This window comes from Peromyscus eremicus, chromosome 16_21 (genome assembly GCF_949786415.1).
Source record: "Peromyscus eremicus chromosome 16_21, PerEre_H2_v1, whole genome shotgun sequence".
NCBI classification, from domain to species: domain Eukaryota; kingdom Metazoa; phylum Chordata; class Mammalia; order Rodentia; family Cricetidae; genus Peromyscus; species Peromyscus eremicus.
Window position 1 is genome coordinate 35,468,767 of NC_081432.1, and position 220,517 is coordinate 35,689,283.

Here is a 220,517-nt window from a genome sequence, read left to right on the forward strand (position 1 = left end):
GAAAAAGAAAAACGAGAGGATTCTCCTGGGCTAGAGAGACAGCTCAGTAATTAAGGGTTCACGCTGCTCTCCCAGAGGCCACATGCTTGGTTCTCAGTGCCCACAACAGGTGGCTCACAATGGCCTGTAACTAGAGATCCAGGGCATCTGACACCCTCTTCTGGTCTTTTCATACACCTGCACTCATGTACATACCCACGCACACTGCTAAAAATAAATGTTTCGAACTCATAGAGATCCGCCTGGCTCTGCCTCCCGAGTGCTGGGATTAAAGGCGTGCGCCACCACCGCCCGGCCAGCCTGGGCTACCAAGTGAGTCCCAGGAAAGGCGCAAAGCTACACAGAGAAACCCTGTCTCGAAAAACCAAAAAAAAAAAAAAAAAAAAAAAAAAAAATGTTTCTTAAAAATAGGATCTTTGCATATGTAGGAATTTAAGATGAGGGCATAGTGGGTTAGGGTAGACATAAGAGGTCATGTGGATAATAATAAATACAAATAAACACACATACACATAAACTTAAAAAATCTGATATTTCTTCCTATTCATTATGTGTATCTACTGATGCATATGCACATGTATGTACATAAAGGCCAGCGGGCCTTATTTGCCATTCCTCAGGCACCATCCTTTATTTATTTTTGAGTGAGGGTCTCTCACTGGCCTGGGACTTGGCAAGTAGGCTAGGCCATGGATTGTCCGTCCTCAGTGAGGGATTAATGAGGGAGTGCTGGCATGATTAGCTTTTTTAAAGCATGGTTTCTCAGGAGCAAACCATGGTCCCAGGGCAAGACTTTACTGAGCTGTTTCTTTTGCCCCACCTCTCTTTCTTTAGATGGTAATCTGAACCAGTGACAGAGGACTCTTCGAAGTTCAAGCACCACCCTATTTAATGCTTAAAACAGAATGGCCTGCTGAATAACTGCTAAAGCACCTTTATTTCATACACACCCTCGCTCTAGCAGGAAAAAATTATACAGAAGTGAATGTTTTATCTCGGCAGAGTGCAGTAATCCAGTTCCGGCTAAATCAGACCTATAATTCCAAAACAAATACTTCCGTAATTTAGAGAGGAGATCAACCCATGTTCACATCCCAGACGCTGAGGCGGAGTGGTGCTCTAGCTCCAATCCGAGTTTCATGCCTCTGGTGGCATCTTCGTTCTCTTGGCAGCTTTGGAATTCTCCGACAGCAGCATTCACTCAAAGAACCTGCTACGGTTTAAGTATGGTTTGCTCCCCCCAAATGTGTGTGTGCTGAAAAATTGATCTTCCATGCAGTAGGATGTTTATGGGGCTGACTTAGTGGGAGGTGACTGGATCTTGGAGCCATCACATGTAGAAGGGATTAACGCCCATCTCTGAGAGCAGGTTGTCACCAAGTGTCTCCTCCCTTCACTCTCTTGCTTCCTCTTTTGTTCATTCATTTTTAGTTAAAATATGACATCAATTCCCTCTTTCCCTCTCCAATCCCTCCCAAGTCTCCCCCTTCAAACTGATAGCCTTATTATTATTACATATATATTATACTCAGGGAAATAGAGGCATAAATGTTTACATATAACTCCTGAGTCTATTTGGTATTGCTTGTGAGTACATGGTTTTAGGGCTGACAACTTTGTATTGGATAGCCAATTAGAGGACAGATATTGGGAGAGAACTAATCTCTATCTCAGCAGTCATTAACTGCTGTAGTTGTCTAGGGGTGGGACGCCTGCCCACTCGTGAGATTTCCCCCGTCCATGTTAGCCTGTCTATTGGTTATTGTCCAGGAATTGTTTAGCCGGCCATACACTGCTGAGATACTGTGGGTACAGCTTCCCTGTCAGTGCTAAGACATAAAATCTCACAGCAAACTTCTGGTTTTTGGGCTCTTACAATCTTTCTGCCCCCACTTCCAAGATGTTCCCTGAGCCTTATGTGCAGGAGTTGTGTTGTGGATGTATTGACTGGGGCTGAACTCCCAGTCAGTGATCTCCTCACTGGAGGGAAATCATGCTTGGTACTAGAAATCCTACCAACTACCTACAGCTGGTGAGGTCATCAGTCTTAGAGGAGAACCTTCTATTACCACATTAGTAGACCACTATAATTTCTATCTGTAGTCTAAAAGGTATCCTTGCCTGTAGCTAAGTGTAGCTCTCACTCAAAATCAAAGAAGCTTCTCTTTGCTGCAAATGGAAACCATTACAGAAAACCATGACTGGTCTCTTGGGTTTTGTTTTGAGACAGAGCCCCACTGCATAGTCTTGGCTGGCCTAGAAATCAAGATGTAGACCAGGCCGCCTTGAACCCTTAAGAGATGCATCTGTCTCTTCCTTCTGAGTGCTAGGATTAAGGGTGTGTGCGCCACACCTGGCTCTTGCTTCCTATCTTGCTTGCGATCTCTTCTACCACTGACATAAAAAATGGTGTGATGTCACCTATCATGCTTTGATCCTGCAGGAGGTCCTCATGAGATATGCTGCCCTAGCTCGGACTTTTCAGTACTTAGAACAAAAATAGACTCCCTTGCCCAATAAGCTTTGGGTGCTTCCTTACAGAAACACAGGACTGACCACAACACAGCCACTCACAACGTTTGTAGAATTCAATGAGAAAGCAATTAAAGAATAAAGCAGTTTCTACAAAGAGATAACACATTGTTAAAGTGTTAGGGGCCTAAAGTTAGATGTTCAGACAATGCCACTCTTGCCTACCATGGAGTAAAATTCTTAGGGACAAAGGGAGAGAATTTAACCAAGTCTATACCTCGAGAAAGAATCACAGCAGTTTTCATCAGTGGAAACGACTGGATTGGAAAACACTTTAATGAGAACCATTTCCTCAGTAACTGTGATTTGTAATCCCAGCTGTGTGGCATCAGGACTTTGCTTCCTGCTCCACAGGCTTCAGATGCCACTGCACTACCAGTTCCCCAGTGCTCTTGAGGCATGTGCTAGACATGGTCTCCTCTGTGGGAAGTCCTTGTGGCAGCTTCAGGGGCTGGATGCGTATCAAGTGTTTAACCGTTTTCAACTTTGCATTCACCGAGGGGATGTTCTTATGAATTTGAGGGGTATGTGCCTATGAACAAGAGGAGCAATATCACAGATCAATTTAAAAGGCAGTGTGGTACCATTTCAGAAAAACATTAAATTGAAGGCACATCCTTTCTAAATTAACTTGTGAGTAGGTCACGCTAAGTAACACATTAAACATAAAAAATAACAAATACATGTAGTGTGGGTTTCAAAGTCTGACACTGAAGCACATGGAGACTGACATGATTATCAGAATCATACCTTCTGAAGTCCAAGCATCTTGATTGTATCTTTTTCCCAGTATGGACGCCTTTTTGTACTTTTTATTCTTGTAACAATGTGCAGTTTATGAGGGTGCTGGGGGTCCCCACCGTATTTTTCATGATCTTCAGGTGTAGGCTGAAACACCTAGAAAGGGAGAATTATAAATGGTAACTCTTCCAACTTACAGCTTTTATATATGGCCTATTCCTTCTCTTTAATGAACACACCAACATACAAACAAAAATTACATAATGATCCCATCCCTAATCTTTATGTAATCCTTAACCTCAGTCTGAGTAGTCCAGGTAAAGTTTAAGAATTACATATTTCAAGAAAAATACCAGTTGGGCAGTGGTGGCCCACACCTTGAATCCCAGCACTTGGGAGGCAGAGGCAGGCAGATCTCTGTGAGTTCAAGGCCAGGCTGGTCTACAGAGGGAGATCCAGGACGGCCAGGGCAACACAGAGAGACCCTGTCTGGGTGTGAATGAGGAGCACCAGAGGCTTCGGGTTTTAGAAGGGGGCTCTTGACCAGTGCAGTCAGTAGAAAGGGGTCTCCCCAGATCTGAAGACTCAGAATCAGAAACTGAGGGCTAAGTAGTAAATTCTGTCCTATATATTTTATCACACCAAAAAAGTTAAGGGGTGGTGCTGGAGAGGTGGCTCAGCAGTTAGAGCAATTATTGCTTTTGCAGACAACCAGGGTTCAGTCCCCAGCACCTACATGGTGCTCACAGCCATCCATAACTCTGGCTTCCAGGACCTGCTGCTGTCTGCTGACCTCTACAGGCACCAGGCACTCACATGGTACACACATACAGGCAGCCAGAGAACTTACACACATAAATACATTTTAAACTAAAAATAAAATTAATATACAGTAGAGGGAAAAACGTAAGGCTATGGCTAAATAGTCCTTACTACGTAATTGTGCTCCCAAATATCTACCCAATACATCAAAAACTAACAGCCATTCCAACCGCACACAAGTACCTATACAGCTTCATTATTGCCCCAAACCGGAAGCAAGCAGGATGTCCATCAGTAGGCAAGTACATAAGTAAATTATATAAACACTTACCATTGACTGCTACCCAGCCATAAGAAGAAATAAATGATTAAGCCATGAAAGGATTTGGAAAAAACTATGTACAAGCTATATGATTCTAACTATGTGAGATTCAGGGAAAGGTAAAACTGGAAAGGGGGTAAAAAGGACACAGGTTGCTAGGGTTTAGAAGTTATGGGTAGAAGTTAACAGGTGGCACACAAGTGACATTTAGGGCAACGTGTGGTTTCTGTGTGACACTGAAATAGTGAATACATGATATGATACATTTGTCAAAATCCATAGGATACACAGCATAAAGAGTGACCCCTAGTGTAAATGATGGCCTGTAGTTAATGTCTGCTTTGTTTCGTTTTTAATAATTGTTCTATATCAACACAAAATGTTCAGTATCAGGGGAAACTGTGTTGGAAAGAGGAAACATAGAGGAAGCCTCATGATTTTCTGATCATTTTCTTCTGTATAGTCAAACTGTCTTACAAAATAAAGTTTAATTAATCAAAGAGCAAGAAAGCAAGTAAAACCCAAACAAAATGAAAACAAAACAAAAAAAATCAATGGAGGGCTTAGTCAGTGTTATCTAAACTTAAAAAAAAAAAAAAAAAAAGCTCAGGGTCAAGCGGTAATGGTTCACGCAGGAGTCACACAGTTGTCTCAGGACAGTGGTGATAAAAACCACAATATATAAGGGAAAACCATGAGCAGGAATGCACAGACTAGGAAGTAGTAAAAGCCCATTCCTATGAAAGCCAGTGGGACCAGGAGCAGAAAGTCACCATCCTACGTTACACGCACGTGTAACTTAACAGGAAATTAGCACTAGTGAGTGGGGCTGTGACCTGGCAGAGAGTCAGTGTGCCCGTTACCATCCCTAACAACTGGTGACCTGAGTTCCACTCCCCAGTAGCCAGATGATGGTGGGAGAGAACTGACTCCACAGAATTGTCTTCTAGACCTCCAAACACAAAGTCAGGGCATGTACACACACACATGCGTGCAACACACACGGCGTGCACACACAGACACACACACACACACACACTGAATAAATTTTTTTAAAGGTGCAATTTTATAAAGTTAGGTACTTTAAAAAATACTCTTTAAAAAGAAACAGGTCTTACTTTGTCTGGAATCCTTGATCTGGTAAATTTGTGACGAATCCAATCTGTACCAATGAGAGATTCCACACCTTTTCTCACAGTCTGAAACAGAAAATATTTGTTATTTAGAACTCTGTGTAGTGTGAAAATCCGTATTACCAGTGTTTAGGTAACAAATGTGTACTCTAATGTGATCTATAGTAAATAGCTGATTTAACTTGGCTCCCTTACTGGATGGATCCATCTCATTTAAGCACTAAGGGACGGCAAGGCATAAAGCACACACACATAGACTTCCTGTCCGAGAGTTGGTAACTTCCTTGTCTAAGGGGCCAGAGGCAAGCATTTCCACCTCTGAGCTATCCAGTCTCTACTGCCAAGACTTGCCTCTGCCAGTACAGTAACTGGTACTCAACACAGACCGCAGTAAGAGGTGCTATGCAAACCAATGGGAGGGCTGCTTCGAAATCATTTTTATAAGTGAGGATCCTCAAATTTGCCCTGGAGGTCATGATTCACCAACTCTTTTTGTCTGTTTGTGTTCCGAAGACAGGGCTTCTCTGTGTAGCCCTGGCTGTCCTAGAACTCACTCTGTAGACCAGGCTAGCCTCGAACTCAGAGATCCTCCTGTTTCTGCCTTCCAAGTACTATAATTAAAGGTATGCACCATCACACCCAGCTAAAGGTTGTGTGTGCTAGTTACCTTGTTTATTATTTTTTTGGTGTGTGGGTGTCTTTTTTGTTTTTGTTTTTTTCTGGGGCTAAGGACTGAACCCAGGGCCTCGTGCTTGCTAGGTAAGTGCTCTACCACTGAGCTAAATCCCCAACCCAGTTTACCAACTCTTAGGCTCGGCAGTAATAATTTACCTTCAACAAAATCATGTAAAAGAAATCCCAAAGGAGGCAGGGGTGGTGGCGGGCTGAGGTAGGAAGATTCCTTCAGTTTGGGGCCAGCCTATCCGGTCACTGTCTCAGACACAACATGCAAATCCACAGAGAGTTCTTTCTAGCCCTAACAACCCAGCAGACCCACTCCAGCCTCTTGTCTCTGTTTCTCAATCTTATCTTACTCTCGCAGTTGGAAACAGGGATTCATTGCAGCCTTTCATGGTCACTCCCTTCTAGCCTTCCCTGAGCTACAGAGCGGACACCAACAACTTGAGAGGAAGTCCAGATGGGGTAAGAAAGGGGAAACCTGGTCTTTAGATGCCAGAAATACTGGGCTGCTATTGCTTACAACTTCAGGATGCAAAATATACATCCTCCCAGAAGATCAGTTTCCAAAGTACCAAATAATCCTACTGAACTCATAAGCTAACCTGAAGTAGTGGACATTCCCTTCCCTATAGTCAGGAGCTGTCTGTGCCCAGTCTGTCTCCATGTGTATGTTAGTCACTCTACCACACTCTCTAGACACTGGAGAAAATACATGAAAATGCTAACACATCTCTTTTCTTTTTTTTTTTTTTCCCAGACAGGGTTTCTCTGTGTAGCTTTGGAGCCTGTCCTGGAACTCACTCTGTAGATCAGGCTGGCCTCAAACTCACAGAGATCCACCTGCCTCTGCCTCTCAAGTGCTGGGATTAAAGGTATGCGCCACCACCGCCTGGGAGATTACCTTTGGGAGATTATCTTCTGCTTTTTCTATGTCTATCTGACTTTCTGTGATTGAAAATGTATTCTTGCCATAATTGAAGGGTTTCCCCTAAAATTTTAACATTAAAAGAGGGGACTCAGCAGTAGCCTTTTTATTGGCTTGATCTACAGTAAAAGATGTCTTGTGGTTGAAAATATTTAGGGAAAAATAGCATATAAAACAGAAATAAGTAAGGGCCAGGATATTGCTCAGCCATAGCATTTGCCCAGTGTTCATAAGGCTCTGAGCTTGATCTCTGGCACCATGAGATAAATTAAACAAAACAAAACCAATTAATTGATATCAAAAGGAGCTTTAAAAAAGACTAACTTGCTTGTGTGTTCTATAATCAAAAAGAGAGGGGAAAAAAAAACCCAAAACTTTTAGGCTAAGGAGTTAGCCCAATTGGCAGGGTGCTTGCCCAGCATGCACAAAGCTCTGGGTTCAATCCTCAACACTTCATGAAACTGGACACTTGGGAAGTGGAGGCAAGCAGAAGTTCAAGGTTATCCTCAGTTACACAGTGAGTTTGAAGTCAGCCTGAGCTCTATGAGAAACACAGAAAACTTACCTGTAGTCTGCCTGGAGGCCTCTGAAATACTGAGCGCAAAATGCCAGCCATAAGTATAGCAATTCTTCTCTTTAGAAGCTGAGAAGTAGAAAACAGATTGCTGGTCAAATACATTAAAAATAGACAGATTTCCCCCTTCTGTAGGAGTAAAACATAGGTAGTCATTATACACTAAGCAATCCTAACTCCATCTAGTGAGTTTAGAGTCTACGTCAATTCCACAAAACTGGGAAATGGGAGTTTCTATCACCTGAAACTCTTCACAGTGAGTATTAAAAATACTTGGTCATTTTTCTTTGTCAAAGAAATCACAGAAAATACAAAACTAGACAGGACTGAAAAAATTCCACCTCTTAGAATCAGAACCAAGTACCCTCTTATTTTACATATGAGGAAAATAATTTCCAGAAAGCTATCATTTACCCAAGAGTATCTAGCCATTAAGAGAGTATATACAGATGGGCACTGGTGACACATGCCCATAAACCTATACTTGGGGAGCCCGAGGGCAAGAAGACTCTTGAGTTCCAGGCCATTCTGGATTACACAGCAAGTTCTAGTTTCAAACAAGCAAAACAGAAAAACAAACAAACAAAAAACAAAACAAAAAAACCCCACATGTGCTCCAACCCAACTCTCCTAGCTAGCAGTCCAGTGCATTTTCACTAGATCATTAACACTTTTCTATTACAAAAAAGATGAGTGTCTGGGGCTGAAAAGATGGCCCAGTTGCTAAGTACGTTTTGTGCAAGCTTGAGAACTTGAGTTCAAATAACCTGGACTATGGAAAAGCTAGGTATGGTGACCCGTGTCTGTAGCCCCAGAGCTGGAGTGCAGACATTCCTGGAGCATGCCGGCCAGCCAGCCTACCCAAATTGGAAAGTTCCAGGTTGTGAGACCCTGTCTTAAAAGTAAGATGGAGGCCGGGCGGTGGTGGCGCACGCCTTTAATCCCAGCACTTGAGAGGCAGAGGCAGGCGGATCTCTGTGAGTTCGAGGCAAGCCTGGTCTCCAAAGCGAGTTCCAGGAAAGGAGCAAAGCTACACAGAGAAACCCTGTCTCGAAAAAACAAAAAAAAAATAAATAAATAAAAAAATAAAAAAATAAATAAATAAATAAATAAATAATTTAAAAAGTAAGATGGAGAATGTCCAAGGAATACATCTCTGGTCTCCATATACATGCGCACAAAATGCATGTCCACCACTATGCATACACACGAATGCATACACACAAAAATAGGCCACTTTTTTTGCCTATTTATATTTTTAAAAATGATTCTTCTGCATTGCTTCTGTAACCTCAGAGAGTCCTACTTATTCAGATAGGCATGAAACAGGTGTAGCCTAATGCAAACCGAGAATAGACAGATGAGATTCATGAATGTATGCATGCCTTGGGCAGATTACTTGTGTGTACCGTTTTTTCCCTCTAAGGAAAACAGTACCTACCTTACAAATGATCTATTCCAAATAACATCAGAAATATTAGTTCTAGACCCCAAATAGGGTAAGTGCTGAACTACTTCCCAACCAGATTCTTGCTCCCAAGTTCTGTAACTCTCTTCTGTGATGTGAACTAAGTAACAGCTGGAAGTCCAAGATGTCACACAAGAAGAGCTGGAGCTCAGAAAAACTGCTCAGCAGCTAAATTAATCAAATGTCAAACTATTTTTCTCACATTTCTTCCAAGTTAAGTATCATCTGCAAACCCAACTCATTTAGTGCCACTTAACTTTTCAGTTAGGTTTCAAGAAACAACTGACAGTCTGTCTGCTGCATCCCATAGCAACAGAAAAGCTACTCAGAAATGCAAACCCATGGAATGTATTAAAGGGACAGACACAACTGAAAGAACTCCCAATGGCCCAAGTGATTTAAACAAATACATGGCTGGGTGGTGGTGGTGCACGCCTTTAATCCCAGCACTTGGGAGGCAGAGGCAGGCGGATCCCTATGAGTTTGAGGCCAGCCTGAGCTACAGAGTGAGTTTCAGGAAAGGCACAAAGCTACACAGAGAAACCCTATCTCAAAAAGACCAAAAACAAAACAAAACAAAACAACAAAAAACAACAGAAAAAAAACCCAAAAAACAAAAAGCAAAAACAAACAAACAAAAAAAACCCAAATACACGACAAAGTATCCGCTTATAATTGGAACAACAACAACAAAAAAGACAAATGTGGGAAAGTCCACACTTATATACATAGGTAAATTAACTGGAAAAGAGAAACAGAGCTCCCTGTACAAGAATTCTGTTTTTTATGGGGCTACTTCCCTTCAGGGAGGCAGAGAAAACTTTTCATCACTTCAATGTGTGCTACACTGAATAACTTTCTCCTAAGGGGTGCACTATAGAAAAGGAGAAAAATCACCTCTATAGAAAACAGACAAATACTACCTCCACCAGGTGATCAGGGATACATAACACCAACAGTGGTAGAAGCTGACAGAATTCCAGCCAGAGTTACATAGTAGAAACCTATCACAAAATAAAACAAAATGTTGATACATTTGACACAAGGACATGTAATGCGATGTCTTCCACCCCAAAGTCCATACATAACCCCACTTAAGAGAAAAGCCACCCTGAGGGTCACTGTGTGTACTGGCTATTTTTATGCAAACTTGAAATAAGCCCTGCTTATTTCTGTTCCTGTCCTGACTTCCTTCAATGGCAGACTATGAAAGCGTAAGCCAAATAAACCCTTTCCTCCTCAACTTGCATTTTTTTGTTCATGGTGTTTCACCATGGCAATAGTGACCCTAACTTTCCACACTGTGGAAAACACTTCACTAGTACATTCTCAAATACCTCACATCTCAAAACTGTCAAGGTCATCTAGAGATGACTAGAGACTGAAAAACTGGCCAAGAGGAACCTGAGAGTTACAATGTTTATTCATAGTGTATACCACATTGGCATATGGGTGGGATCCTGGAATATAAAAGGACACTGGGCAAAACTAAAAAAACCTGTCTGAATAGAGCAAATAACATTAATAATGTATCAATTTGGTTCAGCAGTTGCAATGACCACCCTATACTAATATTTGACATTAAAAGAGGAAACAGCACAGAAGGTATAGGAACCCTGCATTAGCTTCAGCAAAAAAACCTGGGAGTAGGGTAGTCAGGAGTTGCCAGCCAGACACAAAGGAAGCAAGATGATAAGGCAGAACTGAGAAAAGGTACCAAGCCACATGGCTAAACAAAGATAAGAATTATGGTTAATTTAAGTATAAGAGCTAGTTAGTAATAAGCCTAAGCTAATGGCTTAGTTATAATTTAAAAAAAAAAGCTGGGACTAGCAATGTTTCAGGGGTAGAATGTTTGCTAGGCATGCATGAGTTCCTAGGCTCAAGAATTAGTACTGCCTCCAGTGCCTCTCCACTTTACCAAGATGAAAATCCGATCCTTACCCTCACATAGCAAGCCACTATAAATCACTGCCAACCTCCACCCATCTTCCCCCACATTCTCCTTCATCTCCTATCACTTTCTTGCTTCGTCAGAATAGCTGGCTTTCTGCATGACCCGGAAGCAGCCAAGCGAGAGTGCTTCTTCCCTCTGACTGTCTGGAATGACCCTGACATGTCTTTCTTTTTCAATTTTTGGCTTAAACCTTACCTTAGCAACAAGGTCTACTTGGATCACATTGTTTCAGTTTCACCATTACCCTGTATTGAGTGAGGTCTACCTTCAACAAACTGTTCAATATTTTCAGTCATACTACTGCTAACACTCTCAGTCCCCTATCTTACTTGAATACTGTGCTGTATTGTAATTTGCTAGTTTACCATTTAGCGGCTGTCTCCATTCAAAACACAGGGCAGTGTCAGATGACAAGGACTTTATATTTTGTTTTGGATGTGTGCCTCTCAAAGCAGCATCTGCACTCAAGATTTTCTGCTGAAGTTTAATTTACAGATATAAGCAGGTGTCACCATCAAAACTAACCACTTTTGTTGGTGGGGGTGGGGTGGGTACTGGGGACCAAACCTAGAGCCTTGCACATAGAAAACAAATGTTCTGAGCTGCATCTCCAGCTTCAAAATTTTATGTCTCAATAAAGTAGAGGTTATTATTATTAGGCATGTAACTTTTGGACTTTGAAGCAATTATACTGCCATCTACTGTACAACAGCTTTCCTCTGTACTGCTGCAAAAACCAGAAAAATGGGGTGGGAGAGAAGATGGCTCTGCAGTTGAGAGCACTGGCTGCTTCCAGAGGATCCAAGTTTGATTCCCAGTGACCACATGGCAGCTTATGTTTGTAACTCTAGTTCCAGGGGCTCTGGCAATCTTCTGGTCTCCTTGAACACTGCATGCACATGGTGCACATACACGATAGGCAAAACACCCACACACATAAAAACAAACTGGAAAATACCATTTAGCACATGAGATATATAAACTATCTCTATTTTCTAATATGTGAATATACATGTATATATAGAAAAATCTGAAGGTTGACAAAATCATTTTTCTTCTCCCTCACCCCCAACATCTCATAGTTTTGTTCTTAGTTTTTGTTTTGTTGTTTTTTTGGTTTTGCTTTTTACAATGACTTTGAATGTAAATGGTCTTTACTCCCAAACTACAACACCAGCTCTTAAGCTGTTAGGTTTATTTTTTTTGTTGTTGTTGTTTTTTTCTTTCTAAAGAGAAAAGGTATATATCTATAATGGGGAGTGGACATTCCTGAAAATGTAGAACATAGAATTCCCCGTGCAATCAACCAAGACCTCTGAAATCAACAACTGTCTCTCCTCCCTGAGTTTCCTGGGCCTAAAAGTAGTAGGCAGCCGTCATAACGGTCTCTCAGCCAAAAGAGAAGGAGCCAGGATAGGTGACGATCAGCAGCTTGCAAAATCACTGTCTTTAGTAAACAGCAACTCTAGAAACTGCATTCTAAGTCGCAATAACTTAAAATTAAGTTTTGCCTTCTTTAAATGTTTTTTTTTTTCAATGATGCTCAATGAGCGTCCCAGAGTTATAAACCAGAAGCACTGAAAAAGCTACAGACATTCTCAAGCAGATAGGCTTGGATGGCTCAGACCTAGTGCTACAAGAGTGAGGCTCTCAGAGAGACGCGCGACGCAGCAACCCCCCGGATAAAGTGACAATTCGGCCGCTTTCAGAAGTCCAAGAAACGAATACTGGGCACAGACCTATTTACGTCGCCGGGACCTCCAACTAAGAACGGGAAAGGAAGTCAGCATCTGCAGAGAGAATACAAGCGAAAACATACAACACCTCCAGCTCCCGCAGTCCCACTCACCCGCGACCGCTCTGTCCAGTATGAACGTCCCTGCGACCGGAAGGGGCGGAACAGAGGTAAGCGGACCCAGTGCGACACTCACACCACGCCGTTGCCATCACAGTGCGAACAGTTCTTTGGTTCCGCGGATGGTACTTTCGTTCCGGCCCAATGACTCCCATTCACAAAGCACCCTAGAAGACAGCGCAGGCGCAGTGGTGTCACGTGTGCGCATCCTGGGCAAGAGACAAACCCGGGAAGACCTGGCGGAGCCCAGGGTTTCTGGCTGTGATGGCTAAGTCCAGCCTGGGGCAGGACGCGGACAGCACCGCTGCGGTGGCGGTGCTAAAGCGGGCAGTGGAGCTGGATGCGGAGTCCCGGTACCAGCAGGCTCTGGTGTGTTACCAGGAGGGGATTGACATGCTCCTGCAGGTTCTGAAAGGTGAGTTAGTTTCGGTTTCCGCTCTGTCTGGGACAGAGTGAAACTTAAGCAAAACGAAACTTCCTAACTACCAGGAAGCATTCAAATTCAGGAGATGTAGTCTGATATTCTGAGGGACCACGGAGATGGTGGCGTTTGTAATAGACTGATGTCATGAAGGAGCATAGATCACTATTCTGAAACGTAAGCGACGGAACCAAATATAAGACGTAAGCCTTGCTAGGTCTTGCGTTTGAATGATTTTTTTTTTTTTTTTTTTTTTTTTTGTCGTCAGTTTGCGACAGGATTTTTCTCCTCTCTGTAACTGTCTCTGTCGCTCCTTCCCGCCCCCGCCCCCACTATGAGTTTCATTAGGGTGGAAGTTTGTTTATTCCTATATGTGCACCTTACAGGTGACTACACCACTGAATAAACTGTCTCTCCTTCCCATTAACAATTTATAAACACACACACACACACACACACACACACACACACAAAGATGGGGGCTTGAACCTCTCCCCCTTTCATGACAGTGTTAAGAGACCCAATTTTGTGGCGATCCTGTGCAGGGAATTACAGCTGCCGTGAGTTAGAGTGCAACAGACATGTCATGCTGGAGAATCTTGAGTCCACACACTCCTTCCTTTCCTCTGGCCCTTATTCCTTCTGAGGTGTTCCCGGAGCCTGGGGGTGAGGGTATTAGATGCCTCATTTGTGACTGGCATTCAACAGCCATTTATTCTGTGTGCTTTGACCAGTCTCTGCGGTCATTACCGAGTACTGGTGGAAGAGGCTTCTCTGACCATGCTGACAACAGCACTGTTCTGTGGCTATAAACATAATCATGTAGAAGACGGTTTGACAGATACATCATGTCTATTTAATAAAACAATAGCAGTAGCTCACCCCCCAACCCCTACCCAGGACCTGTGACCCTCCACAGTCTTGTACTTTTAATCAGATGTGAATTCTCTCCTGTCAAGCAGGCATCAGATCCAATCGGAAAGCACTTTGGTTCCCCATAACATGCCGAAGATGCCATAACATATGACCCCATGCCACTGTTGCACCAGCGGGCTCATCTTGCCCAGCTGTATAGCTGCGTAAGACAATTTTCCCCAGCAGCCTGTGCGGCCCTTCCCACCACTGTTAACTACCCAACAAGGAGGAAGTTTCGAACCCACTTCCAGTTTGATGTCTCTGTGTCCTGTGACCAAGGCATGTGGTGTGTTCAGAAATAGAGTCTTACGAGCTAGTTTTGGTGGGCATCCAAAAGCAGTAGCAATTCCTGTATTGTTTTGGGAGTCTCACTAGCCTCCTTGGCCAACACCTAGGGAGGTTGCCCATCCCAGCACTGGGATTTACCTTTAGAAACTAATGTTTTTAGGAGCAGCTTTATCTTTTCACAGAGAATACCTCCGCTTATAACTTTTAAAACCTTTTTATTAATTTTTTTGATTAGCTTACTGTCCTAGTTAGGATTGCTCTTGCTATGATGAAACATCATAACCAAAAACAAGTTGGGGAGGAAAGGGTTTATTTGGCTTACACTTCCATGTCGTTGTAGTCCATCATTGAAGGAGGTCAGGATAGGAGCTCAAGGAAAGCAGGAACGTGAAGGCAGGAGCTAGTGCAGAGGCTGTGGAGGGGTGCTGCTTCCTGGCTTGCTCTTCATGGCTTGCTCTGCCTGCTTTCTTAGAGACCACCAGCCCAGGCATGGCACCACCCACAATGGGCTGGGCCCTTCCCCACCAATCACTAATAAAGAAAATGCCCTACAGGCTTGCCTACAGCCAAAACTTATGGAGGCATTTTCTCCCCACCCCTAGTGCTCAGACAGGGTTTCTCTGCGTAATCCTGGCTGTCCTGGAACTCCCTCTGTAGACCAGGGTGACTTCAAACTCAGAGATTCATCTACCTCTGCCTCCCAAGTGCTGGGATTAAAGGCATGTGCCATCATGCCCAGCAAAGCATTTTCTTAATTAATTGAGGTTCCTTCCTCTCAGATGACTTTAGTTTGTGTCAAGTTGACATAAAACTAGCCAGCACACTTACCAAATATCAGTATTGTTAGTTTGGGCTAACCCTCTCCCCCAAGTGTGTGGTGGTGTTCTCTCTCTCTCTCTCTCTCTCTCTCTCTCTCTCTCTCTCTCTCTCTCTCTAAGTGTGGTGGCTAGTTTTGTGTCAACTTGACACAAGCTAGATTTATCTGAAAGAAGGGAACCTCCATTGAGAAAATCCTCTTAGTGGTTGATGAGGGAGGACCTAGCCCACTGTGGGTGATCACATCCCTAGGCTGGCGATCCTGGGTTCTATAAGAAAGCCAGCTGAGCAAGGCACGAATAGCAAGCCACTAAGCAGCATTCCTCCATGGCCTCTGCATCAGCTCCTGCCTCCAGGTTCCTTCCCTGTGTGAGTTCCTGTCCTGATTTCCTTCAATGATAAACAGTGCCATAGAAGTGTAAGCCAAGCCTGACAGTGGTGGTGCACAAGTTTGATCCCAGCACAGGCGCGCGCGCACGCACACACACACACACACACACACACACACACACACACACACACACAGTAGAAGCCAGATAAACCCTTTCTTCTTTTAGGTCATGGTGTTTTGTCGAAGCAGTAGAAACCCTAAGATAAGTTGGTACCAGGATAGTGGACATTGCTGTGACAGACCTGACCATGTTGTCTTGGGGAGGGTTGTGGAAGGACTTTGGAACTTTATGCAAGAAAAGCAATTGAGTGTTCAGTGCTTGGTGAGCTGGTAAGTAGTGCTTGGAAGCGTGCTGCAGTCTTAACAGGCCAGGGACATCGCAGTGGCAGGAGGCATGGAAGATAGAACTTATTGTCACCCTTCAAGCCCAGAAGGAAGCGTGCTGCAGTCTTAACAGGCCAGGGACATCGCAGTGGCAGGAGGCATGGAAGATAGAACTTATTGTCACCCTTCAAGCCCAGAAGCCAGAGCGGTGAAGGGCTTGTCTTAGTCTTTTTTTTTTTTTATGTTTATGAACATGCGCGTGTGTGTGTGTGTGTGTGTGTGTGTGTGTGTGTGTGTGTGTGTGTGTACCTGCTCTGAAATGCCACAAAGTACATCTGTAAGTGAGAGAACATTTTGGCAGTCATTTCTCACCACCATTTGGGTCCCAGGGATGGAATTCAGAATTTCAGACTTAGCGGCAAGTACCTTTACCTGCTGAAACATCTTGCTGGTCCTCCCCTTGCTCTTCTCTAATAACTGTTTGTGGGAAATAACGGGCATCATAAAATGTGGTGCGAATCCTAGTTGGTCTTGATAATAAAAACCCCGAGCCAAATATTGGGGTAAATGCTGAAAGATCAGAGAGACAAAGGAGCAAGACATAGCCACCTCTTACCTCGCCAACTTCTCAGCCTGAAAGGTCCCCCCCCCACCTCCAACTTCTGTCTCTGCCCCACTTTATTACTTCCTCTCTCCACCCAGCCATATCACTTACTGTTTCCTCCTCACAAGTGCTGGGATTAAAGGTGTGTGCCACCACTGCCTGGCCTTTATGGTTAACTAGTGGCCAGCTCTGCCCTCTGATCTCCAGGCAAGCTTTATTTGTTAGCGCACAAGCAAAATAGCACCATAATAGGAGAACTGCATTAATCCCTTGCAAGGGCAGTACCTCAGTGACCTTCTACTAGTCTCTGCTACTTGGAGGCTCCACTCCTTAGTAACATTGTTACACAGGCCTAAGCTTCCCATTCATGAACCTTTGAGGGAAGAAGTACACTTAAATCATATCCAAGAGGAGAGATAAGATGTTTATTTGTTCAGAAGAACTGCAGAAGGACACTCCAGCATGCTGAATTTGAGCACATTGTGAAATGATAGGGAATTGGTGGCAAACTGGACAAAATCCCTGTTCTTTTTTTTTTTTTTTCAATTTGTAGGCACCAAAGATTCCAGTAAGAAAAGTGTTCTCAGAACGAGAATCTCCAACTACATGGATAGAGCAGAAAACATAAAGAAATACTTAGACCAAGAAAAAGAAGGTAAAAGTCTATTTTTGAGAACATGTCTGGGGTTGGGCTTCAGAGGCAGAGGGCAACTTGAAGCCCTGGGTTCAAAGCTCCTGCTTGTTGGAGCATGGTGTGGTCTGGGCCACGTGCGCCTGGGAGCCTAACAGATTTGCTCTGTTTCCTTTCTCCTTATACAGAAGTTTTTCTTAACAGTGTCTGGTTGTCAGTTTGGGACCTGGGGATTCAGACATCCTTTGACTACCTGACAAAAACTTGGCCATTTTTAGGGCATTTGCAGATCGCTATGAAGCATATGGGTGAACCTCAATTTAAGAATATTGCAGAAGAATACTGAACATGGATGCTATGTTTGTATTTTCTTTTATGAAAAGATGAAAATCCTTAGAATAGCTAAAGAAAACTCCAGGGGCTTCTCAAACGGCTGTGAACCAAAGCATTTCACAAGTTATATATTCCTGATGATTAAGAGGTGAGGTAGGTACTCCTCTGGATCTGTTACAGTTCCCAGCTCATGAGCATCTGTGTGAGTGGGTGTGGCCACCTCATCTGAAGCACACCGTGTTTTTATAGCCAGAGGTGCTGGTGCCCTCAAAAGCTCAGGCCCCCACGCCTCAGCTCTTCTCCTTCTGCCCTTACTACAACTCTCTCCCCACTTCTTCCTAGGGTTCTGTACTAATTACACCCAGGTTGTGGGGGCTGAGTGAACAGTTAAATTAGCCTATGTGACTAGTTTGGCTTAAAAACTGACGCATGGTTTGTAGTGTTATCTCTATGGAAGTGTCGGTTTGTTTTGTTTTTGTTTTGTTGGTTTTGGTGGTGATGGGCATTAAACTCAGTGTCTTATACTTACTAGGTGAGTATTCTGCTAAACTATCACCGTAATCCAGATTTTTTTTTTTGATTACTCAAAAAACCTTCACATTTTTTGTTTTTATTGTTTGTTTTTGGTTTGAGTTTTTGTTATTGCTGTTTTTGGTTTTTGTTTTTGTTTTTGTTTTTCTTCAGATGGGGGGGGGCGGACTTCCTACGTAGCCCTGGCTGGCCTGGAACTCTCTATGTAGACCAGGCTGGCCTGGAACTCCTGGAGATCCGCCTTCGTCTGTCTCCAGAGTGCAGGAGAGGCTTCACGTTTTAAATTTAGCTTTCTGACTTTGCACTTAGGCTTTGGCTCATTCAGGGATTCTGGATGGCACACTGAGCACATGTGGAACCAGCTACATGTTTGTTTCTTGTTTTGTTTGTTTGTTTGTTTTGTTTTGTTTTTGACTTTTAGTTGTTCTTTTTTCATTTTACACAGTCTCATAAAAACTTTAGTTGTCATAGCATGAACCATTAAAAGTCTGCTTAAAACATATTGTAGCATGCTTAGCATGTGCAAAGCCCTGCATTCAATCTGCAGCACCAAAAGCAAGCTGACAAAGAAGTGAACTAACAAAAAGCCTTAAAACCAGGGGAAAAAAAATACGGCGAGGCTGTGGTGGTGCACATCTGTAGTCCCAGCACTTGGAGGTAGAGGCAAAAGGAGAAGACATTCAGGGTCACCCTCAGCTACATAAGGGGTTTGTGGCCAGCCTGGGCTACATGTCTCAAAACAAAGCCTTACAGAAACTCTCTTAAAGTGCTACAAATGGCTTCTAAACTCCATTGTACTGTTACGTATTTAATGCTCGCTTTAGCCATGAGGTTGCAAGACAGGAAATGGCAAGTCAACCAGAGTACATCTCGTGTTCTGCCCACTGTGACAGGGTCTTGGCGACACCTGCGTGCAGTCAGTCCTCTCTGGTATACATTTCCCGGTCTGTTGGAGACAGCGAAGAAACCATTTTCAAGTAACCTTGTGGACTGGATATGGCGCAGCAGAGCACTGGCGCTCTTGCAGAGGACCCCCAGGTTCAGTTCCCAGCACCAGTCGAGCAGCTCACAACCATTCTTAACTTCTGGGGAATCTAAGGCCCTGTTCTGACCTCTGAGGACTCTGCATGTATGTGATGCAAATGCATACAGGCAGGAAAGACATTCATACACGTAAAATAAAACAATTTTTTTTTTTAATTTTAAAAAAGGAAACATCTGGATGGTCCCCTTTGCCTATCCTCTGTGAAGGCAGGGATCTCTCTTGGAATAGTATTTGGTCTTCTTTCCCTATGTGTAAGAAACATTTTGCAGGTGCATGACATAGAGAAGGCATGTGATAGCTACCGAGTGAGTTGAAAAGATTGTAATGTGTCCGGATTAATCACTGTGTGTAACGTATCAGCTGTGTAAAAAGAAAGTGTTCACAGGCACTCGTGAGGTGGTTCAGTGGGTAAAACCACTTGCCAACAAACCCGAGGACCTGAGTTCAATCCCCAGAGATGGACCCACATAGTAGAAGGAGAGAACCAACTCCCACAAGTTGTGTTCTGACCTCTACACATTCTTCATGGCATGCTTACACCCACTTGCATGCCTGCCCGCTCGCCCACACACAAAGGAATAAAGATGTGATTTTTTTTAAAAAGTGGTCACTGGTCACGTTACTGTAGCTTGTGTTTTGTAGATGGAAAATATCACAAGCAAATTAAAATAGAAGAGAATGCGACTGGTTTCAGTTACGAGTCACTTTTTAAAGAATACCTTCATGAGACAGTTACGGAGGTTTGGATTGAAGACCCTTATATTAGACAGACTCATCAGGTAAGTGGAATGTACTAAAATATAATGAAATGTAACTTTAAATGTATAGTCAGCTGTCTGTGTTTATGGGTTTCCTATCCATGGATTTGATGGAGGATCAAAAATACTATTAAAAATTCCACCTGTATTGAACATACACAAACATGTCAGTATAATGATAATGTATAGTGTTTATGTTGTGTTGGATAACGTAAGTAGTCTAGAGATGATTTAAAGTTCTTGGGAGGGTGTGTGTAGGTTCTGGGCTGATAGAGCATCATTTAAAACAACAGATGGGGGTGCTGGAGAGGTGGCTCAGAGGTTAAGAGGTTAAGGCTGCTCTTCCAGAGGTCCTGAGTTCAATTCCCAGTAACCACATGGTGGCTCACAACCATCTATAATGAGATCTGGTGCCCTCTTCTGGCCTGCAAGCATACATGTAGGCAGAAAACTGTATACATAATAAATAAATAAATCTAAAAAAATAAAATAAAATAATGGAAGCATCTGTCTGGCTTGGGGAGTGTGTCCTAGAATCAATTCTTGCTGGACACGGAGGGAAAACTACAAGTTAGTGCTAATCCATCCTGATACCTTTCAGCTGTATAACTTCCTTCGGTTTTGTGAGATGCTGATTAAGAAGCCATGTAAAGTAAGAACTATTCACCTTCTCACCTCTATGGATGTAGGTATCTGAAAAACCTCATTCTTTCTTGACTTAACTGTGTGCAGTTACAAGTTACCTGGTCCAGTACTTCAGCTAGATGTATTTCCTTGGGACTAATTCACCATGTAGTACCAAGCAGAGCATATCTTAAGAGAAAGGCTATTGATTTGAGAGTTTTGACCTTGTATTCAGCCGTTTGGTTGAGTTTGAATAGTTTGTCGGTTTGGTCTCGGGTGTCAGCGATCATGCAGTCTGCACCAGTGACAGTTCTGTCCCTCACCAGAGATTAGATCGTTACTGTATCTCTTTTTAATTTTGTCTTAAGTATGAGTGCATCCAAATAACTACAGTTTCTAAGATTAGTCTAAGAAGTAGGCGGGATGACTGAATATCATTTCTAAAATACATTTAAGGATCCTGAGTGTGGTGCCCCGTGCCTGTGCTCTTAGCAACAGGGAGGCTGAGGCAGGAGGGAGTTGTGTGCTACTCACATGAGGAAAACAATTGTTTGTATAAAAACAATATATAAAAAGAAAATAATTACCCATTCTTTAGTTGCTTCTTTGAGACAGTAATATTGAAATTAATGTAGAATGCTTTCAGTTTAATCTCTCTGTGGTATTCATTGTATAGCTCATGGATAATTTAAGTTATTAATAACAGAGGTAGTAAATTATGTTTTATGCCACCAATAGGGGCTTGGAAATGTGCAGCAAAGTAGTGGCCTGGAAGAAATAAAACAATCCCTCGGGAGTCATGGCGTGCTGTTGGAAATAGACTATTCTTCATCTATACATGACCGAGAAATTAGGTTAGTGTGTAATATTTTATTTTTTAATAGCTCAGACACACTTTAAAAATTCCAATGTAATATAATTATATACACATATTTAAATATTAAAACTTTAAATCAATCTCAAACTTAATAACTTTGCACTTTGGACCTTGGCTTACCTCTGTAGAGTGAGTTTAGGTAATCCTAGTCAAATAATATGTATGGGTTCTGTGTCATATGGGAAGGAGTTCTTTTGTGCAGACCATAGCCAGTGTTATTATGGTAGGAGGTAATTAGTTTCCTACTGAAATTACCATTTACCTGCTGTGGCTTTGGTGGTATGTTCTGGTATTGTGCTGTTAATCAGGAAATGTATATACAGCTTCTTAGGGATCACACTCATATCCTTCCTTCCCTTTAGCATAGTGCTTTTCAGCTGATACAGCAAAGAGACCCTTGTTTTTAATACAAAGTTAATCAGAAGCTAAATATGCAAAATGGATGGCAGTGCTCCATTGTTGAAGTGGAGGTCAGGGGCTGGGCTGCCTTTGGGATCCCCATCCCCACCTCTGAATAGTGACACTGTGTTAGTCAGGGTTCTTTAGAGGAACAGAACTTAAAAAATGAACACACACACACACACACACACACACACACACACACACACACACACAAAGGGGATTTTTTTAGAGTGGCTTACAGGCTGTGGTCCAGCTAGTCCAACAATGGCTGTCTACCAATGGAAGGGAAGGTCCGAGAACCCAGTAGTTGTTCAGTCCATGAGGCTGGATGTCTCAGCTCGTCTGTCTCAGCTTGTCTCCAGTATACACCAGAATCCTGAAGAAGTAGGCTCTAACGTCAGTGAAGGAATGGACTTGCTAGTGAGAGAGAGAGCAAGCTTCCCTCTTCTGTGTCCTTTATATAGGCTACACCAAAGGTGTAGCCCAGATTAAAGGTGGATCATGTGCCACCACTCCCAGCTCCTATTTCAAATAGGTTTTTTTTGGGGAGGGGGTTGTTTGTTTGTTTTTCAAGACAGGGTTTCTGTGTAACTTTTTTTATTTTTTTTTATTTTTTTTATTTTTCGAGACAGGGTTTCTCTGTAGCTTTGGAGCCTGCCCTGGACTAGCTCTGTAGACCAGGCTGGCCTCGAACTCACAGAGATCCACCTGCCTCTGCCTCTCAAGTGCTGGGATTACAGGCGTGCGCCACCACCGCCCGGCCTCTGTGTAACTTTTTTGGATCCTGTCCTGGAACTCATTTTGTAGACCAGGCTGGCCTCGAACTCACAGAGATTCACCTGCCTCTGCCTCCCGAGTGCTGGTATTAAAGGCACGCACCACCACCACTCGACTCAGATAGTTTAATTAAAGAAAAACAAATCCCTCAGAGGTGTGCACAACCATTTGAGTTTGAGTTAATTCCAGATGTAGTCAAGTTGGAAACTGGAGTAGCCATCACAGGCACCTCTGAAACGTCACCACACCCTTCCTGAATGTCTTTTGCAAACCGCTTGTTAGCAGACAGGAAGAGCTTGAGCAAGCTGAATTCAAAAGTAGCTTTCCATTTAATGGTTAAGTTCTTTCTCAGCCAATCAGGTTAGCTGATGGTGTTTAATGCTATTTTTGTTTTCCTTATAGACTGAGCTTGGGACTAACCCCAGGTTTGATTCAGCTCATGCTTTTCTTTGTTTAGGGGGAAATCTAGATGATTCTTAACCAACTCTGGCTTTAAAAACTAACTCAAATGTCTTGAATGTAATACTATACACTAATTTCAATAGGTTCAACAATGGATGGATGTTTAAAATTGGAAGAGGACTTGATTATTTTAAGAAACCACAGGTAGGCTATGATTTTATTTGTTTGTTTGTTTGTATTCTTTTCTTATATTACATCCTGACTGATTTCCCCTCCCTCCTCTCCTGCCAGTCCCTCCTCCCACACCTCTTCTCCCCCAGATCCACCCTTTCTCCTTTCCCTTCAAGGATGTGATTTTGTGATTAACGGTGAGCACTGTTTTCTTGTTTGTTTTGATGAACTCTGGGCTCTTAGCCTCCAGAGTGGCTGGCACCATAGACGGAACATCACGCCTGGCTGTCTATGTGTGTGTGTCATTTTTAACAGTATTCTTCTTCTCTTCATAGGGTCGTTTTTCCCTTGGATATTGTGATTTAGATCTGAGACCGTGTCATGAGACAACCGTGGACATTTTCCATAACAAGCACACAAAAAAAATCTGACGTGTAATAACCTAACCATACGTTTCTGCTTTGGGTGGTTTCAGCCCATTTTCTGTTGCTATAACTGAATACCACACACTGGATAATGTATAAAGAGTAGAGGCTTGGGCTTTGGCATCTGGGGAGGATCCGCTTTCTGCATCCCACAACAAGATGGAACAGGCTTGTAATAAAGCTTGTGAGGCAGAGCCAGCCACCTCAGAGGTCTCCCTCTCGCCACTGCTCTACTAGGGACCAAGATTCAACTTGCGAACTGTGATGGATATATTCAAACCACAGCAAGCAAGTACTGGCCTTGTTCCTTTTTTTTTTTTTTTAACTTTGAATGTATTTTTATAATGTATGAATTTAACAATAAATATTTACACTTCTACAAATTTCTGGATCTGTAAATATGCTGTTCAGCAGCTTTACAGTGTTTCTTTTTAAATCATGGAGTTAACTGAAAGATTTTACTGGCTTCTGTTTGGTTGTTGGAGAGTAGGTCAGCAAGTATTACACAGATGTTATGACAATTGGATGTTAATCTTGCTCCTGGGAATTTAGAGTTCCAAAAGAAAACCACAGAGACAGGTAGGCTAGCCATGTGGTGGTAGCTCACGCCTTTTATCCCAGCACTTGGGAGGCAGAGCCAGGTGGATCTCTGTGAGTTCGAGGCCAGCCTGGGCCACCAAGTGAGTTCCAGGAAAGGCACAAAGCTACACAGAGAAACCCTGTCTCAAAAAAAAAAAAAAAAAAAAAAAAAAAAAGACACAGGTAGGCTGAGGGCCTAGTAAGGAAAAAAAATTATGTGTGGAGATGTAGCTCAGAGGACAGCACATACCTAGTGTATGCCATTCCTGGCTTCTATCTCTGGCACCACAAGTGCCGGTGGTTACAGTTAAGATGTCAGCCAGGCTTGATGGGGCAGGGTTGTAATCCAGCACCTGGGAGGCAGAGGCTGGTGGATCTAGAATTCAAGGTCATTCTAGGCTCTAAGGAGAGCTTGAGGCCAGCCTGGACTACATGATAACCTCCCTCCAGAAACAAATAGGTGATGGCCTATGGGAGATGTTCTCTGGCTCTCAGATGTCCAACATTACAGAGCTCCATAAAGTCAACGTTACCTGTTTAGTTAACCCTCATGTAACCGTCCTGGCAGGGCCTAGGGATACTCTAAAGAGAGAATGTTGAACCCCTCTCTGTGGCTATCAGACTGCTGAAATAATGGTCCCCCATAAATTGACATTTCCCGGGGAATCTCATGCCAGGAGAAGGTTAAGACTTGAGGTGTGGTAACTTCTGAATTGCAGCTGCCTCTCGTTCCCTGGGTCGGGCACCTTTACAGTACATATAAACTGTGCAGCTCAACGTGCTGGCGTGCCTCATTGTTAGTGTTCCATTAGTAAACTCAGAACAGAGCCTGTGGACACAGGCAGAGAGGCTGTTTTCCATTTCTTTTCCCCACATCTTGTCTTTCTTATGTGTTTTGTTACTTACTGTTCAAATACTAAGCAAATCATTCTGCATCTTGAGCTTATTTCTCTGTTTAAAAGCTTCAAGGACTGTTGTTTCCCGTCTTGGCACATAGAGCCCCATTTGTCAGAAACAAGTTTGGCAAATAAACAATGGTCTATCCATAAAAAAACAAACAAACAAACAAACAAAAAAACCAACGACTTTAGGTGTGGTACCAGCCAGAGGAGGACCTTGTCACCCAGGAAGAAATCTCTTTCACATAGTTCTGATTACTCAGTCAACACCACTTCCACCTGTCTCCACCCAGGCGCCACTGGAGCCTAGACAATGAGGAGCCAGTGACACACACATGCCCAGCAAGCCGCTGCCCTATTTTTTTTTTTCCCCATGAAACATGGAACTCCTTTGGAGGAGTTGTTTTTGCATTTCCTCACCAAGGGCTCCGCTCACTTCATTCACTCGTGGCTGCTGCCCAGAGCACTGCAGTGAGGTCATCAAGGTCCGGAGTGACCTTTCTACCACTTACTCCACAGGCACTTGCCTTCTTTAGACTGGATTTTCACTCTGTAGCAAAGATTGGTCTCACAACGGTGGTTTTCCTGCTTCAGCCCCCGAATGCTGAGACACCGGTGTGTGCTATCATGTCCAGCTCCTAATGCACACATTATATTTAAGTTATCAGCATATATTAGTTATACAATAGAATGGGTTGCACTGTGGCATTTTCATATATGTATGTTACAGAATCATACCCACTTCTCTATTCTTTTCTTGTCCATAATCCCCATCCTTTTCTAAAGGGAACTTTTGAACTCTGTAATAGTTGTCATTTCAGGAATGTTTGACCCAGTTGGCCACTCCTGTCTTGAAACTCAGTTTTCCTCAAGCACACATCTCCACCTTTCCTTTTAAATACAAGAGTTGAGTGCGGCTGGGGGGTACAGTTGAGTAATGCATGTGCTTAGCATGCACGGAAGTCTGGTCAGGCCTCAGAACAAAACCAAACTTAGTTCTCCCAATTCTCCTAAACTTCAAACTGGACTCTGTTCCTAAATGATTGCACCAGGAGGAATTCTCAGTAAAGATCATCAAAAAACTGCTATTACTTGAGGTAAGCGAAATGAAGGGATTTATTATAGGGAGGGAACAGACCAACATGAGAACTACCAGCTGAGATGTGGACACTTTCTGTGAAAAATTACAGCTTAAAGCTAAGTGTATGTGTGCTCCATGTAAAAACTGGTTTTTACTCTAATTTTAGTCTGATATGTCAAACACCTCTTGACTAAACTTGTCAGTTCCTGAGGTCAGAGGACGTGTATTTCACATACTGTGAACAGCACCTAACACAGTGCTTGGTGTGTGGTGGACACTCAATAAATACACAGTACTGTGGGAGCAAAAGTGTAGGGATGGGTTAGTTGTAGAGTTAAGACGCAGCCAACAGTGATGTTACTATCTGAAAAAGTCTGGAGTATGATAAAGTTGGAAAAGTAAAGGGATCTTAGCAGGAAAATTTGGGGAGAGACTATGTTGATTCACTCTGGTTAAAGACCCAATAAAAAGGTTGCCAGGTGGTGGTGGCACGCGCCTTTAATCCTAGACCTTGGGAGGCAGATCTCTTGAGTTCAAGGTTAGCCTGGTCTACATAATAAGTTCCAGGACATCCAGGGTTACACAGAGAAACCCTGTCTCAAAAAACAAAGAACAAAACAACAAAGCACAGATACAAGGTAATAAATTTATGAATCATTGGTCGTGGTGGTACATATCTTTAATCCCAGAACTCAGGGGTCAGAAGCAGGCAGATCTCTGAGTTTGAGGCCAGTGTGGTCCAAATATCATGTTCCAAATACCATTGAAATTGCCAGTATAAAGAAAGTTACTCAGTCACATTATTGCCCTAATTTTTTCACACAGAATATTCCATTTACTATGTAAGTGCTGGTCATCTGGACATGTTCTCAATAATATATTTGTTAGCAGGGTGGTTTCAATGGGGCAGAATTTGCTGCCAATAAAGCTTGAGTTTAATTTGTTACCTATTTCCAGTGGCAACCAATGATCAGGTGCTTTTATGTCACAGGTTTCAATTCGTCCATTCTTTACATCGATGGACACTTGAATTTCCAAATGTGCCTGTTCATACGGCACATGAAATGTGGTGTTCACACTAAACTTAGGAGTCCAGCCATATATCCACTCCCAACTTTGCAGTTCTTTGACTTTGCTGTTTATTCCAGGAAACTGTGTCTCATCTGCTGGGTTGATTAGGTTAATGTGATTATCAATTTGATGATAAGCAGCATACTCTGCAGCAATAGCATCCATCAGAACTTCACAGGTCAGCGTGGGATCTTTTTCCAGAAGATTTTTGACTACGGAAGGGATGCTGGGAGTGGCATTGCTCTTTATGCCTTGGTATGGGCTCTTCAGCAAAGAAGACAAAGCTGTCCTGTCGGTACTGCATAACAAGGTGCAATGGTGATACGCAGCAATCCGGCCAATCTTTGATGCAGTTCCTGAGATTTTAAACTGCCCATCGAGTAACAGGTCAAGCTTTTTGGTAGGCTGCACGTCCAGGTGGGGTTGGACAGTATTCAGAGCTCTCACGATTAGTTTCAAGTTTTCCATTCTGTTGTACTTGGTCTTGGTGGTAAAGAAGGTCAGGTTGATATTCCCCATATCGTGGTACACTGTTCCTCCTCCACTCCTTCTCCGAGCCAGTTTTATACCTTCCCGTCTCATCAGGTGGAGATTACACTCCTGCCATGGGTTCTGGTGCCTCCCAATGACAACGCAGGGAGAATTCCTCCAAAGGAAGAGAATTGGCTTGCCTTCTAGATGTATGTGGTCATGGATCCAGTCTTCTATAGCCAGATTTTGATACACGTCATTGGAGATCGACTGTAAAATGAGCCCATGTGTGGCTGGGTTTCTAAAGCCAGCTGTTGGGACCTTGTGGTGACGTAGAAACCGGAAGCAGTTCTTCATGGAAAACGGGATTAGCATGCTTTTGAAACAAGGCAAAAGAAGGAAAGTTAATTCAATGAAAAAAATTAAATTCTATTCTTTAGTTAATTATTCAAAACTCATCACAGGGTCCGGACCAGTTGCTTTTCTCTCCCTTTTCAGCTTTCCCCTTAGTCCTGAGCAGCTCCATCACAGAGTGCTCAAAGGAAATCAATGAAGATAAATGTCAACTAAAATGAAATAAGTGGACAGTTTTCATATAGTAAGTATGAAATAAATACATTAAGTAATGTACAACAAAGTCAAATAAATTATTTTTGAATTCACAATACATTTTCATTGAGAAAAATAATAGATTAGCAAAAAGAAGAAAGTGAAAGAATCCAGAATCCTATCATCAGGAGATAATCAACATTTTGGTATAAACAACCAGTTTTACTTCTGTTCTTGTGTATATCCTTCACACATTCAAGTTTTCCCCTAAAAGTGTATGGTACTGTTACTTCAAGCAACTTCCCCCACCCTGAGATGGGGCATCCCTATGTTGCCCATCTTACCTTGAACCCCTGGGTTCAAATAGTCCTGTGCCCTAGCTTCAACTTGAGCATAGACATACACTACCATTACTGGCTTTCAATTACCATTAAGTTTATTTTTATATCAAGTTTTTTTTTTTGTGTGTGTGTGTGTGTATGTACACATACACATTTGTGCATGTGCAGGTCAGAGGTCAATGTTAGTCTTCTTCTATCATTCTCTACTATATTCTTTGAGACAGGGTACTGAACCTGGAGCCCAGATATCCTCTTCTACGGTGATCCAAGGGAGAAACAGTGAAGAATAGGTGTCATGATGTGCTGGATACTAATAAACTAGAATGTGGTCATGGAAGTTGGGATTTGAAAAGACCTTGTGACATCCTTTCCTAAGGTTAAGATTGCCACTCTTGTGAATAGATAGAGGTTAAGGTAGAATTGTTGCTTTTAAATTTTAAGCTTTGCAACTTACTAATTGAATAGTTTTAGGTAAAAAGTTTAATCTTATCTGATTTAACTGCCTTCAATTGAATTCAATTCAAGAGCACATAGGATGACTGAATTAAATGTATTATGTATAAACCATTCATACCAGACTAATATGAGATGGACTGAAACAATTACAATTATAGGGTCTTCTCTTCTGATCTTTTTTTCTCATTTAACACGTATTCTTTCAAGTGTACAGGATTCCTAAAAGATGTGTCAAACTGGAATTTACCTTAATAAATTAACTATAGTCTGAGATTAACCAGGGAAAACTGAGATCTTGATAAGGGTTCTAGAACTGATTTAATTCATGAGTTAGTCCAATGCATGGGTTGCATATTTGTTTAATTAATGCATTTTAATCATATTTTAAAAGAACTCCATTTACCCAGGCATATATATACAGTGTGAATTAACTACACCAAAGGTATCAATTTGTCAAATTCTGGGATTCATCAATGAACCACATAAAGATGATAAGAATTACAAGGAAAAGAAAAAGTAGAGCCAGATTAGGGAGGGCTGGAAATCTGTACGTGAGTCAAATTTAAAGAGGATTGTTAATCTAGGCCTCATTAAAATGGTAACATGTGAGTCAAGATTGAGGAGTTAGATGGAATGATTAGTAAGTGCCACAAAGTGTTTTAGATATCAGAACACATTATGCCCCCACCCCAGACAGGGTTTCTTTATGTAGCCCAGGTTGTTCTGGAACTAGTGCTGGAGACTTTGCTTCAGGGCTGAAGGCATGCCCACACCCTCTGAGATTAATGCGTTTCTCTTTTATTCTGTTCTCCTGTAGCTGACTCCTGACTAAATGAAACAGTCCATCCTTTGAAAGCCTGGTAGAATTTTGCTTCTACAAAGTTACTTTGCACCTCTCTCTACACTCTTATTTTTTTTAGTTAAAATTTTTTTCATGTATTTTGCTCATGTTCCTTCCCCTCCCCCTCTTTGCCAGACCTTGCCACCTCTCTATCCAACCGACCTTATGTTTTCTTTAAAAAACAAATAAAATCCACAAAAACTAAAATAAAAATAAGCAAAAGACCAATAAGACAGAAAAATACCCCCTTCCCCACAAGGAACAAAAAGTTCACACAAAAAGCCTATGGAGTTAGTTTTGTGTTGGACAGCTACTCCTGGGCATGGTGCCTGCGCTGGAGTGTGGTTGATACAATTATCTACACTCATATTTTAAAAGTTTAGCTGTGCAAGGGATTGAACCCAGGAACTTGCTCAATCTAGGTTTGAGCTGTACCGCCGAGCAATCCCCAGGTCTCTGTTTTCATCTTCATTATTAGTGTTATAATTTTTTTTCCTCAGTAGGCAGTTTCACGTTCCCCGACACACTTTGCACGGCCAGACATGCTTCTCCACGAACAGAGAGCAACGCAAAACCAAACCACAGGCCCACCTTCCTCACAAGGCCTTACCAAAACTTTGCTAGCTCCCTGACAACGCGATCCAAGCCCGGAATCTCATTACGGACTTAAGCAAATTGTACCCTTCCTGAGCAGGCACGCGACTAGCATTCAATGTCTTGCTTAGTTTATCCAACACCCTAATAGAACCAACTGTTCATAATAGTGAAGTTACGACGTCCGGAGCACCGGGGGTAACCGGCAGAGCTTTCAGGACTAGTCCGAGGGGCCCAAGTGACGGACACGTGGTACACGCAGCACCCGCTACCGCTCAGCGAGTGCTGCCACACCTAGCAAATAAATCTGCTAGATCTGCTTCCGGCTTCACTCACCTGCCTCTTCCGGTCTCGCCCGTAGCTTTTGTTCTGCAAACTAAAGCTCAATCGGCACACGCGGGACCTGGAGCACTCAGCACGCGTGACCCAGTTCTTCCCCTCCAGCCACTCCCATGGAGGTTGGCCTTAGCGAGGGACAGCTCCCAGGAGGACACGCCCCACAGAGTCCCGCCCCCTGAAAGACCCGCCCCCTGGGCGTGCCGCTCCTCCCCCCGGTCTTAGAAAGGGCGTGGCCAAGACTGAAGGAGGAGCTCCTATGTCTTTCCTGTCCCTGCTAGGTTTTTAAGGGTGTCTTACAGCAGGTCAACGAATCCAAAACTAGATTCGCGGAAAGAACGCAAGCCACTTTCAAGCAACTACCAAAAGATGTAAAGCCCTAGTACAGATGGGGTTCCTCGAATGACAGTAAGATGAGGGCTGTCAAGGGCGAAGGGAGGAGAGGAGCATTTCTTGGAGCGAATTTTGAGGTAGTCTCAGAAATCCAGAGCAGGCAGGTCACATACCAGGCACGACTGCCAGCAATTACTCTGCTAACATGTAGTAGGCATTGCCCTGGGCCTTTACATTATCTCTTCATAGTGAATGTGAAGAAATTCAAGGTCAGTGTTGAAAGGCAAATTGAATTCGAAGGAATAATTGTTAGCTGCAATACAGGCCAAATAATAACCTGGCCTGAGCAGATCAGGGGGTAATGGTGTTTACGTCTGGGGTATGGGGTGCTCCATATTGCTGTGGGCTAGAAAATCCCTGCTGAAAAGAAACAGAACCTCTGCGGATCAAGTACATGGGAAATTCCCCAGCAGCAAGGTAGCAACGCAATATTTTCTGCTAGCTATTGCAGGGTAGAACGCCGTCTCAGATATGAGTGACTTACTAATAACAAGGGCAAACTGGGCGATTCCTCTGCTGGTTTCTTTTAGTAAGAGCTGGCTAAACTGTGCAGTTCAAAATGGTCTCTATTTACACTCAGGCAGGTGCTGATTAGCTAGTGCGGCAGTTTGATTCAAAGCAGTTGGAAGCAGCATTTCCACCACAGTTTGTTTGTTTGGTTTTGTTTTGCTGGTGTTTTTCCAGACAGGGCTTCTCTAGGTAGCTCTGGCTGTCCTGGAACTCACTCTGTAGACCAGGCTAGCCTTGAACTCAGAGATCTACCTGCCTCTGCCTCCTGAGTGCTGGGATTAAAGGCATGTGCCACCACGTCTGGCTTTCACCCAAGTTCTTGTGGCTACAAGAACAGGAACAGCAAAGCCAGACTAGAGTTAAGGAGCAGGATAATGTGGACCCTCTGGAATTTCCAATGACACTCAAACATGCTTCATAGTCCCCTGGTGACAGAATTTCTCCTTCTGCTTTTTATCTGTCTGATCGTCTTAAAACTTCTTTTTGTGGGTGAGATAGGGTCTCACCCTGTAAGCCAGGCTTGCCTGGAACTAAGTACATAGACCAGGATGGCCTCACAGAGATTTCCTGCCTCTACCTCCCAAGGGCTGGGATTAAAGGCATTAGCCATGGTGCTCAGTCCAGATTCTTTCATTTACATTTTGTTTACTATATTACCTCTGAGATTACACACAGTAGACAGCAAATCAACCAATCTATCTGTATGCATATATGTAGGTTACAGAATGACTACAAAGGGTAAAAGAAATAAGGAATTTTAAGAAATTTCAAAGAGGCCTGAGAGGCTAAAGCTGGGAAACAGATAGAAATGCAAAGGAGCCTATGGCTGTCAGATACCGAATCAACTGACAGTTTTGGAAAGGGGTGTGGCTGCTGCTATAGAGTCAGGGTCAGAGATAAGCTGTAGAGTTGAGTCTAGCTGCAGTGGTGAAGGGCAGGAACTGGTCCAAAAGAACAAATGGGTGGACAGACAGACAACAGGTCCAGACAAGCAGACAGGCAGGCAGATGGCAATTTGAGTAGCCTATGTCAACAGCTGGGACAAAGCAGAGGGACAAAGCAGAGCTGAAACCCCTGGGAGAGCTGGGAGTTGTCAGATTACAAGTTAGTGGGGCCATCACAATCACAATTATAGGTCTCTGCCTCCTCATGAGGTCCAAGGGAGAGAACTGATCTATTTTGCATGTGTGTATGCTATGGAGGTCAGAGGAAAACATGCTCTCTTCTACCAAATGGGTTCTGGGGATCAAACTCAAGTTGTCAGGCTTTGGTGGCATGTGCCTTACCTGCTGAGCCAATGTGACAGTCCTGATATGATTTTAATACAGCCATGTGCTCCTATAGTACCAATTCACCTTGATAAATTTATGAAGTGGCTCCCTGTCTACGCCCAAGAATAAGTCATTTATTAGTCTGTGCTTCTTGAGGGTGCAAGGCAGATGGTGATAATTATATGTTCACCCAAGTGCACAGTCATCCTCCATCTTCAAAATGGAGTCAAAGCTGCTTGTAAAATGGACTCAGGACAAATCAGTCTTGAGAAAAAACCAACAACACAGTTTTACATAATATGGTGTAATGCAGGGCATAAGAGCATCTAAATAAAAAAATAGCTCCATCTTATAGTTCCATACTTTGAAAGCTTGAGCTATCCAGACTCTACAGTCCTGAGTTCCCTCATTCCTCCATGAAACCTCACTGCATCTGCCTCCACCTCTCTTCCTTGGTCACATCTCACTCCATCCCATAACTATATCCTGCTACACTTTACCTGGATTAACATTGCCATCATCCATTTGGATAACCACTTAACTCTAAGTTACGTCGCCTTCAGAGAGGTCTTCCTAGTTGCTACAATCAAGTTTATGTTATAGCTGTTGTTGTGGCTTTCTGAATGCTTTGCTTTTCTCATGGCAAAACACACTTTGTACTTGATATAATTGCTGTATAACATGTCTTCTCTGGCATCACTATGAAGGCAGTAGCTATTTTGCTCTATCTCCAGCACCAAGAATGATCTTAGATAAGGTGAATTCATTACTTGTTGCTTTGACAAAATATCTGACGAAAGCAACGTAATTCAAAAGGAACTGTTTATTGGGGCTTATAGTCTGAGGGCATAAGGTGCAGCAGAGTACGAGGCAGCTGGTCACGTTGCATTAGCAGTCAGGAAGCAGAAAACAATGAGTGCTAGCACTTCTCTTACAGTCTTTTTTATTCAGTCTAGGATCCCAGCACATGGAATGATGCCACATTCAGAATGGATCTTCCCACCTCAAGTCAATTAACCCTCTCTGGATGCTTCCTTATAGACATACTCAGAATTTGTCTCCTTGGTGATCCTAGATCCTGCTCAGTGACCTATTTCTGCAATTTTTTTCTTTCTTAAAGAATTATATTCTGGGGGCTGGAGAGATGGATTAGCGGTTAAGAGCAACTCTTCCAGAGGAACCAAGTTCAATTTCTAGCACTCACACGGAAATTCACAACTGTAACTCCACTCTGAGAGGATCTGATGCCCTCTTCCAGCCTCAATGAGCACCAGGCACCACATAGGCCAAAGGTATAAATACAGGCAAAACGGAATCCATACACATAATAAAATTAAAAATAAGAGAAGAAAAAAGAGAATTATGCTTTGTGAAGAATAAAAAGAAGTATGTTCCATTTAACTGTGGTTTTTTTTTTTTTTTTTTTGGTTTTTCGAGACAGGGTTTCTCTGTGTAGCTTTGTGCCTTTCCTGGAACTCACTTGGTAGCCCAGGCTGGCCTCGAACTCACAGAGATCCGCCTGGCTCTGCCTCTCAAGTGCTGGGATTAAAGGCGTGCGCCACCACCGCCCGGCTTAACTGTGTTTTTAACATTAGGCTCTATTCATTTCTTTAGAATTGGCCTGCCTCATAAAATACTGTTCTCTTCCCATCCCAATATGCCTTCTATCTTTAATAATATTAAAGAGATAATGCAATTAGACAATAGATATAGTTATTAAATATTAGCATACAAGAACATGTTCAAAACATAGGGTAGAACTCAGTAGCAGAGCTGCATGTTTACCATGTTCAACACCTTAAATTCAAGAACCAACATCAAACCAAAACCAAAACCAAACAACAATAAACTAACCAAGCAAACAAACAAACTCCATATACTATATAAATAATTACAATTCACCATATATCTAGATACAAAATAGTTTTCATTTCATCTACCATTACTTGGGACAGTACCATTGTTTCAGACTACACATATCTTAACAACAGATATAAAAGAAGTTTTTATTATATGACATATTGTTATAAAACGGTAGTTATTGCAAGACAAACACATTTAATTTGGAAAGAATTAAGTCCTAACACTGAAATGAAGGTAGCATGGCAGAAGCAGACAAACGAGTTTGAACTGCTTCTGAAGAGAGATGGGTCACTGTTCTTTTCTAAGGAGCCATCAACCATGCTCTCTCACAGAGCAGAAAGACTCCCTGAACATTTAGAAAGGTAAAGGACTCCAAAGCAAACCCTTGAACTGGAAGTGCAGCATATAAAAGTACTTCACCAGAAAAGATGTGAAATAGTCATGTTTTGCTTAGATCCACTTTTTATACTACTTGCTATAATGTTTATTATAATTACAGTAAAGTGCATTAGTACCAAATACTGTTAGTAAAAATAAGCATGGTGTTCGAACTGTTAGTAAAAATAAGCGTGGTGTTCGACAGGGATAGGATATACCCTGCAGACATCTGCCTTGGATTTAGGAGGGCCTTTTAGCCATTTCTTCATTTTCTTACGCTTCCTAATGGACTTTAGCTACATTGAACACATCCTCTAATCAAAAGCAATTTTTGATTTCTTTGGTAATCTGTCCAGGTGACTTCATTCCAAATCTGTTATTTCTAGGCCATCGTTTTCCTTCACGTAGCCCATGGTATCCCATCCTCTGTCAATCCCTTCCTTTCTTGTGAAGTTTTCTTGGTTCGTGTCTTCTAACTTTATTTTCTTGGTGTTTTGAAATAACCGAGTCACTGGTTCCAATCCACGCTTCTCAGCTCCTTGCATTAAGTGATTGTTCACTTCTGAATCCACCAGCACAGCAGATGGACGAGTGGCAGCTTTACTTAGCAAAAATCCCATTGGGACAGCTGGTCAACCATCAAGGGAGTGTGAGGGCCCCTTGTAAGTGGTGGAAATGTTTCTTCAATTTGATGACTGAAAAGAAAACCAGGTAATAAGTGAATGCAATAGGAACATCAACAACTTCATGGCAATCATTCTTTAAGTGGAATGCTCTACTGGTGATGAAAACACAAAAACCATCTTCTCCTTCCAGTTCTTTCTTTCTTTTTTCTTTTTTTCTTTTTTTTTTTTTTAAGGAAAAGATTTTATTTTTAATTAATGTGTCTATGGGTTTATGCATGTAGGTGCAGTGCCCAGGGAGACCAGAAGGGGGTGCTAGATCCCCCTAAAGATAGTTACAGATTGTAAATCATCCCATGTGGATCCTCTGCAAGGGCAGTACTTACATGATGAGTCATCTCTTCAGCCTCCTTTTATATTTATTTACATTTTCTTTTGGGGAAGGTATGTAGGGCCTATTGATTTTCTTGCAGGTCTTCTAAAAATTACATTTGTGTGTGTGTGTGTGTGTGTGTGTGTGTGTGTGTGTAAGTCAGAAAACAATGTAGAACAACTTGTGAGTGTCAGTTCTCACCTTCCACCATGTGGGTCCTGGGATTGAACTCAGATTCCCAGGCTTGGTGACAAGTGCCTTTACCTGCTCTGCCATCTTGTCAGCCTTCTTGAAAGTATTACTTTAAATTAATTAATTTGTTTTATTTGGTGTGTATGTGATGCTTTGCCTACATGTATATATGTATACAATATGCATACCTAGTGCCCGTGGAGACCAGAAGATGGCACTGGGTCTCCTAGAACTGGAGTTACAGATGTTTGTGGAACACCATGTTGGTGCTAGAAACCAAAGCCAGGTCCTCTAAAAGAGCAACAAGTGCTCTTAACTGCTGAACTCAGTCCATGGAAGGTTTTTTTTTTTTCCCCCAGAGCTGAGGACCAAACCCAGGGCCTTGCGCTTGCTAGGTAAGCACTCTACCACTGACCTAAATTCCCAACCCCCCTGAAAGGTTTTTAAAAGAAAGTTTTCTTGATTTTATGTTTATTCCTTTTCAAAAAATAATAGAACTTCTCAACTTCTCTCAGTCCTATCTATCATTCTTGCTAATAAAAACTTTTAATTCGTTACTAATGTGTTAAATAATCACCAAACATCCTTAGCTACCAGGAAAATTCTATCTATCTTGCCCCAGTCTATTGTCAAGAAAACAAATAGCAACAAATGAGGTAGAAGAGGAGAGGAAAGGAAGAACCCTTATCCACTGCTGGTTGTAATGAAAACTGGAGCAGACCCTATGGAAATCAGTATGGAGAGTCCTCAAAAAACCAAAGATGGAAACACACAGGATCCAATTACATCACTTTTGTGTGTATTTCCAAAGGAATATACATCATCACTCCAGAGAGATATTTGCATATCTCTACACTATTCATAACAACCAAGATAGAGATACAGCTTGGATGCCTAATGACAGTTGAATGTGTATACAGGAAAAGCAGAATATGTCCACAACTGGGTTTTCTTCAGACATAAAGAATGGAGTTCTGTCACTTGCAGGAAAATGGATGGAACTGTAGAACATTATGTTAAGCAAAATAAGCCAGGCTCAGAAAGACGAACACAACACTTTCTTTCATATGCATGATATAGTGTTAGCACCGTTTATCCTTTCATATAGATTTAAAAAAAATATAGATATGACTTATGGAGATGGTTCAGCGTATAAAGCACTTGCCATCAAGTATGAGGACCAGAATTTAAACCCACAGAAAAGCCAGGCAGACATGACAGCTGTCAGCAATTCCAGCGTCTGGGAGACAGAGACAGAGCATCCTCGAGGCAGGCTGGCTAGTTAGACTAGCTAGAATTAGACAGCTCCAGGACCTTAGAGAGATCCTGCCTCACTAAAAGTAAGAGTTATCAAGGACACCATCAACTTCAGGACACCCATGCCTACACACATATATGAATGTGTTTCCATACCCATGTGAACACATGCACACATAAACCACACATACAAGCAAAAAATAATAATAAAAAACCCCTATATGACATGAAAGTACAAGGGGGAGTCCTGGGGAGAGAGGGAAAGGAACAAGTGGGGTAGTGTGGGAGCAAATGTGAGGAAAAATGCAAAATAGGATTTTGCAATTTTATCTATGTATGTATGTATGTAAATGTCATATAAATCTATTATTTTGCATGCTAACTAATCTAAAAATTGAAAATGAACTTTTTAGGCATGAAAACAAGCAGGAAAAATTATAACCTGTAACCAAGAGTCCAAAGAAGCTAATAGAAACAAATCTAGAAATGTCATGAATTAAAGAATTTAGTATGCAAGTACTTTAACACAGTTATTTAAACTATTTTTAGACTCCCAAGACAATGGTAGAGCAAAGTACACACAGGCTATGTTTTTCTTAATTTTTGGTTTGTTTGCTTGTTTTTCAAGACAGGGCTGTCCTGGAACTTGCTTTGTAGACTAGGCTGGCTTCGAACTCACAGAGATCTGCCTGCCTCTGCCTCCCCAGCACTGGGATGAAAGACGTGTGACATAACATCTGGCCCCTTTTTTGTTTTTTGAGACAGGGTTTCTCTGTGCAGCGCTGCATGTCTTGGAGCTTGCTCTGTAGACCAGGCTGGGCTTGAATTCAAAGATCTGTTTGCCTCTGCCTCCTGAGTGCTGAGATTAAAGGCATGCATCACTAATGTCCAACTTAGATAGGTGTGTTTAATAATGAAAGATTTCTTTAAAAAAATCAAACTTTCAACAATGAAAATATAACGTTTATTGTAGAGATTTGTTTTTGTTTTATGTGTATGGGTGTTCTGCCTGCATTTATGTGTGCACCTATAGTGCCTGTGGGGACCAAAAGAGGACATCAGATCCTTTGGAACTGGAGTTACAGACGGTTATGAGTCAGTCACCTTGTGGATGGTGGGAATTGAGCCTGGGTCCTCTAGAAGAGCAGCCAGTGTTCTTAACCACTGGTCCACCCTTTCCAGCTCCATACATTTTTATTTTTTGAAACTGGATCTTATGTAGCCCAGGGTGGCCTTGAACTCACTGGAGGTAATACTGACTTTAATTCCTTACCTATCTGTTTCTACCTCCCAAGTGCCAGGATTACAAACATGTACACAAATCCTGGCACCAGAAAACAGTTTTCAGTTGAAAAGAGTTGTGGCTGAGGTTAGCATGATCAATGGAAAGAGTGGAAACTCTCTGGAAGGGAGGGAATCTTGACTGTGGAACTGCCTGTATCAGATGGGCTTGTAGGTGAGCCTGTGGGGGCATTTCCTGGATTAAAGATGAATGTGGGAGGGCCCAGACTGCTGTGGCGGTGCCATTTCTGGGCAGATAGTTCTGAGTTGTATAAGAAAGTGGGCTGAACAAGCCAGTAAGTGGCCAAGGTTCCTGCCTCTGCTCCTGTTTGAGTTCCTGCCTTGACTTCCCCTAATGCTTGACTGTGATCAGCATGTATAAGCCAAAGAAGCCCTTTCCTTTCCAAGTTGCTTTTGGTCACAGTGTTTATCATAGCAATAGAATGCAAACTATGGCACCTGGGGAATTATGCGTCTGCCTCTATCTACCATTAATAATCTTCATTCTTGTCCTCAACTCTTCAGCTCCAAACAAGAGTGGTTTTTATGAGAGGATCAAAGCAGGCTTTCCTTAAGTGTGTGTTCTATCACTGAGTTGCACTCCCAGCTCAACTGATAAGTTTTGAAATTGGTACATTCTTTCTTATTTGTTTTCAATAATCCTATTCCAGATTCTTGAATTCAATTTATGGATTACATATTATTCCCCCCTAACTTTTCAGGATGGTCTCTGAGAGCCCATGCTTCTTCATTACTTTTATTTTTTTTAATCAATTACTATTATTTCAGAAAAAACATGTTCCCTGGGGTTTTTTGTTCATTTTATCTAAAATAATTAGGACACTAAAATTAATTTTATAACATCTATTATGCTTACAAAGAATAATTTATAAAAATGGTATAAATATATTAAGTAAAGACAAAATACTTTATGAAAAATATAGATACTGAAAAATAAGACAGTTATATTTAAGTGTACTTCCCTAAAAAAATTAACAAATTTGCTTGCTTGTGATACGTGAGTACTCATGTAGGAGAAACATGAATTTTTTTTAAAGACAGGGTTTCTCTGTGTAGCTTTGGAGCCTATCCTGGAACTCACTCTGTAGACCAGGCTGGCCTTGAACTCACAGAGATCAGCCTGGCTCTGCCTCCTGAGTGCTGGAGTAAAGGTGTCACCACCACCTGGCGAAATAATTCTTATGTCTCCGCCAACATGACTTTACTTTCCAAAAGCACAAGTTTAAACTATAGCATCAGAAGACAGCTGCAAAAATCTTATATGGTTATTTGCAGAAAAAGACAGGAAGATGGGATCACAGACACTCTCAGGTTCATCATGTAAATTTTAAAAGCTTCTGAACAGTAAAGAAAGGAAATTAGCAGCCTAGTGAATAGGCATGGTCACTACAGTGTGTGTGTGTGTGTGCGTGTGCGTGTGCGTGTGCGTGTGCGTGTGCGTGTGTGTGTGTGTGTGCAATCTTTGCTAGCTGTACTTCAGACAGCAGGCTAAAAGCTAAAATTTACAGCCTGGAGAGATGGCTCAGTTGTAAAGAGCAGTAGCTGCTCCTCCAGAGAACACTGATTCAATTCCTAGTATTCACACTGTGGTTCACAACCACCTGTAACTCCAGTTCCTGGGAGATCCAACTCCCTCTTCTGGCCTCTGCGCGCATCAGGCATGTATGTGGTGCACAGACGCACATGCAGACAAAACACCAGTACACATAAAATAATAATAGAAAAATTAAATCTAAACTTTACAAAGACCTGAAAAAAATTAAACCCCCAAAGATAAAGATGTCCATCAATAAACAGGCTAATGAAATGGGCCATTCTCAAAAGAAAAAAACCATACATGATCAACGGATGTTTTAAAAAGTGTTCAACAGCATCAGAGAAATGCAAATTGAAACTACTTTGAGAGTCTGTCTCACCCCAATCAGAATAGCTAGCTATCATCAAGGAAACAATGCATGGCAAGGATGTGGAGAAGGGGAGTCCTTATCGAGTGCTGGTGGGAGTGCAAACTCAACACCCTGGAAATCAGTGTGAAGACTTCTCAAAGAAAAGCTAAAACTAGAACCTTATGACTCAGCTACACTGCTTCTGGCACATGCCCAAAGGTCTCCATATCCAACCACAGGGACACCTGCACATCCATGTTTCTTGCTGCTCTATCCACCATAGCCAGGGAATGGATCCACCTTAGATGTCCCAAAGAGATGAGTCAATATTGGAAACACTATACATATACAATAGAATTTCACTTAATTATAAAGAAAAATGAAGTCATGAAATTGGCAGGAAAATAGATGGATTTGCAAGTTATTTTAAATGAGATAACCCAGACTTGCAAAGTCAAATACCACATGTACTTTCTTGCATGCAGAGGCCAGCTTTAAATACATAAGTAGGGGGTATTGAAGGGTGTGAGTGCGGGTACAGGTCATGAAACTGCGAGGTGAGGGACAAGAGAGCGGTTTAGGGAGTAAGAGAATACTTGCGACATGAGAGCAGATGGGCTGGGGACCACTGGGGTAGAAAGGCAAAAAAAGTGGGGAGGGGATGGGGAGAAAAAGGGCAGAAGGATCAACAGAAACAAATTGTGAGTGCAAATGCCGCAGTGAAACCTATTTCCTTTGCATTCTAATAAACATAAGTAAAAACACAGGGAGTAAAGCAAGCTTCTGAGTTAGCTGGATAGACGCTAAACTTTAAAAACTGGCAGCATACACCAGCGCTCATTTCTTTCCCCTTTTTGATTTCAAGATGCAATTTTAACGCAATTACCACACCGGTTAAGCTAAAAGAAGGCCCAAGTCTGCTCACTGATAGAAGCCAAACTTGGGGTAAAAACTTAAGAGACAGTATTTAACATCTCGCGAGGTTTTATATCCTTTCTCGTCTTCCTAAAGAGGGAACGTGGAGGAGGGCTGGCAGAAGAAGAAACGCCAGCCTGGAGTGTGAGTTTTATTGCTGGGTCTGGCACTTCCCAGTTCCATCTTGACTGGATGGGCAGACCCCAGGCCGAGGGATGGCCCAACCAGGACAGAGCAGCTCCCTCAGGGAGGCTGCAACAGGGAACCCCACCTGAAGGCTCGCACAGAACAGCCTCCTGACCGTGGCAGGAGCTGCGCACCGGAGCAGCTCTAGGAAGTAACCGTTTCCCTCAGCCAGGAACACCTCGGGCTCCAGGGGCCGGCTGGAAGCCTCGAAGCAACAGGTGTGTTCTAGCGCGAAGGGGGGGGGGGGGGGACGGCCACCGCGCATGCGCCGTCTGGCGGCTTCCGTGAAGGAGCCAGCTAGAGGATGGTTACTAGGAGACAGGACGCACGGGTCCGCCATCTAGGCGCTGCGTGGGCGTGCGCCTGCGCGGCGCGGATGGGCCAGGAAAAGGCCTCTGGTCGCAGCCCGGACAGGCGGGCCGGCGGCTGTCCACGTCGCTACGTGCTCTCGGGTGCGCGCACACGATTTGTAGTCCCCGCGAGAGGGCGTGTCGAGCCAGGTACGCGTGCGCACGGGGGCTGGGGGCGCGCCGGACGGAAGTGGAGCGGAGGCGCCGGGGAGGTGGAAGGAGAGCCCCCTTCAGGTACAGAGCGTGAGGGCGGGGCGTCGGCCAGCCGGGAGCTAACCGCTCCCGCCCTCTTCCCGCTGCGACCCGCCGAGTCTCCGCCTCCGCCGGGGCGGGGCCCCCGGGATGGGAAGGAGGAGACAGGGGCGGGGGATGGAGGCCGGGGGCCGGCCTGGATCTCCGGCAGGGCGGGAGGCCCGTCAGTAGCCGGGATGAGCTCCGGGGAGGACGATGGCCCGGGAGGCCGGGGGAGGGCTCCAGAGCTCCAGGTAGAAGGCACGGAGGTGCGCCGGGCTAGAGGAGAGCCACTCCGGGGCGGCTGCAAGAGGGTGGGGAGAGGTGTTGGGGTCTGACGGTGGCCCCCGGGGTGGGCATGCCGGGTGGGACGGCTTCCAGGAGCAAACCTTACTCTAGCTTCTCGGGAGCTAAGGATCGAGCCCAGTTCCTATGGTGACCGCTTCGCTTCCTGCTTCAGCTTGGTTGTTGGGAGACTGTTTGGCTTGGAGACACTGTGGGGTGATGCCGAGGCACTTGGAAGCTCAACCTGTCTTTTCCTGACCCCCTGGTCTCCTCAGTCTCTTTATAGACTGGGAGGCAGGGGAAGGCAGAGATTGAGATTTTTGCATGGACATCTCAATTTCTTTTAGAGCTTTGTTTAGAGGAAAGGCAGGGCTTTTGTTTGAAAAGTTTTTTAAGTCTCAAATAGGCGGCTGTTGTGCACTTGATACCTAAAAACGCCGAAGTATATGCAAATAAATATGTATTCAGTCAAAGATTTAGACTTTAAGAAAAGTTTGCACAAGTGACAGTGTTCTGTGTTTTCTTACTAGCCCCCCATCGCAGATCTGCGTGTCACGATATTCGTCGTTTTAAATTTATTTTAGTTTTCAGGATTTCGAGTACATTTTGTTCACTTTCAGGAAATAAAGTCACAGTAATTTCAAAGTGGAAGAGGTTATTTGATAGTATAAAGGGAAGTTATCGCATTTAACTCTGCTTCAGGAACAAAACATAATTGTTTGATTTTAGTTGAGCAGTGAATTAAATCCTTCCATCTTAATTATTGAGAAAGAGATAAGAAGATAAATATTACATCAATCAATATTCCTTTCAACCCTAAACCTTGATATTATTTAATGGCAGTTTCAAAGTCCAGACTATAACCAGGCAAAGAAAGTCTCTGGATCCTGTTTTCTGTCTTCTGCCTTAGTTTGTTTGAAAATAATTTGATTTTAAGGTCCTCCACAAGGAGCGGCCATTAGAACAGGTGTTATTTATTCCCTCACAGATCACATGCTCTTCATTCCCCAGTCTGACAATGTTAGCCATTCCCTTGCTTTTCCTGATAGTTTCATCATCATCTTATGCGAACACACGCCTTATAGCCTGCCTTGTTATGGAACTTTATATAAAGGGAATTGGAACAGGTATTCTACTGCTTCTTTACTCAACGCTTAAAAAATTTATCCTTATTGCTTCTGGTTAGTTTGCTGGTTAGTATCCAGTTGTAAAAGTATACCACAATTTACTGTTGGTGGATAGTAGAGTTTTAAAATTGTTTTTGGCAGTAACTCTTTGATGGGGTTATGGTTACTAAAATATATGCATCTCAGGTTTTGAAGGGAGGCAGTTTGAAAGGTAGTTCTTTTGTTTTAGTTACACTGTTAGTCTAAGTCTTATATTACTAAACCCCTTTGGTCCAGAAAGGCCTTCAGAAAACAACCAACCCCCTTCTTGTGTTTCTAAGAGGTCTTGATAAACACTGCCTCTCCTAAGGCCATTGTTTCATGCTCATTGAAGAGATAAGTTGTTTCTTTACTCTGGAGACTGCATTGTAGAAAGGAGATGAGCTTGGAAATTGGATTGGAATGACTGGAAAGTTTTGTTTTGGTTTTCTTTTTCTTTTTTTTAACCTTAAGAAAAGTTTGTGGCTTCAATATTTTGTTTGAAGTAAATTCTTGAAACATACTCATTTATTTTTGTCATAAATATAAACACAACATTCATAATATTTTTGTACAGTTATCATATCTTCTGCTAGGTAATTCAAGCCTACCTTGAAGAGTGTGTAAATCTAAACTTCTGGAGAGAATCGTAATAAAAGAAAACAAAAACTTAACTCTAGTTTAGCTTTTGCAGAAGCAGTTTTCGGAATTGAATAGAAAACATTCCAGTATTTTCAATTATTGTATCTATAATAAATAGACATTTGCAAAATACCTAATTTGTACCTCAGTTTGCTTAAGAGTATTGATACTTTGTGTGTTATGTGTGTGCTTGTGTGTTTGTTATATGCATGTGTATACATGTGTGTGGAGGTCACAGTTGACAAGGGTTTTTTTCCCCTAATCCCTCTCTACCCAGTTTTTGAGGTAATGCCTCTCACTGAGCCTGGAGCTGGTCAATTTAGTGGTCTGGCTGGACAGCAAGTCCCAGTGAGCCTCTTGTCCATTGCTTCTCCAGTCCTAGGATTGCAGACACACACTCCACTGCTGTGCCTAGTCTTTTTATATAACTTCTGTGATCTGAACTCTGGCCCTCATACTTGTAAGTACTTTTTTGACCCCGATGAATCATTTTTAACTAAATTTTTAAAGTTAGATACAAAATAGTCTGTTTCATGATGACATTTCATACACATACATTGTTGTATCCTGATCCTATATGCCTCCCTATCCTTCCCAACCATTTGATGATATATATTTTTTAAAGGTCTATTTATTTAGTATGTATACAGTGTTCTGCTTGCATGTATGCCTGCATGCCAGAAGAGGGCAGATCTCATTATAGATGGTTGTGAGCTACCATGTGATTGCTGGGAATTGAACTCGGGACCTCTGGAAGATCAGCCAGTGCTCTTAACCTCTGAGCCATCTCTCCAGCCCCCATTTGATATTTTTAAACATAATGTTAACTTCTATTTCACTGAAAAAAAAATTAAGTCCCACTAGATATGAAGTTTCTCAGATTTTTTACCCCTTGTTTAAAATTTCACTTATTTTTGCTTTTCTTACTCTTGTGTCAGAGTATAGCACGTATTCTTTACCTGGATCTCATGTTCTTCACCGTTTTCCCCCTTCACTAGTCAACATTAATTCACATCTTAATTGTTTCTCTGCTGTAGGGCATCATCACTTTGAAAGACTTTAGGGAATTCCTTTTCTTAAAAAAATTCATTGTGGGTGGGTGGGTGGGTGCGCACTGTCTGCTTGCTTGCTAGGGTAGGCACATGCCACAGTGCACATGTGGGAGTCAGAGGACAACTTGTGAGAGTTGGTTCTGTCCTTTCACTCCATGAGTCCTGGGGATCAAACTCAGTCATCAGGCTCAGGCACAAGTGCCTTTATCAGTTAAGTCATCTTACTGGCCCTGGCTTTTAGGCAAATATTGAAGTGGTTTGTGTATGCAGGTTAGACATCACTCATCAGAAATGCTTAAGATCTGAAGTGTTGCTTGCCATTTCAGAGTTTGGGGACTTAGGATATTGCATGTACATGATACACCCCAGGAATGGGGGCCAAATCTAAACAGGAAATGCGTTTGTGTTTCAGATGAACCTTAAGTACAAAGCTTGCAGGTCATTTTATGTAACTTTTGGTGCACTGGGTTTTTACTTTGGCCACTCTAGTGAGGTCAGGTATGGAATTTTCCATTTGTAGCATCATGTTGTTTCTCAGAAAGTTTTGAATTGGGAGGATTTCAATCTTGAATTTTCAGATTAAGGATGCTCAGCTATTACTTGCGTTTCTTGAGAGACCCAGTATTTGTTTGATTCTGAAAGGGGTCTCTTCAAAAGAATGAAGTATGCTTTTTTCCTTTTGGCAGTATACTGGCTACAACCTTAGTCTTTCTCTAACTTTCATTCTGCCTCTTTGGCTCTTGCAATTATGCTGATTAAAAGCTTACATTTTTTTTTTTTTTGGTTTTTCGAGACAGGGTTTCTCTGTGTAGCTTTGCGCCTTTCCTGGGACTCACTTGGTAGCCCAGGCTGGCCTCGAACTCACAGAGATCCTCCTGGCTCTGCCTCCCAAGTGCTGGGATTAAAGGCGTGCGCCACCACCGCCCGGCAAAAGCTTACATTTTATATTTTGATTTTTAATACTTATTGCACCTCACCACAGAAATGGCTTTGTTTAATCAAAATTCATTATTTTGAAAAACATTTTATTAACTAAATATTTTATTGGGTAAATACAAATGTTTCATAAAGCAACTTTGTGGTGGACATTTTTCAAACTTAGCAACTAGACACCAGCCTAGACATGTTGGAATTTATATTCCCGTGGAAGGAAATAGACAGTAGACAGGTGAACAAGTAAAGAATATAATTTCAAGAAGTGACAAGTGCAGATAGCCTAAGTGGAGAGTGATTAAGAGATAAAGTACGGGCTGGAGAGATGGCTCAGTGGTTAAGAGCACTGGCTGCTCTTCCAGAGGTCCTGAGTTCAATTCCCAGCAACCACATGGTGGCTCACGACCACCTGTAATGAGACCTGGTGCCCTCTTCTGGCCTGTAGGGACACATGTAGGCAGAACACTGTATACATAATAAACAAATTAAAAAAAAAAAAAGAGGAAGTCGGGGAAGAAGAGACTTTCATCATCCAAAACAAAGAGCTGAGGTTGAGAAGATGTCAGCCAGGTTTTTAAAAAGCTGAGGAGAGAATGTACCTGGTAGGGAAAATGGGAAGAAAGCATGAAGTCAAATGGGAATGGAACACGCTTTAGTTCATTTGCATTGCTGTAACAAAACGCTGTGTGCTAGGTAGATTGTGAACAACAAATATTTAATCCTAATTGTTCTAGAGGCTGGGGATTCTAAGATCATGGCAATAAAAGACTTCATATCTGGTGGGGGCTTGTTTCCTGGTTCATAGATACCTTACTGTTGTTTCCTCACGGTACAGAGTAGGAGAGAAATCTGAGGCCTTTCCTATAAGGGATGTTAATAAGGTAATAAGGGTAGCTTGTTTATATTTTGGTGCTAGGAATTGAACCCAAGGCTATAAGAATGCTAAGTGTGTGTTCTACTACCAACAGGCCCCTGTACCTCTTATTATCATTATTCTGGGGACTAGGATTTATTCATATGAGATTGAGGGACATACAGTTTTTCAGGTCAGAGCAACACATTAAAGGAACAGAAAGCTAAACAGTAAAGCTGATTGATAGGTGAAGAAGAAAGTATTAGGTCTTTAAAGAGGCAGGACCTTTAGAAGTTTGGATTTATCCTAGTTGCGGTAGAAAGCTGTTGGCGTGTTTTTGATCAGCCTCTCAACATTTTAAAGTGATTAACTTGACTTTAGGGTGAAGAATAAGTTTTATGGAGCAAGGGAAGGAGCAGGAAGACCAGTAGGAAATTTGCAGTTGGGGGAGGGTGGCACCCGGGTCTAGGCACATGCATATAAAGTATGTAGAAATGGATGGATTTAGGAGATGCATTTTAACTTGTTGATATATTAGATGAAGATCAAGAAAGAGAAAAGCCAAAGATGACTCTTCACTTTTTTTTTTCTTTTACCTTAGGCATGTACACACTTGATGTTGGCTCGACATGAAGAAGATCTGGAAAGAATGTGGGGCAAGGCTAGGAACGAGGGGTAGATGAGGGATTTCAGAAGTTTGTTTCAGACATTGTAAAGTTGCTATGGCAGTGAATGTTCAATAAAAGTGACACAGTGTTAAGTGCTCTGATACAGGTGTGTTCATAGGTTTTGGGGAATGGAAAGTAGATTCTAAGCCTTTGGGGACAAGTAAATGCAGGAGCCCCTTTTTGCCTATGTTCTCATAGCATAGCTGAGTTTACAGTGATAGAGTGCTAATCATACTGTGCTGTATACTTATTTATGTGCTCTGGACTTTGTAGATTAATTGAAAGTTGAACTTGTATGGTTTTTTTTGTTCTCCATTTGTTGTCCTTATACATGAGTATTACTTTTTAGTATAACTATATAAAACTTTGGTGAATAGATATGACTGTTGCAATCTGATACCATGAACTAAAGCTGATTTGTGTGTGTGTGTGTGTGTGTGTGTGTGTGTGTGTGTGTGAGAGAGAGAGAGAGAGAGAGAGAGAGAGAGAGAGAGAGAGAGAGAGAATATATATTTAAGAAATGTTCTAGTGAAAAGGTCAGTAGAACTTGATGGGTGATTAGAAAATTTGAATCAATGAGAGGAATAAATAGTGATAATAATAATGTTTAGTGTTTACTATATGTCAGGCACTATTTTAAGTCTTTATACACATTACTTAATATTCATTTAACCCTTACACAATTTTATGAGGTGTAGGCACTAGTAGCATCATCCCTAGTTAATAGATGAAGAAGCCATCTCCAGAGAAATAGTGTGCTTAAGGTTATACAATTAAGATGTAATGGGCTGGGAGGTGGTGGTGCACCCCTTTAATCCCAGCACTTAGACAGAGGCAGATGGATCTCTATGAGTTCAAGTCTAGCCTGGTCTACAGATCAAGGTCCAGGAAAGACAAGGCTACACTTAGAAACCCTCTCTTGAAAAACCAAAATAAATAAATAAATAAATAAATAAATAAATATAAATATAAATATAAATAAATGTGGAACTAGGAGGAAGTCTCATATTAAAATGCTCTTACTGTGTTGTGTTACTTCCCAGTTGAGAATGAAAATTTCATGTGTATTCTTTGAGGTTTGTACAAACATCAAATGCCATTTTGATGGATATTGATATTAGAGATCACTGGAATGTGGAAAGTACTCATATGGTATTGGAGTGGAAGCTAGCAGGCCATAAACTGAAGTTTTGGATATATAACTCTCTTTGCTACCCACAGTATTGCCTTGAAAGCTTGGGGAGGGATGGTAGCAACTCTGGCATGAAGTGCTAGACAGGCTTTTCCTAGTTAATTAGACTGACCTAATATCTAATTTTGTAGAATCCACACTTGACTAGTCATTTTACTAAGGAGAATAAAGAAAAGTTTAGTTTGTTTAGCACACTGCTCTAAGACACCTACCTGTTATATAAAGAACTCTAGAGGCTGGAGAGATGGCTCAGTGGATAGGATAAGGACTTGAGTTTTGATCCTCAGAACTCATGTTTTCTATTGCTGTGATAAAATACCATGACCAAAAGGAACTTGGGGAGAAAAGGGCTTATTTCTGCTTACAGTTTGTATTAGTTACTTTTCTGTTGCTGTGGTAAAATACCACAAGATCATGATGGGGAACCACAAGAGACAGCTGACCTGACCTAGTGGGATCTCATGGGCTCTGGACTGACAGCTGGGAAGCTGGTATGGGACTGAACTAGGCCCTCTGAATGTGGGTGACAGGGTCTGTTTGTAGGGCCCCTGGCAGTGGGACTAGGATTTATCCCTGGTGCATGAACTGGCTTTTTGGAGCCCATTCCCTATGGAGAGATACCTTGCTCAGCTTTGATGCAGGAGGGAGTGGCTTGGTCCTGCCTCAATTTGATATGCCAGGCTTTGTTGACTCCCCACAGGAGGCCTTACCCTCTTTGAGGAGTGGAGGGGGATGGGGTGGGGGGGAGGTGCGAGGGAGTGGGAGGATGGGAGGTAGAACTGTACTTGGCATGTAAAGTGAAAAAAAAAAAAATTAAAAAGGAGACTTCCAAATCAACTCCTGCTGTACAGCTTTCTTAATATTAAGTCTATATTCCAAGCTGTTTCCTAAGTATTTTCTCTTTTCTCCTTGTAAATAAAAATCACAATGTGCAAATAAATTAATTACCCCCCCCCAAAAAAAAAAAAAAACCCATGACCAAGGCACTTTATAGAAAAAAGGGTTTGGGAGTGGGGGCGGAAAAAAAAAAAGAAGAAAAAAGGGTTTATTTGGGGCTTACAGTTCCAGAGGGTTAGAGTGGATGACCACCATGGTGAGAAGCACGGCTGCAGACAAGCTTGAAGCATCTGATAGCTCATATCCTAATCCATAAGCAGGAAACAGAGTGCATGGCAGAGGCCTGGAAACCTTAAGCCCACCCCCAGTGACACATCACCTTTAACAAGGCCACTCTTCCTAATCTCAAATAGCTACCAACTGGGAACCTAGTATTCAAATACGTGAGACTTATGGGGGACATCTTATTCAAACCTCCACACAGTTGTAGTCTTAAAGAGAAATTGGAGTGGGAACTCAAGGCAGGAACCTGGAGGCAGAAACTGATGCAGAGACCATGGAGCATGTTGCTTACTGGCTTGCTCCTCATGGCTTACTCAGGCCACTTTCTTATACCACCTAAGATCTCCTGCCCAAGGGTGGTACCACTCACATGGTCTGGATCCTCCCATATCAATCATTAATCCAAAAAATGCTCTACAGACTTGCCTACAAGCCAGTCTGATGGAAGCATTTTCTCAATTGAAGTCCCCTCTTCTCAGTATGACCTTGGTTTGTGTCAAGTTGGACAAAAACTAACCAGAATGCCATGATGTAAAGCCAGATGGTAGCAAGCATCTGTAATTGCAGAGATCCTGTGCAAGGATGGGTGGTGGAGACAGGAGAACCCTGGAAGCTTATGGGCCAGCTAGCCTGGCATACACAGCAACAGACAAGCAAAAGACCCTGTCTAAAACAAGATGAAAAGGCTAGGGCTGACACTTGAGATTGTCCTCTGCCCTACACACACACACACACACACACACACACACACACACACACACACACACACACGGTGGTGGCGGGGAGGAGACCGACTCTCAGAAGACTGGTGGAGACAACTTTTAGACATTGCTTATTTTTAAGGTTCAAGTAAATGTGTAAGGAAGACATCTAGAAAACATGAATACTTACCTAAATTGTGCTATAATCAGTATATATATATATATATATATATATATATATATATATATATATATCTTGTTGATGACATCATCCTTATAAAAAAACAGAATTGATCTTGAGAATATGGAGTTCAAACTGAGCCTTAAAATGTTAGTGAAGAAGAGTGTTTCTAGATGTATGTATTAAGAATTTGTAGAATAGTTCTTGGAAGTGTTAATTAGGTGATAAAGTGGAAGGGAACAAATTATGAAGAACTTTGCATGTTGGGCAAAAATAGATCTTGGCAATCTGAAGTGTGGTGGAAAGCCAATAAGGACTGCAGGGAAGTTTTTTCGAATTGCAGGATCTCAGGTGTACTGTGAATGAGATTCTGCATGTAAACAACACTCCTTTGTGATTCATATGTTCACCAAAATTTAAAAATTAATTGCCAAAGTGAGAAGTTATTTATTCTGCTTTCCTGAGTCAAATGTTTGTAACTAGGAGCACAGTTCTCAACAGAAACTGTGTGAGAAGTGGTAGGATTTTTATATAGCTCCTAAAGTTTTAAGTAGTCTGTGAGATTTATGCGGACATTCCAGGTGGGCAGTAGCTAGAGATGCATAGAAATGCACCCTCTATCTTATTTAGGGAAGGAAAAGGAAATAGATCCACCAACCTACTTTGATGCCAGGCTGCACAGGGTATACTCAAGCTAGTCAGTGGGGATATCTTGATTTTATAATTTCCTGAGAGTGATATTGAAGAACAGCAGCTGTGTTGAAGGAAAGGTCTAGGATGTTCTTAGAAAATTCTCACTTATAACACGATGATTGACTTGATTCAGGAAGAGAATACTACTTTTCTAAATGACATAATTTCTTAGATGTATTGCTAAGTAAAAACATAGTGGAGTAGTGGGGCTACTATGCTAACCTGGAAAACTTAGAACATTTGTTCTAAGATGTACATTAGATGTAATTAGATAGTACATCTGTATGATAAATTCCTAGAAATGAAATTATTTGGATAGAAGCTATATGTATACTTTTAGTGTTAATAGATTTTGCATAATTGCTTTCCATAAACAATCATCTCATACTACCACAAATGATGCATAGGTATGATAAGTTAGATATCTAACGTTTGAGTCTGGGGAGATGGATCAATGGATAAGAATGCTTGCTGTACAAGCAGGAGAACCAGAGTTTGAATCCCTAGCACTATGCCAGAAACCAGACATGAATGCACATGTCCAGAACCCTAGCATAGGAGAATGGAGACAAGTAGATCTCAGTGGTTCTCTGACCAGACAATCTAGCCGAAATGGTTGGCTTCCAGTTCAGTGAGAGACCCCTGTCTCAATAAGGTGGAGAGTGATCTCAATATCCTGCTCTGGTCTCTGCATTTGTACACTCATGTATAACACACACACACACACACACACACACACACACACACACACATCCAATTTATTGGCTTTTGTCAAGGTGCTGGTTAAAAGTGGGTCCTCAGTATTATTTTAATTCATATCACATCTCACTAAAGCAGTGGTCTCAACCTTCCTAATGCTGCAACCCTTTAATCCTCTTCCTCATGGTGTGGTGACCCCCAACCACAAAATTGTTTTGTAGCTGCTTCATAACCATAATTTTGCTACTGTTATGAATCATAATGTAAATATATGATATGCAGGATGTCTGATTTGTGACCCTTAAAGGGGTCACAACCCACAGGTTGAGAACCACTGCTCCAAAAGGTATTGAATGTTTCTATAAATATTCATATGCTTTTTCTAATTTTTCTGTTAGAATATTTCTTTTGCCTTTTTACTTATAGAAATTGTAAATGTTTTAGAGAAAGTATCCCCTTATGGATGGCTAGCAAACTTTGTGTTACTATCAATGGCAATAGCTAACATGTGACTAATGGCTACCATATTTGACAGAGGTTTGGAGGTAGACTCTTGTTTGCTACCAACTCATGTATCGTCAGGAAAGTGATAGGATAGGGCATGCATCTTTAAAAAGCATACTCACTATCATAGTTTTATTTGGAAAACATAGATACATTTCTTTTCTTTTCCTTTTTTAATTTTTGGGATTGTATTTTAATTACAATCCTTCTCCCTTCCCTTTCCTCCCTCCAAAGTCTCCCATATTTCCTGCCCAGCTCTCCTTCAAATTCATAGTCTCTTTTTTCATCAATTGCCATTACATGCATATATATATATATATATATATATATATATATATATATATATATACACATGTATATTCCTAACTCTAGCCTGTTGAGTCCATATAATGTTACTTGTATATATGTCTTCAAGACTGACAGTTTGGCACTGGACAACTATTGTTGGCTCTTCTCTAGGGAATACCACCTCTCCTGCTCCCAGCTTTACTCAGTTGCCTATAGTCCTGTGTAGGGTTGAGACCTCATGGGCTTTTCCCTGTCCAGTTTGACAGGTTTGTTGGTGTCATCCTTATTCAGCTCACTCTTGGGTGGTCATGTTGGTGAGACTTTATGAGTGTGACTTCTGATGTTACTAGGAGACACAATCTCAGCAAACTGCTGATCCTCTGGCTCTTACAGTCTTTCTGTCCCTTCCTCTGCAATGTGTGGGAGTGTTTTGTAGATGGGGCTGGGCTCCACAACTCTGCATATTGATTGGTTGTAGTTTTCTGTAGTATCTCCATCGGCTGTAAAGAGAAGTTTCCTTGATGAGGGGTAAGGACTACACATAGCTGTAGCTGTAAGGGGAAATGTTTACAGATTGTTGTGAGGGATTATGTTGGTTTAGTAAATTAGTAGTAGATTAGTAGAATGAGCAGATTCTCCTCCAATAAACATGATTTCACTAGCATTGATTAGTTATCTAGGTTTCCAGTACCAGGGATGCAGGGATGGTATCTCTCTTGTTGAACAGGTCTTTTGTTTTGTTTTTAAAGGTGTGGTGTGTGTGTGTGTGTGTGTGTGTGTGTGTGTGTGTGTGTGTGTGTGAGAGAGAGAGAGAGAGAGGGGGGGGCATGAGTACATGTGTGCATGGCACACACAGAAGCTAGAAGGAGACATCAGATCAGATCCCTTGGAGCTGGAGGCATTTGTGAGCTTCTCCCCTCAGTGTGAATGCTGGGATCTGAGCTCCAGTCCTCTGATTAAGCACTCTTAACTGCTGAACATCTCACTAGCCCTAGGCTTTATACTATAGATTCTTAAGAAACGTAGCTTGGTATCCTCTGCTTTGCTGATGGGAAGTTAAAAACAATAGAAAATATGAATGAAATAGAATGTTAATAAATTTCAAAACTTACTGATGTAAAAAGTTACAGCTCTGTTTTAAATGGATTGCCTCTCCATTATTTTTCATACTTCCTACTAGGTTACCACCAAAGAACATCAGTTTGGTCTCGGGGCTCCAGTTTCTGAAGCTGGAAAAAACCAGAATACTCTCCAACTAGAACAAGAAGTGAGAACCCAAGATAGATTCATCTCTACACTGAAATTACAGGTTAGTCCTAGTTTATGTATTAATAAATACTTCTCTTAATTAATTTGGGATGTGGATGTATTTTAAAATAAGAAAATTGAGGGCAAATAATTACTAATTCAGAGCTTGTTTAAATCTAAAGATTCTAAAATTCAGTTTTTATTACCACTTTGATATAATAGATTCAGAGTTAGTGAGAAAACTATGTGGTATTGTTTTTTTGTTTGTTTGTTTATTTTTTATTTTTTTATTTTTTGGTTTTTCAAGACAGGGTTTCTCTGTGTAGCTTTGTGCCTTTCCTGGAACTCACTCTGTAGTCCAGGCTGGCCTCAAACTCAGAGAGATCCGCCTGCCTCTACCTCCCGAGTGCTGGGATTAAAGGTGTGCGCCACTACCGCCTGGCTTGTTTGTTTATTTATTTTTATTTTTTGGTTTTTCAAGACAGGGTTTCTCTGTGTAGCTTTGCGCCTTTCCTGGAACTCACTCTGTAGCCCAGGCTGGCCTCCAACTCACAGAGATTGTTTATTTTAAGACAGGCTCTTGCTATGGAGACCAGATTGGCTTCCAACTCAGCAATACTTTTGTGTCAGCCCTGCAGATTCTGGGGTTACAGGTATAAGGCCATGCCAGGCAGATCAGCTGTTTTTTAATGCAAAATCTTACTTAGCTATTTCCAACCATGTGAAGTAGCATGTCCATTGCTGTTAAAAAAGCAAGTGGTTAAATAATTATGACACTTAGCTAGCAAATGACAAATAGGATTTCTCTGAACTTCAAGTTAGCAGGGATTTGAATATAGTGCTCTGCACTGCAGGTTTGGGATCATCTGTTCTCATGGTACCTGGCACATGGTATAATAAAGGCTCTTAAAACAGACCTTCTAGGGGCTGGAGATGTAGTCCAGTTGGTAGAGTACTTGCCTAGCATGCACAGAGCCCTGGATTTGATCCCCAGCACTACATAAACTGGGCACAGAGAACATGTCTGTTATCCTAGTACTCAGGAGGTAGAGGCAGGAGGATCAGACATTCAATGTAATCCTCAGGCTTCACAGTGAGTTTGAGGCCAGCCAGGGAGGGCCACATGAGAATCTGTCGGGGGTTAGGAAAGCAGGGACTTTGGGTGAAGTTAAAGTAGACTTAACATTTTGTTTCCTTTTTCCTTCTGTTAAATATAGTTTCAAACTGTAAACATTAGATATAAAACAGTATAACATTTTTCCTTTTATTAAACATAGATTCTTTTCTCATACAATATAATCTACATATAGTTTCCCCTCCCTCTACTCCTCCCAGTACCTCCCCACCTCCTCTCCTATCCAGATCTACCCCTTTTCTGTCTCATTAGAAAAGAACAAACTTCTAAGAGGTAACAACAAAACATAACAAAATAAAATATAATAAAACAAAAACCATCTTTATCTTGTTGGACAAGACAAACTAACAGAAAAATAAAAGAGCTCTAAGAGCAGGTACAAGAATCAGAGACCTACTCATTCGCACATCCAGGAGTCCCCTAAAAGTGCTAAACTGAAAGCTATAGTATATGTGCAGGGGACCTGGTGCAGACCCATGCAGGCCCTTGATTGCTGCTTCAGTCTCTGTGAGCTCATAGGAGCTTTACTCAGTTTTTTTAAGAGGGCCTTCTTCTCCTGGTGTCCTCCATCCCTGTTGTCTTCCCTACTTATTCTGCCTCCTCTTCTTTGGGGTTCCCTGAGTTCTGAGGGGAGGGATTTGATGGAGACATCTTGTTTAGAGCTGTGTGTTTCAAGGTCTCTATCAGTGTGTGTAATGTCTGGCTGTGGGTCCATGTATTTGTTCCCATCTGCTACAGGAACCATAGGAAGCCTCTCTGATGATAGTTGAATAAGATACCAATCTGAGTACAGCAGAATATCATTAGGAGTCATTTTATTGTTACTTTCCACTGTACTAGTTTCCATACCACCCCTCAAATGTCCTTTAGTTCTAGCTGTCTCTCCCTTCATGTTCGCTCCCTCAGTCTCGTCTCTCCTCTTCCTCCCCACCTGATCCTCTTGTTCTCATGCTCTTCTCCCATATCCCCCTTTCCTGCTTCCATTCCACCCATAAAATCTATTCTATTTCTCCTTCCCAGGGAGATCCATGTGTCCCCCCAGTCCCTTCCTTTATGCCTGTCCTCTCTGGTTCTGTGGATTATAGCTTAATTATTATTTGTTCAATGGCTAATATTTAGGTATAAGCAAATATGTAAAGTGTAGACACAAGAATAAAGACTAGTTAGGGAACCTTAACACAAAAAGAACAGCATGTTATAGTTCTTATATTTTCTTTTCCTCAGTATATTCCAGAAAGACTTGTAGGCTAGCAACTTGAAGTGATAGGAGGAACATGCAAAAAAGGATCCCAGAAAAGCACAAGGCAGACGACTTTAAGATAGTGACTGCCTGCTCCAAAACAAGCAGATTAAAAGAACACTACAGGCCTTCCCTGCCAGCATAAGCCAGAGAGAGTCTAGACTATAATCCTTGGCAGGCTGTGACAGGGAGCCTCAGTTCTGCCTCTTCTTGACCTCATTTCCTACCTCTGCCCCTAACAAGAGTAGTATCAAAGAAAACTGAGTAAGGAACCAAGACTTTACTCCCCATCAGGTAGTAGGGAGGTACATAGTCTTCTGATGTCAATGGAGACCACAGTGGGCGCCCAGACATCTGCTCTTACCCTACAGTAAGAAGCACCCTTAATGCTAGTGGGGTATCAGAGGAGACAGAGCAGAGTTAGGACTTTACTTCTCCTAACAAGGCCTCTCTTCTGATTTGAATCTGAATTGTTCCCCACAGGCTCTTTTTTTAGTGGTCAGTCTTCAGCTTGTGGTGCTATTTTAGGAGGTGGAGACTTTAGGAGGTGGGGCCTGGCTGGTAGAAGTAGCTCACTGGGGATTGGCGTTTGAAGGATATGCCGGCCCATGGTTCCAGTCTGCACTCTGCTTCCTGGTCCACCAATATGTGAACCATCCCATTCTGCTTGTGTCAGGAACATTTGAGTAAGACTGAATTAAAAGGTAATGAACTAATCTATTTGGTGGAGGAGATTCCAAATGTTCTTGTTTTTGTGGTGGTGGAAATCAAACCAGGGCCTTGCACATGTTAGGCAAGCACTCTATTCCTTGAGCCATAGTTCCAGATCTTAGAAGAGGAAATTTCAAGACTGCATAATAATCAGGCTATGGCATTACTGCGTTCAGACAGCTTTTTTTTTTTTCTTCTTCCAGTTTTAGTTTTTTGAGACAGGGTTTCTTTCTTCTCTATGTAACTGCCCTGGCTGTCCTGGAATTCCCTCTGTAGACCAGCTAGCTTCAACTCACAGAGATCTGCCTGCCTCTGCCTCATGAGTTTTGGGGTTAAAAGCATGCACTACCACCACCAGGCTGCACTCAGGCTGCTTTGTAGAGAGGCGGAGGAAGTAGAACAGAAAGATGTAGAAAACACACTGTTTGGGGGCATGCAATGTGATTAAGTCTGCAGCAAAAGCAAGGGGAACCAAGTGGCTATGATTGTAAAGAGAGTAGCATGATTGAGGAGAACCCTTTCACTTTGCCCTGGGACAATAGGAAAGGTGCCTTGAGGGTGAGACCCAACTCATGAAAGGCTGCGGGATGTCAAACTGAGAGAATTTTCTTTAACAGAGTCTCAGGGTGTCCTTTTAAACGAGGCAGGCAACCGAGGGAGGGTTTTCAGTGCACAGGCACTCAAAGGCTACTCAAGCTGTGGTCCGTTGGGTGCCAGTTCTTGAGCTTGCGACAGAACATGACATCATCTACATAATACTAATTTTGCAGGCATGCAGAATGAAGGAGTTCTAGTTAACTTGGAGGCTTGCACCAATATTTTTAACAAAAGCCTGGGAAGCCAGGCAGTGTAGAGCAGGATCAGATTCCCTGCAGGGAGTCCTTCAGTGGACTTTGCACGAAGCTTTAAGGATAGAACCAAGTTGTGGTAGAGAACTCAGGATGTTGGAGATGTGAAGACAGGAGGTATCTGCTGAGGAAAGCCGCAGCACCAAGTAGATTTTGCCCGAAGAGAGTCCTTGTGCACTACAGGCAGCAGGGCACAGGGGCAGAGCTACCTAAGCCCAGTGGAGCTTCCAGCATGTTAGGCATATACCAGATTCCAGGTGTGGAGGACTCTAACCTTCCTCTTCTAAAGTACTTATATCATGAATTGAGTAACAGCAGAGTTTCCTATCGGACAAGCAGGGTATTCATGTATTTATTGATGATCCATTTGTTTTACTTCCACTTAACAATAAATTGAACACTATGTACAGAATACATAATTCATGATGCATAAAGGAGTTCTTCATGTTGCTTAGAAGTCAATGGAAAGGACAGGTAAATAATTTATTTTCGTGCATCTTATAAAATACTAAGATAGGGCTGAGAAGTTAACTCAGTCAATGAATTGCTTATAGAAAGAACTGATTTTAAACCACAGAACCTGTGTAAAAAAGCCAAGTATGGTAGGGTTTGCTTATAATTCCAGCTCTGGGGAGGTGGGCACAGGCATATCTCTGGGTTTCTCTGGCCATTGAGAGACCCTGTTTTTAAAAAGCTAAAGTGTCGGGGTCCTGGTAGTGTATACCTTTAATCCCATCACTCAGGAGGCATAGGCAGATGAATCTCTGAGTTCGAGGCCAGCCTGGTCTACAGAGTGAGTTCCAGGACAGCCAGGGCTACACAGAGAAACCCTGTCCTGAAAAATCTGAAAAGAAAAAAGCCAAAGTGTATAATGCTTAAGGAATGACACTTGAGGTTGTCTTCAGCCTGCACACACGTGAACACATGCACACCACACATATTCACAGCCTGAAGGGGGATTGCTGAGGAGATAGCTTGGTAGGTAGAGGGTTTGCTGTTCAAGTGTGAGAAATGAAATTCAGATTCCCAGCACTCATGTAAATACTGGGTAGGCTGGCTGCTTTCCAGCAGCTGTGGTACTCAGGAAGGACAGACAGGATCTCAGGAGTCAGCTGCTAGCTAGATGAGGCAAATCTGGGAGCGCTGAGTTAAATTGAAGGACCCAGCCTCAATATATAAGGTGGGGAGCGATCAAAACACTCTTTATTAACGCCTGTCCTGTCCTTCACAGGCATACACATGTGCACATTTACCCTTCCACCCGTCAGTCTATACACGTGAACATGTATGTGCACACACACACACACACACACACACACACACACACACGCGCACGCCAGAAAACCCACACAACACAACTGTGAAGACAGACGAATCCTCTGGTTTATTTCAAAATGGCATACTGTTGATCAAAGTAGCTGAGAGAAGAAAGGTAGGGAAAATAAAGAAATTTGGTGTGGCAATTTGAATGTGAAATGTCTTCCACAGACTGGAAGTATTTGGGCACCTGGTCTCTAGCTGGTGGCCTTGTTTGGGAAGTTGTGAAACCTTTGAGAGATGGGGTTGGGTTTTGAAAGTGAGTGACTAGGGTTAAACCCACCTCAGTGCTCTGCTTCTTGGGATGGCTTTAATGTGAAGAACTGCCACATCCTTCCTAGATCCTCAGAAACTGTGGTCCAAATCTTCGTTTCCACCCTTAAGTCGCTTCTCTCAAGTATTTTGTCAGTGACAGGAAAACCTGGTATGAGAATGATGAACAGATAGTTTAGCACAAGGTTTATGTTCTGGTTGCCTCAAGGTGGGCTGCACATTTGCTTTAAAGAAAGCAGAAAGAAAGTGTTAACTACTCTTTGGCTGGTGGGCCAAGAACAAACCAGCTTACCAAAGGAAAAGTACATTTTCCTACAGTTGAGGCCTAAGGAATCTTCCTGAGGCATCTCCTGAGGAGGATTTTGTGACACACAAAATATAACACTACAACAGTTCCCCTAAAATGTCCTAAAGCAGTCCTGGAAGAGTCTTCTAGTGTGTCTGCAGCAGAGGTGCCTACACTGGTGATGTGGAAACCAGGCTGGACAGAGAGAAGGGCTGGTGTCACAAATGACACCTTGGCATCACATTCTCAGTGACATGAGTGACTTCCACTTTACATTTTTGGAGAATTTCTTTTGAAATTAAAATAACTCAATTTTTATAGCTATAAGCACTATTTTAAAGCAACTTAATATATATTCTAATTTCATATGTACACTCAGACATTCAGAGAACTTTCTTTAATTGGTGTATGATAGTAGGCAAAAGAGAAGAATAGGAGATACTTCTGAAATTTAGGCCAGTTACGATAAAAGAGTAAACTAGGGAAGTATTTTGTACATTTATAGATCCCCTTCCTTTTTGTTAAAAGTTCATTGTTGTTTGTTTCCTGGTTTTGATAATTCAGATTTTAAATCTTACAAGTTAGTATGCTTTACAAAGTGTCACAGCAAAAGTTGGATTACTATAACCATAACAACTTCTTATGCTTCTTAATGTGATTTATTCAAAATAATAAATGGCATTGTAGCATATTTAGTTAAAATAATTCATTGTTAGCTGGGTGGTGATGGTGAACACCTTTAACCCCAGCACTTGGGAAGCAGAGGTAGGCAGATCTATGTGAGTTTGAGGCCAACCTGGTCTACAGAGTGAGTTTTAGGACAACCAGGGCTACACAGAGAAACCCTGTCTCAAAAAAACAAAAACAAAAACAAAACAAAACAAAAACAAAAACATTGTTCTGTATGGTGATGCATACCTTTAATCCCAGCATTCAGGAGACAGGGCAGATGATCTCTGAGTTTGAGGCCGCTTGGTCTGCATAGGGAGTTTCAGGCTAGCCAAAGCTATGTAGCTAGACCATGTCTCAAAAACAACAAAACAAAACAAACAACAACAGAAAAAAAAAACAGAAAAAAATCAACGGATGAATTATAGGATATTTTTCATAGAGGGACACACACAGTTTATATTTTTAAAGTAAACTGTCAATTTTGAAAGAAGTTACCTCTGTAGTTACTTGACCAAGGTTAAGACAGGACTGACTAAGAATTATGATCAGGCACTTAGCAATTTTAGCTACTTCTTAAAGGCTTAGACTGGGTTTGGGAAGGTTGGGGGAGGTAAGGGTTGATTGTATTTTTTTTTTTATTCAAAGGTGACTTAATCGTCTGAAGAAGACCAGTGTAATATCTTGAATATTGTATGTACTCTATAGATAATTAGTTAAATATGTTTAACACAAGTATCCTTATTATTGCACTTAACATAATGTGCCTCTTCAAGTGAACAAAAATTCTCTGAGGATAGGTACCTAGTATGTTTTTGTGATCTTTGGGGTTTAATGTACTTTCTGATATTATTGTTGTTTAGTGAGTTAGTCTCTTCTCTCTCTCTCTCTCTCTCTCTCTCTCTCTCTCGTGTGTGTGTGTGTGTGTGTGTGTGTGTGTGTGTGTGTATGTGTGTGTGTGTGTGTGTGTGTGTATATGTGTGTGTGTGTGTGTGTGTCCCTTTTAAAGACTTTTACAAAAAAAAAAAAAAAAAGACTTTTACAACCAATGATAGCTTGATACTGGGTTGGCAAGGAAAGCTATTGTCCTCTATATTATTAGTCAGCAGATACTTGATTGATGTGACATTTGGTTTAGGTAAGTAAGTTATTGTATTCAAAAGGTTTTTCTAAAGAGTTAGCAGATTTTTTTTTTCTTTTGAGACAGGGTTTCTCTGTGTAGCTTTGTGCCTTTCCTGGAACTCACTTGGTAGTCCAGGCTGGCCTCAAACTCACAGAGATCCGCCTGGCTCTGCCTCCCAGTGCTGGGATTAAAGGCGTGCGCCACCACCACCCGGCTCCAGATTTTTTTTTTTTAAAGATTTATTTATTTATTACATATACAGCATGTATGACTGCAGGCCAGAAGAGGGCACCAGATCTCATTACAGATGGTTGTGAGCCACCATGTGGTTGCTGGGAATTGAACTCAGGACCTTTGGAAGAGCAGTCAGTGCTCTTAACCTCTGAGCCATTTCTCCATCCCAGAGTTAGCAAATTTTTTAAATAGCAAGTAGAAATTTAATTCTTGCAAAGTAAATGTCATTAATTATTCAAATTAATTTTAATTTCTTTATTGCAGATAAATATTTGGCTTTCTTCCTCCTCCTTTTCCTTCTTTAAGACAAGGTCTCACTATGTAGTTCAGGTTGTCCTTGAACTCATCCTCCTACCTTAGCCTTCTGAGTGCTAAGATTATGTGCATATGCCACCATGCCTGGCTATTTGGCTTTTTAAAAAAATAGTTTGATTTTACAGCAATAGTAAGGGTTAAATGTGGGAGTAGAATCCAGGAGGAGTTGGGAGAAGGTGAGTATGCTTAAAATGTATTGTGTGCTTGTATGAAATTCTCAAAGAATAAATTACAAATTAAAAAAAAGCAGTAGTATTTTTATTTTAAAAAGTCCTGAAATTTGACATGAAAGATGCAGTTATAAAAAAATTAATTTGGTGGCTGGGAATGTGGCTTAGAAGTAGGCTGCTTAAGCCGGGTGGTGGTGGCGCCTGCCTTTAGTCCTACCACTCGGGAGGCAGAGGCCATTGGATCTCTGTGAGTTCGAGGCCATCCTAGTCTACAGAGTGAGTTCCAAGACATTCAGGGCTATTATACAGAGAAACCCTGTCTTGAACCCCTCCCTCTAAAAGTAGGCTCCTTAACTGGCATGCATAGTAGCCTTATTTATTTATTTATTTATTTATTTATTTATTTATTTATTTATTTATTTATTGTTTTTGCATCCCAATCAAAAGTTTCCCCTCCTTCCCTTCTTCACAGTCCCCTGCTCCCACATCTTCTCCACTGTTTCTCTTCAAATAGAGGCAGGCCTCCCAAGGCTCTCAGCCAGCCATGGTATATCAAGTTGCAGTGAGACTAGGTGCCTCCTCCTCTATTAAGGCTGATGAGGCAATCTGGTAGGAGAAATGGGTCTCAAAAGCTGGCAACTCAGTCAGAGACAGCCCCTGTTCTCACTGTTAGGAGTCTCACACGAAGACTATTAAGTTATACAACTGGAACATGTATGTGGAGGACCTAAGTCAGTCCTATGCAGGCTCCCTGGTTGTCAGTTCAGTCTCTGTGAGCCCCTGTGAGCCCAGGTTAGTTGATTCTGTGTGTTTGCTTGTGTTCTTGATACCAAAAGTCCTACAGTCCTTTCAACCCCTCTTCTGTAGGAATCCCCTAGATCTGCCTAATGTTTGGCTGTGGGTCTGCATCTGTTTCCATCAGTTGCTGAATGAAGCCTCTCTGATGACAGTTGGGCTAGGCATCAATTTCTCTGGGTTTGTGAGTTGTAGCATGATTCTCCTTTATAGCTAATATTCACTTATGAGCTAAGGGACCCTTTTAATGTTGTTATTTCTTTTCTGATTAAAACAGGTTGAAGATCTCAAACAGACAAATCATGACTTGGAAGAATATGTTAGGAAACTCTTGGATAGTAAAGAGGTGGTAAGCAGTCAAGTAGACGATTTAACCAACCACAATGAGCATCTTTGTAAAGAATTGATTAAAATTGATCAACTAGCAGAGCAATTAGAAAAAGAGAAAAATTTTGTGGTGGACACTGCCGACAAGGAACTTGAAGAAGCAAAGGTACTAAATTTACCATTGATAGTATTTTAATTGTACTTTTAAGCATGTGATTATGAAATTAAGTTGGAAAAGTGAAATTTTCATATCATTTGGAAGCTTTTTAGTTTGGCATATTTTAAGTCTGTTATAAGGATTAAAATGTATTTTTCTCACACTTCATTTCTTTACAATTTTTTGTTCATATTTTCCCCTAACTTTTATGAGTCTATTATGAAAATTTCAAAGCAACACAAATAGTCTGTGGATACAAAATTGCTCTGCTTCCCCCGTTCTTCTCTGTATATATCTGTAAACAAATCAAATCCCTACCCTTTTTAGAAAGGGTCTTGCTCTCCAGCCCAGGCTTATCTTGAATTGTGGTTCTTCTTGCTCAGTGTTCTGAGTACAGAATTACAGGCAGCATGCCTGACTCTATAGTTTTACAAACAGTGGTTTATCTTCTACTTTGAACCGAAATGAGAAACTTTTTATGTTGTTAAATTTGTTCATCCTGGTTGACTTGAGAGTTTTGGTTGTTTAGGAAGATGTTCTTACATCAAGAGCTGTAAACATATCTTCCAAAGTTTGCCTTTATATTTTTCAACACATACAGTTTATTCCTTTTATTTGAGGACACTTATCTGTAAGTAATTTCCTGGAGAAGGTCCTTAGAACTTCCTGTGAAAGTAGATAGAGTGGCTTGGTTTTAGCTTGTAATAATTTACCTTCACATGGTTGCTACAAAAGTATTTAAAGGGCACTTCAAAGTAGCGTGTATGTCTTCAGTATTTCTCAATAAACGTGTCAGTTCACTTTAACCTTTCATGCATGGTTCAGTGGTTAGTTGAGTACAGTCTTCATCTTGGCTATGAAAACTGTCAAATTGAAGAGTTTTACTGTCCTTCTTTCTTCATATTAAAAATGAACTATCTCCTTCCCAGACTGAAGAGGAAACATGATTGGCTGAATTCCAGCTCTTGAGTGTGTCCTTTGTAGACAGTATCTATTTTCAAGATTTGTTTAAGGGCCTATTGACCAGATTGGAGTAGGGAGTAGGTAGGTGTCTCTGGTATTAAAAGGAAGAACTCCAGGGATGGAAAACATCTGAATTATATGAGCTAGGTTTTACCTAAAAACAAAAATACTAAATTCATAGGTTGAAATTTTGCTTGGCTCAGAAAAGCCTATTTCTGGAAAAAATGATATTCATATATGATGTGGAATGTCTGCTACATTGGAGAATTGGAAAGCTATTTGAGCTTTTGAGGATGAGGTTGGCAGCATCTTTGGGATACTATTGTTGGAAAGAAAACCTGGGAACCATCGTAAATCAAGGACAAAAGAGGAATGGTTGCTTAGGGTTGGTGCCTTGAAATAAGGAAAGCAGCAATTTTAGTGATGTTGTAGGGCAGAAAGGGCAAGACCAATTTGGAGATGTGGACACCAACTCGTGTTTTCAAATTCCTTTGCATTAGGTGTGCATTGTATGTTTATAAGTATCAATGATACATTTCTTGTATAACTTTTGGGATAGAACTTGAAATAGTTTCTAATTTGATTGCTGAAAAAGAATGCTTGTGAGCTGGGTAATGGGGGTGCATGCCTTTAATCCCAGCACTCGCGAGGCAGAGATAGGCAGATCTCTGTATGTTTGAGGCCAGCCTGGGCTAGAGAGAGAGTTCCAGAATAGGCCCCCAAAGCTACAGAGAAGCCCTGTTGAAAAACAAACAAAACAAAACAAAACAAAAATGATTGTGTTCTTACAGTATTTTGACATATTCTAAATATGTAGAATTAGAGTTTGAGGCTAAAGATAGGATTAAATTTATTTACTGAGAAGAATTTACTTTTGGTTAGTCATTTTTAAATATTCATAAAGTAACCTTTTCTATTAAACTGTTTTTGAGTATTTACTATTGTGTTTTTTTATTTTTATGTAACAAGTTGCTCTTGAAGCCGAGTGATTTCAAACAACAAACTCTGACTTACATTTCGGATTAGGGAGTGGTTCTGGTTCAGTTTCTCAGGAAAATGAACTAAAGGTGATGGTCAGATTGCAGTCATACCTTGATACTAGAACAGTTGCTTCTAAGATGGCTTCCTACAGATAGAGACTGACTGTCAGCAGGAGTCTTCTGTGCAATGCCAGGCTGACCACATTCTAGATGACAGTTGCCCACTACTCTCTGAACCAGTGATCTGGGAGTGGTAACAAATTAGAATCTTGCAATGCGTATTATGAGCTAGTCCAAGCTATATTCCAGCATTTCCACCATCTCTGCTTTTTAAAATGACTCACTAAGCCAGGCATGGTGGCACATACCTGTCATTTTAGCACTGGAGAGGCTAAGACAAGAAGATTGTGAGTTCATGGCAGGACAGGATTGCATAGAAAGACTGCCTTGAGGAAAAACAAAGTGACTATTATATAGAACTCACACTCAAGGAGTGGTCTGCATCTTCTAAAGCAGGCAGTATTAGAGTTGGAGCACATATTAAATCGGCAACTTTTGCCTTTGTTTGTCTTCACATCTCGAGTTACCATTTGTGCTTTAATACAGCATTTTCCAGACAGTTGGATATGATTTTTTGTAATGTGAAGAGCAGAATTGCAGTTTTACTATTGTTAGTTTCTTAGACCATATATGTTAGTTTATATATATCTTTTTGAAACACAACTCATCAGTAGTAATGCTAAGGAAAAGTAACCTAAACCATAACTCACTAGCTATTATGCTAAGTGATATCTGCAATTAAACACAACTAAATTATGACTTTAATTAAAAGACATTTTCTAAGATGGCACCAGCATGTTTAAAATTTAATACATTCTGTATGAGATATTGGAGTTGTTTAACATAGGAGCTCCTTTCTGCAGCATGTGCACTTTTAATTTTATTTTACAATTATTTATTTTATAAGTATTTTGCCTGCATATATGTATGTACCACATATGTACCACCCAGTGCCTGCTGAGTACAGAAGAGGGTATCCGATCTCCAGGAATTGGAATTAAGTATGGCTGTGAACCACTATGGAGGTGCTGAGACCTGAATCCAGGTCCTTTGCAAGAGCAGTGAATGCTGTTAATCCCTGACCCATCTCTCAAGCCTCAGCATGTGTACTTTAAATTTTTTTAGTTTATTTTAGAATACCATATATGTGTACTATATTTATATAATTTTCCCCTTCCTTCTCCTCCCTCCAACTCCTTTCATATGTCTGTCTCTCCATCCGACTCCCTTTCAAACTTATGTCCTCTTTTTCTTTAATTAGTAGTCTTACATGTACACATACACACATACAGAATAAATATATAACTTACTGAGTCTATTTAGTGTTGCTTGTATATGTATATCAGGGCTGAACATTTGGTATTGGATAGCCAATTAGGAGGCTTATCTCTGGGGGAAACTGATTTTCCCTAATTGACTTGAGACCATTATTGAACTAGATCTCTGATACTCCTTTCATTATTGTTACCTTTTTATATGATTCAATCAGCCAAGATAATTGAATCTACTATATAGAAAACATATGTAAAACTTAATATTAAGTTTGTAAAATCCTTTTGGATGTATGGATACCCTTCTTATTCTCCTTTTTAAGAAATATATTTTAAAATTATTTATTTTATTTCATGTATATGAGTGTTTTGCCTGAATGTATGTCTGTGTATCATGTGTGTTCCTTATACATATGGAGGCTAGAGCAAGGCATCAGATCCCCTGGAACTGGAGTTACAGATGGTTATGAGCCATCATGTGGGTGCAGGAAATTGAAACCAGGTTCCCTATAAGAGCAAAACATGCTCTTAACTGCTGAGCTATCTCTCCAGCCCCTTGCCTTATTTTTGGGGTAGCTCTTTTCACACTGTCCTTCCTCCTCTCCTCTGCCTCAGCAACACTGGCCACCTTACCGTTCCTTGGAACTAGCTAGTTATTCTTTTGAGCTTGGACATTTGCTGTAACAGTACTTTCTTCCTGGATATTCACACAGATTTTCCTGGGCCCTCTTCAAACCTTGCTCAAAGGATGCCTTTCCTTGGAGATTCCCTGATAGCTCTATTTCAAATTTCAGTCTTGTTTTCCATAAATGCAGTACGCTTAGCTCTGCTTTTCTTTGTCAGTATAGTGTACAACTTGTTATTTAACTAACTTATTTTAACCTAAGAAAAAAGCATCTGTCGTAGCCACTTTTGCCCTGTCTTAGTTCTATTGCTGCGAAAAGACACCGTGACCAAGGCAACTGTTAGAAAACAAAGCGTTTAACTGGGTTCTTGTTTACACTTTCAGAGGCTTAGTCCATTGTCGTCATGATGGGGAGCAGTTGAGAGCTACATTTTGATGTGCAGAAGGAGGGGACAGGGGAGACTGACTGGGTATGGAATGAGCTTTTGAAACCTCAAAGCTCTCCCTCAGTGACACACTTGTTCCAACAAGGCCACATCTCCTAATGTTTTCCAACAGTTCCACTCCCTGGTGACTAAGCATTCAAATATATGAGCCTATAGGAGCCATTCTTACTCCACCACAATCATCTCTCCCAGCTGCAATGTTATGCCCCTAAAGACAGAAATGTTTACCTGTTTTGTTCACTTAAAGAAAAAAATCTCAAGGGCCTTAGAATTCGAGTGGTTATTGTGTATTTTTTTGAGTGTCGTATTTGATATATATTTTGACTATTTTCTTTTCTTTCTCTTTTTGACTAGATTATAAACTCTCCAGGGCAGAAATTTGTGTTTTGTTGTATTCATTGTGTTTTCCAGCATGAATAGTTATTACATTGTCAGGTACGCAATAAGCATCTATTAACCAGTTGTTAGGAAGGTGAAAAACACTGGATTAACACTTGTTCCTTTGGGATGGGTACAATTATTTTCTGGGTAGGATTGTCACTTTTGTCACCATAAAGGTTATATATGTTTATTGTAAAAATTTCAAGTTCATGGTTATAACTCAGTGGTAGAGTGCTTTCCTAGAAAGGTTCAATCTCCAACACCCCTACCCCGTCCCCACAAACAACAAGAGTTCAATTCACTTAGAAAACTATAGTGAAGGAAATAATATTCACCACTATTATACTTATATCTAGACTCACTCTTCAGTTTATATGCTATTGGTTATGTTTCATCTGTTATCTAAGATATATACATACACTTTTTTTGAGGAAGTATCATACTGGATATCCTGTTTTACTGAGTTTTTATACTTAACAAAGAACAAAAATCTTTACACATCTTTATATGAGGCTTATATCTGTTTAGTGCCTGCATAGTAGCTGTATTAGTCAGGGTTCTCTAGAGGAACAGACCCGATAGGATGGACCTATCTATAGAAAGGGAGTTTATTATAGTGGTTTATAGGTTGTGGTCCAGTTAGTCCATCAGTGGCTGTCTTCCAATGCAAAGTCCAAGAATCCAGTAGCTGTTCACTCCACCATGCTGGATGCCTCTGCTGGTCTTCAGTATATGCCAGAATCCTGAAGAAGTAGGAATGAACTCTCCAGTGAGAGTAGGGGCAAGCAGGCAGAGAGCAAACACTTGTTTCTTCCGTGTCCTTTATATAGGCTGCCACTTGAAGGTATGGACCAGCTTAAAGGTGTATCTTCCCATCTCCAAAGATCTGGATATAGGGCTGGTTTCCCACTTCAAATGATTTAATTAAGAAAGATCCTTCACAGGTGTGCCCATCTGCTTGGGTTTTAGTTAATTCCAGAGGTAGTTAAGTTGACAACCAGGGATAGCCATCACAGTAACATAAAATAAAACAATGAAAATTAATGATTCAGAGTTGTACATAAGTTTATACAACTATAAGTTATGTCCCAAACATTAAGACCCCTTAATATTTTATAAATTTTGTATGACTTCTAGAGGAATCTTAGAAGGATAATTAAGAAAAATGGGACTGGGATTGTATTGAATTTTACTCTTAACTAGTATTTATGAGACCCTGGGCTTGATTTCTAGCAAAAGTAATTATTCCAGAAAATTCAAATTTAAAATGTAGCACATGTATTTTAGTTTAGGATAATGAGAGGATGTTAATGAGTTGTAAGTGTATTCTTTGAACTTATTTACTGACTTTTAGCAGAGCTTTATCTGTCATAAAAACAGTCACTTGTTTTGAAACATATGACATAGATGTGTTACATATATAGTTATAGATGACAACTGTACTGTAAAACCGAGTATATGTTCAGTGTCATAAAATTGATGCAAAGTGTTTTGTGGGTTGGGTGGAATGAAGGCATAAAATAGTTGAGAAGAGAAAGGAGCCTGAATGGGCAATTTGAGAACACGTTACTCCAGTCTTATTGCTTTCCTGTTACAATCTTCAGGATTGTAATTAATGCCAACATCTTGACCCAGTTAATGGAGAATAATTTGGTACAATATAGTAAGTTAATATTTTATGAAAAATATTGGGTCAAGGAACCACCTTTTTCATCTGGGTTCTTTTACCATTGAAGGTCCTTAAAATATTGTCTGTATGCTTTATTTTTAAATGGCTTCATTTTTAATACTCTTTCCAATGAAATCAGTTTAGGCATCTTCAGTATAAATAATAGAATTTCTAATTTTTCAGATTGAACTCATTTGCCAGCAAAATAATATAACAGTACTGGAAGATACAATTAAAAGGCTTAAATCTGTGAGTATGTTTTTCATAAATACATGGTAAGCAGTCATTTTTTATTTAGTAAGCTACTAAAAGAATTAAATATACTCTTTACTCATGCTTTTGTGAAAAATTAAAGCATTTTTGTTTTCTAAAGTTAACATCCACTGAGAGGTTTATAGGCAGCCTCATCGTAAGAGGTGCCTTTTTGCCTCCCTTTCATCACCGTTCCATTCTCCTAGAGCAGTGCTTCTCAACCTTCCCAGTGCTGCGACCCTGTATCACAGTTCCCCATGCTGTGGTGACCCCCAACCATAACAGTATTTTCGTTGCTACTTCATAACTGTACTTTTACTATTCCTATGAATCATAATGTAAATATCTGTGGGTTTTGATGGTCTTAAGCGACCCTGTGAAAGATTGATTCAACCCTCAAAGAGATCACTACCCACAGGTTGAGAACTGCTGTCCTAGAGGTTGAGAATAACTTTTGGTTGGTTTTAGCTGTTACTAGGTTTAAAATGGTGGCTCCCTAATTTTTAATTTTCAATATATAAGGTACATTTTTCTATACTTTAAATTTTATGCCTTTCATAATGTTTTTAAGTTTTAAATTGTTACCTAGTACTATTGATGTTTTATTTCTCTAACTAACTCTATGAAATGAAAAGTTTTCTGTTCAAACATTTTAATCTTCCATTTAAAATACATAAAACACTATCTGAAACATGTCAACTTTTTCTCAGTATTCATAAACCATATATAGAAACACATTTTAAAAGAAGTGTTTCTAAATATATCCATGTGAATGGGAGTTCATGGGAAGCATCTGAGTGTCCAGGACTCATTAGCATATCCATTCATTGAATGAGTGTTGCACAAATGCAGACACTGGAACGTGCTTTAAAAGTGGCATATAAAGATTTCCAAACTCAGTCATTCTGTTTCTAAGATTTGCTTCAGGTCTGGATGTTTCTGAAATTCCTAGTGTGTGTGTGTATATATATATATATATATATATATATATATATATATACACACACACACACATCTCTATTTTCTTCTCAAAATGTTTAAGTAAATGTAGTATTTTATTCAAATAAAGCGCACCAAAATGGTGAAATTGCTTTTTAAATGGTATATTGCTTTTAAAAAATAATTAATGAATAAGTTTTTAGATGTTCTATTTTTTTGATGCCAAATTTAATGTTTTGAAGACTCCTTTGTATTTTTATTTAGAAAAGTGTGCTATAATTTAGCTTGAAATAATTGCTTAATTTTTCCTTCCTTGGCAAGATAATTTTAGAGACTGAAAAAGCACAAAATAAATCTCCTTCTAGACTTGATTCCTTTGTCAAGACTTTAGAAGCAGACAGAGATTATTATAAAACTGAAGCTCAGAATTTGAGAAAAATGATCAGAAATAGATCTAAGAGTCCAAGACGCCCATCTCCAACTTCTCGGGTAGGTTTGGAGGAAATTTTTTAATCTTTTAGTTTGTTTCTCAAGTACTGAATTTTATTCTTTGATTTATCTTATTTGGAAATAATTAATTTGATTTTTGTATAAATTACAGTATCAAAGAGGTTGGGAGACAGATCTCTTTGATGGTACAGTGAACAATAAAGTTAGTTCTTTATTCCCAGAATAAATTGTGTTTGGGAGATAATTAGACCAATTTAGTGCAATTTGAGATAAAGCTGTAAAAGAGGTAATTTTGTTGTTGATATTATTTTCTCTTATTCTATAGTCATGCTTACGTACGTAGAGATTGTACACTGCCACCACAGTAGTGTTTCATTAGTAGCATAAGTGAAAAGGTTCCAAGCCAGGAATGCTGATGCACACCTTTATTCTCAGCACTTGGGAGGCAGAGGCAGGAGGATCAGGAATTTAAGGCTAGTCCTGGCTTCATAGTGAGTTCAAGGCCAGCTTCAACCACATGAGACTGTCTTAGAAAAAAAAGAAAGGAAGGAAGGAAGAAAGAAAGAAAGAAAGAAAGAAAGAAAGAAAGAAAGAAAGGAAGGAAGGAAGGAAGAAAGAAAGGAAGAAAGAAAGAAAAAAGTAAAACAAGAAGAAATTCAGATATCTTAAATAATAATTCTAGGGTGCAAACTGTGATGTAGAGCTTTTGAAGTCAACAACAAGAGACCGTGAAGAACTGAAATGTATGCTGGAAAAATATGAACGTCATTTGGCAGAAATCCAGGGCAATGTCAAGGTTCTTACATCTGAGAGAGATAAGACCTTCCTTCTTTATGAGCAGGTAAGCGTGTAAGTACAAAGATTGTATAAGTAATAGCAGTCACTTTTAGAGCTTTGCAATTTGTCTGTAGGTTTTATGACCCTAATTAAACATGTCAATCAAATTAATCTAACACTTGGAAATTACATTTTTTCCTAAGATACTCTTTTTTCCTTTTCTTTCATTATGGTGCTGGGACTTGTACATTCTAGGCAAGTGCTCTACCACTAAGCTATATCCACAGCTCTGTTCTCAAAATATTTGTAATGAAAAGTATCATATTTCTAGTAAAATAAGTATGAGCACGCCTATATGTCATCCTTATATCTCATAAAAGAATATATGCATGCATAAAAACTTTAATTTTTGGAATAAGAAATGAGGCCAGGGCTGAAGTTGTAGCGCACTGATGGAGTGCTTGCTAGCATGCACAGGCCCTAGGTTTTGATCCTTACGTCACAAAACGATAAAAGTGAAACAAATTAATGACAAAAACCATATCATTTGAGACTCTCATTTCTCTTTATTTATGTTCAAGGTAAAAACCTTTAGAATCTGGTGGGGGGAAGGTTCAGGAAGGTGGAATAAGATGGTATACATTCAGATAGTAACTGCTACCTGGCAGCAAGACATTTGGAACTGGATTAGGGAGAGAGGCAGGTACTGAATATGCGGCTTTAGAAGTCGTCTTCTTAGAGGTGAGTTTTGAGCCTTCAGAATGAATGAGTTATGTAAATGAGAAGGCATTTACAGAGCAGAGAAGTCAAGATATAATCTTCAAGAGGCAGGCAGGGAAGAACCTTTGAAAGACAGAGAACAAGGACACAAAGGGAGAACAGGAGCCTAAGAAGAAAGGTCTTGGACCAGTGTGGATGCTGCCAGAAAATTAAGGGGAACAGGAACTAAGGAAAGTTCATTACAGTTGGTAAGCGCCTTAGCTCAGGTTTTGCAGTGTTGGCGGCTAAAGGGAGAGGGGGCAGGTTACCCTGGGGTGACTGTGTGAATGTAATTGGCAGTGTGTATAGATTGTCCTTAAAAAAAAGCCTGACAAAGGAGAAAAGACATAGCATGGTAGATGGGGGTAGCAGGGTGAGATGACAGATGGTCAAGCTAAGGGAAAACTATACATGTTGAAGGTGATGGGGGCTTGCTGGGAACGAGAGTAGAAAGAGCCAGGGGAAGGGACACTACTCAGGATGAGAGAATATAGTTATCATTGAGTTAGGAAGATTTTAGAAAACCCTAAGAAATGTGGTGAAGGCTAAGCTGTAGATATTGAGAAACTATATTTATTTCTGAACCTGGCAGACCCCTAAGTAGATAATGATCAAAACTGAGAGTCAGGAAGCAAAGTGGGATATGAAATCATCTGTAACATAAATCATGTGCAACAGGTCTGGGGCCTCAGGACTGTTTAACAAGTGTTCAGAGACTATGTGAGTCCTTACTGTGAGTAAGGACTGTTGGAACTTTCTGTCAAGATAAAAGTAGCCAAGACAATAGCATATATAGAGATATAGCAAACATAGAGAAAGATAAGCACTATGGAATTTTCACTAGACAAGTATTCCACCTGAGCTGTGCTGAATTCAAATTTATATCTCAAAGTGGGCAAGTGGAATATATGAAATCTATTTCTTAGCTGTGCATACACACACACTCACACACACACATGCATACATACATATAGATTTGCTTGCACTTATTTGTGAACTCTTGAAAATAAAAGCTCTACCATTTGTTTTATTGTTGCTTGCATATTATTTCAGGTTTCTATTTTAACTGACTGGATATAAGATACTGTACGTGTCATTTAAAGTGTTCTTTTTTAAATTCTGTGTATTTTTATCATAGGCACAGGAAGAAATTGCTCGACTTCGAAGAGAAATGATGAAAAGCTGTAAGTCTCCTAAATCAACTACAGCACATGCTATTCTTCGTCGGGTAGAGACGGAAAGAGATGTAGCCTTCACTGACTTACGAAGAATGACCACAGAGCGAGACAGTCTGAGAGAAAGGCTAAAGGTGTGCAATTAGTTTGTCTGTTTCACAGGGACAGCACAAGTGCAGTGACACTGAAAGTCCTTTGTTGTGCTTTGTGTTTTATACAGATTGCTCAGGAGACAGCATTTAATGAGAAGGCTCACTTGGAACAAAGGATAGAGGAGCTGGAGTGTACAGTTCATAACGTAAAACAAAACCTCTTTGGCTCTAATCCCCATAGTTTCCCCATTTCTCTTTTGCTGTGTTAGGAAGAATTCTCTTATTTTTCTAAGGTTGTGTTTGTAGTCCTGAAATACTTAAGGTGGTGTGTGTGATGTGTTATTTTCATAATCCTATGTTACCTTTTCATTTAGTTATTTCCCTCTAGAAACATGAGTGAAGCTTTTTATTTTTGTTGTGTTTGGTTGCAAAGCATTTTTTGTTTTTATTGTTAGGATATAGTCTCAGGATTTTAATTAATTAATTGCCTTTTTATTTTGGGAGGGGGTGGTACAAGGTCTCACTGTGTAGCCCAGGTTGGCTCTGAATCCGTGATTCTGCTGCTCCAGCCTCCTAAGTGTTGGCATTATGTACCACTACACTTGTCTAAAATTTCAGTTTTTCTCATCTCCCTGTTCTGTTAAAGATTATCTTGCCAAATATGGGTATATCAAGCATTCGAGATGCTCCAGATACATGTTAGCAGTGTTCCAGGTACATAAACAGTTAAGGTTTGAGTGTACAGATAAATTCATTTGAGGTATTTTGTTATAATAAGTAAAAAACAGACAAGAGAAAAAGGATTTTATTTTCATAATCCTACTCTATATGTAATGTATTAATCTTGGATAACAAAATTTTTTTGCAAATTTAGTATGTAAATAGTCAAATGAACCAGATTGAGAAAGGTAGACTGATAATACTGAGATAGACGGGCTTTGTAGAAAAGCTATGTAGTGACTTGCTGTTATTCCTATTCTATAATACTTTATCTATAAAACCTTCTACAGTGTTCCTGTCTGCCTAGTTGATTGTCTAATTGTGCAGATTCTGCCATAAGCTGCAGTTTGTAGGAGTCTGTCTCCGCTGCTAAGACCAATGAGGCTACTTAGTGATCATAGTTAACTTTGCCATTCTGCTTGTGTAGCTTGATGATGAACGCATGGAACAAATGTCAAATATGACTTTGATGAAGGAAACCATAACCACTGTGGAAAAAGAAATGAAATCATTAGCAAGAAAGGCAATGGATACCGAAAGTGAACTTGGCAGACAAAAAGCAGAGAATAATTCCTTGAGGTAAAAACTACATTGCCGTTAGACAACCAACAGTTTGCTGTACTTAATTGCTCTGCTTTATAGTACATTTAATAATGAAAATTTAATTATCTGTTATCTCCAGTTTATGAAAAGAACTCATAGGAAGCAGTTGTAGAAACCTCAGCGGCATGTAATGGTGTCCCCCAAATCACTCAGCCAGGAAACATGCTTATACTCATTTTAACTTTTAGTTTGCAACACATCAAGTTTATTCAAGCAGTTTTTATATAGCCTTCTGAGAACTGAGGCATTGAACCTCAGTATTTTATTGTTTAATTTACTTTTATAACTTTGAATTCTATTCTGAGGTCTGAACAATTTAACAAAGCCCATACTTGAAAACTTAGGGAAAGCATAGTTTCCAGCATAGGAGTAAATTGATTGACTCTTTCATTACAATGGTATAGTGGCAGAGGCCACTAAAGCGGTATGTGGGCAGGAAGAAAGCTCTGCATTTGAGGTTCTCCATTACTGTTTGTTGATGTGAAACAAATCTACTCAAGTTTTAGTAGAGTTGAATTTCACTTTATCTGTAGACATGAAAAATGTTAGTTGGTGTGAATGTGAAATATATTATCTAATCTACAAATAATAATTGGGCCACATATGAGTTCCCAGACTCTCCCCTTGATCTTCCTAGGACTAGTGGTACAGAGTAGGAATCACTTGTCAGGACAGATAATTACTCAAACTCCCTTCTTTTCCTTAAAAAACTTTCTTCCTTATAAGATTACTATAAATGCATACACACAAAAAAAAATGAAAGTAATACCAAAACAAAACAAAACAAAAAAACAAGAAAGCAAACCTGGGGAGGTAAAAATAGATAATAAAAGGTTAAAATCACCTATAACTCCATGACTCATGGAAAAAGATTAGTGTAGAACTGCTTCCAGCCAGAAATCAGTCCATGTGTAGCATGGAAGTGTCCTGTGTAACTGAGTTCAGCCTGTGGCCTTTCTATCTGGCCTTTTCAATTTCGTCACATAGGATTTCTGTGTTGTTAGAAAATATTTGTTTTAGAAAACATTTTAGTGTCTTATAATATTCTAGTGGAGAGATGTGTAATAATCTGGAGTAGAGTGGGTGTGTTTTGTTCCTTTGGTGTAGGATCTTGCTGTGTGGTTCTGCTTTGCAGTACCCTCCTTCTGTAGGGTAGCATTGTGCACCCTCTCAGCAGTTTTAGGGGATTTTTTTTCTGATGTATGCTGATTGGAAACTTTTATTGATGTATAACTGAAACATATACACTAAAATGTCAGTATTTTATATATTAAGGTTGGAAATTTTTGACCTTTAAAACCATTACCACAGTCAAGATTCTGGCCTTATTCTGCACTCCTAAGTCTCCTCTTGCTACTCTGTAATTTTCCACACATGCTGCTGATTCCTAGTTGACCACTGATTTTTATTTCAGGCATAGAGGTATTTGGATTGTCTAAAAATTTAAACCAATGAAATTGTATTGTATATGTTGTTAATCAGGCTCTTTTCCCTCATTGTAGTTACTTTGAGGTTTGTTCTTCATGTATTCATGTTGTGTGTAATTTATACTCTTTGACTGCTGACTTGTATTCTGTTGTGTGGGTGTGCACATTGATAGTTGCATTGTTTCCACTTTGGGGCTATAATAAATAAAGCCACTAAGCTCTTCCCTATATAAGTCTTTGTGTGGACATATGTTTTTATTTCTTGGATCAATATCTAGGAATAGATGCCTGAGTCACATGATGCATTTTCCTTTCAGGGAAACCATTAAAGTCTTTTTCAGTGTGGCTGTAGTACTGTGCATGTGCTCCAGCAGTGTTGAGTTTTTCAGTATTTACAAATCCTCACTGACATTTAGTATGCAGTTCATTTTTAACACCAGCTATTATTTTGTTGTATAGTTCTATTTTAAAGTTTTACAAAGGCTTTTTAAGCTTTATTCTAGAATAATTGTTGACTAAAATTATATTTAAAGAATACAGTATAATGTTTTTGATACATAGACATTGTGAAATAATACTTTGGTGAACTTAGCTGGTGTATTCACTGCTTCACAGTTCCTGTTTATACAGGTAAGTACCTAATGTTGGCGTTTTGACAATTCTTTTCTGGCTCTTTGTTCCTTGTTGTCTTTGTGAGTTAGTGGTTTTCTGTATTGAGGCTACAATTCCATTATCTTTTGTGTATTACATTTGGTTCTTTGTGGTTATCATGAAGTTTACTACCATATTTTATAGTTCTGGTAGTCTTTTAAACTGATAACAATATCATTGACATGGAAGTGCAGATATCTATTGGAGATAAATATACTTCAGGTGCATATGCATGTAAGTGGCTTTGCTGTATTATTTTGGTAGCTGTATTTTTCAGTGTTTGAAGCACTTAACAAAAATAGTATACTCATAGATCAGTGCCTTGCTCAGCCATCTTCAGAGAAACTTCCCCCTGCAGCAGATGGGAACAAATATAGAAACACACAGCCAGACATTATGCAGAGATTGAGAGAGACCTTGGGGCACTCAGCCCTAAATGGATGTCTCCATCAAACCTCCCCTCAGAGCTCAGGGAACCCCAAGAAGAGGAGGTGGAGAGAATTTAAGAGCCAGAGGGGATAGAGGACACCCAAGAAAATCAACATAAGCAAAGCTCATATGAACGCAACAGAGACTGAAGCAGCATGCACAGGGCCTGCATGGATCTGTACCAGGTCCTCTGTGTGCATATTATGGCTTCTGGTTTAGTGTTTTTATGGGATTCCTGAGTGTGTGAATGAGTGGGTCTCTGATTCTTGTGCCTTCTCTTGGGCTCTTTTCCTTCTGTTGGTTTGCCTTGTCCAACTTTGATGTGGTAGTTTTTGTTTTATTTTATATTTTATTTTGTCATATTTTTAATATTAGCTCTTAGAAGCCTGTTGTTTTCTAATGAGAGACAAAAAGAGAGTGGGTCTGGATGGGGAGGGAAGGGAGGAACTGGGAAAAGTAGAGGGAGGAGTTCAAAAACAAGAAATAAAAAAATACAAAATTAATACATAAATAAAATAAAATGGTAGCTGTTCTTATCAGAGTGAAGTGGTATTGCAGTTTTGATCTGCAAAGTTCATATCTCGATGTTTATATTTTCCCCAGAAGTGGGGAGTTTTAGTCAGTGTTTCTTTGCATGTTTGCCTCTTCTCTTCCCTTCACCCCTGCAGAGTGAATGTTAGCTCTCTTGAGGGTCCTGTAGCCCTCCATTCCTCCTCACTTTTTTTCTTCTCTAACAGTATTTCTAAATGTCCTATCTTTGAGTTCACAGTTAATTTCTTCTGACTTGTCACATTGGCTGCTAGTGCTGTTTCATTTTTAATCTTGATTATTTCTATTTTTAAGCCAGAATTTCTATTGGGTTCCTGTTAATAATTTTAATCCATCTGTTGAATATTTTATTTGTACATTATTTTCCTGATTTCATTAACATGTCTATTTATGTTCTCTTATAACTTGATTAACTGCCTTAATCATTTATTTTAAATTTTTGGTCATACACCTTTTAGATTTATATTTTTTGAGGGATTGTATCAAGTTTCTATGTTTTTTCATGGTTCTTGCTTTGTGTTGATGGCTGTATATCTGACAGCCAAGGTTCAATAGGGAAGCATCATATAGTGATGGGTCCAGTAGCCAGTTCACACTCTGGTGAAGGCTCAGCAGCTCAGTCTTCATGCAGTGTGTCAGTTGGGGTCAGTGTCAGCACAGTCTGTGAGTGTCCTCAGCAGCCATGGCTGTGGATGTCTGAGGGATGTTGAGGATTGTTTCAGTTCTTCTGTTTGTTCTCCTTTTTCTCCAAGGAGAGAATATGAATGAGAGCATCTGTCTTGACACCAGTGCAGTATATGAGGACACTCACGGACTAGCCCCAGAGCCCAGGTCTAGAGCATCACTGTGCTTGGGTGCTTTCACCCCAGGAATGGATTCACAGATATGTTTGCTGCAGCAATGGTAGTGATCTTTGTGGGGTGGCTGGGGGACTTGGTATAGAAGTCAGACATGTGGAATGACAGTGACTCTAGAACTCAGGGCATCAACTAGCTCACTTTGGTGATATACAAGATATCTGGGCCGGGGGTTTGTGGAGCAGTGGTAGAGCTGTAGCACATAGTGTAGGCATATGCACAGCACATGGTGATAGGCCCAGGGCAGTGTTAGCCTGTGGAAGTGCTTTTTCTAGTGTCAGAGCTGCAAGCATGCCCAGATCACTTATGGCTCTGTGGTTTGGAGCACATGTGGATTTTGGAGGAGTGGTCACAGTCCAAGAGCAGCAGCACAACAATGGCTCCTTTTCGAGGGTAAGGCCGAAGCAGCTTCTCCCCAGTTAGCTGGCCTGTGGTGGGATTGATGGTAGTTACCTTCATGGGAAAAGTTGCCAATGTCTCATGCAGAGTAGGTCACAGGGGAACAAGGTAGCAGCCACCACAAAGCTGATACTTGTTCTTGTTACCTCCAGATGTCCTAGGTATGCTGTTTTTCCCCAGAAACCCTTTCTAAACAGTCACTTTCATGTGTGTGTGTGTGTGTGTGTGTGTGTGTGTGTGTGTGTGTGTTAGAAAGATGAAGGTTAGACTCCTCTCTGCCATGTTGCCTTTGTTTTTGTTTTTGTTTTGTTTTTCTGCCTCCTTCTGAATTCTGGGATCATAGACCGAGGCCATCACCCTGACCTGCCATGTTGTTAAAAGTTTTTTTTTTTTTTTTAATTTTGAGAATGAAACTCTATACTGGTTACCTTAGTTTGCTTTCTATTGCTGTAATAAACACCATGACCAAAAGTGACTTGGAAAAGAAAGGGTCTATTTGGCTTACATATCCTGGGTCACAGTCCATTGAGGGAACTAAAGTCAGGGACTTAAGCAGAGTACATGGGAAAAGCTGTTTACTGGTTTGTTCCTTGTGACCCATTCAGTTTTCTTTCTTATACATCCCATAACCACTTGCCTAGGGATGGCACCACCTACAGTGGTCTGGGTCCTCCACATCAATTATTTATCAAGAAAATGGTATGTAGATTTGCGTACAGGCCAATCTTATGGAGGCAGTTTTTACAATGAAGATTCCCTCTTCTGAGCTAGGTGGTGGTGGTGCATGCCTTTAAATCCCAGCACTTGGGAGGCAGATGCAGGCGGATCTTTGTGAGTTCAAGGCCAGCCTGGTCTACAGAATGAGTTCCAGGACAACTAGGGCTATATAGAGAAACCCTGTCTTGAAAAAACAAAACAAAACAAAAATTCTCTCTTCCAAGCTATGTCTAGGTTTGTATCAAGTTAACAAAACCCAACCAACACACTGGTTTTCAGAGGGGCTCTATCTTACTCTCACTCCAATAGTGTTCAAGAGGTTCAATATCTATGTATTCATGCCAACATCTGTTATTTTCTCTTGTGTTTGATGGTCATTCTTAACGGGTGTGAGACATCACATTGTGGTTTGGATTTATATTTCCTTAACGAGTAATGATAATGAGCTTCACTTCTTTGTATCTTGATTATTGGTATGGCTTCTTTGGAGAATTATCTTATTTAAGTCACTTGCCTTCCTTTTCTTTATTGACATTTATTCATTGCACATAATATTAGTTTCATAAGGGTATTTGTTTGAATATACATAATATACTTTAACTATGTTCCTTCCCCCACATACAACTTTTCCTTTTCCTCCCTCTGCTCAGTAGCCCCCATTGTTCCTCTAGAAAGTTATGCTTCTACTTTTATGTCATGTATACAGACATATATAAAATCCAGGGGCTACAGATGAGAGAGAATATGGTATTTGTCTTCCTGGGTCTAACAATTCACTTAATGTGGCAGCTGGCTGCCTGTAAAGACTGCTTTGTGGCAACCAGGGACACCTTTCTTTCTTTTCTTTTTTTTTTTAAACAAGTTTCCTTGGTATCTGCTGAGGACTTGATGTCATAGTCCAGAGATTCTTCTTTGGCTGTATTCATTGCTGCTCTGTTCACAATAGCTAGGAAATAAAAGCAGTCTAAATGTCTTCCAACCAATGAATGAATAATGCAAATGGGTATATATATATTGAATTCTGTTCAGCTGTGAAGAAAAATGACATTATGAACTTTGTGGGTAAATTGATGGAACTAGAAAATATACTGAGTGAAATAACTCAGACCCAGAAAGACAGACCATATATATCGCTTATTTTTGAATCTTAGATCTGAATCTTTAGATTTGAGGATATACCCTGAAGTAATTGTAGAAGTCAGGAAAATAAAAAAAGGCCCATTTGGGGAAGGGGAAAGGAATTCCTGATAGGGATATAGGAGGACACAGCTATGAAAGGGAAAAACAATGGGGGACTTAAATAGGGAGGGAGGGTAATACAGAAAAAGAAGGAAGGAGAAAGAACCCTAAAGATGTTTTTAAGAGACATAAGGAAATATTATTTTGTAAGCTTACTTAAATATATATGTATCGTGTGTGTGTGTGTGTGTGTGTGTGTGTGTGTGTGTGTGTGTGTGTGTTTAAATGAAGTCATACAATGTGAGGTGACAATATTCCCCCAAGAGCCAAGGACTAACAACAACCCCAGTGCCAGGCAAGAGAAACCTTTTGAGTTACACATATTAATCCTTAATGTATCTGATGTTTTAAAATGTAACATACTAGCTGGGCGGTAGTGGCGCACGCCTTTAATCCCAGCACTCGGGAGGCAGAGGCAGGTGGATCTCTGTGAGTTCGAGGCCAGCCTGGGCTACCAAGTGAGTTCCAGGAAAGGCGCAAAGCTACACAGAGAAACCCTGTCTCAAAAAACAAACAAACAAACAAAAAAATAAATAAAAAATAAAAAATAAAATGTAACATACTTATTATGCTTGCTTCATGTTTTAATTCTTTACTATATGTTTATGACTAATAATAAGAAAGTTACATTTTGGCAAAACTTTTAAAGACTATGGAGATTTTTTTAATTGATTATTAAGATTTCTCTGCATGAAATTTTTTGGGGGTTTGGTTTTGGTATTAGTATTTCAAACCATAGTTTCTCTGTGCAACAGCCCTAGCTGTTCTGGAACTCACTTCATAGACCAGGCTGGCCTCAAACTCACAGAGATTCACCTGCCTCTGCCTCATGAGTGCTGGGTTTAAAGGCATGTGCCACCATGCCCAGCAACCTTGTTATGCCATCACTTTGTGGTCCTATATCACACTTTTAAAAATGTCTTATTTTTGCAACATAATGCTGTTCAGAGTTGTCTGTGTCACTGCTTATATAAGTGATTTAATCTTTTTTTGATTGTAAGTACTTCCCTGTGGGATTGACAAACTACATATGTTCATTCTGCTGATGAATGTTTAGGTTTATTACTTTTTTTACCTTAAGGAATAAGACAGATATAAATTTTTGTATAATCTTTTGTTTCTATATTTATTTTATTTTGTTTTATGTATATGGGTATTTTGCCAGCATGCATATCTGTGCATCCTATTTGTGCAGTGACAGTGGAGGCCAGACAAAGGCATCAGATCCTCTGGAATTAAAGTTAGAGACAGTTGCTAGCTGCCATGTTGGGTGCTGAACCAGTTGAATCTGGCTCCTCTGTATGAGCATCACGTACTCTTAATCTGAGCTCTGTAGTAAGAAGTTTTCCTGTGTCTGGCCTGGCCAGTGGTCAGGACAAATCTCTCCCACTTGTGTCCCGCAAGTAAACACACAGAGGCTTATATTAATTATAACTGCTTGGCCATTATTAGCTCAGGCTTCTTGCTAGCTAGCTCTTATAACTAAACTCAGCCCATTTCTATTAATCTATATGTCGCCACATGTTCCATGTCTTTACCTGTGTGCCATTACATGCTGCTGCCTGGATGGTGGGATGGCGTCTCCCCTGCCTCTCTTTTCTCCTTTCACTATCTCCCTTGGATTTTTCCACCTGGCTCCATCTTGTCCTGTCATAGGCCAATTCTCTCTCAGCTTCAGTTGATAATTATCTTGGACTATTTAAGTCCTTGTCACCCTCTAAGGTTTTGAACAAATTACTCAGTTCATCATTTTTTACCCCAAAAATAGTCCATAGATGGGAAATGTCTCTGAATAATCTTTGAAAGTCATTAAGAGTCCGTAATCGATCCTTCCTAATTTGCACCTTTTGGGGTCTTATTTTTTGTAGACTTATTTTATATCCTAAATAATTAATAGAATCTCCTCTTTGTATCTTTTCAGGAGCAATTTGTAATCCTCAACAAGGCAAAATTTTCTTTACGTCTTCAAACATTCTTTCTAAAGTATCTGCATTTGAATCAGCTAGTAAAATATCATCCATGTAATGATAAATTATAGATTTAGGAAATTGTTTACATATTACTTCCAATGGCTGTCATACAAAATATTGGCACAGGAATGGGCTATTCAACATTCCCTGTGGGAAGACTCTCCATTGAAATCTTTTAACCGGTTGAGAATTATTATAAGTAAGCACTGTGAAGGTAAATCTTTCTCTGTCTTTTTCTTGTAAGGGTATTGAGAAGAAACAGTCTTTAAATCAATAACTTTAAGAGGCCATCCGTTAGGTAACAGAGTAGGCAAAGGAATTCCAGATTGTAGAGAGCCCATTGGCTGAATTATCTTGTTAATTGCCCTTAGGTTTGTTACTATTCTCCATTTACCAGATTTCTTTTTAATAACAAATATAGGAGAATTCCAAGGGCTGGTTGATTCTTCAATATGCTGAGCATTTAACTGATCTTGTACCAGCTCTTCTGAAGCCTGTAGTTTCTCTGTTGTTAAAGGCCATTGCTGAACCCATACAGGCTTTCTGTTAACCATTTTAAAGATAGAGTTGTTGGTGTCTTTGAAAGATCAGCAATTGTTGTGCTCTGTTCTTGTACAATCTGAATGGCCAGTGACTGTTCTTTATAATGCCTCCTAATATTTCTCCCAGAAACATGTGTTAGTTTATGGTTTGTTTCTGAGGTTGGAGGAATGTTAATCTAGGTACTCCATTTTGTAATAGATCACGGCCCCATAAATGTATTTGAGCCATCTTGCACTCTCTTTCACTTATGATAATGTTCCAATCACTAGCAGCTGAACATTTACCTCCTGACGAGTCCAATTTGGATACCAAGATTCTGGTGCAATTATTGTGACATCCACACCTGTATCTACAAGACCCTCCATGAGAACATCATTTATTTGTATTTTTAATTTTGGTCTTTGTTCATTTATAGAAGTTTGCCAAAAAATTCACTTTATGGTTTCTCCAGAATTTCCTGTTTTCTTTCTGTAGCCGTTCTATCACCCTGAGAGTATGGTTTATTACAATAGGCATTTGACTATTTAGTTGCTTTGAGAAGGGGTTTCTTCTATGATGGCAGGAAAGGATTGAACTGAATTTGCCGTGGGGGCCTCAGGGAGTTTCCCTATGATAAAGGCAAAAGATTACCTTGTCTGTCCCTTGTTGATCTACATTTGTTAGTCCAATGTTTACCTTTACCACACTTTCTGCATAATCCAGAATTCTGTTTGGATTACTTTCTGTTGCCATTGTTCCTTGAAGAAACATTGTTTCTAGGAACACCCTGTTTACATTCCCTTTTTAGGTGGCCTTGTTTACTGCAATTAAAGCTTCTGACATTATTATTTTTCTTCAAACCCCTTGAAATCACCTTTCCTATTCATGTATCATCGTGGTCATGAGATTCAATATTAATTGTGTCCCTGACCCAGTCCTCCAAGGGTGCTAATCTTGCCTTTATGGGCATCAAATGTAAGACGAATTGCTAAACAGTCTTACTAATAAAACAAAACAAAACAAAACCTGGAGCCAGATATTGGGGTTAAAAAGCTGGGAGATCAGAAAAGCAGAAAGAAGCCAGCTACATTCTTACCATTTGGAGATCCTCCACCAGAGACCTACTTCCTATATACCCATGCCTATATCCTTTTTGTTCTGCTATCTCATTTCCTCTTTCCGCCCAGTTACATCACTTCCTCTTCTTCCCAGCTTCGTCATTTCCTGTCTGTCTGTATAGACCTCCAGACCTTTATGGTTATTGCTGGGATTAATGGTATGTACCTCCATGCCTGGGTCTGTGCCCTGTGTGGCCTTGAACTCACAGATCCTCCTCTGATCCTCAGATAATTTTCCTCTGATCCTCAGATAAACTTTATTGGGGTACACAGATAAAATATCACCACAGAGCTCCCTCTCCAGCCCTTGTACATGTTGTTGTTTTATAGCCATATTTTTTTCCTTTTGGGCCAATAGTGGAATTTTTGGGTTGTGTGATAAGTATGTGTTTAACTTGACAGGAAATGACCAAATAGTTTTCTGCAGTGCTCTTTGATTTAATAATGTAACTAATAATTTATGATGCTTGACTTCTTAGGGCTCTCAAAGAGAATTAAGCCCTTTACCACTAAGGTAACTATTAGAGGTAGTAAGCTAGCATCTTGTGAGTATAGATTCCTTTAAATCTAATAAGGTTCTAGTTTGTACTATGCTTGAGACATATCACTCTTGTAATTTTACCTAATTCTTAATTTTCTTCTAGAACCCTACTTCAGAGGGTTGTATGACTGTTTTATTATTGTTGTTCTGCTTCCTTGTTATCTTAGGGTTTCTATTGCTACATCATGACCATGGCACCTCTTATAAAAAAAACAGTCAGGGTGGCTCGCTTACAGTTTCAGAGGTTCAGTTCATTATCATCATGTTGGGGGAGCATGGTGGCATGCAGGCAGATGTGCTAGAGCTGAGAGTTCTACATCTTGCAGACAACAGGAAGTCAACTGATAGTCACAATGAGGGAAGTTTGAGCAAAAGAGGCCTCAAAGCCCACCCCCACAGTGACACACTTCCTCCAACAAGGCCACTTTTAATAGTACCATTCCCTTTGGGAGCCATTTTCTTTCAAACCACCACACTTGTCAACATTTACTATTGTCAGTCTCTGATTTCCTAATGATGTTTAGTACCTTTTTGTGCCATATCTTTAGCGTCTTCGTGGAATGTCTACTTACTTTCTTTGTAGATATTTTATTTGGTTATTTAACTTTATAATTAATTAATACATGGCCCAAGAAATTAGAGTTTCTCATACAATTGAAAACTAGATAGAACTATCTGTAAGAAAAAAGTTAGCTGATTCCTTTTGAGTTAGGTTGTTTGAGAGTAGAAAGATTTCAATATCAAAATCTATTTTAGAACTCTGGGTAGACCATATGACAACTGTGTCAAATGGCGGAACCTTCTTGTCTGATTTCTTACCACAGTTACCTCATAGTATACTTTTCAGTATTACTTTACAAATCTGTCGCATGGGTCTGAATATATGCTGCTTTGTAAAGGAAGCATACTCTCCTATGCATTGAAGCTCATCTTCAATTTAAAACTTTAGACTAATTCTTAAGTAACATGCCATTTCAGTCTCTTCTAGTAATTGTTTCTAGTATTTTAAAAAATACTGAATGAGCCGGGCGGTGGTGGCGCATGTCTTTAATCCTGGCATTTGGGAGGCAGAGGCAAGTAGATCTCTGTGAGTTCGAGGCCAGCCTGGACTTCAGAGTGAGTTCCAGTATAGGCTCCAAAGCTACACAGAGAAACATTGTCTCAAAAAACTAAAAAACAAAAACAAGTACAAAAGCAAACAAAACAAAAAAAAACCACCCCTGAATGATGAATAGAAACTATTAAAAAATAATTACATATTACAGGTTGGCTATTAGTTCCCTGTTATTCTAGAATTTTCTGTTTTCCTAGTTGGATTTCTCTGGAGATACCACCTGGCTGTATGTAAGTATTAAAAAAAAAAAGCATCAATTCAGTGGGTTTGAATGAAGTTCTCTTAGAATAAAGTAAAAATATTTGCATCTGAGCAGTAATGGAAAATATTTCTGAACTAAATACTAAATGATTTTGAAAATAAGACTATATAAAGAAAATAAGGAAAACCCATAAAGTAGAAAGTTTAAAGTTTTAGAAACTGTCAGAAGTATCTACACAAACAATGAATTAAAAAATGCTTTTCCTTTGATTAATTTCTCTAAGTCTCACAAAATATTAAATTGATGTTTACATATGTTCACTTGTACACCTATACTAACTGGTTTAATTAATTGATTATTTGAGACAGGGTCTCACTACATAATCCTGGCTGCTCTAGGATGAAGAAATCTGCCTGCCATTGCCTCTCAGGTGTTGAAATTAAAGGCATATCTTACCTGAACTATCCTTGCATCCCTGGAATGAAGCTAATTTGATTATAGTATATGATTGCTGTTCAGGCAGACCAGTCTCTTGTTTTCGGACAAAACTCAAAATTAAGTCCCCATCTGGAGAGATAAGGCTGTGGAAGCCAAATACACCAATGGAGCTTCAAAATTCTCAGCCTTACCGCAGTGATAGATGGCTTTAGAGACTGATCCACTTTCTGACCTCAGGCTGGAGACTGTCAGATTCCACAGTTATCCTCCTATGGGCTCAGCTCCTAGCCACAAAGTTAAAGCTACTAACCACCCCCATACTATTCACTGCCCCAGCTGACCTCCTGCTGTCTGAAATATTTGATAGATCATCAATCCCAGCTCTTCCCTCTCCATGACTACTCCCATAGGCCTACCCCTCCACATGACTGCCCCCTCTGGTTGTCTTCCACTATGAGGCTGTGGCAAATTGCCCTCAAGTTCTTGGATTTGTGATTGCTCCTTGTAGGACCCTCAAAGTCAGGAGGTTCTGTGATCCACTTAAGGCCATTAAGCTGTGCAGCAAGTGCTTTTATCTGCTGAGCCAGCTAGCCATCTAAGTATGCACATTTTCTTCATCACTAGGCAGTTGTTTTCCACCTCTTGGTAGCTATACATAAACCGGGTGTGTGGATATATCTGAGATCCTTTCAGTCTTCTGGAAAGGCCTTGGTATTGAAGTCTTCTGTCCAGATGCACATAGATGAGGGTTTTTAAAAATTATATTTGACATTGATTATGATGATTGGTGTGTATGTGAGTGTGTGTCTGTACATGTGTGTACATGTGGCACAGTGTATGTTTAGAGGTCAAATATAGGTCATGAGCCTAGGTGGTAAGTGCCTTTATCTACTGAACAATTTTACCAGTTCAGTAGTTGCTTTTTAATATGCAAATATGGGCAGATGAGAAAACAACATATTAGGTAGCTTAGCCAAATATCTTGGGGGATTTTTTTCTGGAGTATTTTCTGACACTTGAATCACAAGATTCTGGAATAGTTAGATTTTTTTTTTGAGAGTGTCTCATGTGTAGCAGGAATCTTAACAGTTCTTATTAATAAAATCAAACCTGAGACAAGTTATTGGGGTGAAATGCTGGATGGTCAGAGAGACAGAACAAGCCACAGCTATCTCACCTTGCCAGATCCTCAGCTGGTCTTGTTTCCTCAGACTGGAAGCTTCTGTGTCCTCATCCCAATGGCTCTCAGCTGAACTGCTGCTTGAAAGCCTGAAGCTTAATCAGCCAAATGCTTCTAGTTTCTGGTCCTCACACCTTATATATCTTTCTGCCTTCTACCACCACTCCCTGGGATTAAAGGCTCGCTTTCTGGGATTAAAGGAGTGAGTCACCATGCTTGGCTGTTTCCAATGTGGCCTTGAACTCACAGAGATCCAGAGGGATTTCTGTCTCTGGAATGCTAGGATTAAAGGCGTGAGTGCCACCATTTTCTAGCCTCGGTATCTAGTGGCTGTCTGTTCTCTGACCCCAGATAAATTTAATAGGGTACACAATATTTTGGGGAATACAATATCACTACACTCATGTACTTGCTGTGTAGCAGAGAATGATCTTGAACTCGTGATGCTCCTGCCTATGGACTCCCAAGGGCTGGTCTTATAGTTTACTATCGCCATATCTTTGAATGCCTACGTCAAAGTTTGGTTTAGTTATTAGTGGTTTATTAAATTGACTATTTCGATAACTACATATAGTTTCCTGTTTTCTACTCCTTTTCTTATGTAGGTCCCAAGTGTTCTATAGAGATATTTTTAAAAAGAAAACATATGGTTGTAGTGTAGCTTTAATAATGCAAGGATAGCTAATGCACATAGTAATGTTCTACATATGCTTAAGTGTGGGAAATACACACCTTTTTCTTTTTATAACATCTGTTTTGTCAGATTTTCACCTTTGTGTTTCTTGGTCAAGTAAGTGAAACTTTTTGAAACTTTAAAATGTATTTGTTTTATGCTTATGTGTTTTGCCTGCATGTGTGTATGTGCACATCTGGTGCCTGTAGATGTCAGAAGAGGGCATCAGATCTCTGAATGTAACTCTCTAGAAATGGAGTTACACATGGTTGTGTACTATCGTATGGGTGCTGGGAACCAAACCTAGGTCCTCTGAAAGATCAACAAGTGCTTTTAACCACTGAGCCATATGTCATAGTTAGGGTTTCTATTGCTGTGATGAAACACCATAGCCAAACAAGTTGGGGAGGGAAGGATTTATTTGGCTTACATATCCACATTGTAGTCCATCATTGAAGAAAAGTCAGGAAAGGAACTCAAACAGGGCAGGAGCTGATGTAGACACCATGGAGGGGTGCTGCTTACTAGCTTGCTCAGCTTGCTTTCTTATAGAACACAGGACTACACTCTAGGGGTGGCCTTATCCACAGTGGACTGAAACTCCCACATCTATAGTTAATCAAGAAAGTGTCCTACAGGCTGACCTGCAGCTGATCTTGTGGAAGCATTTTCTCAACTGAAGCTTCTTTCTCTCAGATGACTCTAGCTTGTGTCAAGTTAACATAAAATTAGCCAGAACACCATCTCTCCAGCCAAACTTTATAAAGAATTTGCAGAACTTTATAAAGAATTAGTGTTATCTGCTTTCTGCTCCCAAAGATTCTTATTTAATAATTTACTTGTGTGGCCTAGATCTCAGAATTTATTATATTACCTTAAAATAAAATTTGTAAGTAGTTGCAAAATTTCCAGGTGGTGGTGGCACATGACTTTAATCCCAGCACTTGGGAGACAGAGGCAGGTGGATCTCTGTGAGTCTGAGGCCAGCCTGGTCTACAAAGTGAGTTCCAGAACAGCTAAGGCTAACAGAGAAACCCTGTCTCAAAAATAAAAAACAAAACAAAATTTGCAAAAATATAGAAAAGGCCATTTATCCTTTGTCCATTTTTAAAGCAATATCCCACTTTACATAATTAGACTACAATGTCAAAATCAGGAAATCTACATTGGCACAGTTGTGTATAGTTCTATGTCATTGTATAATATAAATAGTTGATGTCAGTCACCATATTTGAGATAAGGAATTATTCCATTCCTACTAAGTTACTTCCTATGGTACTTCTTTGTAGTCACACCTCATTTCCTTGCCCCCAAATACCTTACATCTAGCACTCATTAGTCTATTTTATAATAATAAATTTATAAGCTAAATAAATTTTTGAAATGGAATAAATTTATACCATCTCAAGAATGGTATCAATCTAATCATATGGATACAGTTTCTGAGACAAGTTTAAAAAGTCAGAATACTGTGTGAATCCATCTAAAAGGCTTTATTGGGACCACATATGTGCTGTTCAGAGAGACTCTGGGTGATTCCTTCTCTGTTGTGTTGTGGCCTGCATAGGCTTTCAGAGCCTTGGGAGAACCTGGGACACCAGAAACTGGAAATAGAATTACTGACCTTTGAAGCTATGGTTGTGAACTTCTTCCTGGGGTGTGTGCTTTTCTGGATTTTTCCCAGAAGACCCTCTATAGAAATATGATGTGGGAACCCTTCTAGAGCATGGCCTCTGTAGGAAAAAAAAATGTGAAGACCAGAATATTGAAGATGGCTACAGAAGTCCCAGGTGATGTGTAAGAAGTCAAGTGTTAGAAGAAACCTTATGAAGTGTATCCTCTGTGATACAAAAATGGGTAGCCAGAACATTGAAGATGGCTACCAAAGTCCCAGCAGAAGTCAAGTAGTAGAGATACTGTGAGCGTAAGTGAAGAAACCATCTGTGAAGACTAGATTGTGTTTTGAACAAGAAAACTTCTGCATGTGAAATCACACTCCCTACCCCACCCTGTGTGTGTGTGTGTGTGTTTGTGTGTGTGTGTGTGTGTGCCCCTATTTGTCATTCATTCCCTTCAGAACTCATGCAACAAAGAATATGATTATGAGGAAAATGGAGCAAAATGCTGTGATGGCAAATCTTGGTTGTCAACTTGAGACATCTGGGAAGTGTCTCACCTCAATTGAATTACTTTCATTGGCCTGTGAGCATGTCTGTGGGGGCATTGTCAGGATTGCTGGTTGGTAAGGGAGGGCTCAGCCCATAGTGGGTGGCACTATCCCTGACAGGTTAGCCTGGGTTATATAGAAAAGCTTGCTGATTAGACCACAAGAAGCAACCCAGTAGACAAGTGTTCTCCTGGTTTCTGCTTAAAGCTCCTCCTTTGAGTTCTTGCCCTGACTTCCCTTAATTATGGATTGTAACCTGGAAATAAAGCCAATTAAACCTTTTCCGCCCCAAGTTGCTTTTGGTCCTGATGTTTAGTATAGCAACAAAACCGAACTAGAATTCTGGAAAACTAACTTATTTCCAGTGCTTCCAGAAGCAAAGAAAAAGTACACATTGGAGATACTGTGTAAAGGTAAGCCATGTGATGAAGTCTTCAGTTTTCTCAGTTCTCTTAGAAGTCATACGAGGGCCCATGCTGGGGAGAATCCTTATGAATATAAGCCATATAGGGAAGACTTTAGCCACTCAAGTACTCTTCAGTTCCATGAAAGTGCTCACATTGGAATGAAACCTCCATGTAAGCATGTAAGTGGGAGAAATTTCAGTTATTCAGTTTTCTATCAAAAACATGCATGAATGTACATGGCAGAGAAACTTCATGAATGAAAAAAACAAAAACAAAACAAGCAAACAAAAAACCCAACCCACCATCAATAACAAAAACTGCAGGAAAACCTTCCAGTGTTCTATTTCTTTCAGATACACAAAAGAATTCTCAAAGAAGAGAAACATACATTTAAGCACTGTGGGGACAGCCTTCAATCATTCTAGTACTGTTTAAATGCACACAAAAAAGCTCACATTGAAGAGAAACCATATGTGTGTAGGAAAGCCTCAAGGACTTCAGTTATCTTAGAATAAGAGGACTCATACCTACAGCATGTGGGACAGCTACACAGTCTTGACGATTCTAGCACACACAAGAATGGAATGGAAAGGACTTGTTTCCATTTAGATTATATGGAAACCTCAAATAATGTTAGTTTAGCTGAGATATGATAGTACAGTATGGAGAGAATGGTCTTGAAAACATGAAGTCTTAATTAGCACACATGTAAAAATACATTGGATCAAAATCTTGTGAATGCAAAATATCACAAATGTTTATAGATTGTTAGTGATTATGTTGACTTAGTAAATTAGTGGTTGTAGATTCTCCAATAACCATGACTTCACTAGCACTGATAGTTATTTAGATTTCTAGTACCAGACATGGCCTCCCTCTTGTTGAGTGGGTCTTAAGTTCAATTAGAGAGTTGATGGTTACCACCAAGTTCTGTGTGCCACTCCTGGACCCTTAGGATTATTGTGCCATGGTAGTTGCGGTTCATATGCATCATAGATGGGTCGGACTGTTGGTTGCTTCCCTCCTTTGGAAGCTTGCTTGATGTCTTCTGTTACCATGAAAGCTAGGAGGGACATTTTGTTTGCTTTCAGTTTGGTGCTATAAAAGTAAGGCAGAACATACACATTTACTGTAATTATGGATATAGTTCGATTCTCTCATTTTTATTTTTATTTCTTCTGATTTCATTTCTTCTGAATGAGTTACTTGACATCTTAAAAATTTCATTTTAGGGTGTGTGTGTGTATGCTATTTTTTTTACTGTTTGTATATCATTTTCAGTGATTTCTCTAGGTATTACTTGTTACATTTAATACTTTGAATAAAGTGTAGAAATCTGGCTCCCTGTGAATTCTTTTTTACTTGAAAGTTTCATAGATGTATACAATACATATTAATTTTATCCAATCCCCACTCCCTTCTGCTAACTCTTCTGTTCCCTCCCTATTACATCTCCCTTAAGTTTCAAGTCCTCCACATAATATAGATAAAGGTATAGGTATAGGTATAGGTATAGGTATAGGTATAGGTATAGGTATAGGTATAGGTATAGGTATCCACTAAACCAAGAGCTGTCTATTTGCACATGGCTATGGGGCTAACCACTGAGAGCATGGACATCCTGCTCATGGCTACCCTTTGAAAAAGAGTGGCTCTCCCTCTCATAGCAGCAAGCATCTGCTAGTAGATTTTTGGCTAGGAGTAAGGCCTTGGGAGTTCCTCCCACCTCCATGTTGGAATTTTTTTTTTGTTTTTTTTTGTTTTTTTTGAGACAGGGTTTCTCTGTGTAGCTTTGCACCTTTCCTGGAACTCACTTGGTAGCCCAGGCTGGCCTCGAACTCACAGAGATCCACCTGGCTCTGCCTCCCGAGTGCTGAGATTAAAGGCGTGCGCCACCACCGCCCGGCCCATGTTGGAATTTTTAACTAGCTTGGTCTTGTGCAGGTAACCCTAGTTGTTGAGTTCATGTGTTCAACACTTATATGCTGAGGATAGCATTTTGCAGTACTCCTCTTCACCCTTTGACTTATACATTCTTGCCTTCTCTTTTATGATGTTCTCTGAGCACTCAAAGTCACTTATTTTCAGTACTTTGAACAGGTATTGAGTCTTTTCATAACCACTACCTACTGTGGTAAGAAGCTTCTCTGCCCAAGGTTGAGAACTGTTACTAGAGTTTTCCTGCCTGGCCCACAGTCAGGACAAATCTCTGTCACTCGCCAGTCCCACAGCCGCTCAGACCCAACCAAGTAAACACAGAGACTTATATTGCTTACAAACTGTATGGCCGTACCAGGCTTCTTGCTAACTGTTCTTATATCTTAAATTAACCCATTTCTATAAATCTATACCTTGCCACATGGCTCGTGGCTTACCAGGCATCTTCACATGCTGTTTGTCATCATGGCGGCTGGCAGTGTCTCTCTGACTCAGCCTTCTACTTCCCAGCTTTATTCTCCTCCTTGTCCCGCCTATACTTCCTGCCTAGCCAATGGCCAATCAGTGATTTATTTATTGACTAATCAGCAACACATTTGCCATACAGAACATCCCACAGCAGAGAACAGTGCAAATCCATGGATAAAAACAAATATTTAGAAGGAAGTTTGACAACATGACCATTTAGAAAGACAACACTAAGAGGTTCCTCCCTTGAGCATAATACTCTCCTAGCCATGAGTTTTGACTATGTTTATAGTTCCAAACATGAAATTGGCTTCTGTGAAGCAGATCTCAAATCCAATCAAGACAATAGTTGGTTACCCCACTAAACAGCCTTGCCACTATTATGCCAGTGTGTACATCTTGCCTAGTAGGTCCCATTTGTAGCATGCAGGATTGTGTAAGACCATTGATGTCATTTCTCCTCCAGAAACCTGCATAGCACCTTTCAGCACTGTGAAAGTTAACCAGCAGGGAGATGAGTTGATTCCTCTGTGTCCTGCAAAGTACTTGGTGTCTTCAACAGTAGAGTCTTACTGCCTAGTTATGGTGGTTAACTGAAAGTGGTGGCAATAACCTGTATTGTTTCTGGTGTCTTTGGGTATCCCATGCCTAACACAGATTTTTCATTTAATAACCTATGTTTTCTGGAACATGTCTGTTCATATAGGATACCTCTGTTCAAGTTTCTTTTTTTTGTTGTTGTTGTGATATTCTTTTTAAAAAATTAAGATTCTTTTATGTTTATGAGTGTTTTGTCTGCATGTATGCATATGTACCACATGTGTGCCTGGTTCCCATGGAACTCAAAAGAGGGCATCAGATTAATGGAACTGGAATTATGGATGGATTTGAACCATTTCTGGATTCTGCGAACAGAACTTGAGTCCTCTGCAAAAGCAACAAGTGTCTCTACCTCTATGGCCCCTGTTGTTATTCTTAATTAGCTCACATTGCAGTAGGATTTCATAATAATTGTCCTTCGTTAGTTTGAGTTCATCTACCCTGTCCCTCCTTTCAATCCTTTGAAGTTCTTTAACTTTTATCCACTTACAATTGCCATAATAGATGCCTATTAGTGCTCCCTTAGTCTAAGATTTTGTCTTTGATTAGCCATCATACCTTCGAGTATTGCCTTTATTCTCGCCCTTTGATTTTGATTAGGTAAATAACAGACCTTCTCACTTCCATCTTTATGCCATTTCCTCTTTCGGTTTCCACCTCCTTACCTGTGCTCCTGATAAAGGTGATTTTCTCTGATCTGTTTGTTCCATTTTGCTAGTTCTCTCTTTAATTTTATCTTAACTTATACATTGAGCTTTGTTGTTTTTAAATTTTTGAATGATATTAATTTAATTTTGTGATTATATTTTAAAAGCTGTTGTTTTTCTTTTGATTTTATATTTTATTTTATGTCTGCATTTAAATATATCTTTTAAAGCTTCTGTTCAATAGTGCTGTACTCGGAAATTTGGGGGTATCTCATTTAGTTTTTATACTTTTAACCTCTTATTAAATTTGTATTGCTTTTAATATTTGTGATTTGAAATGGGGGATCATTTTCAAAAGGACTGTTTCTGAGATTTAGCTCTTGCCTGGGTTGAGAGTGTTGTCTCCAGAAAAGTTTTGCCAGTACCACACATTTATGTGTCCAACCTGGAATCAACTTTTGACTTTTATTTTCTTTTAATACTAAGAATTCCACAAGGAAGAATTCCCTGAGCCTTTTAACAACTGACAATTTCTCTAGGCTGACCTTCCAACAGTGGCTCAGTGGCCTTAGGTGGGCTATTTTAGTCTGTTCTTCATGATGAAGACTTGAGGCATCCTTTTCTTTTCTAAGCTACTGAGACAGACAGACACAACACTACTAGTATAAGTCTCAAGGCTTTGATTATATACTAGGAGACATTCCTTACAAATTATTGCACATTTCGTCTTACATTTAAAGTGGCTTTACCAGGTGGTAGTGGTGTACACCTTTTATCTCAGCATTTGGGAGGTAGAAGCAGGTGGATCTCTTAGTTTGAGGCCAGCCTGGTCTACAAGAGTGAGTTCTAATACAGCTCAGACTACACTGAGAAACCCTGTCTTGTAAAAACAAAATAAATAAATAAATAAATAAATAAATAAATAGTGACTTCACACATTATGTTCAGTATGCCTAAGTGTGATTTTGGTGAAAGGACTTTCGTATTTCTAGAAATGGAAGTCTGTGTACTTACTTGTGGACTGTGAACTTCTTGAGGGCATAAACAGTGCCAACTTAATTCACCATTGCTTTCTCAGCACCTAGTGCTCATACATACCAAACAATAAATGCTTGTGGAGTGAAGAAAATGCTGTTCACTAGAGATTTAATTGTAAAAGTGAAAACTGGAATAAACTTAAAAGTCTAATAACAAGGAATCATTGTATCTGCTTAAAAGTAAGTGATTATTACTCATGTAATAATTTTTTAGCCAGAAAATCATTATCTAGAGAACTGCATTATAAGATTTAAAGATACTAAATATTAAGTATTGGTAAAATGCGATTCAGTTTAACTTTAAAGCATGATAATTCTAAAATGTGCATTGCAAAATAAAACAAGCCTGAGTGTGTGAGAGAGAGAGAGAGAAGAGAGAATGAATGAATGAATGAATGAATGAATGAATATGTGTGAAGGTCAACACTGGGAGTCTTCTGTTGCTCTCCATCAATTTTGAGATCCAGTCTTTCTCTTTCTGAATCTTGGGTTCGCTGATTGGGTAGGCTGTCTGACCAGTGAGCTCCAGGAATCTGCCTTTCCCGCCCTCTCCAGCCCTAGTTCTGGGATTAAAAACACACGCAGGCCTCTAGGGCAGCCTTTTATTTGGGTACTGGGGATCTGAACTCAGGTCCTCATGTGTGCATTGTAGGCATTTTCCCAACTGAGCTGTCTGTGTGTCTGGCCTTACTCCTTGTTCTGTAAACTTTCTACAGTGCGGTTTTAGAATAATGGCAATATTAAAAGGGAAAACACATTAGTGTCCTTAAAAGCTTTTAGATTTAAATATACTAAAAGTTGGGAAAACATAAAAATTCCAGAATTAGTTTTTATTATTAAAATATTTTCAGACTTTTATATGAAAACACAGAAAAAGATCTTTCTGATACTCAGCGACACCTTGCTAAGAAAAAATATGAGCTACAGCTTACTCAGGAGAAAATTATGTGCTTGGATGAAAAAATTGGTAAGTTTTTTTCTGTTTATGCCTTTTATTTTTCTTAAGTCTGGTAGAAAAATACATTTTTCTTTCCTTTAGTTATAATATACATAAATTTAGGAAGAGGCCCTTAGCTTAAGTTTATGAATATGATTAATGGGAAATGCATTTTTATTTGACTGCAGCATTTTTAAGCTTAGATTTAGAACCACAAATACTTAGTTATGACTTGAATTTGTCAGTGAAGAGATAAAGCAGCAGCCCCCTTTTCTTTGTTATAATTACTTGTAATCCGATACTATTTATATAACATGACAGCTTACTCAGAGCTATTGAAAGGAATTGTAATGTGTATGTATTTCCACTTTGGGTAGAAAATGTTCACATGTTTAGTTATATCTATAATAGTGTCTGAGTTTACAAAAAAGTTCACTTTGATAAAAAACTTCCATTTATGTCGATGTGAACCTATCTCATTCTTCTTAGAAGCAACAGACAAATTTTTTTTTTAGGATTATGGAAGACTAAAGATAAGGAAATTTTTTAGTATTTGTAATTCTCAGGAAAAATAGTCTTTTCTAGAGAAGAGCACACTAATTGATTATCCAGTACTACAGCCCCGAAAACATATATACAAGCAACACTATATGGTCTGAGCAGGTTGTATTTAAATATTTATACACATGCATGTATGTAACAACAATTAAAGAAAAAGAAGCTATGAATTTGAAACAGAGCAAAGGGCTACATGGGAGGGGTTGAGAGGAAGAGAGGAAAAGGGAGGATAATGTAATTATATTATAATTTCAAAAGTAAAAAAATTATACCCCCCCCCCCGTTGTTCAGTAAATGTTAGTATGAGTAACTAGGTAGATGAAATTGCTACTGATTGAGACAGGAAATATTCAAAGAGAAATATGAAAGGTAATATAATAAGATACTATATATAAATGGTATTTTAAAACCATGAAGTCACCTGCGGGGGGTGCAGAGAATAAGGAGAAGAGAATTCAAGACAGTAAGAAGAAACCAAAGAAGTAGGAAGAAAACCCAGAAGTTAATCTATTTGGAAGGCAGGAAAGAAAGGTGTTTTAAAGAGAGGGTATGATCTCTTGTCAGATATTATTGGAAAATAAAATAATATGGGGCTAAAAATTATCAGTAAACTGTAGCACACTGGCAGTGACCCTCAAAAGCTTGAAGTATTATTTGTGGAAGGGACAGTGAGTTTAGGAATGAATGAGAAGTCAAGTAGAAGTGGGAAAGAACAGAAATGTCTCACGAGACTTTTGTATAAGGTACATTATATGTATGTATTTATCACATTTGTACCAAAAGGTAGATTCAGAATCCCTGAAGCAAGGCCAGGAAAGCAGTGGAGACCCACTTGTATTGGAGATGCCAGCACTGTGGGATGACCACCAGTGGTAATGGCCATTGTGAAAGTGAAACCAATTTGAGCCTTTGTGACGGGCTGGGGAGTACATATGCCTATGCATATGTACATACATACACTTATATATGCATATACCTATATATGTTTTATTTTTAATATTTTCATTAGTATAAACTCACACTAGAGAGTTTATAAAATAAAGAGTTGGGCTAGACTCTTGAGACATTTGGTACTGGATAACCAATTGGTGTGCTCTTCCCTGGAGAAGGCTATTTTTTCTAGGAATTTCAAATGTTAGAAATAAGTTCATCTTCTACAAGCCTAACCAAAAGAAAATTTTACCTGGTACTTCTAAGAAGAGGAAGATGTGATCACATCAACTTACATAGCAAATTTTATCCAAGTGATTTTCCTTGTAATCCCAAACAATTAAAAGATAGCAAGAATCCAGCATGGTAATTCATACCTGAAATCCCAGCGCTTAGGAGGTTGAAGTAGGAGGATCATGAGTTCCAGCCAGTCTAGGCTACATAGCAAGTCCCAAGTCTGTCAGGGCTATATCATGAGACCCTGTCCCCAAACTGAACAAAACAAAAAATCCAAACAAACAGAATACTATACTTATTAGAATTTTAAAGAAGCAGATATTTGTACTTTCTTTTCTTGTTGCTGTGCTAAAGTACTCTGTCAAAACAAACTTAAGGGAGGGAGGATTTATTTCAGTTTACTGTTCAAAGTACAGTTCATCCTAATGGTAGGAAAGTCAAGACTGTAGGAGCTTAAAGTAACTAGTCACATTATGTCTGCAATAGAAGAAAGCAACAGACACGTGCATGGTGCTCAGCTTCTTTCTCTACCTTCTATATACAGCCTAGGACCTACTGCCTGGAGGATGTTCCCACCTCCAATTAAGAAATGTCTCTCACATCAATTAATGTAATCAAGATAATCCCATATAGGCATGCCAAGAGAACCTTCTCCTAAGTGGTACTAGATTCTGTTATGTTGACAACACCATGATAGCTAGATAATGGATTGATTGGTTTTCAGTGGAAATATACACAGATATAAAAACACCAAAACCTGTGTGTTGCCTGAGAGGCATTACTGCCTCTGAGAAAGACCATGACATTGTTAAGTACCGTATGATGTGGTAGGCTGGCATCACCACTTAAGCGCTGCACTGGAATGGCTCTTGACAGGGATTAATTCTGTAGGCATTATTCTAGAAGTCTGGTCTAGCAGAGCTCTCCTTGCAGAGCACTAGAAGAATAGTTCTTAAACTCTGGCATGTGACATAGTCTCCTAGGAGCTAACAAAGATCATTGGAGCCAGACTTGTTGAAGGTTTATGCCAGGTAATTCTGTGATCCTAAAGCATCTACCTCTAGACCAAAGTTCTCATCACTGTGGGGTGTGGGGCACAGTGTCCTTGTCAAAATACAAATTGCTGTCTCCATTATCAGAATTTTTGATTCAGTAGGACCGTGGAAAACCTAAAAGTTGGTGTTTCCTAGGTGGTTCAGACAGAGTTGGGTGACAAACTACAGTTTAAAAAACCCTGCTTCGGGGGTTGGGGATTTAGCTCAGTGGTAGAGCGCTTGCCCAGCAAGCACAAGGCCCTGGGTTCGGTCCTCAGCTCTGAGAAAAAACAAAAACAAAAACAAACAAACAAACAAAACAAACCAACCAAACAAACAAAAAACCCTACTTCGAAAGAAATTATTCATGCCTTCAATACTGACATTGGCTTGTCAGAGTTCTCACAAATAGGATACCATACATGATTCTCCTACTTAGGAATTTTAGAAAAATAAAAAAGAATCAAAATTGGGAGACAATTAACTCTAAAGCTGATTTAATTGAATATTTTATTAAAATGTGTTGTCAACTTTACATTCAACAGTCATCTAGGCTAGATGGGAGAGGAATTTAATGGAGAAAATCCATCGGTTGTTTTGATATTCCACCTGCCTCATTCATTCCCTTTCTGTGCTCCCTACCACACAGATCAGTCTGATTAGATATTGACATAGAGCTTTCTTTTGCTATAATTCAAACTGTGCTTTTACATTTATGGGCATTTAGAACTTTGTGGTTCACTATCATTTATAATCACAAACAATCTTTTTATTTGGGTTATGTTACTCTTAAGTGATTGGATAACATAGGACAACTAGTTGGAAAATATTTCAATCTGATGAACTGGAAAAAAGATTTCATCTTGATTAAAACAACGCCTTTATGATTATTTAGATAATTTTACGAGGCAAAGTATTGCACAGCGAGAAGAAATCAGCATTCTTGGTGCAACCCTCAATGATCTGGCTAAAGAAAAGGAATGCCTGCAAGCATGTTTGGATAAAAAGTCTGAGAATATTGCATCACTTGGAGAGAGTTTGGCAATGAAAGTATGTTCTGAGAACTAGTAGACAAGATATGCTTAAATGAAATGTTTAAATATTAAACTGTGGGTTCCTTGACTCTGAATAAAATAATAGGATTTTCCTAGAAAACCAAAACTTTAAAATCTGATGCTGAAATGTCTTAAGCAAGTTTTAGGAAGCGTGCATGCAAATCTAGCTAATGCTTAAAACTTATTTTTCTATCATGAATTAGTGATTCAGGTTTACTGATAATAACTAAATATAGTAGTAAGAATTTTTTTTTCTTTCCAACATTTTAAGTCTATCACCTTGGAAAGTCATGCTCATTCCATTAAAACTGCCTTTGTGGTTGTAAACTAGGAACACACTTTTTCCATTTTTTGAGACAGGTCTCACTGGGTAGCCCTGGTTGGCCTGAAACTCAGTATGTAGACCTGACTGGCCTCACACTCCTAGAGACCTGTTTGCCTCTGCCTCCTAACTGCTGGGATTAAAGGTGTGCACCAGCAAGCCCAGCTTATTTAAGGTATCTTTTGGGGCACATATTTTTATGCCATTGCCAGACTTTAGGAAAAGGCTGTGTGCTTCTTGTTCATAAAGCTGGGTGATAATGCCACACATGTATTTTTTCTTGTTAAACAACAACAAAAGATTTCACAAGGAAGACAGATTTAAAGATAAACTGATTGTGAAGGCAAGCTAGTCTGTTTTTTACCAATGTTTTAAGCAAAATTGTATCATTGGAATAAGGTTTTTTCTATTCTAAGGGAACTAATTGATTAATATATCCATCTGTCCATCCAGTCTTCCAACCAATATTTATTGACATGTACTAGTGTTATAGTAAAAACTGAGGGTGCATGAGGTTGTAGAGGGATAGAGGAATATCCTCCTCTGAAAGGACAGGTAAGCACTATAAGGACATATCAGAAGCACAGCTGATTCAGCCTGGAGTTAGTTCTTCCAGGGGAGGAAGAAGATTTAGGAAGCCTTCCAGGGATTGACATGTCCTAGTTTTCCTAAAAAAATGACTATGAATAGGCCAGACTTAGGGGAAGAGGACAGTGGGAATGTAATAGGCAGAGCAACTGACACTAGAGTCCACAGACTCATGAGAGAATTTCAGGACCATTCCAGAGAGTTTACGGCCAGAGATTAGGTTGCAAATAGCTGTGTATAGAAATACCCAGTCACAAAGATACATGTGATATTGACTGTGGACTCTTGTTATCGCTATGAAAATGTGAGTGAGAGGTTACAACTGGATCTTCATTTTAGAATGAATATTCTAGCAATTATAAATCTGCAGGAAAGATGGACTGTAAGGAACTGAGACTAGGGACAGAGACTGGTAAAAAGTAAAGTAGTGAGATGGCTCAGAGGTTAAGAGTACTGACTGATCTTCCAGAGGTCCTGAGTTCAATTCCCAGCAACCACATGGTGGCTCACAACCATCTGTAATGAGATCTGGTGCCCTCTTCTGGCCTCCAGTCATACATGCAGACAGAACACTGTGTACATAATAAATAAATAAAATCTTAAAAAAAAAAAAAAGTAAAGTAGTGAGACCTGCCTGAAGATGCTGCAGTGCTGTGAGGGAAACATGTCTGTTAAGGAAGTGAGAGCCTCATCAGTAGTTCCTGTGCATGAGAAAGAAACACGAAAAAACAGAACATGCTTAGGAAGGGTGATTATTTACCTGCTGAGTTGGAGTTATCCTTTGGACATGTAAATGTAATATTCATTGGCTTCTGGAATTTTAGGTTTGAAGAGAAAATTGAAGTTAAATTTGGATTCCTGAGCATAATTGAAGTCATGGAAGAAAAGTGTGTGTGTGTGTTTGTGTGTGTGTGTGTGTGTGTGTGTGTGTGTGTGCATGTATGTGTGTGTTTGCTGAAAAAGGATCTTTTTAAAAATTTATGATTTTTAGTCAAGATTTTGATTATTCTTATAATTCAAAACAATAAGCATGATTTCCTTTTAAAATACTAACATTTAGAATTTTTTTTGCCTCTTCAGAATTTCATTTTTTGTGCCACATACACTATTTCAAATACTTCTTATTTGGTGAACTGCATTATGTTTCCTTTACAAGGACGACTAAGATGCAGGTCCATTTCAAAATGACGACATTTAAGGTTTTCTGAAACATCCATAATCTGAAGGGAAATAGTTTGTAAGGCAGCATTAGAGGGCTAAAAGTGGTTGCCGAGCATGGTGACTCATGCCTGTAAACCTAGAGAGGTAGAGGCAGGAAGATCTCTGTAAGCTTAAGGCCAGCCTGGTCTACATAGCAAGTTTCAAGCTAGTCAGAGATACATGGATTCTGTCTCCAAAAAAAAACAAAAAACAAAAACAAAACAAAAAAAAAAAAACCCAAAAGACAAAAATTTAAAAAAAAAAAACAAAAAAAACCCCCAAACAAACAAAAGGATAATTTTCTCTGTAGTGACATTTTAGAACTGAACTAACAAATGCCTGTAAGTAGAAAGCAAGGCATTCCTTAGTTTAATATGGAGATACAGAAATAAGCTCATTTGAAGAACTCTGTATTAGAGTGAGCAAGGTGATTTTTTTCCTGGTTATCTTAGCTTTTATTTTAAAGGTTTTATATTTATTTATGTGTATGTGTCTGTGTTTGTGTTTGAGTATGTGCAAGTATGTATGGGTGCCTGAGGAAGCAATATATTCAAATCCATTTCAGTCGTGACTGGTTCCACTGTTTCTATTTTTTCACAACAGCTCTGAAATATATTGGGACAGATGTTTAAAGTTAATATTGCTAATACAAATAATATACTCAGTTGTTTTTTCTAAGAAATAAACTTAGTTGCCTACAGTTCTATATGTAGGATTGAGGCTAAGGAAGAGCACACCAATTGGTTATCCAATACCAAATGTCAGCCCATTATACAGACTTAGCAATTAGTATTTATGTGTTTAGTAATATATGTGTGTATACATATATATATATATGTAACAATAAATAAAGGACTTCATGAATTTGAAAGAGAGCCATGGGAGAGTTTGGAGGGAGAAAAGGGAAGGGAAAATGACACAATTATATTGTATTATATTATAATCTCAAAAATAAAATAAATAATTAAAAAAGAAATAAATTTAGTTACATATTCATTTTCTCAAGTTTCATAACATGAAACTTTACTTCCATAATATGGAAGTAAATTAGTACTATTTAGTATATAATATTCTATTGCCAAACTATGATGGTTATGGGAGTCTTATATAGCTGAATGATTACACAAACCTTTTGACACTGTATTAGTTACATGATCTCATATCAATACACCAAAGAGTATCCTTTTCTTTAATGAATATATTAACTTTACCCAGCACAAATGTACACATTGATTATAGGCTTTAAAGTATAGTGAAGAATATGGCATAAATTTTTAATAACAAATGAAAATCACAGGGGAACAATTTCTTTTTATTCATCAGCTTTGGTAGAAATGATTTTTAAATGATTTTAATTTAATATTTGTATTAATTTTAAGGAAAAGACCATTTCAGGCATGAAGAATATCATTGCTGAGATGGAACAGGCATCAAGGTAAATCATTCAAAAATACTTGAGCACTTACTGGAGGCAAAATACTATTTATGTGTAATACAAGGAGACTGAAAATCAAGGGGCCTGTGTTATGTATCAGTAACTCTGATGTTCAGCAGAGGCTTAGGTTGGCTTGGGGAGTAAAGGAGAGGATTAGGTTCACCGAATGAAATTAGGGGAAGGGCTTCTAAAGCAGAACTAACAGTAAAGAACCATAGTTTGTGTTCAAAAGCTTCTTGAACTATGAGTAGGTGAGTGTTGTTGTTCTCAAGGACAAGAGAAATGACGGAGGGACTGAAGGAATGACACAGCTGTTACAAGCACACTCTGCTCTTGCAGAGGACCCAGTTCAGTTCCCAGCACCCATATGGTGGCCCAGGCAATCCTACACTCTTCTGACCTGCAGCAGGCATGCGTGTGCTACATACACACACAGGCAAAACACTCAGACACAGGAAATTAAATCAATCTTGGGGGGGGGGGGGAAGAAGTGAAGGAAGGAAAAACCAAACATGTGAAAAGGCCTGTACAATATACAGATGAGTCTTGATTTTCATCCTTTGGGTAGTAGAGACTATTACAATTTTTAAATGTTTAAGGTATTTTTTGTTGATTTATCCAGGAAGAAGAAGCAATAAATTGGGCTTTAGAAAAGATAAGGGGGACAGAAGGAATGAGTTCTTTATGATGAGGAACTTTAGGGAAATGTCAGGGTTCCAGGTCCTCATTGCATATGACAGGAGGAGTGTTCAGGAAAAGACAACTTTGCCTCTGAATTTAAAGAGCCTGTGAGACCTTGTAGATGTGTCCAGGAAACATGAGTCTGAGATGTTAACTAGGGGACTAATTCTAGAGACAGTTATTCTGTGGTTTACATGGTGCTGGGAATGACAGAGTTCTCTATAGGAAAAGAACCAAATAGAGGCTAAATTTTCCTTCAATGGTTATCTGCATGCTACAGGGGCAGAGAACTCAGTAGCTGCCTAGTCAACAAAGCTGTATGCCTCAGCAGCCTGAGACCAGTGTTGGAGGCTCTTGGAAAGGCTGCTGATATTCATTTTACATTGAATGTCCAAAGAAGTTGGAGTCTATGACAGCAGCAGCAGCTGTAGCTGCCCACATTTAGAAAGAAGTGCAGGGGGCCAGACAATACTTTTTTCCTGGGAGAGCCATTTAGAGGGTGCTGCCTACTTTGAGGATGGGTCTTCTCCAGTCAGTTAAGCTTCTCTGGAAACAGCACCACAGACATGCCCAGAGGTATGTTTCCTAGGGTGTTTAAGTGTCACCAAGTTGATTACCAACTTGACATACAGTCACATCTAATGTCTTTCCTAATTTTTAAATGAAGACTGTAACAAGGTCATAAGTCCAGGTGATGTGAAATAACTATCCCATGTCCAACTGAAAATGTATTAATTCTTCCTCCAGAAAAATGGCAAAGTCCCTTGAAGAATGCTTACTTTTTAAAATAACTCATGATTTGAGTTTGGTAATATAGATATAATGGCACTTATGTTCTGAAAGCAACTCAATGTTGTATTACATGCTAAAACTATAAGTCAGGAAAGAAAAACAGAGATCTGTTTAATATATATGTACCCACCACCACCACCTCTACCACCACAACCAAAAAACATACAGGAAATAAGTGTGATAATTACAGTCCTGATTTCTATAACTGGTCATGTGTCTGAAGCTAAAAACTGATAATGTACTACTCATTCTGCCTTAAAAAAAAAACCCTCAGTAAATCTGTTTTTTTATATAGGGGGCATGACACATACTTTCATTCCTGAAGGATCTAGAGTTTTTAATCATCCTACCTAGGTTGAGTTGCAGTTTCCCATTGGTCCTAATCACAGGGAATAATAACACTAAGAGATAGCCTAAAAGATTTGCATATCAGACATGCTGTTACTTTGCTTCATTGTGGGGTGTTAGTAAGTTTCTCCCTGGTAGTCCGAATCAACTGTTCTTAATACTTTAACTCCTTTCTTAGCCTGTTGACTGAGGAACCCAAAGTGACCAGGGGCTGCCTTAGTTTTTAGATCAATGGAATGGTTCATGTACCCCCTGGTTGAAACACTCTCCCCTCTCTGGAGCCAATGCTTGTTAGGCCAGCAGAACATAAGGTTGTGGGAATAGGAAGCAGACATTCTTCTAGTGGATCAGTAGGGATGATGGTGAGTGGTACCATTCTCATTTCCATTTCTTAATTCTCGGACAAGAATCCTGACTAGAGGGAAAATAGTACCATATAATGGACACTAATCCAGAACATTGACAGCCTTCTGGAAAACCCTACCCTTAGCCCTCTGGGCTATTGCCGCACATTTGGTGCTATAGCTCCATATTTAAAAGGCTGTTGCACTGTTCTGTCAAGCCAGCTGCTTCAGGATGGTTGGGAACAAGGTAAGACCAGTGTATTCCATGAACATAAGTCAACTATTGTATTTCTTTGGCTGTGAAATGAGTTCCCTGGTCAGAAGTATTGCTGTGTGGAATACCACAAAAGAGGATAAGGCATTTTGTAAACATTATATGCAGGAAAAGTAAACCCATAACCAAAATAAATATCTTTTCCAATAGGACAAAGTGCTGCTCTTTCCCTGATGTAAGTAATTCAGCATAGTAAGAGCCAGCTCCAGTTATCACCAAACCCATTATGGAAATTCATACTTATAGTTCTGTTTCTTTACAACCACTCCTGGTACCAAAAAGTTGTTATTAGGCAGGGCTCTCTAGAGCAGTGGTTTTCAACCTGTGGGTCATGACCCACACAAGGGTTTCATATCAGATATCCTGCATATCATATATTTACATTATGATTCATAACAGTAGCAAAATTACATTTATGAAATGACAATATAATAATTCTATGTTTGAGGGTCACCACAACACGAGGAACTATATTAAAGGATCACAACATTAGGAAAGCTAAGAACCACTGCTCTAGAGGATGTAACCAATAGAATGCATATATGTATATTAAAGGAATGTAGCCCCACATGCTAGGAGCTAGGTATTCCAGCAGTGGCAATCTATATACCAGAAGGGCATAGAACTTAGTACTTACCCACCCCAAGAAACTGGATCCCTCACCAGATTGGTGCCAGGGGCCTGGAACTCCCCGTTGAGCCACTACTGTTCAGGTTGTATTGGAAGGAAGGCCAGAGAAACAAGTGTGGCAGCAGGTATGACGCACATTCAGAAGGGCAGGTAGTGTGTTGTACAGCCCTTCCTCCAGGTGACATCGCTGTCCCCTTAGAAAGACAGTTGGAAGGCATTGCCCATTTTGAGCATGGGTCTTGCCCAATCACTTAACCCTCTCTGGAACCACTCTACAGACAGGGGTGTGTGTCTCCTATATTTTAAATCCTTGTTGAGTTGAAAATTGAGAATCATACAGGAGTCATGGACATGATAGGGATTTCTCTGAAAAGTAGGGCTAGAAGGAGAAGAGTGAGGTATGGGTATGCACTCTGAAAAACAATTTTTAAGGGCACAGAGGAAGAGGACTCTGCAGGGGAGAGTCAGCCATAATAGCCAGAAGTCTAATGAAAGCCTTCCTATTAAGTGTTAGAAAATTTGAGATGCAGGCACATCACTGACTTGTGTTTATTTAGTATACTTTTCATAGTGAAACTGTAAATGTAGCCTTCGCAGTGGCTCCTTTAAATTTAAATATTTTAAGCTTCTTCAGTTGTTTTCATTCTAACTGTCCATCTTCTGTCTTGTGAGAATTTATTATTCTATTTCAGTAAAATCTCTCTTCTTATGTACTATTTGATTTGTGGAATAGACAGTCTACTGAAGCCCTAATTATGTGCGAACAAGATATTTCCAGAATGCGCCGGCAATTGGATGAAACAAATGACGAACTGGCTCAGATTGCCAGGGAAAGAGATATCTTGGCTCACGAAAACGACAGCCTTCAAGAACAGTTTAGCAAAGCCAAACAAGAAAATCAGGTATACTTGTTCCCAGACTCTTCTTCTCAAAGAAAAAGAATGCATTTCTTCAGAGGCACAGCTCTCATTTTATTTTGTAGAAAAGCAGACTCTGCAACCAGCAATTCTTGTTTTTCACTTTCATAACAGATTATGTCATGTAATTTCTAGATGAAGTTCTCAGACATAAAGTATTAGATATTAAAGAGAAAGGAATGGGAATATAATGGATTTGTTTTAAACCTTAGAAAAACTTCCATACCAAAGGGTAAGTATTTGAATTAAAGAAAACAAATGAGGATTGAGAACTATGAGAAAATTTAAAACAGGGGCATGTTTATAGTGGACTACATACTACTGTGCTTAAATATTATGTATGGACTGTGATACGTTTTTTTAGACCATTTTAGCACTGTGATACTTTTTAGGGAAATTCTATTTTTCACTCTGTAAGCCAATATATATTTCAGTCTGACAGTCTTCACTTCCAATATTATTTTAATTTAAACATTAAAACATTATTTTTTGAAAAAAAAAAAGAAAACCAAATGAAAGAGGCTGGTGATGTATCTCAGTTAGTAGGGTGCTTGTTAAGCAGACATGAATCCCTGTGTTTGATCCCCATAACCATACAAAACCAGGTGTGGTGCTGGCTGCCCCTAGTCCCAGTACTCAGGAGGTGGAAGCAGGAGGACCAGAAGCCCAAAGTCATCCTTGACTACAAATCAATTTGAGGTCAGGCTGGGATACAGTTACTATTGACATCTAATATATATTCTTCTTACTTCATAGAAATTCAAAATTGTAATACTGTTTGTCTTAGTTACTGTTGTATTGCTGTGATGAAACACCATGACCAAAGCAACTTATAAAAGGAAGTATTTAATTGGGGCCTTTCTTACAGTTTCAGAGGGTTAATCCATGATCATTATGGCAGAGAATGTGGTGGCAGGCAGGCAGGCAGGCTGGCAGGCAGGCATGGTCTGAAGAAGTAGCTAAGAGCTTACATCCTGATCCACAGCCAGCAGGCAGAGAGAGCGAGACTAGACCTGGCAAGGGCTTTCGAAGCCTAAAAGCTCATCCCCACTGATATCTTTTCCAACCAGGTCACACCTACTCCAACAAGACCACACCTCCTAACCCTTCCCAAACAGTTCCACTAACTGGGGACTAAGCATTCAAACACAGGAGCCTATGGGGATCATTGTCATTCAAACTACCACACTGCTTTTACATATAATTTTTAAATGTTGGTGGAATAAAAACTGTGCTACTTTATATCATGCCCTTTCTATGTGAGGAGGCAATAGAACCAGGTATTTAAGACTCACATGAGGTTGGCTCTCATTGCTAGATTGTATTATCATGTAGTTTAAATTCTAAGAATCTTATAATCTGTAAAAAAAGAAAAAATGAATGTTGTGTCCAGAATGCCACTTACTAGCTTTCCACAATATAAATTTCCCTGCTTTGTTAAACTGCATACTCGTGATTGGCCACCAGAAGAAAACTGGCATCATAAGAGTTTACATATGTTCCAGTGTAGTTTTCTTCTTCCTTTGGGTCATATAAGAAAGGTCTTCCTACATACCACAGGATAAGAAACAACATTGTAGAAAATTTGGAAAATTGAAACCTTAGAAAGTTTTATTCTTAATATCATTACATCTTTTAACAGAAATATAAGTTCATTATAGAACGATTTTTTTTCATACAGAAGAAAAGGAAAAAGAAATATCTCCTGGTGTTTCTACTATCTAGTTACTGTTATGTTAGCTTTTAACATGTGTTTTTACTGATTTCATAGAAATTTAAAATTTTAAACATTGTAAATAGAATTTTTTGTATTTCAAATATAGATAATGTCTTTTTTCTCTTTCAATACGTCTCTATGAAAGTGGTTCACAGAATTTCTTTGTTAAAAATTTTGTTTACAGTAAACAATACCTGGAAATACTCATTCCTTAGCACAATTGAAGCTTTAACTCTTCACTAACTTGGTAGGCAAAATACTATTCCATTTTCTTAATTAGCATATCTTTGGTTACTAGTGAAGTTTAATTTAGTGTTACCAACTTATGCTCCCTTATGATGACTTGTTTGTCTGGGTCCCTTGCCTGTTTTCTCTTGAGCTTCTGTTTCTTTACCACTTTCATATAAGTTTTTATATGATTGTTATATTAATTTTATATTATCTGTTTCAAATATTTAAAATTTACTTTAGATGTTTTTACTTATAGGAATTTTTATTTATTATATTCAAATCTAGCTATCTTTTTTCCATAGGTACTGTCCAAAAAATTGAATGATACTCATAATGAACTCAATGATATAAAACAGAAGGTCCAGGATACGAATATGGAGGTTAACAAGCTGAAGAATATATTAAAGTCAGAGGTATATATACACATTTTTCCTTGCTCATGATAACTACAAGTTTTCATAAGACTTAACTTAGTGATCTATTATGCTCATCAGAATAGTGAATCAAGTCTTTCTGTAATCAAATATTGTAGTTTTGACTGTGACAGAATAACTATATATATTTAGAATCACCTGTCTCAAAAGATGACTCAAGAACCTGCACCTTTCAGTTTGTTAATTCAGAGTAAATACCCTAGGCAAGAAGAGTCTTCCTAACTGAAGGACAAGGGGCATAAAATACTACATTTTCTGTTATAAACAGACAAAAGTGACTCTTCCTGATTGTTTGATAGGGCAGAATGATCACACTGTTATTAGACCACCTGTTTCTTAGAGCCGTTTGCACATTTCTTATAGGCATTTTTTTTTTTTTTTGGTTTTTCGAGACAGGGTTTCTCTGTGTAGTTTTGGTGCCTTTCCTGGATCTGGCTCTGTAGACCAGGCTGGCCTCAAACTCACAGAGATCCTCCTGGCTCTGCCTCCCGAGTGCTGGGATTAAAGGCGTGCGCCACCACCGCCCGGCTAGGCATTATTTGATTAGTTGTGTGTGTGTGTGTGTGTGTGTGTGTGTGTGTGTGTGTGTGTGTGAGAGAGAGAGAGAGAGAGAGAGAGAGAGAGAAAGAGACAGAGACAGAGAGTTCAGAGATTAACAGATGTAGATGTGTGTGTCAGCTCTGTAATACGCAGCTTGTTTCAGAACAATAGAGATGTACTTAGGTAAAATCTCTAAAATAGTGTAATAGATCATTATCATAGATGTGGTATTACCTACATAAGACTTAAAGTGTGAGTGGGAACTTTACTTCCCTCAGCAGCATATTTTATTTAACATATATTTTAATGTCTGTATACAAACTTATTTTGAACATTTGTTCCTAGTATATATAAATAACATTTTAAAGGGCTTAGACTCCTAGGTTGTACACATCACTTTCAGGAGCTTTGGAATTTCTGAGTCTTGAGAGGCAGTACTTTAGTGCACACTTAATTTAATAGACAGGGTAAAGAACTTTTACATCTAAGGCCACAAGATGGCAATAGTAACTGGATCACAATCAGTTTCTTACTAATAAGTAATTTTAACTGGGAGAACATACATTTGATTTGAAAGGGTGGGGTGTAAATTTGTTGTACTTTGGTTATTTTATTTAGCTCAGGATTTCTGATAGAGAAATATGGTGTTAACAGGAAGGATAGTGTTCCTGATACTAAGAAAATTATAACTGAAGTTTAAAGAACAAGTTAGGCAAACCACAGTACCAAACCTTTTTTCTTTCTGTGCATGTGTAGTCTATGTGATTGTGTGTGTGTGTGTGTGTGTGTGTGTGTGTGTGTGTGTATCTGTACATGAGTGCAGATGCCTGCAGAGACTAGATCTCCCTGGAGCTGGAGCTACAAGAAGTTGTGAGCTGCCCAACATGGTTGCTGGAAGCCAAACTTGGGTCTTTTACAAAAGCAGTATAAGCACTTAACTGCCGAGCCATCTCTCCAGCCCCTGAAATATGATTTTGAAGTAGCCAGTAATGGCTATTTAACATAGTATATTATTTATGGAACTGAATTTTCCCTGTAGAAAGCAGGGCCTACCTAAACTAATTCATCTATGATATCACTTTGAAGATTAAAAAAATCTGGTTCCCACAAGTGGTGGATACAGCTTAGTGGTAAAGCACTTGCCTGGCAAGTTCAATGTCTTAGATTCAATCCCTAGTTCCACCAAAAAAAATCTGGTTCTGCATTGTATGTACAACTTATACATAAGTGTGTATTATTAGCATATATTTGACATTTTACTTCTGAGTAGTTTCTGACAACTTAATAGAAGGAAGCAAAAAAGAGATTATAGTCTGTGACCAAGAAAATTAATCCTCAGAGTCTTGAGATATGGCTTAGTGATGAAGAGCACTCTTACAGAGGATCCAAGTTCAGTGTCCAGAACCTAAGTCACCTCCAGCAGACCCAAAACCTCTGGTCTCCAAGGGCACCAGCACTCAGCATGCATATGCACACCCCACATACAGTTAAGAAAAATAAGTCTTATCAGAAATTGACACTTAAGATATGAAAGAATGCAGAAACTCTATGGCCAGTGCAGCTCAATAAATTTAGAGGAAGGGAGCAATAACTTGAGAGCAAGGGAGTGCTGATGAGAAGGTAGTCAGCTCAGACAGCAGGGGTCAGTAGACAGTTATGGGGAAGATTCTGTTAAAAAGAAGCACAAGGATGTGAAGGTCCTGAAGAGAAGAACACTCTCCTGAGTGGGTAACTGTGGGAGCAGGTTGGATCATACTTCTTTATGTTCCCAACAGGATGACCATCTTTCTAGGTTAGGAGGGTAAGTAGGATTTCTTCAAGATTATTTGCAAGTGATTCTCAGTATTCCATATGCACTTTATGTTAGGTACTTTTAAAGTTTTAAAGTAATACTCAACACTTACTTTTTAGGAATCTGAGAACCGGCAAATAATGGAACAACTCCGAAAAGCCAACGAAGATGCTGAAAACTGGGAAAATAAAGCCCGCCAATCAGAGGCAGAAAACAATACCCTCAAATTGGAACTTATCACTGCTGAAGCAGAGGCCAACAGATTGAAAGAAAAAGTTGATGCCCTTAACAGAGAGGTTGAGCAAGTAAGTTTATAGAAATATGCTTATAGTACATCCGTTATCATATTTAAGTGAGCTTTCCATAAGTTTAATATATTGACAGTTTAATTATATAAATGCACTGTAAATTATAGCCTCTTATTCTACCTTGGTTCTCTTAGGTACCCACAACCAGAATAATCATCAGCTTTTTTTTCTTAAATTGGGAACTGTTTTAAACAAAAAGAACACATTTTTGAAAAATAATAAAACACGTCTATTCCTGTCCTACAGATGTAATGACATTAGCACATTGCCACATTTGCTTCATATATCTTTGTTTAAAGAAATGAAATATCAGAGGCAGGAGCAATAGCTCAGTGGTTAAGAGCTCTTGCTGATCTTCCACATGTAGTGGCTCATACCACCTGTAATCACAGTTCCAGTAGATTGACTCCCTCTTCTGGCCTCCATGGATACCAGCACTCATGTGGCGCACACACACACACACACACACACACACACACACACACACACATAAATGAAAAGAAATCAAACATTAAAACTACAACTTTACACCCCCATAGTGGGTATGAATAGATTTCACGTTATTCTAGTTGCTTTTCATGAATTCACACTCTTTCTATGCACCCCTCATGCACCAATGATGTATAATGTTTTCTGTTTTCAAGTCAGTCTTGTATATTTATGTACACATGTCAGTGTGGTGGCATGTATGTGGAAGCTGAGGTTGACATCTGCCATCTTCCTCAATCATTTTCATTTTGCCCGTGACCGCCCTCTCTCTGCTTTCCCAGTGCTGGGGTTACAGTTGTGCTCCACCATGCCTAACCTTTTTTAAAACATAGTTTCTGAGAGGTCAAACTCAGGTCCCCAGTTTGCATTGCAAGCATTTTACTGACTGAGCTATCTTCCCAGACCTACCTCCCTTCCCTCCCTTTTTCCCTCTGTGTGTGTGTTTTAAGATTTTATTTGCACTTTCAATTATATGTGTGTTTGTGTGTGCATGTGTGAGAAAGAGGGAGAAGGAGAACGTTTGTGCATGTTAGTGCAGAGCCCATGGACATGAGAAGAGCATATTGGATGCCCTGGAACTGGAGTTACAGGTGATTGTCAGCAGCCTGATGGGTGCTGGAGTCAGACTCCTGTCTGACAATGGCACTGTGCTCTCTTAACTGTGAGTTATCTCTCTACTTCTCATGCTTCCATTTATTAGGGCTCAGGATTTGGTTCTGTGTCAGGTGCTTACCTAGCACAGCTGAAGGCCTGAATCCATCCCTGGCACTACAAATACTTTTATTTAAATGATAAAATCTACTAGATATCTATTTGCGACTAGCCTTTTTAAGGTCAGTAACAATTTTAAAAAGTCATCTGTTTTGTTACACAGATACTTCAAGCAGTGGCATATATTCATTGTATAAATATTTTCATTCCTTAATTCTTATATTAAGGGAATTCAATTTCCCCCCTTTTCTGTAGTAAAGTGTTCTGTAACAAACATTCTTTTTATTTCTCCTGGCTCTGTTTCTTTAGGCTTATGGAAGCGAGTACTGGATCTAAGACACACACCATTTCACTTAGTTTATCAAATTACCTTCTAAAAGTTTACTTTTGCCAGGTGGCACAGGCCTTTAATCCCAGCACTCAGGAGGCAAAGACAGGCAGATCTCTGTGAATTCAAGGCCAGCCTGGTCTACAAAGCGAGTTCCAAGACAGGCTCCAAAGCTACAGAAAAAACCCTGTCTTGAAAAACAAACAAAAAAGTTTACTCTTGCCAGAAACCATGGGTTATAATTTGCTTAAATACTATTTTTAATCTTTAAATTTTTCACAGTTGTGTTTTGTGTTTCCCAGATTATAAGTGAAATTGAGTGTCTTTATGCTTCTTTATAAAAATGTAACTGAAACTTTTAATTTTTAATTAACACCACAAAAATTACACAAAACTCTCAGAAGCAACAATATTCATTAGAAATTAACTTGAAATTTTTCCTTCTATTATTGTTAGCAATGTATTTTTTAAAATAAGCTTCTTCTGTGTTGAAAAGGATTGTGTGTTCTAAAAATATTTTTAATGGACATGTAGGACCTCTCTAATGAACTACTTCCAAATATGGCTAAGATGCTGAAGGCTTTTCCTTCAGCGGGAGTAAAGTCAGTTTTAGAAGCACAATGCCAGGAAGCTGGGAGTTCCTGGAGAAAGCCGACACTTTGCTGTTTCAACAGCAGGTGGCACATGTCCAGTGGAGAAACAGGTTACAGAGTTCAGTGTTTCTTGACCACTTGAGGGTCTTCTCACATGGGTTTTTCTGCTACATTTCTTTTGAATGGATTTTTCTTTTTAATTTTTTAAAAATTTTGTGTGCAAGAGTGTTTGCCTGGATGTAAGTGTACATGGGACCCATGCAGGCAGGAAGAGGGCATCAGATTCTCTGGAACAGATTACAGATGATTGTGAACAGCCTTGTGGGTGCTAGGATCCAAACCCTAGTTCTCTGCAAGAGCAGGAAGTACTCTGAATCATTGAGCAATCTCTCCAGCCCATAGAAAGAACTTTTCTTAAACCTGTATACATTTTTTCTATTCAGTTGTTAATATTGTTCATATTAAGTCACAGGAGTCCTCTATATATTCTTGATTACACCCTTTTGAAGATTTAACAGTTAACTTGTCTTTTCATTTACTTGCAAGATAAAGAGATGTTAAACCCAGATGCACTTAGAATTGTTATTAATCTTTTTCCATATGGTTTATGATCTTATGTTTTCTTTTCTTTTCTTTTTTTTTGGTTTTTCGAGACAGGGTTTCTCTGTGTAGCTTTGCGCCTTTCCTGGAACTCACTTGGTAGTCCAGGCTGGCCTCGAACTCACAGAGATCCGCCTGGCTCTGCCTCCCGAGTGCTGGGATTAAAGGCGTGCGCCACCACCGCCCGGCGATCTTATGTTTTCTAAGGAATTCCACAGTGTCCTATGACCTGAAAGACATTTTCCTATATTTTTATTTAAACTTACATAGAGGTTGGGACAGATAGGAGAAAAGGTGGGTATTGTTACTAAAGTACAGTCAGGGGAGGGGAAATGCTTATAATATTCCTCAGTAGTCTAGGTTACTACAGCTTACAGCAGTGAATAACTAGCGAGTTTGATATCAGAAATTAATATCAAAGGAGACACAAAACTGTCGATACCCTGATTTGGTCTTTGCATATTGTATGCATGTATTATATTCCATCAATATGATGTGTCAATTTCAAAACAAAAGTTATTCTAAAAATATAATTAGGTGTGTGGAATATTTTTGTAAGTGTCTATCATCCCCCTCTTCCATGATGTTCCCTGAGCTTAAGGGAAGGGTGTGATATATATGTCCCATTTATGGTTGATCATTCCAGACAGTTATTCTGTGCACTTTGACAAATTGTAAGTTTCTACACTGAGCACCATCCAGTGCACAAAGACACTCCTCTGATGAGGACTGAAAGCTGCACATATCTCTGGGTGTAGAGATACATATGTAGAAGGCAGTTTGATACTGTGTCCATTTAGCAAAGTAAGAGGGTCACGCCTAGAACCCATGATCTCTCTAGCCATGGGTTCTAGCATTCTTTTCTTTGAGATAGGATCTCAGTGTCTAGCCCAAGCTGACGTTGAGCACATGATATTCCTGCTTATGTCTCCCAGGTTATAGGCATCTACTACCACATCAGGCTCATAACCTTACACATTTTCAAGTTACTGCTTTTTGTAATACCTTTATTGAGAATGATACCTGTGTCATACAGTTCTCCCAAATATATTCACTGGTATTTGGAATATTGAGAGTTATGACCCTGTAAGAACGAGCACCTTTGAACATTTTCATCACCATTAAAAGATACAATGTACTCATTAGCTATCACAACTAGCTACCCCAATTTCTTTCATGTCTTGATCCATATTGGGTTAGATTTTATACCTAGTATCAAATATAATTTTACACCCCCCGAGAGAAATCCTACTTGGTCATTGTGTATAATTATTATTCTTTTTTGGTGTTATGTTTGGTTTTCTAGTAATTTTTGTTGTGTTTTTCTTATAACAACCTGTGTGGTTTTAGTATCCAAGTGATACTGACTTCATATAGTAATGGAAATGTTTCTTTTGCTTCCAGTTTCTGTAAGAGTTTGTATATAGTTGGTGCCAATTCTTTAGAGGTTTGGTAGATTCAAAGCTAACGCCATCTGAATCTGTTCTTTGTAGAAAGTTTTAAAATTTCTAGTCAGACTCTTTTTGTTATGGGCCTGTTCTGTTTCTCTTGGGTTAATTTTAATAGTTTGTGCTTTTTAGGAATTTTCCAATTTCATTGAAGTTAATTTAATGGCATAGTATATCTTTATAATCCTTTTATTTAATAAGTCACACTTGTGGTTGCTTGGTTTCATCAAATCAAGAATATCTTTGGCCATTATATACTCAAGAATTTTTTTCCCTTGTCTTTTCCCTGAGACTCTGGAATTTAAAGTATAAGTGTGTGGGTTACTTGATACTATTCCATAGATTATGAAGGCTGTGTATGTTTTTCATGTTTTTTCTTCTCTGTGTTCTGTTTTTGCATAGTTGATATTTTTGTGTCATGAGTATGTTATGTGGTAAATACAGATGAGTACATTTGTCTTTATACAATGTCATAATTCATTGAATAGCAATGCATTCACAATCTAAGTCAGTTTATTAGTTGCTATTTGCCCAGTAATACAAATTTTGCTTGATAGCTAGCTGATGGCAACCACAGATTCTTTTATTCTGTTCTTATTTACTAATAAGTAATTAGTACTTTACACTTTACATATTTATGTACATGTGTAGCTGGAGAATTTTTCTCCAGCTCCCGCCACCAAGTCCCGCCAGTCCCAGAGCCCACTTATAAAATAAACATACAGACTCTTACATTATTTAAACTGCTTGGCCATTAGCTCAGGCCTGTTATTGTCTAGCTCTTACTCTTATATTTAGCCCATTTCTATTAATCTTTACTTTGCCACATGGCTCATGGCTTACTGGTACCTTACATCTTCCTTGTCCTGATGGCGGCTGGCAGTGTCCCCTTCACCCAGCTTCCTGTTCTCTCAATTCTCCTCTCTGTTAGTCCCGCCTATATTTCCTGCCTGGCCATTGACCAATCAGTGATTTATTTGTTGACCAATCAACAACATATTTGACATACAGACCATCCCACAGCATACATGGGTTATAGAATGTCCAAAAAGAGTTGAAAACACTTTGGAGTTCAGAAAGCCTGTCCTGAAGATGGAGGCCGAGACCCGACACAGGTGCAAGGGTTTGCAGGGTCAGATAAGACATTGCCTAAGCCGGCCCACAGGTGCACAGCTACTCAGGGAAGGGTTCAGGTGCAGGCCAGGGACTTTGCTTTGGCAGTTTTCCTAGACAAGACTCGAGAGAAGTCACTGACTAGTTGGAGGACCTTGGAGGGCTTCTTCTAAAGTCCCAGGTAAGGTTTCATGTACTTTGATTGATAAGCTCAGGACTCTGGTATTTCTAATATGATTTGGTATGTTTTCTGGTATCATTGTTCATTGGCGTGATCCTTGGATCTCATTTGACAATCAATTTAGCTGAATTGGTGAGCTCCAGATTCAGTGAGAGACCTCATCTTGAAACATAACTTGGAAAATGACTGAGGAATACACTTGATGTTGACCTCTTGCCTCCATACCTATGAATGCACACAATCACATAGACACACACACACACACACACACACACACACACACACACGCACACACATGGGGGGGGAGAGGGAGATAGGGAGAGAGGGGGGAAGGAAGGAGGGAGGTAGGGAGGGAGGGAGGGAGGGAGAGAGAGAGAGAGAGAGAGAGAGAGAGAGAGAGAGAGAGAGAGAGAAAGAAATGATTTATAGTCACTTCTAAATGGGCCTCCAGCTCACAAATTATGACATGGAGACTTATTATTAATTATTAAAGCTTGGCTTTAGCTTAGGCTTGTTCCTAACTAGTTCTTATAACTTAAATTAACCCGTATTTTTTTAATCTACCTTCTTCCACGTGCTCTTTATCTCATCTCCATTTTGCCCATCCGGCTTCCTCAACATCTGGCTGGTGATTTCTCCTCCTTTCTCTCTCCCAGAGCTCTCTGTCCTCAGAAGTCCCACCTAACCTTTTCCTGCCTAGCTAATGGCCATTCAGCTATTTATTAAATCAATCACAGTGACACATCTTTACACAATGTAAAGGAATATTTCACAACAGTCACTCCTTGGCACTTAAAATGGAGTAACTCAGATCAAGGCTGTTGCTATGTAAGATGAAGTCATTCAGGGTCATGTACACATTGAAAGCTGATATCCATACAACATAGACTCCCCAGAGTAGGCCCTGCATATTCGACTCATTGTCTCCTAGTACTGTCATCTCTGCCATTTTGTATCTGTGTACAATGACTGATGTTCATTCTGGTTGTGGACCTAGTTTTTCTGAAATTTTACAGGTCTGGCATGTTATTTTTGTATTCATTTGTTTTATTTCTGAGACAGTTTTGATATGCACATGCTTGCCTTGAACTTGCTACATAACCTTGGATTTCCTTTTGTATGTGTATGTTACCAGGGATTGAGCCTAGACATTCTACCACTGATTCATTCCCTAGTCCTTCTCTTACTTTTCGTTTTGAGTCTTGTGAAGTTGGCCAGGCAAGCCTTCAGCTTTCAATCTTTCTGCCTCTTGATACCTGAGATTACAGGCCTGTGTCACCAAGCCCAGTTTAACTAATTTTTAAAAATCTGTAATATTTTTCTGTTAACTAATAAATTTTTATGTTGCTGGTACATTTAGCTTCACTATTGCTTGTTTCATGTTTTCTATTTTTCCATCTTACATACTTGGTTTTTTATGCATTTCTGGCTGCCACTGCTCATCAGTATAGAAGTTACACATTCTATATTTTTTCCTTTAGATGTTAAAGTTATAATTGCTAATATAACCAACTCCTTAAGACTGTTTGACTAATGAGTACCACACCCTGCTCACTAGCACACACCTCTGCTTTCTTTGTCAATCTCCCCATTTTCATAATCTTATCATGCACTATTTTAATTTCACATTGTCTTTATATGTTCCAATATGTAATTATTTTGTTCTTGTGATCAGTACTGTTTGTATCTACCTATAGCCTTATAAGACCTGTGTTCACTTGCTTCTTGTGTGCTATTTCTTCCTTAGTTCCTTTTCTGTCCTTCCTTCCTGCAGAAATCAGTGTGTTCATTATTTCCATCTCATTGAAAATGACTAGTGTACCATTAGTCTTGAGAATTAATTTAGCTGAACATTGAATTCTAGATTGAGAATATTTCCCTTTATAATTTAAAAAATAACCTGGTAGAGGTTGGAGAGATGACTCAGTAGTTAAGAAGGCATACTGATTTTGCAGAGGACCCAAGCTCAGTTCCCATATCCACATTGGGCAGCTCATACTGCCTGTAATACTATCTCCAAGGGATTTGATGCTTTTTTCTGGCTTCCAGGGGCTGCTTGCATACCTGTAGTCTACACATACATAGACATACACACATACACATACATAAAAATAGAAATAAATCTTTGACATAGTAACCCCTCTCTTTTTTCTTAGTAGATCTGTTTTTTTTTTTTTATTCTAGCTGTCACTCCTCAGATGTCTGCCTTTGCCATTGGTTTTCTCAATAGTTTGAAATCTACTGTCACATGCCTAGGTTTGTTTTCTCTGGCTTTGGTATTTTGGATTTTTCTTTTTCTGTTTCATTCAGAGTACTTGTAGCTCTTACTAGTTCTGGAAGAACTTCAGATATTGCTTCTTGAACATTACTGTTTTCTAATTCACTCTGTTGTCCCCTCAACTCTTACGCATCTTGAATCATTTCCCTGTGTTGATTGGTCTTTGTCATCGTTTCTGCATGTTTGTGTTCTATACCTTGTCTTCCAGTTCACGCTTCCCTTTTCATTTGCTCAAGTCTGCTCTTGATATTTTTGTTAAGGCTTTTCTTACAGATACTGCCTTTCTTTCTAGAAGTTTTATTCAATTATTTTCCAAATGTGCCTATTTTTCCATGTGCTACTTTTTTCTTTTCAGATTCATTCCTTAATGTCTTTAGTACTTTCCAGCGTATTTTGCCATGCCCATGAAAATATTTTGCTCAGGAATGTAGATTTCTGGAGGCGAGGTCTTGTTCTGTTGCTCCAACCGTCCTTTGACCTCCTATACCACAGGCTTTCCTTAAGAGAATCCTCCACCCCATGGAATATTGTGTGGTCTCACTGTGGTGCTGTTCCTCCAGGAGGGTGGATTTGCTTTTGTAAAGTGGCTCTAGGTTATCACTGACAGGGGACAAACCTTATGCTAACATTTAGAACTAGAGATGAGTAAAGTACCATTCGAAAAGTAAGTCAGAATTAAAGTTTATATTTATCACAGAAAAAATTGTGTTCTTATCCAGAGATAAACTTTGAGTGGTTTCTGTATGGCTGAGTAGAGTTCCCTCCTAAAGCCTTCTTTCATTTATAGTCCATTATTCAAGAATCCCAGATTATGTAGAAGTCACAGTCATGGTTCTTTTTATTTGGTGTGTGTGTGTGTGTGTGTGTGTGTGTGTGTGTGTGTGTGTCTCTGTGTGTGTGTGTATGTCTGTGTGTGTGTGTGTGTGTGTGTGTGTGTGTGTGTGTGTTTTACTGGCAATTAAACCCATAGTCTTACGTTTGCTAAGCAAGGTGCTGTATCCCTGAGCTGAAAACCCTTCTATTGCTTTGCTTCTTTTGGGTAAATGGAAATTTCTTCCTTCTTTGTAAGCTCAGATATGGAAATAATAGAATGTTTTGTTGCAGAGTGTGGTGGCACTTGGAAAGCAGAGGCAGGTGGAACTCTCTGAGTTCAAGGCCAGCCTGATCTATGTCTGGTCTACATAGTGAGTTCCAAGCCAGCCAGAACTGCATAGTGAGACCCTGTTTCAAAACAAAATGTTTTGTTGCTCAGTTTTATCTTGAGGCTTTTCTCCTTAGCTTAATCAATCCTTTTAGTAGAGCCTACAACATCCAGAGTGATCTTTCAAAACTCTGGAAGCCTGGTTACATCACCTCACCATTTGAAGATCACAGCTTACTAAACCTCACCTTACTGTGTTTTGTAAGCTTCTCCTATTACTTTTCTCTGTGAGCTCTAAGTTCCAGTCACACCAGCCTTCTCTCAGTTCTTGGAGCATGTTATTCTTCTTGCATTCAAACAGAGCTATGGCACTTTGCATTTTCTTCCAGCTTGAAATGCCTCTTCTCACTATTTGTCTACTCACTGTTCAGTCATTTACTTAGGGAAGTTTTTCCTGACTCTCTGATTCTTTCAGTGTAGGTCAGGTTTTTTTGTTGCCTGCTATTTCCAGAAATATTTTCTTAATGTGTTTATACATTCATCTGTAACATATTTGAATAATACAGAACCCCCTCAGTTGTAAAGGTTTGTGGGAGCAGAGGTAACTTTGTTTCCCATTGAATTTGTCTCTAGGCACAGTGACTGACTATAGCATACAAAATATTCTGTAAAGATGTGAGGGATGGGTAGACAGATGGTTGGCTAGAAGGTTGATGTGAAGAATGAGTAAGAATGACTACAGAAGGAAGGGAGATCAAGAGGGTGAAAGGGACCTTGAATTATGGCAAAATAACATGTGCCAGGAGCAATTTTTGGTGCTTTATACTTGTAAAAGCACTTGTTAAAGAACACACAGTCTTTGCCTCCTAGCTCTGTTATCTTCACATTATAGCAAACAAATACTTCTCTGTAGGTGGCAGTGCACTTACGTAAGCATCACGCTAGGGGGAGGGGGGAAGGTGTGGGGAGTGGAATTATTTTGAACATTTGAAAGCATTTATGTAACTTGAATCTCATATTATGGCTTTTAAAATATGCTTTTCCCCATAATTGGTTATGCTTAATTTGTACTTGCTCAGAAGCTTTTTCTCTCAGAAGTATTAGAGTTAGAAAATTATCAGTCCTCATTTTATGATAGTATGACTGATATAAACATGTCAGTGAAGAATTGAACAAAGCTCTCTGAACGTGGCAGTGGCTATCATTTTGTCTTTGGCAGCAGCAACCTTTGTATTGTAGACCATGAAAACTGTGCAAATACAGATACAGCTATAGGCCAAAGTGTATATATTGTACAGGCATGGAACCTGCAGGCGTTTTAATAGGAAACAGCTTTTTCCTAATTGCATCTTTTAAATACTCATAGGATTTGTTAAAGAAACCCGAAGTCTCAATTTATCTCTCACAGAACATTTTGTGTATCCCATCAGCATCTATATCACCTAAGGTCTTCTCTTCTAGTGCTGAAAGATTTGCCCCATTTTGTTGTTCATGTTGACTTTCTTACATCTAAAATACTTATATCTGTGTATACAATCATCGTGTCTTTGCAGCACTTAAATGCAGAGCGCTCTTACAAATCCCAGATTTCAACTTTACACAAGTCTCTTGTGAAGATGGAAGAAGAGCTTCAGAAGGTTCAGTTTGAAAAGGTGTCTGCACTTGCAGACCTGTCTTCTACGAGGGAACTCTGTATTAAACTTGACTCAAGCAAAGAACTTCTTAATCGACAGCTGGTTGCCAAAGATCAAGAAATAGAAATGGTATGTAATACATTGAGATTGCTGTTACTTTAACATTATTACAATTTTGAAAAAGGGATTTGTTTTTTCTAAAATACTGTATCAAATGTTTGTTCCTTTAGCTTTAAATTTTGTTTTTATTATGCTTTTTAAATTTTATTTTTAAAGTTTAAAAGGTTAATTTATGACAGCTGTGTTCTACAGAATTCAAGAACATAAAAGACCTAAAATCTTTCTTTGAACTCGTAGTTTGCAATTGTGTTTAGCCAGAATTATAAAACACATTGACAGAGCTGTGAGCAAAGAATCACGAGTCTTATTCAGCTAAATTATAACCTTAATGGTATTCTTTTCAGCTAAATTTATCTAATAATTAGATGAGTCCTTTTAAGTTGTAATGCAGTTGATTGTATCTACTTTGCACTTACACTTGGATATTCAAACCATGCAGGCTGGTGCTCTCCAGGACCTCTAAATATTGGCATATAAACAGTTTGAGATGAATAGAGAAATAGAAGAGTCCATAAGGAATTGCTGCTGAACTTGGGTGGATGGGGGCATTCCACATAGGCAATTGTAGAGAGGTCCATGTAGATTCTTGAATGAAAAGAAGTATTTTTTGTGACCAATGTGATGTGTCTGAGAAATAAATCTGGAGGGACAGAATCCAGCTCTTAGTGTATAGATATTGTACAGTGTAACTGAAATACCAGCAAATCTTGGTCACCTTGGTTATTGGTTATTACTAAACCTTATTGAATTTCTTATTTTGTTAATCTACCCTTTATGATATATTTGAGAATCATGTGTCTAGTTTATTTTATAAGAATCTATTAATCTTTAATGAAGTACCATCTGCCCAAATCTTCACTCATTCTTAATTATTTTTTATTTCACCATGAACTTTCTAATGATTAATTTGCTATGTAAAAACTTAAAAAATAATAACCTTTTATTTAAAAATTTACTTGATGTTTTCTAATTGGAAAAGCCTTAGCTTGTTACTATAATAACTGAAATGATATAAAAATCAAAGTATCAGTAGTTATAAGCCCATAGCGTATAAAAAATAGCCACATGCCTTGTCGGGCAGTGGTGGAGCACACCTTTAATCGAGAGGCAGAGGCAGGCGGGTCTCTGTGAGTTTGAGGCCAGCCTGGTCTACAGAGCAAGATCCAGAACAGGCACCAAAACTCAAAACTACATGGAGAAACCCTGTCTTGGAAAAAAAAAAATAGCATGCCACTTGCAAGTAGAGTACAGTCCTATAGTAATCTTCTTAAAGTTTTAAATCATAGCCCTTAGAAGAACCCTGGATAAAACTTGCTAACAATTTAATTTAGGAAATATTTTCTGTAAGTTTTATAGCTTCTTCTTCCCACAGCACTTCAAAAGTACTTCTGGCATTAACTGCTGTGACACTGAACTGTTTATGTATGCGTCTTTATCTCTTTAGTAAGCTATGTTGTCAAATGCCAGGATCATCTTTTTATTTTTATACTTCTTCAGTTATCAAAACATTGGGATTAAAAAAAAATTCTGTGGTAGTTTGAATGAGAGTGGTCACTATAGGCTCGGATGTTTGAATACTTTCAAGAACTGTTTGGAAAGGTTTAGGAGATATCACCATTTTGGAGAAAGTGTTTCATTTGGGGTGGGCTTTAAGGTGTCAAACATCCATGCCATTCCCAGTTAGCAGTCTCTCTACCTCCTACTTGTGAATAAGGATGTGAGCTCTCAGCTTCTGTTCAGCACCAGGCCTATGTGCCTGCTGCCCTGGTCCCTACCATAATTGATGGTCATGGATTCTAACCTCTGGACTGTAAGCCCCCAATAAACATTTTTTTCTATAAGATGCCTTGGTCATGGTATCTTACCACAGCAACAGAAGGTAACTAAGACAATTTGTGATTTTTAAGGGGACAGGTTTGCATCTAATTTAATAAATTATACAAAGAGTACCCGTTACCTAGTTTCCCTTAATGACTACATCTTACAAAACTATAGCCTGATATAATTATGGTATTAACTTCCAGACAAAAACAAGAGACCGTCCATTGTAGAATCTATCATGTTTCCTTTTTGCATAGTTCTCTACAATATCCTGTCTGCATGCTTCTTAACCTCTGCCAGCTGTTTACCTCTTGCTCATTTCAGTAATTTTGTCATTTCAAGAACCAGTAAGAATGGGGGAAGGACAATGAAGGAAGGAAGGAAAGAAGGGGCATAAATAAGAACAAAGTAATATATATTTATAGATAGAATGAAGTGTTCTACTTTGTATGCTAAGTAAAATTAATTTAAGAGAATGTTAATATACATGAAATCACATGATACAGATTTTTGAGGATTGGCTTCTCTTCCTCAGCCTGAATCTCTGGAGACTCATTCAGGTTGTTGCATCTGTCATAGTTCACGTTTTATTGCTGAAAAATATTCTGTGCTGTTGCTATAACTATTTAGCCATTCACTCACTGAACATCATCTGGGTTGTTTTCAGTTTGGAACTTCTGAAAATAAAACTACCATAAACATATATGAGCACTTTCTGTTGTTTTATTTGCTTTTCGAGACAGGGGTTTGATGTGGGATGTCCTTCTGTACACCACAAATACATGTTGCTTTTATTGGTTGATGAATAAAGCTGCTTTGGCCTATGGCAGGATAGACTATAGCTAGGTGGGAAAGCCAAACTGAATACAGGGAGAAAGAAGGGCAGAGTCAAGAGAGACACCAGCAGCCACCAGAACAGTAAAATGCCAGAGCATTAAGTTGTTAGCTCTTAAGTTGTAAGAGCTAGTTAGTAATAAGCCTGAGCCATTGGCCAAACATTTATAATTAATATAAGCCTCTGAGTGATTATTTTATAAGTGGCTGTGGGACTGGATGGGATGCAGAAAAGCCTCCAGCTATAGGGTTTTATTATATAACTTGGTTGTATGAGTGTAAGTGTTCATTTCTCTGCAAATGGTCACAAATGCTATTTTTAGGTGATATGTTAATTGTATGATTACTTTTCAGAAAAGTTCCAAGCAATTTTCCTAAATATTTGTATCATTTTTCTTGTCTATTAATGATAATGAGTGATCTAGTTTTTCCACATCCTTGTTCAAAGTTATCACTTAAAATTTCTTCTTTAGCATTCTATGTATGTACAGTGCTGAATGAGGGTGATTTAAATATTCATTTAACCACTGAATGGCAAAGGTGAACTTTTCTTCCTGTTGTTGTTTGCCATATGCATGTCTTTGTTTGTTGTGACATGTCTCCTGTTATTGTACATATTCTCATTGGATTGTTTTTCTAATGTTGAAACTGACTTAAGGAAAAGCAGAAAACCTGGTTGTCTTAGTTAGGGTTCCTATCGCTGTGAAGAGACACCATGACCATGGCAATTCTTATAAAGGAAAACATTCAGTTAGGGCTAGTTTACAATTTCAGAGGTTTAGTCCATTATCACCATTGTGGGAAGAGTGGCGGCATGCAGGCAGACATAGTGCATAGAGCTAAGAGTTCTACATCCAAATCAGCAGTCAGCAAAAAGAGAAACTGAGACACGCTGGTCACACTTCCTCCAACAAGGCCATACTTCCTAATAGTGCCACTCCCTATGAACCTATGGGGGCCATTTTCTTTCAAACCACCACACTGGATACACCTCTAAATGAATATAAAACTTGAAATGGTAACTTGAGAACTTCCAGAAAGCAAATTGAGGTCTAGATTGCTTTAGTTGTGAATTCCCTTAAGTGTTTAAAGATGTTCGGATACAAAAATGTTTAACTCTTCTGAAGATAAGGGAGAACATTTCTCAACATATTCTAGACTCCAATAAGATGCCCAATCCTGGCTAGAGCCCCCACTAGAGTACTGGACTGAAATGGCATGCTAGGTGTTTCTGTGTCATTATGTAGAAAGCATTTAGGTGTTCATCATTAAGTATAGTGGTTGCTGTAGGGTTTTGTAGATGCTTTTTATGAGATTGAGAATGTTTCTTTGTATTCCCAGTTTATAGTTTATTTTTTTACTAACATAGTCAGCTCAAGAAAACGAAACACCAGTTTTTTTTTTTGTTTGTTTGTTTTTGGTTTTTGGTTTTTCGGGACAAAGTTTCTCTGTGTAGTTTTGGTATCTGTCCTAGAGCTCACTCCGTAGACCAGGCTGGCCTTGAACTCACAGAGATCTGCCTGGCTCTGCCTCCCAAGTGCTGGGATTAAAGGCGTGTGCCACCACCGCCAGGCAAGACCAGTATTTCTTATGACTATAATTTCTTTTAAAAGTCTTAATGTGATAACTACAAAACCAGATCCAAAGCTGGGGAGATGCCATGTCAAATGCTTCCAGTTTGCTTCTTTTCCACATAACCCCCAAATCCTAGTTACAAGATTAGGTTAGTGATTTGAGATCTTCTGGGAAGGTCACAGAACATAAGCTCAACACTAGGACTAACATTTGGATTCCCAGCGCCCATGTAAATGCTGAGTTCTTGGTGATGCCTGAAGAAGTCCTGAAGAAGCACAGACAGGTGGGTACCTGCTGCTCACTGGCAAGACATTCTAGCCAATCAGTGAACATCAGGTTCAGTGAGGGACCTGTCTCCAAAAATTAAGGTAGAAAAGCAATTGTAGAAGACATCTGAGTTGACCTATGGCCTCTACCACACACGTGCACACACACTCCCAGGCATGTGCACATTCAACACACACACACACACACACACACACACACACACACACACACACACACAATCCAACAGCCCATAAAATGAATTTATAGGCTACTCAAATGGGAGTTATCCCATGAATGTAGGATTGGTTTGTATCTGAAATCAATCAATGTAGTACATATTGAATAATCAAGAACAAAACCTGAAAGATTTTCTCAAATAGATGAAGAAAAAGAATTTGGCAAAATCCAATACCTTTATGTAAGAAAGAATGATTATAATCTGGGAATACAAGGAACCTTTTTCAATCTCATAAAAGACATCTCTGAAAAACCTACAGCAGTCAGGCAGTGGTAGCACACGCCTTTAATCCCAGCACTTGGGAAGCAGAGGCAGGTGGATCTCTGTGAGTTTGAGGCCAGCCTGGTCTACAGAGCAAGATCCAGGGCAGGCACCAAAACTACACAGAGAAATCCTGTCTCAAAAAACAAAAAAAAACAAAAAAAAACAAAAAAAGGAAAAGAAAAACGTACAGCAGCCGCTGTAGTTGATGATGAAAACATCTGACTGTTTTTCCACGATGACAGAAACATCGTGACACATGCTAGGTGTTTCTGTGTGATTAGCTGAAAAGCATTTAGTAGTATCTAGACACATTTTGGGGTTGTTATGACCAGAGTGGGGAATGCTGCTGGTATCTAGTGAGTGGAGGTCAGGGATAGTGTTAAACATCCTATAATCCTTGGGAGAAGCTCCATAAGCAAAATTACCCAAATTAAAGTGTGAGTGTCAGGGTACATAGAGTATCAGGACAAGAAACTCTGCACTAGAAGTAGCATCTTGTTCATTTTATGTCTGTTTGAGTACTAGCAAGGCATCCTAGTTTGCTTTCCTGTTGTTACCATAAATACTATGACTAAAAGCAATTTAGAGAGGGAAAGAGGTTGTTTTCTCTTATTTTTCCAAGTCACAGTCTATTATGGAGGAAAGTCAGGAAAGGAACTCAAGGCAGGAACCTAGACCAGAAACCATGGAGGAACACTGCCTACTGGATTGTTCTTTTCTGCCTTCCTTCTTTCCTTCCTTCCTTCCTTCCTTTTTTCTTTTTCCTTCCTCCTTTCTTTCTTTCTTCCCTTCTTTATTTTCTTTTTCTTTCTTCCTTCCCTCCCTCCCTCCTTCTCTCTCTCTCTCTCTCGTTTTTATTTTGTGTGTATGGGTGTTGTGGTTTGAATGAGAATGGCCCCCATAGGCCCATATATTTTGAATATTTGGTTCCTAGTTGATGGACTGTTTAGGAAGGATTGGGAAATGTGACCTTATTGGAGGAGGTGTGTCACCAGAGTTGGGCTTTCAGATCAGAATAAATTCTCAGTTTCTGCTTCAGTGCCTGCCTACCTGCCACCATTCTACCCACCATGACGATCTTAGACTAATCCTCTGAAGCTGTAAGCAAATCTCCAATTAAGTGCTTTCTTTTATAAATTGTCTTGGTCATAGTGTCTCTTCACAGCAGTAGAACAGTAACTAAGACAAGTGTTTTGTCTGCATGTATGTCTGTATACCACTTTCATGCCTGATGCCTGTAGGGGACAGAAGAAGGTGTCGATGTCCTAGAACTAGAATTACAGACAGTTGTGAGCTGCCATGTGGGTGATGGGAACCAATCTCAGGTCCTCTAGGAGAACAGCCCTTGCTATTAACTGCTAAGGCATCTCTCCAGTCCCTCAGCTAGCTTTCTAATACAGCCCATGCTCACCTGCCTAGGGATGATATTGCTTACATTGAGATGGGTCCTTGAATGTCAATCATCCATCAATATGATTAGTTGTAGATAAATCCAATTGAGACAATTCTTCAAATGAAGTTCCTTTTTCCCAATAGTCTCTAGTTTGTGTAAAGTTGACAATAAAAATGAACCAGTACAATCCAGCCCTTGTCAACTTAGGCACAAACACATCACTACTTAACTATAACTTTTCCTTGCTTTGTTGCCAAGATTGCATATTAGTGTTAGTAGCATAAGATAAAACACAGTCCAATTTTTAGAAGTCTCACAGTCTTTAAAATTTTCAGTACTTTTAAAGCCTAAGGTTTCTTTAAGAATCCAAAAATATTTTGTTTACAGACTCCTATAAAATTAAAAACAGGTTAAATACTTCTTGTTCCAAAAGAGAAGAATTAGGGTATAGGAGTAATCAGATTAAAGCAAAGCCCCAAGTCACCAATGTAATCAAATCCTGTAGCCCCTTTTTCTGCATCTGGGGCTTACACACACTTTTCTGGGCTCCAGAAAATTTGGACAGCCAATGTCTCCAGCTTGGCAGCACTCAAGAGAAATAGTTTGTTTGCAAGGCTCAGGATAGCTCTACTACACATTTGACACTGTCCTTAGCAGATGTCTCATGGTCTTAGGGTTTCCATTGCAACTTAGGCTTCACCTTCAGTAGTGGCCTCTGTCTGGGGACTCTGATGCTAACATACTGTTCCAAGCTTCAGTTTCTCTCTCTGACCCCTTCAACCCTGGGGTCTTCATTGGAACTGAAACTACAAGACCTTCACCAATGGCCTCTTTTAGCCTCCCTGAGGGAAACTCCAACCCTTTGAGACACGCCAAGCCCCATCTCCTCTCCATGGCACCTTCATGCCTTCAAAACCACCACCATGTGAATGACTCTTACACATTGTCAAGTTCAGCTGCCAGCTTGCGGTGTTTTCCTTGATCTCCTTGGACTGTAGCTTCTGTGTGCTGACTCAGAAGAAATAAGTTCCTGTTCACAGGAGATGCCACTTTCATGATGCTGGTCTGTTGTTAATCATAGATAATATTCATTCACTGATCATCAGCATCCATTGTCCCAGTAAAGCACAGAAGGTTTCACTTGCACAGATTCTTAGTCCAAAATACCACATAAATGGCCCACATAGTCTTTGCTTCCCGCTGAAACTTGTGGTTAGTTTTTATTGTCACCTTGGAACAACTTGAGTCACCTGGGAAGAGAACACTTCAACTGAAGAATTGCCTAGATCAGATTTGCCTGTGGACTTACCTGTGCGAGGTTGTCTTGACTAATTATTGGTGTGGGAGGACCCAGCCCACTGTGGGTGGTGATCCTGGGTAGGTGGTCCTGGCTTGTATAGAAAGCTGGCTGAGCATGAGCAGGAGAGAGCCAGTAAGCAGTGTTTCTCCATGGTTTCTGCTCTGACTTCCCTTGGTAACACTATCACCTGGACGTATCAGCCAAAGGAATCCGCCCCAGGTTGCTTTTGGTCATGGTGTTTATCACAGCAACAGAAAGAAAACTAGAACAGTTTCTTTTTTTCCCCACGTGTTTGGTATTTAATTGTATTTCTTCTTTGAAAATTTTCTGATATTATTATTTTTTATTTCTCCTCAGTTTATGTGAGCTCATTTATCTAACTCAGAAAGTTCTTTCCCTCTCTATCCACTGAGGTAACCTGCCCCTCCCCTAGTAATTTCATTATTATTCATTTTTATTAGCTTTTAAAGTTTATCTTTTATAACTAGCTTTTTAAATGCATATAAAATTTATCATAACCTAAGATAAGAAATCATGCTTTTTTAAACTGACAATCCTCCTTTTAAAGAAATATTTCTCTTATTGAGAATATTTTGAGCTCATGATACCTGCAAAGGGGCAAGTTTTCCCCAGGTGTATGTGAGAGGTGAAATGTATGTCTACTCCTCATTTTCTTTATCTCCAGAGTCCAAGGATATGTCAAAGGCATTTAGATAGACTCATCCAGTTCAGGACAATGCAGGAGTGACAGGCACCACCTTGTCAGGTGTGCAGAGCTATGTAAGAAGTATCAAAACTGGAGATGGAAATTGGTTGCAGTTTGAGAGTGATAGAACTTTTGGAAGTTGTGAGTTTTCTGATGGGGCCTGAGGTGGGGGAAGCAGCACTATATGTGTGTTGTGATGTGTGCAGCTGTTAAGGAGAAACAACTTCACAGTGAGAAGTTTAAAGATGCACGTGTTCCTAATAACATGTCAGCTGAGTGAGAGGATGGGAGTAAGTAAGGCTGTCTTCCTGTCGCACAGATGGAGAATGAGCTGGATTCTGCACGCTCTGAAATAGAACTGCTCAGGAGTCAGATGACAAATGAGAGGATCTCCATGCAGAATCTCGAGGCTTTGCTGGTGGCCAACCGAGACAAAGAGTACCAGTCCCAGATAGCATTGCAAGAAAAGGAGTCTGAGATCCAGCTTCTGAAGGAGCACCTTTGTCTGGCAGAGAACAAAATGTGAGTCGGCTGCAGTGGAGCAGCACAGAGCACTCTGCCCTCGTTCTCAGTACCTCATAACTGAGAATTTTAAAGCTGGATCTGGAGGTTGGAGCACACAGTTTGCCGTTAATTAGACTGAGAGTCAGGAGTATTGTGATTTGCTGAAGATTTAATACCATGGTCTAGTTTTTCTAATCTAAGGTTTTTAAATGTAACAATGTCTGCTGATTGTTTTGAACCCACAGTTTTGAATATAATAGATAGTCTGATCTAAAATATTGTCATTAGGAAATGTAAAATAAAGCCAGCGCTCTGAAACCTCAAGGACTTTCGCATTTATGGGCTGTCGGGTATTGTTCTCTGTCTCTCCATTTGTTCCCCGTGTCTATAAGAGTATATACTGGATGCCCAGAAGAACTGAACCCTGGAAACACTGAGCACTCCCTCAGAATTTTATTTATCTTAGCCTGTTTTTTTAATAAACCACCTATAATACTAGCCTTTAATTTGAAGACTTTTAGCTTGACATTCAAGTGGAAATATCTGCCTAGGGAGTGAAAGTTTATTAAAATTGGTCACCTCTAATGAAAGTTAATGGGGATCCTCAGCCTCTGTGACCCACTTGTAACACTTTCATCCTGCCCATCCTCAGACCTGAGCCTGGCACCTGGGGAAGCATGGTGATCATTTTCTCAGCAGTCAGCCACTCGTAGGTACCCTTTGGTGATCAAGGACCCCCAAGCCAGGAGTAGTTTCCTTGATAGTACTGTTGGGTCCTCTTGGATGTGACTGAGTCATTCTTGTCAGTTCTAGTTAGTGAGGCTGTTGTGATACCTTCAGCAGGTCCCTCAGGGTCCCTTTCTCAGACTGGTGGGAGGAAATCCACCTTAGGAAAGAAACAGAACTCCCCACGAGGATGTATTCCATTTCAGACTGCTGCTAAGTATTGTGACATGGAGCTGGCCAATGTGGGAAACTTAGTTTATAAAGAATATTTGCATAAATGAATAATATAGATGATACATAATATTGTCCCATTTGTGTACACAGAAACAGAGACAAGAAGGTTTGATTAATTGAACAGGACTGGGATTGCTGAGGCTTTTCAAGTAATCAAGTTTGTACATTGAATATATCTAAAACATGCCCTTAAAATTGTCCATAAAAATCACAATGTAGGGCTGAGGACATAGCTTGGTCAGTAAGACACCTGCTATGCAAGCATAAGGATCTGGGTTTGGATCCTCAGCATCCATGTAAAAGCCAGGAGCAGCAGTATGCACCTGTAACCCCAGCACTGGGGGAGTGGAAACAGACAGATCCCTGAAACACATTGGCCAAACTGCCTAGCCAGATGGATGAACTCCAGGTTCAGTTGGGAGACCCTCTAAAACAAATACAGTGGAGAGTGACTGAACAAAATACCCCAAGTCAGCCTCTGCCCTCCCCAAACACATGTGCAATATACACACAGACAGGAGCAAGACAAGAGCAAGTCCAACATGTACACACACACACACACACACACACACACACACACACACACACTCACACCATGAATTAACTTGCCAAACTCACGTTGTGACTTGGATCCAGCTAAGATGCCATTACCAGTATGGTTTAATATACTCTTGGAGTCACGGGTGTATGTGAGTTTAATCAACCATCACTCTTGTCTTTTGCACAGGGCCATCCAGAGTAGAGACGTGGCCCAGTTCAGAAATGTTGTAACACAGTTGGAAGCAGATTTGGACATTACTAAAAGACAGCTAGGGACAGAACGATTTGAAAGGTAAGTTGATCTCTGTGCAACACTCTGCCTACACATGTTGTTTCTTAGTTAACAATAGGTTTTATTTTTGTAGATCTGTGTGTACACATGTGGAGTTTTTTGTTTGTTTGTTTTTTGAGACAAAGCCTCACTCTAGTCCAGGCTAGCCTCAAACTGCTGATCCTCCTGTGTCAGCCTCCAGAATGCTGGTGTTACAGGTGTTCTCCTGGCTCAGTAAGGGGTTTATTATTTCATGATGGGTAGATTTTAGTGTTTGAGTTGAGCTACAGTTTTATGGTAGGTTTATAATACCACTGAATGTAAAGTTCAAAAGCGTCACTATTTTGCTATAGGGAAAGGGCTGTCCAAGAACTTCGCCGCCAGAATTACTCAAGTAATGCTTATCATTTGAGTTCAATGAAGCCAAATACAAAATGTCACTCACCAGAACGTGCTCACCATCGATCTCCTGACCGAGGCCTCGACCGATCATTAGAAGAGTAAGTGTGCACAGGACCCTGGACACAGGTAGTGGTGTTCACAGTGAAATTTGAGGGAGCAAGGGGATTGATATTTAAACTTGATTACTAAGATACAGTGATCCAGAAGAAAGGGTTTCATCTATAAATAGGAGTTTTATATGAATATTGTACTAAAATGAAATAACTCTTAAGGCTAATCTAATATCTGTAGTGTGTAATACTGTGAATCAAAGCTAAGACCTCGTGCATGCTAGGCAACCACTGTACACTGAACTGTGCCAGCAGCCGATATGCTATATTGTCAAGGTGTGAATTCCTTTTTACGTCTGTATTATTTTTCATGTACATTTATTACAAAATGTGGGTTAATTGCTATCGCACCATAGAATAAATAAGAAGGTGTTTACTATTTTTCATTTTAGATTTATTGTTATATTTCACAAATGTTTAAAAATTTTATTTGTGAATAACTTAAAATTTGTATGAAGTTACAAAAGTAAAAATACCTCTCATTCACTATTGTTGAATTTTTGTCCTATTTGTTTTATTTTAAATAGAAATGTCTCGTGTACCTACACTACTATATTTTTCCCCATCACACTACTTTCTCTCTCTCTCTGTCTCTCTCTGTTTGAAAAAGCAGCCAGTACTTCTAATTCCAAAGCATCATCACAGACTTCTGTCTTGTCGTACCCCATTTGGTATTGGTATATTCCCTATGTCACTGTGAGAGCTGAGGCTCAACACCAACAGTGTTCTCAGCATTCCTGACTCGCTTGCTCAGCCCAGAACGTGTCTGAAACTGTCTCTGGATTTCTGCAACATCCATCAGTTCAATAAATAGACGGATTAAAAAGTTCAAGATCTGTTTGCAGGCCATCGTTTCTGCCTTTGTATCCCAATTTTCCCATGTACTGAGGGCATTTAACCAAATACCAAGTTCATGAATAACTTAAATTTGTTCTTTTATTCCCCCATGATCCACTGATACCTGCATTATGACCAGTTGTGGTCATAATATGTTTTCTGTAATAGTCTAAAAATACTAAAAAGGAAATATTAAAAATACCCCTTCCTGATTAAGAAATTAGTTTATGTATATGGGTGTTTTGCCTGAATGTATGTATATGTACCAGTAATGTGCCTGGTGCCTGCAGAGGCCAGAGGGGCATCAGGTCCCCTGGAACTGGAGATACAGAAGGTTGTGAGCCATCATGTGGAGTCAAAGCCCAGTCCTCTGGAAGAATACCCAGCACTGTATTAACCACCGAGTTTTCTCTAGCCCCCTTCAAACCCCAGAGCTTTAATGTACTACTTATGATCTATTTTCCCTCTTATTAATTTCTGTTTTTATTATTATTTCCTTCCTGTGTTATTTTTGACCTTGTTGGAGTTTTCTGCTAGCTTTTTGGGTTGAGAATTCATTCATTTACTGCTATTCTTTTCTTTAATTGGTAGAGATATTTAGGGTTCTTCATTTTCCTCTGTTGCTGTTTCAAATGATCTCATGTAGTCTTAACTGTTTTGCTTTTCTTTTAGTTAGTTTGTGAAATTCTGTGGTTTCCACTTGTACCAATGTGTTGATGGAAAATCTTGTAATTTTCAGTTGAAAGAATGTTTTGTGTTTCAGTTTTTGTGTTTATTTCTTCTATTTTTGCATCATGACTAGGAAATATTATCTTTATCACTTCTGTTTCATGAGCTTTGTGGTCTGCATGTCTTATACATGACCAGTTTTTTTTGTTGTTGTTGTTTTTGTTTGTTCGTTTTTCAAGACAGGGTTTCTCTGTGTAGCTTTGGAGCCTGTCCTGGAACTCACTCTGTACCCCAGGCTGGCCTCAAACTCACAGAGATCCACCTGGCTCTGCCTCCCGAGTGCTGAGATTAAAGGTGTGCGCCACCAAAGCCTGGCACATGACCAGTTTTTACAAATATGTGCACTTACGCAGGTATGTTTCTTTTTACAGCACAGTATTATTAGAAACCCTGACTTTTGTGGTGTTACATACATCTTTTAAGTAGGTCTGATTACCTTTTGTCCACTTGGCCTTTTGTATATTGTGAGTGATATTTTAAAGTCTGCCATGTATTTTAATTTCTTGCATCTCTTATACATTTTAAGGACAGAATTTTTTATTTATTTTCAGAAATAGAACAATTCCCATTAACATCCATTCTCTTAAAAGTCTATAGAGATATAATAAAGGAGTACTGCTTATAGAAACAGAAACAGAGCTAGTGTTTTCAAAGATGATGGGATTGTACGTGCTGATAAGAAGGAATCTAGAAATAAAATTTTGGAATTGATAAGTATATTAGCATATATTAACAAATTTTAGGAATAAATACTATCAATATCAATGTTTAGTATTAGTCCACATGCCACACCAAACAAAACACAATTTCAAATGGCAGTTTTCAGTAACATCAGATACTAGAGATTTAATCTAAGAGATGCTTCATAGCTAATCATAAAACATTAATGTGAGAAGTTCAGCAGTGATGGTCTCTAGGAGCTAGCAACACATGGCCAGAACTTGCTTTCTTTAGAAGCTGTACTCCTTCACTTGCTTCTGGGTTAAGAAGAGACTGAGTTTCAAGGAATAATTTTCTGTGTGTTTAGAGGTGGGCATGTGCATGTTTGTGTGAACGACTACAGAGGCCAGAGGTCAGTCTTAGCTGTTGTTTCTCTGGCACTGTCCACATTTTTTTTGAGACAAGGTTTCTCTGTGCAACAGTCTTGGCTGTCCTGGAACTCACTCTGTAGACCAGGCTGGCCTTGAACTCACAGAGATCCACCTACCTCTGCCTCCTGAGTGCTGGAATTAGAGGTGTGTGCCACCACCACCTGGTCACCTTTTTTGTTTCTTTGTTTTGAGACATTCTTTCACTGGCCTGAAACTCTCCAAGTGGTCTAGACTGGCTGTCTAGTTAGCCCTAGAGATTCCTGTCTCTGCCTCCCCAGCACTGAGAATACAAACGTAAACCACCATGCCCAGCTTTTTCTGAGTTCTAGGGATCAAACTAGAGTGTTCATAATTACAAGGCAAGCATTTCCCCGATTGAGCCATCTCCCCAGCCTTCATCTTCTTGACCAGGACTACCCTGGAGCTCAGCATCACTTGTGAACAGCAGTTCCTGTTGGTCACCTTCCAGGCCAGGCCCTTGAACTGAGCTGAAAACTGAGAGATGCTCTCGTCTTTCTTCTGGACACATAGAACATCTGTCTGCTGGGCAGCCACAGGTCCAGCTGCTGATCAGTCATTGGTGACCTCTTTCCTCTCTCTGCTTTTGGTTCCTGTTCCAGCACCAGTGTTCAGATCTCACCTTGGCCAGCTCTGACATAAGATTATTTTGTTTGTGGTTTGCTGATGTTCGCTACACCAGCACTCAGAACTGTCATCCTTCCTGTGTCATGTAACTTTTATGGAGTGTTCTTTACTGAAACATTTACATTCTCTGTTTGGCCTGCTGTCTAAAGCTGTGTATTCAGGTTGCTGATCCTGCTCTCTTATTGTCTCCGTTTTCCTGGTAAATAACTTTACTTAACTGTTTTTGAATCTTTCTGTCTTACTATATCTCTCTTATAAAGTATTGATTTGGGTTTTGCTTCATAAGCCATTTAAAAAATTTTTTACTGAAGTTAAAAAAGTTTAATAGAGGTAAAAATTTTTACACTGTTGCTGTAACTGTTACATTTGGTCTGAAATCCATCACAGTATCTTATGTTTGCTGTTTGTATTATGCCGTTTCCTGTATTTCTCCATTTGATTGGTTCTTGTAATAATTAGAAAGTTTTGTATTTTATCTGTTACTTTCGTTAATAATATACTCTTAGCCCCCCTTTTAAAATCATCTTTCACTGTCAACTTAAAATGTTATCCCTGAGGCTGGAGAGATGGCTAGGTAGTTAAGAGTGCTTGCTGCTCTTCCAGAGGACCCAAGATCAATCCTGTTTCCTCTGCCACTAGTTTTATCTCTTGCAGGTTGTCAGGTAACTGGTATCATACGTTATATAGCCTCTGGTGCTGACTCAGTCTCAGCATAATATATTTTGAGTCTTATCCAGAGTCTTACATGCTCTTAACTGCTGAGCAATATTTAATACCCATTGTATGGATGAACCACAAGTAATGGCTATTGTTTCAGAGGCAGCTGTAAAGTAGTGCAGAGAATCTCATACAGTTTTTCCAGTTCCTACAGCATCAGCACCTTGCCAACAGGAAATCAGCTCTGGTATAATCCAGTGCATAGGCTTTATTAATATTTCCCTAGTATATTCATTTGTGTGTGTGCATGCATGCATGTACAGTCTTTGTATATACCACTTGCTAATAACTAAATACTGACTTGTCCCACCAGCACCCAGTCCTTACTTAGGAGGAGATCTGAAGAAAGGGACACGCGTGACATGAAAGCAGAAGGGGCTCCTGTTAGAGGACAAAGGGACCAGCAGATGGGGGAGGGGTGGGGAGGGGGACACTGAGGCAGGATACAAATAGAAAAGGTATAATAACACGTATGTATGAAAACACCCATTACCAACATAAAAATTAATTGTAAAAGAAAATCTTCCCTTGTGGTACCCATCCCTTTGGAGTTAGAATCTGTATCTCCTGTTTCCCTACCAGGTGGCCAACTAACTTCTTCTCCGTACTATAATTCTGTCAGTTTGAGGATCCTATGCAAATTCGGTCATGCACAGAACACAACCTTTGAAACTGACTTTTTTCATTTAGCATAGTGGTCATGACAACCATCCACGTTGTCCATCTCAATATTTCTTTCCTTTTATGTTACAGTAGTATATCCCTGTCATTAATAGTATTCCATGGTTTATGAACAAACTCACTATATCCATTTCCCTTCACAGAAGCTGAGGGGAAACCCCAAGCACTGCTAAAGTAATCATAATATATCCTTTTTACACATGCTGAAGTTATTTCATTTAAAACCTTAATCTCTTTCTTTTTCTATTATAGGAATCTTTGCTATAGAGATTTCTGACATGTGAAAAGATTCTCCACAGCCTTGGAAAGGTCAAAGATACAAACGGAATTTTTTTTTTTTTGCTATTTGATTGCATTTATCTTTTGAATGCTTGACAGTGTTAAATGTATTTATTAACTTTGTGCCTCTGAGTCTGTTCTCGAGTGCCATATCACAGTGATCTGAGATGATGTATACAAACAAAAATGCACATGGCTCTTTCTATCCATACAGTAATAGTGAGTGTAAAATCTGCTTACTTCACTATTGAGCACTGTTTTGTTAACTATCCGGAGTAAATAAAGAAGCTTAAAAAAGAGGGAAAAGTGTTTTTACAAAACTGATTTCCTTTCCTTTCTTGCTATCTCAAATGAATGGTTGGTTACATTTTTTTTCTTTGTGATTTATATTCTCATGGCTGGAAAAGCTGTGCCAAAATGGGCACAGCCTAGCAGCTCTGGCCTGGGACCCAGTATTGCATTTTGGAACCAACCTGACATAACTTCCATGCCACAATCTACCTTCAAAGTAGGAGTGTGCCAGGGCATTCAGTCCATGCTGTTGTAGCGCACAGCCCGAGTACCATGCGTTTTTACAATTGTGTTTGCTCCTACTGTTGTTAGAAAGGTAGGTGATGATCTATCTATCTATCCAAAATGTAAGATTTTTAAAAATCTGTATTTTTCATAAGTTTTCTTCAAAACATTAAAGTACTGCAATGAACTTAATTGCCATTTTTATTATTATTATTTTTTGCCTGTGGCAGCTGTCTGTAATCTAGAGTGACAAGCTATTTCCTTCCCCTCACCTGCATCTCTTAAGTCTCTTTTCTGTCCATAGGCTTTGATTTAATGTTGATATTAGAGCCTGAATGCTACTGTATTTTACTGGTATAAGCTATTTGTATTCTTACATTTTAATAAAAAAGCAAGCCCTGTCATTAATAGTGTTCCTATGATGAACAGTTTCTCATTGTATCTAGTTATTATTCGATATGGCAGTAGTGACGAGGATAGTGGCCTCTTGAGATCTGATTTCATCATGACACAATCTCTAGTCCTCTGATACTTTATTATAAATTCATGTCGCATACTCACTTTAGTTTGGTCTTCCAAAACCTTCAGGCTTAGTCATGCAGTTTTAGACAACCGTTACAGACTGGCTAAAAAAATGGATAAAGTACGGTGCCTGCTCATAAATGTGTTAAAGACTAATATGCAGAGTAACTTTCCTTGCTCATATCAAATAACACACGACATACATACTGCAAAACTAACCTCTGCTAGGGTCACCCAGTGACCTGGGCACTAGATCACCATAGCATTAATATTAATCTGTTCTCCTAGACAACCAACAACAGCTGAGTGTCACCAGTGGAAAACTCTTGCCAGGTCATATACAGAGTACAGGTGTTAGGAGAGGGGCACAGAATGAAGTGTGCAAGAGAGTCTTTCCATACTTGATTACAATTGTACAGTACTTGATTTGTGCCATTAGTGACAAACTGTTTCAAAGGAAAATTATATGGTACATACAAAGGGACCCCTGTTATCTAAAGGCAAGTGAAACCTCACCCTGTTCTAGATTAAAACGTCAAAGACGCTGGGCGGTGGTGGAGCACACCTTTAAACCCAGCACTTGGGAGGCAGAGCCAGGCGGATCTCTGTGAGTTCGAGGCCAGCCTCGTCTACAGAGCAAGATCCAGGACAGGCACCAAAACTACACAGAGAAACCCTGTCTCGAAAAACCAAAAACCAAACCAAAACAAAACTTCAAAGACAAGATTTTTTTACTAAGGTAAAATTCAAGAATATTTGCTTGAAATGGAATTCTTGTCACTTGATAGAAGTACTTACTAGCCTGTTGATGGGGTAGAGCCTGACTGCAAACACAGTATACCAAACACGTTCTTTCTTGGGTAACAGCAACAGCAACAATCTCTTGAAAAGGACTCTAAGCTCAGAAATGTATATTCAATACAAAACGTCTACGCTTGCTGAAGTAAGTGTGTTGAGAAGAGAATTGTTAACTCATTGAGTAATTTAAAAGACAGGAGTTTTGAGCAGGACGTGCCTATAGTTCTAGGACTTGGGCGCAGAGGCAGAATGATTGCCAAAAGTTTAAGTCCAGTCCTGTACTATGTAGCGATTCTAAGCTAGTCAAGGGTACATAGAACCTATCTCGAAAAACATTTTTCTACAGAGAGCCCATTTTGAAGTTTTAGGCATCCTTGGGACTCCTTTGGTCTCTTTAGTTAATAAGAGCCATCATTGAGTTTTCTTTAAGAAGCAGAAGTCATTAGTGTGAGAATCTGTGCTGCAGTTCATAAGATAGAGTTTTGAAGGGAATGGGTGTTCCCCTTTTGATCTTTAGAATATAATTATTAGAGAGTACGGATGTGGCTCAGTGGGAGAGCTTGCCTCACATATCCAAAGGCCCAGGTTCCATCCCCAGCTTTAAAAATCACTCCCATAGGAGTTCACCCCCATTAGAGTTTGACAACAATAGGAATAATGGGTTAGTAGTGTTCAGACCGTGTCAACTACATAGCACGTAGGTTGAAACGAGCTAATGTTGCTCATGGCATGAGAATCTGACTCTCAGGGCCCTGATCGGTGTCTGCTCTTCTTCCCTGCCTTCAGTGCATCTCCCCAGACAGTCTGGCTCTGGCTTTTAACAGTCTCCTCTGCTCCCCAAATGCTGTGCTCCAGGTTGCATTCCTTGCATGATCAGCAACGGTCTATAACTGAACTGATGAGACCCATTTACTACACTAAGGTCGGACGAGAGCTGCCAATGGAGAAAAAGACTCCATCTGTCTGCAGTCCTCTACGTCAGCACTCACAGCAAACCAGAGAGCGAGGGGCACAAGCTTTCACTCAAAGACAAATCATAAACTATCAGGATATAACGTTTTAAACCGTGGTCTGATCTGAATTCAAAAGTGAAGAAAAATTGTCCTTATACCATAAAACATAAAAACCTCAGGATAACTGACTTACCCTCTTAGCTCCTGAAAAAAACAAAACAAAACAAAACCAAAAAAAATCCCAAAAAACAGAAACAAAACCCAGAATGAGTTAGACTAATTATCTTTAAATTTTATGTAATTTCCCAATTGAATGGAAAAAAGCAACATATTTTATAAGAAGATATTTATGTTAAATAGCTTCCAAAGCAACTTGTCTTAAGATATGATTTCCACAAAATACTCAGCCTTGCATCATGAACGCCATTCAGAATTTACCCCACAAGCCATTTCAGTGGGTCAGTTTGAACTTGCCTTCTTATTGCAATAAATTCTTGACTTGAAAACAAATTTCTTGTAAATAAATTTTTAAGGGAAAGTATTCTATTAGTGCGTTATAATTTAGAAAAGACTCTTTGAAATCACAAGGCTGAAGAGCCAGAATATGGTTATAATCACACATCAGGCTGTACCTCATTGGGTTAGAATTCAGAGAAATAAGGAACATGTCCAACTGCATGATGAATGTGCAATCAAACATATTCAAGTATGTTCGTGTACTAACATGGTCTCTTCTGTTAGGCAAGAATTATGTAAGATGCTTTAGGTAACAGTTGTTATTACAAAAATGTGATTCCTTGGTAGAATATAAAAATAACATGTATAGCAGGGCATTGAAGTGCTATACTGTATTAAATCTGTCTTCTTACAGTGCAGACTGGAATGTGATGCAGATAATAAGAAAGATATCACCAGGTGGTGGTGGCACACACCTTTAATCCCAGCACTTGGAAGGCAGAGGCAGGCAAATCTCAGTGAGTTTGAGGCCAGCCTGGTCTACAAAGCAAGTTCCAGGACAGCTTTGTTACACAGAGAAACCGTGTCTTGAAAAACAAAACAAACAAAAAAATCTATCTTTTGATTATTGTCTTATTCATTAATTCCTAATCCTAACTTTACTTTGTGTAGCAACTTAGACACCTCCACAGAAAAGTACAATAATATTAGTTGGCCTAGGGCACCAGCACATGTGCCTAAGGAAGAGTTAAACAGAGACTCTCACAAATTCTTGTGAGTTTTACAAACGTAACTAAATAGATTATAATAGATTTATAATACATATCATACTTATCTCATATTACATATGCTATAGTATATAATGCACGTGCCTCAAATTGTATTAAATTTTTTCTTGTAACATTAGCAGTTTTATTTTGCTATTTCCCATGAATTTCTAGAATTATGTTTTATTTTTTTAAGATTTATTTTTATTCTGTTTTTCAAAAATTGTTTATTTTGTATATATGCCTATGTTTGCCTCCACATATGTATGTGTACCACATGCATGCCTGGTGAATGCAGAGACATAAAGAGGGCATTGAATACCCTAGAACTGGAGTTATCTATTTTTATTTTTTAAATTATGTGTATATGTGTGGCACATATGAGTGCAGATGCCTGCAGAGTCCAGGAGAAGGCATCAGATACCCTGGAACCAGAATTACAGCTGGTTATGAGCCACCCAATATGAGTTCTGGGAAATGAACTTAAGTCCTTTGAAAGAAGAGTATGCACTCTCAGCCACTGTTTGCTGATTTTTAGACAATTTTTTTTTTTTTTTGGTTTTTCGAGACAGGGTTTCTCTGTGTAGCTTTGCGCCTTTCCTGGGACTCACTTGGTAGCCCAGGCTGGCCTCGAACTCACAGAGATCCGCCTGCCTCTGCCTCCCGAGTGCTGGGATTAAAGGCGTGCGCCACCACCGCCCGGCTGATTTTTAGACAATTTAAAACACTTAAGAGATGAATTTTTCAGAGAGATCCTATCTAGCTAACCTTTTTGAGGGTCTAAGATGACTAAAAATGAGAGGTAATAATGGAAATGCATACACACACACTATTTCTCTAGGTGACACACACACACAGGGTTTGTTTGTGTTTTAAATGAAGATATTCAAGCGTCTGTGTGTGTGTGTGTGTGTGTGTGTGTGTGTATGTATGTGTGTGTGTATACATTTGCTCATGCTCAAAAAATTAGCAGAAGTTATTTCCTATTGTTTGAATTGCCCACACACTTATTCCTCAAATGCACATGTTGGTGGTAGTTAGTGGTGGACCCTCAGGGAGGCAGTGAGCATTAGCTGAGTTCGTGAGGGAAGTGCCCTCTTGGTGGAATTAGCAGCTTTATAGGAAAAGGAAGGGAGAGCTGAGCATACGTGTTCCCTTGTTCTTATCACATGATGCACTCTACTGCATTATAATGTGGCAAGGAGGCACTCACTGGTGGACAGCACCTCTATACTGCTGTTTTAGACTCCAAACTATAGTAAATACATTTCTTTCCTTTATAAATTGCCCAAACTGTGGTAGTCTATCAAAGTAACAGAAAACAGACTAGCCATCATTTGAGGAGGCTTAATTTGATTAAGAGTTTAATATGTAAGCCAATAAAAAGGCGACTCCTTAAAAGTTAACACCCTCAAAAGCTAATAATATTCATTTATTGAAGAAGTAAAACTCTGAGTTTGATCAGTTTGTTTCTGAGAAGACAATCGAGGATGTTATTCAGCACCAGAGACCAGCAAGTGGAAGAGCAAAGAACTGGATGGTGGTGATGGCTGTGCTCTTGACAGTCCTCAGGGGTATCAACAGACCGAGTCCCCTCTTTCTCCCAGGATGTCTCAGTGTTCAGCTATCAGGTTGTGAGAGCCTTGTCCTGGTCATTGCCCCATTTCCTCACACCTCAGTCACCAACAACACTTCTAGATCCCAGCTAGGTTTCCATTCTTAGCATGAACGAAAGCGTTTAGAGCCCAAGGCATTTACTGTAGAAATTGGGGCCACTTAGTGTTCAGAAGCACTCATGATGTTTTCATACCCTGTGCCCTTTTTTTTTTTTAAATAACAATCTGAACCTTAGAAAGTTCTGATCCCCTCTTGCTTATCAAAATCATACTGGGTTCAAGCAAAATCTTTACAACACATTTGTTGAATATTTACCGAGTTCTGGTCACCTGGACTACACAGATAAAAGGCACAGTGTTTGCCCTTCGAGAGTTCACACTCAAGTTTCAGAAACACGAGTAAGTAGAGAAAGTAATAGAAGGATAGATTAGGGAAGACACCTCCAGGACCAAGGAAAGTTGGACAAGCCTGAGAGCAGCAAGTGACATACGACCCGTGGTGAAGAATGGAGGAGAGCTGTGTCACGGGAAGGAAGACCAACTTGTGGAGTGACAACCAGGTCTGAAGTCGAGGTCTGTGGAAATGGCATGAAAACAGTCACTTAAGGTGGAGTATTACTTGTGAGTCTGGGCACTGTGGTTTAGAAGGTGTGGGTTACAAAGGGTTTTATACACTATACTGAGGAGCTTCCTTTGTTAGCCATTGGAAATATTTCAAGATGCTGATGAAGAATTTTAACTAGGGGAACGATGATTCAGATTTTCATTTTTGAAGAATTACTTGATATGGGGATGGTGTAGGCTCTAAGCCCTGAACCTAAAACACTGCCCATGGGGACACGCAGCTGACTGCCCAAGTGTTTAGCAGGTAACAGTTCAGTGAGGAAGGTGGGAAGGAGAATGGCTTCTCCGTTGCTTTCAAGGTTGCTGGCTCACGCACCTGCGGACGCTGTTTGCCACACAGTGAACAGAAGATGACTAGCGGGAATAGGTGCACATCCTCACTGAGGTCATCGAGGGAGCTGCAATCACTCCTGGTTTTCCTTCTGCCTCTCTGGCAGCTTTCAGATTCTTACATCTCTCCCTTTAGATGATAGCTTTTTAGAAGAGGTCTGTTTTGATACGCCTTTCTGCTGTGGGATGTTCTGTATGACAAATGTTTTGCTGATTGGTCAATAAATAAATCACTGATTGGCCAGTGGCCAGGCAGAAAGTATAGGTGGGACTAACAGAGAGGAGAATTGAGAGAACAGGAAGCTGGGTGAGGGAGACACTGCCAGCCGCCACCATGACAAGCCACATGTGAAGATCCTGGTAAGCCACGAGCCATGTGGCAAGGTATAGATTTAAAGAAATGGATTAATTTAAGCTGTAAGAACAGTTAGCAAGAAGCCTGCCACGGCCATACAGTTTGTAACCAATATAAGTCTCTGTGTTTACTTGGTTGGGTCTGAGTGGCTGTGGGACTGGCGGGTGACAAAGATTTGTCCTGACTGTGGGCCAGGCAGGAAAACTCTAGCTACACCTTTCTTATAAATTGTCCCTGAGATCTCATTCAGTTCCTTGGTTTTAATTGCCATCCATATCCTGGTGTCTTCCTTATTTCTGTTTCCAGACTTGATCTTTCTCTTGATACCATGTCTCAAAGGGCCTACTTAATATCTCCACTCAAAATATTTGGGTTCAGGCTCAGTATGTCTAAAGAACAGCTAGTAGTATTTCTTCCTGGATCCTCTGTTCTTGCCATCCAGGATGCCACCAGTCATGGTCAGATATCTTGACTTTTAAAGCTAGTTGTCATCCCACAAAATTTCTTCCTTCATTGTTAGCTACAGCAGCTAGTCAAAATATCACTTCCTACTACCAAATACTGCTGAAAGAAATTGATACCCAAATAGTTGGAAAAGCAGCCAGTGCTTGTGGATTAACAGGCCTAAGATTGCTAATATGAGAATACTCCCCAAAGCCACCCACAGGTTAAATGCAGTGGTATCAAAACCACAATGATGTTCTTTTACAGAAATGGGAGTCTGATCCAAAAAATTTATGTGGGATTTTGAGAGACAAGGAAAGCCAAAATAGTAATGTAGAAAAGTAAAGTTGGAGAGTTCATATTTCCAAGTTTTCCTCTGTAGTAGTCAAACAAAATTGGCATTAAGATAAACATATCGGTCAATGACACAGAACCTTTGCATCTAGGATCTGTTAATTTCCAATGCAGGTACCAAGCCCATTCCATAGGAAAAACAGTGCCAGGACAACTGGATATACTCTTGCAAAATGATGAAATTGAACCCTTATCCTCACTTCATACAAACAGAAAATTGAAATGGACCACACACTTGATTTTAAGAGTCGAACTATAGAATTCTTAGAAAAAAAAAAAACACAACATATCTGGAGAGATGACCCAATAGTTAAGAGCATTTGCTGCTCTTAACTATTAACTCAGTGGACCAGAGTTCTGCTCCCAGCACCCATGTAGGGCAGCCCACTACCACCTGTAACTGTAGCTCTAGGGGATCTCAAGTTCTTCTCTGGCCTACATGCATGTGTGTTTGCATGCACACACAGATGCACACACACACACAGACACACACACACACACTCATAATTTAATGATATAGGGACAAATCATCACTTTGGGTTTGGCAATGGTTTCTTAAATACAACTTAAATCACAAGCAACAACAACAACAAAAATCATCATACTCTTTAATTTTGTGTAACAGAAGATACCATCAAGAAAGTTAAAGATAAAGACAATGGACACACTAGGAGAAAATATCTGCACATCATATCTAACAAGGATTTATATATTAAAAACCCATAACAAAATCTAGTCCAATTGAAAATGAGCAAAAGCACCTCGAATATTTCTCCAAAGAAGACCAATAATCTTATGAAAAGATACTCAATGTCATTAGTCATCAGGGTGATGGGAATCAAAACCTTAAAACACTATCTCATAGTCACTGTTACAGCTATAACTAAAAGAAAAGGTGTCTAATGTACTGATGGGAACATGGAAATGTTTGGAACCAATATTCATTGTTGGAAATATAAAATGACATGGCCACTGTGGGAAACAGTCTGGGAATTCCCAATTCCTCAATAAGTTTGATATAGAATTATTATATGAATTAGACATTCTCCTAAATATATCCCTAAGTGAGCAAAAAGGAAGTGTTTATAAACAAAAATTTTCATACCAATGTGCATAGTATCTGTATTCACAATAGACAAGAGGAGTTAGACTATTAGTTAGCTGGTGATTTGATAATCCAAAAGTAGTAAATCCATATGATAGAATACTATTCTGTCATAAAAAAAAATAGAGCTGTGAGTGATACATGCTGTGGCATGGATAGTCCTTGAAAACCTTACCCAATGTTAAAAAGTCAGGCATAAAAACCATGTATTCTATGATTTCATTCATATGAAATATGGGAACTAAAATTCACAGGGGCACAGTTAAGATTAGTGGGTGTCAGATGGTCATGCAAGGAGACTGCTTAGGGTATACAGGTATCTAGATAGAGTGAAGAAATTCTGGAACAAGCTAGTAATGGAGTAGTGGTTGTACTACATTGAAAAGGTACATAATGATGGAATTGTACCCTTTACAATGCTTAAAATGCTAGATTATGTGTTATGTGTATTTTATCACAATGTTAAAGCTTTTTTAGATGGTCTCACATAGCCACACTGGTTTTAAACTGCTGATTCTCTTGCCTCAGCCTCATTAGTACTGAGATTGTAGGCATGCACCAACCATTCCTAGCCTCTGTTGGTTTTAAAAAGCCATTTTTCTCAGGGTTTCTATTATTCCCTGTATTACTCTGTTGAGTATGTTTCCCTGTAAAAATCACAGAATACTTCTCCTTTGAAGGGTTTATAACAGTCATTCATCTAACTACTTAACTAATAAATACCTTTCATCTGTGATGGTTAATCTCCACTGTCCACTGCCCTTAGAATCAGGTAGAAGGCAGAACACTTCTGGGTGTGTCTGTGAGAATCTGTGTTGCATCTGATTGTCTCAGGTCCTGGACTAAATGAAAAATGTGAAAGAGAAAGTAAACCGAACGCTGGCATTCATCTTCCTCTTCTGTTCGATCCACCAGATGTGAGTAAGCAGCCTCCTGCTGCCATGCTTCCTCTCCCCTGATAGACTGTACCCCTTCAAACTGTAAGACAAGACAAACGCTTCACCCTTGAAGCTGCCTTTTATCAGCGTTTCTAAACTTCCTCTGTGGGGAGACAGAAACAATGTCTACTCTTCCAGGGTCCCAACCACAAACCCAGGCACAGTTCCACCAAAGTTCACTCTGGAGAATCAATGTGTTTATTGGGTTTCCTTACACCATAGGTGAAAGGTTACTTTCAGGGATGAGGTATGGGTGCTTCTCCCCACAATAAGCTGCCCCTGCAAAACATTTATCCAGCAATGTGTTTTTATTTATTTCCCTAGTGGTTGCTCTAAGGATTCACATATACTTCATTAGAATTTGCTTCCTATTTTTACTTAATTCCAATTAGATAGTTGATAGACAGACAGACGCTTATCTATCTACCTATATCTACTTTATATCATATGTATTTGTGTATATTCTTCATATATACAATCCCAACAATAATAATTATGTTCTTATGTTTTTAAAAGAATATTGGATAAGAAAGGGGAGCATCATTCTCTTTCGAGAATTTTTTAAAATTTTATTTCATTTGTGAGTGCTTTTTTTGTGATGTGAGTGTTTTGCCTGAAATCTATGTATGTGCAGCATGTGTGTGCTTGATGACTATACTGATCAGAAGAGGGCATTAGATCATCTGGAATTAGAGTTATGAATGATTGTGAGTCACCATGTGGGTGCTGAGAACCAAACCTGGGTCCTATGTAAGAACAGTCCAAGCTCTTAACTTCTAGCCATCCCCCTAGCTTTAAGAGAGCATTGTTCTTATATTTAAAGAGTTTTAAAAGAATAATAACATTTCCACCCCACTTTTGCTTTTCTTCAGTTTTTCATGTGAATTCAAATTACAAATGGTGTTATTTCCTTACTCTAATATAATTCTGTCCCTGTTCTCTTCTTTTTTGTCATTGTCAAATACATTGCATATCTATCTCTTATAAAACTAATTAATATGACTATAGGCATATCATTTTATATAATGGCTCTTAAAAGTCAGTTAAGACAGTAAGAAAGAAGTCTTGTATAATTATCTGAATAGTTACTTTTACTGGAACTCTGTTTTCACTTACAGATTTGAATGACTCTTATGTTTTTGAGATCCACCTGTTTTCATCTCCCCAGCACTGAGATTACAAGTGGGTACCACCACAACTGACTTTTTTTTTTTTTTAGCATGGGTTCTGAGGTTCAAACTCATCCTTGCACAACAAATACTTTACTGACTTAGGTATTCCCTCATCCTGTATTTTAATTCTTTAAACATGGTTCCTTTTAGTTCTTGGAAATACTTATAATACTTCTTCTGAAGTTTTTGTCTACAAAAATCAGTAATGTCTTGGGACCCTCAAAAGCAGTTCCATTGTTTCTTTCTCTTTGTGCAAGGGCCAACTCTAACACTTCCATTCTGCAAGCCCTTCCCTGATCGGCTTATTTTTAAGATTTATTTATTTTTTTAGTTATGTGTATGGGTATGTATATCTGTGTGTGAGATTGTGCACATGAGTGCAGGTACCCACAGAGACCAGAAGAGGGCATTAGATTCCCTGAAGTGGGAGTTATAGGTGGTTATGAGCTGCCTGATGTGGGTGGTGGAAACTGAACCCAGGTATCCTGCAAGAACAAGTGATTTTTTTTTTTTTTTTGAGACAAGGTTTCTCCGTGTAAAGTCCTGTCTGTCCTGGAACTCACTTTTGTAGACCAGGCTGGCCTCAAACTCACAGAAATCTGCTTGCCTCTGCCTCCCAAGTGCTGAGATTAAAGGTGTGTGCCTTAACCATTAAAAGTGCTCTTAACCATTAAAGCCATTTCTATAGCCTCCTGGTTGTTTTTTAATGGTCTTAAAACTCATCACTTTTTCTCGCTAATTGGACTCCCAGAGATCCACCTGGGGCCTAGTCATGATCTCTGCATCCAGATCCCTCAGTAGTTGGATGAGGTTTCTAGCACGACAATTAGGGTGTTTGGCCATCCCATCACCAGAGTAGGTCAATTCGGACTGTCTCTCGACCATTGCCAGCAGTCTGTTGTGGGGGTATCTTTGTGGATTTCTGTGGGCCTCTCTAGCACTTTGTTTCTTCCTATTCTCATGTGGTCTTCATTTACCATGGTCTCCTATTCCTTGTTCTCCCTCTCTGTTGTTGATCCAGGTGGAATCTCCCACTCACCTAAGCTCTCTTTCCCTCGACCCTCGTCCTTCACTACCCCCACTCCTGTCCAGGCTGTTCATGTAGATCTCATTCCATTTCTCTGTCATTGGGCGATCCCTGTGTCTTTCTTGGGGTCCTGATTTCCAGGTAACCTCCCTGGTGATGTGAGTAGAGAATTGTTGAGACCAAGGTCGGATAAAGCACAGAGACAAATAGCCAAACAAACGGAAACACATGAAATATGAACCAATGGCTGAGGGGTCACCAACTGGATCAGGCCCTCTGAATGGGTGAGACAGTTGATTGGCTTGATCTGTTTGGGAGGCATCCAGGCAGTGGGACCGGGTCCTGTGCTCATTGCATGAGTTGGCTGTTTGAAACCTGGGGCCTATGCAGGGTCGCTTGGCTCGGCCTGGGAGGAGGGGACTGGACCTACCTGGACTGAGTCCACCAGGTTGATCTCAGTCTGTGGGGAAGGCTTTGCCCTGGAGGAGATTGGAATGGGAGGTGGGCTGGGGGGAAGGTGAGGGGGGCGTGAGGGGGGAGAACAAGGGAATCTGTGCCTGTATGTAGAACTTAATTGTATTGCAAAATAAAAATTAAAAAAAACAAAAAAACTCATCACTTTTTAAGATTGACTTGAATAGATGTCCAGAGTATATTCAGAATCCACTTTTCTCAATTTTTTTCTCTTTTACTTTAAAAATGTTTCTGTTTGTTCTGGTTTGGGTTTGTGGTTTTTGGGTTGTTTTTTCCTCAGCTACTGGTGACAATATAGGAATGAATTGATCAAGAGTAGCTGTTGATGTGGGGTGAAGGTCTTAGAAGGTTGACGGGGTCCCCTTTTGTTGGGCTGTGGGTGGGACACTTATTTTCATTCATTTCAGTTGAGGTGGATGGGAAGTTGAAATGGAGAAAAACAACTGTGATTAATAAAGAGGAGTGAGGGAGGTGTGGCTCACTCTGGCAAAGACAAAGTTTTTCAGACAGTAGATGAGTATTTGCTGTGCTTTTCTGGGTGAGCCACGCCACTGCGAGAGTCTAGGATCTAGTGCTGGGAAGATCCATTTTTTTCTTTGTGTTTTAAATTTCTTGTTTCTATACTTACAATTTTATATCTTACATTTACACTTAGTAAAATGAAGACCGAATCTCATAAATCTTGAACAAAACCAAAAAAGATGAAATATATAAACACTCCACTGTCCCTCATTAAATAATTGTTATGGGAGGTAACGTGAATTGTATATATGGTAACACTGAACTGGGATCAATTCAAGCAAGACAAATATGATGTCACGTTTTTGAGACTGAAGGAGGAAAAGTCTATTTTCTTTTTGCTGCCTATTTAGATGTGCATTCTGCTGAGCCCAGTTTAAACCAGTTTCGTCTTGGCAGGATACAGGCTTTACAGTAACGCATCTGCATCATCTCCTAGGCTACAGCATCTCTGGGCAGTTTGCAATTGTCTGAGACGAAACATGAGACTCTTCCATGTGATAGAACTCTTGTGCTTCCTGAGTTGTCCTGACGGGTGGTGGAATCTCAGAGATGAATATGAACAGGGTCAGTTTCTTTAATGATGTTTCCATTGATGTCAGGACGACTAGAAATAAGCCTAGCTCAAGGGCAACTTATTAACTCCACGTGTCCATGCCTGTGGTTCAGGAGAACAGTGTCTAGATAAGTAGAGCCATCTGTTTATCTAGAGGCTTACATCTGATGGGAGAAGTGGGAAGAATCAGAAATATCTTGTGGCTGTTTCTGACATAAAAAAAAAAAAGCCTGAACTGGCATTTGTTTCAATATAAAATAAATCTATTTTTTTCATTAAACTGTTCCCATCCTTCCCATTAATTTTACATTTTGCACCAGTGACTCAGAGATGTTCAGTGACTATTCGTTGAACAAATGAGTGTAACTTTTTACATTCATCACTGTGAAAGGCTTTTCTCAGTGCCTGTCTATAACTCTGAGGAGTCACCAAATGATACACTCACGCAGTCAGTCTAATAGGTTTCTTACATCCTGCCGAGTGCTGGTAAACCACACACCTATCCACTGGCCACAGCACTGCTCCACTAGCGGAGTCCTGCAGTTGTGATCCAGTGTCCCTTCTGTCCGTCTTCTAAGGCATTTTAAAGCCTGGGCTACTAGCAATAGTGGAGAGGGTACCTGAACTGAACTGGCTTGCCCAGAGATCAGACTGGTGAATACCCTAACTGTCATCAATACCCCAACTTTTCTCCAATGACTGACAGAAGCAGATGCAGAGATCCACAGCCAGTCACTAGACAGAGCTCCAGGAATCTAGTCAAAGAAAGAGAAGAGGGATTTTATGAGCAAGTGCATCCGGATCATGATGGGGAAACATGCAGGGATGACCAAACAAAACTAGAGGGAACCTGTGAAAGTTGAATCAATGGCTGTGGAGCCTACATGGGACTGGACTAGGCCCTTTACATGGTGAGACAGTTGTGTAGCTTGATCTGCTTGGGAGGCCCTCTAACGGTAGGATCAGAATCCATCTCTGGTGCATGAGGGGGCTTTTTGGCCTCATCATTACCTATGATGAGACATCTCCTGAAGCCTTGAGGCAGGGGGAAGGGCTTGGACTTGCCTCTACTGGATGTGCCTCCCCATGGGAGGTCTTGCCTTCTTGTTGGGGTGGGCTGGGAGGGGAAGGTTGTGGGGGCTGGAGGAGGAAAGAGGGGGATCTTTGATTGGTGTGTAAAATGAATGAAAAAAATTTCTCAGTAAAAAAATAGAAAATGAAAAAATGCAGATAGATTATTTCCCTAAAAAATAACATAGATTTAATAAGACAGTGCCATGATTTATACAATCAACCATGCAGAACAAAAAGCAGACAGTGGGTCTTTGAAGTGGGAGGTGAAGGCAGACCTAAAGGAATAGTCACAAAAGGAAAACAATCCAAGAACACATCCTGAGATGCTGAGAATTGTAAGTCAAGGGCAAGTTAACTCACAATGGAACCCGGATCTGGCCATTGTCAGGACTTCAGTAAATATTGAGTGAACAGTTAAGATTGGGGTTTATAGTCAGTAATACATGGACTTGAGTATATCTTTTGGAGAAAAACTATATATAGTGCCTTTTGAAACACCCTTTAATAACTACACAGGTGTGTGTGTGTGTGTGTGTGTGTGTGTGTGTGTGTGTGTGTGTGAGAGAGAGAGAGAGAGAGAGAGAGAGAGAGAGAGAGAGAGAGACTGTATAAACCCAGAACACTCAGTTGCCTATTATAAAATCTGTACCTGTGTTAGAAAATTCTAAACTGTATTTGTGATACTATGCTTGCTCTAGTACAAGAAGAAAATTTTCCTCCAATTCTGTACCTTGATTCAACTACAGTTATTGCTATAGCTGATATATATTTGAACATGACAGCCTTCCTATGACATCTTTCAAATCTCTCTGCTTATCCACAGTCCTCAGATATTTGTGAAGCTGGATTGTTCAGGGAGAGAAGGATTTTCAGAAAGTACATTGAAAGATAAACGGCTTCAGATTTTCAGTCCATGCCCGTCAGGCAGGTTAGCCTTTGGAGGTTTCGAATAAACCCCTTGTCTAGGGCAAGTGAGTAGCTCGTATGTGAAGCAACAGAATAGTGCCTTCCTTTATCGCAGTGAACGAGATTTTAGAGGCTAATGCTCAATGAAAAAGGATGGATAGGCATCATCTAGTTGAGTTACCATAGCATCGGAACCAGACAGGGCATTCTGTTGTCCCCCTGGCTGCTTCTCTGTACTATCTGTTCTCTTGGTGTGCTGTGTTCATTGTTTAAAAGCTCTCTGGGGCAAAACAAAGCGGACATCTCTGGTCCTACAATGAGGAGGGAACATTTTTCCTTCCTTGGAAAACAGTCTCTTTGTGACTAGGATCTCATGGGATCCTAGATCTGACACCTGATATTTCAGATACATTGAAAATGACTAGACAAAGCCACTTGCTGGGATGAGTTGGGGGAGAGAAGCATATGGTTCTGATTTGCTTTTTTTTTTTTTTTTTTTTTTTTTTTTTTTTTAGTATTAGAAAAAGACAGTAAAAATAGAGGCAGCAGTGCGCTTAGAATGCATCTTTATTATACATGTTACAACCAGGCAGCCAAGTACACAATGCTCATGTTTTATAGACATAATAAATTATGAGAAGATAGAACCATAATCCGAGTAAAAATATGCACTACATCAAGTTTTAATAGTTTCCTTTGGCCCCAATTTCAGTCACTATTCCTGTCTCCTCCAAGTAACCAACATCCCGATATCTAAGACTGACAATTTGGTTTTATCATGTGGAGGCTTTCATCCGGGAATCACAGTTGTGTTTCCCATTTCCACTCAGGCTTGCCCCTATTGACAAACAAGATGATAGCTTCAGCTTGTTCTTTCCACTGTACAGGCATGCTATTACTTATTCATCCTGGTCTGCCAGGGCTAGAGAGGTGGCTTAGCTGTTAAGTGTGTGCTGCTCCCCTAGAGGACCCGAGTTCAGGCCACAGCACCCATGGAGCTCACAACCACCTGTAACTCCAGCTCCAGAGGATCCAACCCCTGCTTCTGGCCTCCTTGGGCACCTCATACACACATGACATACACTCACATAGACAGATACACAATAATAAAAAACAAATATTAAAAAAAGAACAGTACTGCAATGTATATCTTTTGGCATGCATGTTGGGTTTACAAAGTAGAGACGATGTGCTAAAGATGTCTGCATGAAGCATTATTGTAGCATGAATCTTAACAGGTCTTATTAATAAAAACAAATCTGGGACCAGGTATTGGGGTGAATGCTGGAAGATCAGAGAAACAGAACAGGCCACAGCTTCCTCACCTTGCCAATTCCTCGGCTGATCCTGCTTCCTCAGACTGGAAGCTTCTGTGTCCTCATCCAAATGGATCTCAGCTGAACTGTGCTGCTCAAAGCCTGAAAGCTTAACCAGCTTCTAGTTCCTGGTCCTCACGCCTTAAATACCTTTCTGCTTTCTGCCATCATTTCCTGAGACTAAAGACTCACTTTTTGGGATTAAAGGCATGAGTCACCATGCCTGGCTATTTCCAGTGTGGCCTTGAACTCACAGCGATCCAGATGGATCTCTGCCTCCATAATGCTAGGATTAAAGGCATGAGTGCCACCATTTTCTAGCCTCTGAATCTAGTGGCTGTTCTGTTCTCTGACCCCCAGATAAGTTTATTAGGGTGCATAATATTTTGGTGAACACAATACCACCACACATTGTCTTCCTCATTACACAGTTAATTCATTTAAATTCCTTTCATATATCTGCAGGGTAAAGGGAGCCAGGCTATACCTATAATATGTATATATTTTAGGAAGCTTCTGCAGCAGTAGGTTTCCACATGGTTTCTCAAAATGCCTTTCGTGATAGTTGTCCCTCCCCACATTCCCTCCTTTACCCTGCTCTCTCATCCACTTCCCCATTTAGTCTTCCCAGTTTCTCCTCTATCTTTCAGCCATACTATATTCCCCCTTCCTTGGGAGATTCGCCTCCTTCCACTTGATTCCTCGCTGGATACCTAAAGCGCTGAGGTTATTTGGATTGAAACACACTTATTGAAAGATTAAAACTCAGCCCAAGTAAAACCTCCTGGTGTCGGCAATGGGTTACATCTTGTGGGATCATTGACCCAAGGGACTCCCTAGAAGCCCCCAAACATCACCGGCTGAGCCAAGTCCATTGGTCGTTCTGCACAGCCGGAGACCAAGGCCCTGTTGATGAAGACAACACTTACTTAAGTCTGCAAACACAGAGAAATCGAGCTGGTGCCTAACTAGGAGCTTCACCCTTACCGACTGGCATTCACAATCCTGGAAAATACTCTGCACGGGACTGGAGGAGAGAGGTGATTATCGATGTTTCCCAGCTACAGTTCCTGAGTCCTGCAAGTTCCACAGGTGAAAGAGTGGCACAAATCTTTTGAGAGTAACCACCCACTTTTTGATTGGGTTAAAAGGCTCACTCCATGAGATAGAACCCAGACTGGTCACTGCAGTGGCCAAATACCTGAACTAGATAGTCATGGGCATAGGGTGCTAAAGGACCTGTCTTAGTTTAGGTCACTATTGCTGTGATGAAACACCGTGACCAAAAGCAACTTGGGGAGGAAAGGGTTTATTTGGCTTACACTTCCACATCACTGTTTATCATTGAAGGAAGTCAGGACAGGAACTCAAACAGGGCAGGAACCTGGAGGCAGGAGCTGGCTGATGCAGAAATCACGAAGGAGTCCTTCTTACTGACTTGCTCTCCTGGCTTGCTCAGCCTGCTTCCTTATAGGCTGGGTCCTCCTGTAGCAATCACTAATTAAGAAAATGCTCTAGAGGCTTGCCTATAACCCACTTTAAGCTGACATTTTCTCAAGTGGGTTCCCTTCACTCAGGTGACACTAGCTTGTGTCAAGTTGACATTAAACTAGCCAGCACAGGAGCACAGCAATAAAATGACTTCCAGTGACCTACTGTTGTATTCATAGATCTGCATCTCTCTCAACTTTCATCGGCGAAGCTCCTTCCTCCTGTAGATGGTAGTTAACAGAGACTCACAAGTGGACAGTGTGCAGAGAGTGAGACTTTGGAGCACTCAGCCCTAAGTGGGATGTCTTTGTCAAACCCTCCCCTTAAGAGTCATGGGTCTTTGTGGAAGAGGAGGTAGAAGGATTGTGTGATCCAGAGGTGATGGGTGACTCCAAGGGAACCATGTCTTCCAGACTGTTGCACATACACACTCACAGAGACTGTAAAATGCACAAGACCTGCACAGGTTCAAGCTGGACAAAACCCCAGTTCTGAAAAGAGGAAATGGACACAAAGTCTCACCCCTAACCCAGAAGCTATTTGCAGTTGATAACCACTGGAAAGTGAAAACTAGTTTTCTCCAATGGCGTGTCACTGGATATATCAGTCACACTTCAGGTGGACCCCATATCCAGGAGTAGTTGGCCAACAAAAAAACAGCACCATGTACTATGGGATGTCTTTATGTATGCTGTGAATATGTGTTGCTCTGATTGGCTGATAAATAAAGCTGCATTGGCCTACGGTAGACTGGTAAGCCACGGAACACGTGACAAAACATAGACTAATAGAAATGGGTTAATTTAAGATATAAGAGCTAAAGCAGGGCGTTGGTGGCGCATGCCTTTAATCCCAGCACTCGGGAGGCAGAGCCAGGCGGATCTCTGTGAGTTCGAGGCCAGCCTGGGCTACCAAGTGAGTTCCAGGAAAAAGGCGCAAAGCTACACAGAGAAACCCTGTCTCGAAAAAACAAAAACAAAAACAACAACAACAACAACAACAACAAAAAAGATATAAGAGCTAGCTAGCAAGAGGCCTGCCAGAGCCATGCAATTGGTAATAATATAAGCCTCGGAGTAATTATTTTATAAGTGGCTGTGGGACCATGGGTTGGTCGGTTGGGATCGGAGAAACCTTCTAACTACAACCATGCGTTACAGGAAGGGGGCATTGTTTCCTTTTGTTTCTTGTCACATTGGCTTTTTTTTTTGTTTTGATTTTTGTTTTTGTTTTTGAGAGGAGAGAGAACATGAAGGTGAGTGGGTAGGGAGGTGGAGAGGATCTGAGAGGAGTTGGGGAAGGGGAAAACATGATCAAATACATTGTATGGAAAAATTACAAATAAAAATTAAAATAATTGATGAACCAAATAGTATGCATATGTTCAACCCAGTAGATAATCCATACTATTTTCCAAAGTAACTCTACTAATTCACACACTCACCAGCTGTGCAGTAGAGTTCTTCTCACCCCATACGTCTGGAACTGTCAATTGGTTTTATTTCTTCCATCTTGGTGAGTGTGAGATGGTATTTCTCTGTGTTTATAATTTGCATTTTTCTAATGACTAATGAGGCTCAGTACATTTTTAGATGCTTATTTCACAGTTGGGATATATATATATAATTTCTGAAGTTCTGATTCAAGATTTTATCTAGTTATCATTATATTTTAGTTATAATTATTTATATTCCCTGGATACAAGCCATTGCTAATACTATGTGTTGGAAACAGCTTTCCATGTGGCTTGCCTTTTCACTCACTTACTTTTCAAAACTTTCTTTTATTTTCTGAGATTATGATATAATTGCATAATTTCTCCTTTCCCTTCCCTCCCTGCAAACCCTTCCACATACCACTCCTTGCTCTCTTTCAAATTCATGGCCTCTTTTCTCATTATTTTTACATGCATATATGGATATGTATGTGTATATACATATATATTCCTAATATAACCTTCTCAGTCTATGCATTACTTGTACGTTTTCAGGGCTGACCGTTTGGTATTGGATAATCAATTGGTGTGCTCTTCCCTGGGGAAGACTCTTTCCCCCGCTCTCAGTATTCCTTAGTTGCCTACAGTTCCTTTTGTAGTGTTGAGGCCTCCTGGGCTTTCCCCGCATCCATTTTGGTATGTCTATTACTGTTTTCCTTGTTCAGCTCATGGTTTGGCAGTCATGTTGGTGGAACTTTATGGGTGTAGTTTCTGACATTACTAGGAGACGTATCTTACAGCAAACTCCCTAATCCTCTGGCTATTATAATCTTTCTATTTACTCTTCCACAATGTTCCTGAGATTTAGGTGTAGGAGATAGTTTTGAATATATATCCACTGGGACTGGGCTCCACAACTCTGCATTGGCTGTCGTTTTCTGTAACGGCCTCTGTCCGTTGAAAAGAAATGTTTCCTTGATGAGGAGTGAGGACTACATTTATCTGTGGATATAAGGACAAGTATTTAGAATAGTTAGGGATTATGCAGGTTTAGTAAAGTGATTTTTCTCTTGTTGAGTAGGCCTTAAGTTCAATTAGAGAGGTGTTGGGTACCACCAAGGTATGCATGCCACTGCTGTACCCTCAGGGTTATCGTGCCATGGCAGTGGTTGCTGTGGTTCATATGTGTCACAGCTGGGTAGGACTGTTGGTGGCTTCCCTCCTTTGAAGCTTGCATGCCTTCTGGTACCATGAAAGTTAGTCCTCAGGGAGGAGACATTCAGGGCAGTTCCAACTCAGGGGCCTCTGGGCTCTGTGTCCAAAGTGCACGGTGTCTCCATCAATAGGGACTTACTGTCCATCTCTGAAGGCACTAGTAATAGTATTATGTTTTAGGATGTTTTGGGGAGTCTCTTAGACAACCCTGACCAACAACTCAAAAGAAGGCTTCTCATGCTTAGTGGGTTTTTGTTTGTTTGTTTTGTGTGTGTGCATGAGTGTGTGTGTGTGTGTGTGTGTGTGTGTGTGTGTGTGTGTAGATCTTTGGCTCTTGGAGGGACAACTATCAGCAAAGATAAGACATTTTCATTTAAACTATATATGTATAATATATTTATGCACAAACTTATGTGTATCATAGGGTTTTTATTAGTTGGCTAGCTGATAATATGTATGACTCCTTAAGATTTTTTAAAACATCCTTACTCTTCTTTTGATTTCTCCCTCCTTCTCCTGTATCTATCTCCTTCCCCCTCCATAATTAGAGCCCTCCTCTTTTTTCCCATTTCCCTGATCAGATCATCTGTCCCCTGCTATTCCCCTTACGATTGCCCATCCCCCTCCTGGCAGTGGTCCCTTTTAATTTTCCTGGTTTCTGCAGTCACTCCAGGATATATTCTCACATCTCAAGATTTGGATCTAGGAGCCTCTGATGAAAGAGAACATGTGATGTTTGTTTTTCTGGGTCTGGATTACCTCACTCAAGATGATCTTTTCTAGCTCCATACATTTACCTGAAAACTGATAATTTCATTTTTCTTTACAGATGAATAGTAAGTATTTCATAATACTTACTATTATGTAAGTGTATATATGTCATATTTTCATTATCCATTCATTGGTTGAAGGACATTTAGCGGTTTTTTTCTATTTCTTAGCTGTTTTGACTAGAGCAGCAATGAACGTGGCTGAGCAGGCATCCCTGGAGTAGGATGTCAAGTCCTCTGGGCATATGCCATGGAGTAGTACAGCTGGGTCATATGATAGGTTTACTTTTAGCTTTTTGAGAATTCTCCATGCTGATTTCCATGGTGGTTGCACCAGTTTGTAATTCCACCAACAGTGAGCAATGGTTCCATTTTTCCCCATACCTTCTCCAAAATTTGTTGTCCATTGTTTTGTTGATTTTTGCCATTCTGACTGGGGTAAAATGAAATCTCAAAGCTTTTTGGTTGGCATTTCCCTAATTTCTAGGGATTATGAACTTTTAAAAAGGTATTCTTAACCATTTTTTTCTTCCTTTGAGAAGAACTCTCTGTTCAGGTTATAGACCCATTTTTTTGAATGGGTCATTTCCCCCCAATTCTTTGAGTTTTTTCTCTTTTTTTAGTTCTTTATATATTCTGTATACTAATCCTCTGTCAGATGCATAGCTCACAAAGATTCTCTCCCTTTCTGTGGGCTTCCTCTTCACCTGGTTGATTGTTTCTTTAGCTGTATAGAAGATTTTTAGTTTCATGAAACTAAAAATGTCCCATTTATCAATTGTTGGTCTTAATTCATGGGTAAATGGAGTCCTATTCAGAAAGTCCTTTCCTACACCTATGTAATGAGGGTACCCTCTGTGTTGTTACCTGGCAGCATCAGTGTTTCAGGTTTTACATTTAGGTCTTTGATCCATTTGGAGTTAGTTTTTGTGCAGGGTGATAGATGTGGATCTAGTCTCATTCTTCTACATGTGAACGTCTCATTTTCCTAGTACCATTTGGTGAAGATGTTTTCTTTTCCCAATCTTATGTTTTTGGCATCTTCGTCAAATATTAAAGAGCCAAAGTTATGTATACTCATGTTTGAGTCTTTGATTTTGTTCCATTGGTCTACATGTCTGTTTTTGTGCCAATACCATGTTGCTTTTATTAGACTGTGAAGTACATCCCAAGATCTGGAACAATAATCCTTCCAATATTATTCTTTTTGCTCAGGATTATATTGGCTACCCAGGATGTTTTGTAGTTTCATATGAATTTTAGATAGCTTATATTTCTATTTCTGTGAGGAATGAGATAAGGATTTTGATTGAGATTGCATTAAATATGTAAATAGTTTTTAGGAGAATGGTCATTTTTTCAGTATTAATTCTATCAATTTGTGAGCATGGAATGTCTTCCCATTTTCTAGTGTCTTTATCTCTTTCTTCAAAGGTTTAACATTTTCACTGCAGAGGTCCTTTGCTTCCTTGGTAGGTTTATTCCTAAATATTTTATTTTCTTTGAGGCTATGTGAAATGATTGAGAGTGTGTCCATGAGCTCTGTCTTTGCATATTTGTTGTTGGTGGATAGAAAAGCCATTGATTTGTGCAGGTTGATTCTGTATCCTGCCACATTGCTGAATTTGTTTATGGTTTCTAGAAGTTTTCTGGTAGAATTTTTGGAATCTCTAGTGTGTAGTGTTTCACCTGCAGATAGGGATAGCTTGACATATTCTCTTCCCATTTGTATCTCTCTAATTTCCTCTCTTGCCTTGTTGCTCCTGCTAGTTCTTTGAATGCAATATTGAAATGGAGTAGACATAGTGGACATTCCTGTCTTATTCCTGACTTCAGTGGGATTGCTTCAAGCTTTTCCCCATTTAGAATGATGTTGACTGTGGGTTTCTCAAACATAGCTTTTGTTGTGTTGAGATACACTCCCTCTAGCCCTGTGTTTTCTAGAACTTTTATCACGAGGGCATGTTAGATTTTTTTTAATCAAATGCCTTTTTCTGCATCAATTGAGATGATCGTGGAATTTTGTCTTTAAGCTCATTTATGTGACTTATTACATTTATTGACTTGCATTTGTTAACCCACCCCTGCATTTCATGAATAAAGCCAACTTGGTCATGGTGGATAACCTTTTTGATGTGTCTGTATTCTGTTTGCAAGTATTTTATTGAGCATTTCGAGTTAATGTTGATCAGGGGTACTGGTCTGTCATTTTCTTTTCTGTTGTGTTTTTTACCTAGTTTTGGTATTAGAGTGATATTGGCTTCATTGAAGGGGTTTGGGAATGCTCCCCCTCTCTCTTTCTCCTTATAGTTTAAGAAGGATTGACTGTAGATCTTCTTGGAAAGTCTGGTAGAATTCTGCTGTGAATTCGTCTGGCCTTGGCTTTTTGATTACTACTTCAATCTCCTTGTTTGTTATGGGTCTGTTTGGGTTGTTGACTTCTTGGTTTAATATTGGTGGTTTGGCTGAATCTAGAAATCCATCCATCTCTTTTAGATTTTCTATCTTAATGGAGTGGAGGTTATTAAAGTATTGTCTTACAGTATTCTGTATTTCTCTGGTGTCTGTGGTACGTTTCCCTGTTCATTTCTGGTTCTCTTAATTTTGGTCTTCCCTTTTTCTCTTTTGATTAATTGGACCCAGGTTCTGCCAATCCTGTGTACCTGTGCTCTTTCTGATTTTTTTAGTGTTGGTAGTTAGAGCCATAAGTTTCCCTCATAGGGCTGCTTTCAATGTGTCCCAAAGCTTTTATTGTGTTGTGTTTTTATTTTCATTTAGTTCCAGGAAGGTTTTTTTTCTTTCTTGATTTCTTCTTTGACCCACTCATCATTCAGTGATTAGTTGTTTAATTTTCATGAGTTTGTATATTTACTAGAGATTTATCTGCTGTATGTTTTAAGTTTTATTGCATTGTGGTCAGATAAGATACAAGAAGTATTTTCAATCTTTTTGAATTTGTAAAGATTTATATTGTGTTCCAGGATGTGGTCTATTTTAGACAATCCACAGCCCCAGAGAGGCTAGATAACAAGGAGGGCCCAAAGAGGGATGCATGGATTTCTCTGGGAAGGGGAACTAGAAGAGCTCTCCTGGGTAAACTAGGGGGTGGGGATGGGGAGGATGAGAGGATGGCAAGTTAAGGGAGCAGGTTGGGTAGGCTGGGCGCAGGAGGCAGGTTAGGGGTGGAATGGAGGGGGAGAGTAAAGAGACATCTTGATGGGGGCACGTCTTGGGGTTAGGGAGAAACAGTGCCAGGGAAACTCCCAGGAATCCACAAGGATGACCCCAGCTAAGACCCCTAGCAATAGTGGAGAGGGTGCCTGAACTGGCCACCTACTGTAATCAGATTGGTGACTACCCCAGTTGTCATCAGAGAGCTTTATCCAGTAACTGATGGAAGCAGATGCAGAGATCCGCAGCCAAGCACTGAGATCTGGGAGTCCTGCAGAAGGAAGGGAGGAGGGAGATTGTATGAGCCAGGGGGGTCAAGGTCATGAGGGGGAACCCACAGAGACAGCTGACCTGAGCTCAGGGGAGCTCAGGGACTCGGGACCAACAGTTAGGAAGCCTGCACGGGACCAACCTAGGCCTTCTGCTTGTGTGTGACAGTTGTGTAGCTTGGTTTGTTTGTAAGGCTCCTAACTAAGCAGCTGGCTTTTGGGAACCTACTCGGGCTTGCTTCCATCTGATTGGAGTGCTTTTGTCCATCCTGTCCAGCTTTGAACCACGTGCAGCTTTGTCTCAAGGCACTTTTACAGCTCTCTCAGTCTCCTTACCTATGTGTCAAGCAGATCATTCTCCTAAAGACTGAATTTACAGTGAAGCCTTGCTATCTTCTGTAGCACAGGTGGCTTCGTGGCCCTGTTCTTTGCGTTTCCACATAGGACTCAGATGATGGAGGCAGAGTCGTGTGGATCCCTGTGAGTCCCAGGCCAGCCAGTGCTATATAGTGAAACTGTGTAAGATGAAGATCATTTAGTGAAATTCTGTTAGGGTCTATCAAATCTGTGGATGCATATAGAGAAAACTGACATCTTTATAATAATGAATCTTCTAGTCTGTAAATATATATATATATATATATATATTATTTTCAATAATGTTTTGTTGTTTTCTGTGTGAAATTATTGGTCCTAAATTCTGAAAATTTGTTACTAGGCATATACATTTTCCCATGATTTTATAATAGGCATGATAGATATGCATCACTGTTTTAAATTGCAAATTTTCATTCTTACTGATGTATAGCATTTTTAAAATTTTATCCTTCTAATATATACTAGTTTGATTTGCATTTTCCCATTTTCCTAATGACTCACATCTTTTTGTATTTATTAACTTTTATATATTTATTGACTATTCATATTTTGAGAAATGTTTTTTCTATTTAAGGTGGCTAGTCTGACAAGGATCAATTTTTTGTAAGTGTCCTCCACCTTGTAAAACTTTTTTTTTTTTAGAGACAAGGTTTCTCTGTGAAACAGTCTGACTGTTCTGGAACTCACTCTGTAGACCAGACTGGCCTCAAACTCACAGAGATCCGCCTGCCTCTGCCTCCAGAGTGCGGGGATTAAAGATGTGCGCCACCGCCACCAGGCTCCTCTTGTAAAGCTTTTATGCAAAGGGATTCAAATCTTTTAATCTCTCCCATCTAGTAAAACTTCTGGTTATGCAAAGACCCTGCTGCATTCCCAGAGCTTGATGGCCCACATCAACTGTGCATTCTCTTCCTTCATTTCCTTTACACAACCTTTCAAATTAGCCAATCAGAGTAGACTGTGAGGAGCAGCCGGTGAGGAGCAGCCAGGCTTGCTTTAGGGGGATAGAGACAGATGTGTGCTGCTTGCTAGCCTGGTTTGGGTTGTGGTACACCCATTTCACAAAGAGAAGTCCTTGCTGGGTTACTTTGTGGGTTTCTTTGTCCAACATTGAGGACATTCTTTTCCCACGGTATGTCTTTGGAGAAATGTCTGTATAATTCATTTGCCCACTTCTCATGAAGTTATTTGCTTATATTATTGAGTTGTAGAGAGTTTTTCTACATTCTGAACACAAGTCTCCAGCCAAATGTGTAATTTACAGCTGGTTTGGTTGCTTTCTAACTTTGCTGATATATTTGGTGTGATGGTTTGAAAGAAAATGGCCCCCACAGGGAGTGGCACTATTAGGAGGTATGGCTTTGTTGGAGTGAATATGGCTTTGTTGGAGGAAGTGTGTCACTGTGGAGGTGGGCTTTGAGGTTTCCTATGCTCAGGATACCACCCAGTGAGTCAGTTGACTTCCTGTTGCCTGCAAGATGGAGCACTCTCAGCTCCAGCACCACAATTGCCTCACGCTGCCATGCTCCCCATCATGATGATAATGGACTGAACCTCTGAAACTGTGGGTGAGCCCCCTCGATTAAATGTTCTCTTTATAAGAGTTGCTGTGGTCACAGTGTCTCTTCACAGCAATAGAAGACCCTAACCAAGACACTTGGAAACACAAAAGTTTGTGGTTCTGATGAATTTTGACATCTTTTTGTTTATCGTTGTGCCTTTTGTGGCATATCCAAGAAAGAAGTGCCTATCCTAAAGACACAAAGGTTTATTCCTGTGTTTTCTGAGAATATTACCATGTTAGCTCTTCCATTTACCCATCCCACCCACTGTGGCTTTTTTTTTTTTTTTTTTTTTTTTTTTTTTTTTTTTGGTTTTTCGAGACAGGGTTTCTTGTATAGCTTTGCTCCTTCCTGGAACTCACTTGGTAGCCCAGGCTGGCCTCAAACTCTATCCGCCTGGCTCTGCCTCCCGAGTGCTGGGATTAAAGGCGAGTGCCACCACCGCCCGGCTCACTGTGACTTTTTTTTTTTTTTTTTTTTTTTTTGTGGTTTTTCGAGACAGGGTTTCTCTGTGTAGCTTTGCGCCTTTCCTGGAACTCGCTTTGGAGACCAGGCTGGCCTTGAACTCACAGAGATCCGCCTGGCTCTGCCTCCCGAGTGCTGGGATTAAAGGCGTGCGCCACCACCGCCCGGCCCACTGTGACTTTTTATATGAAAGGAATCAGATCCATTTTCTGGAATGCAGATACCAGTTACTCAATCTGCATTTGTTGAAAAGATGGTTCTTTCCCCAGCAAGTCTTCTTGGTTTTGTGGTTGAAAATTATTTGGCTTTTAATGTGAGGAATGATTTCAGTATTGCATATATATGGAGGAATATATATATGGAGGAATATATATATATATATGGAGGAATATGTGGAATATATATATGTGGAGGAATATATATATATATATATATATATATATATATATATATATATATATGTCTGTCTACGGCTGTGTGGTACTGCCTTGGTTCCAGTAGCTTCACTCTCACTTTTTAAAAATATTTTCTTTTTTGTTTGTCTGTCTATGTCTCTGTGTGTGTGTGTGTGTGTGTGTGTGTGTGTGTGTGTGTGTGTACAGGCACCTGCCAAAGCCAGAAGGTGGCATCTGCTCTACTAGAGCTGGAGTTACAGGTGGTTATGAGCTCCCAATGTGGGTGCTGGGAGCTGAACTCAGTCCTCTGGGAGAGCAGCAAGTGCTCTTAGCCACCGAGTCACCTCTCCAGCTGCCTTCACTGTAACTTTGGGTCTGGAAAGGCTGAGACTGACTGTATTTGTTCTTCATTTTCAAGATTGTTTGATTCCTCTGAATGTCTTATGTTTCCCTATAAATAAGCTTTTTGGTTGCCAGCGGGGAGGGAAGGTGAGCTATTGTTTGGTAGGCATGATATTAAACCTGTAAATCCATTTAGGGTACATTGTTATCTTAAGGAATAGTAAGACTTCAGACCTGTGGCTGGGGCTAGCTTTCCACCCATTTAGACAGTCTTTCATTTCTTCCCACCAAGTTATTGTTTCCATATACAAATCTTGTGCTTCTGTTGTTAAACTTATGTCTATATTCCCTATTATTCTGATGCTGTTATAAATGGAATTTCCTTAACTTCAGATTGTTTCTTGTCTACCTACTATTAATTTTTATATACTTGATCAGACACCTTCAACCCTTCTGAATTTACTCATGGGTTCTAATACCACTTGGAGAATTCCTTGGAATGTCCATATGTAAAATAATAACATCTGCAAATGCGGTTTTCCTTTTCCTTTCCTGTCTGGATGCTTTTGTTTCTCTTACCTGCCTGTTACTTGGTGTCTTAGTTACCGTGTTATTGCTGTGAAGAGATAGCACAGCCAAGGCAACTTGTAAATGAAAGCATTCAGTCGGAGTCTTGCTTACAGTTTCAGAGGGTGAGTCGAGGATCATCATGGTGGGAAGCATGGTGGCAGGCAGGCCAGGCATGGCGCTGGAGCAGTAACTGAGACCTCACATCTGATCCACAAGTAGAGGCAGAGAGAAGGAGACTGGGCCTGGTGTGGGCTTTTGAAAGCTCAAGTCCGTCCCCAGTGACACACCTCCTCCAATAAGGCCACACCTCCTAATCCTTCCCCAAACAGTCTACCAACTGAGAACCCGACATTCAAGTATAAGAGCCTATGGAAGCCATTCTTTTTCAGACTGCCACATTTGGCTCTACTCTCCAGTACAGCGTTGAACAGAGGTGGTGAAAGCATGTGTCTTTGTTCTCTTCCAGCTCTTTCTCGGTGGACAAACGTTCAGTGTTTCATTCATTAGTGTGAAGTTAACTGTCTGGTTACCACAGATCACCTTGTCAAGTTTCGATGTTTTCCTTCTCTTCCTACTTCATAAGAACACGTTGGGCATGGTGTTTGTCCCTTTTTATATGTTGTTGAGTTAACTTTGCTATTATTTTATTTTTATTTTTATTTTTTTTTTATTTTATTTTTAAAAGGAAGAAATACTTTCCTTGTTACAAAAACATGTGAGGCAGGTGCTAGAAATACACATTTCATCAAATACTTTGTTATAAATACTTTCATTATGATCTTCCTTAGATCCCATTCATTTAAAAAAATGCACCTCTCATGATCAGTAAAGCAGCTTTACCTTCAAAGGTATTTCTTTTGTTGTTGTTTCTTTATTTTGTTTGATTTGGGGTTTTCCTTTTAAATTTAGTTTTGATTTGGGTGGGGGAGGTTGCAGGGGCAGAGGGCAGATTTGAGGAGACGGGGAGGTAAGTGGGATCAGAATGCGTGATGTGAAATCCACCAAGAACCAATAAAAATAAAAATAAAAATAAAATAAGGGGTAGATCTCTGGGAGTCCAATTGGTGAGTATGAGGAGGGTTTATATGAGCGAGAATTGTTGAGACCAAGGTTGGATAAAGCACAGGGACAAATAGCCAAATGAATGGAAACACATGAACTATGAACCAATGGCTGAGGGGCCCCCAACTGGATCAGGCCCTCTGAATGGGTGAGACAGTTGATTGGCTTGATCTGTTTGGGAGGCATCCAGGCAGTGGGACCGGGTCCTGTGCTCAGTGCATGAGTCAGCTGTTTGAAACCTGGGGCCTATGCAGGGTCGCTTAGCTCGGCCTGGGAGGAGGGGACTGGACCTACCTGGACTGAGTCTACCAGGTTGATCTCAGTCCGTGGGGGAGGCTTTGCCCTGGAGGAGGTGGGAATGGGGGGTGGACTAGGGGGAAGGTGAGGGGGGCGGGAGGGGGGAGAACAAGGGAATCCGTGGCTGATATGTAGAACTGAATTGTATTGCAAAATAAAAATAAATAAATAAATAAAATAAATAAAACAAAAACAATAGTGAGGAACCCCACTGTCTTTACACAGTACCCAGTATATAAAGTGGTCATACCTTCTGGTATCAAGAGCAAACCACTACCACAAACCACGCTTCACCACTGGCAGATGAACACGACTTAGTAGCCATGTGGGCTACTTGTTGGACTGTAGTAAAGCCACGTTACAATTGACTTAGGAGGTGACAGCACTAGGCAAACACACTCAAATACTCAGAACAATGTGCTTTGCATCTACAGGTGTCTATACTTGAGGCATGGTTGTCAAACAACAGGGTAGATTTAATATGGACGGCCAGAGGGATAGAAGTATCTACAGGTGTCTATACTTGAGGCCCGGCTGTCAAACAACAGGGTAGATTTAATATGGACGGCCAGAGGGATAGAAGGGTCCCAGTGTGTGAAAAAATGTCTACATGGAAGAAGAGGCTGGGGTTTGCTGCAAAGCATAATTCTATAGCGATTCCAAGGAGGGTCAAATCATTTTAAAATAGAGTTCTTCAATATCCCAAGTTAGGCCAGTTACTTTGGGGTGAATTCAGAACAATTTGGGGGGAAAATGCTTTTCTTTCCTTTTTTCTTTTTCCCCTTTTTGTGATGGTTTCCTCCTCTTTTACTCGTTGGTTCCTTCTTCTCATCCTTTGTTTCTTTTGTTTTGAAGAGTCGTCTTCAGTGGAGCTGGAATAAGACCTTTCCCTCTCTTTCTTCTTCCAATTTAATTTCCTCAGTGCATCCCTCTTAGGATTCTGCGCCACTCCAGCTACATGAATGACTGCACATGCGCAGTCTGGGGTCTTATATCTTACATCATCAGTGTGCGCTGGCAACTATGTATGCCCCTTAAAAGCTGGCCGCAGACCCCACCCTCTCTGCTCCCTCTGTTCCCTGATCTGCTCTGCTCTGCCCGCACACCCCCATCTTTCTCTTTCTCCAGGCCTGGCTCCCCTCTCTCCTATCCCCTCCTACCTCCCAATAAAGCTCTCTGTAACTCTGGTAGTTGTGGCCACGGCTTGTGACTTTTCTGCTGGTAACCTTCCAACCCCCCCCCCCCCCCTTTTCTTCTCCTCTTCCTCATTCATTCTTTCCTGCGAAGGCTGCGGTGGTTTGCCCGGTTCCTCATTCTCCTCAACCCTGCCCTCACTGCTTCTGTTGTTGACATCAAACACCATGTGTCCCTTTTGGGGTCGATGCAGGGAACACCGTGGCGCTCAGGAGTCAGTCGGCCAGGGTAGCCACAATTTTTTGCAGCCTGCTCTGACATTGCCCGTGTTGCGACCTGAGACTGGGATGACGCAGGTAAGCTGTGTTACACGTGAAGTAAAAGAAGAAAGGGGAAGGATGGGGACCAAAACGTGAGGAGATGAGGAATAAGGGGAGGACAGTAGTGGAGGGGACAAATAAGAGCAAAGTATATTGAAGTGTAAATGTGAATATGTTATAATGAAACCTATTATTTCTGTATGATAACTAAAAAAATAAAGTCATGATATCAATCTGTGTTGACATGCATATTATATATGTATTTATAATCAGTAAAAGTTACAACAGTAATTGACATACATATGAATGCATATTATATAACTATACATATCAATATATAGATGTAATAATTTTTTAATTAAATTTTTAAGAATTTCCTACACAAATACTGCATTTACATTATTTCCATCCCTTTCTCTTCCCTTTCCAATTCTTTCCATGTCTCCATGCTCCCTCTCAAACTCATGCCTTCAATTCTCTCTCTCTTTCTCTCTCTCTCGCTCTTTCTCTCTCTCTCTCTCTCTCTCTCTCTCTCTCTCTCTCTCTCTCTCTCTCTCACACACACACACACACACACACACACACACACACACTTGTATGACCTGTTGAGTCCATTTAGTGTTGCTCATAGGATGTGTATTTGTTTAGGGCTGACCACTTGGACTGACTAAGCTGTCAGTCAGGAGACTCATCCCTGGAGATGACTGATTTTCTCTCTTAGCTGCCAATCATTGCCTATAGCTCTGCATTTAGGGGTGGGCCTTGTGAGATCTCCTCCATCCATGTGAGCATGTCAATAGTGTTGTCATTATTTTATTTAGGCAATTTTTGGGATTTCATGGGTGCAGCTTACTCCTCATTCATGGAAGACACTATTTTGAATTAGATGCCCTGGTCCTCAGGCTCTCATTATCTTCCCACCCCCTCTTCTGAGATGGTCCCTGAGCCTTACAAGTAGGAGTTGCGTTGTTGATGTATCAGTTGCAGCTGGGCACACCATAGTCAGTTGCTCTCTGCATTTGACCAGTTGTGAATTTCTGTAGTAGCCTCTATCTGCTGGAAAAGCAGCGTATTGATGAGGGGTGACAGCTACGGTTATCTAAGAGTATAAAGGTATGTATTTAGAATGCAGTTAGAATTATACAGGTTTAGGAAAGCGGCAGTAGTAGGTTCTCTTCTAAAGTCCCTTCCTCTTTTCATTATGTCTTTCCTCACATGTCTACACATGGTTCCATTGGTTGCTTTACTTGTCTGTTTTCTCCACTAACTACCAATTTCTGCATCTGTTCCTATTAACTGTTTTTTTGCATTTTGACTACAGTTCACATTTTCTTTGACATGACAAATCGATAATTCAACACTGGACAGTATAAACATTATACCATTGAGGGTCTTGTGGTTTTTGTTGTTGTTGTTGTTGTTTTTTAAGTTGGGTCTGGTGTAGCCAAGGTTGACCTTAAACTCCTGGTCCTTCTGCCTCCATGTCTTGAGGGCTAGGATTGCTGGTGTGTGATACCAGGCTCAGCAGAGGGTCTTGATTTTGTTGTCTTTGTGTTTATTTTTTTAAGGAAACTGTACTTAAATTTCTGTCATATGCATTGATATAAACATTAAAATATTCCCTTCCACTAGATTAAAAAATTTCTGAAAGAAAAAATATTCTAAATTATTTTTCTATTTAAGGATATTATTCAGTCTATAAAGATTTTCTCTTCCTCTATTAGAGTATATTTTAGTTTACTCACGGTAACACCCTTTGCTATGTATGCATTCATAGACTTAGAACTCATATATATATATGAGTTCATATATATATGATACAGTTAGCAGAAGGCAAGCTTATAATAAGAGAAAAACAGCCCTGTTGGTTTAAAGTAGGAATAACTAGGTTATGGAGCCCATGGTGGTTGAAAATGCTGACCTAATGAGCTGTAGGACCTAGAAGAGCAGCTCTTCACAGCTGTGCCATCTCTCAACAGTCCCCAGACCACTCGCTTTGCATCTTAGCATGTATGATAAAGAGAAAAACAGTTCCGCTCTTCCCCCCAGCCCTTTTCCTTTGGACAGCTTTACTTTTCCTTAAGACTTTCATCTGATGTGTTGTCTTAGTTACTTTTCTATTGTCGTGACAAAACACCATGACCAAGGCAACTTATAGAAGAAAGAGTTTATTGGGGCTGACAGTTCCAGGGGGTGAGTCCATGACTGTCATGGCAGGGACCATGGCATCAGACAGGCAGGCATGGCGCTGGAGCAGGAGCTAAGAACTTACATGTGGTCCATAGGTTGAAGGCAGAGAGAGAGAGGGAGGAAGGGAGGGAGGGAGGGAGGGAGGGAGGGAGGGAGGGAGGAAGGGAGGAAGGGAGGAAGGGAGAGAGGAGAGAGAGAGAATTAGTTAACTGGGAATGCCATGAACTTTGAAACCTCAAAGCCCACCCCCACTGACACACCTCCTCCAACAAGGCCACATCTAATCCTTTCCAAATAGTTCCACCAACTGGGGACCAAGCATTGAAATATATGAGACTATGAAACCCATCCCCATTCAAATCATTCCATTCCATTCCCTGGCCATAGACTTGTGGCCACACCACAATACAAAATGCATTGAAGTCCACCTTCAAAAGTCCCCACAGTTTTTCCATCTCAAGACTATTTAAAAGTCCTAAGTCTCTTCTGGGACTCAAGGCAATCTTTTAACCATAATCCCCTGTAAAACCAAGAAGCAAATTACATATTTCTAGCATACAATGGCACAGAGTATACATTACCATTTGAGGATCTCTTGGACCTCCCTGACCAACAACTTGAGAGGTTTCTCATGTCTGGTGCTGGCAAGCTAGTCCACAGCTAGTCACCTCATGTGATGATACTTCTTTAAATATATATATATATATATATATTTATTTATTTAAATATATATATGCCTTACATGTAATTTAAACTATGAATCCATGTATATACACATGCCTTATACATAATTTAAACTATGTATCCATGTATATACACACACATGACTTACACGTAAATTAAACCATGTATCCATGTATATACATACACATGCCTTACACATAATTTTAGGTAAACACAAAGTAATACGATTCTCTCCATCTTTAAGGTAATATACCCCCTCCCTTCCTCTCCCTTTGGTACCATTTTGATTTAACTTGAATTCCTTAAGTGGACATTCAGCTTTTTGATGTTGAGAATCTAGTTGAGGCAAGACAACTGCAAATTGACTGAGCCCAAACAGAGACCCGAGGCTTGCAGGATGTGCCATCCGTCCCTCTCTCTACCGGCTGACTACTCCCTCCCCCACATCTGCTCTTAACCTTTGTGTGTTACTTTGCTAGGGAGCTCATAACGAAGTACCCCAGACTGGGGGGCTTGTACGACAGAAAGGTGTCCCCTCACAGTTCTGAAGCTGAAGCTGAAGGTGGGGACGTGGCTGGTTCCTCTGAGAACTATGAGGAAGGGTCTGTTCCAGGCTCCTTCGTTTTGTGGGTTTGCAGCAGTCTCTGGTGTCTTTGGCTTGCATATTCACCATCAGGATCTCTGCCTGTGTGTCCTCATGGCATTCTTCCCGTGTGTGTCGGTGTCTAAATTTCCCTTTCTATAAGGACACCAGTCACGTGGTGTACTGGATAGTATTATGTCAACTTGACACAAGCTAAAGTCATCTGAGAGGAGGGAACCGCAATTAAGAAAATGCTTCCTTAAGATGGGGCTGTAGGCAGGCCTGTAGGGCATTTTCTTAATTAATGATTGATGGGGGAGTGCCCAGCTCATGGTGGGTGGTTCTGTTCCTGAGCTGGCAGTCCTGGGTTCTATAAGAAAGCAAGCTAAGCAAGCCAGAACGCAGTATTCTTTAATAGCATCGGCTCCTGCCTTGTTTGAGTTACTGTCCTGACTTCCTTCAGAGATGAACAGTGATGTGGAAGCCTAAGACAAATAAACACTTTCCTCCCCAAGTTGCTTTTGGTCATGGTATTTCATCACCCTAACTAAGACACATGGGAGTAGTGGTCCACCCTTAATCCACTGTGATCCCATCCTCACTAACTGTAGCTACAAAATGGCATTTTCCAGTAAGGTCATGTTCAAGATGCTTGTGGCTAAGTCATGAACATCTGAGCCTGAGGGCAACAAATTCAACTTGCAACACTTTGTCTGGTTTGTCTAAATGGTGATTAACCCAGGGGCAATTTAATGACCCGTTGGGTATCTCCAGCGATACGCCATGTGTGATTTCCATCAGTCCACGAGCAGGCTACATCTCGAATATCCCCCAATCTGTGCAAGTCCTGGGAACCATGTGTGGTCTGCAAGGCCCTGGTCACCTTTGCCCAGCCCCCTCCAGCTCTTCTCCCTCAAAAGTGTCTCCTTTCCAGACCCGCCCTTCCAATCCCAGCTCCTTCAGCCGCCCTGGATTCCGAGCTCCGTTTCCTTAACTCAGCAAAGCTGCCAGACTCCGGATTCCTTCTCCCTCTGCCCATGCAGCAGCACAGAAACCACCTTCAGGCAGGAAGCCAAGGTGATCTTCAGGCTCAGCATTCATTTCTCCTCTCTCAGGGATCACAGGCCTGTGCTGCTGTCTTAAGTTAAATGAACGAAATTATTTCCTGTCTTTTTTCCAGTGTCCAGTTGTTTAACCCTTCTTATGCCACTGTACTCATCTGTATTGACTTTTTTTTCCAGTGTGTTGAATACTAAGATAAGGTAAAAGAACCACAGAACCACATTCCCAGGGTTCTCACAAAGGCCCACTACCAACATTTGATCATTGGCCTTCTCCCAGACACACCTGTAAACTGGGCAATGTTCACTGCGTACAATCCTCTCTGAAGCCAATCAGGAAGGTAACTGATTATAGTGCAGCATCCCGAAACATCAGGCAATCCTGAGAAACCATGGGACCTGCCTTGCCATATGTAGCTGCTGTGGCTCACTGGTTTCATTGCTATGCTCTGCGGAGTAACTGGGAAGACATTCAAGTTTCTGTCAAACATTTGAGTTCAGATGTGCCAAATTATCTTAATCTGACTCAATACTTTCACTAAATTCTTCAGAAAGACAGGAGAAATAACTTCCGATAGAATGTGTAACTCATCCTAAGTGTCTTGGGGTCTGGCCACTGGGTCTCAGTTCCCACTTGTCCATTTACTGCTATTTGAACTTTGGCAGGTTCCCTCTGGGTTCCCTGGTGCCTGGAATGGAGATTATACATTGCGTAATTGTATATTGAGTATAAAAAGGAGCATACGTCTGCCACCATAACCCACTTTGCAGCTGACTCACAGGAAAGCAGCCTGGGCTTAGCATTGTAGTAGGAGGTTCCCAGAAGGACCTGTACCCCAACGTCTTCCACAACACCCTCTCCTGTGCTCTTCACCGACAGGCAGGCCAGCACTTCTTGGGGCTTTGTTTGGCGTTTTAGAAAACTACACATACTCTTAGGAAGCAGAAACCATCCGATCAGGGCTTACTGTTGGTCCTTTGGAAGGGACTGGTTTCCAGGTGTTCACTGATGGAACTTTATATAAAGGCAGACATGAATGAGCGTTTGGAGCGGGGAGGCTGGCAGAACAAGGCCACCTGCCTACCGAAGGTGAGTCCAGAGCTTCTTCAAGCCGCAAGAGGACTCTCGTGTGCACCCAAACTGAGACTCAGTTGTATCGCCATTCCACACAGAGTTCCCACCCCAAGGCAATTTCATATAGGCTCAACGCTGATCGGGCAATAGACATCTAGATTCAAAACACAGTGTAGACCATTTGTAACATAGGCATGAAATAAGCCATGGATGCTCCCATCCCTGGGCGTTCTGAAGGGGAGGAGGTGATGTGATTCTTAGTCCAGGGAGTGACTGTCTGGCAGATGTTGTCCCATTCTTCTCAGCAAGCCTGCAAACCCGCTGGAGGACTCCTCGGCACAGTCAGACCATGGACTCACCCACCATCCCCTCTCCTGCTTTTCCATGGAAACAATGAAAAAATTATTCCACATCCTCCAAACACTATTTTTAGTGCCACCATTTGCTACAGAAACACTGGCTTTGTTCTTTCACCTTAGTGGCACAGCATTTCAATGACAGGGGTGAGGAACAGCTACCTAACACGGTTTATCTGTCACTCAGCCACAAACTAGTAACTGTCCAAATACTGGCTATTAAAATATTTTTGTGATTAAAAATTCCATACTCTGTATCAAATCACTAAGATATTATTTTTCTATCAAAGGGGTTAAAAAAAATATACTGTGAAGATAGTTGACTGTTGACATTGTGTGATGACCAGAGAAATACTGCAAACTGCAGAACCGGACCAGGAGGTGGGCTGTCCGTAAAGGAGGCGGGCAGGGGTTGTGCACACCCTCCCCTGGATGCAGATGTGAGGCTGTGCTTGGCCATCAGCGGTTAAGCTTGGAGCAGGCACTTCCTGATCCTCCAGAAAGGAGGATGGAAAGTACATTCCCTAAGATCCTGGGCAGATCTCAGTTTCCAAATCTAAATTCCAGTCACGTAGCACATCGTGCCGGGGAGGCAAGAGAAGCTCCGGGAAGCTCCATCTAAATGAAAACCGTGAACGGCATTGGGTACCAGAAGCGCAGCAGCATGCTCATTGGCAGAGATTATCACTCTTATTCAGCGCCTCACATTTAGACTCCCACATTTGTCCTCCTTGTTTCTAAATCAGTCAGTGTAAAGACTTTTAAAAGATTAACTGGTTTAAAGTCACATTTGCGAAAAGGAGCTATGTGGGCCAGCACATAAATCAGAGACACACTTGTTTTCTTTCTCTGCCTGAGAGAAAAGAAGTGATTTGGACTTTTCCTTGATAATTAGAGTCCCCAGCTCTCTTACTTTAAGCATTATTCCATATGAACGCAATACTATTGTTATTGGTATTGTCCCCAATCAGCTTCCGGATTCTTCCAAACCTGACCGCACATTCGGATAAACAAGTAACAAGTCTTTTCAGAAACAAGGAGGGTAAGCATTCAACCACAGTTTTCTATGGAAAATAGTGTCATTGATGTCTAAAACCAACACAGTTTTAGGCATTTAGGCATCCCGAATGAAAGAACACATCTTTTTGAAAGGGAGGAGAGGATTAATAATAATTCCTGTAACATCTGGGTGGGCTAAATGGAAATTGTTTTAGAAGCAACGTGATGGACGTTGAGGAAAAGTCTACATGTTGTGGAAAGACGTTCAAAGAGCTGTTAAGATTCCAAAACAGATCACCAGTGTTGAGCAGGAAAAGAATCACCAACAGCAGCAGGAACAAATGGAGCCTCTTAGCTAAGAGTCTGAATCCTGTTAGAGGGGGGTCAACGGTAATAGCTGAGGAGCCCCCGACTGGATCAGGCCCTCTGGATAAGTGAGTCAGTTGATTAGCGTGAACTGTTTGGAGGCATCCAGGCAGTGGGACTGGGACCTGTCCTCAGTGCATGTACTGGCTGTCTGGAACCTGGGGCTTATGCAGGGACACTTAGCTCAGCCTGGGAGGAGGGTACTGGACTTGCCTGAACTGAATCTACCAGGTTGAACTCAATCCCCAGGGGAGTCTTTGCCCTGGAGGAGATGGGAATGGGGGGTGGGCTGGGGGGAAGGGGGGTAGGGGGCGGGGAGGACAAGGGAATCCGTGGCTGATATGTAAAATTAAATTAAATTATAAAATAAAATTTAAAAAAAAAGAGTAATGATTAAGCTTATTCAGGCAGCATTTGACCCTAGTGGGTCTGCTGGACCACTGCTACAGATCACGCCAGTGAGCAGCGACTGGAACATGGAGCCCAGCAATGAGATGGGAAATCTAAATAAATGTTTTATTAGTCACCTATTGTGATAATAAATTGACACAAACTTAGTGCGGTGTGAGTGTGTGTGGTGCATGTGGATGTTTGTGTGCCTGACGTGTATGTGGATGTGTGTGTGGTGCATGCATGTGTACCCATGCGTATGTGGAGAGCAGCAGAAAATGCGTGGTGTCCTGTTCTAGCTCTGTGTTCCTTTATCCCTTTGAGACGGGTTCTCACTGGAGCTGTTTCATGTTTGGGCTAAGTGGGTTGGCCAGTGAGCTCAACAGTCCTCCTCTCTCTGTCCCATGATACGGGTGCTGAGCATCTGAGCTCAGGTCTCCACGTGTGTGCAACACTGAGCGTCTTCCTAGTTCAAACTGGTGGTTTTTAATACCACAATCCTTTTATAGCTCTAGGGACTGGAGTCCTGGTAGGAATCTCACTGGGGTAAAACCAAGGAGGCTTAAGGGGGAAGACACTGTCTTTAGCATTGGGATTTCCACTTTCCCGGGCTTGTGGCCCCTTCCTCCACACTAATGCAGTATCCAGTGGAGTCCTCCTGTCTCCTGCAGGTTCTCAGGACTCTCCTCTCCTATGAGCAGCTTTATGACTGTGTTGGCCCCCACCCCCCACCCCCCATGATCCAACAAATTCCTCCCATCCTGCGTTCAGCTGACGAATGATCACATTTCTGTAACTTTAACTTCCTATGAAGAAACAAACCCATATATTCACAAGAGTCTATGGTGGGAGCTGGAAAACAGTGCCTGGGAGTAGCCATGGGTGGCAGAGAGTCACTCAGGGACAAATGAAAATAGGAACAGTTGTGTCTCAGGCCTGTGGGTGCCAGAGCCTTAGGCTCATTCATACCAACTCCCCGTGGAAGTCCTGTCTGCAACTCTTTAAAGGAAGGAAATGCTGGAAAAGACACACCGGAGGTCATCCACATACCGTCAAGGAATGCTATGACGTATCCCGGAAACACAGCAGTAGTAAAATCCTAAATATTAAATTGTAAAATAAGCCATGCACATAGCAGAATGTTAGCAAGTTGTTAAGAATTTAGACTTATGAAGACTTCATTATCACACAGAGAAATACTTGTAGTATAATGTAGTTCTTAAAAAAGATTATAAAATTATTTGTCTTTACCTCAGCTATGTTGTTGTTTTTTTTTTTTTTTTGATGGTGATGAGGATTGAGCCAAGGTTTGGGGTGTTCTAGGCAAGTGCTCTGCCTTTGAGGTACATTCCCTTCCCTGTACCTTAACTTCATCCATGTGGGAGACTTCGGAACCCTTTTTAATAGTAAATAAAAATGGAAACACACCAACAAAACAGCAGCAGCAGTGACCTCTGGGGTTGATATTGCTGGTGGTCTCTTCTTCTTTCTCATCATGTTGGGTCCATCTGTTCAGAAAACAATTAAACGCACAAAGAAAGGCCCGGTGAGGCTAGAGAACTCTTTTATGTGTTTCGTCTGAGCGGTTCTGGGCATTTTCTTGGCAGCCAGGCCTGGCTCTAGGATCAGAGGAAGTTGGTGCAAATTGTGGTTTTGAACAGAAAAGCATGGAAGGACCAAGGGCTCAGGGCACTCACTGCCGATGCCGGGGAGAGTGAGTGGCATAGAGCAGCTGCCATGGGGATCAAGGCCATGGGGCTGGGGTGGGGGAACCTGTGGGCTAAGGCAGAAGGGAAGGGAACAGAGCATTGAGGAATGACTGGAAGTAAGTAGGTCAGTTTGGGAAGAGTCTGAAATGGGAGAGTGGGAGCTACAGCCTCATAGGGGGACCACGCCAATCATGGTGGAAGCTGACTTCGGGAGTCTCCTTTCAATGTTCTCTGGAGGTCGAATCTCTTAGTTGAGCCCAGAGTTGACAGCTGTTGGAGGATCCCTTGTCACCGCTTTCTGAGTGACGGCTAGAATTCCTGGCCAGACGGCCATGGTCTCAACCAGCATTTACGTAGGTGCCAGGGATTCAAACTCCAGCCATTACGCTCATACCTCCCAGCTCAACTCCACCACTGCCACCAAGGCTCTCCTGGGCAACAAGCCTGTTGCTTGGAGGATGACAACCAGGCTGGTTCCTGGCTCCAGAGCTCCACCCACAGAGCTTGCCTGTGGGCTCTCTGCTTTCTGAATCTAAGTGATTCATTGGCTGTCTTCCAGGAACCCACAAGCAGAGTCTGGGGATGAATTGTCCGGAAGGACACAATGTCCCCACTGCCAGCTTAGGTGAGAGAGTCCATGGCTTACGTCTCCTCACTCCACCATAAGCCTTTCATTTAACCAAAAGAACCTGCAAGGCAGTGGAGGCTCGTTCTAGCTAAATCTCCTTATCGACAATGGTGACGACGGTGCCAGGGATTGTCCTGGTCTGCTTTCTATAACTGTGGCAGGAAACTGACCAGAAGCAACATGGTGGTGGTGGTGGTGGTGGACCGGTATTTGAGTTACACCCCACATCACAGTCCATCATTTAGAGAAGCCAGGGCAGGACCTCCAGCAGAAACTGGGAGGCAGAGACCTGAAGGGAGACCTGTGGGAGTGTTGCTTCCTGGCTTTTTTTTTTTTAACAGCCCAGGACCACCTGCCCAGAGGTGGCACCACCCACAGTGAGCCGGGGCCTCCCACATCCCAGATAATGTCCCCCAAACATGCTTACAGGCCAACCTAATGGAAGCATTCCCTCAATCGAGGTTCCCTCTTCCCTGATGACTCTAGCTGGTGTCAAGTTGACCAAAAACTAACCAACACCGGAATAATTGAGTGGAAAGGAAATAGAAATACTTTAAATTGTAAAAATGAAAAGCTTTTTAAAATGTTGCTTTCTGATGCCCCAAAGGAGGCCTCTTTCTGGGGGGCTAGTTAAGGCTCAGTCTCCTTTTCTAAATCCAAAAGCTTCTTTGTCATTGGTATTAGAGGCCACTTGGAGAGGGGCAGCCCTGCTCAGCAGTAAGAACACAGACTGTGGGTTCAGACTCTGGCTTTGCCACTAGGTACCTCTGTGACTGTAGCCGCGGTCCTTGCTTTTTTGCCGACAGCATGGAAAAAGCATCAGTCCCTCACTTGTAACATGGCAGTCACCGTGGATCTTGGCTCAGGGTTCTGCTGGAGACCGAAGCGGTTCACTGACTGACTGCTTGCAAATGGCTGGGAACAGCATCTGACTTTTGACAATGATGTGTCCCCAGAGTAGACATACAGGACTCAGGAGTAGCATGGCCTTCTTTGTCCTGTCAGGGGGGTCTCCTCCCTTGGAAGGGGAGGTTTAGGGATGGCTAAGACAGATTTACTAACATCTGGAAAGCCACCAACCCTGTGCTCTTGGCTGAGCTCCGGTTTCTGTGAGCTTTAAGAAACTGTTTCCTTTGAAGTTCGACAAAGCCTTACTTGAAACCTATTAGCTTTTTCTCGACTGGCTTGAAGGCTTGCGGATGGAGGTGCTAAGTAAGGGCTTCGTGGACAGCAGCTGAGAACCAGAGTTGTCCATGAAGGTAAAAGTCCCTGGGGGTGGGCGAGACAGGCAGCTCTTCCTTCTCACATCCCCTCCTTTGAAAGCAGAAAGGTCCTCACTCTCCAGCCTACAGATAATTTTCCATGTTGCTAACCTAGTCACAAAGTTCGCAACCACTTTCTAATTTGGGTGTTGACATCGTGTTCTCAGCCTTAGCTAATCACCAAGATCCTCTGGATTTTTTTTTTTTTTTCCCTCTCAAACCCTCCAGGAACTTCAAAAGCCACCCACAAGCACATACAAATAAAGCCAGAGGCCTCTGATACTCTGGAAACAAAATTCTTAGGTTAGAAAGACAATTTATGGAGTCAATAAATATTTAGTGGTTACAGCCGTGCAGAATACATGTGGATCAGAATAGCAAGCATCAGCAGGCTCAAGATGGGTGAGGGCATGGGTTTGCTTGTAGCCGTTCAGTTTGGTTTGAGGATTTCAAACAAGGCAAACATACACACCTAACCGATTCATTTTCTCCTCCGTGAGTCACCTGCTCACTGTGAATGGTTGTTAATTTGGGGGCTGGGAGACTGATTCACGATTTGTTTATGTTCTTTTCATAGAGGGAATTTAATTCATTTAACCATCAAAGGGGACTTTTAAGTGACTAGCTTGAACCAAAGGGATTGATTACATCAAAAAGTTAAAAAGGCAACTAACTTCCTTTTATGTATCCAACAAAATGACATCTATCGCCAAGTTCTTTTCCCGTCTTCCTATTCTGTTTGGGATTTTGGTCTCATTTTTCAGCCAGCTGTGGGGAGAAGCTTTTCCAAATATTGGTGCAAGTGTGGCCTTTGTGGGTTCTCGGTGCCCCTGGTCGCAAGCCATCACCCCACGGCTCAACGGTGGGGTGTGGATTCCTCTAGCTCTCCCAATAACACGACATCGCTGCGAAGTCAGAACTCCGAGGCTACCCACTCCAGTGCCACTGTCTGATGGTAGAATTCTCTCTTCCAGCTGGGGCTCATGTTACTGCAGCCTGGGTGCCCTTTGGGACTCAGTTGACTTTCCTGGTACTTTCTCCTTGGCACGGATGATATCGGAGGTGCTGGTTGGTGTGAACCTGGAGAGATGGTTCTGGACTGTGCCAGCAGACCAAAGCTTGGGGAAAAGTGGCACTCTGTAGGTAGCTGATTAGCTGAGCAGGTATTCAGAGCCAGTTCGTTTCTTCCCAAAGTGGGGCAGCGCCTCAGTTAAATGTGAGGGGGATGGGGAAGCAAGGCTGAGATATCTCCTCCAGCCTTTCTTCCCACACTTGCCAGTGCCACAGCAATGATTCACCTAGAGACGGGGCGGCAGCTTCCCCCACGAGCCTTCCTTCAGACGCTCGGACCCACAAGGTTATGAAACAACTTTTTCTTGTATTCATATGCGTACGTCCCTCCCTTGCACCCAGGCGCCCACTCTCCGAGGACCAAGTGACAGGGAGGTGGCGCGCAGGTGTCCCGATCGTGGGCGTCCCCGTCCCCGCGGGGGTCCCCGGGCCCTCGGGCCTCGCGCAGACAGGGGCCGGCCAGGCTCCCAGCTCCGCAGCGCCGCCGCGTGGGGTGGCCAGGGTCCCGCGTGCCCGGCGGGAGCGGCGCGGGGGAGGCGCGCGGGCCTGGGCGGCGCGGAGCAGAGCTGAGCCGAGCGGAGCAGCCGCGTCCGCCCCCGCCGGGCCGCGCGCAGCCGAGCTGGGAGCCCGCGAGCGCGCGCCCAGCGCAGGGCCAGCGCGGCCGCCCGAGGGTCGCGCCCGCGTCCGCGTCCATCCCCCGGCCGCAGACCCTGCGCTCCCCCCGCGCCCTACCGCCACCTGCTGCGCGGTGCCCCTGGCCCTCGACGCTGCGGCCGGGGGTCAGCGCGCACCCCGGCGGAGCAGCTCCCGTGTGTCCCCGCGGACTGAGCCCTTCCAGGCGCGCTTGCCAAGCACGGCCACGCTCCGGTGCCAGGTACCTGGGACGGTCTGAAATGGCGTGGCCACGCGGCGCGCGTGGGGCACAGACCCCGCAGGGTTGGAGGGACTCGGGGCCGGGGGCTTGGTGTGTTTCCCAAGTCTTGTCCCCACATGGAGCTGGGGAGGTGGTGACGGGCAGAGCCCAGACAGCCCGGGCTCTTTGGACCTGGGGCCCACGCCAACCTCCCTCCCCCGTGGGGGCCACGTCCACGACACCGTGGCCGGTGGGGCCGAGAGGAGCCAGACGCGCAAGTGCCCGAAGTTTTCCTCTGAGCACTTTGCTGGACTTAACTTTGAAATGTGAGGCAGAGCCGAGCAGTTTAACCAGTTTTAACACTAAGAAAACAGAGGCAGGGGGGAGAAGGGCTTGCTGCTGCGTGCGTTTCAGTTCTTAGTACAGGGCATAATCGTGTCTGTCTCCAAAGGCCACGGTGAGGGAGACGAGTGGACACATTGTCTTCCTTATGCTTCGGGTCATGGTTTATTTAACAGGTCTGGGGCTTAGGTTACAGGCCACCAGAAGGGATTCTGAGTTTAATCTTAGCAATGTTCAAAATTTGAATCAACAAATATTTGTTGAGCAGTCCAGTGAAAGGTGTACATGTGCTGAGAGTCTTAAGTAATTGCCCAAATGAGCTCGCATTTGGCTCTTGAAATGCAAGGGGAAAGGAAGACCGCGGTGTGACTGGACTTGTGGCCTGCAGGTGGACAGTTGGCATCGCGTCAGAACTGAACCAGAAAATCCAAGTGGGAGACAAGCACCTGTGTGATCCATTGGGAGCCCACCTGGCGCCTTCCAGAACTATTTTGAAGTATGCCCCTCCTTTGGCGGAGGCTGGAACTTCCTTCCATTTACCTAAACACATAGCAACGACGAAATAGAATCTCCCCAGGCTGGTGTTCCTTGGGAGCTTAGTCATGCAGACACACACCTGAGATGACTGGGGACTGGGGCCACCTCAAGAGCTCTTTGAGATTATAAAATGGTGGAGAGACAGCTCCGTGGGGTGGTGTGAAGATGCCTTCCCTGCCTCGAGCTGGGCTGGATTCCAGGCTCAGTCCTAGCGTTGTGCAATTCCTTGTCTTGGAGCATGAGACAAGAGTGAGAAATCAGGGAGACTGGTCCTGTCTTTACTTAAAATTGAGGTACTTTGTACATCATGGATTTTCATATTTAATGCTTCAAAATGTTGCATGAAACATTCCTAGTAACATTACTGATTTTTGTTTTGGTAACCCTGGAGACATTTGTCTTTGACTAACTGATGTTGTAGGTTTGCTCTGCCTCTCCAGCAGTCCTTCCCATGTATTGAATCAGTGTAGTATCCAGTAAGTGTAGTATCCATCTCGCAGCCCCTGGCAAGTGCATGAGATATGGCACAGGGTAGGCTGTCTGTTAGGATAGTTGACCTAGGTGCATCACCACTCAGCGTGGTTCCTTGGGCCTTATCAAATCTTGCTGTGAAGTCTTGGTTTGCCCTTAGGGAGAATGAGAGAAATGATAGTACTCTGAACGTGTGTGTGTATGTGTGTGTGTGTGTGTGTGTGTGTGTGTGTGTGTGTGCACTTCCAGAGTCCTGTACTGAAAGCCTAACCTCCGTGGTGATGGTTTTATGATATGGTACCTTCTACATGGGGTTAGAGCATGTCTCCCCTCCTTTGGCTGTGTGAGAACACAGTGAGGTACCATCTGTGAGTCAGGAAACAATCCTCACCGGTTACCAGATCAGCCGATGCTTGGATCTTAGACTTCCAGAACTGTGAGCAACAAACTTCTGTTGTTTATAAGCCGTGCAGTCTCCAGTACTTTGTTACAGCAGCCGGAATGGTACGTAGCAGCCAGCTCTCAGAGCGTTCTCAGCTACAATGTGAGACTATGTGGGAAGGCCTGGGGGCCCTCCTGTGGGCTAAGTTTTCTGGGACCGCCTGGTAGGCCCGCATTTGACTTGGCAAGCTTGAGACTCTGTGCCTTCCCCTTGGAAGTCAGCCCAGGCAGATAGTCTTAGAAATATTGTTTGTGTTGTACAGAGACTCAGTGGAAGCATCCGAATCAGAATAGATACATTTCCTGCTGCTGGCTTATTGTGAAGGGATACAGCTTTGTTTTTTTGTTGTTTGTTTTGTTTTGTTTTAACATGAACTTAATTTTGCCTCCCAGATAGAGTGTTTTGGCTTCCTTTTTGGTATACTTAGTCGTAGGATTCTGTTTCCTTTGGGCCTGATTCAAGGGATATTTCAATCACTGTATAGCTTAAAGCAGTTTGCTCCCCGTCTTTCTTGTTGAGGTGGTGACTAGGCACCAGGAAAAAGCCACAGTGACATCTGGACATGGGGAAGGTGGCCTCTTTTGTGTTGATTTTCCTGCTGTTCTCCAGGGAGCCCCTCCTCCTCAGTCCCCCCACCCCACTCCAATGCTACAATGGTCTCCTGGCTAGGGTTTCTACTGAGTCTTATTTAGCTGGGTCTCACTCTTGGCTTTTGCTTAGCTCCTCAGACTCCTCCCCCTTAAGGCTTCATCAAGGTCCCTATTAGGTATCAGATAGCCTGTGGAGGTTCTCAGAAACCACACTAGGCTGCCATTTTTGCATTTCTGGGCAGCCCTTTCCCAACATTACACATGGGAAGCTGGACCAACGCTCCCCATACTTGCCACCTCCCCCTCAACCTATCAGAGGTTCCGAGGGCGGAGATCTTTCCCAATCCATCTCCTCCCAGGACCAGAAGAGCTTTTCAATACCTGTGGCCAAGAATGTTTCATAGGTTGTTTCTGCTGAGTTGAACTCAAGGCTTAGAGCAGGACTTTCCACTGGAACAGGTAGGCTTTGTCACTGATCTGTGACGGGAATATAAACATAATTTTTTTTTTCTTTTTTTAGTATGAGGGCATCATTTTCTGGCACAGCAAGGTGACTATAGGTAAAAATAACTTACTATACATTTCAAATCCAAAGAGAAAATATTTTGCAGGGTGGTGGTGGTGCATGCCTTTAATCCCAGCACTCGGGAGGCAGAGATAGGAAGATCTCTGTGAGTATGAGGCCAGCCTGGGCTGCAGAGTGAGTTCCAGGACAGCCAAGGCTACACAAAGAAACCCTCTCTAGGAGAAAAAAAAAAAAAAAGAGGAAGAAAAAATATTTTGCATGCTCCCAATGCAAGGAAATAATAAAATGCTTGGGGCGATGGATATGCCCCTTGTCCTGATTTGATCATCACACTTTGTGGTACACAGACGGAAATATCACAGTATTCCCCTCCACTATAATTTAAATTGCACTCTCATACTAACTACCCTACTCCCCTGTCCCTGGAGAAACTGGGTGTCCCAGTGATGTGGGAGAGAGCAAAAGATGGAGGGAAAAACTGAGAAAACAAGGCAGGAAAGTGCCTCCGCTCTCCCTTCGGTAGGCTGGCCTGCACTGTATGCACCGGACTTTTAAATTTCCACAGATTAATGCGGATTCCTGTTTCTGGGGCTGCCGCTTCATCTTAAGAACGCCCCACGGTGTGCTTGGCCTTTGGGATGAGGCTGCAGACAACAGTAAAGCCTGTCCCAGTTGCCTCTTCTGAGGGCTTAGGAGTCATCTAGGGAGCAAGGTAGGCCTTAGGAAGGCTGACGCTGTGTGTCTGAGCCCCGGCTTTTGCTCATACTGCGTTCAGGCTGGTGCTGGAGGTGAAGCTTCTTGGAAGAGGTTGAGCCTTCAAATAGACTTAGCCGCATGAATGTGAGAAGGAGCCCGAGACCACTAAAGCATCCTTTGCGTCTGCCGGCGATGTGCCTGGCTGGTGTGCACTTCTGTGGACCTGGTGGGACCAGCGGTGTCACCAGCAGGCAGGACAGCTAGAGTACCTACCCGGCATGCTAAGCGCTTCGTGTTATCTCCAAGCTGAACGGACATGCTGACTTCTCATCACATCCTGTTAATGATTCTCATCAAATCCAGAAAATGATTTTGAACTTTTAGGTCAGGTTAAAAAAAAAAAAAAAAAAAAAAAGATCCTGAGAACACGTGTGTGATTCTGAAAATGTGCCCCCAAACTCTTCGTATTGATTTAAGAGCTCTCTAGCCCCCACTAGCCCGAGCTCAGTGGCTGCCCTGTCTCTGTAACCTTAGTAGTGAGCAGACAGGAAAGGAAGGCACAGGTGTGCCAGCATCAACCGCTAACCTTGGAATTTCTGTCAGCGTTCCTGAGGAGATCTGGGAGGAGGCGATCTCAAGTAGTTTTTATGATTAAGTTTTTTTTTTTTTGTGTAAAGAAACTAAGAAAGCCTTTGGGGAGGTGAGGCATGGGAAGTTATCGGTTCCTCGGGCCTTTGCCTAGCTGTGGTGTGTGGGACTAACTTCTAAATGTATGCAGTTGCAGAACTTCCAGAAATACTTGCCGTTACCTCTGAAGTCCACACCCGAATCTCTCATGGTTCTGCTTCCAAATTCTCATGTCTGTGGGAGGCACCGGGCCCATTAGTTGTGCTGCACACAGCCTCCCAGAGACACTTAGAAAGACATTGTCTCAGTGAGGGACATGAAACTGTCAAAAGGACTTTGCTTTCTCACTGCGGGGAGTCCATTCCAGTGAGGTCAGGCTTGGGTTTCTGCACTACTGCTTAGAAGCGAGTGACCTCAGGCTCCCCATGGAATAGGAATGGTGATGTACACACACACACACACACACACACACACACACACACACACACAGAGACACACAGACACACGCGCGCACACACACACGTATTATGTTAGGTATTAAATAATGTAGAGAACCCCTTATTAATTATTTGCAAGTATTGACCTTAGAAGAATGCAGAACGGTGAGATGTCTCAATGGATAGAGGCATCTGCCCCAAGTCTTTGACCTGAGTTCCATGTCTTACACTCATATGGTAGAAGGAGAGATTGTCCTCTGGTCTCTACATGTGCACTCACACATATGTGCATACTCACAAAATAAAGTGTTTAAATAGAAGAATGTGTGAAGGCATTGATTAGAGTTACCAATTAGAATCTCCTGTGAAACAATACAAAGCATTAAAGGGTTCTTCAGTATTTGGGGTCTGATATTATTTCAGAAGAATGGGCATATCTGTAGTACGTAGTTCTCCAGAGCAGAACTGATGATAGATGATGCCATGTGGGCAATGACCTTGATGCAATTTTAAATATACAGTGATAAGCAAGGATAGAGTAGGTGGAGTGATACCATTAGGCAAGATGAAGGCCCACAGCACCTGCATGCTATATTACAAGTATTCCCATTTCCATCTCTCTGCAATATCATACTTCCCCACTAAAACGTGGTTCCAAAGACCAGACTTGAAGTACTAGCAGTGAAGCCATACATATGGTAGATTCTCCGAGCCAAGGATGTACTTGCAACTAAGGGAACATCAGACTGCTCTGTTTTCCATATCTGGACTTAGATGACCGGAACAGGTGTCAACCCATGGGTAACTGGATTATGCCTGGATATTAGGTTCCTCTATATAGAGTCATATGCATATGAATATTGAGTGTCTTTTCTGTATTTAGAGTGTCATGATATCTGAGGCCCAGCTGTCTTGGGTATATTTAGGACTTCGTGAATATCAGGCATCTTTTGGGCCTCCCAACTCTTGCTATCTGTATTTAATACACACATGCCTTATTTAGTGTTTCTTTGTATTACATATATCTTACAGGATTCATGTGATGCATTTGCAACCTTTTCCTCTGAACTCAGTGTTTTTAAACAGTAAACCAAAGGCATATAAAAGATTGCCTCAAATTGGTTTCTCAGTATTGTTTTCTGGATTGGTTATATTTTTGTGAAATTATTTTCTTATTGATATAGGTGAGCTGAGGTGCCTGGGGACCTTCTGGGAGCAGGTACAGGCCTATATTAGGCTGTGAAGCTTGTTCATACCCGTTTCAGGTTTGGGTGCTGAACTTGATGCTCGGGTTGACTTTGGCTCTTGGCTGCTTAAGAAAGAGAAGTGGCCATGGGAAGAAGCTCCCTGTTGTATGTGCTGCTTTGAGTCTTGTTGAAACTGGTCCCAGTGGTTCACTGTTCTTGGTCTGGCTATGGCTCTGTGGCCAGGTGTAGTGTCTATACTCAGCGTATTCAAGGGCACGGGGTCCACACATTCTTCCATAAGCTGAGACCTAGATTTCTTGAGTTCTGTTTGCTTCTCTGCAACTGACATGGGAATTGCAATGACCCACTCTGGAGGACCATCTCCAATCTGTGCCTGCTACTTTAACAAGACCTTGTTTTATGCTTTAATCATACATATATACATATGTGTATATATGCAATACATAAATATTTTTTTTCAAACAAGTGTTTACCAGCACACATTTTTTCTTCTTTTCATAGTGTGTATGTATGTGTGTGTGCATGTGTGTTTGTGCTTATGTGTGCAGTATCTGTGGAATCCAGAAGGGGGTGTCAGATCCCCTGGAGCTGGAGTTACAGACCCTGTGAGCCACCCAGTGAGGGTTTGGGAACTGAGCCCTCTGCAAGAGCAGTATGTGCTCTTAACTGCTGAGCTCTGAAGGCTCCATCCCCCAGGAAGCTCTTTTTGGTCTTTCCTGTGCACACGGTTTGTGACTTAGAAGCTACTGCTGTAGAGGCGAGGAGGGTGAAGGAACAGAGCTTGCTGATTGATGGGTCAGACTCAGTCACTAAAAAGGTTTGAAATCACTTGGCCATACCTATTCCTGGGGCAGGTGATTCACTCTGTAAACTGATCATTTCCAGAGGACCCAAGATCCATGTGGTTTTGAATCATTGTTTCTCATCAGCCAGAATCTCAGTTCCTTGCCTCCTTTTGTGTCTCTGCATTCCTATGCTTTCAACATGCTCTTGGGTTGCAGATGAGATCTCAACATACATGCACAAGCCTTTGGAGGGGGTGAGCTACCCTTTTCTGAGGCCTGGCCCATGTTATGTTGTTTCCTTCATGATCTTCACAAGAAAAGGAAGGCTTTTGAGTTGAGGTGTTGTGGTCGGTGAATGTCATCTAGTAGCACATTCTAGAACAGAGAGACATCAGGAGGTTCTGATGGGGGGTGGGGGTGGGGACCTGGCCTGGCAATCAGGGAAGGCCGGGAGGGAACAAACTGCCTTGAGCAGGCCTGTCAGACAGACTGGGTTGTGCCCAGGCTTGTGCTTTGGCTCACTGCCACCACTCAGCTGCTCTTTGGCTGCTCTCTTGTGTGGTGCCAGGCCAGATGCCGCCGGCAGACTCAAGTGGTCTCACCATCAAGCAAACCCAGGGACAGAAAAGGATCAAGTATCTCCATATCATTTGGGGCATATCCTTCCAAGTACCTGTGCTATATGAAGACCCCTGAATGCACTGTGTTAGAATATACAGTCACCCTTTGGTAGCTAGCTGTGAGTTCTGCATCCATGAATTCAGCCAACTGCAAATTGATAACATTTGAAAAAAAAAAAACAAAACTTGTCTGAACTGAATTGCCTGGACTCCCCCTGATCCCCGCCACTCCCCCCCATCTCTGTTATCTAACAACGCAGCTTATCAGCTATTTGCATAACATTTGCATTGTGTTAGGCATTATAAATAATCTAGAGATGATTTGAAGTATGTGGGAAGATACATGTAGTTTCTATGCAAATGCTAGGCCGTTTATAAAGAATTACTGTTTTTGTTTATGTGTGTGTATGTATACGTGTCTGTGTGAGTGTATGCCACATGGGTGTGGGTGACCTCAGAGGACAGAAGAGGGCACCAGATCCCCTGGAGCTGGAGTTGCAAGTGATGTTTGAGGCACCTGATGTGGGGGCTGGGAACCAAATGAAGATCCAGCAAGCACTAACCACTGAGCAATCTCTCCAGCCCTGACATTTTAGTGAAGGGTGTACTGGTTGTTTCGATCATTGCTATGATCAAACAATTGATGAGAAAGCAATGCGAGAGAGGAAGGACTTTATTTTGCCACTGTCTGGAAATACAGCTCATTGTAGTAAAGAAGGAGTTCATAGTGTTCATGGCGACAGTGAGATTCCTCACTTCTCAGCAAATTACGAAGTAAGCCAGAGTTTGTGCTGGAAGCGAAGCCAAGTTGTAATTCTCCCACCAAGGCCTGCCCTCCAGCAAACCTTCTCTAGCTAGGTCCCATGTCCTAAAGATCCCACACCTGCCCAAAAAGTGCCATCAGCTAGGGACCATGCTCATACAAATGAACTTGTGGAAGAAATTTTACATTCAAAACATAACAGAGAGACTTGAGTATCTGCAGATTTGGATTGCTTCACTCCGGGCCCGGGGACCCCAGTCTTTTGCAGATCCTGTGGCATGAACATGTTTACTAAGCAGAGGCAATGTCTGTATTGTTTTGTGGGCTGCCTTTTTGAAAGTAATATGTGTATGGAGTTTCTTTTCCATGTTACTGGATTATTAGACATTTCTTCTTTGCACCAGTCTCATGGCTGGGAGAAGTCCCATTCTGTGCATAGGTCTTAATTTCCTCATCTAAGCCCCATCTTGGAAAGATGTATTATTAGGTCATTTCTAACTTTACACCATTTAGTAACAGTACAACTGTGAACACCTTCGTCCATGTTTTGTTTCTTCACAATTAATTGTCCGATTCCTTCTGAGTACTTAACCCAGATGTAGATTTCCTGTATGTATACAAGACCCCTCCCCTGATGTGTCCTGCCTGAATTAAGTTTTTCACTCCAAGATTCTTTCCCATGAGATGAATTGGTACTGAGATTTCATGCGTCTTGGTCGACAGCATCCGTGTTATTTGGGATTCAGTATTAATTAATCTAAGCAGAAGAAGACTGAAGGCAGGAAATGCAGGGCTGACAGATTGCTGAAAGCCTGGTCCTCGGCTAGACACCCAGGTGGAACCTCAGCAGCAGTGCAGATGGCCCTCCAGGAAGTTTTGGTGGCTTCAGGCCACATGCCTGTAGCCATCCACTCATTCCGTGGAGGGTCTCATCTGCTGTTCAGAGTCCCTGGAGACACGCTTGAGGATCTAGGACCTCTGCCAGGATTCATGGGAGGACTGCATGCGTCAATGCAGGTGCCTTTGACATGAGCCCTGAAGTCCCAGCCCTGTTAATCTTAGAGAAATCAGAGGGAAGCTCCCAGCCTGAGTGAGGATCGGAAACAGGTGGGAAAACAGGGTGAAGACACATGCAAATAACTCTTCAGACTCGGGGTGCTTGCAAGCCAAGAGTTGGGAAATCAGGTCTCCAGGGGACCTGCCTTCAAGGAGAGGGCACAGGAGACGCGAGATGGGAGGTGAGTGTTCTCACACTTTCTCGGTACTGGGTGAATACTGAGGAGCCCTCCATGGCTGGGCGTGGGTGGGAAGCAACACTTAATTCACTGCTACCGTAAATAGCTGATTTTTTTTTTCATGAGTCATAATTGATCAGCAGTCAGCTTATTTTTCCTTCCCTGTTCATTGGGCTTTTGTATGTAATCACTATGAATTCTGGCGTCCCTGTGGTTCTCAGGAACCCCCTGAGTGGGGGATTGTATTTTCTGTTGGTAAGGGGCAGCATGCTGAGAAAGGGGTTCATGAAAGACCATGTTTTTAGCAGCTCGGAACACTGCCAGGGAATGTGAGAGACAGCGGATGGAGATGGACAGCCACGGATCTTATGCTGGGGGCCCTTCTGACCCCCAAGAGCAAACATCATTCCTGATGGATGAACTATTTAAATGACCTGGTGCTCCCTCTAGTTGGTAGAAACAGGTGGGAGCCCTTACCTGCTCTGGGGATAAGCCCTGCACAAGCCCAGCAGGTCATGCTTTTATTAGGTCTGTCCAGGAAACCTGTAGTTTTGGACAAAAGGGAAATTAGGAGTGATTTGACATTCACCAAATGATTTGCCCTTCCTCAGTCCCTCCCTCCCTCCCTCTCTTTCTCCCTGCCTCCCTTTCTTCTCTCCTCATCCTTTCAGTCTCCCACATCCAAGCTCTCACCTCAGGTTTCTATGGCACCTTCTCTTTACAAGTTTAAAGCAGGATTTGATTTCTGTATACCAGCCATTTTCCATTCATTTGGGGGTGTGCACTGGTTGTGTTGTATGAAGGAAACTATGATAATTATTTCACTAGCAGATGTGTTTCTCTCAATTCTTCCCATGTAGAATGGGTGTGAGGGGTCAGGGGGAGGAGGGGTGAAGGCTGGATATTCACAAGGCCTGGTACAAACCCTCACTGCCCTGCGCTTTCAAACAATCAGTAATTGGAGAAGGGCTTATCATTCTTATTACTTTGAATAATTTCTCCTTGACCTTACGGTCTCGTTTGATCCTTACGGTCACTCTGTGAGTCGAGGAGGAGGGAAACTGAGGCATAGGGAAGGGAGGTACCTTGGCCAGGGTTGCCTAGGTGGTGAGCCAGAGCCAGAGAGTGGTACACTGTTTGCTTCTCCAGTGTGACTCTGCTGCCCTCTGGCTTGCCACACGCCCTGTGGGTGTTCATCTTATCACCATGGAGACAGCTGAGCTGACCAACAAGGGCTTCGGGGTGGCTTTCTCCTTTGTTGTCACCATTTCACAGGGAAGCAAACCGAAGGGCAGCCTAGCCACAGGACTTGTCCACGTCATCATGACGTAGAAGGGCAGGGCCTTTCTTCATCCTTTTTTTAAATTTATTTTTATTTTAAAACTTATGTGTATGTATATGAATGCCATGTGAGTGCAGGTTCCTGCAGAGACCAGATCCCCTTGAAGCTGGGGTTCCAGGTGGTTGTGAACCAGTTGACCTGAGTCCTGGGAACTAAACTCAGGGCCTCTGGGAGATCAGCAAGTGCTCCTCACCACTGAGCATCTCTCTGGTCTCCATCCTCTTGTTTTGTCATGAGCTCTGAACTTGGAAATGCCCAGCGAGGGGGAAATGTCCTTGTGAACTCCTCAGTGTTCCATTCAACGTAAGGAATGGCTTGCTGGGATGTGTGCATGGCTAGAGCTGGATTGGAGCTCTGGGAGGGTTTCCTTATTCTCCGGTCTGGATCAGGGCTTTCCCCTGTGGTTCATCCTGTGCTGAGGCCCCAGACTGTAGTGGTGGCAAAGAGTCCGTCTTACCTCTCTCTTCCCCCTCTCTCAGCAACTGGCAGGAGGGCAGGGCCGGGAAGCTCATAGGTGGAGGCCGACCGGACCCAGTCCACACTCTAGCCAGGCCCTTGCTGTTCAGTGCAGCCTTGACATCATCTTCCTCACACCGTGGAGGCTGGGATGCTTGGAGCTGGGGGAAGGTGTAGACGGTGTAGACGGTGTAGACGGTATAGAAGGTGTCTTGTATGGAAACAGCAGATGGGAGTGACAGAGGTCAGAGGCGGGGGCAACATTGCTGTGGCTAGAGATGCTGGACACTTGGTCACACTAGAGTGGGTGGCAGGCTATGCCCTGGGTTGGGTGGCAGGCTATGCCCTGGGTGGGGTGGCAGGCAGGACTCTGCTGCATTATGAGCGGTACTTGACAAAACTCAGCCCATCTCCAAGTCCAAAATTGGGCTCTTTCATTCTCTAGATGTGGGGGCCTCCTTGCTTCTGTCTTCCTCCTGAAAATTGGGAAGGGATGACTACTGATGACTCCTAGTGTTGTGTGGGTTCGATGGGGCACTAATGCCGGTGTAGTGCTTACCCCATGCCAAGCCCAGAGTGAGCGCATGTACAAGTCCATTTTCTATGGGTATAACAAAAGAGTCAAGGCCAGGCACTTTGTAAAGATAAGAGGTTTATTTAACTTTCTCATTCTGGGGCTTTAATAGCATAGCTCTGGCTCCCTTTGGCCACATGTGAAAGCTTTCTGACTACATCAAATGATGGCAGATAGCATCATGGTAGGGGAAATTGTCAGCAGAGGGGGAAATTATATGGCAAGACAGGAAGCGAGAGAGATTCGGAAGCCAGGCTCCCTTGCATTTGTCCGATAATGGACTCTCATGAGAATTACCTTAATTCCTTCTGAGGTACCACTCCAAGGACCTCATCATTCTCTAGTAGGCTCCACTCTTTATAAAGAAGAGCAAGATTCCTGCACATGATGTTTTGGGGGACACAAACTACACCCAAACCTCAGCAGCAGGTGATTGATGCCGTTGAGTCTTCCTTTGCCTGCTAAAGGGACGGACAGAGGGAGGGAACACCGCCGGCTGACCAAATGCTGTGCTCCAAGCCTGGTTAGGTACTTACGGAATAGTTAGGTCTGATGACTCTCCCTCTAATGAAAAAGGTTTGAAATGGTAGGGGATGGTAACTGGAGAGAGAGGGTAAGTGGTTAGGACCACTAGATGCTCTCCCACAGAACTTGGGTTTAATCCCCAGAACCCATATGGGGGCTCCCAACCACCTGTAACTCCAGTTCCAGGGGATCCCATATCCCCGCTCTGGCCTTCCATGGATCTAGGCACATATGTGGTGCACAGACAGACAGACATGCAGGCAAAACACCCATATACACGTAAAATAAAAACAAACGTTTAAAAATAGAAATGGTGATCTGTGTTTTAAGGTGAAGAAACTCCAGGTGGGAGGCAAGCATGGCTCCCCTGTCGCCAGCCCAGGAGATGCAGGTGGGTCTGAGGAGTGGGCTAGAGTTCAGATCTGGTGGCTATAGCCCAGAGTTGTCCATTGGATCCTGGGTTGGCACTGGGTAAGGCAGCATGGCTGTGGGTGGCTGTGTCCTGAGTTGTCTGCCTCCTCAGGCTGTCCCCAGTGAACTGCTTACTTGCCACGTGCATGATGACCTGAAGGAGCAGATGCTTGCCAACCATCATCTGTTCCTGCTTCTCCCAGGATAATTGCGGGTTAGTATCACAGATCCTTCCCTCTTCTGATGGACATCCAGTCTTCAGTACAGAGTTGCAGTTTCAGCTACGGATTGTTCACTGAGTTCAAGTTCACTCTGGATCCTTTCCCAGACTTTTCTAGCCAGCTTTCTGTCACTTCAGGAAGTACCCAAGGTAACCGATTTATAAAGAGACGTTTGTTTTCGTTCATGTTTGAAGGTTCCAGTGCGTGACCAGTTGGCCCATTGCTTTAAGATCTGTGGTAGGAGGGTGATGGTGAGGAGTCTGTGGCTGGACCGACCTGATTACATCCTGGCTAGAAAGCAGAGAGAACAGGAGTCCCCCAAATCTCCTTCAAGGGTGACCCGAAGACCTTCCACTGAGTGTCACCTCTTAAATGTTCTACCGCATCCCAGTATTACCACCTTCTCTCTGGGGATCAAGTCTTCAACATATGGAAAACAATGATCTAAAAAGCATCAAAGGATCAATGAACAACATGCCATAGTGTTTGGTTTCTTTCTCTATTGGCATGTATATGTGGAGTGTGTGTGTGTGTGTATTTGCATGTCTGTGGGTGCACTTGTGTACATACATGTATACCTGAAATCCTCCTCCATCACTCTCCACTTTATTTACTGAGGTGAGGTCTCTTGCTGAACCCAGGCTTGCTAATTCCAACTACTCTAGCTAGCCAGCTTGGCCAGTCTCCGGCGTGCTGAGACTAGAGGAAGCCACAGTGTCTGCTCAGCTTCTACCAGGGTTCTGAGCTTGGGTCTTCATGCTCACATAGCAAGCTGTTTATCCTCCCTAGCCCTGGTGTTCAGTTTCTTAAAAACTGACAACTCTTCCCAAAGCCACAATTCCCTGTTGTATATGTGACATTGAACATTTTGAAAAACCTTTATGTGACAGTGACTATGTTTTCACAATCCATCACTAGGAAGGTCATCATTAACCAAAAAAAGACACCGAATCTTGAGGGTTGCATAGGTGACATTGTATTTTATTAATCCTCTCCACATCCACACCTACTTGAAAAATCACTTGCATACATGATATACTATTGATTTATTTTCAAGATAGTACTTGTATATAAGAAATTCAGGTACAAATTAAGGTTTGTGTTTGGAAAATTCTTATTTGTAGGCTTCCAGAGAAGCAGATAGGGCAGCCTGCCTTTGTAGTTCATTTTTCCTCTTGAGAATTTTGCCTGTAATTTCAATAGTTTCCACCAGGAGGTGCTATACTCTATGTCATGAGATGAAGTATAGCTTTCCACTCCCTAATATTCTTTAAAATAGAAATATTTTATACAAAAACCTATATGACTGAACAGAATAATGTCTCAAAGAAGTAACGAAACATAAACTCAAATTAAGCAGCGGGGCTAAGAGAACAACTGAATCCCAATGAGTAGTCACTGTTCTGTTCTATTTAATTCTGGATTTCACTTATTTTTAGCTTTCAGGCATTAAAAACAGTCCCAAGCATTAAAGCAAATTTTCACTACCAAAGAGACGGAAGTATCCTAGCCACATGGCGCATTAGCAATAGAAATTGGCAGGCTGTCTGCATTGCCCACTCAGAGATAGGATTGTATCCCAAGCCCCAAGTTTCCTACTGAACCCAGGTGTGAAGTTCTGGGTCTCTTATAGGTAGGTATGTCTTGCCTCTCAGAATCTGGTTTCTTAGTGAACATGAGCCTCTACCTAGCTCTGAGACACTAGTGTCAAGCCAATTTGAGAATGAACTACATCACCACCGGGAAGTCAGGTAGGACACTGACTTAGTTTGGATACTGGGAGGTTGTGGAATCTTTCAGAGGCATGGCCAAGCAGGAGGTCATTTCATTGGCAGTAAGGTGTGTCCTTGAAGGGGCTATCAGACCCTGGTTCCTTCCTGTGCCACACCATTAAGTAACAGCCTCCTTTGTCATATGTCACCCCAGAGAGCCCAGTGCCACCATGGTCCAGAGCACCAGGATCTGTCACCGTGGTTTTGTGTGAGTTAAAACCTTTGCTCCTTTTGAATCGACTTATATCAAGTGTTTGTTACAGTAAAGAAAATGGATTCTTGCAAATTCCTTTAAGCAGATCTCAGCTGATGCAACTGATGCATGAGTCTCACGGGGAAAAGCTACGTCTCTTCATCTGACCAGGGCTCCTTCAGCCCACAGCCATTGAGGATCCTGGGGCACACTCAGAGAATCTGTCACTTCTGTGCAGTGAGGGTTCTGAGGGATGTATGGATCTAAGATGTGGGCATAGCCCATGCTTGAGCTGGGCCTTCCACTTGGGAGGTCCCTAAGATCCCCCATGGGAGGCACAGTGTCAAAGGACCACCATAGTTTTAGGGGCCCATCAAAGGGTTTTAATTTCTGACTTTTTCAAATCAGAAGGAAAATGTGACCTTTGGGTTAAAGAAAATGTTTCAATATACAGTGTTGATATATTCATTTTTGTACTGATTCAATAGTAAAATAAGCTTTAGTCAGTTGTTGTTATTTTAATGGAGGAAGGGAGTCTTGAAGACGAAAATATATGGGCCCAAGAAATCCATAATGACCGCATAGGTAGGGATGAGACAGAGGGTCCTTGTGACCCAGAATCACAAAGATAGGAATGACCCAGAACAGTGGAGCTAAGCTGGCGACTTGGCTTATTGTGGTACAGGATGGGACATGAGGGGCTGCAGGGATCCACTATCACCAGAGCCCAGTCTGTCAGTGAAGATGTCTTGTTTCTGCAGGCTCAGGACCAACTTGGACATTTGTGAGAAGTGGATGCTTGGGAATCACAGGACCCTTAGAGTTCTAGCTAGGCCAGAAAAGGGTGGATCTTCAAATACCGTGAACTGTTTGAGGTCTTCCCTGCCTGGGCCCTTGGACATGAGAATTCCATCTCTGCTTTTTCATCTGTCAGTGTGGCGGCAGTCATTGACACCAGTCTGCAGAAGGGAACGGCATGCTGCCTGTCAGGAGGCCTGTGCCTCAGCGCTGGGCGAAGGTGGTTTTCCTGGCCCTTGGCTTGCTAGGCCTGTGTTAGCAGCCCTGTGGCTGCCCAGGCCTCACCCTGCAGGCTGACTTGGGAGGTCTGGGTGGGACTGTCTGAGTCTAGCAGGCTTTGCAGGCAGATTTGCTGTGGAGTTGGAGCGAGAGGTACAACCTTCACCCAGGCAAGTCTGGGCCATTGTCAGGGAGACTTGATTTCCAAGTACAGGCCCCAACCTTCCCTTGGGAGGTAGGAGCCTGAGACCTGTCAGGAGATCCTAGGAATGTGACTGGCCTGGCTGACAGACACTCCCATTGGCTCACTGGGAAGAAGCATAGGCCCTCCTTTGTCCTCAGCGCCCATCTTCCTGGCCTTCTTCCTTTTGACCCATGGAGTGAGTTGGGGGAGCTGCTCCTCCCACCTAGGTGCACATTGCTGCTGCCCTGATCCATTTCCTGCACACTGCCGATTCCAGGCGGGGAGGTCGTGCCTCCTCAATGGCACTGCATGGAGAATGCTCTCTTACACTGTATACAAGGTGCAAACCCAGTGGGGTGCATGAGCTCAGAAAAGGAGAGCCTTTTCCAAGTAAGGAAGCACAGGGCACATTTTGCAGTTGGGAGAAAGGTCTGGCTACAGAGCAGGGTTATATCTGGAGGCATGAAGGTGGGTCATGCCCAGGCTAAAGGTATCCTGAGTGGGGCTTGGTGGCGAGGGTCTGTGTCATTGTTACTCAGGAGTCAGGAGTCTAGTTTTGAACCAGCCTGGACAAAGCTCTAAGTAAGTAAGTAAAGTAAAAAAAAAACAAAAACTAGGCTGAAGCCAGCCTAGGGAAGTACTCAGTCAAAGCTTTGGGACCATCCAGGACTGGCTTGGTGGGAGTTGCCGGGCACAGACCTAGACCTAGAAAATACTCAGGAAATGAGCCAGGGAGATGCTTTTACTCATGATAGGATCAAAGCTGGATCCCTCTAGGAACGGGACTCAGAAAATCTGTGCAACTGGTGTGAAGGACGTAACACAGTTGTACTAGGAGCAAACATCAGCAGTTGTACACATGGAGATGTTGAGATGCTCCACCAAGGGAGTAGTCAGTGCCATCGATATTTCGGTTTTCCCCAGATAACTTGTTGACTTACTGTAATTTCCAGCTAGGATCTAGGGAGATGACCAGATACTGAAATATGTATTTATAATAATTTGAACATTTTGACATTGGGGTGAAAATAATGTTTTCATGGAAAATACTAGAAAGTCTGGAAATCGTAGTTTAATATATTTAGTTGATATTTAACCATAACTAAGGTTAAAATTTAATCCCGGGCACTTCCCTAGGTTGGCTGAAGCCTAGTTGTTTTTTTTTTTTTCTCTTTATTTACTTACTTAAAGACAGAGCTTTGTCCACATGGATTAAAATTTAAGTGTAAAAATAAAAATGTTGGGGGGGCAAAAAAAAATAAAAAATAAATAAATAAAAATGTTAAAGTACTGAAAGAAAAATGTAGGTAAGTGAGCAATTATGAGATGGGAAATACCATTCTGTACCATAGTACTAGAGACTGAAGCTTCAAGGCTACAGCTGTTGTATTTGAAGACTGTGTGCATGTGTTAACTTTAGTATGCATAAAGAAATAAAATGGAAAAGGAAATCATCAGTTAGATGGTAAACCAGGAAGAATGCTCACAACATATAAGACAGATAAAATAATCAATATACCAATTTTTTTGTTCATTTAAGATTGGGTCTTTCTGTTTAGCCCAGGCTGGCCTTGAACTCACGACCCTCCCGCCTCAGCCTTCCAAATGCTGAAATTAAGGGTGCGTACCACCACTCCCAGCTGAACACCTGTTATAGTGAAGGAATTTCCAGCTAAGAATAAGGGGAAAGGGCAGGCGTTAGTTCACACCAGGAGAAATGGTGACTTGGGAAGACGTCAGTCTCAGTCGCAGAGGTGAGTGTAAAATCCGACACAAGATCTGCTGGCAAACTAGCTGACTTCTGGTGTTGTTTTATTCGTTGGTGTGGATGATGGTATTCCTCACAGGTGGAGGTGTGTGGCAGGGACTCTCCTGGAACTGTGGGAATGGAAGATACGAGCTCCTGCCAAGCAATTTGGCAGTCCGCCCCACAACCTTTAAAAGGTTTCCTCCCTTCATCCTGCCGATCCCATTTCTAGGGATTCATCCTGGGGACACCATTAAGTTTGCAGGTAGAGATTCCTCTGCAAGGATGTTCCTTCCAATGTTATTTCTAAAGGGGAACATTTGGAAACCACCAGTCATGGGCAGTGAGTCATTCCTATGTCAGACGCCGTCAAGCCCTTAGGAACACTTCCGGAACATGCATAGTCGCCAGGGAACGCGGTGCTCTAAGGTTGGAAGGATGATGGGTCGGCACTGCAGGAGGGAAGCGGATCCGTGGGGAAGAGGTAGGAACCAAGCTGCACACAGGACTTGTTAGAGACGGGGCTGCTCTTCCTGTTTTATTTTAGTTCGTGTTGTTTTGTTTTGAAACAGGGTCTCACCCTGTAACCCCGGCTGCTTAGGCCATCCTATACCAGTGGTCCTCAACCTGTGGGTTGAGATGCCTTTGGGATCAAACAATGCTTTCACAAGGGTTGCATATCAGATATTTACATTACAGTTCATAGCAGTAGCAAGATTACAGTTGTGAAGTAGCAACAAAAATATTCCATGGTTGGGGGTCACCACAGCATGAGGCTCTGTATTAAAAGGTCGCAACATTAGGAAGGTTGAGATCACCGCCCCATACAGACCAGACTGGTCTGGAACTCGCAGGGACCCTCCTGCTTCTACTTCCAGCGTGTGGGACTTGAAAGTGTGCATCACTACTCCTGGCCCAGTCTTCATGTTTTGCAGGTTGCCTTCAGTGAGCTGAGCAGGTATTGGGTGAGTTCTGGTTAAGAGTAAAGAGATGCTTCAATTAGGCGCCTTAGTTACTTTGCTATGGCTGCGAAAACAGCTTATGAAAGAAAGCATTTAATTGGAGTTTGTGGTTTCAGAAGGTCAGGGTCCAAGATGGTGGAGCAAAGGCATGGTGACAGGAACAGCCGAGAGCCTACATCTTGATCAGGAGGCAGAGTTGAGGGTGGGAGGCAGACACACAGAGAAACAGAGTCTGGGAGTGGCGTGGGCCTTTGAAACCTCAAAGCCCACCCCCAGTGACATGCTTTCTCCAACAAGGCCACACCTCCTAATCTTTCCTAGACATTTTCACCAACTGGGCACCAAGTACTCAAATATATAAGCTTATGGGGGCCATTCTTAGTCCAACCATATGGTAGGTTATGCCAAAACAGGGCGGCAACACACCTGTAGACGCTTCGTGATCTGCCTTGGGTCCACGGGGCTCCTACCCTTTCCCGGTTACAACCACTTCCAAAGAGCTGCTGTCCCTCCCCGGGTTCCTTGTGTGCGTGATGGATTGGGGAATTCAAAATCAAACCAAATAAAAAAACGTCTTCTAAAAACTTCTAAAATTAAAGAAGTTCAGGGCTGGGGGCTAGAGAGATGGCTCAGAAGTTAAGAGCCCTTACTGCTCTTACAGAGGTCCTGGGTTCAATTCCCAGCCCTCAACTCTCTGTAACTAGTTCCAGGGAATTTGAAGTCTCTCCAGGTACCTGTAGGCATATGGTATGCATAAACTCATACAGGCACACACACATACATGCTTTAAAAAAAAAATCTTAAAAGAAATTCAGGGCATAAAACTTTTAAAAGCTGAGTAACATTCAGGTATATATAAAATACAGGTCCATTTTTTTTTTTCAGCCCAATGAAATGGCTTGATAATTAGGAAAATCCCTGTTTTTCTAAGCACACCCTAGGAATGGCTGGTGTCCTGGGTATTTGTTTTCTTCTGTTCTCCTTCTTTGGAAGTTTGGGGGCCAGTTCTCCTGGCCAGACAGTGACCCCATATGGTAAGCCCATAATGCATTCACACTATATTGGCTCACAAAGCTCAACCAAATTTTAATATTTGAGATGTATATAAGATGTATATATACTTTCATGTACTGCTCCTGTCCCTGCCTGGCACCAAGTGGCTGACAGTTCTTTCCCCTACCTACACTTGGCATCCCATCTGCGGTGATCTGAATGAAAATGGCCCCTATAGGCCCATGGGGAGCCTCACTATTAGGAGGTGGTGCCTTGTTGGAGGAAGTGTCAGTGGGGGTGGGCTTTGAGGTTTCAAATGCTCAAGCCACACCCAGTGCCACTCTCTCTTCCTACCTGCCTATGTAGAAGTAGAACTCTCAGCTCCTGCTTCAGCACCATGCCTGTGTGCTGCCATGCTTCCCGCCATGGCGATAATGGACTAAACCTCTGAACCTTTAAGCCAGCCCCAATTAAATGTCTTCCTTCGTAAGAGTTGCCGTGGTCATGGTGTCCCTTCACAGCAATAGAAACCCTAACTAAGACACCATCTCTGTGCAGAGTGGTCCTGCTCTCCATCCCTGACACCAGCAGCTCAGTCCTTCCACCTGGTAGAGCTGATGGTCCATCTCCCCGTGCTCTCAGGTGATTTCCATGAGTCTCCCCATCTTCTAGAACAGCAGGAATCTAGGCAGCAACTTCAGGGCTCCAGATGCCTCCAGATCTCTAGAGCAGTCCCCAGGCGTCCCAGTCCTGTGACCAGAACGGCTGACTGTGGCATGTTCTCTCTCACACATTGCTCATATCTCTAGGGGATCCCAGAAGGTACCCCCTTGAGTGCTCAGAAAGGATGCCATCGTGATACTCTGTGTTGGCTGTCTCTCAGACATGGCCATCAGGGCCCAAAGAGAGGACTTAGCTATTTCAGAGAAGGGGCAGCTAGGGGTGGATCTTCTCCAGTCCACTGTACCCCTTTGTCTCTGGGCCTGGCTGTCCTGATATATGGCATGTGATGTCCTTTCCTGTCTTTCTCTGTCACTCCATGCACTGTCTTGAACACATCATGCCACTCCTTTACCCACGCCACTTTGCTAGCAGGGATGCATAATGGTGAAAATATTGCGGTTGCTGTGCCGGGTTACCTGTCTGGACTGTACCTCCAGCCCACTGGGACTGCTGCTGACTTGGGACACTGCCCTCCAGGAGCTGAGGTTTTGCCCAGAGAGCAGCCTTCTCTTTTTTTTTTCAGAGGTCCTAGAGTCCTGGTGATGCTGTGTGAAGCAGACCCGAACAAGGGAGGCGCTGATGGCATCTGGCCGTTGCCTCCCAGCTCGGTGCGCTGCTCCCTGGGCCCTTATTTCAGCAGAAACAATGAGGGAGGAGCCTGTGGGTGGTGTCAGGGCTGTCAGAGTGAAGAGTCAGCACTGAGAGCTCGGGAAGGGGTGGGTGGGTGGGGCAAGTGCTCCCCTCCGCCCCCAGAGGCTCTAGTTTGGGGAAAGTCTCCCTCCGCGGAAGAGTCTCCGTTAAAGGGGATGGAAACAAACAGTGAGCCGGGCTGGCTCCTGTCCAGCCCTGTCACCTTAGAGCCACCATTGGCGGTGACAGGAGCCAGCTTATGTAACCCGAGGGGGTAGTGAGACTAGCTGAGGAGCCGGGGGAGTCAGGCACTTGCTCGATTCAGGAAGCTCCTGTGGGGGTCCCTGCCTGTCCCCATGTGGTTGCAGGGCTGCTCTTTGCCTGCCTCACAGTGAGCTTGGTGGAGTCCCAGGTGTGGAGCAGGACTCTGTCCCGTTTCTCCGGGGCCCTTTTCTGCAGTTGAAGACACTCAGGTGTGCAATTACACGTTTATTCACAGCACCTCCATACTTTGGTACAATGAGGACATCTCCATCTCCCTGGAAACCTGCTCTGGGGCTCTTAGCCTAGGGGGCAGGTACAGACAGACCTTGTTTGCATAGGCCAGGCTGCAGCCTGGTGCTCCAGGCATGTAGAGGAGACCTGCTATTTTTGAAGTGAGGGCCTTCACCAACATGCTACCTGGGCTCCCGGGCTCTGCTTTCTCCCCTGGGGCCTGGCTCCTCATACAAGTGGAGCTCATGGGTAACGTGGTGGTAAACATTGGGCTACAGAGATGATTATCTAGCCCTGACAGGGGGCCCCGGGTTGAGCAATCTCGGAAGTCTAAGGAGCTTCTCACTAAGGCCCCACTCTCTCACCATACTCTATTGTGTTACTGTGGTTACTCCGGTCCACGGGTTCAAGGCCGGGGCTTCAACATAACTTAGTTTATCTGCTTTTCTCAGAACAGCCATCAGTGTAAGTATTACCTGGTGGTTTATTGAGATTATCATGGAGACTTGGTGTACTTAAGTAACTTAGCCTCTTTATTAAGGTTGTCTGCTCTGAAGATGCAACTGTCCATGACCTCTTGAAGAAAGACACAGACTACCCTTAGATGGAAGTATGACCCTTAGGGACCAAGAGACCAGCTGGTGAGATGCTACCAACCTGGCCATGTGGTTCTTCCCTGTGCTCTTCCTTCAGCCCTGCCTACTCAGAGTTCCAAGCCCTTCAGAACCTGCCCAGAGTGTTTGTGTTTAACCACCAGTGATACGCCCTCTTCCCCGTGCTCCCCACAGGTCCAGCCTTGATTCTCCCTGTTCTCCAAACAGACTTATGAACCATAGGTCCCACAACTGTGCATTCTCTGTCCAGAGGGCCTTGCTCACCTGGCTCACTGCCCACAGGCCACTTAAGGCAACTCCTCTGGGCTCTTTCATCTTTCCCCTCGTGGACAGAAGTGACTGTTCTGGCTTGGGTCCCCTCTAGAACTCTGTACTCTAGTGCTCTGTACTATTACAGGCAGGTTAGGGGATGTCTGTCTCCTCCTCCGACAGTCTGAGGTTTTCGGCATTGATGACTTGGATTTGAAAGACATGGGGAAGAATAGGATATAATAGGTGTTTAGACACTAGTGTTTGAACCAGGTTGGCTGGATCTGTTAGATGCCTATAATCTTCATTTTTGGTGTAAATGCCTTTTGTGTTTGGGAGTTTTGTCAATATGAGAAGATTTTTGCCACACACGGAAGAAGGTGTTGATGATAAAGAATAATCATGGGTTTAACATTTAACTCCAGGGTCTTATTCGATGGCTCTGTGTTCTGAAGCTGGTGTCTGGGTTCATCTTCTGGGAGATTTGGTGAAGGTAACTGGGAGACCTCAGAGTTACCTCTGGATCCCTTGTGAGCCTGAGGTTGGAGCCCCAGCTGCTGCCCAGTGCCCGGCAGGTGCCTTGCAGCCTCTCTCGTGGTCTAGCTTCTGAGCGCCTCGGCATGAGTCAGAGCATGTGCGGCGTGGGCTTGCAAGGGGTGGCAGGGAGCCTAGAATTAGCTCAACTGTGCTTCGGAAGGGCTGTGGTGGGGAGGGTAAGACTATGCCATGCAGCAGCCGCAAACCACAGAGGGAGGTGGGGGGGGGGGTCCCATCTCAGGAGCCACCACAGGCTTCAGAGTGAGGGAAAAGCCTGATGGATCCTGGCACGTGCCCAGCTGTAGATGAGCAGTTGGTTGAAGAGTGGGTTTTCTGTACCCACAGCGAGTGTGATTGGCACACTGAAGATGAGTGTGGGTGCAGGACAGACGTGACCACGCCACTCCCAGGACGAGTGGCAGACAGGCATGGTGATCACCATACTCACTGGCCACAATCTGGCCAGGTAGAGCAGCTCAGTGCGTTTACCTGACCATGGCACACCCAAGCAGGTAGAAGTACCCCTGAGCTGAGCCAACGGACAGCTTGGGGCCCCTCTGTCTGGCATATTCTTCCTGCTCTTTGCAAGCTGCGTCTTTGTTAAAATGAGACGATTGTTAGCACATGACTTTACTACGTTGCGGAATGTTTATCTGCCCTCCTGCCTTTTCCTGCTTGCCCCAATCTTCGGCACAGGTGTGTTGCTGAAGATGCCAGTGGTTGTCATCAGAGAAAACAGGGAAATAGAACTTGTTCATCTCCCAGTCATTAAGACAAAACATGAGGGCAGGTCCATGCCTTCAGGGGAGCAGAGGGATTGGACTCTCATGAAGTCAGCTGGAAGGAACACTGAAATGTTGACTTGTGAGTGTGTCAGCATGGATCTAGAAAAAACGAATTATTTTAAAGATCCTTGTATGCAATATGGGCCCGTGGTGTTACCTTTGTGGGTTTCCCGTTGCTGGGTGAACTCCATGGGAACAGTATGGTCAGTGCACTCCATGTTTCTGTGTGGTCATGCGAACAGAACAGTTTGGGGAGAAAATCAGGCCTCTGAAGGTCCTCAGGGTATTCAGCTCTGTGGCTGTACCAGGTAACTTGTGCTTTCACACCCCGGATGATCATGGTCACCATTGTCTGGTGTCAGGAGGCCATATGGCCGGGCTCTGTTATCACTGAGTGAGCTGATATTGGACTTGAAAGGGCCTGTGCTGTAGGTACCTTGTTTCCCTGCTGGGGCACTGGTACCTCAGATTAGATGTGGTCTTCATTGGCCTGAGGGCATAGGAAGGTCTCTGGAGTGGTGGTCTGGACCTCGCACATGAAGTGGGAATTCGTTCCTCATCCACGATAGTTGAAGATCAGGGGCAGTCTTCCAGCAGCTTCGCCCCGTTAGCACTGGATGCCATCTCTGCACACGGAGGCTTTTGCTTAACCCCAGGACCTCCCACCCTCTTCACACCCCTCTGCTGGTACCCAGGCTAGGCACTGGGGACCTTTGTGCCAAGAGTCCCATGAGCCTTGAGATGATGCCGTCCTTGGTTCAGATTTGGTTCTTTTCAAAGTACAACGTGTACTCGACAGCCTTGTTGGGGCCCCGGCTCTACTGTGAGGTGGGCAGGGCCCCGAGGCCCGGAGAATGGGAGGCCCTTGCAAGCACTGTGAACAAGGTTGTGGGCATGCTGGGTCTTTTGCCTCTGGAGTCAGTCCTTTGCCCAGGTGCCTGCTGCCTGCCATTGTCCTACCAGTGTGTGCTACCCACACCCTCTCAGCCTTTCTCTGAAAATCAAAAGCTTCTCAGCATTTTCTTTGCCCCTTATTTTACAATGATGTCTTCTGTATTTATTATTACTGTGAATTATTATTATTTGCTGTGCTGAGGCGTGAACCTGGGGCTTGGCACATGCCATGCAAGTGTTTGACCACGGAGTTGACCATGCTCAACCATTTCCAGCTTTCTCTTATTCTCTCTGCGCAGCAAGCTTCTTAGGACCCAGAGGTAATTCTGGGGCAACTTCGAGCTAAATGCTTCATCTGCACCATCTCCCTCTTGAGAGTGGGTCCGGTGGTTAGTGAACAGGTGTCCTTTGTAGACCCTTGTTGAGGTCACTCAACAGGTAAACGGACAGCAGGTGCGTGGGGAAGGGAGCGGTCTTCTTAACTCTGTCCTCTAGGCTGTTCAGTATAGTGGGAGCTAGAGAATGGCAATGGAGGAGATGGGTGTTGCTGCCCGCTGATGGCGTTTGAGGAAGCAGAAGTTTGAGAATGTAGACAGAATATAGCAGTTCCCTCCTTCAGAATTCCATTACTCCCTAGCCTAAGCTGCTCAGCCCCGCCACCCACTCACTTTGTCGCTGGCTTCCCTGGCCTTATCACTGGCCCTTTGCCCTTCTCTCCCTCGGCTGGGCTTGGTGCCTGGGGACACGCTCTGTGAGTTTACAGGCGGTGAGAGGGAAGCAGACAGAAAGCAGCGTGGCAGGTGGCCCGGGGTGTGCACACAGATGGAGTGTTCAGTGCCAGGCTCCTGGTCCCCAGGGAGGCTGGCTGCTTGGAGTCAGGTTTCCCGATGATGCCTTCGAACAAGCAGGTAGGTCAAGCAGGAATGTAGTAGAGTGGGGAATGGCCATTCTCTGGCAGGGTTTGTTTCAGCCCTGCGCCTGACAGCTCCCATTGTTTCGTGAACGGGGTTTGACGACAGCCTTGGTTACCTGGGTCCTCATGACACGGAAACAGTTAGGACCTCCTCCAGGATTCTTTAAAAGAGCCACGCTGCTTTCTCAGGCACATCATGGGATTGTTCCACCCTTGACCACTTCTTCCATATTAGGCCAGTTACACTTCAATCAATGCTCGTACCTGGAACCAAAAGAAAAGGGAGCCAAAATGAAAAATCTACATAAATAAACAACTCTCGACAAGCCCGGGGACTCTAATGCAAACAGCAGAGGAAACTCAAGCGTCTGCTGCTGTTGTTCAGGGCTCCTGAATTTCACAGTGTCCATATAAATCTCACCCAGAGTCTGCCCAGCAGCTGCCTGCATCTTTACCTGAGGCCTTCTAAGAGCTTCCAAGACACCAACTCATGGCACGAGTCTTTAAATGGGATGTGTTCATACATCCCATACTTCTTGTGTTTGCATGAAGCCATCAGAGCCTCTGGGCTTGGCTTACATGTAGGTTTCTGAACCTTTATGATTCTGAATAGTTAGGAAAATGGATCTAGAACCTTTGTCTGGATTGAGAAGGTACGAGGTGTTAATGAAATTCATCCGTGTGGGCTTTCCACGGAAATCTTGAGGCTCAGTCTACTTCTCCACCGTAGTCTTTTGTAAGTTCCAAATGTCATTATGCTATGGATGGAGACCACACCAGGCAGAGGAAGGTCACTGGAATGTAAGCTACTGGAGAAACCAGAGCCCTGCTCTCCTGTGCAGGGCAAGTGGCAGCTTGTACCAGGGCCAGGAAGGGTCAGCCCTTTGAGGTCTTTATCTGCCCGATAGCCCTTCACAGTGATAGGCTTGAGTTTGGCTTTGACTTTTTATTAGGGCTGATAAAATGTGTTCACTGTTGAGCTGTTATGTTTACAAACATCCCACAGGCTGTGGAATGGGAGATGCCATGGAAGCGGAGTAACCAAGAAGGACTGCTTGCCTCTCTTCCACCTAGACCCATTCTTGTGCCAAAGGCAAGCATTTGCCAGAAAGTCACCTTTGTTGGGAGGTCAACTTGTGTGTTAGCCAGCTTTCCATTACCACAACATATACTGGGGATCATCAGCCTGTGGAAAGTTTCTTTTGACACACTTTTGGAGGTTTCAGTGGCATGTTGGTTGACCCACTATCACTGGGCACACAATGTCGGAAGTACGTACATGCAAGACAGAGAGCACCCTGTCATCTCAGGACTGGGTGCGAAAGGGTCAGGAAGAGACTGAAGTCCCGTGGTCCCATCAAGAGCACACCTCTAATGACCTTCACCTTTTAAGGTTCCTACTGCCTTCCACTAGTGCCCAGCTGGGGACCAAGCCTTACTTAACACAGCTGTCTTAGGAGGCATTTAATATCTAAACTGTAGCCACCTAGATCTGCATGTGTTGGCAGAATAGATCCATTCCTGCCCCACAGATTTGCAGTCATCTCAAAGGGACTCAAGACCTGAGTGTAGTCCCTCCAAGCAAGGTCCAGGCCACACATTTGTGCTCTTCTGTTGTCCTATGGCTGGTATTCCAAATGAGATGGCCAGTCAGTCCAGTGGTCATGGTATTGACCATGGAAGGAGCTTTTAGAGGTTGTCTCTGCTGGGCTTTCCACCTGAGCGTTCCAAACTGCCTGCCTCTGCCTGGTGTCACCGAGGATAGCAGGCCTCGTGCTCTGTGGGTTTTATCTTCAGGGCACACATTTTACTTCCAGTGCTTTCTACATTGGCACAGGTGTTTGGCAGGTGTCAAAATATCAACATTTTCTGCTTCAAAAAAAATCCTCTATCAGTTTTTTCTTTTAACTTGTGGTCTTAGGGGATTTTGCAATCTCTTCTACACAGCATTGCCTTCTAAAGGGAATCAGAGTCCCAACCCCAGACATAATGGCGCAATCAAATGTTGGATTTGCTTTCTCTTTAAAAAAAAAATAGACCTAATATATGAAGCAACTGTTTTCAAGAATGGACCACCACCCAGTGCAGGTGTTTGATGCAAATAAAGATCCATATTTGCTCCGACGTTCTGTTCTGAACCATGGCACAGGGAACAGAGGCTGTGACAGAGCTGAGCAGAGACCGGGGGTCAGAACCAGGCATGTTGACATTGTTAGTGTTCATGGAGAAGTGAATTGGAGAGAGGAAGGTTCTGAGCAGAGAAGGCACCGTCGCCATGGAGCTGAGTAAATACTAAGCTGTGTGTTTACTGAGGCTGGACCTGGAACAGCTACTGGGAATATGGAAGGGAAGAGTGAGAATCTGGAGGTGGCTGAGCCACATTGCTGAGTGTTCCCACCTGCTGGAGTAAAGGGACCTTCCTGTACTCTTGATCACCCGCCTGGAACCGTGGAAAGGCCATACCTAAGGAGACAGGAAGGAATGTATCAGAGTTCCCATCGCCAAACCTAAACACAAGCCTTGTTAGGACTAAGGGCCTACACCAGTCAACTGAGTGTGCCCAAATGAAACTCAGCACTCTTTAAGGAAAGTATTATCTGCTGTACCTACCACACAATAAAATAATCGTGAGACACAAGGACAAGGTGGGCAGTAGCAAGAAAAATTAGTCCAATAAAGCCAAGGTCATGTAATGCAATACAATGAATGAACAGTCAGGAATTGACTCAGAATGCAATCCCAGGTCTTATTCAAGTGCCCTAAGTCCTTCTGGCTGTTTCCCTTCCTTTCTCGAGCAGCCAGTGATGTCTGGCCTCCTTATTCTCCCCACTGCTCTGCTGTTGCTGGGCCTGGGGGTTTGCCCTGCTCTTGTGTTGGCATGTTCTTCCTCCACAGATATCAGGGCTCACTCACCCTTCAAGCTATTCAGCCTCTCAGAGAAGGCCATCACCAGTGTCGGTAGAGCATGACATCCTTTGCAAAGTGTCTTCCTGAGTATTGTCACAGGAGCTTTGCATAGGATAGTGATAGAAGTCGATGGGTCAGTGAGTCAAAAATATTCAGTTGCCTGCCCAGAGATACCCAGCGAGCTCAGACCAGAAGGCCTGGCTTTCCACCGTGTAACACGAGGAGAAACAGGCCTCATTTTTCATATGGCACTTGCTTTGGAAGTTTGAGGTGTTTGTTTTTGTTTGTGTCTGTGTGTGTTAGGCAAGTGCTCCACCCCCCCCCCAGCTCCCCTCAAGCCCCTCCCACTTTGCTTTTGAAAACTTTACCACCACCCTACATGTTGTATATCAGTCTTTTGTCCCTCTCCATCTTCAGAACAAGAGAACTAGGGTTTGTCTTTGGTTGTTGATCACCACTGAATCTTTAGTGCCTGTGGCTGTGTCTGGAGCTTAATGGTGGCCAATAAATATTTGTTTCATGAATAATTGAAACTAAAATGTAGTGCCCATGGGGACAGACTCTGGGAATAAACACACTGAAATGAAAATACTCAGCATGATAGGCTTTGGGTTTGCTTTATTCTGTTTTGAATATCTGTGTGATTTTTACTGTGAAAGAAATTTTTCAATTAAAATTTTTTGAGGAGCTAAAGAGATGGCTCAGAGATGAAGAGCTCATATTGCTCTTGCTGAAGACCCAAGTTTGGTTCCTGGAACCCATGTTGTGTGGCTACAACCATCTGTAACTCTAGCTTCAGGGGATCTGGCGCCCTCTTCTGGTGTCCATGAACACCTGCACTCACATGCACATATGCACATAATTTTAAAATTTTGATATTGGGATGTGTATAGTTTAGTGGTATAGTGCTTACTTAATATATGCAAGTCTCTAGGATTGATCCCCAGATTCCCTAAGTAAATAAATTTGATGTTGTGTGGAACTGCTAGGCAGCACAGGGCATGTCTGTCACGTGGTCATGCAGGTCCCAGTATTGGCAGGGTGACAGGGCATGATGCCATCTTTTGCCAAGTACCTTCCTAGACTTTGCCACAAGGGATCTGTACATGTGATGTAAGTTACCTGTGCAGAGCTACACCACCAAGCTAAAGCCAGGAATTCTAGCTTGCCAATGTATCATGTAATGAGAAGCAAGTCCTGTTACGGAGTTTTTACATGGGCCCTATGGCAAAGGCAATACTTGGAGTCTGATGTTTGTGAAATTGAATGTACTTCCATCTCCATCTTTCATGCATGTGTACATGTGAGGTGACAGGTTAGGGAAGAATTGTCTAGGTGTTCGAGGTGTGTTAGGGAGGCAAGACCTATGGGGATAGAGATTGGGGCCAGCCCAGCATCAGTCAGGCCTGAGATGTCCTGAAAGGGAGGAAAAGGCTGAGGAAGGGCCTGCTCCTCCTAGGACTAAGAGTCTCATAGGTCCAGACATATCCAGCAGGAATAAAAAAAGTGCAAGGCCCTGTGGGCATGATTGATTTTGAACTACTAACGCCCAGCTTATGTAACATAAGCCACCTAGAGTGGCATAGGGGTCCATTTAGAGACATAAAAGCAGATTTTTTTAATCTTCAATAGCATTCATGTCAATAACACTTGTGGATTCATTGCCAGAAGAAAGAGGGGGGCATTTGTGTGCAGGATCTCACTGGAGTCTCAAAACAGACAAGAAAAAAAATATCTCCTCCATCTGTTCCTGTGAAGGAGCAGGCAGAGAAAGAACACGTGAATTTCTAAGTTCCTTCCCATATCGGGTAGTAAGCCTGGCACAGGTTCCGGGTCTTAGAAACTCTAAGCCGGGGATGGGTGGAGGCGTAACCTGGTGGTAGAACATTTGCCTACCATGTGTAGGGCCCCCAGGTTTGATCCCCAGCATTGCAAACGAAACAAAACAAAACAAAAAACCAAACAGAACTCCAAAGCAAGAGCTCTCTTGGAGGCTCCCGCTGAGCTGTATTTTATGTGGAACAAATCTCATAGGGGAGTAACAGAGACAAAGAGAACAGCAGAACAATGTGATGGTTAATAACTGTGCTTGGAGGGCTCCTGCAGACATGTTCCAGCGTAAAGACCAATGAGATGGCCCTCAGACAAGAATAGGGGCTTCAGATGAACTCCTTAGAGGAGGCATGAAAGGAAGTAGGCACGAGTTGTCACTGTTCTGTATTTAGTGTTTGGGGGTGGGGCTTTGTTTTTTATGAATTATCTCTTTGGGCATCATCTTTCCTGGCTCTCAGAGCCATCTAATGTTGACAGGAGCCATGAGTATCACAGATACCTCGAATGAGAGAGGCTAAAGGTTCTCTGACCTGAGGCTTTGTCTCTGTTTTACAGATGTTGTTCTAGGTGTCAAGCGGCTAGGAGCCATGCCAGAGATCAGACAAAGACACACTCCCAAGACAGATGCAAAAAAAAAGCTGGACCCCAGCTGAGTATGCCTAATGCATTCTCAGAGTTTGAGGTTAATCCTGATGCAAATGTGTTTTCATAGTTGGTATGTTTGTGTTTGGGGAAGAAAAACATATCTCTTAATGTGTTTGCAGTCGTTCAAAATGAGCCCAGCGAGATGTGGGTTCTTCCCACAGGTGGAATCATTTAACAAAATGAATCATGATGTCCACTCTTACCTCTCACTGAAGAAGAAAAGTCTGCCTTGTTTTTTCCTACATGAGATTTTCAAAAGGGGGTGGTGAGAAACAACATAGATTAAAAAAAAAAAAAAAAACCTTTTATTTTAAATTGTGTTTGCGTGTGTGTGACCACAGAATCCAGGAGATAGTTTCTTATGCCCTGGTGCTTGACTTACAGGCAGTTATGAGCTGCCCAACATAGATGTTGGAAACAAAACTTGGGTCTACTGCAAGGGCAGCACCCATTCTTGATCTCTAAGCCACCTCTCCAGCCCACAGCACAGATTTTTTTAAATCAGGGAATTGTGTCCAAGAAGTTAGCTCATGGCAGGTTAAGGGTAGCTGGTCTCTCAGCTTCCTAGTGTGTGGTCAGGAGGTTGTCAGTAATGACATCATGCATCCACTCCATGTATCCTCTCATTCAGACTTGCTGTGGTTGGCTGTGATCCCCAAGGGTTCGTGCACCGGCTGCTTGGTCCTTGAGGGTGGGACTGTTGGAAGGTATTAGAAACTTTTAGAGATGGCGTTTTGTGTAAAGTTGGCTGGCAAGTCATTGGGGGTGCTGCCCTGGCCTTTGGAGGGGACTGTGTGGTTCTTGTTAGTTTTCACACGATGGGACATTGTGAGAGTGCAAGCCTGGCTCCTCCTGACTTTCTGGCTTCCTGTCTCACTATGTGATCCTTCTCTATGCTCTACTGTGATGCCATCTGCTGTGAGGCCTTCACAAGAGATTGAACACAGGGACCACTCAACCTCACATGTTCACCCTCTACAACTGTGAGCCTCTTTTTTTTTGTTTTCTATGTATTACTCAGCCTCTGGTTCTTTGTTATAACAATAGAAACTCAAGTCTGCACAGTCCCCAAAACAGCTGAGAGCAGACGTGGTCTCCTTGTGGCTTCAGGGGTGCGCTTGGCTTTCTTGGGTAGCCAGTCCCTCTCAGTCTGTTGGAGCAAAAGAATGACAAAGAGCAATGGTTCTTTATTAACAGTCCTGCCACTTTCCAACACACACACACACACACACACACACACACACACACACACACACACACACACTCTCTCTCTCTCTCTCTCTCTCTCTCTCTCTCACACACACACACACACACACACACACACGCACACTCACTCTCTCTCTCTCTCACACACACACACACACACACATATGCACACATAGGCACACACACAGAGGGTTGGGGAGGGAGGGAGAGAGAGTGTGTGTGTGCATGAGTGCATCTACGCATGGTGAAAGGTGTAAGTGTACACATGATTGATTTGGGGCACTAGGTCCCTACTGTGCTTTTCTTCTTCCTGCTCTCTGTGTTCCTTGGAAAGCCAAAAGAAAGAGGACATTGCTGGTGGGTTCTGTGGTCTGACCCTGACAGGGGAAGTGACCAGAGCAACCCTCTTGCTGAGCCCCTGGCCCACCCCCTGCCTTCCGGTTGGGCTGAGATGTCCAGAGCACACTTCCTGCGGTCCTGCCTGGACCCACCATTCTTAGGCCTGCTCTGCCCTTCCCATGCATCTCTCTTGTTATCCTCCTGACACATGGGTGCTTGCCGCAGCCAGTTGGGCCTGCCTGTCCGCTTTGCACACCTTGTCCCCATGCTCTGGTGCCTCTCCCTGGGTAGAGTGCCCTCACCACGGCATCCCTTTACTTGCCCGTTTCCTGCCTGTCCTTCACGATTCAGCTGTGGTTCTCAGTTGCTGGTATGGATTTGGCACCTGCCTTGGGTCTATTTGAAGGACATTTTTTTCCCTCCCGGTGTTTCCTTTGACTTAACTAGTTGTCTCTGCCACTGAACCACAAGTTTGTATATGTCTGTATATTTTACCCTACTTAGATGCTTATTAAACAGTTTCATAGGATTAATGTCTTGAGACCTCATCTTTACTCCTTGTTTTGCCCCAACAGCTACCATCATTCTGGGCACCCAGGAGGCTCCCAGATGGGTACTTGTTGACAGATCTACGTACACGCTGTGGGAGGGTGGGTGTCTGTGTGGACTTGATGGAGTGTTGGGGTTGGGGCTGACAGAGCTAACTCACATGGCAACAGGTGAATTTCATGTTCCTTGCACTGTCTCAGGGTTGGGTGGGAGGTCCCAGTCCCAGTCCCAGTTCTTCAGTGCTCAGGCCCTTTTCAGGTTCAATGAAACAGGGGGGATGTTCCTGGTGTCTCCACTTTGGGGATCTGGGGAGCCGTGAACTGTTATGGGGTTTCTCCTGGTCATCATGAAATGGGCTGTTTACTGAGACCCCCTTGGCTTCAGCCTCTGCCTTCTTCCTTTTGGAAGAAGGTTGCCGCCTGGTGAAAATGAGAACTTCCTCCTTCTTAGGAAGGAACAAAGGTTTACTTCTTCAGCATAGACTTCCACGGTCCTAGGGATGAGAACAATGTGCTTTTGTGCCTTTTGAGCCCGGTGATGGTATTGCTAACTTGGGTCTTTGCAGAACATGACTGGACCCCTGGCTTCCTGCCATATATTCTTGA

The 220,517-nt window shown here is 41.6% G+C and overlaps 5 protein-coding genes across 20 annotated transcripts; 2 read left to right on the forward strand and 3 right to left on the reverse strand.

Moving 5' to 3' along the window:
- Positions 1 to 2,790: 2,790 nt before the first annotated feature.
- Positions 2,791 to 7,759, reverse strand: Mrpl30 (mitochondrial ribosomal protein L30). The gene is made up of 4 exons (XM_059282014.1): positions 7,662 to 7,759; positions 5,476 to 5,556; positions 3,283 to 3,429; positions 2,791 to 3,064 (listed from the first exon to the last, which is right to left on the reverse strand). The coding sequence occupies exons 1-4, from the start codon at positions 7,710 to 7,712 to the stop codon at positions 2,861 to 2,863; spliced, it is 483 nt and encodes a 160-aa protein (XP_059137997.1). The 5' UTR covers positions 7,713 to 7,759; the 3' UTR covers positions 2,791 to 2,860.
- A 5,311-nt stretch (positions 7,760 to 13,070) lies between these two features.
- Positions 13,071 to 23,833, forward strand: Mitd1 (microtubule interacting and trafficking domain containing 1). 3 transcript variants are annotated; one of them, XM_059282369.1, is made up of 7 exons: positions 13,071 to 13,365; positions 17,263 to 17,364; positions 19,892 to 20,028; positions 20,609 to 20,659; positions 21,370 to 21,485; positions 23,233 to 23,293; positions 23,596 to 23,833. In XM_059282369.1, the coding sequence occupies exons 1-7, from the start codon at positions 13,215 to 13,217 to the stop codon at positions 23,689 to 23,691; spliced, it is 714 nt and encodes a 237-aa protein (XP_059138352.1). In that variant the 5' UTR covers positions 13,071 to 13,214; the 3' UTR covers positions 23,692 to 23,833. The 3 variants fall into 3 exon arrangements, with proteins under 3 accessions (XP_059138352.1, XP_059138351.1, XP_059138353.1); XM_059282368.1 differs by having other exon boundaries at positions 13,072 to 13,365; positions 20,609 to 20,692; XM_059282370.1 differs by lacking the exon at positions 20,609 to 20,659 and having other exon boundaries at positions 13,072 to 13,365.
- Positions 23,834 to 26,876: 3,043 nt separating this feature from the next.
- On the reverse strand, positions 26,877 to 42,243 carry Lipt1 (lipoyltransferase 1). Of its 2 annotated transcripts, none has more exons than XM_059282208.1 (2): positions 42,138 to 42,243; positions 26,877 to 28,162 (listed from the first exon to the last, which is right to left on the reverse strand). In XM_059282208.1, exon 2 carries the CDS (start codon positions 28,159 to 28,161, stop codon positions 27,040 to 27,042), a length of 1,122 nt encoding a protein of 373 aa, XP_059138191.1. In that variant the 5' UTR covers position 28,162; positions 42,138 to 42,243; the 3' UTR covers positions 26,877 to 27,039. The 2 variants fall into 2 exon arrangements, with proteins under 2 accessions (XP_059138191.1, XP_059138190.1); XM_059282207.1 differs by lacking the exon at positions 42,138 to 42,243 and adding an exon at positions 30,904 to 31,022.
- On the reverse strand, positions 35,072 to 42,252 carry C16_21H2orf15 (chromosome 16_21 C2orf15 homolog). Its single transcript, XM_059282209.1, has 2 exons — positions 42,138 to 42,252; positions 35,072 to 36,013 (listed from the first exon to the last, which is right to left on the reverse strand). The coding sequence occupies exon 2, from the start codon at positions 35,936 to 35,938 to the stop codon at positions 35,681 to 35,683; it is 258 nt and encodes an 85-aa protein (XP_059138192.1). The 5' UTR covers positions 35,939 to 36,013; positions 42,138 to 42,252; the 3' UTR covers positions 35,072 to 35,680.
- Positions 42,253 to 42,369: 117 nt separating this feature from the next.
- Tsga10 (testis specific 10) lies at positions 42,370 to 142,695 on the forward strand. 13 transcript variants are annotated; one of them, XM_059244090.1, is made up of 21 exons: positions 42,370 to 42,636; positions 54,769 to 54,897; positions 64,230 to 64,445; positions 69,136 to 69,216; positions 71,015 to 71,106; positions 72,344 to 72,511; positions 73,155 to 73,313; positions 75,147 to 75,317; positions 75,404 to 75,481; positions 76,423 to 76,574; positions 98,740 to 98,855; positions 102,480 to 102,634; positions 106,129 to 106,184; positions 109,987 to 110,155; positions 112,421 to 112,531; positions 115,004 to 115,189; positions 125,628 to 125,837; positions 134,546 to 134,748; positions 136,418 to 136,522; positions 136,855 to 137,029; positions 141,966 to 142,695. In XM_059244090.1, exons 5-20 carry the CDS (start codon positions 71,104 to 71,106, stop codon positions 137,003 to 137,005), a joined length of 2,193 nt encoding a protein of 730 aa, XP_059100073.1. In that variant the 5' UTR covers positions 42,370 to 42,636; positions 54,769 to 54,897; positions 64,230 to 64,445; positions 69,136 to 69,216; positions 71,015 to 71,103; the 3' UTR covers positions 137,006 to 137,029; positions 141,966 to 142,695. The 13 variants fall into 13 exon arrangements, with proteins under 13 accessions (XP_059100073.1, XP_059100068.1, XP_059100078.1 ...); XM_059244085.1 differs by having other exon boundaries at positions 136,855 to 137,001; XM_059244095.1 differs by having other exon boundaries at positions 72,388 to 72,511; positions 136,855 to 137,001.
- Positions 142,696 to 220,517: the final 77,822 nt, after the last annotated feature.

Excerpts from the sequence above, each read along its gene's own strand:
- Mrpl30 (XM_059282014.1), bottom strand. The coding sequence starts at position 7,712 with ATGGCTGGCATTTTGCGCTCAGTATTTCAGAGGCCTCCAGGCAGACTA. Across the intron at positions 3,430-5,475 it reads GATCAAGGATTCCAGACAAA|GTGTTTCAGCCTACACCTGA; the intron begins GTAAGACCTGTT and ends CTCCCTTTCTAG. Across the intron at positions 3,065-3,282 it reads AGATGCTTGGACTTCAGAAG|GCACATACCCCTCAAATTCA; the intron begins GTATGATTCTGA and ends TCTTGTTCATAG.
- Mitd1 (XM_059282368.1), top strand. The coding sequence starts at position 13,215 with ATGGCTAAGTCCAGCCTGGGGCAGGACGCGGACAGCACCGCTGCGGTG. Across the intron at positions 13,366-17,262 it reads GCTCCTGCAGGTTCTGAAAG|GCACCAAAGATTCCAGTAAG; the intron begins GTGAGTTAGTTT and ends TTCAATTTGTAG. Across the intron at positions 17,365-19,891 it reads CTTAGACCAAGAAAAAGAAG|ATGGAAAATATCACAAGCAA; the intron begins GTAAAAGTCTAT and ends TGTGTTTTGTAG.
- Lipt1 (XM_059282208.1), bottom strand. The coding sequence starts at position 28,161 with ATGCTAATCCCGTTTTCCATGAAGAACTGCTTCCGGTTTCTACGTCAC.
- C16_21H2orf15 (XM_059282209.1), bottom strand. The coding sequence starts at position 35,938 with ATGGGATTTTTGCTAAGTAAAGCTGCCACTCGTCCATCTGCTGTGCTG.
- Tsga10 (XM_059244085.1), top strand. Across the intron at positions 73,314-75,146 it reads CCTTCCTTCTTTATGAGCAG|GCACAGGAAGAAATTGCTCG; the intron begins GTAAGCGTGTAA and ends TTTTTATCATAG. Across the intron at positions 134,749-136,417 it reads TGTCTGGCAGAGAACAAAAT|GGCCATCCAGAGTAGAGACG; the intron begins GTGAGTCGGCTG and ends TCTTTTGCACAG.